Consider the following 288,358-nt stretch of genomic DNA (forward strand, 5'->3'; position numbering starts at 1 on the left):
GCACTACGTCATTTAGTGCATTAAGGATTGTACAGGTTCCTGTATCCGAAAGGGGCACAGGGTTTTATTCAAACCTGTTTACGGTTCAAAAACCAAGTGGGGACACAAGGCCCATTTTGTATCTAAGATCCCTGAACCAGTATCTAATCCAGTCCCTTCGGATGGAATCTGTCCGCTCATTTGTAGCCTCGCTCCAGAGGGGAGACTTTCTAGCCTCCATCGATATAAAGGACGCTTATTTACACGTACCTATTTTTCAGCCTCATCAGAGATTCCTGCGATTTGCAGTAGAGGAACATCATTTTTAGTTTGCGGCTCTACCCTTCGGGCTTGCCACATCTCCCCAAGTGTTCACAAAGGTCCTAGCACCAGTACTCGGTCTTTTAAGGGCCCAAGGGATCTTGGTGCTCGGGTATCTGGACGATCTCCTGCTCAGAGATCACTCACTACAGGCTCTAGAACAGAGCATAACCTGCACAGTGCGGTATTTGGAAAGCTTAGGCTGGGTCATAAATACCGAAAAGTCAGCCTTGAGACCAGCTCAAAATCTGAAGTATTTAGGTCTGATCCTAGATACTGTCCAAGCAAGGGTATTTTTGCCACCTGTAAGGATCTGTGCTCTGAAGGATCAGGCATGTCAGATAAGGGGCACCAGTCAACCCTCCATTCGGCTATGTATGAGTCTTCTAGGAAGGACGGTGTCCTTCTTTGAGGCAGTGCCCTATGCCCAGTTTCATTCCAGGCCTATAGAACAAGACATCTTGTTGACTTGGAACAGGAGAGGACAAGCCCTGGATTATCCAATGTTCTTATTTCCTCGGCACGCTTAAGCCTAAACTGGTGGTTGCCGGATCAGAACCTGCGAAAGGGAAGATCATTCCTCCCAGTAACTTGGAGAATACTGACCACAGATGCTAGTCTCTCAGCCTGTTGGAGCGACCCTAGAGGGGCTCACAGCTCAGGGGAAATGGTCAAGGACAGAACAGATCCTGCCCATCAATGTCCTGGAGTTACGGGCAGTACGTCTGGCCTACAGTCCTGGACGGTGGAGCTTCAGGACTGCCCTATCAGGGTTCAGTCTGACAATGCCACTGCAGTGGCCTATATAAACCACCAAGGTGCTACCAGGAGTCGTTTAGCTCTGAAGGAGATGAACCACATACTAGCCTGGGCAGAGGGACATGTGCCGATTCTTTCAAGAGTCTATATCCCGGGAGTAGAGAACTGGAAGGCAGATTATCTCAGCCGCCAGCAGATCTGCCCGGGGGAATGGTCCCTATACCCAGGGCTGTTGCAAGAAATTTGGCAGCGTTGGGGATGGTCAGAGGTCGACCTATTGGCATCCAGGTTCAACAACAAGCTACAGCAGTTTGTGTCCCGAACAAGGGATCCTATGGCAATCGGAGCAGATGCTCTGGTAGTTCCATGGAGCCAGTACTCCCTGGTTTATGCTTTCCCCCCGATCCCTCTCCTTCCACATTTGTTGCGCAGGATTCGGAGAGAGGGGGTTCCAGTCATTCTGGTGGCACCAGCCTGACCCAGAAGGCCCTGGTTCCCGGAGATTGTGAGACTGACAATAGACGGGCCATGGATGCTTCCACGTTGCCCCAATCTACTGTTTCAAGGTCCTATATTGCACCCCAATTTACAGTCTCTAAATTTGATGGCATGGCTATTGAAGCCAGGGTGTTGATGGACTGTGGCATAATGGGACCAGTGGTATCTACCCTAGTGAATGCTAGAAAAGCTGTCACTAGGAAGATCTATCATAAGGTCTGGAAGACTTATATTGCTTGGTGTGAAGCCAGAAAATGGCATCCTCGGAAATACATGATTGGGAGAATTCTCTTTTCTACAGTCAGCTGTGGAAATCAGATTGGCTTTGAGTACAATCAGAGGTCAGATTTTGGCCCTGTCAGTATTCTTCCAAAGGCCTTTAGCCTCCCATTCGCTGGCCTGAACCTTTATGCAGAGGGCAACTCCTTTGCTTCCCCCCATTAGGTCACCTATGTGTCCTTGGAACTTGAACTTGGTGCTGTCTGTGTTACAGAAACAACCATTTGAGCCTATCAAGGAAATTCCATTAGACATGCTGTCACGCAAACTAGCCTTCCTGATGATCATCACCTCGGCTAGAAGGGTGACAGAGTTGGTGGCCCTTTCACAAAGGGAACCATACTTGATCCTTCACCACGACAGGGTCGCGTTACGACCTGTTCCATCCTTTTTGCCAAAAGTGGTGTCAGCCTTTCATTTAAATCAGGACATTATTTTGCCTTCTGTTTTCTCTCAGCCTTGTTCGGTGTAAGAGAGATGACTGCATTCCTTGGACGTTATCCGGGCAGTCAAGGTTTATTTGTCTAGATCTGCAGAGGTCCGAGGATCAGACTTCTTTTTTGTTTTACCAAAAGGACCCAAGAAGGGGCAGGCAGCTTCCAAGGCTTCCATTGCCAATTGGGTCTGTCAATTGGTCATTCAGGCCTATGGTCTGAAATGTAAAGCTCCTCCCTTTAGGGTGAGAGCTCATTCTACCAGGGGTGTAGGAACCTCCTGGGCTTTTCGCCATCAGGTATCTGTGATTCAGATTTGTAAGGCTGCTACCTGGTGTCACAGATCAGCTTTCGGAGTTGATCTGTGTCTCACCTTTACTGCTGTAGGCTGGTTGGCACCTGTTGTTCCACTAGCTTGTGTTCAGCTCTGCTGCACTCTGCAGCTATGGGTATCGCCACCCTCACCTGTTGCTTAATATATGATTCCTTCCTGCTACTTCCTGTCCAGCCCCTCATGTGCTTCTCTATTTAAATCCCTCTCTGACCAGTTCTGGTTGCTTGAGCAACATTTGTTTCTGAGCCCCCTTCGTGTAACCTGTCTTAAGCTGACCTCTCGTGAACTGATCTCTTGTGTACCGACTCGGCTTGTTCTGATTACGTTGTCTGCAGCTCGCCCTGACCTTGGCTCGCCATCCGGCTCTCCTTTGCTTCATCCATCCATGCTTGTCTGACAGTGTCTTCTGGTATTTCCCTAGCAGGTGAACCTGGGGTCAGCACGCAGCTAAGCCCAAACCCTCGTGAGAGGGTCCCTGGCAGAATACTGGCTGGCCCCTAGACTCCACGCCCTGCGGGACCCCGTGTCACCTGCTCACCTGTGGGCTCACTGTAAGTAGTATTATGACACCTGGTCTTCAGTGCATACGTTCACAAAATGTTATCAAGTGGATGTTCGAGCAGCCGACAATTCGGCTGATGTATAAGGTCTGATGGCTATTCTTTGGCAGGGTGTCTCCCTCCCCTCAAGGCTATTGCTCTGGAACATCCCAGTAGGTAATGAATATTGGCCTAACTGTGTCCCATGATAAATGAAAAAGAAAATAGGATTTTTTTGTCACTTACCTGTAAAATCCTTTTCTTTGAGTACATTCATGGGACACAGAGATCCCTCCCCTCTTTTTTGAGGATTCAGTGCTTGCTACAAAACTGATATACTTCCTGTATGGGAGGGTTATATAGAGGATCACTTCCTGTCTAAGACTGTCTACCAGTGTCCATTCACCTAGAGATGGCGTATAACCCAGTAGGTAATGAATATTAGCCTAACCCTGTGTCCCATGATGTACTCAAAGAAAAGGATTTTACAGGTAAGTATGATGAAAAAATCCTATTTTTTGTCCTAAAAAAAAAAAAATTACTACTTAGTTATTGCCAAATACCACATACAGACCCGTAGCAGAAGTGAAAAAAATACTCTGGTCCATAAGGGGTATACAGGTGGCAGAGCCAAAGTAGTTTAAATAAGTACAATACCATACAACACCTACGCTTATATGACAAGTGACAAATTAACTAAATTAAAAATCGTTAAATAGAAGTGATTAAGAGCTGCTACCTTGAAAACATAACGTGTCCTGTAGATGTGAATAAGTCCTTATATTCTAAAATAGTGAATATACTTATCCTTAAAATAATACATCAATGCACAATGAATCTTATATGTCAATCAAAAAAAGTCCACATGAAAATAGTGCTCAGTGATAATACAAAAAAATGCACACCTGCTGAAGAAAAAATCATGTGCCTTACAGTCTGCTGTGCTCTTGGACCACACACTGCACTTACTCAAAAAGTGCAGTTTATTAAATGTACCACGTACGGGATCCCTACCACTGTAGGCAGTACACTAATGAGCCTTTAAGGACCTCTCTCAGCAACTAGAGTTGTACAAGGACTTTCACTATGGATAATGTTATACTGTCCCTTTAATTATGTGTAGTAGAACCATTAAAAGAAAAGGGAAGCACCTCTCATAGTGTAATAAGTTTTATTAAGAATAAATCCCTAAAAAGTAATGCACTTACATGTAAAAACAAGTATCGAGATCTCTGTATATGAAAACCCTGAACCGCCGCTGTGCCCTCCAGCATGCGTTCCAATGTAGAAGTGACGTCACTGGAAGCCCCTGCCTACGCGTTTCATCTGTATGCAATGTCCCTAGGAGCAGGGGTTGAAAGCTTCACCTCTTCCTTATATGCAACAACCCGCCCATTACACCCCAGTCATTCCGGTTCCTATAAAATCATTCCCAGCCACAATTACAATGATAGTATGTGTCTTTGTAATATTGATTATCAAAAAAACAGTCCAATAACTAGAGTAAGAATACATTTGGTGCATATGTCCCAAAAGAACATTTCTTAAGTGGTTAGACTATTTTAATGTAAATCATTACCAATATATAGAAAAAGCACAGCGCCATCTTGTGGGCTGTAAAAAATATTACTTAATTCACCATATAAAATACCAATGTATCCACAAATGTATATTATGTCCAACATACTATTCTTGTTTAAGTGCATATTATATTAAAAACTTTATTAGGTTGTACTAAAACTGAAAAAACCTATAAGAAATAAAAAATATATAAATAATGCAAAAAACAATATAAAATGTGCCTAAATAATACACCAACCATTTACTCATTGTGGAACAATCAAAGATTGTAAATGAAACTATTTGGATCTATGTCATCAATTATACTATTTGGACTCAATATACATGAATCCATCCTGTTTTGTTCTTAGAGACCACTTTCCTTATATCAGTGCCCCTCCAATGCCTTTCTATTCTATTTATTCCACAATAAGACACTACACTGGGGTCTTTATTATGGTGCAATCTAAAATGATTAGAGACACTATGTTTTTGAAACCCCTTTTTAAAATTATTTATGTGTTCGCCTATTCTAGTATTTAACTTTCCGGTTGTACAGCCCACATGGGCATTCTAGAAGGTAGGGAAAATGTGTACTTTGGCAGGTAATGAACACGTCCATGGGATACTCTTTGGTGACATTTGACTTAAAAAGCCCCTTTTTTCTGACTTGTTGTTTGACCGTTTTGCATGGAATGCATCTACGACATGTGAAGTAACCAATCTGGTCCAAAAATGTGACCATTTTTTTTATATGGACTAATCTGTAGTTAGGAGTCTTTCTTTATATGAACTGTGGTCTACTTGGATTGATGTTGGTGGAACTGATCGCACACATATAGAGATTGTGATACTTGTTTTATATGTTAGTGCATTACTTTTTTGTGATTTATTCCCAATAAAACTTTTTATCCTATGAGAGGCTCTTCCCTTTCTTTTTATTGGTTCTACTGCACATCTCTTAAAGGGACAGTATAGCATTATGCATAGTGGTGGTCATTGTACAACTCCTGATTTAAAGGTTCATTGGAATATTGCCTATAGCGGTGGGGGATCCCGTATGTTGTACATCTAATAAACGGGCACTTTTTGACTACCTTGTTAAAGTCAACACCATCCAGTGAGTGCAGTGTTTGGTCTAAGGGCACAGCAGACTGGAAGACACACATTTTTACTCATCAGCACGTGTGCATTGTATTTTTGTAATATCATTGAGCACTCTTTTCATGTGAACTTATTTTGATTGATATATAGGATTAATTGTGCATGTATGTATTATATTGAGGATTAGTATATTAAAAGTAAGTGCTATCTTTCCTTAGAATTTAAGGACATTCTTAGTTGAAATATTACTTGGTGATCTTCCCATGAAGTCCTTATTGAGGCAATAACACTCTGTCCCTGTCTCCTAGTTGCTCTCCTGTGTTGTCACAATGTCAAACAGCCTTCCGGTGTAGAATATAAGAGGCTATATGGATGTTCAATGTGCAGGCAGGTTCCGCCAAATGGTTGCTTTCCATCAAGCAGGGGCAGCCACGCGCTGATCTAGATTTGGCCAATTGCTGCTGAACCAATCAAATTTCAATTAGTGTATGGGCAGCTTTAGCAAAATAGGGTATTCGGGACCAAAGTAGCAGAAAATGTAGCTCTTTTCATGTGAAAGTTTACAAAATTGAGGATGTAATCATAAAGGAGTCAACAGTACAATATTCAGAAAAATCTATTTTATTATATCTTTTTATACAAATAAAACAAAATTTAACAAACAAATTTTGAAAAAGCAGGTAATAACTAGAAAATAAAAGAAAACAAAGTCTGTGCACGCACAAGTATATAAACATTTGCTTTTTGGTATGTTCAATATATAAACATTTGCTGTAATGAATGTTATGTGTAATATTAATATATACACTGTGTATATATTTCTAAAAAGTCAAGTGCTAATGGTTTGTTCTTGTAAAGCTTACATTGTAAACAATGGCAGATTTGAAATTTCAAGTATTACATCTGAGCATGTATTTATTGGATTTTTGTTGAATTAGATTTTTTTTTGTTGTTAAACTTTGATGTAGAAACTAAATTTTATTGTTATTCCATAGAGATGAATTTTACAAAATACACGGTAGATTAAGAATAATTTAAATATTATATTCTACAAGAAAATAATTAACTTGATATAAAGACAACATATCATGCTTCATTATAAACTGTCTTTTTTTTTATAGTTAAACTTGCTTTAACCCTAAAGTGGGGCTTCACATCATACAGTGATATGCTTGGAAAAAAAAAAAGTACAATGTATTAGAAGGGTTAAATGGCAGTTTGTGGGACAGCCATTGAGAAGTGCAGGGCCCGTTACTGAGCTCTAATCAATAAGGGTTAGGCTGAACTTACTGCATCGCTAGGAATGCAACTCAAAAATTCAGCCTACTATGCTATATACAGTGCAAAGGAAGGCAAGGTGTAAAGCAATGCTTTTCATTTTATCTGAATATAAAAGCTTGCGATATACAAAATAATTCCTTTTTGCTGCTATGTGCTCCATGCATAGTGATTTTGAGCCTATAACGTGCATGATGAATTCCAAAGGATTTTCTTTTTCTTTTTTTTTTTTTTTTTAAATGGATACATTAAAATTGATTTACTTTCCTCTTAAGATTTTATGCCCCTAAATAAGCTGGAAATGCTTTGGATATAAGCGTATCCAATAAGGCAAGATATAAGGGCAGTCATCTTTTGCTGCTAATCGGAATTTCTCCTTCACTAGTCTGACTACAGTAAAATATAATCTTGTTGCTATGAGTTACTGCAGTCCTGCAGTATACTTCTTTTAAAGTTTCTCTTGAATAAGCCCCCATTAATTTAATGGATCCCATAAAAAAAGTTAATGAATAAACTTACTACCATTTTTTTCTTACCTACATTTTTGGCTTTTTTAATAAGAAGGTTTGATTGGGTCACTTTGTCAATGAATGCATTAAAAGAGTTGATTATAGCTTGCTAAATTGTAATATTTAATTGGCCAATCCTGATCTGTAGTTTTAGACAAACTGCATGTTTAACAAAGGATAGACGGCACGCTTTATTAAAATCAGTGATTTCACATATAGAACACAGTTTTCTTGCACCAACCCACTAGTTAGGTTGAAAAAAGACACAAGTCCATGTAGTTCAACCAATAATAATACACATTTGTGAAATCAAAGCTTAATCCAGAAATGGACTCAACCATAATAGGGCAGTGTAGGCTGAACTGAACTGACATTAACCTCCTAAAATTCAGTGCATAAAAGGCTCTGTATTGTAAATAAGAAAAACGGTAAAATGTATCTAAACCCAAAACATTATAAATTGCATGGAGATGTGGTTGGCTGCATTAGTTTTCACTTTTCAGGCTACCGGCATTTTCAGCTAGTGCAGAAAATATCTGCTGATCTTAGCAGAAATGCGGTGTCCTTGTCACTCCCTGTGAGAATAAAAGACGACAAAGTACCTTATCATTATGTGTAAACTACTAGTCTACCAAGTCTACCATGTAATGGAGATGAACAAAAGCAGACATGTTTAAAGTCCAGCCTGAGTGACATCCATGGCTCTTTCCATTGATACAACAGAGAAAAAAAAAACATAGCCACAAAATGATGGGGAGTGTGTTATTCACATGAATACCAGGTATAAATACAGAGAAAAAAGTTGGAAAAAAGAAAATTAAGGACTGGTGATATATACATTTTTGTTTTTGGGGTTGAGAGCTTTAAGGCAGAATAGGGCCCTAGGCAAGGTAGCAGCATTGGTCCCATGTATTCCTGTAACTGACACAAATACAAATTGCAATAGGTACAGTATATGGATGCCCTCCCATTCACATGGTCTGTGATGGTCCACCCTAATAGACACCAACTGCATACAAATACATCATCCCTTGTAATGTGACAGGCAGGTACACAGCTCTGACCAATCATATCATCCCCCTGGTTTCCTGCAGGAGTATGAAGGTTGTAAGCTGGACCCCTGGACATCCACCAGGTTCTAGGTTCCAGCAGAGTTTTCCTTGGGGGATCATCTGGCTTTGATTGTGAATGCCAATTGGACCTGTTTGTTTACCAATGACTAACCAATAGAGTTACCCTTAAGCCTCATTCACACAGACACTTTCAGGCATGCAATAAAGAATGGCTGTATGCTGTGTGCAGGTACTGTATACACTACTGTTCATAAACTCACATGCCTTTTGGCATTCCAGGATGAATGCCCGTGTACAAGTTTATGGAAGCACAGCGTGTTTCTTCGTACAGCTACTCATTACTGTGGGCAACTGTACACTGCAGCTGGTTCTCCTGGCTGCAGAAATATGCCTACAATATACATTGGATGCCTGAAAGTGTCCGTGTGATATATTTTACACAAAACAGTTGCAGGATTTTTCAGTTTAAGGTTTTAATTACCAAGCTTTTAATCCAGCTCTAATATTTTAATTCTAGCACGTAAAATGTAATGTATTAAAGACAGGCTATGTACCAATAGAAGTTGCCATTACTGGCCTCTATCCATCAATACTGGCTGTCTGTGGCTTCAATATAAATTTTTGGGTCACTAACCCAAAATAAGCATGTAGAAGGTTGGGGTGAACAAAGATCTTGATCTGCATGAGAACCAGACATTTCAGAAGGTAATGACATTAAGGGCAGACTACATATCATCTCAGTATAGGATATCTTTAACTTCTGTTTAAGTTTGTATCTTTGTTACATGTTTCTTTAAAGGACAATCTTAAGAGCCCATTCACACAGGGGCAACACGACTTGCAGGTCGCCTCAGCGAGGCGACCTGAAAACGACTTCCGCGGCGACTTGCAAAACGACTTCTGTATAGAAGTCTATGCAAGTCGCCCCAAGTCGCCCCCAAAGTCGTACAGGAACCTTTTTCTAAGTCGGAGCGACTTGCGTCGCTCCAATTAGAACGGTTCCATTGTACAGAACGGGAGGCGACTTGTCAGGCGACTAGGTCGCCTGACAAGTCATCCCTGTGTGAATGGGCTCTAAGGCTCCATTCACACTTGTGCAACTTGTCATGCGACTTTGGACATCAGCCTATTTCTTTCAATGGCAGCTGTTTAAGTCGCAGCAACGTTGAAACGGTGCCTGCACTACTTTGATGTGACTTTGATCCAGAGAGTGTAAAGTCAGATCAAAGTCGCAATGTATATCATGCGATTTTGGCGTTGCGCTAGTGTGAATGGAGCCTTATTTTCACAGCGCGTCTAGCCACACGCAATCTTTGCAACTAAAATGTCCTCCACTTAATGTACATGTGTTCCACAGCCCACATTTATTTCTATGGATGAGCTGTACTCTTCTGGACAGCTGGAGGCTCACGCATGTATGGTTTATCCTTAGGAACCAATTGGGGCCTGGCCAACACGGTTTCTTTGTAAAGTGCCGCTGCAGGAATGCACAGTGAAGATCGATGGAACAGGTAAGAAGTTAAGTATATTAGCAGGTTACCTGCACTGAGAGGGTGAGGCGTTTACTTAAAGTCTCCCAAAAGTAAAGCTGTCATTTAATATAGAGCTAAATCCAATCAGAAAAACTCAACTAATACATGTTAATCTAATGTAAAAAGTTGTTCTCAGTATTTTTAAATCTGCAACTTACTAAAAGCATAGCTGGTGATATTGCCATGTAGGTCCTTGATTAGGCACTTTCTGTTATGGGAGGACGATTGTCTAACAAATGTGCTCCTTCATTTTCACCAGGTCATAGCTCCCTGGTGGATATTACAAGCAGCCGTGCATTGGGCAAGCATGACCCACTTTTGTCTGTGCCAGTCCATAGCAAATATATGAAGCCAACAGAGAGTGACTGAAAGAGGCTGCAGAAGATCAGCAGTACTGACATGAAACATAGGATGACATTTAAATGAGAACATTCAAAGTAAAAATACCATTACTATTGTTGATAATACACAGTGTTTTAGCAAACTAAATGTCCTTCAGTTAGTGTTTAGATCTACTTTAACCAGTTCCAGACCGCCCTATAGCAGATTTACTGCTATAGGGCGGCCCTCCTGTTCAGGAGATATATATATATATATATATATATATATATATATATACCCACATATACATGATTCTGTACTTTCGCCTACAGGCGGCATGCGCGTGTGATCAAAGCAGAAGCTGATCATCTGTAATACACACAGAATGGAGATCTGCCTATGTAAACAAGGCAGATCTCCATTCTGACGATGGGGGGGAATTTTGTGTCACTGCAAAACAGGGGATAAAATCCATCTCTTCCCTTAGAAAAAGCAGCACACATAGTACAGTAAAAGTAAGTACAGTAAAACACTGGCTAGGCACACAGTGAACGCCTTTGATCGCTATAGATGTTTAACCCCTTCCCAGGCCAGTGTCCTTAGTACAGTGACAGTGTATAGTTTTTAGCACTGATCACTGTATTAGTGTCACTAGTTCCCTGCAAAGTGTCAGTTAGTGTCTGATTGTCTGCCACATATATCACAGTCCAGCTATAAGTCGTTGATCGCCACCATTACTAGTATAAAAAAAATTCCATAAACATTTACCAAAAACATGTAGCAGGATACATATTGGCCTAAATTTATAAAAAGAATTAGATTTTTTTTTCTTTTTTTATTGGATATATTTTATAGCAGAATTGAAAAAATATTGTTGTTGTGGTAAAAAAAAAAAAAAAATCGCAGTGGTGATCAAATACCATCAAAAGAAAGCTCTATTTGTGGGGAAAAAATACAAATTTTATTTGTGTACAGCTTTGCATGACTGCGCACTTGTCAGTTAAAATAACATTGCTTGTATTGCAAAAAATGGTCTAGTCATGAAGGGGGGTAAATCTTCTGGAGGTCAAGTGGTCAAGCTATACCAATTTTTGATTTTTATATGTTAAAGCGTAACTCCACTTTTGTTGAGAAATACAAACATTCCCTTCTGGGTAAGCTATGTACATTGCAAGGATTTTATCAAACTGTTGCAGATTCCTACCTTTTGTTATTCTGAAAAAATTCCCGTTTGTTCCTGTGCTCAATGAGTCTAAAGGGAGTGGTTTCAGAATAATTAACCAGCTGCTACAGCTGTAGAGCTATAATGAGGAAAGTGGCGGGGTCTGCATCCCTTTAAACTTGATTTTTCTATTGGGAGTATCTTACCAAAAATGACATTTTTGTTGCAGGGGATGCCAGAAATCTGACTTGTATTTTGTGCAGACATCTGGGAAAATCAGTGAGCCAATCAAACAAGCAGGAAATTAGTTTTCTGTGTATAGAACACCTCCAGGTACCATATTACATAAAATTACAGCGGCTGCAGATTGACAAGGAAAAGTCATTTTTAATAAAATTCAATTACAATATGATATGCGTCGCAATTGCATACGCTATATTATTCTTTTTTAAATGCTATTTTTTCCCCCCACGAAAGTGGAGTTACCCTTTAAATATTATGATCATGCTGTTTTTGGAACCGCAAGATTGGATTGCCATCACAGATTATTTATTGACACTACATATTTCATTACAGGAAGATAAAAATAAATAACACAGATATTGTTTTTTTTTCTATTATTTTGCATAGATCAAATGGTGTTTATAATGTCAATTAAAAATATAAGCAAAAGAACTATTTTTCTTTAAGAAATACAAATTATATACATATTTTTGTCATTATCTATGGAAATATTCAACTAAAATAAATGCTATCAATTATGAAGTACCATTTTTGTCATACCAATTTATTATTACTTTAAATATTATCCAGGCCAATGGAAGTCTAAATTGGCTTGCTTGGTCTATTTTGCCTCCAAGCCTAACGAAACAAAAAAACTAAAAATTCTATATTTTGTTTTCTGTAAAAAAAAAAAATTCATATTCAAACATATTTCAACTTCCATGTTGTCATGGCGAAAAAGCCAGGCTATGTTTTTCAAAAGTTTTTAACATACTTTTTGTATTTTCAAACTTTAAAATAGTAACCCACAAAATCTATGAATTTTCTTATAATGTTTTGCGAAAATAAAACACACACATACACATACACACAAGAATGCATTCTTAGCTGTAATAAACATTCACAATGCTTCTATTTTATAACTTTGTGATTTCAGTGGGTGCTAAAAAAAAAAATTGGATATAGAGGTCTCTGTTATGCAAGTGACAGGTCCAGTTTAACAGCACTTTCTGTACATGCCTTAGTGAGTATCTTAGTGTAATATATTTTCTAAATATTCTTCAACTGATTCAATCGTAGATCTAGAGGCTAAAGTAGTGAATACATTTCAATCACCACCATGCAGGTAACTGTTGCTTTGCAAAAAATAGAATGATGTAGTATGTTTAAATCATAGACCCCTTTCACACTGGGGCGCTTTGCAGGCACTACAGCGCTAAAAATAGTGTCTGCAAAGTGCTCTGAAAGAGCTGCCGCTGTCTCTCCAATGTAAAAGCCCAGAGGGCTTTCACACTGGAGCGGTGTGCTGGCAGGGCGCTAAAAAAAAGTCCTGCTAGCAGCATCTATACACCGCTCCTCCACCGCTCCTACCCATTGAAATCAATGGGCAGCGCGGCTATGCCTTTCTCGGCCGCTAGCGGGGGGTAAAAGCGCCCCGCTAGTGGCCGAATAACACAGCGAAATTGACGGCTTTACCGCCGAAGCACCCGCCGCCCCAGTGTGAAAGGGGCCTCATAGTCTGAAGGATATGTATGCAGGTTGATGCTTACAAATATACTGTATTTCAGTCACCATATATTTAGCTATGTATAGGATCAGGCTATGTGTGCTGGTTGCTGCTTTCCTTTAATCCATTTGCTAGCTTCAGCAGTACCCTCCATGAAGGGTATAATCTACAAATCCGCCTACATCTTCTGATTTGGAAAGAGTTTACTGCTTTAAGGACCTGCATTTTATGAGATGGCTAGCTTAATGCCCGGATGTTTTCTGTTTTCTATCACCTCCAGCAACAGACCCAAAATATATGGAACATAATGGCTTATTCCAAATCGTGCATACAAAAACAGAAAATGATTAAATAGCTTTTCATTCTGTCTAGTTCTGAGTTTTATCTTTTGTCTAGAAATGACACTAATATTTAAAGGATAAGTTCACTTTTTGGAACATGTTACATGTTCCACCCATTTTTGTAACATGTTCCTAATGCTGTAGCCGCTGCCCGATCCGCACCCCTTCCTGTGACAGCAGGACAGGGAGAAGTTCTCCGTAGCAGCTGTCAATTTTTTAAATCAGTGTGGCCGTGTGGGGCTTCTCTTCTCTTCTCTGCGCGTCATTCACACAGCTGTGTGTAACTGAACTACAAGCCCCGACATCCTTTGAGGCTTTTGGCTTGTAGTTCTCAATGAACTACCATGGCGCTGTGGAGCACTGTGGTAGTTCATTGATTCTTCCTGTCAGTGTATCCGCTTGCCCATATCGGATGTACGACACACAGATATACTGACAGATCTGCAGAAGACCTGCATGTCCCCATTGATCTGCTGTTTGCTGGTGCAATGCTTTACAGGCTCAAAAAAAAAAAAAAAAAAATATATATATTTTTTCAAAGCACATTTTTTTTACCTGCAAAAGCATTTATTATGAGCATTTATTATTTTTAAAGTGAACTTATCCTTTAAGTCAGGGATATGCAATTAGCGGACCTTCAGCTGTTGCAGAACTACAAGTCCCATGAGGCATAGCAAGACTCTGACAGCCACAAGCATGACACCCAGAGGCAGAGACATGATGGGACTTGTAGTTTTGCAACAGCTGGAGGTCCGCTAATTGCATATCCCTGCTTTAAGTGGAATTCAAACCCTTAGATCATTGGGTCTCTAACTAAAGACCTGTTTTTTAAAAGTTTTAAATAAGGGGAAGTCAAATAAAACAATGTCTGATTTCTTAAAGTGAGCCCCATCTCGATCCAGCGATGTGCACAAAGAACCTCGGCTGTCCGGGACTCTCTCTCCTCATTGGCTGAGAAAGCAGCAAGTGCCATTGGCTCCCTCTGCTATCAACGTCAATCAAAGTTAGCGAGCCTATGAGGAGAGAGAGGGGGCGGGGCAGAGCCACGGCTCTGTGTCTGAATGGACACACAGAGCAGCATCTTGGCTCAGATGCCCCCATAGCAAGCTGCTTGCTGTGGGGGCATTCGGCAGGAGGGAGGGGCCAGGAGTGCCAGAGAGGGACCTGAGAAGAGGAGGAACGGGGCTGTTCTATGCAAAACCACTGCACGGAGCAGGTAAGTTTAACATGTTTGTTACTTAAAAAAAAAAAAAAAAAAACAAGACTTTAGTATCACTTTAACTTTCATTTTTTTAATGCCCCTAAATGCATACTAGTACATTATGAGATTTACCTTTTAAATGGAGCCCTCCAGCACTGAGCTGTCACCAACCTATGGTAGTTCCTTCTTCGCCCAGTCTTCCTTTCCGGGTTCACACTCTCCGGCCACTCAATGTGGCCTCAATGGAGAGCGTACTGTTTTTTCGAAAGTGGCGTCATCAGTGGTAGCTGATGTAAATATCTACTAAATAGAGCATATTTAGTAGATATTCACAGTATCTACATGTAAGACTTATTATAAGTTTACCTATAGGTACAAGTTGAAAGCAGTTTACAATTTCACTTTCTTGCCTAATTTCCCTTATGTTTCTGCTTAGTTCTCTTCCTCTTCTGGACTTGTAAAGGCTGTATATTGCACCACTGAAAAAAATGTGAAGTTGACCTGGTTGATTTCAATCTAATCATGTGAACACTAATTGGTATTCACTCCACTTTGCCAGTTCTAGTTTCACTCCAGTAGCCATTCAGATTAATGTTTTAAGAAAAGCATGGTAACAATTCATTTTGATTGACAGTGTAATGTACCGTTACAGGGGAAAGCAATGCACCTGCACTGAAACACACCACAACTCACTTGCTGTGCACTGCGCTAAGGGTCAGGTACGATTTTTGTTGCATTGTGGTGTGTTGGCAGCACATTCAAATCTAATTAGCTGCCTTACTGCAATGCACATTAACATATATCAGAATCCATGTTAACACACGTTTGGTAACACCCAGCAACAAATTGCTGAGGTTTGAAGGTGGCCTCACACTCTAGCAAATTACTCTATGTATACAGTGCAATTTTCGGATAAATAAAATAATATATTTTACACAAATATATATCAGTGACTCAGAGAATAAAAAAAAAAAAGAAGAAAAGTACTGTTTGGTATGATGCAGGAAGCCTTTTACCAAAAGGTCCAACCTCCCTGTACTTACTGTAAAGTCATAAGAATAGATTTCCAATTAACATTTTTGAACCACAGAAGGCAAATGAAGAGTTTTTGTCAATACCTAGCAGTTTTCAGCCTCAGCGAGCTATCACTAAATGATTACTCTGTTTTCTCTACTGGATTGTCAAAGGCAGGCTTGGCATTCACCTGTGCACTGACATTTTATTTCCCACTTATTTTTTTTTTTAATGGGCTAAGCAGTCCACTAGAATTGACAAGGATTGAAATTAACAATATTAATTATAATAAAAATACTGGTAACAAATAATGATAAATATTCTGTGCACATGTAGCATTACTAAGTTTGTTAGTGATTTTTCTTTCCTTTGCACATAAAAATAAAAAGTAATGGTTTTCTGGAGGCATTTTTGAAAGTTACATTCTATTGCCTGTGAGTGGAGTAGAGTCAGTAGGGGGCTGCGCTGTTGCGGACGTTTTTGATTTCCAATTCGAGCTGTCGAATCTGAATATCTCTTTGGCTCACTTGTTCACGTAATCTACGGATTTCGTCCTGCTGTTTGTAGAACATTTGCAATAACTGCACAGTAAAAGAAAATAACACAGTTAAGAAGATGGGGCACAATATTGGTACTGAATAAAACATTAGATACAATGAGGCTGCCATCTTAAACTTTTTATACACAGACAAAGAGCACAAGGCTAGACTACTAATAGGCAAATCTGTATCAAGGAACAATGGGCATGGGTCAGGGGCTCTGCAGCATGCAGGCTTCAGGACAAAGGGGCAAATTAAAAGAAAGTCTGGCCTGAGTGCAGTAAGGTCAGCCATAGATGGTGCAAAAATCGTTTGATTCCCCCATCAACACAGACAGATAGTGTTGACAGGGGAATCCCTCCCATTGATCCAATGTGTTCTCCCTCCCGCCGGGAGGGAGAACACAGTGATTACTGCTAGCGGCGATAACAGCCCCTAGCAATAATCACATGTAAAGTCCGGCAGGCTGGTTGTACAAAAGTTGATCAATTAACTTGGGTACATTCAACCTGCCCATACATGGTTTTGAATCTCAGCCGGTTCCTGCTGAACTGGCTGACATTTGTCTATGGCCAGCTTAACTGAAGATTCCGGAGTATTTCCTGCTGCTAAAATGTAACTGCACCAAACAAAAGCAATATTACAATATGGTGAAAAGCCGCAGATATCCTCCTCAGAGTTACTGTGAAAATGCCAGCGTTGGAAGAACAGGAGAGTCATATCTTCCAGCCAGTGACAGATGAAAAAAAGCAATGCCAAGGAGGACCCTAAATTGACCATGATGCTGAAAGAAAATTGCCCAGTGTGAGGCTTGGCAATCATGCTGGTGGGGGTCCAATAGGGGTAGGTGCACTAAACACATCATTTATTATACTCACTTCAGATAAAATACATATTACGCTGAAACAATGCAGGCTGGATATTTGCTACCATCTTATATTTGTGTTAAGAGGTATCTCAGCATTTAAATAGAAATTACACAGACAAATAAACCATATATCACATTCTCTAAGCACTTCCCATAGTACCTACAGCCATACTGGTGAAATAAGCCATACCTCATTTTCTGTCCTAGGTGGAGGACATTCAAACATGTCCAACCCATTAGAGATAAAGGAGTTCCTAGCTTCTAGTTTTCTTTCTGTGCCCCTCTTCTTTGCTCTGTCTTCCCTGATAATCTCTGTCTTGTATTCTATTTCCCAGAGTGTCTTTGTGGGAGCCTTTTCTTCGTATGTTTTCTTTGGCTCTTTAGCAGGCAATCTGGGCTCCTCACTGGGTACAGCTGTCTGAGACATTTTCACGCCAGGCTTTAACGACATCAGAATAGGACCTAAACGAAAAATGACAGCATTGAACTGAATTCAATTTACGAAAAAGGATTCTCTGTTTTAGATGTAACTAGCAGTCAGCACAATAAGTCAAGTAAAAGCTCTGTGTGCCTAATAAGTTATTGAGTGGCTTATAAAATAGTGTGCTTAAAGTTGAACTTTACCCATAATAGTTCATTAAAAATTAATGTTCTTTAACAAAAAACATAACATTTCACCTGAATAATTATGCTACCAAAATTAGTGTGTGCTGTAAATTGCCTCCAGAATTGCTCTGGTTTCTTCTTGCTGGAGGCTGCCATCTTGCTGAAGCCCATAGCAGTCACTTCCTTACTGGTAATTCTCCCCCTTGGTCTCAAACTACCGTATTTATTGGCGTATAACACGCACTTTTTTCCCCTTAAAATCAGGGGAAAATCGTGGGTGCGTGTTATACGCCGATCCCCGCTAATTGTGACCTATCGGCAGCCATCGCCGCCAACATTCACATAGCGTGTAGTTTTAAATATGGCGCCGCGGAGTTCAGAGGGACTCGGCAGAACAAGCTCCGCCGAAATCACAGTGACTGGGCGGAGCCGAGATACACATAGTCGAGTGTTCTCGGCTCTTTCCGGCGCCACGCCCAGTCCCGCCATTGGACCTGTGTTATGTCCATCATAGGGCGGGACTGGGCGGGACTGTGAGCAGCGCCGGAAAGAGCCGAGTACACTCGACTATGTGTATCTTGGCGGCGTTCGTTCAGCTCCGCCGAGTCCCTCCGAACTCCGCGGCGCCATATTTAAAACTACATGCTATGTGTATGTCGGCGGCGATCTGTCCAAGCATGGACACTGGGGGCAAGGCTGCACTGACCACTGGGGCAAAGCTGCACTGACAAAGCTGCACTGACATGGCTGCACTGGGGCAAAGCTGCACTGACAAGACTGCACTGGGGCAAAGCTGCACTGACAAGGCTGCAATGGACACTGGGGCAAGGCTGCACTGACACTGAAAAGGCTGCAATGACACTAACAAGGCTGCAGATGGACACGATAAGGCTGCATTGATGGGTATTTTAATGTAAGTTTTTTTTCCCTAAACTTCCCTCCTAAAAGTTTTTTTTCCTTAAAATTCTCTCCTAAACTTGGGGTGCGTGTTATATGCCGGCGCGTGTTATACGCAATAAATACGGTATATATCACTTTCTGTCATTAAAATATACATACGACAATGTACAATTCCAGCCTTGATTGTATGTCTTGGCTTAGCTAGAGAGGAAGGCTGACAAGAGCTTCACAGTGCTGAAAGCGGTATTAAACCCAACAATGTAATACATTACAGCTTACCAATCGTTCGATGTGGTGGCTGCATCAAGTTTTATTTTTTTGAGACTTTTTTTCTCCCCTCTGTTTTCACCTGGTGATCTGGCCAGTAACACACCTTCTGTATGAAGAGTGCCCCCACTCTGGATGAAGGAGAACACAGGCACCTTTGGACAGCAGCACTGTCAGTTTCAAGGGTGGGGAGTGTTTAAGTTGGCTATACATTAGTCTTTTTTTTCCTTCAGCCAGTGGGTTGAAGAAAAAAAAAAAAAAACCTAATTCCCCCATCCACACATTTGCGATGGATGGGAAAACTCCCGCTGTGCTCTGGCGACAGAGTCTTTCCCATCATCAGGATACACTGAACAGTGCTGCCCGCTATAGCTGGGTGCACTGATCGTCCAGGGAAAATCCCAACAGGCTGGTAGTACAGAAGTTGATTGGCGGGTCAACTTCTGTACAACCACCTTGTTCATAAATGTATTGAAATTCAGATGGTGCCTGTAGAACGGGCCAAATATCAATCCATGTATGGTCACCCTTAGATGGCTTAGCAGATTTAGATACACTAACAAATGGAAGCCAAACTCCAGCTCACACTACACCTACCCAACAGTTTTTTTTGGATAAAGGTTTTACATGAATAAATAAAAACTGATCATTGTAAGCACTGCTGTCAGTTTGCCTCAACACTCTAAACTGCTAGATTTGCAGGAGAGCTTATTCTGTTAAAAACAACAGACTTACTGGCTAAATCAGGTTAAACTGTAGGAATGAAAGCCTAAAAAAGAAAGCTATTGTAACTATCACATCTAAGAATTGGTAAGCTGCAACATAATAAAGGTTTGCTTTTGGGTTTAAGACGTTATCTCTGTAAGGTTAATGCCTAGTACATACAGTCATGGCCAAAAATATGGGCACCACTGCATTTCTGTCAGATCATGCACCACTTTGCCCAAAAAATTGTTCTGTTACAAATGTTTAGGCATTGTCATGTTTATTTCCTATGTATTGGTATGACACAAAAAAGTGGAGAAACAAAAAGCTAAATCTGACCCATTCCACACAGAACTGCAAAAATGAACTGGACAAAATTATTGGCACTCTCAATTTAATATTTGGTAGCATACCCCTTGGAAAAATAACTCAAATTGATCGCTTCCTGTAATCATCAATACATTTCTTACACCTCTCTACTGGAATTTTGGACAGCTCTGTGTTCCCTCTGCAAAGTCTGTCATTCCTGTTGCTTCCATCCCCCTTCAGCAACAGTAGATCTTAAAGCTTTCAGCCGATCAGCCTCTAATGGCTCTGATGTTAGGCACAGTGCCAAGAATAGAGAGCAACTGAACATGTGCAGAGCAGGGTGAGGCAGTGCATTACTGGATTTTAAACAGTATAGGCACCCATTTTTTTATGTTTACATAGCTATACCTGGAAAAGGGGCCAACCTGAAGTGATCTATTAGGACTTCATTTTCTGACTAAAATTCCACTTTAAAGCCTCGTACACACGATCGGACTTCAAACAAACTTTTCCGTGGATTTCTGTCCAAAGGGCGTTGGCCATGAACTTGGTATGCATACACACGGCAGGACTTTTTCAGCCAACTTTCACCAAATCACATGGTTTTTCAGATCATTACCGCCACCCTTTGGACAAATTCTGTATTGTTGCCTGATCTTTTGCATTGGTTCTGAGCATGCGTGTTTGTACTTTGGACTAAAGTCTGATGTATTTGTGTACACACGATCGGACTAGCTGACGTAGGACTTTTGTTGCAGGAAAATTTGTCCGATGAAAACTGAAAAAGTTTGTCCGATGGAGCGTACACACGGTCGGATGTTGCCTTAAAACAGGTAATTTGCATGTTTGTTTTTAAAAAGTCTGATCGTGTGTATGGGCCTTTACAAGTACAAAAACCGTAACTCATGGCAATCAATAAGATTTCAGTGAACTGGTTGCTAAGCCTAGCAAACTTATATTGCTCTTTTCCTTTTTATAAGCATGGATTACATGAAAAGATAGTTAATTTTAGAAAATTTAAAAAAACGATAACACTGGTTCTAAAATGGTCACAAGAGGCCAGTGTTGAGTGGTAATAAAATGTCCTATGTCCAAATTAAAAATAGAAGTTTAATAGCAGGAGAAGAAACACATTACTGATCGCCTCCCTATCTGCACTTCAGCCCCGGAAGGATTTGGTCCCTTCCTAACCAGAGCACTTTTTGCGATTTGGCACGGCGTCGCTTTAACTGACAACTGCGCGGTCGTGCGACGTGGCTCCCAAACAAAACTGACGTCCTTTTTTCCCCACAAAAAGAGCTTTCTTTTGGTGGTATTTTATCACCTCTGCGGTTTTTATTTTTTGCGCTATAAACAAAAAAAAGCAACAATTTTGAAAAAAAAGCAATATTTTTTACTTTTTGCTATAATAAATATCCCCCAAAAATGTATAAAAAAACCTTTTTCCTCACTTTAGGCCAATACGTATTCTTCTACATATTTTTGGTAAAAAAAAAAATCTCAATAAGTGTTTATTGATTGGTTTGCGCAAAAGTTATAGCGTCTACAAAATAGGGGATAGTTTTATGGCATTTTTATTAATATTTTTTTTTTTTTACTAAGGCGATCAGTGATTTTTATCGTGACTGTGACATTATGGCGGACACTTCGGACACTTTTGGCGCTATTTTGGGACCATTCACATTTATACAGTGATCAGTGCGATTAAAAATGCACTGATTACTGTGTAAATGTGACTGGCAGTGAAGGGGTTAACACTAGGGGCTCTGCAGGGGTTAAGTGTGTCCTAGGGAGTGATTCTAACTGTGGGGGGGATATGTGTGACACGACACTGATTACACTGAGGGCACTGAGGACACTGATCCCGATTACAAGGAGCTGTGATCAGTGTGCTGTCACTAGGCAGAATGGGGAAATGCTTGTTTACATCAGCATTTCCCTGTTCTTCCTCTCCGTGAGATGATCGCGGGTGTCCCCGCAGACATCGAATCCGCGGGACCCGCGGTCAGACTCACGGAGCTCACGGTGCACACGCCTGCAATCTGGACTTTGCGAGATCACGTACAGCTACGTGATTTTGCGCAGCGGAGCCAACCTGCCACAGTATGACTGCGGCAGCTGGTCCGCAAGCGGTTAAATTATAAAACCACAAGTAATTTCATTGTACAAAGGTCATGATGTGAGAAACAAAGGTTTGTTACTACACTGTTGGGACTTTACTCAGACATCCAGGCTTGCAGACTCTTTAGGTTGCATTTTTTATGGTCTCTTATACAGGTGTTGCCTAGACCAAGCAGATTCATAGTTTGCTTTTATAAATTGAAAGAATAAGGATAAAACCCTGGCTGGTTGCTATAGGCAAAAATACTATTATTCCTCTATTACAGTTTTCCCTATCAGCACTGTTATTTAACCTTTAGAAACGCTCACAATGGTGTCTTTATTCTCTCTCTAGAGCAATTTTCTCCTTTTACTTTTGCTTGATATATGAGCAAAGCAAACAGATTATGTATATACAACTCAAGGAGAATTATAAAAGGTGATGTATAATGAGTCTGTGATTGAACTCTGTCATTGACCTTTGTGCTTACAGCACTTTCTCCATTCACAATACAATGGCTAGAACGGTTTTAGAATAGACTGTGCTTGTTAAACATACACCTATCTTGTAATACTATACGGAGAATAAAATCAGGAAAGAGCAGCAAATAGCAGGGCATTTTTTACTAATAATTTTAATGTAACATTGTATAGAAGCAATATATTTCCTTCCCTGCTGTCAGTGGAAACAAATGCTGCAATATAGAATATATGTAAGCATTTGCATCCATTTAGCCAAGCTTAAAAAGAAAAAACTCCACTTTTGTTAAAAAAAAAAAAAAATATAGCATATACCACTGCCATACTTCTATAATTACCATGTTATTCTGCAGCTGATAATTTTCTAAAATTGGCAAAAAATTAAATGCAATGCAATATGGCAACCTGGAGGAGTTCTGTACACCCCTACAGACACTGCAGCTCTCCTCATTAGAACACTGAGATTTGCACAGGTGATTATGAACGCAGACTCTCCCATTCAGGTATCAATCTGGAATAGACATGGTGAAACAAACAGCGATTTTGTTTTTAGAAGGCAAGAATCTGCAACACATTATATAAAAATTCTTGCAATGTACACAGATTACTCAGAGGGCATTGTTTTTTTTTTCCAACAAAAGTGAAGTTAGATTTTAACAGTGTGAGTTTCCTAAACAATAAAAAAAAAGCCGATCTCCAGGCACAAACATTTTCATGTAAAAATAGCCACAAACAATGTAAGTCAATTTTGTGTGCACCAAGCCCAGATAGCAATTGCATCATTGTGCTGTACATAGCCTGTGCAGGAAGCAGAGCAGTGGGAGGGACCCAGCAGACTCCATCCACTACAGTCTGCCTGCAGACAACTAGAGGAGGGGGCAGATACAAGACCAATCACCCTGTACAAACAGAGAGAGCAGAACTGATTGGTATTTATTACAGGAAGCTTAGTAGTTGTTTCCACAGATGTGGAATACAAAATTCAAGTAGGAGTACACGTGGCTCATGCATTTACAATATTTGTTGCATGGAATTCAGCTTTAACATGCAACCCTTTATTTGCTGGTCCTATATGCAGCCAGTGCAGGAGAAAGGAGCCTACACCTTTAGTATTCCTCAAAATTAAAGCTGAAGATTTGATATGCTTTTTTTTTATAGCATAGGTACATTGGTCCAGCTTAGGCCACTGTAAATAAGCATATCTCATACCTGACCGAGACCTTTGTGAGCTGCAAGTCACTGTACTACACTGATAGCCATAGTGTTCCGTGTCTAGTGCCAAGCATCTGCCCTTCTGAATTATAACAGGCAGTCACTCACTCAGCACTGCCACCAGAGAAAACCTTGATTTTTTTCAATGAGGCATTCTCCAATTGGACAAGAAGAGGGCAGGGTTTCTCCACCTTGTCCAATCAAAGATTGCCTTGTATTCACTGAAAAAATACAAGTTTTTCTCTATATGGTGGCAGTGCTGGAGTGAGCAAGCCCTGTGGTCAAAATGCAGAAGGGCAGCTGCTTGGCACAGTACACGGGAGACTCCCACTATCACTGTAGTAGCAGCGACTACTACAGTGAATTAAAGCTTTGCGGGGATATTTTCATTGGTCCAAGCTGGACCAATGTAATTTAGCTATAAAAAAAATCATACCCATCCAAATTTAGTGCAACAAAATCGATTCCAATCACAAATCCAGTTTATAAAATGGACTATCATGGATTTTCATAGAAATGCTACAGGTTGTAATAATGTTGATTCTTTCAAAAATCCTGTAAAGCCCGCATGTTCCTGTACAGCGTTATCTCATGCAGTCCTAACAGGCCACCTCTGAGATCTACAGGACACCTTCTGGAGGAGTGGGAGGTGTTCTGTAGTGCTTAAAGGCTTCCTGCCCTAAGGTGACAACTGTGCTCCCCCATAGATACAGTACACTTAGTAAGCATGGTCATCCAATGAAAAAAAAAGTGTTACTGGCAGGATTACCAAGGGAAAATTCCTGGGGGAAAAAAAAATTAACGTGTCACCACATCTAAGACCTGGTGAGGTGCAATATAGTTCTTTTTTTTTTGCTGTGCTTAGATACACTAACTTTTACAAAACAATTGAAAGAGCCAATTTAGGACTTGTGAATAATTACTAAAGTAGGCCATACATGGTGCGATTTTCTTTCTCGCAAGCACGGGTTGCAGGAAGGAAAATCGTTTGACTCAACAGAGTCAGTGTTGATGGGGGAATCCCTCCTGCTGAGCTGTTATGTTCTACTTATGAGGAGGGCACGGGGAGCCATCCCTGCTGGGAGAACACAGCGATTATTAATAATGGCTATAGCTGCTGTCAATAATTTCATGCCAAAAATCCGACATCCTGGTACAATCAGCCAGCCCATCGATGGTTCAAATCTCAGCTGGTCCTTACTGAACTGGCCAAGATTCCAACCATCTATGGCCAGCTTAAAGTGTTTGTTACTTTAAAGATTAAATCGCTGCCAGCCCCCCTGTTTTATCTAGGCATACCACACTGTATAAGTGTGTTTTTTTTTTTAAAACAAGGCCTGTAAATACTTTTTTTCAGCTATATTCAGGCTGGTCAGGTGACTACCGGCCACTCTGCTACTCCAATCCAGGGCTACAGTGAAAGGGACCAAGATCGCCCTCTGATGTCAGCCAGGAGGGTCATGTGACCGCCTTGCTGGCTGCTCAGCCTCTCCTTCTGTAGTCCTGGATCGGAGTAGCAGGGCGGCCTATTTAGAGACTTTGTTTTTAAAAACCCTTAAACAGTGTGGTATGCCAGGATAAAACAGAGAGGCTGGCAGTACAAAATAGGGGATATTTTTATGGCATTTTTATTAATAATTTTTCTTTTACTAGTAATGGCAGCGATCAGTTATTTTTATCATGACTGCGACATTATGGCGGACACATTGGACACTTTTGGTGCTATTTTGGGACCATTCACATTTATAAAGCAATCAGTGCGATTAAAAATGCATTGATTACTGTGTAAATGTGACTGGCAGTGAAGGGGTTAACCAGGAGGGGGCGCTGCAGGGGTTAAGTGTGTCCAAGGGATGTGCTCTAACTATGGGGGGGGGGGTGGGCTATGTGTGACAATACTGATCACCGCACACCTAGTGATCAGTGTCACTAGGCAGAACGGGGAAATGCTTGTTTACAAGCATTTCCCCGTTTTTCCTCTCCATGAGACGATCGCGGGTATCCCTGCAGACATCGAATACGCAGGACCCGCGGTCAGGCGTACGTGCGCCTGCTATCCGAACCTCGCGAGATGACGTACAATAACGTGATTTCGCGCAGCGCAGCCAACCTGCCACAGTAAAACTGCGGCGGCTGGTCCGCAAGCGGTTAACCTGCTATAGGGGAACAGGATCTTTTTTTTTTTTTTTTTTTAGGGTTACAAACACTTTATGGGTGCAGAGTTACGGTTGTGCAAGAACCTTCAAGTACTGTGAAGAAAAGATGAAGTCCTAAAACCGTTTGTATAATTTTTCACACATCTCTATAAACCCCACTCTCAATCCTCCTCAGAAGAACCTTAGTACATACTTAACCCAAGTATCAGTTCCCACAATATGCCCTCAACAAAGGGAACTATAAGGGAAACCACACACAGAGGACATTGAAAGGTCCATTATGTAATCCGGGCTATAATCACAAGGACTTGACAAACACCCTAATAAGTGGTATCAAACTTATGCAGTACTGTTAAGAGGAAAAAGGAAGTACACTTCTACAAAGGCGAAATAGGATTTGGAACTTTGAGAAGGAGATCAGATGAAAAGTGCATGTCCAATAAAGGGCATAAAGATGAAAAGGGTACAAGACCCCTTCAATTCTGATATAAGGAAACAGAATGTACTCCTCTCATTTTATTACAAACAAAAAAAATGTAGACCTATAGATCTTTTCCTCCCTACAAACAGCCATTCCAGTTTGTTGCCAACTTGATAATGCACTGAAAATTAAAAATGTAATAGATTAAATTATGAAGGCAAAATGCAAATCTCTCTTCACTGGATCATCACAGTTCACAACAAGTCTTATGCCGTGTACACACGGTCGGACTTTTCAGCTACAAAAGTGCGACAGCCCGTCCGACAGACTTTCGACGGACTTTTGGCGGACTTTCAACAGACTTTCTAACGACCGGACTTACCTACATACGATCACACCAAAGTCCGACGGATTTGTACGTGATGAGGTACACCGGACTAAAATAAGGAAGTTGATAGCCAGTAGCCAATAGCTGCCCTAGCGTGGGTTTTTGTCTGTCGGACTAGCATACAGACGAGCGGATTTCTGGGTCCGGCGGAGTTACAACGTAAAGATTGGAAGCATGTTCCAAATCTAAAGTCTGTCAGATTTGCGACTGAAAAAGTTCGCTGAAGGTCCGGTGAAGCCCACACACATGATCGGATTGTCCGCCGGATTTGGTCCGTCGGCGTCCATCGGACAAGTCCGGTCGAAAAGTCCGACCGTGTGTATGCGGCATTACCTGTGCAAAAAATAATTGAAGTCAAATAAACACTGGAGCCCACTAAATAATAATTTGTGCAGCTGAACACCATTTTAAATCAACAATAATAAATTTAGCAATGAGGTCTTTCACTGGAAATCTTTCAGACATGATTTATTTAATTATTAAAGATGATTGCTCTTTAAAGTAGATCCTGCCACCAAGTTTCCTTCCATCTCCTGATACTTTGTATAATTGGACTAACATCTGGGTTTTAAAGCTCAGACCAGTTTCACACGTTTGCTTAGTTTTTTATTCTCTCTGATAAATGCTCAGATGAGTAACCTTTTCTCACAGACACTTATAAAGGCTACAGCAAGAAAAAAAAATGAAATCAAGTAAGCGCTGAGATAACAGCATGGGCAAGTCCTTTAAAGATATCCCAGTCTGACCTCTATTAATTCCACTCAGCCATTCATGTGCAGTGAGGGCTGGCTGTGTTCCAGCTGTCATTGGGTAAATGTCCTCCTGGTACGATTCTGACTACAAGACACAAAGGAAAAGAGCTCTGAAATGAAAGCATTGGTAGGTTTTTATAAAGCAATTGATATGGTCATAGTACCTAATTGTGAACATATATGCACTTAAAGTACATTACAGCAGGGAAAATAATCAGTATTGTACAAATAAATTCAATCTAATATTATTTTAATTAAAAATAATCATAATACATATTAAACTGTATATAAAAAATGTTCATACACATGTTCAGTATGATACAAGATGAAAATCTTACTTACATCAGTAGCATTGTATGAACTGCAGAGAAGTTCCCACCACGCCCTTCATTACCCAGCCATACGTCACGTCATCAACAGTTCCCAAACGGGTCCCTCTGTAGAACAGTTGGGTAACTGTGTGCAGGTTTTGTTTACCACTTCAATCCTATAGATTTTTCCCCACTTAAGTGCCACAGTATTTTTTTTTTCCATTTTAGAGACAAGCAATTTCTGTATAACTTTAAACTATTCTAATCTATTATACTTTTGTTTTGTTGTGGAAGACAAGTGATCCAAGAGTCTGATAAAGGCAAGCAAAGGGCTGCATCTGGCCACCGGGCCAAAGTTTGGAGAACCCCCGATTTAGATCATGAGTGTAGGGCTGGAGTGCAGCTATTCAATAGACTAGTAAAATTGCAGAAGCATTTTAATACAGCACCTGGAACTCAAGCAGTTACATTTTTACACTGTTCCTCATAGCGCAATGCCAATGTATTGTTCACAGTATGTTTTGTCATTGTTTGTCAGATGTGTATTTTTCATACATGTGGCAACTTTTTTTCCCCTTGTGTTTCAAAAGATGGGGGGGGGGGGTTAGAAGCCATACAGTTTTCAATGAAAACAGCATTTAAAGTGATATTAAAGTCTCTGGGTTTTTTTGTTTAAAAATAACAGACATGTTATACTTACCTGCTCTGTGCAGTGGCGTTGCACAGAGAAGCCCCGTTTCTCCCTGGCCCCTCCCCTCCTGCCGAGTGCCCCCACAGCAAGCAGTTTGCTATGGGGGCAACCGAGCCAAGCCACTGCTCTGCGTGTTCATTCAGACACGGAACCCACGGAGCTCACAGACTTGCTGTCTTAGCCAATGGGGGGGGGGGGGGAGTCTTGGACAGCCGAGACTCTCGTGCAACATCGTTGGATCAACATAGCTGGACCCAGGTAAGTATTAGGGGGGCTGCTGCACACTGTAGGTTTTTTTTATATGAATGCAAAGAATACATTAACATTTACCCTCTTAATGACCAGGCTATTTTTTGCCATACGGGACTGCGTTATTTCAACTGACAATTGCGCGGACGTGCGACGTTGTACCCAAAACAAAATTGATGTCCTTTTTCCCCCACAAATAGAGCTTTCTTTTGGTGGTTTTTGATCGCCTCTGTGTTTTTTATTTTTTGTGCTATAAACAAAAAAGAGTAACAATTTTGAAAAAAAAAAAAAACTATATTTTTCCCATTCTGCTAGAAAACATATCCAATAAAAATTATGTAAAAAAATCTAAATTTCTTCAATCGATTTAGGCCAATTTGTATTCTGCTACATATTTTTGGTAAAAAAAATCCCAATTAGCATATATTGATTGTTTTGCGCAAAGGTTATTGCGTCTACAAACTATTGGATAGATTTAGGGACTTTTTAATTTTTCAAAATTTTTTTCTAGTAATAATGGCGATCAGTGATTTTTAGCAGGACTGCAACATTGTGGCAGACAAATTGGACACTAAGTGACACTTTTGGGGACAAGTGACACCAATACAGTGATCAGTGCTAAAAAAAAAAAAAAAATGCACTGACACTGTATGTATGACACTAGCAGGGAAGGGGTTAACATCAGGGGCAATCAAAGGGTTAAATGTGTTTCCTATGTGTGCTTCCTAAGGCTCGGTTCACACAGGGACGACTTGTCAGGCGACCTAGTCGCCTGACAAGTCGCCTCCCGTTCTGTGCTATGGAACCGTTCTAAGGGGAGCGACGCAAGGTTCCTGTACGACTTTGGGGGCGACTTGGGGCGACTTGCATAGACTTCTATACAGAAGTCGTTTTGCAAGTCGCCCGGGCAGTCGTGTGCAGGTCGCCTCGGTGAGGCGACCTGCAAGTTGTGCCGCCTCTGGTGTGAACCGAGGCTTACTGTGTGGGGGATGCTGACACTAAATGAAGAGAGAGATTGGTGTTCCTGATTGGTAGGAATCACAGATCTCTCTCTCTTCCTCTGTGATAGAACGACAGTCTGCCTTGTTTACATTCCCCCTAAAGATCGCAGGTGGCCGGCGGACCAGGAGGTGTGAACAATGTACAGGTACGTTCTTTTTTTTTTGTGGTGGGTGGTCTGGAAGTAGTTAAGCAACAATTTGTGACAAATTATAGAAAAAAATATATATATACCTGAACTCCATCCAACTAGACAAATGCACTTGCAGATGAAGAGAACTAAAGTACTTCTAATGCAGAAACTTTGAGCCAGTTTAGGTCTATCTTTTCAGATTCTCAATCACCGCTCCTGTCAACTGCCTATTGCACACACTGGGGGAATTTTACGAAAACTGGAGCACACAGAATCTGGTGCAGTTGTGCATAGTAATCAATCAGCTTCTAGGTTTTATTGTCAAAGCTTAAAGAAAAAGTTCACTAATGTGCAATTTAATTTTTTTTTTTTGTAGGGCCTGGAAAGCATTGCACCAGTGATTAGCAGATCGCCTTCAGGAGGGGAGAAGGAGTGAGGCGGCCCCGCCCGCTGCAGCTGTCATGCAAGAGAGGAGAAAGACGGCGGGTCATGTGATCATTGATCTGCACTCTATTAACAAGGTTTATAGCTGCGTTTTCTATAAAGCACAGTCACAGGGGGACATTAGATTCATTAACCAAGAGGATAATGTAAATTGTACCCTAATTTGAGCAGAAGAAGGGGAGGGGGCGGACACGGAGCTCACAGACAGGGAAGAGAGGACAGAGAGCAGGGCCGTGGATAACAGAAGCATGTAAACTGACCAGTGTCAGGGCTCAGCAGCCATGATACACCGTGGTCAGTTTACAGGGGGAGGGCAAAAACTGGCATGATCAGCCAGGTTTTTTAGGTGTTACAGGGGGCCAAATGACACAGCACAAGTACTGTGCTGTATAACATGCTTTAAAGGAACAGGGTCTTTTTTTTAATTTTTTTAGGTTAACAAACGCTTTAATCTGTTATTGGTCATAATGTTCTGGATAAGGATGAGCTCCGGCGTGTTCGAATGCTGCACGTGCCGAGCCCACCAGGAACGCGGCACTGCACAGCACTAATCACAAGCAGTGAGACATTTCCTGATGTGCCGCTGCAGAGATCGGGAAATGTCTCACTGCCTATGATTAGCGCATCGCATTGTCGACTTCCTGGCAGGCTCGGCACGTACAGCATGCGAACACACCGGAGCTTATCCTTAGTTCTGGCTGAATAGTGTATATATTGCTGAAACAAATGAAAGGTATACACTTGACAGATTGAAAGTATACAGTTTGATATATTCTTTATATTTAAACAGCACAGATATCATTTTGTTAGCACTTTACAGAATACATGTAACCATTCACCTCAGTCCCTGTCCCCCAAAGGAGATTACAATTCAACATACTTAACACACTAATACAAACTTAAGAGAAGGCAAGTTAACCTACCAGTAAGTTTTCAGATTGTAGGAGCAAACCCACATGGAGAACATTAAAAAAACCCTGTAGACAGTGTCCCAGGTAGCACTGAACCTGGGGGAAAAAGCTGCAAGGTAGGTCTTAACCAATTGTACCTATAGACATTACCGATGCATTATTAGTTCTTGCCAAAATCATCACTTCCTGTCTGATAAAATCTTCAATGGAGTCACACACATAGCAGTAGAATTCAGACAGGAGTTTAATCCTTTCCCACACTTTCCAGTTCCTGACTTGACACTTTAAACTTTGTTGGTATTTGCTGTATACTGCGTTTTTACTTCCATTTATATAGCTGTAAGGCCTCTTGCACACTGCAGCTTGAAAAAGTTCAGTACAGTGTTTTATTTTTACTGATCAAGAATGCAGCCCATTCTTTACAATATGCCTGTACACACAGGTGTTTCAACAAGCGCTGTGTATTCTTGAGTAAAAAAAAATAAATAGAAAAATCTGTGTATTTTGTGCCGATATGCGCAAATGCAAGCAAATACGCACATATGAGCATAAATATTTAATTTTCCCTAGAAATGTACTGTGCGCGTGAATGCACATATATGCGCAAATTTGCACACAAATACGCTCAAAACAAATGTCTGCAATTATGTTCTAGAAAGCAGATGCACAAACATCAGTACTGTGTGCAAGAGGCCTAAAACTGAAGAAAAAAAAAAAAAAAGGAAATTTCTCCTAAAAAAAAAAAAATTAGAAAAACATCAAGAAACTGACCCAGCAAAATGCATTATCCCTAATGGATTGAAATTACATGATACTGAGCACTGTTTGTTCTAGTGTTCCAGGAGAAATGCATTCTTTTTTTCCTTTTTATTATAAACTTTATTAAATACTGCAACTAAGCAATTCAAACATAAAAATAAATAGTGTAGTGCTCTAAAACACAACTCCTGTGTATATAGGTGTTTGCAAAAAACAAAATCCTATCCCCAAAAAACAAAATCAAGGATAAAAATTCTAATAATAATAATAATAGAAAACAATACGCAGTCAGTCTGTGCTTAAATATACAGCTAACACATCAACAAGCCATGAGAGGCAATGTATTGTTATAATCAGTATCTAAAAGACACTAACAGAAAAAAAAGGAAAAGTCCCCCCAAAAAACCTAAAATTACAGCAAAAATGTCCAAAGTGCGTGTGCAAAGACAGGAAGAATACAGCAGAGAAATGTATCTTCTGACAATCATACCATGCTGTAGACCTAGTGCTCTAATGAACTACAATACCGCCCACTTTAGAAAGTGAGAATTTTTTTTTTTTTTAAATACTGCAGCCAGCCCTCTGTAGCCAGCCTTTGGGCATGAAACTTTTTCCCAAAAAAAGCGGCTTGCATAATTTGTTACTTTTAATTTAAACTCAGGAATTTTTATAGGGTAGTGTGGAAAAGGATTAGAATTTCTGTCAGATTTTTTTTTCAATCTGTTTGGCTGGACCAAAATTTAGGAGGAATTCCTCCACTGACAGCTATGATCAAAAAAATAAGTTGAGAGATCTCCCAGTGGGGACATGTCTATATGACAACTGCATGAACATGAGCTTTCCCTTCATTTTGGACTCAACAAATGACCAGAATCTTCCCTACCCTACCATCTACAAAGAAAAAAAATATTGCTACAGTTTCAAATTAGGGTCCTCTGCTCAGTAGCAATACAACTTTACATCTTATTAAGTGTATCTATAAGTAATAGGTTTTGAAACCAATAGCATGTATAGCCCCCTGCCCCAAAGTACCCACCCCCCATGTTGAGGGCGGGCATATGGCCTGGTATGGTTCAAGAGGGGGGGGAGAGGCGATTGCTGCCCCCCCCCCCCCCCCCCATTACTAACCTGCCAGGCTGCATGCTCGGATAAGGGTCTGGTATGGATATTGAGGGGAACCCACACGCCGATTTTTTTTTTACTATTTTCACCAGCAAATTATTATTTTTTTATTTATACAGCTGTCAGCAGGGAAGCCCATTGACAGCTGATAACTCATTGGTTGTTAAGGACCCCGTTCCTGGTTTCGCAGCTGCGCTCCTTAACAACCAGCTTTTACGGCACCTTGATTGGGCAAAGCTTTGGGCGAACATCCGCCAAACACCATGCAAGTTGGGGTGTTGCCCAATCGGGGCAAACAGTCAAACTTGTACTCGGGCCAAACCGTTCGCCCAACACTGGTTGCAATATGCTTACAATTATACCCAACCCTGTTCTTTGATATGGGAGCTGCCAAGTCATCACAGTGATTTTTTTTTCTCTGCTGCACATCCCCCATATATTTTGTTCTGCTGCAGTAAATTTTGGTGAATACAAAGTATATCTTACCCGTCTAGGCACAATCATTGAAACCGGCTCGATCAGTCCTTTTACAGTAATCAGTCTGTAGAATCTAAACACTTCACAGGTGGATACGTCAAGACCCCTCTTTGGCAAAGTACCTGGGAGAAAAAAACATTTTACATGTTCAAATTTTTACATTCATACTTGCCATCCTGCTGCATAATGAATTATACTTTCTTCCTGTTTGGCAAGTCTTGTTTCTTGAATAATCTACATTTAAATTACCTTTACAGCTATTCTGAAATGAATTATGCATTTAAATCATTACAGATTATTAACCACTTCAGCCCCAGAAGAATTTACCCCCTTCCTGACCAGAGCACTTTTTGCGATTTGGCATTGCGTCACTTTAACTGACAATTGCGCGGCCGTGTGACTCCCAAACAACATTGACGTCCTTTTTTTCCCACAAATAGAGCTTTCTTTTGGTGGTATTTGATCACCCCTGCGGTTTTTATTTTTTGCACTATAAACAAAAAAAGAGCGACAATTTTGAAAAAAACGCATTATTTTTTACTTTGTGCTATAATAAATATCCCCCAAAAATATATATAAAAAACTATTTCTTTCCTCAGTTTAGGCTGATACGTATTCTACATATTTTTGGTAAAAAAAAAAAAAAAAAAAATCGCGATAAGCGATTATTGATCGGTTTGCGCAAAAGTTATAGCGTTAACAAAATAGGGGATAGTTTTATGGCATTTTTATTAATATTTATTTTTTTTAAATGGCAGCTACCAGCGATTTTTATCATGACTGCGACATTATGACATTATGGCGGCCTCATCGGACATTTTTGACACATTTTTGGGACCACTGTTATCAAAAGGATACCTTTGATAAAGTCACGTGTGGTGTGACACAACGCGTCAGGGAGGGAGGAGCTAGGTGCCGCTGCTTCCAGGGTACGGCCGAACCCGGAAGCCTGTACTTTCATCGCTGATTGCTCTTTATTTTATGCAAGTCACTACAGCGTGTTTTATTAAAATTATTTTTAACTTACTGCACTATGGAGCCCATTTTTTTCCTTTCACTATTTATCTGAGAACACCGGCTGAGTGTGGGAGAGCGACATTTCTTCCTTTACCAACCTATAGTCCCCCGGGAGCTGGGACCACGATTGGAAGCCGATTCTGGAAGCCTATCCTGTGTATACATTGCTGCCTACCTGTGGGTTTAAGCTTGATTCGGCCCACTGGGGGCCACCACTACAGGTGAGAGGCTGGGGGAAATGGTCACCGCACATTGCAACAAGATTGGATGAATTGTTTATGGACATTTGCTGCCACTGCACTTGCACTTTTCCCAATTTTAGAAGATTTCCTCCCGCTGACATTGGGAGTCGCATTGCATGGTTTTGGACTGCACTTTATATTTTCACCTTTATTTTGTTTGATGCTATTTTATGCTACCAGTTCACAGTTGATTGGACACAAAGTATACTACATGGCAATACTGACATTATTTGTTTTCATTTGCTTGCCTGCATAATATCGTTTCATTGTATGCACACTGCACTTTGTAAGAATTTCTTCTTTGGGAGTCGCATTGGAAATCGCATTGCATGTTTTTGAATTGCACTTTATTTCTTTCACATGTATTATTATTTCATTTGATGTCAGTGCACGCTAGATGTTCATATTTGATTGGACACTTACTATATCATGTGACATTGTTCACACTGATTGTTTCCATTTATTTGCTGCATAACATTGTGTATATTTTTTTTCTCATTGTGTGCACACTGCACTTTGTTGTTATATTTACATATCATTTTTGCACATATCTTCATTGAATATTTTGACATTTTATTTAGGTTTTATACCATCCTTTTTATTTTTTCACACCGAGACTGAGGTAGCGCTACATATCTTATTACACAAACAAAGAAAAACTTTTTTTTTTTCAAAATTTTCTTTATTTGTTGCGCAAAAAATAAAAACTTGAGCAGTGATCAAATACCACCAAAAGAAAGCTCTATTTGTGGTAACATAATGATAAAAAAAATTGTTTGGGTACAGTGTAGCATGACCGCGCAATTGTCATTCAAAATGCGACAGTGCTGAAAGCTGAAAATTGGCCTGGGCAGGTAGGGGGTGTAAGTGCCTGGTATTGAAGTGGTTAAAGTTACCATAACCACCTGATGAAATGTTCCTCTGATCAATTAAGTTTCAATGTTTAAACTCAAAACTCACCAATTCCTTTTTGAGGTAAGTTGGAACGGTATTCATTCAAGTATTGAAAGTAAGGCTTCTGGGGAAGGATTTCATAATATCGAATATTCCCTTCTCCCTAGGTCATAAATAAGGTAGTTAGACACTGCCAGTACATTGTTGTCATATTGTAAACTGTTTCAAAACTTTGTATGAAATAGTAAAAATACTCACCTTTCCCACCAAATACACCATATTTGTGTCACTGTCAAAAAAGGGGAAGAGCAGTCCCGAGGAACCATCCATATCTTCCTGATGTAAAGGCACTGAAAGGTCATCCTGAAATGTCAAAATGGAGAGTGGATAGTTTTGGTAAATGTTTCTCTGGAAAAAAAATTATACATATCGCAACATTTAAAAAAAAAAAAAATAAAAAAAAAAAAAATATATATATATATTTTTTTTTTTTTTTTTAAACTACCCCCTCTATGCAAAAGCACTATTTATTTATTTTTTTTTTTGTTTACAAACGTTTTTATTTAGGTATAAAACAAAAAACCGGTACAGGAAAAAGCACTATTTTTAAAGGTCCTATCTAAATATCTAAAAGTTATACAAATGTGGAAACAATTAAACTAATTCCAATCAACTTGTGGCCAATCTCATCCTCAGCTCGGTATGGCTGTCAATAGTGGCATAGACACACAATGGTTCCCACCAATCTTTAAAAAGAACTGGTTAGGGTAGAAATACAAGATTTGCCCACCAACAGCCCAACCTCAAAAAACGGTCACATTCTGAGTATTGTGTGCAGTTAGGCAAATAAAGTTAAACTGATTGTAAAGGGTTTTTTAAAAAATAACTAACATGTCATGCTTACTTGCTCTGTGCAATGGTTTTGCAGAGAGCAGCCCCGACCCTCTCCTTCTCGAGTCCCCCACTGATGCTTCTGACTCCTCTCCCCTGCTGAGTACCCACCTATCAACCCGCTTCTATTGGAGCATAGGTTTGGGTGCTCTTCCGAGCTAGGCTTTAATAGACACATTAAGCATGGCTTAGCCACACCTGTGCTCCCTCCTTACAAGATTTGACTGTCAGCCTATGACTCCCACTGCTCTCTGGGTGTCCTGTGAGCCTAGGAAGAGGGAGCAGCAGTACTGCAGACAAGAAAGTACTGGATCAGTGAAGGTGTCAGTAAGTGTTTAGAGAAGGGGGGGGCACAACAAGTAAATGGATGATTTTTACCTTAATACAGAGAATAAGTAAAGGTAAAAAAATGTTTAGACTTTATTATCCAGCATATTTAACATAAGCTTTAGGATTTTTGTATAATGAGGAGACCCAGCTAAAAAATGAGGACCAAATCCCCAACGCTGCAGGACGAAATGTAGGTAATGCCACAAAACTATCAAATGTTTTTTAATATCTAAAGATCAGAGAAAGATGGGTATTTGCCATGATTTAGCTGCCTGAATTAGTAAAGTAGTCCTGCGTACATTATCTGCTGCTGATCTTTATTTATTAAAGAACCTATTACACTATTTAAGCGGGTCGCTAAGACTTTCGCTAGTAACTTAATGTCAGGGTTGAGTAATGATATGGGTCTACAGTTAGAACAAGATGTATCGTCTGACTGAGGTTTGGGGATCATTGAAATTATAGCCTTTAATGTTTCGGGGCGAAAGGATTGATCGATAAAGAGAATTAAATGTGTGTGTTAACATTGGAGCAAGGATATGAGAGAATTTCTTATAGTATAGGGCAGAGAAGCCATCTGGGCCTGGATGTTTATTTGGTTTAAGAGAGTTAATTGCTAATTTAATTTAGATAGCTGTAATGGGGCTTCAAGACAATTGCGTTGGGCTAAAGGAATAGTAGGAAGTTTGATTTGTGAAAAAAATGATTCTGCTAAAATTTGATCAAAAGATCCTTCCTTTTTATATAGGGAGATAAGAAGTTTTTGAAAGGTGTGGAGGATCTTTAATGGATTACTAGTAAATGTATCATAAGATAATTTCAGTCGAATCGGTTTAAAGGGGCAATTTTGTTTTTTTAAGTACTCGGGCTAAAAGAGTGTCTGGTTTATTCGCTTTAAGATAAATTTTATGTTTAGACTTACGTACCATTTTTTCTACAGATTCTGATAAAAAAAGGTCAAGGTTTAAACGTGCTTTATCAAGCTGTAGTTTAGTCACAGTGGTAGGATTGGATTGAAAGATTGTGTGGCATGTATTAAATTCTGATTCTAATTTTTGTTTTAGTTGTCGTTTTTCTCTTTTAAGAAATGAGGCTTGGCGTATACAAATCCCACGGAGAACAGGTTTATGAGCTTCCCATAGGGTCAGTGGGGATATATCAGGGGTCTCATAATTGGCCAGGCAATCTTTTATGGCCATTTCTAGATCAGAGGAGTGTGATGGATGAGATAGGATTGAGTTCTTAATATGCCATGTAGAATCTTGTGTTTTGGGTATTAGAGAAGTGAAAGTTGAAAGTACAGCACAGTGGTCAGTCCATGTAAAAGGGATAATAGATGAAGAAAGGAATTCAGGGGTCATGCCTATTGAGATCAAAATGTGATCAATACAGGAAAATGATTTATGGGGATGAGAATAAAAAGTAAATTGGCACCTAGCAGGAATGATTTCACTCCAAGAATCTAATAAAGAGTGTTGTTGAAGAAGTTGTTGGAACGTACGAGATTGAGAACTAGATGCAATAGGAGTTGGGGATTTAGGATAAAGGACTTGATTCCAATCATCACAGATTAAAAGCGTGCCCGTTTTATGAGTATCAATTACCTGTAATAAATGGGAGAGGAACGAGGATGGAGTTTTGTTAGGAGCATAGTAGGATACCACTGTGATTAGAGAATCGAATAGATATCCCGTGAGTATAAGATAGCGACCTTATGGGTTTTTGATCTCTGTCAGAAGGGAAAAGGGTGTAGTACGATGAAAGGCTATTAGCACCCCTCGTTGTTTAGTTTTGGCAGAGGCTGTAAAAAATTGGAGATAAGCAGAACCAAAATATTTAGGGGTGGCCTTATCTGCGAAGTGGGTTTCTTGGAGGCATACATGTGCTTTTGAGGAAGCTAAGGAGCGAAAAACTTTAGTTCGCTTTTGTGGGATATTTAGACCTTGAACATCTAGCATAAGGGCATTTAAGGGGGCCATTGGTAAATCTTAAAGGAAATATTGTAGTATACTGCATTCATAAATTGTGAGTCTACAATTACCCTGGGGGGGGGGCTCAGGACTCCTTTTTCTTCTTTATGCTGAAGAGAGTTCTTAATGACACTGGCTGTATGGGATGATGGATTGATGAAGTATTTCTCAGCACTGAGGACACCATTGATCTTGACCAAATCTCAAATTCCATTTGCAGAAATGCATCCCCAAACTAGCAAGGAACCTCCACCATGCTTCCCTGTTGCCTGCAGACACTAATTTTTTGTACCGCTCTTTACCCCTTCACGAAGAAACTACCTCCTGCTACAGTCCAATATTTGGAATTTTGACTCATCAGTCCAGAGCACCTGCTGCTATTTTTCTGCACCCCAGTTCCTATGTTTTCATGCATAGCTGAGTCACTTAACCTTGTTTCCATGTCAGAGGTATGGATTTTTGGTGGCAATTCTTCCATGAAAACCACTTCTGGCCGGACAGTAGAAGGGTGTACCTGGGTCCCACTGGTTTCCTCCAGTTCTGTGCAGATGGCACTGCTAGAGCTCTTCCAATGTCAAAGGGAAGTAAGCATGATGTGGCTTTCATCTGCTGCATTGTTTCCTTAGCCGACCACTGCGTCTACGGTCCTCAATGTTGCCCATTTCTTTGTGCTTCTTCAAAAGGGCTTAAACAGCACATTTTGAAGAGTCAGTCTGCATTGAAATATTTGCCTGGGAGACACCTTGCTGATGCAATATAACTACCTAGTGTGCTCAGTCTTGCCATGGTGTATGACCTGTGACATTAAACTGTCTTCCACAACCTCACCTTAGTAGCAGAGTTTGGCTGTTCCTCACTCAGTTTTATACCTCCTACACAGCTGTCTCTGTTTCAGTTAATGACTATGTTTCAACTTACATATGAAATTGATAATAATTAGCACCTGCTTGGTACAACTGGTTAACCATACACTTGACTTTATGCATGTGTACAAAGTGTGCAAGTGTAAGAATTGATGTTGGTATGAAGCCAAAGGGTAGCCACACCAAAATATAGATTTTTCTTCTGTTCGCTCACTATGCATTTTGTAAATTGATAAAACAATTAAAATACATATTTTTAAAATCATTCTTACTTTACTGAATTTCTTCACACCTGCCTAAAACTTTTGCACAGTACTGTATATATTTCACAAATACGGTATATCTGTTATAGACCATATAATCAGATTCATTCATAAGCCTAGTCATAATTGGTTCTCATTAGGAAGTGTGAGGGCATTTTGGGTGTCTGGTTTAGGAAATCAGTCGAAAATGAAGACAAAATTGTAATTTGTAGTTACAAAAGTTTTTGCTTAGGGGTTATGTTTTTTTACTGGTTATGTCAACCTTTCTGACAAAACTAACCGTATAAGGCAGGGCAGTAAAATCATAAACTTTCTAAATATGATGGAGGTCCTCATATGCATATAAAACTAACTGTTTCCAAGAAGTGAGGTTCAAATTCTATAAATCTTTTAAAAGCGCTATAGACAGAGCGTTCCACCAATTTACAGTTTCAATTTGGCAACAAACAAAAATCTGGAAATTTCTCATGAGGTGCAACAGCAAATTTTAGAGCTTTTATAAATGATCACAACAGGTAAAAGCAGTATTCTAAACGTGAAATGATTTACTGCCACACTTTGTTTTTTTTTTTTTTGTCTTTACATAGGAAAGTTTTGCTTGTTGTGAGGCACTAGACCAGCCTTTTTCTCAACAATTGTATACAAGCCAATGGTTAAATCAAGCCTGCTTTTTAGTTACACAAAACCACGGGTTTTCATTGTGCACCATTACAACCATATAGCCACGGCCATCCTAACAACCAATGATGTCATCGGTTGATAAAAATGATGTTGGGTTCCGGCACAGAATCCTCTCCCCTGCCCCTCTCTATAAGCACTGGAGCCACTAAAGCTGAGTGAGGAAGAAAGATGTACTGGGATACTAGTCAGTAGCAGTTTGCGAAAGTATAATGCTTTGTAAGAATAAAATCACCTCCAGTGTTGGTTGTCCTACATGTGTGGATGTTCCTGTGTTATGTAAAACTATTAAGCTCAGTTTCTTACATTTTAGAATGGGATGCCTCGAGAATGCAGGATTTTAAAGGGTGCCCTGACTGAAAAAAGGTTCAGAAACACTACACTAGACACTTCTGCTTAGCTCAGTCTCTGAAGTCACTTTGCCTATATGATAACTTATACAATAAAATGTTCAGTTTGCCATATATAAATTTGGCCACTAGAGGGCCCTTTTGAGTAGTAGAGGTGGAGTAGATTAGGGATGGAGAGCTGCTGTTTGAGCAGAAAACAAATGACAAAATGATTGTAAAACGCTGTCCTCCCTTTTTAGGCATTCCCATTGAAGTCTATGGGCCCAATCTGCCAACAAGAAGCTCATGTACTTTTTTGAGCAACAGGCATTTTGCTTCAGGCAACAGAACGCTCAGGTGTGAACGGGGCCTTAATTATTTTACTGAAGGCCTACAAAAGAAATATGAGCAGCCTGCCTAAACCTCATTTTCCTAGGGCGGCCAAAGGCAAAATCCACGTATCCAGTCCTGTATGCACTAGTCATTATGCAGTAAAATTTTCTCTATGTACTGTACACTTTATGTCATTGGTCCCATAAAAGATGCAGGTGCACCCAGAGGAAATGATCTTGGTCTAAGCATGAGTGAAGCACATTTTCAATACACAAGGTTGATTTATTTCTGTTTCTTGTGCATGAACAGTATGCAAATAATACAAAGAACCAAATAAGCCTGAATAATAAAAAAGGAATATTTGCATGTCAGCATGAGAATTCATTTTTCTCTTTGTTCTCTCTTCATTCACTGTCATAAGCAAGGACATTTCAAACAAGGGGGACTGTGGAAACATTGCCCAAGTTTAAACTTTTAAGGGTTATCATCTGGGAGCGGCTTCATGTACACTGCAGCTGCTAAACTCACATTTAGTGCCGGTTCACACTGCTGTGATGCGGGAACCCTGCGAATCCACTGCGGGTTCCCGCATCGCATGTCCCCCGGCATCAGTTCAATCTGCCCTATGCGAACCGCTGAGTGTGTCAATTAAAAGTTAATGACACCCCCAAATCAGTTCGTATATCGCAGTGTGATCTGCAAATTCGGACAGGAATCAGATGGCATGCCATCCAATTTTGCTGCGGACCAAAAAAAGGGTCCTGTGCAAGTTTGGTCCGAATGCGATGCAAATTCAGCCATACTATCTGTATGGCTGAAATCGCATTGCACATAGATCGCATGTGATTTGCAGTGTGGTGCGAATCACATCCGATCTCGGACAACGCTGCAGTGTAAACCAGCACTAGGAGCAGTTGGGCATTTTTTTCAGCAGCCCCTGAACTCTCCTCAATGTGATCTTATCTGTACATGTACACTCAGTTGTTTATAATAGTTTAGAGGCAGTTGAGTTTACTGACTTTTTTGAAAGCAGATAAATCGCATTCAGAGCTGTAGTTTACCGGCATTTCAAAGGTCAAATGCTTGTAACTACTTGTAAATGCGTGTAAACGTTAAGATACAGCGTTAGGTGGGGCTTTTTTGACATGTCAAAAGCAATGGTTCCCTATGAGAGCCGTCTTAACCGATCCAACTTTCAGCCCATTGATTTGATGATGATCCGACTTGTGCTCTGAGGAACTTGAGGCTGAAATTTAAAAGAAAAAATGGCTTGGGGTCATCACCCCCCCCCCCACGCCAAAAATGGAGTGGGGACTCCCCCAAATCCCTACCAGATTCTATGAGCACCCCCCTCCCTCCTGGACCATACCAGGCCACACGCCCCCAACATGGGGGTGTGGGTGTTTTGGGGCGGGGGGGCTCTGTGCCCCCCCATCCCAAAGCACCTTGTCCCCATGTTCATGGGGACAAGGGCCTCTTCCCGGCAACCCTGGGTGGTGGTTATGGGGGTCTGCGGGCAGGGGGCTTATCGGAATATGGAGCTCCCTTTAACAAGGTGGCCCCAGATCCCGGGCCCCCCCTTAAGTGAAGGAGAATGAGGTACATAGTTCTTTATTAAAAATCTTTCTCTGGTCTCCTCCCTGCCGCTGCTGTCTTCCCTACCGCCGACCCGGTCCTCCTCTGACGCTGTCTCACATCATTGTGCCAGCTCTGCTCTCTCTTGGTTTTTATATAGCCATAGGGCGTGGCCACCTTTACAGCCCCTTGTGACATTACATGGCTTTGCAGCTCCTTTTTTTCTAATACCATGTGTACATGAGGCCTAAATCATCATTTCTACGCTATAAAGGCAGTCCCTGGGTTACCAACGTGATTCTGTAGATTTGTTCTTAAAGTGTTACTAAACCCACAACAGTAAAATCGGTCTGTATATGCAATAAAGCATGCTTGTTATACTCACCTAAGGGGTTAATCCTCTGCATTGTGTAAAAAGGCTGTTTGATCCAGTCTTCTCTGATCCTCCCCTTCTTCCACTGTCCCCTTACCATCAGATAAGACAGAGCCTTTGGAGTCACTCCGCACATGCTCAGTTTAATGTGCATCACTAGAAAGTTTTTTTTTTCCTGGGAGGGTGCATGTGATCAGCACAGGGCCAATCAGCACTGTCCAGACAGATAGTCAGGAGTCTGACTTATTTTTTGTGAATGAATGTAAGGGGGTTCTCTCCATATGGAGAGACAATACGGACACTAGATGTTGTCAGGTGATCTTTTTTTTTTTCGATTGTGTGGAGCAGTAGCAATAATTGTTAGTTTTTATTGGTCATAAGATATTAGGATTGTATTTAAAGATTTAATGTGAATGAGTGTGAACATTTCTGTAAAATTCAATAAAAAATGAATTAAAAAAGTAAACAAACATATAAAAGGTTTTTTACCTGAATGCATTCAGGTAAAAAGAACCTACCTTTACAACCACTTTAAAGCAGCTCAATATGACTCAAGTAAGCTGCTTACTGCAACTGACAAAGCTCAGTGCAAATCTTTCAGCATCTGAAAATCAAAGCAACTAACCCAGGTAACACAGAAGTACTTGAAAGCATATAGCATTGGACTCTCTTCAGAGTCTGAAGATTGTCTGCACAAGCCCTATGTGTGACTAATGCGGTTTGTCTGCACCTGCCTTTACTACACAAGGCACAGCTGAAGATTAGTGTTACAAGAAAGACAGGAAAAGAAAAAAAGTCTGTCTCTTAGTTCACAAATGGTCTGAGGCAGGAGTTTGACCAGTCAGAGTATAGGGCAGGGATATGCAATTAGCAGACCTCCAGCTGTTGTAGAACTACAAATCCTATGAGGCATAGCAAGGCTCTGACAGCCACAAGCATGACACCCAGAGGCAGAGGCATGATGGGACTTCTAGTTTTGCAACAGCTGGAGGTCCGCTAATTGCATATCCCTGGTATAGGGAATGATGTGGTAAAGTACAGAAAGCACCTGGGGCTGGGGATCTTTAAAAAGTATGTAAAGGCAAAATAGCAAACACATATGCAGTATCTCTCTGCATTACCTGCACACTTCATCATGTTTTATCCATCCATTTAAAAGGTCCTGCAAGAACAGAAAGATAAAATCTGATCTGCCAAAAATGCATCCACCTTACTTTCCTATTGTGGGCTGACAAAGCACAGCTTTTTGTGGACTGAGTGGTCTGAGTCAGCCCTGTCCATTGTCTTTTCCTAAACTACCGAACCACTCCCACTGTGTTCTTATCCACAGCATAGAGACCAACTGACTTCTAGAACAAAATAAGAACAGGGAGGGCTAAAAGTTTTCTGAGATAACACAGCCAGAGAACACAGGCCAGCACCAAATTTCTGAAAAGATCAAGGTATTTCTTGAACTTATGAAACAGATACCAAAATGCTTTCAATAGCATATTTAACAGACGAAAAGAGGGCAAACAAGTGAAGGGTTTACATTTTTAGAGCTTACATACACTAAGTGCTAGTTCACACCAGATGCAGTTCTGTGCGTTTTTTTCTGCACTAAAAATGCATGCACAGTGTTTTCCATGTATTCCAATGGCTCTAGTTCACACCAGTGCAGTCAGTTCCAGTCAGTTTCTGGTCAGTTTCCGGTGCAGAAAATAAAGTAGAGCGTGCTGCATTTTATCTGCACAGAACTGTACTGGAACATAGCAAATTGTATAAAAAATGCACTGCGTGTAGCATGTCAGGAGAGTGTGCCTAGTTCTCAATGGAGCCGATTTACACATCTCCGGAGTGGCTCCGGTGTGAATTACACAGGAGTCTTGTGTGTCTTCTGGTCCGTTTCATGTCAGAATTCCGTTTCAGGTCTGAATTCAGACAAAAATTTGGACCAAAATCGGACCTGAAATGGTGAACAGGGCACACCAGACCCCTGCTGTGAGCTGCTCCATACAGCAGTGTGAACCCAGCCTTAGGATCAGTTGACAGGCTTACATTTGCTTCAGAACTGCTTCTCTTCCCATACAAGTCTATAGAAAGCAAAAGCAGCTGAAGCAGAACAAAATGCAGGTCAACTGCACCTACAATGAATTCTTAATGACCTTAGAAGCATCTCAAACGGACATCAAATATACTCTGCATTTGCCCACCAAAGCCCATTTACAAAAGGTCCTTAGTCTTCCATCAGGGGGCACACTGCAGCTGAGTGAGGGCCTGTGTCAACAGGCTTTAAAGTGTTTGTTAACCCCCACCCCCTAAAAAAAAATGGATCCTCTTCCCTTAAAAGGAGAAGTCCAGCCTGAGCTCGTTTGGCTGGACTTCTCCTATGGGTCACAGGAGTGCAATACATTTTGCACTCCTGTGACCCGTTTTCAGCAGAGAGCGGACTGAAGTCCACTCTCTGCTGACGTCACCAATATCAGTCCAGGCACCGCATTATCACGACAATAAAGTCTGGGAGTCTGAATCCGCCAGGTGCCTGGACTGATAGCCGTCTCAGCCTCTAGGCGAGCTGCTGAGATGGCCACTCCCAGCCCCTCCACAGCTTAGCGCTCCAGTGAGCATGGAGGAGCAGAGCAGGAGAGCTGCTGACTTGACAGGCAGCAGCTCTCTGCTCGGGGAGCCAAGAGAACCGAGCCATCAGCGGTGTTCGGTGGCTCGGTTCACAGTGCAGAGATGCCGGGGGACAGATGCAGCATCGGACTCCTTCCACCTAGGTAAGTACAAAACTGCAATAACCCCCAAACCCATACTTCTCCTGTATCACCTAAAATACCTGGCTGATCCTGCCAGGTTCTACCCTCCCCCTGTAAACTGACCACGACATATCAGGGCTGCTGAGCCGTAACATCGCATTCAGTGTACGTGCCTCCGTCATCTGCAGCTATCTGAAGCTCTCCCTTTGTCTCCTCTGTCCCCCCCCCCCCCCCCGCCTGTCAGCTCTCACTAGTGCGGATCTGCTCCTCTCCCCACTGCTTCAAAACTAACTGATCATTATATCATCCCCTCTGTCACATAAAAAGCTGTGTCCTAGTGCTTGTGCTTTATATAAAAAAAAAAAAAAAAAAAAAAGCAGATTTCCACCTGTTTTAACAGTGTCTTCCAGCGATCACATGACTCCAGGCTCTCTGCTCCTCTCCTCCCTGCCTCCCTGGCTGATGTCAGCAGGGGAATCTCGGCCCCGTCCACTGGAGATATCACACACGGAGAGCTGAGAGCCTGGAGTCATGTGATCGCTGGAAGACACTGGTAAAATAGGTAGAAATCAGTTTTGTTTTTTTTTAAATAAAGCACAGGCACTAGGATACAGCTTTTTATGTGACAGAGGGGATGATATAAAGATCAGTTAGTGGCTTAACAAACACTTTAAGCTTGTGTCTATGACATCAGTTTGGGATGCTTCTGTGATCTTTTGAAATTCATTACCATGTACATCTGACCTGCAGCTGGCCACCTTTATATCTGTATTTGACCTGTTTCAAGTGGCTTTTGCATTCTTATAGACTTTTAGGGGTATGCAAAACTTAAGCCCCGCACACACACAGGCCGAATGTCGGGAGACATCAGCCGGTTCAATAAAATCTGGCCGAAATTTGGCCCGTGTGTATGCAACAGCTCAGTGGGGCAGATCGCTGTACTAAACTCATAGTGTGTACTAGGCTTAAGAGTGGACCAAGGTTTGCTCTATAGCGCTTTTTACATTTTATTGCACTCAAGTGAAAACATAAATGAATAGTACTATAATCTATCTTAGTACAGGCCTCAAAGCCAAACTACAGGCACAAAAACTTAATTTGTATTCCTTGAGAGTCACGAATGATATAAATCTTCTTTATATGCATCAAATGCCTGTACAAAATCAGTTAATCAACTTGTAAACGCGGTGGTGACATCATCACTGCATTGTATTTAGCTAGTGCAGAAAGCAGAGCTGTGGTAAGGACGCATTAGGCTCCACCTACTACAGGCTGCCTGCAGAAAACTACAGAGGGGAGGAGTAAAAATACAAGACCAGTCATGCTGTTTAAAGAGAGAGGAAGCTCCTGCACAAAAACAAAAAGTTTTATGCTGGATTACTGCACAGACATGGAAGAAATACTGTACATGAAGCGCCCTGAGATTCAAGTAATATACATGGCCCTTTCAAACAGACAGGGACAATATTTGCTTATTCTGGAGTTCAAGTATGAAAATAAGCTTAAAATTCAACAAAGCATTATTTTAACAGTGATGATCCAGAATAAGCCAAACGAAAACTTGATTAAAACGCATGCTAAATTACTGTCAGGGAGGTCAATATAAAATTCCAAGTAATGAAAACAGTGGGGGTCCTTGATTTCACTAGAACCATTGGCCCTGGATAGTTTTTAGGTCAACACTGCTTCTTATAAACGGATCAACAGGATCATTTGAGGAAGCAATGTACGCTTGTACGTGAGTTTAGAGGCACACATATATACACCAATAAGAATATATGCTATGTAGTCTATCCCGATAACTTTGTAAAGAGCTGCTTCATTAACCAAACTACTTCCTGTTGGCCGTATTATCTCTATGCAGTAGTATATTTTACATACTTGATCCCAAAGGGCAACTTGTCTATTGTTCCATCGAGATGCTCCAGTAGATATAACTTTTTTCATGTTTCCTAGAAACAAAACTTTACTGGCTCTATGAGTTTTGCCATCAGATTCCTGTAACAAAAAAAATGGATATTTTAAAATGAAAAATACTAAAGCAACTGTAAATTAAAGCTGTTTAAGCACCTAAACACAGATACAAATATCATAATCAGCTATTGGGTTTTAAAAAGTATGGCATCACTTTTTATTAGCTTAAAGGGTAAGTTCACCTTTTTTTCTAAAATCCAGCTCCCCTATGTACCAATTTATCATTAATGTACCATGATTGCAGAAAAATAACAAGGCCTTACCTTAGCCCTTGCTATGTTCCATAGAAACCTTCAAGGCTTCCTAGTATGCCAATTTAGAACACAGAAGCCAGTAAAACAAAGGAAGCAGCTGAACAGCTGACATCATTAGCAGTTGTTAATGGCACCCCAAACTCGGAAGCAAACACGTTATGCCACATGAAAGAACGAGCTAAAAACGCAGTAAATTCTCCCCATCTATCTTAGATACATGCTGGAGATGTGGAAAAGCAAAGGGAACCATGCTTCACATCTGGTGGGACTGTGATTCCCTTCAACCATTCTTGAGGGAAGTACATGAACTCTTTATACAGGGCACTACGTATGCCCTTGATTACTCTCCGGCACAGTACCTCTTACACCAAACGTTTCTAACTAAAAAAGAATATAATAAATCGATGGCCATGGTAAATGCAGCGAGACTATGCATTCCAATACATTGGCGATCCACACACACTCCAACCATTAGAGAACGGTTTCAAGATTTCCAGAAAAGAGGAAATGGAAGAGCTAGTTCACATATCTCGAGAGCGAATCCAAAAATTCACAAAACACAAAAACATGGGCATGCTGGACTCGCGTCAAAACAACTCAGCGCTTCCAAACCCATGGCTTCTGAACTCAAACTGTCACTTCATTGGCAGTTAGAGGTAAAAGAAAATTAATTTGAGATGTAAGGTAATACTGGAGACTAGACACTGGTTTTGTCATGTCCCTATGCCCTGCATCCTTCTCCCCCCCCCCCCCCCCCCCCAGTGCACCCCCTCTCCTAAGAACCTGCTCCTTAGGCCACCTTATACGGTTCTACTGATGCATCCCATTAGTTACATATTGCGGGATTAGAATTTTTACAGGGCTTGATAATCATTTGTAAACAATGAATCTATACGCCTTGGAATTTTGCAAAAATTGTTGTCATGCCTGCACTGTTCTTTGTAATCTAAATAAAAACTGTTTATGGAAAAAAATGCAGCAAAACACACAGTAAAAAACGTGCAACCCACAACACGCTAAAATGTTCCATGAGCTACTTTGTGACAAGTAGCACGGTCCATTGAAATCAACAGGCTGCCCTATGCCTGTCACGGGAAAAACACGCCAAAAATATGCACTCCCACTACGCTAGTGTGAATGGGGACTGAAAGTGAATATAGTGTGTTTACACAACAATGAGGCTGCATTCACATCTATGCATTTCCGAACGCATAACAAACCACTCAGAAAATGCACACTTTGCCTTGCATTTCAGAAACGCACTGTGTGCTAATGAGGTCAGCTTGTAAACTCTTTCCTGTGTCACATCTCAAGGTCTGCCCATGAAGCAATGGAGACGTTTTTTATACAGCCAGCTGGACACTGAGGTAAGGAGTGTGCAAGATAAATAGAAAGGTTTTTTATTTCTGCAAATTAAGTACAATAATGGTATGTTGGTACATAGAGGAGCTGGAATTTAGAAAAAAAAAAAAATGAAGATCAACTTATCCATTTAAGGACAAGCATATTTGGGGTTGACCAAATGCTATACTGTATTATTTCCTCCTGTTCCTTGGTAAACATTGGCTTCTGTGACATTACACTGAATTGCATAAAACTATGGCAGGCATATGAGCTAGTCCTGTACCACAGAGGCCATGAGCCCCTGTAAGATAAAATAGCTACATACACCACAGCCCCGCATTAAATGTAACGTTGCCAAGGGGTCAGCCAGAGGCCAGAGCTTTGGGGAGAAGAGGACAGCCCCGGAGCTCCTGGAATAGGGAATCAGAGTAAAGCCGCGTACACACGAGCGCAATGTCCGACAGAAAAAGTCAGATGGAAGCTTTTCATTGTATATTCCGATCGTGTGTGTGCCTCATCGGACTTTTTTTTTTCGAAAATTCTGACGGACCTAGAAATAGAACATGTTTTAAATATTTCCGATGGAACCTATTCCTATTGGGAAAACCGCTCGTCTGTATGCTGTTCCAACGGACCAAAAACGACGCATGCTCTGAAGCAAGTACAAGACGGAAGCTATTGGCTACTGGCTACTGAACTTCTTTTCTAGTCCCGGCGTACGTTCTGTACGGTCAGACTTTGGTCGGACTTCGGTTTGACCATGTATAGGCAAGATCGCTTGAATGGAATTCCATCGGAGAAACCTTTGGAGTTTATTCAGACGGCAAAACCGGTCGTGTGTACGTGGCATTAGTAATAAAGCCTCTTCCTCTACTACCTAGAAATAACAAGCATTTAACCGTTGCAGCTTGGGAGAACCTCACTGCATAGGAACTTTTTTGTTCCAGCCCAGGGTTCATCTTTAATGTTAACCTACATTAGAATTTCTCAACACCACCAAGCTGGCCAGAGTTATGAAAACCTAGCCCACTCACAAATAAAAGATGACTGCTTTGACACTAGATTGCATGCTAGTTCTTACGAGTCAAAACTAAAAGTAAGAGCGAAGCAGGTACCTGCAAAGGAAAACCATCAGGCTTGTGAGCAGGATTTTTTTTAATAGGCTTTATGTGAGTGGCAGCAAGTAAGGTGCTCCAACATAACAAACAGATGTGTTCCAGGATCATCAGATTACTGATTGAAAGCTGAGTGGACTGGTGCTTTATAGTAATGTCTGAAAAGCCTAATGTTGGCCTTGTTCTAGCTCAAAGTTCCTCTTTGTAGCTTTGCTCCTTCCTACAAGACCTGGCAGAGACCCTCGACCTGTTTGTGCAAGTACGAAATCCTGCAAATCCCCATGCAAGCAGCAAGTTTCTTCCAGTCTATGGGAACGGAAGAGAGTGTCTGCAGATGCCTGGGGAAACCATGGATTTTGCATATCTATTCTACACACCCTCTGTGTATCTGCACATACATGGGATATGTGAAGACATCAAGTTGGATACTTCATCCTTGCATATAAAGGGATGCAGAAATTGAAAACTAAAAAAATATATATATTAATTGTTTGAAAAAAAAAAATCAAATTGTTTATGAGGGAGGGGATATGAGTCAAAAGGGGAGAAAGTGTTATTCATGGGTGAAGGCCTGCTGTTATATAATGACAAAGTTATTGCCAAGTAAATAGGCCCATAGCAGAAATGTAAAAAAATGCTCTGGTCTACAAAAGGGCAAACATTTGAGCCTAAAACTGAACACCGGCAACAGCATACTTAAAATACCAGTGCCTCTTAGTTGTCATCGGAAAGGATTGCTCCTGGTCTTAAACTTGCTTTGTGTTGTGTCCCCCTGTACCTGGTCTTGAGGTTCATCAGCACCTACCCAGTATTGTCCAGAGGAAGCTATTAAAATTGTGAAACGCATTGATAAGCGGGCATGGAGAAGTCTATATAGTAATATCTATCTAATATCTAATACCAATATATTTCAGATCCATACTTCCATGTCTATCCTATTGGGAAACTGTTGACTCTGTCAGTTAGTAGGGTGTCTGTCTGTTGAATGTTATTTTAATCATTTTGTAATAAAGACTTAATATTTTATAAATTATTGCCTCATGTTATGCCCACAAAGTCCACCTTGTTTTGATAGAGTTGTCAAAACTCATTCAATCATTGTCTACTTTCTAAACAAAGAGCCAGTTTACTGTCCTTCAGATTTCAGGGGGCCGCACTGTGGCCAGCGGGAGTTGAAAATTTCTTGGTGTCAGTGGGAGTACAAAAATTATATAATGCCTGTGGTCAGTAGGAGGAGGAATAGTGCCCCATCATTGGGGTGGAGAGTAGTGCCCCATCATTAGTACCAGTAGGAAGAATTATGCGCTATTGTTGCTGTCAGTGGGAAGAACAGTGCTTCAATGTTGGTATGAGGAATAGTGCTATAAATAAGTGCTCCAATATTGATTTGAATGGAAGGAATTATGCCCCACTGTTGTGTTGGCATCAGTGGGAGGAATAGTGCCATGTATAAGTGGGATGAATAGTGTCTCAAGGCCAGATAAAGACAAGCAGCGGGCCACACAGTTTGGAAACCACTGACATAGCTGAACATTAAAAAAGAAAAAAAAGTGGCTCTACTACCACTGTGCAGCAGGAGCATCCCATCACCTCATATAGTTACATAGTTACATAGTAGGTGAGGTTGAAAAAAGACACAAGTCCATCAAGTCCAACCTATGTGTGTGATTATGTGTCAGTATTACATTACATATCCCTGTATATTGCGGTCATTCAGGTGATTATCTAATAGTTTCTTGAAGCTATCTTCTAGCTTGTCTAGTGCTGCCAATCAGCATCATGTAACACAGGATATGCATACAGAAACCAAGCCTTCTATTGCAGTGGCGGCTGGTGTTTTTTTGGGGGGGGGCCAGTGGAGCGGCACTGGCACAACTGCCAGCTACCCCCCCCACGGCACAACACTAACACCCCCCCTCCACCACGCGCTGTCCTTACCATGGATGCGGGTGGTGAGAGCAGCGGTCGGAGCTGCTGTGGACATCTTCCACGGTGGTAGGCTCCGGTGACCTCCCCTGGAGTCATCTCCGCAGTGAGTGACGTCTCCTCTCTGCTCCTCCCGGCGCTAGGTATCCCATGGGATCGCCTGAAGTTTTGGCCAATCGGGAAACGGGTTTTATACCTGCTTCCCAATTGGCCAGGAGGAGGATCAGTGTTGCAACAGCGAATATTCATTTGCTGTTGCAACACACCTGGGTGGGCTCCAGGACGCTTGCTCTGCAAACCAAGCCCACTCTATTTTAAAGCCTCTTAGAGCATGTGGCTCTAATCAGGTGTTTAAAAAAAACACCCCCTCCGCTGCAATTCATGTGTCCGGTGACCCGAAAGGGGCCAGACACATGAATAGGGGGCGGCCGTGGAAAGATTCATGCTATGCATGAATCTATCCACTGCATATAGGGGGTGGAGAGGAGAGAGGGGGTGGCGCCCAGGCACCCCTAATGGACAGGCCACCACTGTTCTATTGTATATAACATTGTTGAAGGTGCAAAGCCCTACACTACAATGCATACTAGCTGCTCTTCAATTGCAATGAAAGTAGTTAAAATGTTGTTTGGTTGTATTCAATTATTTCAGCCTATCCCCAACAGTATCCTGGCTTCTAAATTACACAGGAATGGTATCAAAGAAAACAATGTAAAAAAAAAAACCTTGGATTGCGAGTATAATTAGTTCCAGAAACATGCTTGTAATCCAAAGATCTTCTATATAAAAGCAAATTTCTTCATAAGAAATAATGGAAACTCAGATGATTCGTTCCACAACCATTTATTTATAAGTCCTTCAGTCTATAGTCCATATAAAAAGATTATAGCAAGGCAACTCCGAGGCAACTTCAGGGAAAGCCTGGGTAATCTTCCTGTAATGCCGGATCCAAATCACATCAGTGAAGATGAGTATCCGACTTGGAGGCAAATTCCATTAAAGTTTATGGGCACAAGTCAGATAGAAGTCGCCTTAAAGTAGTACAGGAACCTTTTCTAAAGTCGGAGCGACTTCAGTAGTGCTAATTAATACAGCTCTCATTGACTAAAATGGGATTTCACATGTCATGCCATTTGGGGTCTCACAAGTCAGATCCCAAGTTGTGGCAGTGTGTACCAAGCCTAAATGTTGTACCTTCGTTAAATGTAACCATATTGCTACACTTAGAGGCGCCTCTCTTCTCTTTTATACTCAGTTGTGACGTGACGCTACTCTTATTGCAAGACCTCACTCGTTTATCAAGTTAAAATTTATTTTAAAAAATTGCTCGTCTTGTAAAACACCCTCAGACCAAGTTGCTTGCAATCCAAGGTTTTACTGTATTACTAATCACAACAAGATGTTTCCAAATTTTAGTTTTTTTTTTTATATGCACCACTATAAAATCTCTGGTAGCTCCACATCTTTGTGAGTTCCTTTAGTGTTAAAGTTTTAATGGACTGCCAAGCAAATATTAAATTTGCATGACATGCTAATGCTAATGGAGTATATTATAGCACTGCTGGTGGAAGACATTAAGAGGTTAGTGGTGAAAGATACTATGCCCCTTAAAATAATTGCAACAGAGAACTTGGCATTTTTAAAAGGCCCACTGGTTTGTAATTATTTGATTACACATTGCTACTGATAGTGAACGTCACATATAACTGACAATAAACTTCCTTGCAATACACAGAAAGGTGTTTCACTAGGGAGTCTTTTTATAAATGTTTTCACACATGATTTGCACAGCTTTCTGTATATTTTTCTGGTGTCAATCAGTGGAGAAAGCTGTGCGAATCTTAAGTGAAAAAATTTAGACCCCTTTCACACTAGCTGTCCGGGTCCACCTGTCTGTTTTTCAAATGGAGCAGATGAGACTCTCAAATCTTCTCTATGAAGCAGCGGGTATAAACGGAAATGTGTTTGTTTACAAATGCTTACATCCGATCCAATCTGCTAAAAACAGATGTTCCCCTCCATCTGGGCCGATCAGATGGCAGTCGGGTGTAAAAGGACAGCCAGTCCGCTTACATGTGACCACCCTTAGAGGAGAGCGGACTGTGTCTGTGTCCACTCTGCATAGGTGGAGCAGACACAGACCAGTCATCCACCTGCTAAGCAGGGATCAGTGGACAGATCCCACTCTGATCAAGGAGGCTATTGGCGGAATTCGCCCCGTGTGAAAGGGGTCTTATAAATAGACCCCTCAGTTTTTGTGATGCACAGTTAAAAGGTGACTAGTGCAATGAACCAAACACAGTGTCACCAATACATCTAAAGAAAATGACAGTGAATATACAAACCTGTAATACACGCCCATTATGGGGATCAATTATTCTAATTTTTCTATCTTTGCAAGTCGTCGCCATAAGACCTCCATTTGTGTTAAATGACATGGAAAGAATTACATCTTTATGACACTCTATTGTCCTGACCGGACTATGAATTACTGGATCATCATTGTCAAGGTTCCATATCATGATCTGCAAGAAGAAATATATTTTATATAAACAAGGCATAATGTATAATAATACAAATAACTTACTTTATCTTTCAACACTACCTGGAAGTCTCAGATCTTTTCTGTTCAGAATGGGCAAGAGGTCTCGGAATAGCAATAACCGCTGCAGGTATGTTCAGGGACCTAAAGGTGCCTACACTGTGTACCTCCTGTCAAATTTATTTAAAGTGGTAATAAGCCACAAACCAAAAATTTAATATACAGTATTGCAGCTTACCAAACCTCAAATATTGTGGCTGCATTAGTTTTTTCTTTTAGGCTTTTCCCCCTTTTTTTCTTCACACGGTGATCTGGTCAGTAACACGCCTCTTGTCTTAGGGTGTCTCCACTCTGGATGGAAGAGCAATTGAGCAACCCTTGTACAGCATTTTCAATTTGGGGAGAGGGTAGTGTTCGGTATGCCATGCGTTATGCAAGTTTCTTTCCTTCGACCACAGGTTGAAGGAAAGAAAATTGCTCAATTCCCCCATCAACACTGAATTCCTCCCACAGCACGATTGTGGTCTGCCGGCAGGGGGCCTTCCTAACTGGCAGAATACAATGATCACTGTTAGTGGCTATAGCCGCTGGCAGTGATCAGGCGAAAAAAACTGAACAGGCTGGTCGTACTGAAGATGGATCGACTTCAGTACAAAACAGCCTGCCCACTGATTCCTGCTGAATCAGCTGAATTTCGATCAGTCTATGGCCGGCTTTAGAGGTGGACTAGCAGATTTAGATGGACTTGACCAACAAATTAAAGCTGGAACAGTTAACACTTTTTAAGCAGTTACAGCAACATTTTGTTTTTCTTTTCGGATAAAGGTTTTACATAAATGAATAAAAGCTGATCATTGTCTGTTAAAAGAAGTTGAAAAAATACCATATTTACTGGCTGGATCACCAGGTGAAAATAAATGGCAAAAAAGCCTAAAAAATAAAAACAAATTCAGCCACCACATTTAAGAATTCGTAAGCTGCAATATAATACTTTTTTTTTTTTTTATTTAATACTGCGTTAAAGTGACTGTAAGAGATTTTTTTTTTATTTTAAAATAAAAAAATATATGTTATACTTACCTGCTCTATGCAATTGTATAAATGCTCCTAGCTCCTCCTCTTCACAGTGTACCACCATAGAAAGCTGCTTTTTTTTGGTGGCACACCTGTGGTCTTCACTCCTAAGCCAGGCTGTGTGCATCTATAAACACACACAGAATGGCTCAGCCACACCCTCCGCCGCCTCCTCCCATGATTTGATTGACCACAGCAGGAGCCAATAGCTCCCACTGCGATCACTGCTGCCTGTGCAGAGAGGAGCGCAGACAAGCACCACTACAGACTGGTACAGCGCTGAATGAAGATAGGACCTGGGTAAATATATACAGTGGCAAGGGGGCGATACGGCTAGTAGGACATTTTTTTCCTTAATGCAGGCAAAGCAATAAGGTAAAAAATTACTAGCCTATAGAACCAATTTATTTTTCATATTTTTATATGCCAACATTCTTTATTTAGGTTAGAGCATTTTGTAGCTTCAAAAATACAGTTAGAAAAGTAATAATTAAGCACATGAATAACAAAGCAAATTTTAATAAAGTGTGAATTCAGACAATTTATGGTGACAGATCAAACTGCCAGTAAATGACAGCGTGCAAAGTATCAAAATAAGTACTAGTTATGTTAAGCTACTTGGAAAAAAACGACCACAAAACTGATGCATGTGACAGCACTGACCAATCAGAACCGCTCCAATCCATACCAGCGTCCCTAGAGAAAGAAGAGAAATGGAAAACCCCAGGACTGCTGCAACATAAAGATCCTTACCTTATAATCATATGCAGTACTGAAAATAATATTGCTTGCTGTGGGATGCCATTCAATAAGACCAACTCTCCTGGAATGACCCAGAAGCTCCTTCCTGGCATTAGTTATATTCTTGGCTGAGTAAGGCTTTGGAATGTCCCAAATTTTTACCTATTGAAAGAACAGGACAGAAAAATAAGGTTTTACATTTTTTACATATTTACATATTTTTTTAAATAGTAAAATGAAACAGTTCCACTAAGTAACAAAGTTAGGGGAAATATTCTCCAACCAGCATTTAAATGTCACTTTTGTCCAACAATTAGAAGATTTAAGTCTCCATCTTGCAAATTTACAGCTTCTCCAGTCAATATACATAGCCCAGAAAATACAATTTACTGAAGTACAGTGGGGACGGAAAGTATTCAGACCCCCTTAAAATTTTCACTCTTTGTTATATTGCAGCCATTTTCTAAAATCATTTAAGTTCATTTTTTCCTCATTAATGTACACACAGCACCACATATTGACAGAAAAACACAGAATTGTTGACATTTTTACAGATTTATTAAAAAAGAAAAACTGAAATATCACATGGTCCTAAGTATTCAGACCCTTTGCTGTGACACTCATATATTTAACTCAGGTGCTGTCTATTTCTTCTGATCATCCTTGAGATGGTTCTACACCTTCATTTGAGTCCAGCTGTGTTTGATTATACTGATTGGACTTGATTGGGAAAGCCACACATCTGTCTATATAAGACCTTACAGCTCACAGTGCATGTCAGAGCAAATGAGAATCATGAGGTCAAATGAACTGCCTGAAGAACTCAGAGACAGAATCGTGGCGAAGCACAGATCTGGCCAAGGTTACAAAAAAAATTCTGCTGCACTTAAGGTTCCTAAGAGCACAGTGGCCTCCATAATCCTTAAATGGAAGACGTTTGGGACGACCAAAACCCTTCCAAGAGCTGGCGGTCTGGCCAAACAGCTATCGGGGGAGAAGAGCCTTGTTGAGAAAGGTAAAGAAGAACCCAAAGATCACTGTGGCTGAGCTCCAGAGATGCAGTCGGGAGATGGGAGAAAGTTGTAGAAAGTCAACAATCACTGCAGCCCTCCACCGGTCAGGGCTTTATGGCAGAGTGGCCCAACAGAAGCCACTAAATAACGAAGGAGTGGCTTCACAACAACTCTGTGACTGTTCTTGAATGGCCCAGCCAGAGCCCTGACTTAAACCCAATTGAGAATCTCTGGAGAGACCTAAAAATGGCTGTCCACCAACGTTTACCATCCAACCTGACAGAACTGGAGAGGATCTGCAAGGAGGAATGGCAGAGGATCACCAAATCCAGGTGTGAAAAACTTGTTGCATCTTTCCCAAAAAGACTCATGGCTGTATTAGATCAAAAGGGTGCTTCTACTAAATACTGAGTAAAGGGTCTGAATACTTAGGACCATGTGATATTTCAGTTTTTCTTTTTTAATAAATCTGCAAAAATGTCAACAATTCTGTGTTTTTCTGTCAATATGGGGTGCTGTGTGTACATTAATGAGGAGAAAAATGAACTTAAAGGATTTTAGCAAATGGCTGCAATATAATAAAGAGTGAAAAATTTAAGGGGGTCTGAATACTTTCCGTCCCCACTGTATATAACCACCTGCACCTTTACCTAACCACCCTGACTGGTAATCTGTAGTGCTCTATCAATGATGCTGCGCAGCTTCAAGAGCTCCTTCTCTACGTTTACATTGGAGATTAGATAGCTGGTAGTCTGCCAAGTCATTACTGGGAGTGGAAAATAGAGTGGGCTGAGTGTCCTTATTCAAGGACTTTAGTGCTTCTGCTATGAACTTTGAGATGAACTACTCCACAGTGCCTGCTGCTATTGTGCTTATATGTAAATTATTGAATGCCTACAGCTTGGCTGCAAGTTCCCTTTACAGTCCACTTATTGCCATTTTTGGTTGGACTGGCATGTTAAGGAGATGTTGCCATAATGATGCATTAATATCCCTCTTAGATTGTAAGCTCTAAGGAGCAGGGCCCTCTGATTCCTACTGTATCAAAGTGTATTGTATTTGTACTGTCTACCCTCAAGTTGTAAAGCGCTACGTAAACTGTTGGCGCTATATAAATCCTGTATAATAATAATAATAACAATATTTTATTTTTGTTATTGGCACTGCACACTGGGTGGCGGATTAAATAGCTTAGTACATGAAAAGTTGAGAAAGTGATTTTAGCATAACAGCACCCATAAATTCTGCCTCCTTTTCCTAGTTTAGTCTTACATTCTGTGATAATTTAAACTACTGAACAGTTACTAAGGATAAAAATCAGGTAACACTACATTTTTTTTAACCTCTTTATGACCGCATAACACATACAGTCAGGTCCATAAATATTGGGACATTGTCCATAGGATGTTGTTCCAGAACTGTGAAGGCTTTTTTAGATGTTGTTTGGCAAACTCTAATCTGGCCTTCCTGTTTTTGAGGCTCACCAATGGTTTACATCTTGTGGTGAACCGTCTGTATTCACTCTGGTGAAGTCTTCTCTTAATTATTGACTTTGACACACATACACCTACCTCCTGGAGAGTGTTCTTGATCTGACCAACTGTTGTGAAGGGTGTTTTCTTCACCAGGGAAATAATTTTTCGGTCATCCACCACAGTTGTTTTCTGTGGTCTTCCAGGTCTTTTGGTGTTGCTGAGCTCACCGATGGGTTCTTTCTTTTTAAGGATGTCCCAAACAGTTGATTTGGCCACACCTAATGTTTTTGCTATCTCTCGGATGGGTTTGTTTTATTTTTTCAGCCTAATGATTGCTTGCTTCACTGATAGTGACAGCTCTTTGGATCTCATATTGAGAGTTGACAGCAACAGATTCCAAATGCAAATAGCACACTTGAAATGAACTCTGGATCTTTTATCTGCTCCTTGTAAATGGGATAATAGGGAATAACACACACCTGGTCATGGAACAGCTGAGCAGCCAATTGTCCCATTACTTTTGGTCCCTTAAAAAGTGGAAGGCACATATACAAACTATTGTAATTCCTACAACGTTCACCTGATTTGGATGTAAATGCCCTCCAATTAAAGCTGAAAGTCTGCAGTTAAGGAACATCTTGTTTGTTTCATTTCAAATCCACTGTGGTGGTGTATAGAGCCAAAAAGATTAGAATTGCGTCGATGTCCCAATATTCATGGACCTGACTGTATATACGGCGCCCGGGAAATGGGCTTTAATCCCGGGCAGCACATGCATGTGTTTATCTGTTTGTGCAGGAGGCATGCTCCATCGTGTGCTCCCAGCATTGAGACTGGGGATAGTGCTTCAGATTCTTGCTACAGTTCTGAGCAGCTAGGTGCGGCTCTCTGCACAGCCAACGATTACATGTGGTGATCGCTGCTAAATGCACTTTGCACAAAGAACAAATAGCACGCACATATGTGGTATTGCCATGATCATCAGGAGTAGGGGAAATTAATTTAGCTGTTTTTTGGTGGTATATGGTAATAGCATAAAAATACAAAGCTAAAGTTTACAAATGATTTTGTCTACTATTTTGGGCCAGTTTTCCTTTCATAAGAAAAAAAAAGCAGATAATATCCATTACCATTTACCACCCAATGAAAGCCCAATCTCTCTTGACAAAAACAAGGTATAATCCACCTGGATATGCTAACTATAACTATAAGTAGTTGTAACGATACAGTATGTACGGTTTAATTAACAAATGTCAAATTTGCAAAACTGGACATTAAGGTTTGTTTTGACCTTTGTCATAAAGTGTTTAAACTTGTCACATGCCAACAGAAATCTGACCGGTCAAGCAGAGACTGCCTAAATTTCAAATCAGTGTGAGGCCTCCCCTGATTAACCTACTCAACTTCTGTCTAAGGGATTTTTTCAGACGAACTGCAGCTGCAGCCACTGATCGGTGTATTCTGATCAGAATACAATGCCCTGGTGGAAAGCCGTTCCTCCATCAACCCTGTTTTTGTGGACTGATGAATCTGTTGACTAGCTGGACAAAAAAAAACAACAAACTGAATAGCTTTAAAAAAAAAACTCCGGTCATGAAAACCTGTAATTGGTTATCATGAGGCTTCAGTCTGTTAGAAGACTTTTCAGATTCAGCAGTACTGAGATAGTGAAAAAAAGGTCTGTGTGGCCGTCTTGCTAAGCCTTTTTTTTGCAAATTTTCCCATAACGGAATACATCAACATTTAAACAGCCATGACTATTCTTTGAGAATAGTGAGAGGCACATCGCTCAAAAAAGGTTACATTTGGGGGGTTTTTGCACTGCCTCTGTACTATTTATATACTCAAAACAAAGGAAAAAAGTGTTAAGTGTTGAATACAGCAAGCGATATGTACACAACATTATTATTATTATAATTTTTAAACGCCCAAGACAATAATATTAAAATCACTCAAATAAAAATTTAAGTTTTAACATGTTAATGTAATTTTTTTAAGTCTTACAGTATATACCTGAAGCTTTCGTTAGAATACCTGGTGATCTAGAAGGTCCTTGTTCAGGCACTTTCCGTTCTAGAGTGACAACTGTCTACTAATTGTGCTCCTGAGTTGTTACCCTGTCACAGAGGCTTTCAATGGAGACGAGTGGCCATTTTAACACATTAGTACATTAAACAGAAATGCTCCAATGGTATCATAAGGAAACCCGCCTTTAGAAAACGCATGAAGCCATTTCTGAAATGTACTCATGTAGTCAGGGATTGGTTAAAAAGAGATATAGTGCAATGTGTAATTGTACTGGTTTCTATGGGAGTGCAGGTATATTTATCTGTTGTCAGGTTTATAAATATGAATAAATGTTACTGTCATAAAGATAAGGTATCACCAGGACAGAAAAGGAAAATACTTCACCAAAAGGAACACAGACAACTGTAAAAACATTAATTTCACTAGCGTTTAAGCAATTTAAACCTTCCATAGCTTCTACTGTTTGCTTCCCTGTTGTCTGACACACTTCCTGCCAAGTTGACATGTCTACGAAAGCAATAAACCTGTAAGAGACTCTTACCTTTCCCTATTTTATCCAAAACAAAAATTTTAGAAAAGTTTTGGCTGGAGTTACGCTTTATTGTTAGTACCGTGAAGGGATAGAGCCTCTAACATTTTTACAGCAGCCTGTGTCCCTGCTGGGGTGATTCACCGAATTTCTTCCTAGTCACTTTTGTCATTGGGACAGAAAGAGATGGAAACAGGAGGTGGGGGAAATCTTTTAATGTTGGCACCTGTTACAGCGACAACTATTTAGGGACATGTGTCAACTGGCTTCGACTGGCAAATGCAGGGTGCTTTTGATATCACTTTGAGATGTGTAGCACCCTCCTCTAGTTAGTCTATTAGGTTCAATTTAGTTTTTGGCTTTACTGTAATCAGTGGAGCAGTAATCTATTGTTTTTGTCTGGCCAGATTTTCCCAGCTAGGTGTTCGATTTCTCTAACCTGCTTCAGAGAAAAGCTTCCATAATATAGGACAGGAAGGGAGTCAAATGTCCAGTAGGAATATTTATCATGCCTCAGCCAATCCCTCGGAGGCTCTTGGAAGGTGGCTGGGGAGGGCGATAAATGTTTGGGAGGCCTTTCCAGAGTGTGCTTTCCTCTCCAAGGTGGGTTCCAGTTCTCTTGGGGCTGCTGCCCCTTGGAGATAGCTAGTGAGACAAGAACACAGTCTGGACCTCAGCAGGTGCTGAGCTACGGGCCTGGAGAAGATTAGTAATGGATTTTTTCTGGAGGGCACTGTCCTGAAGTCCTGGTCTGCAGAAGTATCTTTTGTCTCCCTCACTGAGGATCTACCCGAGGAAGATGGGTGGCAGACATCTTCTATGACATTGTAAATAAGACCTGTGTTTGGGACTATAGTGTATATGCCTGCAGCTATAAGGATTTGTGCTGGAAAAATTGCCCTTTTATTGATCATTTTGGAGAATCCTGAACCCCTGCATTTCCTCTACTGTTTCAAGTTACTCAGCAATAATTTCTAAAAAGACACCCCCACTGGGGTGAGTACTACAGATGCTTCTGAGATTATTCAGAGTCAACTGACTGGTGCAGTTGATCTCCTTCTGACCTGCTACCATCCAATTCTTGCATTCTTAGAGACTTGCATGGAAAGAGAAGCAGTTCTGAAGCAAAACACAAGCCCATCACCACTAGTCTTAAGGGGATTTCCTCTCATTTTGGAAAGATTCCCTTTGACTTTAAGTTGTGTCTCCAAGACAGGAAGTGAAAGCAAAGCTCTCTAAAAAAAAATAAAAATCTGAAAAGGGTTTTAATCATTCTCTACTCTATATAAACAGGAACTATAGATACATTAAGTAATGTTACCCATTTAATATATTATAATAATATCTTTGCCACTTTTTTAGGTATACCTGCTCAATTGCTTTATAACACAAATTGCTAATCAGCCAATCACATGGCAGCAACTCAATGCATTTAGGCATCTAGTTGTGGTGAAAACAACTTGCTGAATTTCAAACAGAGCATCAGAATGGGGAAGAAAGGGGATTTAAGTGACTTTGAACGTGGCATGGTTGTTGGTGCCAGACAGACTGGTTTGAATATTTAAAAAACTGCTGGTCTACTGGGATTTTCATGCACAGCCATCTCTAGAGTTTACAGAGAATGGTCCGAAAAAGAGAAAATATCCACTGAGTAGCAGTTGTTCATGTCAGAGAATGGGCAGACTGATTTAAGAGGATAGAAAGGTAACAGTCAAATAACCACTCGTTACAACCAATGTATGCAGAATACCATCTCTGAACACACAACGCATCCAACCTTGAAGCAGAGGGGCTACAGCAGCAGAAGACCACACTGGGTGACACTCCAGTCAGCTGAGAACAGGGGCATGATGAAGTCACATGAGGTGTGACGTCACGCGTAGGGACGGGACAGGCATCTATGCTGATTGAGGCTTACAAGCTCGCCGCTCATCGGAGATAAGTTACTGTGTTACTGTTTTTTGTGAGTACCCTTACTTTTATCAATAAAAGCCGTTTTTAGCCATACTGTATTACACTATTTGAGACCTTCCTTCTTGTCATTTCCGTGTCCCCCTAACATCTGAGGGAACTATGCCCTGGGACTAGGACAGTGAGGATAGCTGAGGAATCCTAAGGATGGTACTCCCAATACTGGTCATATGCGTTTACCCTATTACCTTAAGGTAAGGGGCCATTACCTACCAGTGTGTGTGTGAACACGAAGAGGCGCACTATGTTTTCATCTGAGCACTGCACTGCAACTGATGCATGTTAGGAAGTCGGTGATACTTTATGAAGGAAGATTTTATACGCTGAAGCACTTTGATTGATTGGACATTTTTCTTTGCTGCATTATGTTTTTTCACCGCTGCACATAGTCACTTTGTGTGTTGCATGTATGCCACACGTTGCAACTCACCCATATATTGTATTTTTTGCACTTTATTAGGATTTGGCACTCCCACATTTGCTGCTATCACTTTGTTTATTTTATAGTGATTTGTTGGTATGTAGAGTCACTAATATTCATTAATTATTTCACACTCTATGAGTGCACTTGTAACATGTTCTTTCCATTGTTTGAGTGATTAGTTTTTCACGGTTTAGCGAGCAATCATTTTATTTTAGAGACTTTCTGTTACACTTCAGTGTACTCTATTAAATGTAATAGAATACATCTTTATTTTTATTTGCACTTTTGCTAAGGATTAGCGCAGCACCACTTATTCTAACTACTCACTTACCCATAGGGTCTGGTTGTACCCTATTCGGTACAGGCAGCTTTTCCCATCAGCTCTGTTCTTTACACACATGATAGCGCGGGAATAATTATATATACACCCCTGAGTATTGTTGCTGACCATGTCCTTCACTTTATGACTACAGTATACCCATCTTCTGATGGCTACTTCCAGCAAGATAATGCACCATGTCACAAAGTTCAAATCATCTCAAACTGGGTTCTTAAACATGACAATGAGTTCATTGTACTCCAATGGCCTCCACAGTAACCAGATCTCAATCCAATAGAGCACCTTTGGGATGTGGTGGAAGATTCACATCATAGATGTGCAGCCAACAAATCTACAGCAACTGCATGATGCTATCATGTCAGTATGGACCAAAATCTCTGAGGAATGTTTCCAACACCTTGTTGAATCCATGCACCAAAGAATTAAGGCAGTTGAAGGCAAAAGGGGTCCAACCCGGTACTAGCAAAGTGTACCTAATACCTAAAGTGACCGGTAAGTGTATGTCATCTTCAGAGCTTAGTGGCTATGAATACTGTCTGTAATGTCACTTTACTCCTTCATATACACTGAAGTGTTTTTCTTTAGCAATGAAATTTATTATGCAATCACAATAGGAATATTTCATGTAAAAATCAAACTGCTTTTGAGGGTTTCTATATCGATGATTGTGGTTTAAAATGAAAACTGTATGCATGAATTTTAGCCTACTATAATAATTTTAACAACAATTTTAAACAACCAGGCATATTGTCTTATTTACTTACAGATGAATCCTCAGAGCAGGAAGCAATTACGTAGTCATCAAAAGGGTTCCACTTGATGTCCAGCACATTCCCTCTGTGACCACAAACTTTGGGATAATGAGAATCAAGTTTTCCCGACTGCAATCAAAATATTATTCAGAGTTAGCTCATGTCACATTTTTATATTAGTTGTTTATAGACTATACAGTACCCTTTATAAGTCTTGGTGTAAAGTGTAACTCCAAATTTATTTATTTATTTTTTTAATAGCGTGGGGAGAGGCTAGACCAGTCTCTCAACCTTCTTAATATATGAATCCCTTAAAATATATATAATATAATAATAATAAATAAATAATATTATATATATATATATATATATATATATATATATATATATATATATATATATATATATTTATTAACATTTTATATAATTACTACATCACAGATAATGGTACATTAGTGTGATGGTTACTGGGAAGAATGCTCCTTACACTTGTGGTCACTGGGAAGAATCTCCTCTCAGGGATAGCTAAAAAGATCTGGTGATATATTATCTGAGAGGTAAAAATTGCTAATTGCTAAAAGAACCCTAGAGTTCCACTGAACATGGGTCAAGTAAGGCTGCGTTAGGCCATTAGCAAGTTTTTACTGCTGTGTTCCCATTTGAGAGAGTGAACCTTCTATTTTTATTGGTTACCGCTGTCACAGAGAAAGGGAGACATCTAAAATGTTCAAGTTTTCCCCAGAACAAATGATCAAAGTAAATCTTTCAATGGGGACACCTGTTCTGGGGACAACTGTCTAAGCTGGGAATTTCTTTCACACTGGAAAATTTACTTTCTGCTGGATCTCTGGGACAGGCAGTGAAAGGTAAATTTTGCCTTGGTACAATGGTACAAAAACAGAAAAAAAAATTAAAAAATCCACAAGAAAATAACATACATACACTTTACCCGCTTGTCAAACGCCTAACTTAGATTCAGGGCGGTAGTGCATACATGATCCGTGTGACCGCCAGCCCTGCTGTGCTTCGTTACAGCACAAGCCGATCAGCAGGTCCCAGCCAATGATTGACCGCCGAGGCCCACTGATTAGCTCCGGGTTTCACGGAATAGAGCTCTGCGATCGTCAACAATACAGAGCTCTGTTCACTGACAGGAGATCTAGCCTTTTTGTTTTTATTCCCTGCTAAGCAGAAAAAAAGAAAGACAAGATACTTAGTAAAAGCAGCACATATTACACACTGCAAGGCACACAATTAAACTCTTGATTGCTCCTACCCAGCCAGTGTCATTGTATTTGTGTCACTATTGATGTCAGTTAGTGTACCCTTCAGCCAGCATCAGCTAGTGTCAGCTTGCCAGCTACAAGTGGCTGATTGCTCCCATTACTAGTATAACAAAAAATAAAAAAAATTCCAGTATATATACACACCATAGTTTGTAGATGCTATAACTTTCTAAAAACCAAACAATATACACTTATCGTTTTATTTTTTTTATTTTTACCAAAGACATGTAGCAGATTACATTTTGGCCTACATTTATGAAGAAATGTGTTTATTTTTTATAGATTGCTTTAGAGCAGAAAGTAAAAAATATTGTTTATTTCTTTTCAAAATGTTGACTTTTTTTGTTTAAATAAAAAAAAAAAATCGGTGATTAAATACCACCAAAAGAAAGCTCTATTTGTGTGAAAAAAGAGCTATATATTTAATTTCAGTACAATATTGCATGAACCCGCAATTGCCAGTTAAAGTAGCGCAGTGGCGAATAGCAAAAAATGGCCTGGTCATGAAGGGGGCAAAGAGGAGGGCAAGTGGTAATGATTTTCACAATGAGTGATAATTGAGTACTAGAGCCTTCCTGTTTACAAGGAAATGTATGAAGCTTGCAGATTTGTGAAACAAAGGCATCAAGGGTGCAGCATGTCGACACTATCGTTATGCCTGCAGTGATTTTGATGTGCATTCAAGGCCAATAAATCAGAGGTATGCTCTTGCATAACAGAGCATGCGTAGATCTAACATGCTTTGAAAGAAAAAAGGAGGATACATCAGCTAGTTGATTTTAAATTCCTGTGAATATTGGCTAGTTTCTAAAATGGTACTACATTTTAAACCAAAATTGCCATTCAACTGCCAAAACCACACTTCTTTTTCTACTTATACTGCAGATTTAGACAATTATTATTAAAGAGACACTAGTTTAAAAAGGTATTACAGACTGTAATTGAGCCTGTCCTTGCTTGGCAAAAGTAACTTGGTATGCAAGGAGGAAAGTTGCAAAAGCAGAACATATAAAATCCTGATTTAATTTAATTCAGACTTTTGTATCATAAAAACCCAATACATTTTAGGGATCCAAATGGCCCCCTTTACTGGGGCTTTATCAACACAGACAACAAAGATTATAGAACAGGATCCTATTCTATGATCTCAGCTGCTGCTTTTTTCCTACACAAGCAAAGAGCCAACCTGCAATCACAACTCCTGAGAGATCTATTTAGGGATAACCAAGCAAACCCTCCTCACTTCTTAAAGTTTCATATACACTTCTAGTTTTTTTTTAGTTTAACCCAGAGTCTAATGAAAAAAAAAAAAAAAAAAACTGACAGCTCAGGTCGGATCTGCTGTACTAATAATCCAACGTTAGTACAGCAATCTCCCCTGCTGTGCTATTGTGTTCTGACAGGAGGATGGCCCCCACCGTCGAAACATTCGGCCCATGTATACTAGGCTTAAGGATGCATTCACATTTGAGCTGAGTGCCTTTGGTCAATTCAAGCTTTCTTTTGTGTGTTTGTATGGGCATTTTTGCAGGCATCAGTTTTTTAGCAAATGAAAAGCTAGCTAGCTACTAGGGGGGCGTGGCCAGCACGGTATGTGAGCAGACGTCTTGTCACAGAGCTCCCGCAGTTATCATGTATTGATGCAGTTCCCGGCATGGTATATCGTCCGAATATCGCCAGACAGCCCGGAGAGAATCTCCTCTACACTCTGCTCCCTTTCTGGTTCGTACAGAGGGCATGATGACCCGAGGACAGAGAGGAGAAGGCTCACGGATGGATCCTCAAAATGGCGCCACTCCGCCATCCACACAGAAGTGCGGTGCAGAGAAGGCAAAGGAGGGACTGAATAAGCAGCAGATATGCTCCAAGGATGGCTCCGCTGATCACCCTAAGGATATGAGGTATTTTGCTCATAAACTGACTGAGAAATCGGGTCTGACTGCAGCCCAGCCTCTGAGTGATTGCCCTGTACACAATGATACTGAGGAGGAGGAGGGAGAAAGAGAACAGGGAGCAGGCGCCATGATGGCTCAGGAGGATGACAGCGGTGTTCTAGCTGAGGAGCCTGAGGAACCTGAGGAGGAGGAGGGGGGTGAACAGCCCACACTGGCTGCCATTTTAAAAGCAGTTAATAAATGTACAGCCTCTGTTAATAATCTACAAGCACTCTTTGGTGGCTTGAAGGAAGAAGTCAGTCTGCTCAGGCAAGATATTCAGAAAATCCGAGAGCAGACTACTGCAGCAGAAAGCAGAATAAGTGAAATTGAGGATAAACTCACTCTGATGATCATAGAGTCCCAAGCCACCTCACGTTTAGCGAGAGCCACTGATACACGCGCTGAGGATTTTGAAAACCGTCTCAGGCGTAACAACGTACGCATAGTGGGATTCCCTGAGAAGGTAGAGGGTCGTGACCCCACACAGTTCATAGAACAATGGATGACTGATGTTTTTGGCAAGGAGGCTTTTACCCATTTATATGCTGTAGAACGGGCCCACAGAATACCCACAAGGCCTCTTCCACCTGAACACCCCCCTCGCCGGATACTGGCCCGCCTCCTAAATTATCGGGACAGAGAGATTATTTTGAGATTAGCCAGAGAAAAAAGGAACATCCAGTACAATGGCACGCGGATCTCAATTTACCCTGATTTCTCGGCTGCTGTCCAGAGGATTCGCTCGCGGTTTTCTGAGATTAAAAAATGCCTATACAAGTTGCAAGCCTCATACGCGATGCTATATCCTGCGAAACTCAGAGTCACCCTGCGGGGTCAAGTGCACTTTTTTGAACACCCTGCTGAGGCCTCAGACTGGCTGGATGCCAAAGAAAACGAGTTTCGCCAAGATCGGAGGCCTGAAGCGGAGATAGACTGACACCTTTAACACCAGTCCAGAGCTCTTCCTTATTCCTCCCTCAGCTGAGGGCAGTGCCGGAAACTTACATCGATCTTCTTTTCTTTCATTTAATGCGAGTTTGGAAATGTGATGGATCCTGGTGATGTACTTATTAATATTTACCAGGAACTATATTATTGCTGTACAGGACCCCATCGGGGGTCGGAGGGACCGGTTGTCCCACAAAGTTTTGTTATTCCTTTTGACACATTGGTGTCCTGGATTACAAAGAATGTTTGCCCTTCTGTGTGCTGAGTTCATATAGGCAGATAGCCTACATCAGAAGAGGCATCTACGTTTGGTTCACGCACCGTTGTGCGTTTCAAGGTACTTCTTCATACAAGTCTGTTCCGGAGCGCTCAGGATATGCCACCATACGGGTAGAGCTGCAGCTTACTTTCTCTCTTTCTGGTTGATTCACCAATTGACATTACTTTTCAGATATGACACGGAGGTCCCTTTCTCCCCCTTTTGTGGGAGTAAAAGGGGTAAGAAATGGTTTCCCCCTGCAAGTCACTTACTGGCCACTCAAAGATGATGACGGTGACTGTGCTGTCATGGAATATTAGAGGGTTGCAAGATCCTCTAAAACGGACTATGGTATCGTCTCTGCTAAGGAAACGCCTCCCAGCTATCTGTGCCCTGCAAGAGACTCACCTCACAACAGACTCTCTGTCATGTCTTAATTTTAGGTGGGTGAACAAGGCGTATCACTCCACTCATATCTCGTATTCTAGAGGCGTGAGTGTGTTGATACATAGCTCCATAGATTACAAGGAACTAGGTTCTGAAATTGATGAGGATGGGAGATATGTCTTTCTTCTATGCAAATTGTTTACTTTTAAATGTATACTGGCCTTTGTCTATGTGCCTCCCCCGTATAACAATCAGGTGTTGAGAGCCTTGTTGGCATACCAAATGAAGCATCCGGAGATACCGCTGTATGCCTTTGGGGACTTCAATAACTATACGGATCAGCTATTTGACAAACATCCACCTGTAGTAGGTGGGAGGGGGGTGAACTGTACAGCCCTTCTGAAATTTTTTGAGGAAGTGGGGTGGAAAGACCCGTGGAGATCAAAAAAATCGGGGAGTGAGACAGTTCTCTTGTTTCTCTAAGAGCCACTCGTCACTGTCAAGGATTGACCTGTGTTTATGTTCCTGTGAGGCTGAGCGATACATATTGGAGGTGCCCTATGCTCTCAGAAGTGTATTGGATCATTCCCCACTGATTGCAACCCTTGAGGTGCGCCCTCCCTCCATGGTAGCAAAGGCTCCATGGAAAATGAATGCATTTTGGTTAAATATCTTCCCTTCCCATGAGCACATAGAATCTTATATTACAGACTATTGGCGTATTCATGCCACCGATGAATTGACGGCCATAACCTGGGAGGCCTTTAAGGCAGTCCTGCGGAGCCTCTTCATTACTGAAATTCAAGCTATTAAAAGAAAGACACATGCTCAGAGGGAGGGAATAGAACACATGGCAGAAGACCTAGAGAATAAATTTATTGCAGATCCAACTCAAACTAACAAGGAGGCGTGGCTCTCGGCGCAAGATGCGCTGTATCGGAAAACGGCATCCACATCGGAGAGAAAGAGATTCTTTCATAAAACAGCATTCTATGAGGGGGAGCACACTGGACACCTGTTAGCAACTATTGCCCACTCCTATCAAACTTCCCCCTCTATTGGGGAGCTACGTACTCTCTTTGGTGGGCTAACCAACTCCCCAGACCAAATTTTGTCAGCACTGGTGAGATTTTACTCTTCCCTATACGAATCCAAACAAACGTACTCGTTGGATTCATTAGCTGAGCACATGGATAATGTCCAGTTGCCCAGCTTAACGGCGGAATCTAAGGTAGAGCTTGATGTCCCTTTAACCATTGAAGAATTGCAGGTGGCGACCAGTTTGTTCCCCAATTCTAAAGCTCCGGGAGACAACGGACTCCCCATTGAGGTATATAAACAATATGGTGAACATATACTTCCACACCTACTGAAGGTGTTTAACGCAGCGAGACAGAATGGTAACCTCCCTCAGTCAATGACCAGAGCAAACATAGTTCTGATATTAAAACCCAATAAAGATCCACTTGACCCGGGATCGTACCGACCTATCTCTCTTTTACAAAATTATGTAAAGATCCTAGCCAAGGTACTGGCGATTCGAATGAATAAAGTCATCTCTACCATAATACACTCGGATCAGTCGGGTTTATGCCCAAAAAATCGACTGCGATAAACCTACGCAGACTTTTTCTCAACATTCAATCCCCAGCAGACAATAAGAGAGATAGAGCATTGCTGGATGCCCACAAGGCGTTTGATAGCGTTGAGAGGGACTATCTATGGGCAGTAATGAGGAAATTTGGGATTGGTGATAGATTTATCACATGGGTACAACTGCTTTATTCATCCCCAGTAGTAGCTATTAGGGAAGGGGGGAGGATCTCGCCACCCTTTAAATTACATAGAGGTACGAGACTGCAGGGCTGCCCCCTGTCTCCCCTACTATTCGCTATGGCTATTAAGCCCCTAGCGGCCATTATACGTATTAATCCCTCAATACAGGGGTTTCTATAAGGGGATGTTCAGGAGAAGGTTATCATGTACGCTGATGACACCATGTTGCTCCTTGGTGATACGTCCACTTCACTGTCGGAGGCAATGAGGGTCATTAGTCAATTCGGGAAGTACGCTGGTCTAGTTATTAATTGGACCAAGTCCTCCCTTCTACTGTTAGACCGCGAACCATACCCATCCCAAAGGAATATGCAGGATATCCCGATCTCGACATACCTTAAATACCTAGGCATACAGGTTACTGCCCGTATGTTGGATTACGTCAATCTAAATCTAACCCCTTTAATCAATCGCTGTCGCGATCGAGTCAAAGTGTGGAGTAAGCTGAAACTATCCCAAGTGGGAGGATAAATCTAATAAAGATGATCCTTATGCCACAGCTGCTTTACATGCTTCACAACTCCCCAATAGTCATCACTTTGAAAAAATTCAGAATCATTAACTCCCTTTTCCGGTCATTCGAAACCTCCTAGAATTAAACTTGAGCAGTTACAGCGCCCCAAGGGCGGCGGTGGCTTGGCGCTACCTAATCCCTGGGTGTACTACTTAGCCTCCCAATTGCAACACATTGCAAGGGTCATACGGCCTAGGCAGGAATTGGAACTGAATCTACGGGACTCTTCGGCCCAACTACTCCAGTTCACATCAAAGAGAGAGATTTCAGATGGTTTAGAGGCCCTACAGTATAATAAATCCAACAAACTCTTCCCAACTTATGCTCTTATGCAGAAGATTTGGAATAAGGTCAGGATGCTCCAGGAGGTGAATGGGTTTACTAAATATAGCCCTATTTGGGAGAACAATCATTATTTGGAGGTAGCGAAATACCATATGGACTGAAATGGAAGCAGTACGGGGTGTCACACATGATACATATATTTAGAGATGGCAAACTGAGATCCTTTGCGGAGCTCAGAGAGGCCTTTCAGTTGCCGGTTTCTATGATTTTTTATTATAGGCAACTCAAACATGCGATAGATGCCCAGAAGGGTGCAGACATTTGGACCCTGGAGCCTACATCCATTTTTAATTTCCTGTTTGAAATAACTACTTATAAAGGGTTTATATCGGATTGCTATGCCATGCTATTAAATCTTTTTCTGAGGGACACACTCTTGAAAGTTATGTCCAAATGGGAACAAGATGTTGGCACATTTGAAGAAGAGCAATGGGAGGAAGCCTTGCAGGCAGTCCCCTTGTGCTCGTTAAACGCCGCTCAAAAACTCTCCCAGCTCTATATACTTTTTAGAGTACATTACACTCCCGCTAGATTAGTCCGTATTGGAATAGGCACAGACTCCACCTGCACCAGATGTTGCAGAGATCATGGAGATCTCATTCATCTCTTATGGAGATGTCCCAAATTGCACTTATATTGGAACAATATCATTGACACTATTAATAGGGTTTTCCAGGTACTGTTACCTTTGGATCCTAAACCATGCTTGCTGGGGATAATAGATGACCTCTTGATGGGGGATATCCTTAAGCAAGCTATTGGAAGAGTTTTGTTCCAGGCTCGTATGCTAATCCTCAGGCATTGGAAATTCAAGGACCCCCCCACAGTGCAGGAATGGATCACACAAATGGGGATCACTCTTCATATAGAAAAAAGTATATATCAGCATAGGGCACTGGTTCTCAACTCCTGTCCTCAGGACCCACTAACAGGCCAGGTTTGCAAGATAACTGAAATACATCACAGGTGATATCATTTGCTGCTCAGTGATTGCAGTATTCTAGTCTGCATCTCCCCAAGGTAATACATAAAACCTGGCCTGTTGGTGGGTCCTGAGGACAGGAGTTGAGAACCACTGGCATAGGGAGACATCTAAAAAATATGAGAAACTCTGGGCCCAATGGCTGGATGTGCCTGGTCTAGCGCCAGTAGATTTGGTGCTTGACCGCTTATTATAAAGCTCATGACCGTCAAATTGCTTAAAAAAAATATAAAGAGAAAACTACCTAAATGTTTGTACATGTATAGTGGAACAGGAGGAAGGTCATTGTGGCTATCTAAGTATTGCAATGTACTCTGCATTTGATGAGAGAGAGCTGTAATGTAATAACTGTGTCTTACTTGTATGATATGATCTGTACTTTGTGCGGTTTTGTTTATGCTCTGGAACTGTATGTAATAATTTCTTTATAATAAAACCCTTTCTGTTTGAGAAAAAAAAAAAGCTAGCTACTATGGAATACAAACGCATGATAAGGGCATTTTCACACAAATTTCAGGAGCTCTCATTGATGTCTAATGGGGCCAAATGCTTGATGTACAGGCACAGCTGAAAACCATGGGATTTTGTATGTTGAGAATTTGGAGCTTGGAGACAGAATACAATGAATGGGGCTGAAGACCTAACTTTAAGAAATCCAGTGCGCCACAACTTTCTTCTACTTGCTTGGCAAAGTGTCTTTTATACAGTTTTGGATACAGTGGGGTACAATTCCTATCTGGTAAAAAGGTTGCCCTCAGGACAGGAAGGGACGAGGAAATCTTTCTGAAAGCAACACAGACAAAAGTAAAAATTATTTAGGTTGAGTAGAGGAATGCTAGATTCTGTCAGATTTTTATGAGCGAAAAAAACAACATGATTCCCTCATCCACACATTCGAGTTGGATAGGGAAATCCTCCTTGCTGTGTCCTTGTATTCTGACTGCGGGGAGAATTCAGAATATGCAGATCAGTCCTGCAGTGCTGATTGAGCGGCAAAAATCCAACAGAGCGGTAGATCGACTTCTGTTTAACCACAGTGCCCACACACAGATCGAAATTAGTTCGGTCCCTGCTGGACTGACCAAATGTATGGGCAGCTTTGTCTGTCTCCCTGTAGCAGAATTTTCCCCAAGTGCTGTCTGGTAAAACATTGTTCTTAGAACAAGAAGTGAGGGGAAGTCTCTGTAATGCCGTGTACACACGAGCGGACTTTTCGACCAGACTGGTCCAACGGTCTATTCGGCGGACTTCCGACGGAATTTCCTAACGAACGGACTTGCCTACACACGATCACACCAAAGTTTGACGAATTCGTACTTGATGACGTAAAAATAAGGAAGTTCATAGTCAGTAGCCAGTAGCTGCCCTAGCGTCGGTTTTAGTCCGTCGGACTAGCATACAGACGAGTGGATTTTTCTACCGGACTCTGAAAGATTTGAATCATGTTTTATTTCTAGGTCCGTCGGACTTTTAGGGAAATAAAAAGTCCACTGGAGCCCACACATGATCGAATTGTCCGACGGAGTCCGGACCAAGTCTGCCTGAAGGTCCGCTCGTGTGTACGCGGCATAACGCAGCTCTGGATAGCAGAAAAACCTGACAAGGGTTCTATCTTTTCCCCACTCTATCCAACACTAACAGAAAAAAGGTTTTGGGTATAGATACATTTTAAAGTTACTAAACGATTCCTATTTTCACCTCACAGTCTTCGAAAATCAAAAAACAAAAGCTTGCAATAAACGCTAAACCTCCTGGGAAAATTTGTCCCCGAAATTGAAGCCTAGTAGTTCCATATGGCAAGGTCAGAGAAGCCTGTGGCGGCCAATAGAGCATTTGGGAAGGTTTTCTAACCTGCACAATCATCTTGTTTTCTGAGAAAGACAATTCTGGGCTGTTCAGTGTTACTACAAATAGGCTAGAGAGGAAAATTATAATCAGAACTACCTAAACAAATACTGTATATGGTGCAGGAGAACACAACCTTTTACATTTATTTGGCTTTTAACTTAACTCTAAAATAAGATTACAATTCATATCTGTTGCCTAGGGACAGTCCCTGTTTTGAACGGTCTGTCCCCAGGAAATGATCTTCCCTGACAGTGATCCAGTGCAGAGCGAACATTACATTAGGCAGGGCCTAGGCCACCCAAAACTGGTGCTTATGGACTCTGTAGCCAGTTGCACACGCATGTCAATACTCTTTCGGTGGACCAGTTTTCCTTTTCCAGTTTTTGGCTACAGAGCCCATCGTGTCATTTTGGGGTGGTCAAGGCACCTTTGCACTGTAATGTTTACACTACACTGCTTCAGGGTCATGCCTCGAACTCCACTTCTCAAAGAATCAAGGACGACACATGGAACATTGGTAAATTTTTCCTAAAAAATATACTTTTAAGCAGATATTTTTTTGAGTTCTATGGTTCAAAAGAGAAGAGAAAAGTCCCTCCCCTATATAGAGGGGTTCATTCAACAGGAGTCACCATTCAAGATAATACAATTTAATACAGGAGAATATGAGCAACAAAGCTATGTAGTACATTGTGATTATTGTTATGTATACAAACCATGTGTAAAATAAACTAAAGAACAGGAACTAGAATCTAAGGGTCAGTTCACACTGAGGCAGCACGACTTACAGCGTGACTGCCTCAGGCGACCCAGGACACGACTCAGCGGCGACTTGCAAAACGACTTCTGTATAGAAGTCAATGCAAGTCGCCCCCAAAGTCGTACAGGAACCTTTTTCTAAGTTGGAGCGACTTGTGTCACTCCGATTAGAACGTTTCCATTGCACAGAACGGGACGCTACTTGTCAGGCGACTAGGTCACCTGACAAGTCGCCCCTGTGTGAACTGGGGCTAAATGTTGATGACTGATTGAATACATCATGGCTACTGCAACAATAGAAAAAGGGAGGGGGGGGGTTAAAAAGTTTAATACAAGTAGGTAGATGGGGAAGGGGAGGGAGACTCATATCTCAAGACTGGCTAAAAATATTTTTAAAAAATTGTTAAAAAATGGCAGATTGGTGGGTTAATGTCAGAGTCAGTCCCAAACTCTTCTGAGCTCATGAAGATGATCCAGGTAGTCCACTTGTTCATGAATGAGACATATGTGTTGTGGTCTTGAGCTACCAATTTCATCCACACTGTGTGGCACAGTACTGTTACTGTTACACAGTACTGTGAGCCCCGTACACACGATCAGATTTTCCGAACAAATGTCGGATGTGAGCTTGTTAGCTGGAAGTCTGACCGTGTGTATGCTCCGTCGAACATTTGCTGTCGGACTTTCCGCCAACAAATGTTGGCTAGCAGGTTCTTAAATTTTCCACCAACAAAACTTTGTTGTCGGAATTTCCGATCACGTGTACACAAGTCCGACACACAAAAGTTCACGCATGCTTGGAATCAAGCAGAAGGAGCCACACTGGCTATTGAACTTCCTTTTTCTCGGCTCGTCGTATGTCTTGCGTCAATGCGTTCGCACATTTGTAATCTTTGGCCAACATTTGTGTGACCGTGTGTATTCAAGACAAGTTTGAGCAAACATCTTTCGAACAAAAATCCACGGTTTTGTTGGTGGAAAGTCCGATCATGTGTACGGGGCATTACTCAGTCATGGGTGATGGACTTTTGGTAGTATTCCAATATCTAGAAATAATAGCACTGCCTGCGCATAGGAAGAGTCATAAAAGAGTTTTTAGTTTTTTGGCTGCAGTGATGAAACTGGGGAAGGCAAAGAGCAATGCAAATTTGAGAGATAGTTTAACTGTAGGGGAGGAAGCTTTAAATAATTTTATTAGTAGAGGAAAATAAACTTCAAATACAAGTATACATATGGCACTGGTTTTGCAAAGCATTATGTTTTTCTGAAGAGGAAGTCCAGAAGTAGTTGCTTCCCATTATTTCTGTATGGCCCTATATGAACATAACAGCGAAGGAGCTATGATCATTGCTTTGACATATTCTACTGTGTGTTTAACCACTTAAGCCCCGGACCATTTGGCTGGCCAAAGACCAGAGCACTTTTTGCGATTCGGCACTGCGTCGCTTTAACTGACAATTGCGCGGTCGTGCGACGTGGCTCCCAAACAAAATTGACGTCTTTTTTTCCCCACAAATAGAGCTTTCTTTTGGTGGTATTTGATCATCTCTGTGGTTTTTATTTTTTGTGCTATAAATAAAAAAATAGCGACAATTTTGAAAAAAAAAAGCATTATTTTTTACTTTTTGCTATAATAAATATCCCCAAAAAATATATAAAAAACATTTTTTTCCTCAGTTTAGGCCGATACATATTCTTCTACATATTTTTGGTAAAAAAAAAAAAAAATCACAATAAGCGTTTATTGATTGGTTTGCGCAAAAGTTACAACGTTTACCAAATAGGGGATAGTTTTATGGCATTTTTATTAATAATTTCTTTTTATAAGTAATGGCGGCGATCAACGATTTTTATTGTGACTGTGACATTATGGTGGACAGATTGGACACTTTTGGCGCGATTTTGGGACCATTCACATTTATACAGCAATCAGTGCAATTAAAAATGCACTGATTACTGTGTAAATGTGACTGGCAGTGAAGGGGTTAACCACTAGGTGGCGCTGCAGGGGTTAAGTGTGTCCTAGGGAGTGATTCTAACTGTGGGGGGGCTGTGTGTGACACAACACTGATCACCACTCCCGATTACAGGGAGCTGTGATCAGTGACAGTGTCACTAGGCAGAACGGGGAAATGCCTGTTTACATCAGCATTTCCCCGTTCTTCCTCTCTGTGAGACGATCGTGGGTATCCCCACGGACATAGAGTCCGCGGGACCCACGAACAAAGAGTCCGCGGGACCAAGGAACATAGAGTCCGCGGGACCAAGGAACATAGAGTCCGCGGGACCCACGATCACGCTCACAAAGCTCCCAGCGGGCACGCGTCCGCAAGCCGCCTATTAAAGGGCAATGTACAGGTACGCGATTCTGCCTGTACATGCACTTCTGCCGCAGTATATCTGCGTGAGGAGGTCGGGAAGTGGTTAAAAGAGAAGTATAGGTTAAAAAAAACACACACACACACACACACACACACACACAAGCAATCATACTTACCTTAATGGCTGCAGCACAGATCTCATCTGCAGCTTTCCCTCACCGCCTCTAAGACCAGGAACTGAGCAATTAAACACAGCTGATCACTCAGTTCTTAGTCTTCAGCCTGCAGGGAGCTGGTGACTGTCAGTCATTGGCTCTCTGGTCTGCCCCTCCAGCGAGCACTGGGCTGTGGAGGGGGTGGGGGCGGAAGAGCCAGATCCCCGGTCTAGGCACACACACACGTCCCTGTTCTGCCTCTCAACATCGCGACCGCCGGCCACGAGCATGCCCCTCCTATCATGCTTGAAGGAGCCCACGTACAGCTACAACAGCTCGCGGGATCGTGCCGACCTGCCGCAGTATAATGACAGCGGCTGGTCAGCAAGTGGTTAACCCCCTTATGCAGCTGAGAACAGGGGTCATGTGATCACTTAAAAAAAAAAAAAAAAAAAAAAAAGGTACACACAAATGTTTTTGCCTTGCATTTCTATTTTATACTGAATCGGTTTTTCTACAAGGTTCACATTAGAGTTGTTATGATCAATCATTAAAAGATTGCAATTTCAATTCGACCCCCCCACACGATCTTAATCCAACATCTCCATGATTCATGTAAAAAGTGCTGAGCAGTTCCCCTGTATATAAAAAAAAAAACAAAACAAAAAAAAAAAAACAAACAGTCAGCTATGTTTATCAACAATATTGCTCAGCGCTGAAAGAGAGAGAAAAAAAACTTGTATCTTGTTTATTTACTTGTATATCTGTGTTTATTTATTTACAGATCAAAAAGATGAACTTCGGTCTGCAAATTAAGTCAGTTTAAAGCAACCTTGTCAAGTTTGATACATTGCTTCTGCGGGAGGTCACGTGATCTCCCCAGCTGACGTCAAAGGGAGATCACTGCCCCTCTCACAGAAGCAATGTCTCGGAGGTGTAAAGCGGCCGCGAGTCATGAGACCGGCCTGAAGACAGCTCTAAAGAGGTATTTGGCATGCTCATTTTTACAAAGGACTTGCATAGTGTGGTATGCCAGCCTCTAATAGAGGGGCTGGCAGTGAATAAAATAATAGACCTAACAAACACTTTAATGTTAGTATTGCTTGGTACAGGGTCCAGCCGTTGCATATGTCAGCTTGTGCTATTTCAGCATACTGCAAAGATGAATGATAATGACCAAAGAATCCATTGTAGAAAATAAGATTTCAGTTCCTTATTATCGAACTTTGATTTATTGTCACTGAGAGGCAAAAACACATTGAACAGTATGCATCCTAGATAATTGCAGTAGCAATAGTATAAGTCATAGTTAACATTTATGACAGAGTTTTAGGCTATGCAAACAATGTATTGGGCATAAAAAAATGTTTTCTAAAAACATGCAGCTGTGTTTTAACACGTGTATCAGATTGGTGGGCACCTTTCAAATGAAAGTCATACAACTACGAAAGTGTTAGAATTTTTTGTTTTAGCTTCCTCTGTCTTTTACAGTTAATGAAATCAGTACAACAAACTAGCATAGGCTGCAGCTTCTGGATACGTTCTATCACTGATCTAAGGCAAATAAAAAGTGGGTATAGTTAAATTGGGTGGGAAAGAGAATCCATTGTTCGAGAACTGAGGGAAGAAATGTTTTATTCATTATTCTGCTGGGTTACAAATAGTTAAAGTGATAATAAACCCTTACATAAGCCCACTAAAGTGACTAGCCTCAAGTGATGCACAGTGATGAAATAAATAGCAGTCCTCTCTCCTCTAAGGCCTGTCAAAGTACACAGAGCAAATCATATTTCTGAGCTTCCAGGAGGTAGGGTGTGGGGAACTGACATCACACACTGCACAGCACATAGCTGAGTGTAATCTGATGTCTGAGAGGAGGGGATTCACACACCCCCTTTACCCTGTCTCACTGGTAAATACATTTAAGGCTATCATCCACCTGCTGTATGCTATAGAGGAGGGTGGAGACATCACCATAGATTGCCTGGTGTTAAAGACAATTGTCAGAAGTGATAGATGCAGATTGAAGGAAGACTAGAACAGCCAGGATACACATTAGGTGCTATGTACTGTGGCAAGTAAACTTTAGATGGGGGTATGGTTTGTTCCATTTTTCAGAGGTTTACATCCACTTTAAAGCCCTTTGTCATGTCCACCCCTCCTCTTCCATGTCCAGTATATAGCTATACTTTGTATAGCTATAGGCGCTAGCAGTAGCCTGTCAGGGCTGGGCTCAGCCCTTCCTTCTCAAAGCTGGCCGCTCAGCTGTCGGCCAATTGCCAGCTCCTTTGTCGCCACAGTGACTCAACTGGTTGAAGATATCCTGCTCGTCAGTCCTGCCTACTTAAGTCGTCCAGTCCAGATGATCTCTGCCTTCGCCTTGGTCACATCTCTAGAGACGCTCGCCTGTGTTCTTGTTAAAGACTTGCTTGGCTGACATTCCTTCTGGTTCCAGATTCTGCTTGCTGTTCTACTATGCTCATCTCTGGCTCCCTGACGTTTTGGCTTGTCTGACTATCCGTTCCGGTTCCTGAAATCTGGCTATGTTTTGACTACGTTTACTCTGTTTACCTTTAAATTATTATTATTAAACAAGTGTGATTTAACTGTATTTCTGTCTCAGTCTGATTCATGGTTTCTGACATGGGAATGCTCTCCGCTGGCAGAATACCATAGCGAAGCGGGGGGGAATCTAGGGATTTTCTTTCCTTCCACACATGGTAGAAGGAAAGAAAATCGTATGGTCTATGGCCAGCCTTATCAGGTATGGTGGCACCTAAGCTGCGTAAAACAACAATCAGGTGAACACTGCAGGCAAAACAATCAGGTACTGACTGTGAATTTAAGAATTAACACTTCATTTTAACCACTTCACGCAAAACGACGTACCCGTACATCAGTACTTTGACAGTACTTTGACAGCTAGCGGCCATAACCCCGGTATTTTCAGGAACGCCGTGCGTTTCTCTTTAGGATAAAAGTGGTCTCCGCCGCGGATTTGCCGTAAGATCACTTTTATCGGTGCCGGGAGAGGTGCCCACCCCCTCCTGCCGCGCTCCGATCGTCTCTGATGCTTACCGGACCCACCGGTATCGGCGGAGTCGATCGCGTCCTCCCCAGAGGATGCCTGGCTGCCGACTGAGGGGAAGATGGCCCCTGCTCGGCTCCATGGCATGGGAGGGTGGAAGCGACGTCAAACATCACTTCCGCCCATAGCTCTTAAAAGGGGTTGTAAAACCACGTATTTTTTCACCTTAATGCATTGTATGTATTAAGGTGAAAAAACTTCTGACAGTGACTTGCCCTCTAGCCCCCCCTCGGCGGAGACGCGCTGGACCTCTCTGTCCAGGGTTCTCAGCTCTTGATTGAATAGATTGATAGCAGCGCAGCCATTGGCTCCCGCTGCTGTCAATCAAATTCAATGACGCGGGCGCCGGGGGCCGAGTCCTACACTCTGCGTCTATGGACGCAAATGCTGGACTCGGAAGCACGCCCGCAAGGTAACCCCCCAGGAGAGCGCTTCTCCTAGGGGGTTATACGATACGGGGAGGAGCGCCGCCGGGGGACCCCAGAAGAGGATGATCGGGGCCTCTCTGTGCAAAACAAACTGCACAGTGGATGTAAGTATGACATGTTTGTTATTTAAAAAAAACAAAAAAAAAACAAAACAAAGCTTTACAATCACTTAAAAAAAAAATTCTCATTTTAAAGCAACTTTTAAAAAAAAAATGTATGCCATTTTATTGTAAATATGGGATCTGAGGTCTTTTTGACCCCAGATCTCATATTTAAGAGGTCCTGTCATGCTTTTTTTCTATTATAAGGGATGTTTACATTCCTTGTAATAGGAATAAAAGTGACCCAAATGTTTTCTTTTTTTAAAGTGGCAAAATAAAAAATTTTAAGTAAAATAAATAAAAAAAAAGAATGTTTTTTAAAGCACCCCGCCCAGACGAGCTTTCGCGCAGAAGCGATCACATATGTGAGTAGCGCCCGCATATAAAAACTGTGTTCAAATCGCACATGTGAGGTATCGCCGCGATCGTTAGAGCGAGAGCAATAATTCTAGCCCTAGACCTCCTCTGCAACTCAAAGCTGGTAACCTGTAAAATTTTTTAAACGCCTATGGAGATTTTTAAGGGTAAAAGTTTGTCGCCATTCCACGAGCGGGCGCAATTTTGAAGCATGGCATGTTGGGTATCAATTTATTCAGTGTAACATTATCTTTCACAATATAAAAAAAAAAAATTGGGATAACTTTACTGTTGTCTTATTTTTTCATTCAAAAAAGTGTATTTTTTCCCCAAAAAATGCGCTTGTAAGACTGCACAAATACGGTGTGACAGAAACTATTGCAACGACCGCCATTTTATTCTCTAGGATGTTAGAAAAAAAAATGTTTGGGGTTCTAAGTAATTTTCTAGCCAAAAAAAAAAAATTTTAACTTGTAAACAACAAGTGTAAAAAAGAGGCTCGGTCCTCAAGGAGTACACAGCAAAAAGACAAATCTAATGTGTCAAAACACTTTTTTAATTAAAAAAAAAAAAAAAAAAGAATGCTTTTGGCTAAGGTATGAGAGGAAAAGCCAACAGATGGCCTCAGCGGAGAGTGTAAATGGTCCCCCTTTTCAGGAATCTTGTGTAAACGAGACCCAACTCCAGAGTAGAAGCATTGTCAGTAGTTCCATCACTTATAAAAGTTTTTTTCTTACCTGGTGTATAGGAATTACAATAAAGGCTCCTCCACCCGCACATTCAGTCACTACAGCAATGAAAATTGGATTTACAGCACAAAAATGGTTGTCATGTACACTTCTTGTGATATTCACATTGTCATAACAGTTCTCTTTGTTTGCAGGCTTTCCAAATACATGGCGATACTTTGAGCTTCGATACTGAGGCTGCCATGACATCTGTGGAAAGAAAACAACAAATGATTGGAGCAGTCTTAATAGCACTGACTGAACAAAGGAAAGAAAATAAGAGCATAAATCTTCAAAAAATGTAGATCTATCCCCTTTCGGGTTTTGAGATATGGGCTTTACTTGACAACTTTAATCTCATGTACACTGGATGTTTTTACAGCTGCTTCTAGGGGCGTCAGGCGTTTTTTACAGCTCAACATAGCTAAACGTGTTAACGCTGTTTACGGCGTTAAGCCACGTCAAACGTTTTTAACCTGTAATAATTGGATTTCGGAGTGCAAAATAGAAGAGGGCAGAAAAATAATGCTAAACGCTAACGCAGCTAAACACGCAATAACGCCAATGCAAAACGCTTCTAAAAGTGTGTTTTTACAGCCGCTTTTTCTTGGCGTCGGTACTGGCTTTACAGATCTTTTTTTTTTTTTTTTTTTTAACGCCCTGTGTACATGAGGCCTAACAGTTATTTTTCCCAGCAAGACCTGGCAGGATTGAGTGATGGAACCACTAGCTATCAGACCTGACTGGATGCCTTTCAACAGGATGTGTATGGGAAAATTACTCCCGCTCTGGTATTGTATTCTGATAGTGGGGAGCCTTCTCCGCTGACAAAATACAATGATCATTGCTGCAAGTTATAGTCGGCAGCTCTGATCACCAAGTCACCAAGTCAACCGGCCTGCCCATACAAGGATGGAAAATCAGCCGGTTCAGCAGGGACTGGATACATTTCTATCCAAGTTTGGTCAGCTTAAGGCTGGCCATAATTTGATCAAGATCCGCAATCTAGGTGGATAGAGGAATCCTCCCCACTGAGCGACCATTAGATTGATCTCTGTTGAGCGAAAGCAGCAACACATGGATCGAAAATTCAATCCATCTATGGCCAACTAAGATACACTAGAAGGCATTTTGAGATTTCCATTAGTAAACAGTAGGTAAATACATTTGTAAATATACAGTATAAACTCAATCTCTTAAAGGGCCAGTTCACACCACATGCAGTCCAGTGCATTTTATTTCTGCATCAAAAACACATAGAAAGTAGGTTATATGGTTTTCAATGGCATAGTTCACACCAGTGCTTGCAGTTCCAGTGCGTTCCAGAAAAAAAGTAGAACATGCTGCATTTTTCCTGCACTGGAACGCTGTAAAAAGCATAACAAATTCATGGGAACGCACCGGAACGCACATAAACGCACCAAAAATGCACTGGAACACCCATGTTCTTATTTAAGGTTAAGGGAAAAAAAGGGGGGGGATGCACTGAACTGCATCAAAAAGGCACCAAAAACGCACTGGAATGCATCAAAAACGCACGTGCAAAAAAGCATCTGGAGCGCATTTGGACTGCGTTTCAATGGTGTGAACTGGCCCAAAGGAAAATATGTATGTATGTATGTATGTATGTATGTATGATCACCTATTAATAGAAAACATAGATAAGGCAGAAGTTCGAACACACGCAAAAAATATTATTCAATTAACCTTTGTCAATCTCCCTGAGGGCAAGTAGCATAGCTTAATAATTCTTCCCGTCCTTCCTCATTACTTCAGTGGAACTAGAAGATGTATTCCTATGGTAACTGCCATATAAATGTTATGGTGCAATCAAACCTTTACTCCCAAAGGAATTCATGCTATTTTTACTACTAATTATGTGCTTACTGGATCAAGAGGAGGTATTACCATCATTGTACTTATTAACCATACAAGTCTGCTACAATCACATACTGGTCTCATAAAAGTGAGTATATACTGTATGTGTATTCTGTTATTAATCATCCAGAAGGCTAGGGAGCTTTGGTTTCCAGGAAAGGGTCTCTCTGTATTTAAGGTGCTGTGTGACCATAAATCATATGCAGTATATTCAGGACACAGATTGCAATAAAAACTTTAAAAGTGTGCTAAAAATACACTTTATACCTACCATACAGCAGCTGGGACTGGTTTTTAGGGGACCCTACACGGTTTTTCCAGACTTTGCCAGTCTACTCTTAATGCTCCCCTTAGCCTATGCAAGCAATACTTTTGGTGGCTTTTCATAGATAAGTGCGTGGTCATTTGTTGTATGCTTCACAGCTGCCAGTGCAAAACATTTGGTCTTCAGATATTAGTTGCTCTGCCCAACAACAGCTTTTACAATTTGTCCTTACAGCCGTTGTATGGCTTCCCATCTTACAAGAGACACCTTCTACATAGACTTTCTAAGGCGGTGTCTCTGAAATCTTGCACCTGCCCCTGGCCTGCTCATTGAGATTAGTGGCTGTAGATTAGGACATGTGCTGGGGAACCACATTACATTATATGACAAGACTTTTTGCAGGATTTCAACTTTTTATTGAAATATTCTATAAGTATGAAAAAATGTCTGCTTGTAAAAGCAATAATTGTAGACTCCACAACAGGCAGGGAAAAAGTAGAAAATAAAGGCAAACTTCTAAATGTGTTTCTGATTGGTGCTGCAGGAAATATTCAGCATGTCGCCAAAAATGTTGGTAATGGCAGGTGTTTGAGAGACAGGGACATATTTTTTTCATTCTATTACTTCTCACACGTCAATGATCTCTTGTAGCTATGAGGTGTGGCAGAGTAATAATGCCATCAAGCTGCATGCCTGAATCAATTTCAGATAAAAATAATCTAAAGGCGGGGATTGTTGATCTGTTCAAGTAAGCAGGTTTTCTCTACCTGTATACACAGAGCATTCACAATCAGTGTTTGAAGTAACTTGCACATACTTTATTTTCAAAAATGTTTTTTCTTGTATCATAAATGACCATGTAGATGGTGGTCAAGGAGTTGCAGATATCCATTTGTATCTGGTTACATGCATTTCATATGGGGGAGCTATGCTAATGTACCTTGTAAGGCTACATGAAAAAAAAAATCAGCTTTTAGAAGCATTTTTTCTTTTTTTATGCCTATCAACTAGGGCTGCAACTAACGATTATTTTCATAATCGATTAGTTGGTCAATTATTGTTTTGATTAATCGGTTAATAACCTTAAAAAAAAGTGTGGTGTATAATTTAGTTAATATGTAGTTTAAAAAAAAAGCAATTTATTCTTAAATATCTCTATGCAGTGGTAAATATAAACAACCAACTATATGGTTAGGGAGCAAAATATTGAATCCACTCCGAGAATAACAGACAGAAGAGATATACTGTATATACACTATTAGAAGAGAAATACAGTTTGTTGGGCAGATTAAAAAATACAAATTGCTGCAAAATGCATTTCTGCAGCTTCTCCATTGAAGTATATTGAACCAAAAAAGCACCGTTTTGCGTTAAAAAAAAAAAAAAAGTCCTTGACCCTTTCCAAATGCGCAGCAGCTGAAAAAAAAGCATAGATGTGAACGTGTCCCATAGAAAACCATGTTAAATGAACTGTAGTGTGTTTCTGCAAAAAGCACCAAAAAACACAAAGATGTGAACCAGGTCTGAGACGTTTAGTAACATAATGGGGTTAAAAAAACTAAAATTAGCCCTTTATAGTACAAAAAAAAGCAAATAATCGCTACTGTAAGGGGTTCATTTTTTTACTGTAGAACTGTGAAAGTAATATTTACGGTAGCGATTATTTGCTCTTTTTGTACTATAAAGGGCTAATTTTATTATTTTTAACCCCATTATGTTACTGGCCGATTAATGGATTATGAAAATAGTAATCGATTAATTTCATAATCAATTAGTTGTCGATTAATCGATTAGTTGTTTCAGCCCTACTATCAACACAGCTCAGTATTAGTCAATGTGTTCATAAACATTGTAGTATTTATATTTGTATTTTAGGGTAGCTTTGGTTGCATAAAAAAAAAAAATACACCACAACTGTGTTCAGAGAGAAGCATACTGGCATAATTTACGCATGTGCATGCATAAAAGGGCATATGAGCATAGTTTCAGCCTAATGGCTAGAATAATTTAATGTTCTAACTAACAGAATCAAATTATGTGCATATGCCTTGCACACATCAACATGCATAAATACGCACCAGATTAAGTATTTTTTATGGTGGATTTTTCGGCCAGCTCCTGGCAGAAAGATAATGTGTAAATGGGCAAATTTAATATGCCCATGTGCACGAGGCCTAAGGTTTACTTTGTTTCAGAGAGCTTGTCTACCTACTGTAAATGGGTGTTAAGTGGCAATTCTTCTTAGCCAGGTTGATGCAAGCCAATATAAGTCTACTAAAAACAAGCTCTACCCAAAACCAATACTTTACCTTTACATGCTCGAATGTACATTGAATCTACATCAGGCATGCTCAACCTGTGGTCTGTGAGCCAAAAGCGACCCAAGGAGCCATTTGTTGTAGCCAGCGACCTCTAACCTATGGCAACCCACACAGCCTCCTTTGGGTGTACGCTCCTCTACTGAATGATTGCTGGTCCTCCATAATCCTGACGGCTGTAATACACAAGCTGCTGCAGAGCCCGCCAGGAAGTCGGCACGGGGCTGCGTTAATCACAGGCAGTGAGACATTTTCCCGATGTGGGGCTGCAGAGATTGGGAAATGTCTCACTGCCTGTGATTAGCACAGCGCCGTGCCGACTTCCTGGTGGGCTCTGCACGTGGGGTGTGCGAACACGCTGGAGCATATCCTTACTGATACAGTGAAGGCTACAACACTGGTTCAGAGCTTTTTGTCTGGCCACACCTGAGAGCGAGGGATTAATGGTGATCTACCACTGTAACTGTGATTAAAGCGGTAGTAAACCGCAGGCTTTTTTTTTTTTTTTAAACATGCAGGGCAATGTCATAATGTGCTAGCATGCAACTTACCTTAGAATGAAGCCCTCCAACGGCAAGCTGTTACCGCTGAAGGTGCTTCCATCTTCACCTGGTCTTCTTTCCGGGTTCGCAGACTCCAGCTGCATAAGTGGCCGGAGCCGTGATTACGGCACTCCCGGGCGTGCGCGCAGGAGCTGCCGTTTATGGCACAGGACTCTGAAGGAGGGGCACGGGTATGCTGTTCCCTCAGAGCGCATGCGCCAGTAAATATCTCCTAAGTGGTGCATGTTTAGGAGCTATTTACCGTACCTGTAGGTAAGCCTTATTATAGGCCTACCTATAAGTAAAATTAATGCATGGGAGTTTACTCCCACTTTAAACAGTGGGTAAACATCCAATGGGGATTGGTCCCACAGAAAATGATGATCCTGATTGTTGTTAAAAAACTTCATTATGCTATTCAAAATAAAAAAAATTCAAAGTTCTGAACCATTTAATTTATGGTGACCTGCGACTGGTTACCAGATCATTTAAGTGGCCTGCTCTCTTCAAAAGGTTGAGTAACCCTGATTTAATGTTGACTCATCCGTGGATGAATCTAGTGGTCAATTATTCAGATTATGCAGCGCTTGAAATGAATGATCCCTGTGAAGATTCAAACTAGCCTTAAAGAGTAACTACAAATTTTGCTGAGAAAAAAAGCATTCCCCTTTCAGTGATCTATGCAATGATTTTAACAAACTTTGTGGCAAATTCCTAACATTTGTTAGTCCAAAGAAATAGCCATTTGTTTGTTTGTGTCCATGTGCAAAGTGAATGTGAATGGGGGTGACTTTTTCACTATTGATCAACTGTTGCACTTGCAGAGGTCCAATGAAGAGAGTAGCAGAGACTGTATCCGTTTAGACACGATTACCCCTTTTGGATTATCTCACCAAAAATGAAATTTTTGTTAAAGAGGATGCTAGGATGCCAAATAATCTGATTTGTATCTTAGTGCAGACTTCTGGGAAAATCAGTGAGCCAATCATAAAAGCAGGGAATTACATTTCTGAGGTCTGTCCTGTGCACCATCTGTGCACAGAATGCCTCTAGGTTGTCATTATGAACTGAATTTTACAGAAAATTATAGTGCTGCAGATAGAAAAGTAAAAGTAAAGTATATTTAATAAGAGAGTTACCCTTTAATATCATTGATTTACCAAGGAAAAATAAACTGTTCACTATGAAAGAGAATTTTCTCTTAGTTTAGTGAATGTGGTGAAAAAAAAAAAAAATCTTGTGCAAGGAAAAGAAAAAAACATTTTTTTGGTTACACATGATTGGATGATGGAAATCATCACAAACTTTACTTCATTTACCAAGCTACAGTATCTCACAAAAGTGAGTACACCCCTCACATTTTTGTAAATATTTTATTTTCATGTGACAACACTGAGGAAATGACACTTTGCTACAATGTAAAGTAGTGAGTGTACAGCTTGTATAACAGTGTCAATTTGCTGTCCCCTCAAAATAACTCAACACACAGCCATTAATGTCTAAACCGCTGGCAACAAAAGTGAGTACACCCCTAAGTGAAAATGTCCGAATTGGGCCCAATTAGCCATTTTTCCTCCCCTGTGTCATGTGACTAGTTAGTGTTACAAGGTCTCAGGTGTGAATGGGGAGCAGGTGTGTTAAATTTGCTGTTATCGCTCTCACTCTCTTAGGCTGGCCATACACTATACAATTTTCTTGTTCAACTTTCCTTTAGATTCACCAAAACCATATAAAATTAGGTCAAACCTAATCCCTTTCAATTTGTATGTCATCAGGCAGGCACTTGCACTACATAATTGAAGGTAAATCTAAAGGAAATTGAATAAGAAAATTGTATAGTGTATGGCCAGCCTTATACTGGTCACTGGAAGTTGAACATGGCACTTCATGGCAAAGAACTCTGAGGATCTGAAAAAAAAAAAAAAAGAACTGTTGCTCTACATAAAGATGGCCTAGGCTATAAGAAGACTGCCAAGACCCTGAAACTGAGCTGCAGCATGGTGGCCAAGACCATACAGCGGTTTAACAGGACAGTTTCCACTCAGAACAGGCCTCGCCATGATTGAACAAAGAAGTTGAGTGCACATGTTCAGCTCAGCGTCATATCCAGAGGTTGTCTTTGGGAAATAGACGTATGAGTGCTGCCAGCATTGCTGCAGAGGTTGAAGGGGTGGGGGGTCAGCCTGTCAGTGCTCAGACCATACGCTACACACTGCATTAAATTGGTCTGCATGGCTGTCGTCCCAGAAGGAAGCCTCTTCTAAAGATGATGCACAAGAAAGCCTGCAAACAGTTTGCTAAAGACAAGCAGACTAAGAAAATTGATTACTGGAACCATGTCCTGTGGTCTGATGAGACTAAGATAAACCTATTTGGTTCAGATGGTGTCAAGCGTTTGTGGTGGCAATCAGGTAAGGAGTACAAAGACAAGTGTGTCTTGCTTACAGTCAAGCATGGTGGTGGGAGTGTCGTGGTCTGGGGCTGCATGAGTGCTGCCAGTACTGGGGAGCTACAGTTCATTGAGGGAACCACGAATGCCAACATGTACTGTGACATACTGAAGCAGACCATGATCCCCTCCCTTCGGAGACTGGGCCGCAGGGTAGTATTCCAACATGATAAGGACCCCAAACACACCTCCAGGATGACCACTGCCTTGCTAAAGAAGCTGAGGGTAAAGGTGATGGACTGGCCAAGCATGTCTCCAGACCTAAACCCTATTGAGCATCTGTGGGGCATCCTCAAATGGAAGGTGGAGGAGTGCAAGGTCTCTAATATCCACCAGATCCGTGATGTCATCATGGAGGAGTGGAAGAGGACTCCAGTGGCAACCTGTGAAGCTCTGATGAACTCCATGCCCAAGTGGGTTAAGACAGTGCTGGAAAAGAATGATGGCCACACAAAATATTGACACTTTGGGCCCAATTTGGACATTTTCACTTAGGAATGTACTCACTTTTGTTGCCAGTGGTTGAGACAGGAAAGGCTGTGTGTTGAGTTATGCTGGCCATACACTATACAGGAAATCGTCCGAACCCATTTTCGAAAAACGAACGTTCGACCGTGACCGCAAACGATCGTGCCATCATATAATGACCGATAAATTGTTCAGTGGACATGAATAAATAATTTTTTGTTCGTTTTTTTACATATACCTAGTGCAGACAGTTCGGACGGGAAACACATTAACCTTGCAATTTATCGTACGTTCGGCAGAAATTTTCCAAACTTCCCGTTCGTTTTTTTCCCACAAAAACGTCACAAACGATTATCGATTTGTGCCTATTAACTTGCCGAAAAACGAACGAAGTGTCTATACGAACGATTTTTCGTATAGTGTATGGCCAGCATTATTTTGAGGGGACAGCAAATTTACACTGTTATACAAGTTGTACACTCACTACTTTACATTTTAGCAAAGTGTCATTACTTCAGTGTTGTCACATGGAAAGATATTATAAATATTTACAAAAATGTGAGGGGTGTACTCACTTGTGAGATACTGTAAGTGAACACTTGTAAAGTGAACAATTTATTTGCCTTTAGTAAATCAACCCCTCCACAGAATACAAGGTCAGTATGCGCTTAAAATGTATTGTGGTGCTCACAGATATGACTTACCAAATCTTTCTAATGCTACAGAATACAAAGTCGGTATGCTCCTACAATGTACAGCTCTGAAGTGGATGAACCACGACATCCCACTCCCTCAGCAAAGGGAGGTTTCCAGCTTTGAGGGCTGACAGGTCGGTCAATACACATGAGATTGTGATGCTATCACACTCCATATAAGCAAAATACTGCAGAGATAATCCATTATCTTTACACCAATACAAGATATAAAAACGTACAGATTTATCTTTCTTTTCAAACTCATCTATAGCAGCCACATACACACACAAAAAGAGGAGTGAAAAATACTGTTCTCAACTAAACGAAATAAACAGGACATGAACTCCTTATGTAAGCATAGCTAAATTCCTATACAGAATATTCATCTGTTATCTTTAAAACGATATCCCAGTCTACATTGAGACCATATGGGATACACGTTTTTTTATTTGTATATCAATTATGTTTTCCGTTTAGAAATTTGCCTTTTCCTGTTACATCTTCCCCAACTCCCCATTAGCTATAAACTTTATTGCAGGAATATATTTTCTGTAGTGTGTAACAAAACAATGTGAACGCAAAAGGTTTGTATAATACAGACATGTTTCCCTTCATCTCACCTACTGTACTCATATGGTCCACCAACAAATTGAGGACCACACAGACACTGCAAGAGGTATACCACATACGCCAATTTGCATGTATGAAATGTTTCAATTTATGTTTTTTACTTGTATCATGTGAAACAAACTACATTTTCTTGCTACAATCTATCCCTCTAAGGCCCCTTTCACACAGGATTTCTGATCAGGTCCGCCTGTCAGTTTTTCTGGCTGACCTGATTAGACCCTCCATTCAGTGGATGTCAGTGGTTACATATCCGCTGACACCCGCTGCTATCCGATCCTATCCTATCCTATCCGATCCGATCCTGTCCACCTAATCCAGACGGATGGTGACCCTATTTTTCATCTGTCTGGCGGATCAGATGGGATCAGATGAAAAATGGACAGGCAGTCCGTTTTCACCCGATCCCCTCCATAGAGGAGAGCAGGACTCTGACAGGTCCGTCTCCGCACAGTGAGCAGAGATGGACCCATCATCCGCCTGCTCAGCGAGGATAAACAGAGTGACCCCCCCACTGAGCAAGCGGAGTCCATCAAACAGACAAGCCTGTGTGAAAGGACCCTGTCTGTACAAAAATAAAAGCCCCTTAATATAAAAAAAGTCACAGGAGTGCAGTTCGTATTGCACTCCTGTGACCCGTTTTCAGACCACAGTGGTCCCGCCCTCTGCCCAGCCCGATACTCTAGTGAGCTCTGTAGGTTCAGAGCAAAGAGTCGATGACTGACACTTATAAGCTCTCTGCTCACTGGGTACTGAGCAATCAGTGGTCTTTGATCACTCAGTTCTCAGTCTTAAAAACAGCGGGGGGGGGGGGGGGGGAGGCAATTTGCATTCACCAAGGAGAGTATAACTTTTTTTTTTAAACCTGTACCTTCTTTTTTTTAAAAGATCCTTTATACAGGTATGCTCATAAGTTTACATACCCTGGCAGAATTTATGATTTCCTGGCCATTTTTCAGAGAATAGGAATGATAAACACAAAAATATTTCTTTCACTCATGGTTAGTGTTTGGCTGAAACCATTTATTATCAATCAACTGTGTTTACTCTTTTTAAATCATAATGACAACAGAATCTACCCAAATGACCTGATCAAAAGTTTACATACCCTGGTGATTTTGGCCTGATAACATGCGCATAAGTTAAAACAAAGGGGTTTGAATGGCTATTAAAGGTAACCATCCTCACCTGTGATCTGTTTGCTTGTAATTAGTGTGTGTGTGTGTGTATAAAAGGTCAATGAGTTTCTGGACTCCTGACAGACCCTTGCATCTTTCATCCAGTGCTCCACTGACATTTCTGTATTCTGAGTCATGGGGAAAGCAAAATAATTGTCAAAGAATCTGCGGGAAATGCCAATCAGCAGTGCTCAAACTCTAATCAAGAAGTGGAAAATGAGGTGTTCTGTTGAAACCAAACCACGGTCAGGTAGACCAACTAAAATTTCAGCCACAACTGCCAGGGAAATTGTTCAGGATGCAAAGAAAAACACACAAATAACTTCAGGTGAAATACAGGACTCTCTGAAAACGTGGTGTGGCTGTTTACAAATTCACAATAGGGAGGCACTTGAAGAAAGATGGGCTGCATGGTCGAATTGCCAGAAGAAAGCCATTACTACACAAATGCCACAAAGTATCCCACTTACAATACGCCAAACAGCACGGAGACAAGCTTCAAACCTTTTGGCACAAAGTCATTTGGAGTGATGAGACCAAAATTTAGCTTTTTGGCCACAACCATAAACTCTACATTTGGAGAGGAGTAAACAAGGCCAATGATGAAAGGTACACCATTCCTACTGTGAAACACGGAGGTGGATTGCTGATGTTTTGGGGAATGTGTGATCTACAAAGGCACAGGAAATTTGGTCAGAATTGATGGCAAGATGAATGAAGTATGTTATCAAATACTGGAGGAACATTTGCATTCATCAGCCAGGAAGCTGCACATGGGACGTACTTGGACATTCCAAAATGACAATGATCCAAAACACAAGGCCAAGTCGACCTGTCATTGGCTACAGCAGAATAAAGTGAAGGTTCTGGAGTGGCCATCTCAGTCTCCTGACCTCAATATCATTGAGCCAATCTGGGATGATCTCAAAACGTGCAGTTCATGCAAGACAGCCCAAGAATTTACAGGAACTGGAGGCTTTTTGCCAAGAGGAATGGGCAGCTTTAACATCTGAGAAGATAAAGAGCCTCATCCACAAATACCACAAAAGACTTCAAGCTGTCATTGATGTTAAAGGGGGCAATACACGGTATTAAGAACTGGGGTATGTAAACTTTTGATCAGGGTCACTTGGGTAGTTTTGGTAGTGATTATGATTTAAAAAGAGTAAACATTTGACTGATAATAAATGGCCAAGAAATCAAATTCTGCCAGGGTATGTAAACTTATGAGCAAAACTGATTATATATATATATATATATATATATATATATTATAACTTTTTTCTTTTTTTTTTCCTTTTCATAATTATCTGACTCAACCTTCTTTAGAGTTATTTTCTGCAGCGTTAGAGCAAAGAATATAAATCCTTCTATAAGGAAGCAATTTTTCTTTTGAACTACAAATCTCATCTAAAAGTTGTAATTTCCGTTTCTTTCTCTGCACTAAAAATTGTAGCAAATTAAGGTCCGACTGATTAAAAGATTGAAACCACAACTCCTCAAAGGCTTTATCCTCCTCTAAAGCAACCCTTAACAAAAGGGCTTCCAAATACAATACCAGCAATATATATTTTTCTAAAAAGGCAATAATCAAACCACAAATATTTAATTCTGAAGTCATTACATTTTTAAATAAATAAAAATACCATCTGTATTATTATCCACATTAGAAGAAATGAATACCTTACTCTTAGACCCCTTTCACACTGGGTCGTTTTGCAGGCACTATTGCGTGAAAAATAGCACCTGCAAACCGACCTGAAACAGCCGCTGGCTTTCACACTGGAGCGGTGCGCTGGCAGGACGCTGAAAAAAGTCCTGCTAGCAGCATCTTTGGAGTGGTTAAGGATCGGTGCAAACACCGTTCCTGCCCATTTGAGGCTTTTTAAAACCGCCCCGCTAGCGGCCGAATACTGCCGCTAAAGCAGCGTTAAATATAGCGCCGCTTTACCGCCGACGCCGCCCCCGCCCAGTGTGAAAGGGGCCGAAGGATCGCTTTGCAGGCGCTATTGCGCTAAAAATAGCGCCTGCAAACCGACCTGAAACAGCTACTGCTGTGTCTCCAATGTGAAAGCCCGAGAGCTTTCACACTGGAGCGGTGCGCTGGCAGGACGCTGAGAAAAGTCCTGCTAGCAGCATCTTTGGAGCGGTGAGGGAGTGGTGTATACACTGCTCCTTCACCGCTCCTGCCCATTGAAATCAGCGGCACTTTGCGGGCGGTTTTAACCCCTTTTCGGTCACTAGTGGGGGTTAAAACCGCCCCGCTAGCGGCCGAATACCGCCGCTAAAACGACGGTAAAGCGCTGCTAAGAATAGCAGCGTTTTACCGCCGACGCACCCACCGCCCCAGTGTGAAACCGGCCTTAGTAACATTTCTGTGCTCAAAAATCTAAAATTCCACTATTTAATAGCTGCGACCAAACATTATATCAAAACAAGACTTATAACAGACAGTAAAGTAATTTAGCCATCCGCCATCTGAGGGATGATATACAGTCCTATGTGATACATTTTCAAATTATTTATAATTTATAATAATATTTATAATACATTTTCAAATTATGTAGCGCTTAAAGTGAATGTGTTTATTCCAAGCTTTACCAAAAAAACATTGGGCGATTCTAAAAAAAATGGTCAAATACTTTCAAAACTTTTGGAAGTCTATCCTCCCATGGTATATATTCTGTAAAAAAAAAAGCCCATAATCTGTGAGGCTTTTTAGTATACGATATTGTACAACAATCACAGAGGACAATCATTTCTTTTTTTTTATTTAAGTAAGTAAGTATTTCAAAAACTGCTGATCTACTGGGATTTTCATGCACAACCATCTCTAGGGTTTACAGAGAATGGTCCGAAAAAGAGAAAATAGCCAGTGGGTGGCAGTTGTGTGGACAAAAATGCCTTGTTGATGTTGAGGAGAATGGGCAGACTGGTTTGAGATCATAGAAAAGCAACAATTACTCAAATAACCACTCGTTACAACCAAGGTATGCAGAATACCATCTCTGAATGCACAACACATTGAACCTCAAAGCAAATGGGCTACAGCAGCAGCAGACCACACTGAGTGCCATTCCTGTCAGCTAAGAACAAGAAAATGAGGCTACAATTCGCACAGGCTCACCAAAATTGGACAATAGAAGATTAGAAAAACATTGCTTGGTCTGATGAGTCTCAATTTCAGCTGCGAAGTTCAGATGGTAGGGTCAGAATTTGGCATAAACAACATGAAAGCATGGATCCATCCTGCCTTGTATCAACAGTTCAGGCTAGTGGTGGTGGTGTAATGGGGTGAGGGATATTTTCTTAGCTCACTTTGGGCCCCTTAGTACCAACTGAGCATTGTTTAAACGCCATGGCCTACCTGAGTATTGTTGCTCACCATGTCCATCCCAGTGGGTGGATCACACCAGGAGACCGGCCACTGGTCTTATGAACAGGATATGAAGGGAACAAATGGCTCCTCACAGAATTATAGTCTTAGTATGTGGTGACAATAATTAACAGGAAGTGATGTTGCCTCCTCCTGGAGCCCAGGGATAGAGAATAAAAGATGGAGATAAAATTCTGTGTAAAGAGATGACATTACTGATTTATAAAACTAAGTTTTATACACAGCGTGCAATTTTAGTCTAAATCACATTAGCAGTTTTGCTTAAAGCGGGAGTCCGGCGACCAATTTTTTTTTTTTTTTTTTTAGGTCATTGTGACACTTTGCTAATCCCAAAATAATACTCACAGTTTGGGTGTAATATTTCCACCTCTGTCTGTTTTCGTACTGAAGAATAACTTAAAAAATGTGATGCTGGCCGTTTCCATCTTGCTTGTGTGAAGCCCACAAGCATTGATTTCCCGGATGTGGTGAATGCTGTTCATTCACAGCTTGTTCACATGCATGATCATTGTTCCCGCACTGAATCTTGGGAAGCCTGACACTAAGCTCCCAGGAGACAGTGCGGCGCCGGGGAAAGGCAATAAACACGCCTACTCCCATGGGAGGAGAGACAGGAAGTGCCACAATAAAGTACAATATAAATGTAATTACAGCAATAAAAAAATTTTCGTGCGGTATTTGAACAACTATGCAATTAACTGAAGGGGATAAGATTAAGTTAAAAATTTGAGCGGAACCCCGCTTTAACCACTTGCCGCCATATAACTTACTTATACAGCGGCAAGGTGTCACTGCTGTGCTGGATCACATACCTAGTATGGGATCTGACGCTTCCAGGTCTGGGCACACATGTGGGCTGCCGGCGGCTTGCTCCCACTGTGATTATACACAGCGGTAACTGATCTGCAGGTACCGTGGACTCCATGTCCGCCGACACCCGCCGATCATCCAGCACAGAGGCAAAACGGCAGTCTGTCTATGTAAGCAGGGCAGGTTGCCGTTCTGTCAGTAGGGAAGGCATGGCTCCTGTGTTCCTACAAAGCAGGGACATGGATTAATGCCTTTCCCTAGTAAAAGCACCTCCCACAGTACACCAAAACACTGGTCAGGCACACAGTTAACCCTTTGATCGCCCGTTTAACTCCTTCCCAGCCAATGTCAGTGCATATTTTTAGCACTGATCACTGTATTAGTGGCACTGGGCCCCAAAGTGTCAAAAGTGTCAGTTAGTGTCTGACTGTCTGCCACAATATATAAATAAACATATCCCATAGTTTATAGATGCTATAACTTTGTGCAAACCAATCAATATACGCTTATTGGGATTTTATTAAAACCAAAAATACGTAGCAGAATACATATTGGCTTAAATCCAGGGTCGGCAACCTGTCGATCGTGGCCAGGTGACGGGTAGATCGTGTCACATTGCCGACCCCGGGCTAAACTGCTCCTCCCCAGTGGCATACTGGGCAGACAAGGGTGAGAAATGCAGGGTAGAAAAGGAGAGAGCCAGGTGGGTGGGCAGCAAAGGAGAGAGCTTGGTGGGCAAAGCAGCAAAGGAGGGAGCCAGGCAGGCTGAGCACTGGAGGAGACTTGCTAAGGTATTGAGCTACTGAAGCAGCAGGGGTGGGCTCACTGGGGCTGCTGTGGCTGTCGGACCAGGGAAGGAGAGAGCTGGGCAGGCAGATCAGGAAGGAGAGAACGCAGAATGTTGAGCCGGCCGGGCAGAGCAGTTGGGGAAACTTGCTCCGGCACTGAGCTACCTCTGTCACTGAAGCAGCACAGCAGATGTGGGATCACTGGGACTGCTGCGGCTGCCGAAGTTTCTTTAGCAGTGTGCAACACAAAGAAAAAACTGAGGTGGTTGCAGCAGCCCCACCGAGCCTGCACCTGCTGTGCTGCTTCAGTGAGAGAGGTAGCTTAGTGCCAGAGCAAGTCCTCCGGACTTCTCACTCTGAGCTGGGTGTCTTTTGTTCTTGCAGTTTTCTAGGGGGGGGAGGATGATGGGTTTTTCTGTATTGAGGCACCGGGACTGGGAAGGGGGATCTGTACTGGGCAGGTGGGGGGTTCTGTGTTGGAAAGCTGGTTGGAAGGGAAGTTAGAGGAGAGGTCTATTGTGAGGAATATGGGTAAGGAGTGAATTGCTTTGAGCAGAGGGGGTCATTTTGGTGATACTTTGTAAAGTGGTCTGTGCATTAGGGCTAACACTAGTAGTTGGGAGGCAGTAAAACCCCTTAGCTGAACCGCAGTTTTACCACCTCCCAACCACTCCCCCTTAAGCTGCAAAGGCAGCGCCCAGGGGTGTATACACACACTATGGTCACAATGCTTTGGTTTGTGGCCCTAGAAGGAATTCTAGGTCTTTACATATTATATTATTGGGGACTCGCTAGTAAAATTATTTCTCTAACTAAATAAAAAGGCACACCCTGGAGATCTTTGATCTCCTCCAAGTTGTTAAGGTAGATCTCCACCTCTTAAAGGTTGCCTGCCCCTTAAATTGATGAATACATTTATTTTTTTCAATGATTTTATCGGATATGTTTTATAGCACAAAGTAAAAAATATTGGGTTTTTTTTTTTTCAAAATTGTCAGTCTTTTTTGTTTATAGTGCAAAAAATAAAAACCACAGAGGTGATCAAATACAACCAAAAGAAAGCTCTATTTGTGGGAAAAAAGGACATACATTTTATTTGGGTACAGCGTCACGCATCAGTTAACCACTTAAAGACCGAGCCTCTTTCTGAGATTTGGTGTTTACAAGTTAAAAACATTTTTTTTGCTAGAAAATGACTTAGAAAAAAATATATATAATGTTTGGGGATTCTAACACCCTAGAGAATAAAATGGCGGTCGTTGCAATACTTTATGTCAAACCGTATTTGCGCAGAGGTCTTGCAAGCGCACTTTTTTTGGAAAAAATAAACTTTTTTAAATTAAAAATAAGACAACAATAAAGTTAGTCCATTTTTTTTTTTTTTTTGTGAAAATAATGTTACGCCAAGTAAATTGATACCCAACGTCAGGATTCAAAATTGCGTCCGCTCGTGGAAGGGCGACAAACTTTTCTCCTTAAAAATCTCCATAGGCGACATTTAAAAAATTCTACAGGTTGCATGTTTTGAGTTACAGAGGAGGTCTAGGGCTAGAATTATTTCTCTCGCTCCAACGATACCTCACATGTGTGGTTTGAACACCATTTCCATATGTGGGCGCTACTCACGTATGCATTCGCTTCTGCGCGCAAACTCGGCGGGACGGGGCGCGTTTCAAATTTTTTTTTTCTTTTTTATTTTACCTTTTATTTTTGATTTTTACACCATTCTTTAAATAAAAAAAAAAAAGTGTCACTTTTATTCCTATAACAATGTAAACATCCCTTATAGAAAAAAAGCATGACAGGACCTCTATGGGTGGGAAGTGACAAAATGACGTCGCTTCCGCCCTGCAGTAGTATGGAGAAGGGTGGGGGCCATCTTCCCCTCACTCGTCTCCATGCCTAACAGAAAGGAGGATCCGATCGCCTCTGCCACTACCAACGGCTCTGGTAAGCGGAGGAGGGCACCGGAGCGCGTGGGGGGCCCCCGCCACTGATAAAAGTGATCTTGCGGCGAATCCACTGCAGAGACCACTTTTATCTAAAAGCAGACCATCCGCTGAAGAAGAGGATACCAGTGTTATGACAGCTAGCTGCTGCCATAACAATGATATTTCTCTTCAAGGTAGCGACATAAAACGACGGCAGGTGGTCCCGTAAGTGGTTAAAGTAATGCAGTGCCGTATCGCAAAAAATGGCCTGGTCAGGAAAGGGGGTCAAGTGGTTAAAGTGTTTTGCAAGACGTTCATCAATTGTAAATTGAGAGGGACAGATTGTAGCGGAAAAAAAAAATCAGTTTGTTTCACATAATACAGCTAAAGAATATAGAATGGAAACATTTGTATGTGGTGTACGAGATTAAAATTACGCAAACACGTCTGTAACATAAGAAAGCGTTTGCGGGCTGTTGGGGTTGATCAACTTCAGATTCATATAGTGTAAAGCCTTGTACACACGATCGGATTTTCCAACGGGAATTGTGTGATGACAGGCTGTTGGCGGAAAATCCGACCGTTTGTACGCTCCATCGGACAATTGTTGTCGGATTTTCCGCGAACATATGTTGATGGCAGGCTTTAAAATTTTCCGCGGACAAATGTCTGTTACCACAACACTATTATCCCGTAGTTTTTAAGATTAAAGATACAACTATGTTGGTGTCCCTTGTTAATTTTACATTGAATTTTGTAAAAATGTAACTGCCTACTCCCAAACTGTCATTTGAAGTAAAACACATGGCCAAGTATTATTCTACACATTTTTTTACTGCGCATTAAAAAAGAAAACAAATAAAATTAGAAATGCTATCTGCCAATAGAACTTAACCAAAAAGTGCATTCTATGCATTCAAAAATATAGAAAATATACAAAATCAAAATTCAACCAAAAAAATAAAATAAAAGCCTCATGCATGTGTCCTGCTTCTTAATATAGGGGGGTCAACAATGCCAAGAGTTGGTGAAAGCAGGGGTCCGTCATCCGGAGATAATTCCGAAAATCATCTGGATTATTCTCCTGGAGCTCCCGCAGCAAAGTCATATGACATAATTGGTCATGATTATTAAAGCAACCAATTTTTGGTCCAAGAAATCCTCCTCCTCCTGTTCCTGGACTGGACTTGGGACAAAGCAATAACTCTAAGGCCAATAATAAATAACACGTTGTCTCCTCCGATTCAGCAACATGGCTGGTTGACGAACGGTCGTTCAGAAACGAACTGAAAAGCACAAAATGAAAAGCGCGAACGTCTACTAACACGAAATTAGCAGAAGGAGCCCAAAGGGTGGTGCTAAAGAGCTGAAAAACCACGTAGTACGTCACTACATTTGTGTTTGTTGGTCGACAATTCCTTCACATTTGTATGCATGACAAGTTTGGGACCAACGCCCTTTGGACAAAAGTCCGCAGTTTTGTCGGTGGAAAGCCGATCGTGTGTACGAGGCTTTAGTGCATACCGACTTCATCTTCTGTTGGGGGTCAAAAGATCTGATGGGTTTTATCTGTAAACACTGTTGTAGAGGTTACGCATAGTTTGCATCTTCACTGGGATTATTATTTTAAACACTACATAATGGAGGACTGTATACTGTCCTCTTTGCTAGCAGCTATTGACAGTGTAGATCAGGGGTCTCCAAACTTTCTAAACAAAGGGCCTTTTTACTTTCCTTCAGACTATAGGGGGGCCGGAGTGGCCAATGGAAGTAGAAAATGCCCCAGTGCCAGTGGGATTTGAAAAATTACATAGTGCCTGTAGTCAGTAGAACAAGGAATAGTGCTCCATCATTAGTATTAGAGAGACGAAATGGTGTACCATCTTTGGTGTCAGTGGAAGGAAAAATGCTCTGTTGATGTCAGTGATAGGAATGTTTCCCCACTGTTGGTGTCAGTGGAAGGATTAGTATCCTGAGAGCCAAAAAAAAGGCCCACAGGCCACAGTTTGAAGACCACTGGTGTAGACCAAGCACGGACTTTACTACGGTTATAGAAGTTTATTGAATCTCGTAGTCTGTTTGCTTCTCCATTGGAAAGTTTCCTCTTACTTCCTGTTTTGGTGACAGGCAGTCAGATGGAATAAAAGGATGACCACATTTCCTATTGTGCCATGCCATTGTAAACTTCCTCCTTGGACGTGTCCATGCTGACCTTGGCAAAAAAAAAAAAAAAAAGGTGGCAACCCTACCTGTAAAACAATGTGTGAATTTCTTTTTATCAGCTCACTGTTTCTGTGAAACCAAGTCCTTTATCTGTCATCATCTGACAAAAAGGCTTCTCACGGTACAGGTGTATTGAATAGCTGGAGTTGGCTTTGCACTCTGTGGTTTAATTGCACTGACCTTTCATAGCCAAGTACCGCAATGTTTTATTTGTTTCCCCTTTTGATTGTGTTACTGTAACCAAGGCGTACAAGCATTGCTCTGTAAACAATCCAACACAAAACATTTTGGACTTCAGATTTTATTTTGAATGACTGCTAGAAAACCATGTCATTTTATAATTTTTTGTAGATCTCTTTAATTGAATCTGTACTTTGCCCATTTAGGACAAAGCAACAAAACTTAAAAAGCCCAACTTGGAGCTCATATACTGTACATCACAAGCATTAAAACAGACATGTAATGTGGTAGAAGAAAAGATTTCAAGTAAAAGTGAGTTTGGGGTGGAGAAATCTTTTAAAAGCTAACTGTATCCCTATAGGCCCCATCACAAGCCAGGACATTGATTACATTACATTAATTGCTTATTAACCGCTTCAGCCCCGGAAGATTTTACCCCCTTCCTGACCAGAGCATTTTTTGCGATTCGGCACTGCGTCGCTTTAACTAACAATTGCACGGTCGTGTGACGTTGCACCCACACAAAATTGACCTCCTTTTTTTTCCACAAATATAGCTTTCTTTTGATGGTATTTGAACGCCTCTGCAATTTTTATTTTTGCGCTATAACCAAAAAAAAAAACGCAATATTTTTTAATTTTTCTATAATAAATATCCCCCAAAAATATATAAAAAAAACTATTTTTTTCCTCAGTTTAGGCCGATATGTATTCTTCTACATATTTTTGGTAAATAAAAAAATAAAATCGCAATAAGCATATATTTCTTGGTTTGCGCAAAAGTTATAGCGTCTACAAAATAGGGGATAGTTTTATGGCATTTTTATTATAATTTTTTTTCTTAATTAGTAAAGGCGACGATCAGCGATTTGTATCGTGACTTCGACATTATGGAGGACACATTGGACACTTGACACATTTTTGGTACCATTGTCATTTATACAGCGATCAGTGCTATAAAAATGCACTGATTACTGTATAAATGACACTGGTAGTGAAGGGGTTAACCACTAGGGGGGCGATGAAGGGGTTAAGTGTGTCCTAGGGAGTGATTCTAACTGTGGGGGGGTGGGCTACAACTCACATGACAGCGATCACTGCTCCCGATGACAGGGAGCAGTGACTTCTGTCATGTCACAAGGCAGAACGGGGAAATGCCTTGTTTACCTAGGTACTTCGCCGTTCTGCGGCTCCATGACACAATCGCCGGGAGATCGCCGGATATCAAGTCTGCTGGTCCCGCAGGCACAGTCACGATGTATGCGGCGGGCGCACGCCTCCGGCAAATTAAAGGGGACGTACAGGTATGTCCATTTGCCCACCACTGCCATTGTGCCAACGTATATCGGAGTGCAGCGGTCGGTAAGTGGTTAACTCTGGACAAACAAGTGAGCCTGTTACTTTGCATAGGCAAAATGTGTTGACTAAGTATACAGTTTGTGGTGAATAAACAGAAACACTGGCTCCCAGAATAAATAGGCCCACCTCTGACATTTGCCTATTTAGAAATTAAAGTAATGCAGTGGCAAAAAGCAAAAAATGGTCTGGTCATGAAGAGGGGGTAAAGCAGATTTTTCTCGTATGAAAACAGTACACATTAAATGAAAATCGTTAGCTCTGTTCACGTACGAGAAAAATTTTGGAGTTTGTCCCTTTGTAAATTTTCGTTTGGAAAGTCTGAATCGGACGTCGAAAGTTGTGTACAAGCTATACGAAAATCGAACGATCGTGCCTCATATGGAATTTTTTCTTCTTATTTTCTTTTAGTGTGTACCCTACTTTAGAAGCATCAGTACTGGACAGGTGGAGACTGGAAGAATCTTGTTTCCACCTATCTTGTCCTGTTTCCAACTGCAACATCTCAGTGATAGACATGGGCTATGCCAAAATGACAGTAAGATAAAGTTGAATGAATGCAGTGCCCACATAAGGGAATATCCACTCCTCAAGCCTAAGACAGTCATAAAACAAAAGCACTGTGGAGTCACTACCATGATATTGGTAAAGGTCATAATGTTCTAATCATAGGTGTGCGCAGCCTCTTGCATTAGGGTGTGCACCCCAAAGCTCAAATACATATGCATGTGTATATGTACTGATGGTGTCAGTAGGGCAGTGGACAGTGTCAGTAGTTTTATTTATATTCTTTTTAAATTATTTTTTTTTGTAACATTATTTTTTTGGATGAAATATCAGTGGTCTAAACAGGGGGGAATATGCACCACACAAGGCGATTAGGGTGTGCCCAGGCACACCTGGCACACCCTGTGCGCACGCCTATGGTTCTAATGTAGCTACTACCATTGTTGAACATGGATTACTATTCTTCCGACCACTAAAATTATCTGAAAATCATAGCTGATCCCACATACTTTAAAATCCTGCTTCGTTATGCCCGTGTATGTACATCAGTGAAGCTGTAAAAAACATACATTTGCAAAAGAAAATTGGTCTCTGGGCTCCTCTGGAGTCCAGTTAAACATAAACAAAGCCATGGTACTAGATATAGCCTCTGCCCAGGGGATTCAGGGACCATATTGATTACAGTCAACTCCACAAGAACCCCCTTCAATAAAAACTGAATTTTAGATACAGTATATGCTTTTATTCTACCATTTTACTGTGTATCCTCAGCCCAGTAGACACACTATAAAACTCTCCCAATGCTGGATTTATGAGGATACTATGAAATCTAGGTCAGCCCACAGCAAACAAAAGCTGTCCATTCTTCCCAAAATGTAATGGACACTTTAAAGCAAAACTAAACCCTCCTCTACTTTACTGCCAAGGAAGCAGCCATCTTGGCCATTGTTGATCTGCAGTTGCCATGGTGCTGCACATGTGATCAGTTTTGACACCAGCTATTGGAGGGTATGATAGTTTACAATGGAGACTGTTATTATTCATAACATGCCTTGAATGAAACGGTTTTGAGAAACCATTTCATTGAAGGGTTTGGTTCCATTTACAGTGGGTATAGAAAAGAAACACCCCCCCTTTAAAATAATCACATTTTGTTGCTTTGCAGCCTGAAATGAAGACAGACACAGTTTGTTTTATCCAGCTGTATTTACTCAGTGCAACTTATAATATCCAAATGAAAAATAGAACACCATCATGTCTGAAAAAAATAAAACTAAAATTCAAAAACTGAATCACTGAGTTGAAAAATATGATTTTTTTCATCATACTTACCTGTAAAATCCTTTTCTTTGAGTACATCATGGGACACAGAGTCAGGCTAATATTTATTACCTGCTGGGACGTCCCAGAGCAATAGCCGTGAGGGGAGGGAGACACCCTGCCAAACGATAGCCATCAGAACTTATACGGCAGCCCGCAGTACACTGTGGCCGAAAGCCGAATCCTCGGCTGCTCAAACATCCAGTTGATAAAATTTTGAGAACATATGCACTGAAGACCAGGTAGCAGCCTTACAAATCTGAGCCACAGATACCTAATGGCGAAAAGCCTAGGAGGTTCCTACACTCCTGGTAGAATGAGCTCTCATCATAAAGGGAGGAGCTTTATATTGTCAGACCGTATGCCTGAATGATCAATTGATGGACCCAATTGGCAATGGAAACCTTGGAAGCTGCCGGCCCCTTCTGGGTCCTTTTGGTAAAACAAAGAAGGAGTCTGATCCTCGGATCTCCGCAGATCTAGACAAATAAACCTTGACTGCCCAGACAACGTCCAATGAATGCAGTCGTCTCTCTTTCGCCGAGCGAGGCTGAGAGAAAAAACAAGGCAAAATAATGTCCTGATTTAAATGAAAGGCCAACACCACCTTTGGCAAAAAGGATGGGACAGGTCGTAACACGACTCTCGTGGTGAAGGATCAAGTATGGTTCCCTGCACGAAAGGGCAGCCAACTCTGACACCCTTCTAGCCAAGGTGATGGCCATCAGGAAGGCTAGCTTGCGTGACAGCAAGTCTAATGGAATTTTCTTGATGGGTTCAAATGGTTGTTTCTGTAACGAGTTGCCTGCTGCATAAAAGGTTCGGATCAGTGAATGGGAGGCTAAAGGCCTTTGGAAGAATACTGATAGGGCTGAAACTTGACCTCTGATTGTACTCAAAGCCAATTTGATTTCCACAGCTGACTGTAGAAAAGAGAATTCCGAGGATGCCATTTTCTGGCTTCACACCAAGCAATAGAAGTCTTCCAGACCTTATGATAAATTTTCCTAGTGACAGTTTTTCTAGCATTCACTAGGGTAGACACTACTGATCTAGGTCCTTTAACACCATGGTTTCAATAGCCATGCCGTCAAATTTAGAGACTGTAAATTGGGGTGGAATATAGGACCTTGAAACAGTAGATCGGGGTGACGTGGAAGCGTCCATGGCCCGTCTATTGTCAGTCTCACAATCTCCGGGAACCAGGGCTTTCTGGGCCAGGCTGGTGCCACTAGAATGACTGGAACCCCTCTTTCCGAATCCTGTGCAACAAATGTGGAAGGAGAGGGATCGGAGGGAAAGCATAAACCAGGGAGTACTGTCTCCATGGAACTATCAGTGCATCTGCTCTGATTGCCAGAGGATCCCTTGTTCGGGAAACAAATTGCTTAAGCTTGTTGTTGAACCTGGATGTCAATAGATCAACCACTGGCCATCCCCAACGCTGGCCAATTTCCTGGAACATCCCTGCCGCAAAGTGCAGCAGCCTTACCCCTACTCGATGGAGTGGGGGCGTCCCCTCAAAAGGAGGGTTTGGTGCTAGGTTTAGAAGAATCTTGGACCAAGGGATTTTTCTGGCCCTGGCCCTGACCTTGCGGCTTGCCCCTGGCCCTAGCTCCCTGTTGGCGGCGGAACCGCCTTGACGCTGAGACATTGCAGGAAGCAGTCCCTGAGGTTTTAAACGAGGGACGTCTGGTGCTTTTCTTCACAGGAAGTAGAGAATTGTTCCCTCAGGAAATCTTTTGGATATATTTGTCCAAATGATCACCAAATAAACATTCCCCATGAAAAGTCTCTGCAACTGAGAGGCAGACATCAACTGGATATCATCTTGTCCAGATTGCTCAAAAGCAGACTCATCGGGCCCTCCACAGAGTCCTGAGCTTTAAGCTCTTCCCCATCCTCAACACATTCCTGCTCCAGACTAGGAGGCTCCGGGGAGGGGGATCTGTCACGCTTCCTGCTACCCTGCGGGATGGAGGCAATCATGCCAGCAATCCTGTGCTCTAACCCAGCTAGGGCCAGGGACAGTTCATCCTTAGTGAAAAAGGGTGAGGCAGCAGCGTTGACTGTAGGCACAATATCAGAGAAGTGCAGCGGCTCAGATTGCCCAGAAGCCTATGGTCTTTCAGGGGATACAACACTAGAGATACGACTAGGTTCGTCAGGAACTACTGACGACATCGGTGTGCCCTTCTCTATAGGGTTAGTCCTGCTCCTCTTTTTTGAATACATTTACCAGCCACAAAAAGAGAGTACTTGGGTGTCATATTAAAACACCTCAGAAGGGAGACCCTTTAATAGGGCTCGCCAAGCCCCTTTGTAATGATCCTGCTAAGCACCTTTAGCCTGCCAAGCAACACTTGACTTAACCGGGTGACTCACGTCACCCGGGTAAGAAATAATGAACCGTTGCAAGTGTCTGTGCAGAGCCTGCTCTGTGTTCTGCAGCTGATTTCTGGAAGCACCGCATGCTTGGCCTACACAGCTTAAATAAGCTGTGTGTGCGTCGGAACGTTCTGTGCGTGCGCACGCACGTGCATGGTCCTGGCGAACAGCGTGGTGTGACACGAATCCTCGTATGGCCAGATAAAAGGCTACTGCGCATGTGAGGCGAAGCCACGTGCGCCATGGCCACCAAGCTAACTGCTAACTTAGCATAGCGGCACTCTTGCGAACGCACGCATGCTCCCTGGTGAACCAAGGTGAAATGGTGCACCGTCGTGCGCCATCATACAGATTAAAAAACAGCCAGGACACAAGCAAAAAAAAAGGTACACCTTGCAAACACCCAGAGCTAGCCCAAAACTCCCCCCGTCTGGTCACCGCACACAGGTGTCCAGCTTCTAGCTAGCTTGACTGATTGTTACAATCACTGGGACACCCCACAATAATAAATAAAAGGGGTTTCACTTACCCGTCCAGGTGCAGGGCAGCTTAGAAATGAAGAGCCCAATCTTCACCCTTTATGGCGGGTTCCTGTCACTTGAGGACATTCAAGGACTGGGTACCCTTTTCAAGTTTAGGGTCCACTCCCTTGGACCTACACAGCACCCTGCAGGAATGCCTTAGCACTGTATTGTCCAGGATTCCACTTCGCAGGGTCCAGCACCCAGAGGCTGCATTACAGGCAAAACCTCGCAGGATCTTGAGTCTTCTTTGTGAGGCTGGGATACCATTTATCTAAGCATAGAAAGCCTATGTCAAATGGATCCGATCGGTCAATCCCTTAATTAAGTAGAGTATAACCCAGCAGGTAATGAATATTAGCCTGACTCTGTGTCCCATGATGTATGAAAAAGAAAAAGGATCACCCCCTTGTCTCAGTATTTTGTTGAACCACCTTTTGTTTTAATTACAGCCTTTAGTCTGTTGGGATATGTCTCTACTAACTTTGCACATCTAGACTTTTTGATTTTGATGGTGATCGTTTCTGGACTGCAGTCTTCAAATCATTCCACAGATTTTCAATGGGGTTTGAGTCTGAGCTCGAACTAGGCCATGCAAGGACATTCACCTTTTTCTTCTTCAACCACTGTGTGGTAATTTTTCCTGTGTGCTTTTGGTCATTGTCTTGTTGGAAGGTAAACTCCCATTGACAACTTTCTGACAGAGGGCAGCAGATTTTCCTCAAGAATGTTACGGTATTTTGCCCCATCCATTTTTCCTTCTATCCCGACAGTCCCTGCTGCAGAGAAACCCCCATAACAGGATATTACCACCTCCATGCTTTACTGTAGGAATGGTGTTATTTAGATGGTGAGCTGTATTGGATTTCCGCCAGACATATCATTTGATGTTGAGGCCAAATAATTAAATTTTAGCCTCATCTGACCAGAACACCTTTTTCCATGTGGCCTCAGAATCTTCAAGGTGCATTTAGGTAAGGCTCAGTCATGACCGCATGTGGAATCCCTTAAAAGGAGTGAATTTTTTCTTGCAACTCTCCCATACAAGGCACATTTGTGGAGAATTTGTGATATTATTTCATGCACACAATGACCACTCATTGTCATATTTTCCTGCAACTGCTTCAGAGTTGCTGGAGGCCTCTGACCAGTTTCTTCCTGGTGCTTTCATCCAGTTTGGAACAACGTCCTGATCCAGGGAGGGTCTGTGTTGTACCAAATACCTTACACTTCTTAATAATAGATTTCACTGTGCTTCTAGGCATTGATTAAGCATTTGATTTTTTTTGTATACAGCTTCTGACTTGTGCCTGTTCACAACTATCCTGGAGATCTTTTGACAGTGTCTTGACACCCATAGTTGATTGTTTGCTTCAATTGCACCACCAGGGACTGAAATGCTCCAGGAAAGCTATTTTCATGCTGAGCTAATCAAAATTACCACAGCTGATCACAGTTGAAAGTGTGTGCCATTGAGAAGGTGATTAGCTACACCTGATTTTTTTTACCTGATAAGTTTACAAGACATTTTTAGGGTGATCCTTTTGACAACTCAGTGATTCTGACATGCTGGCATTATATCTTTTACGTGGATCTTATACTAAATACAGCTGGTTAAAAACAAAACCTGTGTCTGCCTTATTTGATTATTTTAAAAAGATGGATTATTTTAAAAAGATTCTTTTCTATACCCACTGTAAGACCCCTTTCACACTGGGGCGGTTTGCAGGCGCTATTGCGCTAAAAATAGCGCCTGCAAACCAACCCGAAACAGCCGCTGCTGTGTCTCCACTGGAGCGGTGCACTAGCAGGACGGGAAAAAAAGTCCTGCTAGCAGCATCTTTGGAGTGGTGTATACACCGCAATTCCCATTGAAATCAATGGGGCAGCGCGGCTGTACCGCCGGCAAAGCGCCTCTGCAGAGGCGCTTTGCGGTGGTTCTTAACCCTTTCTTGGCCGCTAGCGGCCAAATACCGCAACTAAAATGACGGTAAAGCGCCGCTAATAGCGGCGCTTTACAGCCAACGCACCTCCCGCCCCAGTGTGAAAGGGGCCTAAGTGATGGATTTAAACTGAAAGAAAAATTAGAAAATAAAAACAATTTTAGAGACATATCTTAAAAAAAAACTCAAATCTGAAAGTCAAGAAATGTTTGCAATTATACACTGACACCATTAATGCTCGAAAAATACAAGATTGCCTTAAAGTGTGTGTAAACCCTTACCTATACCCAGTGAAGGGCTAACCGTAGGTCATAATAGGGATGAAACACTTTCTCCTACATAAGTTGAACCTGAGAGCTGATTGGAGGGAAGGGACACACCCTGTTCACACAGCACACAGGAACAGAACCGAGGCAGTCAATAACAGGCTGTGTGCTGGAGGTACATCCCGTGTCACCTTTTTAGCTCTCGGTGTCAGGAAAACTTATCAGAAAGAATTCATGCTGATAACAGAGGAACTAGACAGCAGAGAGGAATGACACTTAAAGCTTTGGAGCGAGGCAAGTAAACACTATAGAAATATATAATATATATAATATTATTCAAATTTCATGTCTGAGGTTTACAACCACTTTATTAAACTACAATAAAGCATATCCAGGAATCTGGCATTTACTATAAGGACTGGAGAATAGAAAGAGATGTTACTGGAGATTTTTGTCCCTAAAAACACGCCATAATAGAATATATAGCTGCAGGAATAGTTTAGTTGCAGGTTACATGGAAATTATTTCAAACTGTTATGTCACTTATGGTCAGTAAGCTTAAGGGTCCTTTCACACTGGGGCGGTTTGCAGGCGCTATTGCGCTAATAATAGCGCCTGCAAACAGACCTGAAAGTGCCGCTGCTTTCATTCCAGTGTGAAAGCCCCGAGGGCTTTCACACTGGAGCGATGCGCTGGCAGGACGATAAAAAAAAGTCCTGCCAGCAGCATCTTCGGAGCGGTGAAGGAGCGGAGTGTATACAGCTCCTTCACCGCTCCTCCCCATTGAAATCAATGGTACGGCGCGACTATACCGCCGGCAAAGCGCCTCTGCAGAGGTGCTTTGCGGTGGTTTTTAACAATTAAAACCGCCCCGCCAGCGTCCGCATACCAACGGTAAAGCGCCGCTTACAATAGCGGCGCTTTACCGCTGCCGCCGCTGCCCGCCCCAGTGTGACAGGGCTCTTATTGTACATAATTGCTAAAAAGTTAACTAACAAGTAGTGAAAGCAGTATTAAACCACAAAACAAACATTATATTGCAGCTTACCAATTCTTAGATGTGGGGACTGCATTCATTTTTAGGCATTTTTTGGGTGATCTGGCCAATAAGAGCTTGTTTACACATGCTTTGACCACAATGCTTTGAATCATGGAGCAACAGAAGGCAGTACCGGTTGCTGAATGAGACCTATTTACACAGGTATGGCATAATGATGCAGGCTTTTATAGGTTTAAACAGGTGGTGGGGAGGCAACATTATGCTGTAACTGCTAAAAAAGTGTTGGCTGGAGTTCAGCTTTAATTTGTTATCCAAGTCCATCTAAATCTGCTAGTCTAATGCCGCGTACACACGATCAGATATTCCGACAACAAAACAATGGATTTATTTCCGACGGATGTTGGCTCAAACTTGTCTTGCATACACACGGTCACACAAATGTTGTCGGAAATTCCGAACGTCAAGAACGCGGTGACGTACAAGACGTACGACGAGCCGAGAAAAATGAAGTTCAATAGCCAGTGCGGCTCTTCTGCTTGATTCCGAGCATGCGTGGAATTTTGCGCGTCGGAATTGTGTACACAGGATCGGAATTTCCGAGAACGGATTTTGTGGTCGGAAAATTTGAGATCCAGGTCTCAAATTTTTGTTGTTGGAGATTCCGACAGCAAATGTCCGATGGAGCCTACACACGGTCGGAATTTCCGACAGCAAGCTCACATCGAACATTTGTTGTCGGAAATTCCGACCGTGTGTACGCCCAACTGACAATATTGCTGTCTGAACGGTCTTTTCATTGCGCCGCCATCCAGAGTTGAGATACCCTAAGACAGGAAGTATGTTACCGTCCAGGTCACTAAATGAAAATAAAGGGAAAAAAAAGCCTAAAAAAAAAGAAAATGAATGCAGCCACCACATTTAAAGATTGGCAAGCTACATTTTTGTTAATATCGCGTTCACGCCTTCTTTGTACTCCCAGAATCAGAGAGGTGTCAAAACAGCACAGTGGTGCAGTGGTTAGCACTCTCGCCTAGCAGTAAAAAAGGGTCGCTGGTTCGAATCCCAACCACGACACTACCTGCCTGGAGTTTGCATGTTCTCCCTGTGCCTGCGTGGGTTTCCTCCGGGTACTCCGGTTTCCTCCCACACTCCAAAGACATGCTGGTAGGTTAATTGGCTTCTGTCCAAAATTGGCCCTAGTATATGAATGGGGACCTTGGATTGAGGGTAGGGACTGATGTGAGTGTGCGATGTACAGGGTTAGGGACAAGGGTCAGGGTTGTAGACACACACTCACTCAGGTTGAACTGGATGGACTGGTGTCTTTATTCAACCTTACTAACTATGTAACTATGTAACTGGAAATTTTTTACTCTCCAAGGTTAGGCAAACTGTGGTACATAGAGGTCACTTATACCATTGCTATGATCTGAAAAAATTGCTAAGACAACTACTATCCAAACCTGCTCTAGACCTGCAGTTTTGCATCTGCAATGACAGATGTCTAAATACTGAATGTTTCTCACAGATAATATGGCAGCAGATTGGTCTAATTGCCTAGACATCTGACCTTGGCACAGATCATTCAACAGTGCATACCATAGTTGTCAACTGTCCCTGACTTTCAGAAGAGCCACACGGTCTCCAGTTTTGCTTTCAAATATTTCTCCTTGCAAATCCCCACCTTCTGTACAGATTCCTTTTCCTTTGGTATTTTAAGGGAATAAAAGCTGAAACTTTACAACTGCTTTAAACCTACCCCCCAACTTAATTCTAAGCCCTATGCTAACTATCCTGTAAAGGAAAGATGTATATACTTAATCTAAGGGCACTAAGGTCCAGTCACAGGATCGGGTCCCAGTGCCAGCTTCAGGGTAGAAGGGGGAGAGCAGACAAGTGCCCCCAACTAGGTATATAGGTGATGTGAAAGCCCAGTCTCTGCCGCTGCTTGTCACTGCTCTCTCCTCTCCCCTGAAGCTGGCCTTAGATTAGGGAAGTATACATGGTACTTAGCATAAGGCTTAGAATGGGGGTCGAAGTAGGTTTAGGCTTTGTTAGGTTTTGACTGGATTTTTACTTTTTTTTTTGTTATATTTATTTCTGTATGCGTTAATGCTATTTATTGCGGAGCAGTAATGAAAAATAAAAAGTGCTTAAACTTATTTTAACAATATATATTGTCCACCTACAATCTGAGGCAGTATTTTGTGCAGATTGAAATGCTGTACATCTGCGCATCAGTTAAAATGGACCTGAACACAAAAAGTTCAAAGATTTGCTATGTTATAGAGAACATTTAGGCTCGGTTCACACTGGGACGACTTGGGATCCGACTTGTCGCCCCTCAAGTCGCCCCAAGTCGCCCCAGAAAGAGATTCACATGAGAGTGAATGGGAGCGTCTTAAATGACACTACTGAAGTCGCTCTGACTTCAGAGCGTACTCCCTGTACTACTTGGATCCGACTTGGTAGGCGACCTGTACCATAGAAATCAATGGAAGTCGCCTCCAAGTCGGATCTCTCTGTAAAGTCAAGCGACTTTGCAGGGAAAACCCCTCCCTCCCCCCCTCCCTCCCAGAGAGCTGATTGGCCACAGGCGAAGTCGCCTGTCATGCAGGCGACTTCAAGTCGCCTTGTAATTTGCTAAAGTCGCGTCGAAGTCGCGTCGAAGTCGCGTCGAAGTCGCGTCGAAGTCGCCGTGCAAAGTCGCGCTGAAGTCGTGTTGCCCCAGTGTGAACCGAGCCTTAGAGTTGTTGATTCTGCCTAAGCAGTACCCTGAAAAATGTATCTTTGTCTTGAATTCCTCCTGATACTTACCAGTATATTTCCTTGCCTTCAGAATAATAGCTATAAATCTGTAGAGTGAGATCATGTAAGGCTTGGGTGCCCAAGGAGCAACCTGCCGGTTCTTTGATTATGACCCGCCATGTCCAGGGTACAGCACCTGTTAGGGATCTGCTGACTTTGCAGAGCTGTATCATGGGCACTGAAAGCCTCTCAGTTTTAGAACCAAGCACTGAAAACAGACTATACTGTCAGGCGTAAAGATCTATGCCTAGCAATAAAAGTTGGGCCCCTTTCACACTAGTGGATCAATTGGGTCTGCCTGTCCGTTTTTCAGGCAGACCCAATTGGATCACCCATTACTCTTTATAGGGCGGCGGATGTCAGCAGACATGTGTTCGCTGTCACCCACCGACATCCATTCCGCTAAAAACAGATGGATTGGAATACATTCGCTATCTGTCCTGCAGATCAGATGACAATCAGATGGAAATAGACATGGAGTCCTTTTCTATCCGACCTCCCCATAGAGAAAAGCGGGCTACATAGCGGAAAGGACACAAACCTGTCATCCACTTGCTCGGACGACGGATTCCGCCCTGTGTGAAAGGGGCCTAAAGTCCCAGCCAGATAGGGGGAGAGAGAGAGAGAACAGTGTGGGAGTGTTCGATCAAGTAAGGTTAAACTTTGCTGGGGGGGGGGGTTAACCACTGGGGGGGGGGGGGGTTTAAAGGAAAACACTGCAAAGATCATCAATTTTATAATAATAACGGTACCGATCACCAATGCAGGGGCAGGTGGTGTTAAAAACACATGGATTGCTATGGGGTCACCCGCAGGAAGAAGACTTGGACAGCACCAGTGGGGAACCGCTAAAGAAGAGGTAAGGAACCATTCTATGCAAGAACGTTGCACAGAGCAGGTAAGTATCACTTTAAAACTATATAGGCATTGACAAGCTTTCACCAGCTTTTTTTTTCTTTTCTTTTTATAGGTCTATAAGATACGCCCTTAAGTAATATTTGGTGATGTGGTTACTGTGCAGCTCACAGTTTTTTTTGCCGAAATGAAAGCTGTACCTGAGAACTAGCCATGCAAGGATCTCCCTGCTTTTGCTTCACTTTTTATGTGAATTTGTGCTTCCTTTTCCTCTCCTGCTGTTTCTTGAATTTCCCCCCACCAGCGTTCAGAGGGGTAGGTAGCAGATAAAGAAGCAAAGCTTTGCTTTGACGAAGATGGCCACCTTCACGCTGAGACGCAGTGCAGAACAAGGCTCAGGAAGTTAGTAATGAGGAACATGCAGGGAGCCTAAAGACAAACCTATGTCCTATGACTTTTTTGGGGCACAGCCTTCACAGTTCTGATAGTCTTGGGGTGTCCATATCAATCATTTTTAAATGTTGACAGCTATTATTAGAAAGAGTAACCAAAAAAAAATCATGGGACTTCAAAAAGGTGTTGAAACTAGAGTAATACAGCCAACTACATTGTTAAACAGGATTCACATTTATTAGAAAATTCATTAAAAAGGAATTTGGGGTGACAATCCCCCTAAAAACATGAAATTAACAAAACCATATTGACAAACACCAGCCCCATGATATTAAAGCACCCCCTCCCTTTCACTAATATGGTATTAGATAGTTGCAAAGTTGGTAAGGTTGAAAAAAATAATAGCCCATCCAGTTCAACCTATGTTGGGGTGTGTGCTAGTGTAGATAGTCATTTCCCATATCCCTGTATATTGTGTTCAATAAGATGCACGTCCAAACTATCAATAATTAAAATATTATCTGAATATTATCTAAATACTGTCTTAAAATCAGATAGTATCTTATTAACTTAATACGATCCTAATAAGATATCAATTTTTAATATCTTATTAAGATAGTATTTAGGCCAATATGTATTCTTCTACATATTTTTGGTAATAAAAATCGCAATAAGTGTATATTTATTGGTGGGCGTTTCACATTGAATGCTTCCTCAGGGGTGCTATAAAGGTGTGGTCAACAATATGCAAAAAAGGAGCAACATCAAATCCCTCAAAGGGTGCAGGTAAGTCCCAGGTTGCTATATTAGGCGGAGTAAGAACGTGAATGGCATATCATGGTATGTGGATACAGGAGTGACAGCTGCCCAAACAGGAAAGCAGTCTCAGGGTTCCTGCTAATACCAGGGAAAGGTAGGTCCTAGGTCTGTCCCTCAACTAGGGCACAAGTGTCCGTATCTTTAAAAGTCATCCAAACAAACAATAGTTTTTGCATTGCTGCTATGTAATAAAACGCAAGTGAAGTGTGTAAGGTAAAACACTTGTCTCTACTCAGCTTCTGTTCTCTCTCTCCTTTGGTAAAGGATCTCACTTGACTGAATACACACTCTGTTTTAAACAGGTCTGCTCAAAATTGTGGCATCATTGCTAAGATATCTTCACTGTTTTAACAAGTAAAGCACAGCTGGAGCACAAGTCTTGGTAACTGTACAGTCTAGAACAAGATAAGGTATGAAATGTCAAGGATTACAACACAAATTTCTATCACTACAGTACTGAAAATGTATGTCAACTGACATGAGCTTTAACAAAAAAAAAAATTGTCATTAACGTGGTTCCACTTCAGGTTACTATGCTAAGTTTTGGAACAAGCCCTGAACTTTTGCTTTTAAACTAGCATTTATTAGTGCCAAGGCATGAAATTATAGGCCCTGTAAGGCATGCAATTATAGAATCTGCAATATTTACTAGTTAAACAGGTTCACTTTCTCCTAAGTTTAGAGGGACATGCTAAAAATAAACTCTGAACATCATTTGTTTCTGCAAGGTGTGCACTAGCATAGATAAGAAGAGGCATGTGACGAAATCTACAGCAGTGTTTGAAACAGGCAACAAGGTGGAGTTGGTGTATTGGCATTAAATTTTGTGAATTGCAGTCAAGGGAACAGGGCCTGTGCCAAGGAGCTTTTATTAACGCCAAACGGTTATTGCATTCCCATACAAATATAGCTGTGCAAGCCTGCTTAAAGCAGAAATAAACCTAACTAAAAACCTGCAAACACGCAGCTCTTTATTGTAGAAGACACGTGCTGTCTCTTCTGTAATAAAGGCTTACCCTGCCTGCGTATACTGAGCTGTCCGCAAGCATCTCATTCACGCTACAATCCGGCTGTGCTGGACAGACTTACTCACATGTGCATGCGTGGAATGATGTCATTCCTCATCAGCCAATCAAGAGGCCGAACACCCAGAACCCAGGAACCGTCCAGGGAGAAGATGACAGCGGCCAGTGAGGGATGTAACTGCGGCATCGCTGGAAGGTGGAGGTGAGTATTTTCAGGAGTTTAATTCCACTTTACAGCAGATAACTTTTAGGTAAGAAGGAAGTCAACTGCTGGTCTAATGCACCTGTCAATTAATTCTTACAATGTAACTAAAGGCACTTTTTTTTACTTTTGGACACAGCGGAGATGGATTAGAGCACCTGCCGGTTTTCTTTGTAGTCTGTAACCCCATTAAGAGATTAATTCTCTCGATTTGTTCTGTTTACCATTATCATTGAAAGTAAAAGAAAATCCTAAATTTTGGGTTGTCCCCAGAAAAGTAATAGTGGGAAAACCTTCCAATGGGGACAATGGTTCTGGTAGCCTGGGAATCCAGGGAGATCCCGTAATTTGCAGGGTTTTCCTATCACTTCCCGTTTGTCTATGGGACAGGAAGTGTAGGGAAATCTCCACAATGGGACACAGATGGTGAAAAAAAAAAAAAAAAATCTGACAGTGGTTTCCCTTGCTTTATCCAAAATGGAAAAAAAAAAAAAAAAAAAGGTTTTGCCTATAGTACTACTTTAACTTTCCACCCGGCCACTGAATATGAAACGGCTGGGTGGGTGTTTCCTCCTAAGTGAACGTTCCTGAATGTCCCTCAGAAAGAGCAGAATCAAGCAGCTGCGCGATCCCGATACGCTTGTGTCCCCCCAATCACAGCCATTATGTAAGTGTAAATAGAGAGCCATTGCCAGGTGATCGGCTCTCCTTCTCCTTACACAGAGCCTGTCAGTGAGGAGAAGCACAGCGGATCTGTGCTGTGAGCCAGTGATCACTTTTTACACACGGATCACCCAGCTAGTGTCCCCAAAACAGTGTCCCCACACAGTGAAAAACACCACACATCTGTCCCAGTAAAATTATCTGCCCCAGTGCACATCTGCACACATCTGGCCCAGTGCACATATCTGCCCCAGTGCACATCTGCACACATCTGGCCCAGTGCACATATCTGCCCCAGTAATCAACATCTGTCACATCTGTCCCAGTAATCTGTCAACATGGCTAATAAAATGATTCAGCAGCGAGGAGGCTTTCAATATACTCCATTCCATTGTCCTGGTGCTCCAGGGACTTCAAAAATGTGATTGGTCATCAGTAAATTAAATGTGCAGCTTATGCCTTTAGAATGCTTGACGGTGCTACTTGGATGTTGGGACTCTGTATGTGGCCAGGCTGTGGAAAAGACTCACACATGTGGTATTGCCATACTCAGGAGGAGTAGCAGAATATATTTTGGGGCACATTTTGCTATGTGTGCATGCTATGCGTTAGAAATATCTTATAGATTGACAACTTTGTGTACAAAAAAAATAAGTTTTAATTTTCTTTCCACATTTTCCAAAAACTTGTGGAAAAAAATGACATGTTCAAAAGACTCATTATGCCTCATATAATATACATTGGGGTGTTTGCTTTCCAAAATGAGGTCGTTTTATGGGTAATTCCACTGTCCTGGTGCTCCAGGGCCTTCAAAAATGTGATAGGTTGTCAGGAAACTTAATGTGAAATTTATGCTCCTAGAACACCTGACGTGCTCCCTGCATGTTGGTCCTCTGTATGTGGCCTGGCTGTGGAAAAGTCTCACACATGTGGTATTGCCATACTCGGGAGGAGTAGCCAAATATATTTTGGGATGTAATTGCAAGTTTAGCTATGCCATGTGTGAGAAAGAACTTGTTAATATGACAATTTTGTGGAGAAAAAAAATAAATAAAAAATTCTTAATTTTCCAAACAATTGTGGGCCAAAAACTGCAACTTAAAAAAACTCACTATGCCTTGTACTAAATACCTTGGACTGTCATCTTTACAAAAAGGGGCCATTTGGGGATATTTGTAAAAAGAAGAAATGGCTGCACATCCAAAGGTTCCAAAAACGTGCCTTTATTGAAAATCACCAGGATATACCAGATTTTTAGTCACGTACACGCGTTTCACACATCCAGCCTATGCTTAACCACTTCAGCCCTGGAAAAATTGGCTGCTCAATGACCAAGACATTTTTTGCGATACGGCACTGCGTCGCTTTAACTGACAATTGCGCGGTCGTGCAACGCTGTACCCAAACAAAATTGACATACTTTTTTTCCCACAAATAGAGATTTCTTTTGATGGTATTTGATCATCTCTGCGGATTTTATTTTTTGCGCTATAAACAAAAATTTTTACTTTTTGCTGTAATAAATAGCCCCAATTTTTTTTTAAAAAAAGCAAATTTTTTCCTCAGTTTAGGCAGAAATGTATTCTACATATTTTTGGTAATAAAAATCGCAATAAGTGTACAGGGGGTCCCCTAGTTACAAACATCCGACTTACAAACGACTCCTACTTACAAACGGAAGGAGACAACGGAAGGAGACAACAGGAGGTGAGAGGAAATCTACCCCTAGGAAGGGAAATTCACTCCTGTAAGAGCTATTATGGGGAAAAGGTACCTCCACTGATGCTTTATCACCAATCCTTGTTTCCACAACAACCCAAAATTTTCAAAATGCAAAATGACAGAAAGTGAGGTGAAATCTTCTGAACAGGGGCACACACAGCAAAACAAATGTTACAGGGGTGTTAACCCTTCCCTATGCTATCCAAAAAACTTAAAAATAGTTTTTTTGGCTGGAGCTCGCTTAAAAAAATGTACCTGTTCTGACTTACAGATTAAACTTAAGAACAAACCTACAGTCCCTGTCTTGTTTGTAACCCGGGGACCCCCTGTATATTGATTGGTTTGCGCAAAAGTTATAGCGTATACAAAATGGGGGATAGATTTATGCCATTTTTATTATTATTTTTTTTTTTTTTACAAGTAATGGCGGCGATCTGCGATTTTTATCGAGACTGCGACATTATGGCGGACACACCGGACACTTTTGACACATTTTTGGGTCGATTGACAATTATACAGCGATCAGTGCTATAAAAATGCACTGATTACTGTATAAATGTCACTGTCAGGGAAGGAGTTAACACTAGGGGGCGATCAAGGGGTTAACTGTGTTCCCTATGTGTGTGTTCTAACTGTGGGGAAGGGACTGACTATAGGAGATGAGAGATTGTGGTTTCCAGCTCTTAGGAAATCTGATCTCTCTCTCCTCACAGAACTGGGATGTGTGTGTTTACACACACAAGTCCATGTTCTGCCTCTCGTCATCATGACCGCCAGTCACGAGCACCAGCACCCCTGAGGTGCAGTGGGCGCGCGCACCTGCTATCCCGCTTAAAGGGACCGACGTATAGCTACGATGGTTCGCGGGATCATGCCGACCTGCCGCAGTATAATGACGGTGGCTGGTCGGCAAGTGGTTAATCGTATAATTTGTACTGTACTTACATTTTAGGGCCTCAAGAAATGAGGCAGTCGGTACATCAGGATTGATCAATTTTCAGTGATATGTAGCATAGCTTGTAGACACTATAACTTTCACACAAACCAATTATCATACACTTATCAGGATTTTTTTTTTCACCAAAGACGTAGCAGAATACATTCTGGCCTAAATTTATGATGAATTGGGATTTTATTGGATTTCTTTTAAAACAGAAAGTAGAAAATATTGTTTTAATTTTCAAACTTTTTGCTCTTTTTTCACTTATATTACAACAAATAAAAACCCCAGCGGTGAATAAATACCACCAAAAAAAAGGCTCTATTTGTGTGAACAAAATGATAAAACTTTCATTTGGGTACAGTGTTACATGACTGAGTAATTGTCATTCAAAGTGCGAGAGCACTGAAAATTGGTCTGGGAAGAAAGGGGGTGAAAGTTGTTGTTCATGATCCCAAAAGTATCTTAAACCAATGTGAGATTGACATTGACACAGGTTCAAAGCCCATCAACACAGGCCCTAGGAAACTTATCTTGAAGAAGAACTCCAGGATGACATAAAAGACACAAATAATGCAGGTCTGTGTTTATTAAGAGATTGTAAATATATAGTTTAAAATAAGTATGGATATTTTTTTTTCAGATTCGTACTTACCTAGGTGGATGCAGCATTGGTGCGATGCTGCATCTGTCCCCCACCGGCTCTAACACTGAGAACCGGGCGATCAGACACTGCCGATCGCTCGGTTCTTAGAGCTCCCCAACTAAAGAGCTGATGACTATCAGTCACCAGCTCTCTGCTCTGCCCCCCCCCCCCTGCCTGGGCCATCTTTGATATCGATTGGGCCCTGGGCAAACGTTTTCTTGGGCCCCCCCTCCATTCTGAGACAAAAAATAGCAGGTGGACTCAAAATTAGTTTACTGCAGCAGATCACACAGCGATTGCAATTGGTTGCCAGAGGTTACAGACTTTCCCTACCGCTCACTGGCTGGTTGCTAAAGGTTACAACACATAATTTCTGCTTGCTGATTGGTTGCTAGAGGTTACTGCACATTATTAGCGCTCACTTATTGGTTGCTAGGATTTACAGCACATCATTACCACTCACTGATTGGTTGCTAGCGATTACAGCAGATTACTTCTGTTCACCGATTGGTTGCTACAGGTTAATGCACATCATTACCACTCACTGAGCACTTGAGCAATTCCAAATAATTAAGCAAGTAAAGCTGCACATCAATACACATACTACAGGAAAGGGTCAGAGACTGCAAATATAGTTAGTGCAGGAGAGACTGCGGACATGCTACAGGAGAAAATCAGAGACTGCGGACATTATACAGGAGACAGAGGCTGCAGACATACTATAGGTGACAATCAGAGACTGCGGATACACTACAGGAGACAATCAGAGACTGCAGACATTATACAGTAGACAATCTGAGACTGCAGACATTATACAGGAGATGGTCAGAGAACTTTCAGCAATGCACAGCTTTACAGTTGAATAACACAGCTCAGGGTTTCAGCAGTCAGGCATTTTATGGGTGTAAGGACATACCTGTCCATCCGAGCAAACTGCATACAGCTAAGAGGTCCAGGGGTGGGGCTTCCACTCTCTGCTCTCACTACAATTGCTCCCCCTCCCGAGCATACAGGCATCGGGTGGGGTTAGAGCATCAGTGGAGCTCCCGGCCCCACCCCCCCTCTGCTGGCTAGGTCGCGAATACAGCCTCTCGTGTCCTCTGTGCGCTCTGCAAAGCCATCATCGGGCCCCAATTCGCAGGTAGCGCGGCCTCAATGCTTTAGGCCACCCAACAAAGATTGGGCCCTGGGCAGGTGCCCCATTTGCCCTGCGTTAAAGAGGGCCCTGCCCCCCGCACTCACTGGAGAGCTGGGCTGTGGAGGGGGCGGAAGCAGCCGGCTCAGCCTTTCAGCACCTCGCTGAGAGGCTGAGCCGAGTGCCAGTCCAGGCATGTGGGCGGATCCAGACTCTATTGTCACGATCTTGCTTGAGCCGCTGTCAGCTGAAAATGGGTCACAGGAGCGTAGAATGAACTGCACTCCTGTGATCCACAGGAGAAGTACAGCCAAACAAGATTTGGTTGTACTTCTCCTTTAAATGCAAACAGTGATAAGTACCCCAATATGATGCAGTACGATTGGGTCTCTTGCAATCCCTTTTATTGCAGAGCTGTGGCTGGGAGAGGGAGAAGCAGCAAACATTTCCTGAGCAAAATATACAGACTGCCATTGCAGACTTCTCACCCTAAGACCCCTTTCACACTGGGGCACTTTTCGGGCATTTTAGCGCTAAAAATAGCGCCTGAAAAGTGCCTGAAAAGTGCCTCTCAAGCCACCCCAGTGTGAAAGCCCGAGTGCTTTCACACTGGGGCGGTGCGCTGGCAGGACGGGAAAAAAAGTCCTGCAAGCAGCATCTTTGGGGTGGTGTATACTCTTTCTTTGGCCACTAGCGGGGGTTAAAAGCACCTGCTAGTGCCAGAATAGCGCGGCTATAACAGCGGTAAAGTGCCGCTAGTGGCGCTTTTCCGCTAACGCCAGCACCGCCCCAGTGTGAAAGTAGCCTAAAAAGCGTTAGTTGTCTGGCTTTTGTACTAACCTTCTTGTTTCTTGTCACTGAACCTAGAAGATATATACTTACAAGGACTTCAAACTTTACTCTGACTTCCCCAATTATTATACTTGTTCTAAGCCAGTGAAGAATGTACTGAATCCAGAAAAGCTCTATATAAAATGTCCTATTACTATTTCAAAAAGTGGCCAAGTGAAACTTGGCATAAGAACCTGAGAATCATTAATCTAAATGAGGTATTCAATAATGCCAGTTTTCATATTAGTTTATGGTGTTGCCAAATAGATCTCATTCTATCTAGCAACAAAAAACAAAACAAAAAACTAACAGCTGTTCCAAAGTTCAGTCTAGACTAATTATATCATATGGTCTCTATGATAACCACGAAGGTCCATTTTTTTTCCAATCATTAACCACTTCAGCCCCGGAAGATTTGGCTGCTCAATGACCAGGCCGTTGTTTGCGATATAGCACTGCGTTGATTTAACTGACAATTGCGCAGTCGTGCGAAGCTGTACCCAAACAAAATTGACGTCCTTTTTTTCCCACAAATAGAGCTTTCTTTTGGTGGTATTTGATCATCTCTGCGGTTTTAATTTTTTGCACTATAGAACAAAAAAAAGAGCGACAATTTTGAAAAAAAAACACAATATTTTGTACTTTTTGCTGTAATAAATAGCCCCAATTTTTTTTTGTGTATATTGATTGGTTTGCGCAAAAGTTATAGCGACTACAAAATAGGGGATAGATTTATGGCATTTTTTTTTTTTTACTAGTAATGGCGGCGATCTGCAATTTTTATCGAGATTTTTATGGGGGACACATCGGACACTTTTGAAACATTTTGGGGTCGATTGACAATTATACAGCGATCAGTGCTATAAAAATGCACCGATTACTATATAAATGTCACTGGCAGGGAAGGGGTTAACACTAGGGGGCGATCAAGGGGTTAACTGTGTTCCCTGTGTGTGCTCTAACTGTGGGGGATGGGACTGACTATAGAAGATGAGAGATTGTGGTTCCCAGCTTGTAGGAACTCACGATCTCTCTCTCTCTCTCTTCTCCTCACAGAACTGGGATGTGTGTGTTTATACACACACACACACACACACACACACAAACACACACACAAACACACACACACAAACGTCGCTGTTCTGCCTCTCGTCATCGCGACTGCCAGTCACGAGCGTCGGCACCTCTGCTGTGCAGCGGACGCTCGCGCCTGCTATCCCGCTTAAAGGGACCGACGTGTAGCTACGACAGTTCGCAGGATCGTGCTGACCTGCCGCAGTATAATGAGGGCGGCTGGTCGGCAAGTGGGTAAGATTGAAGTAGATTAAAAAGGCTTCCACTGATTTACACAGATAATTACAAACTAATCATATACACAAAAGAGTCTATTTATTAAAAAATAAATAAAAAATAGCTCCATCTAGTGGCCATAATGTAGTCTTTTCCTGATCGAGGTATTTCTGGAAAGCACCACACTATAGCCACTGGAGGGAACTGGCAATCATAGGAAATAAACATATTAGACAGATTACAGGGATTATTTGCAATGACTGCGTGAATGCTGAAACTGTTTCTTTTTTTTTCAAATAGACCTCAAAATGTTTAATATACTGTTAAAAACAAAAAATACAAGTTCCACCATTGCTGACCTTGTGCTAAAATTGCTAGAAAGAAGGTCAACATGACAGTCAGGCGACTAGAATTTTCAGAAGGGTAAGTCAGCAATAGCAACCATCATGTATTTCTTGAGTCACATTTCATTTAAGGCTATTTACATTACGTTTATCTCTTTTACATGTGTAGCTACAGAACATTAAAATATGTAGGTTTTACAGATCTCTGGGTTAGTTACATTCAAATTGCGCGTTTTATCTGCGGCAACCTGCCACAGAACCTGTTTATTTCAAATGTATCAGTAGTTATGGTATCATTAGATATAGGCTGGCTTTTTATGCACACAAGGTGTTTGATTGCATGTTTGCATCTTCGTTACCTTTTTAAAGATTTACAGGGCAGAACTCAAACAAAGTAGAGCTAGCGAAGGTATACAATGCTTGGAACATAAAGTCTTTTCAATAAAGGCCCCTTTCACATGTAGCAGATGTTGCCAACCTACCAGATTGAAATTTACTGACACAACACCCAAAATTTACTGGCACAGCCAAATTTTTACTGGCATTTCCAAAAGTTACAAAATTACAGTTTTAAGTGCAAATTTGAGTTTTTAGGCTACAAACAAATACAATATGCAATTAGCAATACGATTTAGTGAAGATAATAAGGCAAAAAACATATCTTATTTTATGTTCAATATAGTAAAGAAGTAGCTTAGGGACAAGACTCAGGAGGGAAAGAAATTAGAATGGACGACACACATGAAATTGACTCTCACAGTGACACTGACAGCAGTGTGCAGCAGAACAGATCATGATGAGACCTCACTGACACAACATGTCCCCTCCTGAGTCACAGTGACAGTCTCTCTCCAAGCCAAGTGGTCCCCCCAGTCCACTCCAGTCTAAACAGCACTGATGGTCCTGGTCCCAGCCTGCCTTGCTCCTGTACCCCAGATCCACACACAAGAGGCTCTGGCTGCTCTGTTTGCCTCCATTGCACCATGACATCATACGACATGCTCAGGCACTGCCTCCGCCAGAGCCGTCTATCACACTGTAGCAGGCCCTCGGATGGTCTCCGGACCAAACCAAGCGTCACAGCCATAATTTTTACTGGCAACCTTTTACTTTTACTGGCAGGGGGACATTACCTGTTTTTTACTGGCTGCCAGTAAATATACTGACGGTTGGCAACACTGATCCAAGCGGAATCCACCTGCTCAGGGGGGATCTCTGCGCTGATCCACACTAAGCAAGCGGATGACAGGTTTGTGTCTGCTCTATGCAGAGTGGTCATGGACACAGCCCACTCTCCATTATGGGGTGGTCGAATGGAACAAACTGCATGTCTGTTTCCATCCAATTGTCATCCAATCCAATCCGCTGGACGGATGGCGAATGTATCGCCATACGTCTGTTTTTAGTGGATTGTGGAGGATCGGATGCCTGGCGAGTGTCAGCGGACACATGTTTGCTGACATCCGCCACCCCATAGAGACCCCATAGAGAACAATGGGTGGTCCAAAAGGGTCCACCTGAAAAACTGACAGGCGGACCCGATCAGTCCACTGGTGTAAAAGGGGCCTAACATTCGATAATGCAGAAAGCATTGACTGTTATTCTATTCCAGGCATTTGTTATGGTACCTGTCTTTTCTGAAAAGACTGTTTCACTATTTTTTTTTCTAAAGGTTTAAATTAAATTTAAAAAAATTGTACAATGTGAATTTGTATAACCAGCATAACCCTGGAAAATGTTTATCTTGCTTTATACAAACAACTACGTAGCCACCTGTATTGTGATGGAAAAAGCCTGGCACACCCTACAGGTATAAAATAAACTCTGCGCTGGAGAGTATAATGAAGGATTGGCGTGGTATGGTTCAGATGAAGGTTAAGAGTTCTGGGCTGTGAGAAAACGGCACGAATCATAACGATGAATCAGCTTTCTCCTACTCACATACCAGCAAGCATAACACATATGTTCCAGAAAGACAGACTTACTTTCATTTTCCTCTGTATCCAAGTGATGTGCAACATAATAGGTCTTAGTTGCAGATACGTATTGCAATGACTTAGGCTACATGCGTTTTTAAAAAACGGGCTGTAAAGCCAGTACAGACGCCAAGAAAAAAGCCACGTTAAAAACGCGATTTTATCCGCGTTTTGCATTGAATTCAATGCACGTTAATCCGCGCTGGCTTTCAGCCCCGCTTCTCTGTCAGAACCCAGCGGAAATTTTTTAAAAAATTTGCTTGAGGTTCCCCCACCAAGACGATACCAGACCCTTCGGTCTGGTATGGATCTTAAGGGGAACCCCCACACCAAAAAAAATGGTGTGGGGGTCCCCCCAAGATCCACACCAGACCCTTATCCGAGCACACAGCCCAGCAGGTCAGGAAAGGGGGGTGAGTGAGCGCCCCCCCCCCCTCCTGGACCATACCAAGCCACATGCCCTCAACATGGGGGGTTGGTGCTTTGGGGCAGGGGGGGCCCTGCGCACCCCCCCAAAACACCTCAAAGACAAGGGCCTCTTCCTGAAAACCCTGGCCGTTGGTTGTCGGGGTCATACGATGGGACTGTGACGTCATAAGGGGCGGGGTCAACAGATTCCATCACTCTGTGACCCCGCCCCATGCCTATATAAGTTGTTGCGCACTGCGCACACGCCATTACATCAGGAGAGAGCGTCGAGTCAACATCGGAAGAAGAGAACAGGAAAGAAGACCATGGAAAAGACCGGGCAAGAGCTAGCAAAAGACCGGGCAAAAGAGCAGAAGATAGCGGAGGAGCCCAGGAGAAGACACTGGACAGCGGGAGAAGAGGCTGGAGAGCCTGGAGAAGAGGCTGGAGAGCCTGGAGAAGAGGCTGGAGAGCGTGGATAAGAAGCCGGAGAGCGCGGAGACAAGGCCGGACAGAGCGGAGAAGTCAGAAGAGACTCCCGAAGTCGGAAGAGATCCCCGGGGCTGCCTAATAAATTACTTTAAAAACCTGTGTAGTGTGTTTTTTTATTGACACTTTTTCCCCAGGTGAATGGGTAGGGTGGGAGGCCCGGGATCTGGGGGCCCCTTATTAAAGGGGGTGCCTAGATTCCGATAAGCCCCCCGCCCACAGACCCTGACAACCAACGGCCAGGGTTGTCGGGAAGAGGCCCTTGTCTTCATCAACATGGGAACAAAGTGCTTTGGGGTGGGTGGCGCAAGGCCCCCCTGCCCCAAAGCACCAACCCCCCATGTTGAGGGCATGTGGCTTGGTATGGTCCAGGGGGGGTGCTCGCTCGCCCCCCCTTTCCTGACCTGCCGGGCTGCGTGCTCGGATAAGGGTCTGGTATGGATCTTGGGGGGACCCCCACGCTATTTTTTTTTGGGTGTGGTGTGGGTTCCCCTTAAGATCCATACCAGACCCAAAGGGTCTGGTATCGTCTTGGTGGGGGAACCTCACGCAAATTTAAAAAAAAAAATTTCCTGGGTTCCCCCTCAAGATTCTCAGCACACAAGTCGCACCGCAAGTCGGATCCTCTTGATCCGACTTCTGGTGTGACCTCTATTCAAATCAGTGGGCTCCCATAGGGAACCATTGATTTTGAATAGAGACAGAAATGCCGGACGAGGCTTAACACAGCGTTAAGCCTTGTTAAATCGCATTTAACACCTTTTGCCGGCATCTGACGTTTTTACAGCTCTAGCGCTGGAGCCTCAGAATGCACTGGTCCTGGGTTTTTTTTTGCAGCTTAAAAACGGCCATGCCATTTACAGCTCAAAAACGCCATGGTGAGCATGAGGCCATAAGCTAACATGGAGAGGCATTTTTAAGCTGCAAAAAAGTCAGTGGGCATGAGGCCTAATCGTTAATATTACCAATGTTAGACTGATACAAAGTACAAAACACAGCCATAAAGTGCTTGACTTTTCCAAAAGAAAATGTGCCCATAAATTGCAGCCATTGTGCCCATCATATGCAGCCACGTGTGCCCAAATGCAGCCAGGCACGTCCCCCAGCTCGGCTCTCACTTCAGTACCCCCCCAGCGTGGCCCGAGTAACGGGCCTTCCTCCTCCTCTTCTTCTGTAGTGGCGGAAAGCGGCAGCTGTGGCTCCTGTGTCCACTCAGCTCCTCAGGCTTCCTCCGTCTCCTCTTCCACCAAAGCGTTAGGCATCCAATAGGATCGCCTAATGCTTTGGCCAATCGGAAGACAGGTCTCACTGACCTGCCTGCTGATTTGCAGGGAGCAATGTTAGTGTGAAAATAGCGAAAATGAATTCGCTATGCCACACAACAGGGTGGGATTGGGACGCAGTGCTCTGCGCCCCGAGCCCACCCTATTTTGAAGCCTATTAGAGCCTCTGGCTCTAATCATGTGCTTCAAAATACACCCCCCACCTATCTCCGCCATAGTATTTCATGTGTCCAGCGTCCTGAAAGGGGCTGGGCACATGAAAAGGGAGGGCGGCGGAGGTGTCAGGGGAGGGCAGCGCCCGTCCGCACACAATGCACGGGCCCGCCACTGATGGTGTTGCAACCCTAAATGGGACATTTAAAGCGGAGTTCCACTCAAAGGTTGAACTTCCACTTATCCATCTCCTCTCCCCTCTGGTGCCACATTTGGCACCTTTCAGGGGGGAGGGGTACCTGTTTTTGACACAGCCCGATCTCCCGGAAGTTTGGCCCCCTCCTTCCTCCTTCCTCCTTCACCACCAGACCAATTGGAAAGGCTTCACTGCCGGGTTCCCTTAAAAGGAATGGCGGCGACTGCACCCGACAACCAATCCAAAGATCGGCTGCAGTGCCGATATCGCAGGCTCCCTGGACAGGTAAGTGTCCACATATTAAAAGTCAGCTACACACTGTGGTCTAATTTTTAGGAATACCAGTCTCATTAACCACTTGCCGACCGCCTAACGCAGATATACTGCGGCAGAATGGCACGGGCAGGCAATATCACGTACCTGGTGCGTAATTGCCTTCCTGCGGGCGGGGGGTCCGATCGGACCCCCCCCCCCGGTGCCCAAGGCGGTCGGCTTTGGTCTGGCAGCGATCAGAGATGAGGGGGAGGCCATTAATTCGTGGCCCCCCCCTCGCGATCGCTCCCAGCCAATGAGAATCTTCCCCTGCCTCTGTGTAGTACACAGAGGCAGGGGATGTGATGTCATCTCTCCTGCACGCTTTACACCCCCCTTTACCCCCCGATCCGCCCCCCCCCCCCCGTCACACTGACACCAAGCAGTTTTTTTTTTTTTTTTTCTGATTACTGCATGGTGTCAGTTTGTGACAGTTAGTGTGGTAGGGCAGTAAGTGTTAGCCCCCTTTAGGCCGAAACTGTGATAGGCAGTGAAGAGTGAAATCAAAAATTTACACCCTTAGAAATCATGAAGGCGGTGATTGGTTTTTGGGGCCCCATACGCGGCTAGGCTCCCAAAAAGTCCCACACATGTGGTATCCCCGTACTCAGGAGAAGCAGCTGAATATATTTTGGGGTGCAATTCCACATATGCCCATGGCCCGTGTGAGCAATATATCATTTAGTGACAACTTTTTGTAATTTTTTTTTTTTGTCATTATTCAATCACTTGGGACAAAAAAAAAAAAAAAATTCAATGGGCTCAACATGCCTCTCAGCAATTTCCTTGGGGTGTCTACTTTCCAAAATGGGGTCATTTGTGGGGGTTTTATACTGCCCTGCCATTTTAGCACCTCAAGAAATGACATAGGCAGTCATAAATTAAAGGCTGTGTAAATTCCAGAAAATGTACCCTAGTTTGTAGGCGCTATAACTTTTGCGCAAACCAATAAATATACACTTATTGACATTTTGTTTACCAAAGACATGTGGCCGAATACATTTTGGCCTAAATGTATGACTAAAATTGAGTTTATTGGATTTTTTTTATAACAAAAAGTAGAAAATATTTTTTTTCAAAATTTTCAGTCTTTTTCCGTTTATAGCGCAAAAAATAAAAACGGCAGAGGTGATCAAATACCATCAAAAGAAAGCTCTATTTGTGGGAAGAAAAGGACGCAAATTTCGTTTGGGTTGCATGACCGCGCAATTAGCAGTTAAAGCGACGCAGTGCCAAATTGGAAAAAGTGCTCTGGTCAGGAACGGGGTAAATCCTTCCAGGGCTGAAGTGGTTAAATCAGCTCACCTGGCTAAGCAAAATCTTCAAACCCAAGTGCATGGCAGCACTGTAATACACATACATACAGTTCATTAATTCAAAAATCCAGCACTTATTGATCTTATAGAATCCACCGTAATCTTTATCACACATCATTTCAAGCCCATCTACATTGGCCAGTCATGCCCTTTTTGGATGAATGGAATATTTTAAAGGGGAGGAGAACGCGGGTTGTGGAGAAGCACAGTGTAATGGAGAGCAGATGGGGATGTCCACTCTCTGAGTAAAGTTAATGTAACAAGTACATTGATCAAGCAAACTAATCAGATTTCACCTTTCTTCAGTTTACTTTAGCAGATAAAAAAAAAAACAAACACACACAGCAAAAATGGACTACCTTATGCCTACCCAAATAGAAAGGAAGCCATACTCTGGGCAAACCACTGAATTCCTAGCTAAAATACACATATGGTGTTTTTGTTACTTTTCTGGTTTAAGATCAGGTTTTTGTTGATTTAGAGCAGTGGTGGCCAGATGCAACCCTTTGCTTGCCTTTATCAGACCCTTGGGGCACTATTACTCCCACTGATATAAGACACTATTCTGCCAACTGACACCAACAATCGGGGCACCATTCCTCCCACTGACACCAATGGGGGACACTATTCCTCCCACTGACAACAATGGGGGCACTATTCCTCCCACTGACAACAATGAGGGCACTATTCCTCCCACTGACACCATCAATGGGGCACTATTCCTCCCACTGACACCATCAATGGGGCACTATTCCTCCCACTGACAACAATGGGGGCACTATTCCTCCCACTTACAACAATGGGGGCACTATTCCTCCCACTGACACCATCGATGGGGCACTATTCCTCCCACTGACACCAGCGATGGGGCGCTATTCCTCCCACTGACACCAGGGATGGGGCGCTATTCCTCCCACTGACACCAGCGATGGGGCGCTATTCCTCCCACTGACACCAGCGATGGGGCGCTATTCCTCCCACTGACACCAGCGATGGGGCGCTATTCCTCCCACTGACACCAGCGATGGGGCGCTATTCCTCCCACTGACACCATCGATGGGGCACTATTCCTCCCACTGACACCAGAGATGGGGCACTATTCCTCCCACTGACACCAGAGATGGGGCACTATTCCTCCCACTGACACCAGAGATGGGGCACTATGCCTCCCCCTATTACCAAACAAGGCAGATTACCCCCAATGATGCCAGGAAAATTTCCACTCTTGATGGTAACAGTCAAGTCCCTCTAAAGTCTGAAGAACAATAAGTTGACCCTTTATTTAGAAAGTTTAGAGACCCCTGATTTAGAGTCTTCTTGGGATTGTGATCATGAAGATAAATTTCCCTGTCAGAATACAAACAGCTAAGCGGGGGATCTTTAGTACAGCAGCTCCGACCAGAGCTGACAGAGTTTTTTTTTTTTGTTCAACCCACAGAAAAAAAAACTCATAATGATTATTAGGCTTTCAGCTTGCCAGGCTTTAAGTGTTCATATGGGATACCGCATAGGATGACATGAGAAAGGGTTAAAACATCTGTCAGAGTTTTGCCCCCCTCTGGGTCCACACCGGTCACTAGACAGGTATGGGTGTAGAGATTTCTCTTAACATTCCCTCTAGCAGAATTGCAACATATAGTGACAGAACTTTAAATGATTAGACAACTGGATAAGCCATATAGGAAAAAAGAAAATGGATACGTACAGGATGGGGACAGTTATGATTAGTAAAGCAATGTAATAGAACAATTCATACTGATATTTTATTAGGAGTTATTAAAAAGTGAACCTATTTTAACTGTAAAGACTTGGTTGTACCTTAATAGTCCACTTTGGTTTGGCATTCCATTAAAGGTTATTATATTTTGGATGTGGTGCCCATAATATATCAACCCATCCCTTTTAATAAATATATAACTCCCATATAAACAAGTGTGCGGACATGAATGCCAGTACAATACTCATTAAAACATGAATAATCCAGAGGCTGGATCATGCTTGACCTGGCAGCTAGATTGTTAAAGGAAACTCATACTGATTATTAAAAGGAAGTATACAAGCTGTCATTGCTGACCCCTTCTAAAAATACTAGTCTAAATGGTAAGCTAATTCAATGGTGTCAGTATTTTCTAGGTCACTGACTTGGGAAAGTATTAAACTCTGGGGTTCTAACTTGACTCATACTTTTGATCATGTGTAAGCTTGTTCCAATTCAATAGTGTATTTACCAAAGGGAAATAGGCTGCTCACTTTGCAAAGTATACCCAAACACACCCAAGAAAAAAAAAGTATTTATGCTTAAACATTATTGGATGAAAGTCAGCAGAGCTTCACCTTATTCTTTCAACTAAGGGCAAGTTTCTTTTCAAAGTGAATAGTCTATTTATCTTTAGTAAATCAACCTTATATCTTATTGATACCAGAAAAAGCCAGGTAACTAGCATTTTCAAAATGAGATAAGCAAAGGCAGCCCTACATTTATCTCACTACATGTTCCCTCAATATCCATATTGACATTTACGATACATACCACTTAAAATGCTTCTTCCCTCAGTGCTGGTGAAAAGTCACTGCCACTTCCAATGCGGTTGTATTTTACATTCTTTTGCATCCTTACGCCATCTACCCAAACATTATACAATCTGGGCACAGCTTGTGAGAGGTCCTTTGATGACGCCCTGGAAGAGGGGCGAAACGAGTTGACGCACTTCCGGTTTATGTTAACCATTGGCGCAACTTCTGCCTTCTGTGGAACGCACGCCAACCAGCAGCAGGCTCAGATGCTTATACACTGATGCCTGTTTATCCAGCCATCTTGTAAATGGGGCCTAGTTTGCGCAATTTACCTAGGTTTAATGGTATTTCACTATGAGTTCCTTCTTTGTTTTCCCCATTTATCGAGCATGGTCGATCCACTTGGATAAGGATACCTTTTTGGAGAAGTCTTTAAGAATCGATTCCTCACATAACCAGATCATTAAATCACAGCTTTTTCTGACCCCAGACTGCAAAGCTGAGGGTCCAGTACTTTTGGTGAGTTGGGTCACCAAAGGGGAGTGTGGCACATGACACTAACAAGTTTGGAGCACCGCTGCACTTTATTATTATATATTTTTTGAGCACTCAATAGACTGTTCACTTATATTTTTATATAGTCATGTATTTTTGATTATGACAGTAAACGATATCAAGGCATTGATTTATATTTGCGATTTTCTGCAAGCACTGTTTTTCACATGTATTTTACAGCTTAAAATTTCATGCTATCACATCTCTGCCAGCGGCAAAATTCTTACATTGCCTCATGGTCATAGGAATGGACCTTCAAAACAGAGCAAGAGATCCCCACATTAAAACTGCCCTGTAGTTGGTCAGACCTCTCCCGTGCTATTAAACAAATATCTAAGACAAGTTTTCATCTGCATAGCCCTCTGAGCATCCCACATAGAACTAGAAATCGTGAAAATTCCTTAGTTAACCAATTCCTATCAAATTTTTTAAATTAATGCTATGTTAACCTTAAAGAACATATGCCATGAAAGAAAAAATAAATAAATAAATAATAATTCACAAGAGATAACATGTCTTAGCTTGGGGCATAAATAAATTTAGTTCTACCCAGGGCTTTTTTTCTCAAACAATAGGTGCTGGAATTTAACCACGGCCCCACAAAACCCCTCCCCCTACACACACCCTCCAAATCACATCAAATATTGGGTGTGTTTATTCAAATTTCACAAAAACAGAAGGAGGGTCTTAAAGGGGAATTAAGTATCAGGATTGCATTACATACAGAGTGCAGAGCTGTCACTTGTAAACACAGAAACCAGACTTCTGTGATTACAAGTGATTGTGGTGAGCAGGCACCAAAGGGTCTGAGCCAGAGGTGGTGGAACTGAGTTCCACCAAGTTCCCCCTGAAAAAAAGCCCTGGTTCTACCAAAGCTGAATTCTCTGGCAAAACTGCGCTTTTTGTAAATAGTCTTTTTCCAAACATCCATATAATAATAAGTATCAAAGAAAGAAACGTTTTATTGCTGACTGTGCATCCACTGGGGAGATTTTCCATTACTTCCTATTCCAATGACTGAGTATAACAAGGAGAGGGAGTCTTTTGCCGCATACACACAAGCGGACTTTACGGCAGACTTGGTCCGACGATCTTTCCGACGGACTTTGTAGCGTAGGTGCGCCGGACTTACAAACGACGGACTTGGACACACACAATCGCACCAAAGTCCGATGGATTCGTACGTGATGACGTACAACCGGACTAAAATAAGGAAGTTGATAGCCAGTAGCCAATAGCGGCCCTAGCGTCGGTTTTAGTCCGTCGGACTAGCATACAGACGAGCAGATTTTTCGACCGGACTCGAATCCGTCGGAAAGATTTGAAACATGTTTAATTTCTAGGTCCGTCAAACTTTTTGGAAAAAAAAAGTCTGATCAGCGTTTTTTAGCAGGACTGCGACATTCCGGTGGACAAATCTGAGCCCAAATGACACTTTTTGTTGACCAGTGACACCAATACAGTGATCCATGCTATAAAAATGCACTGATCACTGTATAAATGGCACTTCAGGGAAGAGGTTAACACTAAGGGTGATCAAAGGGTTAAGTGTTCCTTAGGGAGGTGTTTCTAACTGTAAGAAGGATGGACTGACTGGGAGTAGAGAGAGATCGCTGTTCTTGATCACTAGGAACAACTGCTCTCTCTCCTCCCGTCAGAATGGGGATCCGCCTTGTTTACATAGGCAGATCCCTGTTCTGCCTCTGTGAGGAGCGTTTTCGGGTGGCCATCGCAGCCACCAGGCACGTGCAGTGGCTCCCGCGCCGCAGGTGCACCCCCTGTATCTATTACATGAAACGACGTACAGCTGCGTCGTTTCGCGCAATAAAGCTGCCCTGCTGCAGTATTTATGCGGTGGGTGGTCTTTAAGTGGTTAATCACTTGAGCTCCAGAAGGTTTTACCCCTTCATGACCAGGGCATTTTTTTTCTATTCAGCACTGTGCTACTTTAAGGGTTCATGCACACTGCAGCTCAAAGGAGCTCAAAGAAACTGCTCCTACAGGCTTTTGAGCTTTTTTGAGCTCTTATTTTTTCTGCTTGGAAACTCCCCTCCATGTTAGCCAATGTGTCCATGCACACTTTGGCTTTTTCAGGCATATGCTCCTACAGGCAGAAAGTGCCCCAAAGAGCTCAAAAAGCTCAAAGAAGCTCGAAAACACGCAAAAACGTTTGTTCCAGCTTTTCTTTGTTTGTTTATACAGTAGTATAAAAAGCTCAAAGGAGCTCAAAAGGAGCTCAATAAAAACATGCACAATGCACAAAAAAGCGCAAGCTTCTTCAAACTGAAATAAAAGCTGCTTTTTTTTTGAGCTGCAGTGTGCATGAGCCCTAACTGGCAATTGCACAATCATGCAACACTGTACCCAAATAAAATGTATATCATTTTTTTTCTCACACACAGTTTTCTATGGTGGTACAGTGCCTTGCAAAAGTATTCACCCCCTTGGCATTTTTTTGTGTTTTGTGCCTCACAACCTGGAATTAACATGGATTGTTTGAGGATTTGCATCATTTAATTTACAGAACATGCCCACAACTTTGAAGATGTTTTTTTTTTTTTTTATTGTGAAGCAAACAACAAATAGGACAAAATAACAGAAAAAGTCAATGTGCATAACTATGTCTCTATGAGCTTGCCACATCTTACCACTGGGATTTTTGCCCATTCCTGCAAAACTGCTCCAGCTCCTTCAAGTTGGATGGTTTGCGCTTGTGAACACTAATCTTTAAGTCTGACCACAGTTTTTCTATTGTATTGAGGTCTGGGCTCTGACTAGGCCATTCCAACACATTTAAATGTTTCCCCTTAAACCACTCAAGTGTTGCTTTAGCAGTGTGTTTGGGGTCATTGTCCTGCTGGAAGGTGAACCTCCGTCCTAGCCTCAAATAACACATAGGGTGGTACAGGTTTTGCTCAAGAATATCCCTGTATTTAGCACCATCCATTTTTCCCTCACCTCTGACCAGTTTCCCAGTCCTGGCTGCTGAAAAACATCCCCACAGCATGATGTTGCCACCACCATGTTTCACTGTGGGGGTGGTGTGATGTGTTGGGTTTGCGCCAGACATAGCGTTTTCTTTGATGGCCAAAAAGTTAAATTTTACTCTCATCAGACCAGAGCACCTTCCTTCATACATTTTGGGAGTCTCCCACATGCCTTTTCGCAAACTCAAAAACGTGCCATTTTTTTTTTTTTTTTGCTGAAAGTAATGGCATTCTTCTGGCCACTCTGCCATAAAGCCCAACTCTATGGAGCGTACGGCTTATTGTTGTCCTATGTACAGATACTCCAGTCTCTGCTGTGGAAGTCTGCAGCTCCTCCAGGGTTACCTTAGGTCTCTGTGCTGCCTCTCTGATTAATGCCCTCCTTGCCCGGTCTGTGAGTTTTGGTGTGCGGCCGTCCCCTGGCAAGTTTGCTGTTGTGCCATGTTCTTTCCATTTGGTTATGATAGATTTGATGGTGCTCCTAGGGATCATCAAAGATTTGGATATTTTTTTATAACCTAACCCTGACTTGTACTTCTCAACATCATTGTCCCTTACTTGTTTGGAGAGTTCCTTGGTTTTCATGGCAGTGTTTGGTTAATGGTGTCTCTTGCTTAGGTTTTGCAGCCTCTGTGGCATTTCAAAAAGGTGTGTATATGTAATGACGGATCATGTGACACTTAGATTGCACACAGGTGGACATCATTTCACAAATTATGTGACTTCTGAAGGTAATTGGTTGCACCAGAGCTTTTTATGGGCTCCATAACAAAGGGAGTGAATACATACGCACATGCCAATTATCAGTTTTTTATTTCTGAAAAATAGTTTTATGTATATATTTTTCTAATTTTACTTCACCAACTTAGACTATTGTGTTCTGACCCATCACATATAAATCAGATTAAAAAAAACCCATTGAGCTAAAGGCTGTAATGTAACAAAATAGGTAAAACGCCAAGGGGGTGAATACTTTTGCAAGGCACTGTATTTAATTTTTTATTATGTAAATTTAAAAATAAAAACAAACACACAAGGATACTTTCTACTTTGTTATAAATGTATCCAATAGAAACAAAACAAAAAAAAAAAACCTCTAATTTCTTCGTAGAGTTTAGGTCAAAATGTATTCTGCTACATGTCTATAACATAATCCCAATAAGTGTATAAATTGGTCTGTGCAGGACGTAATTTAGTTTGTGCCCCCTGGTTGGCCTGCAGGTTTAGGAGTCTATGTATTCCTTGCCTCCTACATTTAAAATCCTGTAGGTGTGGGTTAGATTGAAATACCCTCTGGCTCCTGCTTGTTCTCCTTTGACCCCACTAGGGCAATTCCCATGGTTCAACCCAAATGAGGATCTTGAATTTCCTAAGGAGCTGGGGGGCTGATGGGGAGGTGTAATGTGGTGAATTTTCAGTAAATGGGAAATTTAAACCCATGGCCCAGCTCAGGGTAAAATGGGGTCGGTTCCTAGAGGATTCCTGGAGATATATCCAGCTACAATACTTTACGAATTTGGGTGAGACCTGTAGATCATCTCAGAGGGTGACAGAATTTGAGCAATTATGCTTATTGCGAGGCTCAGACACTAAACCCCTTACATCTTCTTAAAAACTTCTTGATCTAGAATTCTGTAAAGACCCATATTTCCTTAGGAAGTGGGGGGGGGGGGGACTTAGGGGGTCACCTTGACAAAGTACAGGAGACTTGATATAAACTATCCTAGATGGTACAGAGTGTTGGACTAGAGTGACAATCATGTATTCTCATGCCTTGGCAGCTGGTTTGGGTGGATGGAGGGGAGCAGGGGGTTGATGTGAGAGATGTGGCCTGTGTTGTGGAAAACTGCCAAAGCCCCTAAATTAGGGAATGGTTGACAAAGGTTAATAAGAGAATAGAAAATGAGTAGTGGAAATATAGGGTGAATGTGGCAGTGTGATACTTTCTATAGTACATTGGTTACCTGACTCCATTTCACATGTACCGATGACTAAAAGGAACGTAACATGTAGGGAGGGCTTGTATTAAGCTTCATATACATATTATAGGTTCATGCAGACAGGAGATTTGGATAATGGATTCTGTTTATTTGCTGGCTGATGTTTTTTGTTTTACAGGTGGAGTGGATGCAGTAAGGGGTTACCATTTATGAATGGAATGGGTACCTATACATATGATAAAAGCTCAGATACTTCACTGTCTGTACACCTAATAGCCTGTTATTCTGTAATGCAATGCTACGAGAAAAAACTTTTTTTTGTAATAAATTAATGCTTATTATTTGTAAACAGAACCTATATGTAGCACACAACTGATGGTACGTAGAATTTTTATAATAGAAATATATATAAAATATATTGTTACTTTTTGAAAAATGTATGTGTAAATTTGCTATTAAAAGAAATGACAGGGTTATTGCAGATATCAATAGGCTCAAATAGTAAAAATTGCTCTGGCCCATAGGAGTTTGTATGTAAGATCTCAGGCTGTTATAGTGACTCAAGGACATTGCTGGCCTCCTTTAAAAAAATACTGGATGATAGCCTTCTAGCATCAATACTTTGAGTCACAGACTGGAACATGCATGCTGTAAATGAGTATCAGGATATCTTATCTCTATACTTGTTCCAGGTCAGTGACTCAACAGCCCAGCAACTAGAATTTCCAGAAGGAATGGTGAGCAATGACAGGTTACCTTTAGGTGCACACTTGAAACCCAGGAGCTCCTGTAATAAAAGTTAAATCGTATCAATTGTGCTTGCAAATATAACTTCTTTTCCTTTCTCTCCCTGTTCTTTTAGCTTAATTTCCAGACTTCCACATAGAAATCAATATGATAAAAGGTATAAAATAAAAGCATTTTAATATTGATTTGCTGTGGATCCAGTCATAAAAGTTTCCACAATTCTTATGGAAAGTCATTATTTTTTTTTACACTATTTCTCTGCAGTTTTTTTTATGCGAGCCGGTAATTGAAACATTTACTTAGCTAGCTGAAAAAATGTTTGAGGTCAATTACAGCAAAGCTTAATGGAAGAGACTGTAAGCAGTATGCATTACGTCAGTGGACAGCAGTGCCCAAGACAGTGGCGATTTATCCAATGTCTGCATAATTCTACAATGAAATCACGTTATGAAGTCAGCTCTAGCAGTCCAGCTGTATTACTGTCGACAAGATTTCCCTTCCCCTGAGGGATAGCCTGATCCTCTGCAGGTTTGGATTATTTTTTGACCTCATCATCTAACACTTTGTTAGCTTGAGGTTGGATTCTACCTGCGTTACATCAAAGACATACGTGGGGGCTCCTTTCAACTTTGCTACAGGTAGACCTCTGCTCGCTCTTTTACCAAGCACCATCATAGGCTACAACCTCAAAAATAAAGACTAAAAAAACTAAATACAAATGTATACACATTCGGTTGTTCACACTGTATTGGTCTTAGGCAGGGTTCATAGTTGTGTGTGGATTCCCACAATGCACAAAAAAACATGCATTCCTTTTGCAGACGCGAGGCGGTGCCATTATTTATCAACACACAGGGCTTTCACGTGCCAGATGCCATGATAACAAACTTCCCTTGTGTTTTTCTGTGGCAGGATTAAAAAAAAAAAAAGTGATTGCACTTATTTGTTGCAATCTTCCCGCAGAGGGCAGCCCACTGAAATGAATGGGCAGCCCTAAACGTGATGCAAAAAAGCTAACGCACTGTCCCACCTGCATGAGTGTAGCCTTACTGACTTCTCCAAATTTCACTGAAAGCAAAAGAACAAAGCAATGTTCAAAATATTACTATAAGCTATAAATAAAAAAAAAAAAGAGTTTGGTAGGTCCAGGCATTGACTGCAATAATTCTAGATAAAGCTAGCTTTAATTGCATTATTAGTTAATCCTCCTGAATAAACATCCGAAGCATGGTATTATCTGTATACCTTTACCTAATCACGGCGTGCAGCTCATAGAACCTTTCTGCTGCATAATGAAGTTAAACCCATTACAAATCTATTTGCCCTTGGCCAGAGAAGTAAAAATAATAAATAAACCACTATGTATAAATGCAGTTTGACAAACAAATGGTTTATTTAGAGAGCAATGATAATGTATGCGCTTGCATGCCATGAAGGCATTAATAAAAGAGAAGTATGACCAAAACGTTTTAGTCATACTTATCTTGTGGGTCACAGTAGTGTGCTTACATGTCCTCTCCTGTGACCCACAACCAGCCGACAGTGGGCTATAGTACTGGAAAGGCATAGCAGAGAGCGGTGACAGACCGTCACCGCACTTTGCTAACCGCTGACCAAGGGCTGAGCAATCAGTGGTCTCAGTCTTAGAGCTGGCAGGAGGCAGCTGTAGTATAACACTGATGTGGCAGCATGTGACTATGTATGTTTGTTTATTTAACAATCCCAAACTTCTCCTTTAAGGGTTAACCTGTGTAAATTAATCTATGACCCTTGTGTGTGTAAATATATATATATATATATATATATATATATATATATATATATATATATATATATATATATATATATATATATATATATATATATATATATATATATATATTGTGACAGTATGCAAGGTGAGGTCATCAATAATCAATATATTTCACCTCACATTTGTTCTATTGTCAGAGACTGAACCAGAATCCGGCTCGGATTTTTCCAGCCTCTGTGGCAGGCTTGGTTCTGGTCCGGGTCTTCTGGTCCACTTGAGTCCATGCTCAGGTGGACTTTAAATGACCATGAAGAGAGCACAGCAGTGCTCTGGCCTGAGACTCAGAAGGGAATCTGAGAGAGAAGCCCTGTTTGTTTGGACTGAAAACAAAGGTTTGCGTTACCTCATATTTTGTGGGTGTCGGGGACCAGCCCCACACCGTATAGAGAGCAGTGTACTGTTTAGTGCCGGACGGCGAGGATTTGTTTTACTGTTTTGTTTATTTTTATGACTTTGCAAACCACCTGTAAATACAGCTGGCAACCCGCCAGATTTTAAAGAAACTGCCTGTACGCTGACCTTCATTCTGAGAAAAGGTGATCCCCACGAGCTAATCTCCCCACAATATAAATTATATATATATATATATATATATATATATATATATATATATATATATATATATATATATATATATACACATATGTGTGTATAGGATTGCGAATATATATATATATATATATATATATATATATATATATATATATATATGTATATATTCACAATCATATACACACACACAGTATCTCACAAAAGTGAGTACCTCCCTCATATTTTATTATATCTTTTCATGTGACAACACTGAATAAATGACACTTTGCTACAATGTAAAGTAGTGAGTGTACAGCTTGTATAACAGTGTAAATTTGCTGTCCCCTCAAAATAACTCAACACACAGCCATTAATGTCTAAACCGCTGGTAACAAAAGTGAGTACACCCCTAAGTGAAAATGTCCAAATTGGGCCCAATTAGCCATTTTCCCTCCCCAGTGTCATGTGACTCGTTAGAATTACAAGGTCTCAGGAGTGAATGGGGAGCAGGTGTATTAAATTTGGTGTTATAGCTCTCACACTCATATACTGGTCCCCTCATGGCAAAGAACTCTCTGAGGATCTGAAAAAAAGAATTGTTGTGCTACATAAAGATGGCATAGCCTATTAGAAGATTGCCAAGACCCTGAAAATGAGCTGCAGCACAGTGGCCAAGATCATACAGTGGTTTAAGAGGACAGGTTCCACTCAGAACAGGCCTCACCATTGTCGACCAAAGAAGTTGAGTGCACGTGCTCAGCATCACATACAGAGGTTGTCTTTGGGAATCAGACATATGAGTGCTGCCAGCATTGCTGCAGAGGTTGAAGGGGTGGGGGGTCAGCCTGTTAGTGCTCAGACCATACGCAGCACACTGCATCAAATTGGTCTGCATGGCTGTCGTCCCAGAAGGAAGCCTCTTCTAAAGATGATGCACAAGAAAGTCAGCAGTTTGCTGAAGACAGGCAGACTAAGGACATGGATTACTGGGACCATGTCCTGTGGTCTGATGAGACCAAGATAAACGTATTTAGTTCAGATGGTTTAAAGCGTGTGCGGCGGCAACCAGGTGGGGAGTACAAAGACAAGTGTGTCTTGCCTACAGTCAAGCATGGTGGTGGGAGTGTCATGGTCTGAAGCTGCATGAGTTCTGTCGTCACTGGGGAGCTACAGTTCACTGAGGGAACCATGAATGCCAACATGTACTGTAACATATTGAAGCAAAGCATGATCCCCTCCCTTTGGAGACTGGGCCGCAGGGCAGTATTCCAAAATGATAACGACCCCAAACACACCTCCAAGATGACCACTGCCTTGCTAAAAAAGCTGAGGGTAAAAGGTGATGGACTGGCCAAGCATGTCTTCAGACCTAAACCCTATTGAGCATCTGTGGGATATCCTCAAATGGAAAGTGGAGGAGAGCAAAGTAATGCTCTGGTGAACTCCATGCCCAAGACGGTTAAGGCAGTGCTGGAAAATAATGGTGGCCACACAAAATATTGATACTTTGGGCCCAATTTGGACATTTTCACTTAGGGTGTACTCACTTTTGTTTCCAGCGGTTTCCATATTAATGGCTATGTGTTGAGTTATTTTGAGGGGACAGCAAATTTACACTGTTATACAAGCTGTACACTCACCTCTTTACACTGTAGCAAAGTGTCATTTCCTCAGTGTTGTCACATGAAACTTTTGTGAGATACTGTATATACAGTGGGGGCGGAAAGTATTCAGACCCCCTTAAATTTTTCACCCTTTATTATATTGCAGCCATTTGCTAAAATCATTTAAGTTCATATTTTTCCTCATTAATGTACACACAGCACCCCATATTGACAGAAAAACACAGAATTGTTGACATTTTTTGCAGATTTATTAAAAAAGAAAAAACACTAAGTATTAGGACTAAAACGAAGTCCTAAGTATTCAGACCCTTTGCTCAGTATTTAGTAGAAGCACCCTTTTGATCTAATACAGCCATGAGTCTTTTTCGGAAAGATGCAACAAGTTTTTCACACCTGGATTTGGGGATCCTCTGCCATTCCTCCTTGCAGATCCTCTCCAGTTCTGTCAGGTTGGATGTTAAATGTTGGTGGACAGCCATTTTTAGGTCTCTCCAGAGATGCTAAATTGGGTTTAAGTCAGGGCTCTGGCTGGGCCATTCAAGAACAGTCACGGAGTTGTTGTGAAGCCACTCCTTCGTTATTTTAGCTGTGTGCTTAGGGTCATTGTCTTGTTGGAAGGTAAACCTTCGGCCCAGTCTGAGGTCCTGAGCACTCTGGAGAAGGTTTTCATCCAGGATATCCCTGTACTTGGCCGCATTCATCTTTCCCTCGATTGCAACCAGTCGTCCTGTCCCTGCAGCTGAAAAACACCCCCACAGCATGATGCTGCCTCCACCATGCTTCTTGCTGGTTTTCTCCACACATACTGATTAGAATTAAGGCCAAAACGTTCTATCTTGGTCTCATCAGACCAGAGAATCTTATTTCTCACCATCTTTGAGTCCTTTAGGTGTTTTTTTTTTTTAGCAAACTCCATGCGGGCTTTCATGTTGTGGCTTTGTATCATGTGACACTGTATATCCTGCTGATAGACTCTGTTCCTTCCACAGCAGCTAGTCTGTAACACTCCCCTCTGTAATCTTTTAGACTGTGCAAATTACGTAATTTTCTTCAGTTCTGAAGGTAGGTGGGATGGAATACATCCATACATCCAAACGTCCCAAGTCCCACCTCAGCATTATTCAAGAAGGAACACCTTCATACACAGCCTATTCTGAAAACTAGCTGTGCTGCTGCTGGGCAGGATAGAATGGACCACAGAATTCAATGCTGCCCAGTTAAATATGCCAACCAGCTGGAACAGGGGGAGTCCCACCCCTCAGATCCTGTCCTCCCAGAGCCCTGCTCTCTGTGAACCGATTCATATAGATATGAAGGAAACACCTTCATTATAACCTCCTATAGCCCTTCCACAAAAATGTGTATTTATATTGCCAGAATCCACTCTACATGTATATACACATTTCCAAAAGGACATGTTTTATTTAATTTGAATGCTAAAAAATACTTGAGCACATTACATGGGCCACAGTCAAAAAAAAAAGAAGAGCTATCTTATTGTCAGATACCTAATCCCTGACTCCCACACCTATGATTGGTTATATTTGCTCACCATCTAATTCCCCCAGCTCCCTTCCCAGGTCCCCTTTAGCTGCTCTTTTTCTCCACTATGAATCTTGCCCTTTGCTACACTCTGGTATACACAAGTTGCCTCCTATAGGCCTTTTGACCCGCAGACACACATCATCCCCTGCCCCAACAAGCAGGGAAAGTGAACTGGAGCATGCAGTGTAAAATATCATTGCCATCCAAGCACTGGGTCCACTTTTTATTCTTTTACAAGCCATGTACTTGCTTTGTATCTGATGTCTTGCATTATCTGAAAATCATGCATCCTCGAGCGGAGTTGGTAAATCGTTTTTGCACCAATTTCTCTGTATGTCACTTAAAGTTTCAAAAAAGCTCATTAACAAAAAACAAAAAAAGGAAGAAGGAAGGATTGATTTTGTTGTTTAAAACAGAGGTCTTCAAACTTTCTAAACAGAGGGCCAGTTTACGGTCCTTCAGACTTTAGGGGGCCGGCCTGTGGCCAGTGGGAGTAAAAAGTGCATCTTTGGTATTATGGGGAAGAGTGGCGCTCCATCGCTGGTTTCAGCTGGAGCAACAGTGCCCCATCATTGGTGTCAGCTGGGGCAACAGTGCCCCATCATTGGTGTCAGCTGGAGCAACAGTGCCCCATAATTGGTGTCAGCTGGAGCAACAGTGCCCCATCATTGGTGTCAGTTTGAGGAACAGTGTCCTAATCGCTGATGTCAGTAGCATGAATTATTCCCCATTGTTGGTGTCAGTGGGAGGAATAGTGTATTGTATCAGTGTAAGGAAAAGTACCCCAAGGGCTGCTTAAAGGCAAGCAAAGGGCCGCATCCAGCCCCTGGGCCACAGTTTGGAGACCACTGGTTTAGAACATAGAAATATGCTCATCAGTCTGAGCAGTACCAATAGGCATAAACAGCTGTATGTATTACATTGTTTGAATTGGTTGCATTAATTTCTTAAAATATTTAAAAAATGATGTACACAACATCAAAATATCTAGACAGTTAAATACCCAAGAATAAGTTTTATCATAAGAAAATGCACTATGCAGTATTAGATGATGTTGTTTCATCTTAAAATGTCTACTGCACATACACTGTATACTGCAGAAAAGCTTTTAAAGCATCTCTCTTCTGTTCTCCCGAGAAAGGAAAAATAGGGCACACGGAAGATCATGCAATTTCTACTTGCTGACTCCATCATCTATTATATATACACCATGATGTCATCAACACTTAACTCTTTAGGACTTACAAAAAACAGAGGTATTCACATATACATCCCACAAAAGGCACAACCATTACAATTTAAATATAGTCTGTGAAAGAAGAAAATCCATCTCTCCCTGTTACTATGTTGTACTACATAAACTGCAGTAAAATACAGGTATCTAAAGGTTTACTTACCTACAAATCCCCTCAAGCACACTAAGAGCCATGAAATTGGGGAATAAATTTGTGCATAATCCTACTTAAAGTGGTATTAAGTTCAATTTTCTTTCATTAATTAGAAAAAAAATAATATGACTTACATGCAATTGATTTGATTTGATTTTTTTTTAATTTCCCCATTGGGAGTTTATTTAATAGCCCCCTGGCTATGCCGCTATATTTACATTATCTTTGTGCCCCCATATACTATGGAGTCCTGTGCGAGTCTCCTCTGTGTGCACTCCAGCTCTGTACTACCAACGCTCAGAGTGCCATGCACACACGCAGCAAAAACCACACCACTCCTCCACAGCAGAGACTTAAAATTGATTCTAAACTAAACATTTGTGGGTTTTTTTTTTTATTTTGCTTTTTTTTTTTTTACATACTTAACCTGATCTGTTTTGCACAGAGCAGCCCGGATCCTCTTCTAGGGTCCCCCACCGGTGCTCCCGGCCCCATTGAGTCGCAGAGTGTGCCCATAGCAAGCCGCTTGCTACAGAGGCACTCATGCGGGTTCACTTAAGCCCCATTCTGTGTCCATAGAACACACAGAGCGCGGCTCTGCCCTGCCCCCCGCTTCCTCCTCACTGGCTGTGATTCACAACAGCAGAAGCCAATGGCTCCCACTGCTGTCTCTAAGCCAACGAGAAGTGAGAGAGCCTCTGCTCTTGTTTACATCACTGGATCGAGATCGGGCTCAGGGGGAATGCATGAAGGTCAAAAAAAAAAAACTCCTGTCTTTACAGTCACTTTAAGTAGGATTCCATAGGTCCAAACTGAAGCACAGATGGTCCCTCCCACAACTCTGTTGGTCCATGAATTTGATAAGAATATTTATGATCCAATAGAGGGGTATAGGAAGAATAAACAAGTAAGATTCTGTCAAATATGCATGTGATATATTTTGAATAATGCTGGAGAACGCTTCAGAATTGTTACCTACATTTGCTCAAGCTATCCATTAGACTTAAAGTGGAACTTCACTCTCCCAATCAACATTGACTGACTATTTTTAATCCTAACGCCGCTAGCATTAGTAAATAGATGGGGAAGTAGATCACATTTAATTGTTTTAAACTTTTAATTTTTTTTTACATTCCTTCAGTTACTTCCTGGTTTCTTGCCTAGGAAAATGATGCCATACATCCCAGGAGTCTTGAGGGGAGGCGAGGGGGAGGGGTTTTCTCAGCTGAGCACACTCTCCTGCATGCATACTTCAGCTAAGAGCCGATGTATTCCAGGAAGTAAATGCTACATCAATCAGTTGCCCTTACTCAAGACGGCCACAGCCAGAAATGCTAGGGGGTTGGTTTTTTTTTGCAAAATGACTTCTCAAAAAAATAAAGCATGGAGATATGGATGATGGGAGAGTTTGCTTTGAATATTAAACCACTTTAAGATCAGCCGCCGCAGTTGTACTGCAGCAGGTTGGCTCTCCTGGGCGAATCGTCGTCATTGTACATCGGCCGCTTTAAAAGCTCTAGGGGGCGCGCCCCAATTGCCCTAATTAACTTCCTAACCCCCTTTGCTCCTCAACTATAATGTTTCTGCTTTTTAATTTCTAGTTTCTAACCATTACATATTTACATTTTTTTATTTTAATTCATTTTCTTCATTTTTTTTAGTTTTGTATTTAAAAAGTGCAAAATTTTTTAAAAAATGACTATTTTGTCACTAAATTTGTAATGTTTTGAGCTAGAATCATAATTTTATCATTTTAAAGAGGACACGTTATAGAATAAAATGTATACCTTTTATCTACAGTAACAATTATTTTTATTTATTTTTATTTTCCTTCTAAAAAAAATACAGAGGAGCACACAATCAAGTAAAAAGAAACAAATCAGCATAGGTACAAAGAAAGACATTGGTCTCAAAACAGAGCCGCAGTAATAGTAACAATTATTTTTTAAACACGATTCAATGAAAAAAAATTTTTTTTTTTTTTTTTTTTTTTAGTTTTGTTACATTTATATATATATATATATATATATATATATATATATATATATATATATATATATATATATATATATATATATATATACACATATACACACAGTTGTGCTCATAAGTTTACATACCCTGGCAGAATTTATGATTTCTTGGCCATTTTTCAGAGAATATGAATGATGACACAAAAAAACTTTTTTCTCTCATGGTCAACTGTTTTTACTCTTTTTAAATCATAATGGCAACAGAAACTACCCAAATTACCCTGATAAAAAGTTTACATACCCCAGTTCTTAATACCGTGTATTGCCCCCTTTAACATCAATGACAGCTTGAAGTCTTTTGTGGTATTTGTGGATGAGGGTCTTTATCTTCTCAGATGGTAAAGCTGCCCATTCCTTTTGGCAAAAAGCCTCCAGTTCCTGTAAATGTGGGCTGTCTTGCATGAACTGCACGTTTGAGATCTCCCCAGAGTGGCTCAATAATATTGAGGTCAGGAGACCAAGATAGCCACTCCAGAACCTTCTCTTTATTCTGCTGTAGCCAATGACAGGTCGACTTGGCCTTGTGTTTTGGATTATTGTCATGTTGGAATGTCCAAGTACGTCCCATGTGCAGCTTCCTGGCTGATGAATGCAAATGTTCCTCCAGTATTTGATAACATACTGCATTCATCTTGCCATCAATTTTGACCAAATTTCCTGTGCCTTTGTAGCTCACACATCCCGAAAACATTAACGACCCACCTCAGTGTTTCACAGTAGGAATGGTGTACCCTTCATCATGGGCCTTGTTGACTCCTCTCCAAAATGTAGAGTTGATTGATTTGGCCAAAAAGCTCAATTTTGGTCTCATGACTCCAAATGACTGTGTGCCAAAAGGTTTGAGGCTTGTCTCTGTGCTGTTTGCATATTGCAAGCGGGATACTTTGTGGCATTTGCGTAGTAATTGCTTTCTTCTGACGACTCGACCATGCAGCCCATCTTTCTGCAAGTGCTTCCTTATTGTGCATCTTGAAACAGCCAAACCACATGTTTTCAGAGAGTCCTGTATTTCACCTGAAGTTATTTGTGCGTTTTTCTTTGCATCCCGAACAATTTTCCTGGCAGCTGTGGCAGAAATTTTAGTTGGTCTACCTGACCGTGGTTTGGTTTCAACAGAACCCCTCATTTTCCACTTCTTGATTAGAGTTTGAACACTGCTGATTGGCATTCTCAATTCCTTAGATATCTTTTTATATACCTTTCCTGTTTTATACAGTTCAACTACCTTTTCCTGCAGATCCTTTGACAATTCTTTTGCTTTCCCCATTACGCAAAATCCAGAAACCTCAGTACAGCACTGGATGAAAGATGCAAGTGTCTGTCAGGAGTCTAGAAACTCATTGACCTTTTATACACAAACACACACTAATTACAAGCAAACAGATCACAGGTGAGGATGGTTACCTTTAATAGCAATTCAAAACCCTTTGTGTCAACTTGTGTGCATGTTATCAAGCCAAAATCACCAGGGTATGTAAACTTTTAATCAGGGTCATTTGGGTAGTTTCTGTTGCCATTATGATTTAAAAAGAGTAAACACAGTTGAATGATAATAAATGGATAAATGGCTTCAACCAAACACTAACCATGAGTGAAAGAAATGTTTTTGTGTCATCATTGATATAATTTCAAAAATGGCCAAGAAATCAAATTCTGAGAATATATATATATATATATATATATATATATATATATATATATATATATATATATATATATATATATATATATATATATATATATACACATACATACATACACACAGTGGGGCAAAAAAGTATCTAGTCAGCCAATTGTGCAAGTTCTCCCACTTAAAAAGATGAGAGAGGCCTGTAATTGTCATCATAGGTATACCTCAACTATGACAGACAAAATGTGGAAACAAATCCAAACAATCACATTGTCTGATTTGGAAAGAATTTATTTGCAAATTATGGTGGAAAATAAGTATTTGGTCAATATGAAAAGTTCATCTCAATACTTTGTTATATATCCTTTGTTGGCAATGACAGAGGTCAAACATTTTCTGTAAGTATTCACAAGGTTGTCACACACTGTTGCTGGTATGTTGGCCCATTCCTCCATGCAGATCTTTTCTAGAGCAGTGATGTTTTGGGGCTGTCGCTGGGAAACACGGACTTTCAACTCCTTCCAAAGGTTTTCTATGGGGTTGAGATCTGGAGACTGGCTAGGCCACTCCAGGACCTTGAAATGCTTCTTACGAAGCCACTCCTTCGTTGCCCAGGCGGTGTGTTTGGGATCATTGTCATGCTGAAAGACCCAGCCACGTTTCATCTTCAATGCCCTTGCTGATGGGAAGAGGTTTGCACTCAAAATCTCACGATACATGGCCCCATTCATTCTTTCATGTACACGGATCAGTCGTCCTATTCCCTTTGCAGAGAAACAGCCCCAAAGCATGATGTTGCCACCCCCATGCTTCACAGTAGGTATGGTGTTCTTTGGTTGCAACTCAGCATTCTTTCTCCTCCAAACACGACAAGTTGTGTTTCTACCAAGTAGTTCTACTTTGGTTTCATCTGACCATATGACATTCTCCCAATCCTCTTCTGGATCATCCAAATGCTCTCCAGCAAACCTCAGACGGGCCCGGACATGTACTGGCTTAAGCAGGGGGACACGTCTGGCACTGCAGGATCTGAGTCCCTGGCGGCGTAGTGTGTTACTGATGATAGCCTTTGTTACGTTGGTCCCAGCTCTCTGCAGGTCATTCACTAGGCCCTCCCCCCTGTGGTTCTGGGATTTTTGCTCACCATTGTTATGATCATTTTGACCCCACGGGGTGAGATCTTGCGTGGAGCCCCAGATCGAGGGAGATTATCAGTGGTCTTGTATATCTTCCATTTTCTAATTATTGCTCCCACAGTTGATTTCTTCACACCAATCTGCTTGCCTATTGGAGATTCAGTCTTCCCAGCCTGGTGCAGGTCTACAATTTTGTTTCTGGTGTCCTTCAACAGCTCTTTGGTCTTCACCATAGTGGAGTTTGGAGTGTGACTGTTTGAGGTTGTGGACAGGTGTCTTTTATACTGATAACAAGTTCAAACAGGTGCCATTAATACAGGTAATGAGTGGAGGACAGAGGTGCCTCTTAAGGAAGAAGATACAGGTCTGTGAGAGCCAGAAATCTTGCTTGTTTGTAGGTGACCAAATACTTATTTTCCACCATAATTTGCAAATAAATTCTTTCAAAAATCAGACAATGTGATTGTCTGGATATGTTTCCACATTTTGTCTCTCATAGTTGAAGTATACCTATGATTACAATTACAGGCCTCTCTCATCTTTTTAAGTGGGAGAACTTGCACAATTGGTGGCTGACTAAATACTTTTTTGCCCCACTGTGTGTGTGTGTGTGTGTGTATATATATATATATATATATATATATTTATTATTGCCACATAAACAAGCCCTTAGTATAAATGTAAAAATTGTCCTGGTCCATAGGTACAAGTGTGAGAGCTGTTACAGGTAATATTTTCTTAAATGTATTTTTTTGCAATTAGTGTAAGTACCTGAATTTGACCCAGTATCAGTCTTATGCAGCTCCTGTACAGCAAAGCTCAGACTGGAAACTCAGTGTACTGCAGAAAATATGTTCGACATTCACTTCATATTATATAGATCATAAGTTAGTCGACAAAACTCAGCACTGGATATTGAACTTGAACAGGGGAGATGTATAACCCAACTAAATATTGGCAGATTCCTTTGTGTCAAATAGCAATTTGTAAGACTATACAAATTTGACACAAAATTTGCAGCTTCATTTACTGTTCTTATGCTGTAGATTTAAAAAGTGACTAAGCTATTGAGGGTGCGTGGCTGGTTAATACATGTAGTGTCAGAATAGCTGGAGATTTTAGTTTTCCCACTGTGAAGTCCAATGAACTATATTTCTCTGCATATGCCATCGGCAGAACTTTGGCAGGAGCAATTTGTGACACTAGCTGGAAGGTGCCCAAGATTGGTAATGTGTAACCACGGGGAATCTGAAAACCTATAAAATGTTCTCCCTGTGCTTTTAGAGACTTCTGATGGCACCCATTATGACATCACTAGACCCAACGGAGCACTGGCAATTTACTTCCATTAATGATCATAGCAGGCAAATCTTGAGTCACACAATCTAGATTACATACAAAAGATGCATAACACCTCTGTATTTGTAGAAGAATATAATAAAAACTTAATGGGGTTAAAAAAAAAAAACCTAAATTGAGCCCTTTATAGTACAAAAAATTACAAAGTAAGCAGACATAACTGATACAGAGCTATTAATGGTCATATACACTAGTCATACTTCAGTGGTAGGACATACTATATACTGACATTCTTCAGTGGTAGGACACCCTCTGTGTTCAGTCTTGGTGTTGGTCCTGTGCGTCCCCTTATGTGAAGCTCTGGCCCACGGATCCGATTCCTGGCGGCAAACTATTTATCCCAAATTTTTCTTTGAAGCTGGATGCTACCCTGATGTTGGCTCAAAAGTTATACCGTTAGAATACTTTAAATGTACTAAATTGGATGATTTGTATGTCTAGTGTATATGACCATTAATTGCTCTGTATCAGTTATGTCTGCTTACTTTGTAATTTTTGTAAAATATTTCCAGACAAACATGTACTTCACCATCAGCCCCTGAAGAAGAGGTCTACCTACTTACAACCTTGAAACGCGTCGGGCTTCCTGTCCCAGCTCATTTCTTGGACAGCCGTGTATGGTGTTTCTTTATCAATGTTGTATCAGATTCACATATATTTTGTATGCTAACATCCAACTTCATTTGCATCCATCTTTTTTAATACTGTCATGTTTTAACTTTTTCATAATAAATTTATATTTTTGAATTAAACATTGCTTAAAGACTCCTGCCTTTCAAAGTCCCACAAGAGGAAAAATCTTTGCTTTTTTTTGTACTTTCAAGGGCTAATTTTAGTTTTTTTTTTTTTAACCTCATTATGTTACTAAACGTCTTAGGCCTGGATCACATCTATGTGTTTTTTAGTGCTTTTTGCAGAAACGCTCTACAGTTCATTTACATGGTTTCCTATGGGACGCGTTCACATCTATGCTTTTTTTCAGCTGCTGCGTATTTGGAAAGGGTCAGGGACTTTTTTAACGCAAAACGGTGCTTTTTTGGTTCAATATACTTCAATGAAGAAGCTGCAGAAAAGCATGTAATGCGTTTTTGCAGCAATTTGTGTTTTTTCTGGCCAACAACAAATTGGCCAAGAAAAAAAGCAAAAACCGCTTATCGCTGCGAAATCACATGCTCAAAAATCAAAACGCACAGCAAAAAGCACTGCAGAAACATATCAAAAGCAAATTGCATAGGTGTGTACCGAGCCTTATGCTGGCCACACGGATCAATTTTCAAACGAGAATATTCAGATGAAAAATCCTTGTACATTCGCAGAATGAAAGAATGTTGTTGAAAATTTCTGTTTTTAAAATTAATGTAATTTCTGAACGAAAACCACATACACTGTCTGAAAATTCATTTGACCAAGAAGTTATGCTATTTCCAAATTTTCCCATAACTGTGGTTGAAAATGAACGTCCATTTGACCTCACTAACGATTAGAAAATTGAACGAACGTTCTTAAAATTAATTTTTTTTTGAAGTTAGACTTTGTTTTTTAAACAAAATTTAATCTGAGTCTGATATTTACCAGATTCACTATTTAATAGTGTATGTACAGTATCTCTCTCCTCTAATAGTTTATACAGTATATCTCCTCTAATAGTATATACAATATATTTCTCCTCTAATAGTATATACAGTATATTTCTCCTCTAATAGTATATACAGTATATCTCTTCTGTCTGTTATTCTCAGAGTGGATTAGATATTTTGCTCCCTAACCATATAGTTGGTTATTTATATTTACCTCTGCATAGAGATATTTAAGAATAAATTGTCTTTTTTTTAAACTTTACATATCAACTAAATTATACACCACACTTTTAAGGTTATTAACCGATTAATCAAAACAATAATTGACCAACTAATCGATTATAAAGATAACCGTTAGTTGCAGCCCTAATATATATATATATATATATAGATATATATATATATATATCTATATATATATATATATATATATATATATACACATATATGCATATACACACACACACACATATATACACATAGCCAAAAAATTGGGATGCCTGCCTGCCACAAAGCAAGGTTCATAAAGACATGGATTAGCGAGTTTGGGGTGGAGGAACTTGACTAGCCTGCACAGAGTCCTGACCTCAACCCGATAGAACACCTTTGGGATGAATTAGAGCAGAGACTGCGAGCCAGGCCTTCTCACCCAAATCAGTGCCTGACCTCACAAATGTGCTTCTGGAAGAATGGTCAAACATTCCTATAGACACACTCCTAAACCTTGTGGACAGCCTTCCCAGAAGAGTTGAAGCTGTTATAGCTAGAAAGGGTGGGCAAACTCAATATTGAACCCTATGGACTAAGACTGGGATGCCATTAAAGTTCATGTGCGTTTAAAGGCAGGCATCCCAATACTTTTAACAATATAGTGTATACAGTATCTCACAAAAATGAATACACCCCTCAGTTTTGTAAATATTTTATTATATCTTTTCACGTGACAACACTGAAGAAATGACACTTTGCTACAATGTAAAGTAGTGAGTGTACAGCTTGTATAACAGTGTAAATTTGCTGTCCCCTCAAAATAACACAGCCATTAATGTCTAAACCACTGGCAACAAAAGTGAGTACACTAAAGTGAAAATGTCCAAATTTGGCCCAATTAGCCATTTTGCCTCCCCGGTGTCATGTGACTTGTTAGTGTTACAAGGTCTCAGGTGTGAATGGGGAGCAGGTGTGTTAAATTTGGTGTTATCGCTTTCACTCTCTCATACTGGTCACTGGAAGTTCAACATGGCACCTCATGGCAAAGAACTCTAAAGGATCTGAAAAAAAAAAAAAAAGTTGCTCTACATAAAGATGGCCTAGGCTATAAGAAGATTGCCAAGACCCTGAAACTGAGCTGCAGCACAGTGGCCAAGACCATACAGCGGTTTAACAGGACAGTTTCCACTCAGAACAGGCCTCACCATGGTCAAACAAAGAAGGTGAGTGCACGTGCTCAAGGTCATATCCAGAGGTTGTCTTTGGGAAACAACTGCATCAAATTGGTCTACATGGCTGTTGTCCCAGAAGGAAGCCTATTTTAAAAGATGATGCACAAGAAAGTCCACAAACAGTTTGCTGAAGACAAGCAGACTAAGGATTACTGGAACCATGTCCTGTGGTCTGATGAGACCAAGATAAACTTATTTGGTTCAGATGGTGTCAAGCGTGTGTCGCAGCAACCAGGTGAGGAGTACAAAGACAAGTGTGTCTTGCCTACAGTCAAGCATGGTTTGTGGGAGTGTCATAATCTGGGGCTGCATGAGTGCTGCTAGCACTGGGGAGCTACGGTTAATTGAGGGAACCATGAATGCCAATGTGTACTGTGACATACTGAAGCAGAGCATGATCCCCTCCCTTTGGAGACTGAGCCGCAGGGCAGTATGCCAACGTGATAACGACCCCAAACACACCTCCAAGACGACCACTGTCTTGCTAAAGAAGCTGAGGGTAAAGGTGATGGACTCCAGACCTAAACCCTATTGAGCATCTGTGGGGCATCCTCAAACGGAAGGTGAAGGAGTGCAAGGTCTCCAACATCCACCAGCTCCGTGATGTCATCATGGAGGAGTGGAAGAGGACTCCAGTGGCAATCTGTGAAGCTCTGGTGAACTCAATGCCCAAGAGGGTTAAAAAAGTACTGAAAAATAATGGCGGCCACACAAAATAGACACTTTGGGCCCAATTTGGACATTTTCACTTAGGGGTGTACTCACTTTTGTTGCCAGCGGTTTAGACACTAATGGCTGTGTGTTGAATTACTTTGAGGGGACAGCAAATTTACACTGTTATACAAGCTGTACACTCACTACTTTAGATTGTAGCAAAGTGTCATTTCTTCAGTGTGATATCTTCACATGAAAAGATATAATAAAATATTTACAAAAATGTGAGGGGTGTACTCACTTTTGTGTAAGTGTGTGTTTTTTTCAAAAGAAACACATATGTAGGTCACCAAAAAAAAAAAAAAACCTTAAGCAGAAATTCGATCTTTAAGAAAGCCAACTCTTTATGAACAATCAAACCCCCATCCACTTTCGGATATATTCCATTTAGAGTATATAAAATACTATTTGAATTATGTCCTGATGTAATGTTCCTATCAGTGTCTCCTCAACTGCATTATGGAATGTCTAGGATATATTATCATGCTGTTCACTCTTCAGATACAACAGTCAGCAAGTCATGTAAAAAAGATATCATAAGCAAGATGCACCTAAAATAAGTATTTGGTTAAGGTTCAGCATCCATCCTAAGCAAAAATAAAGGAAATGTAGGCAGATCACACCCCTCGAGCTGACAGTCTGTGTATTAAAGACTTAATGGGGGAGATTCAGACTTATATGGAGGTGTTACAGGTTTTGCTTGATTTCCATAGGACCTGGCTGCACTCAATCACAAATTATTATGCCTGCCCATACCTACCCTGATGATTCAAGATAAGGCTTTCCTGGATGCTTCTGTTACGGTGGACGAGATCCAGTTTGCAATATTTCTGTATGTCATATGGAATGCTCCCATTTGGATTTCATTAACCCCATTTCCGCAAAGGAAAAAAAAAAAACAAACACACACACACACACACACACACACACACACACACACACACACCTTCATCTTGGGAGAAAAAATGCTTACAGTGCCAAAGTGGTAGGCACATTTAGCATTTGAGCTTTCAACGTTGCTTTTCTCCTGCCAGAAGAGAAGCGTTGAGTGTCAGAAACACAGAGAGCAAGTCCAAAAGCCTAAACTTTTTTTTTACAAGCAAAACAAGCTTTTCAAATGTTTACCTTTGGCAAAAAAACAAGAAAATAGAAAAAGAGCATTTTCAGAGGAACTGAATGCAACCACAGGCTTAAAAAAGAAAAGCAGACTGGCAAACGTGTTAAGTGCTGAGATTTGCAGCACTATGTGCTTTTTTTAATTAGGGTTTAATAGCACTTTATTGGTGGAAAGTGTGAGCAGGGGAGTGGCTTGCCACCCAGGGCTATCTTTCTGTGGACATAGGAAGAATACTTTGTAGCAGGGATCACACAAAAAGGTAGCCTCAGAGCCCTATAAGCCAAAAACAGCTACCAGGAACAGATTTTACACTTGCTTCTAGCAGAAGAGGGAATTTTGAGCATGCAAGGCATGAAACGGTTTACTCGTCATGGCTGCATTCTGTCAGAAGTTCAAACAGTGGGTGGCCCTGCCTTATCAAGAAAAGTTGATTTTTTTTTACTTGACTTCTGTTGAAGAAGCTAGGTCAAAAACTGACAGCCAAACAGCGCCTGCAGCTAATCATTCTGAATATAGACACACATACACAGATACACACACACACGCATGCAAAAACCTAAGCAACAATCTCAGTCTTTATCTAAAACCTACATGACAGCTTGCTACTCAAACTATTTCAATGACCATGGCCTACTTTTCAAACACAGTTCTATTCTTTTCACAGCCATGTTTTTTAAGTTGAGGAACATTACGATTAAGAAATGAATCAAGTAGTTAAGAAGCCTGGGGAAGTTGTACATGTCCCATTAGGGAGATTACCTCTAATTTTCTGCCAAAAAAAACAGAAGCAGAAGTGACAAGACACTTCTGTAATGGAAGGTGTCCGCATTGGAAGATTTACAATCACTTACTGCCCGATAACAGTAAAATGTTTGGCATCACATCATCTTCTGTCTAGATTTGAATTCATGTTATGTTATGTTATGTTATATAAGTTCATTTATCCAAGCAGATCAACTAAATCACAGGGCAACATTAAACCTAACTGGTTAGCAACAGAACAGTCAATATTCAAGTTAAAGAAGCCATGGCCTTGTCAATGGAAGTAATTGTATGACCCACTCTATTTTGCTGCTTTAATGCATGTGTTTCTTTGTACACTGATGAACCGTACATGGGACAGAACAAAGGAGCAATGTTATATAAACATTAAGAGCCCTTTCACACTGGGGTGGGGGCGGTGTCAGCGGTAAAACGCCGCTATTATTAGCGGCGTTTTACCGTCGGTATTCGGCCGCTAGCTGGGCAGTTTTACCCCCGCTAGCGGCCAAGAAAGGGTTAAATACCACCGCAAAGCGCCTCTGCAGAGGCGCTTTGCCGGCGGTATAGCCACGCCATCCCATTGATTTCAATGGGCAGGAGCGGTGAAGGAGCGGTATACACTCCGCTCCTTCACCGCTCCGAAGATGCTGCTGGCAGGACTTTTTTTACCGTCCTGCCAGCGCATCACTCCAGTGTGAAAGCCCTCGGGGCTTTCACACTGGAATGAAAGCAGCAGCACTTTCGGGTCGGCTTGCAGGCGCTATTATTAGCGCAATAGCGCCTGCAAACCGCCCCAGTGTGAAAGGCCTCTAAGAGATCGACACAGAAATATGTTTAATGGGCTAGAATTGGCCACAGAGTTTATTTAAGGGGTAACCCAAATTATAAACTTACAACAGAATAGATCTTGCATTAAATACATAGACCAATCATAAAAAAATTCAGATAATAATATGACCATGTCCATCCAGAACTAGACTGGATGACAAACCCCACTAAACAACACTGTGACAGAGAAAAAAAATTAACATAATAAAAATGGGGGGTGGGAGCTGCAGACTGGCACTACCCACTGCTAGAAGTTCTCCTCAGGCGGCTGCAGGAGGAGGAAAGGAAAGCGGTGTTTTTTTATACCCTCCAGCAGCCTCTGATGTAGCCCACCACAATTAGCCACCAAAAGTCCCCAATAGGAGTGCTGTTGCCAATAGAAACCTGCCAATAGAGAAAAGGGGGAGGACAAAGGCAGCAGAGCGCCCTTTGTACTGTCCCATGGTGCCCCCCGCTGAATGCTAGGGGTCCCATCATTAGTGCAGCAGGGAAGGTACATTTTGAATGGGCTGTCAATGAACCTGCACGGAATTTGGCAATGGAGTGCAACATATAACCACATGTTGTAAGAAAACAGACCTCAGATTAGTGTGCAATCAACATTAGTCATGGCCTACAGATGAACACTGTCGCCAAGATTGCCTGTGCAACTGACATTAGTCATGGCTTACACAAGGTGAGCGCCATTGCTGGGATCGTCCATGAAATTTGTACTGGTCTATAACACCATGTAAAAGGCATCACCTAAGCATGTTATTTAAAGGATTTCTGCATTTTCGATGTTGCCCTTGAAGCTGCCTGCTTTACACTATTTTTTAAAAGTAGTTTTTGCATTGGTACATTCCCAATGGCAGTGTTTTACCTTTACCTTACCTTTTAACTAGTTTTGCCTTTTTACAGTAGTTTGCCTATTCATCCTAAAATGGCCAGGAATTCACCCCCACAGACTTCAATAGAATTTACCTCTAAGTTCAAGCTCCCCAAATTTCAATCAAGATTCACTTAAACGAATTATATTAAATTGAACCTGGTCTGATTCACCCATAACTATACCCCACCAAGGCAAGAGGCCCTGTGGGATTGCCCCAGCACTAGCGTAATGAATAACGCGTCTTCTTGCAAGCTTGCCCCCAGCGGGGGTTCCAGAAGAGGTTGATAGGGGCTGCTTTGTGCAAAACCATTGCACAGAGCAGGCAAGTATGACATGTTTATTATTTTAATAAAGAACTATTCATGGCTTTACACTTACTTTAGCTCAAATCAGACTGTTGAAGGTCGTTTGACTGAGTTTGGCGTAGGAAATGGGACTGTTGATGAACAATTTTTACCAAAAAGTCAGATTGATAGAATCGTGAAAGATACCAGATATACGTTTTTGGCATATTTTATGACTAAATTGGAAAAATACAGGTAAAACATTTTTTATATTTCTGTATAAAACACAAAATGATGAATAAAATGTTACAAACAATGAAAAAAGCAGGAAGGCCCTCACTTCCTCGTTCAAAATTTTTTATTTGAAAGATCATCAAAAAATAACAGTTATACTATAATAGACAAGATTTTCAAAATTACATGTATCATAGAACATACAGTTTAGTACATTACTATGAATATATGACATGTCAAAAAAAAAAAGGGGGGCAAAAAAAAAAAAAAAGAGGATTTTTCATGTCGATCCTGTTTGATTCAATATGTCAGAACAATCTTTTGTTATATTAACAGTTAATAAAATTGCCGAGTATAAGCTTATCGTAGAATCAATGGTAAAAATGAGTAATCCTTTTATGTCTAAATGGTCATAGTTACAAACAATAGAATTTAATGTAACTATCTGCAATAGTAAAGCAATTAAGAACATCCAGGTTTATTCAAAATCATTTGGGATAATATAATAAAAACTTGCACATTGGTGGAATATGTTTAGAGAACCGCCATCCCGACATGTCTTCTGGCCGTTGATGCGGAAAAAGCATTTGACAGAGTGGGATGGCAGTTCTTGGAGGAAACACTAATCCAGATAGGAATGGGTCCCAAAATGCTTAGTAGGATCCTTGCATTGTACTCCAACTCAAGAGCTAAAGTAAGAGTAAATGGAATATTATCAGAACATCTAAAAATATCAAATGGAACCCGACAGGAATGTCCCCTTTCCCCTTTATTATATATATTGGTAATAGAACATCTTATCACAGCAATAAGAAAAAATAAGGATATTAATGGGATAAAGATCAAAGATATAGACTATAAGACAGCCGTACATGCAGACGATTTGTTAATATATGTAACTAATCCTATCACAACAATTCCAAACTTAATAAAAGAATTTAAAAGATTTGGGGAATTGAGTAACTTTAAAGTTAATTATGATAAATCAGAGGTACTAAATATATCATTATTAAAAAAAACATACACACTTGGAAAATGGATATATTACCAAAGATAATTATACATTTTTCAAACAGTTCCCCTAGTCCCTCCTAAGAAACTGATGATGGAACTGGGAAAAGCAATGGTGAGGTTTATTTGGGCTCATAAAACCCTTTGAATAAAAAGAGAAATTTTAATTAGAAATAAAAAAAAATGGAGGTTTAGCATTACCAGATTTTACAAAATACTTACAAGCAGCATCATTAACTAGCATTATTGATTGGCATCATAATAAGGAAACTAAACAATGGGTAAATCTAGTAGAGGAATTAATAGGACCACAACTTAGGTTCCTGCCTTGGATTAAACCCCATTTAAGACCAAAGAAGAAAGAATGAACAATTTTTGTAAATGCTACATTAAAAATATGGGATACTATAATAAAAAGGGGGCAACTTTCCACTATGACTGGTCCTATGACACCTTTGTTCTCCAACCCTGAATTTACGCCAGCTTTAGAAACCACAAATTACTTAAAATGGAATATTTTGGAGAACGCAAGGGTGGAACAGATCCTAGTGGATGGTAAACTACCAAAATTGCAGGACTTGGGGCCTGAATATAAAAGCAAATGGTTACAATATTATCAATTAAAGACATTCATGGAGTTAAAAAATACCTTTGATAAATAGACCAAAAACAAAATTTGAAAAAATATTAGTAGAGAAACAAGAACCAACTAAAAAATTATCAAAGATATATAACTTATTACTCCCCTCCGGTTCACTTAGAGAATTAATAGGAATGAAGAAATGGGAAAAGGAAATAGAAAATCCTATATCAGAGGAAGAATGGGAGAAAATCTTTGAAATAATACATAAAACATCTATAGCAAATAAATATCAAGAAAGAAATTATAAGATCGCAATGAGATGGTATTGGAGCCCAGTAGCTTTAAATATAGTTAACAAAGTTAATACAGAAACGTGTTGGAGATGTAAGGTAGAAAGAGGGACTATGGATCATGTATGGTACAGTTGTCAAGGAGTGAGGAGCTTCTGGGACAAAATATTTGAGATATCTCAGAAAGTGTCAGGAGTAGAAAGGAGTCCAAACATAAGCACCTCGTTGTTCTCCCTTACATCAGATACAATAAGGGTAACCAAAATAGATATTCTTCACCACATGACAACTGCAGCTAGAACAATTATAGCGCGAAATTGGAAAAAAACAAAAAAGCCAACTCTGTTGGAATGGATATGTGAAATGAACGAAATTGAATATATGGAAAAACAGATAAGAGAAGAGGGGTATGTAGGGGATCAGATGCCAGAAATATGGCAAAAATGAATTTCGGTCCTCAAATAGACTGATGGAGTATTTATAATTGGAGGGGAATGAGAAGGATATGGGATGAAAGGGAAGGAAGAAGAGGGAGGAAAGGAAAAATAAAAAAAAAAAAGGGGGAGGGAATTTTTTTTTTTTTTTGGATGTATGTATGAGCAATAGAAAATGAATGTTTTGAGGTATGTATGAGTAATAGGAATTTAGTTAGATGATTCTATAGAAACAGGAGGAAGTGGGTATCATTAAGATTATTTATTATGTAAAAGGAACTTTTAGCCCTGTTTCACACTTGTGCGGTGCGAATTGAAGCTCAGGTTTCACTGGGGAGATAACAATCTCCTGTTCAACGGATTCATTGCGTTTTTTGCTCAGGAATAGAGAGCAGGGAGAGGGGGGGGTGTAGTGAGGAGAAAGAGAAAATCCTTGTTCAGAACGCAATGCATCTGCGAATCAGATGCGTTCCCATAGGAGATAATAGGCTTGTAGTTCGCACCGCAATGCCCAAAAAACGCACACGTTTTTTGTGCAATGCGCAGTGCGAATGCAACGCACATATGTGAACCAGATGCATTCATATGAATGTATTTTAAAATGTCCTGCGAATTAGATACGGTGTAAGCCGCATCTAATTCGCATAGGTGTGAACCCGGGCTTAATGTATGTATTTTTGAAGATGGTATGATGTGTATTACTTGTCTTTTTTAAAAAATGTAATAAAAAGAAGATTGATAACAAAATCATTTGGTAATATGCAAAATTATGAATAAGGAGATTTAGGAAAAAACCTTAAAAGAAGAAGGAAAAGAGGGAGAAGGGTAAAGAGGTAAGGGGAGTAGTAGGGATCCGGAGGCAAAATTACTTCTAGAAGACAACAGTATAATCACATGAGAAAAAGTCTATTACCAGGATGAGAGTACTCAATTGTCAAAGGTACTAGTGAGACAATTTGCAATCCATGGTCTCCATAAAGTATCGAACTCTTTCAATTTATTTTTATCCAAAAGCATCCATCTTTGCATGCCTTAATGATTGATTGATTCATTCTGTTCTTCTTCTCTGCGATGTTCAATATAGGCATTTTCCATGCCTTAGTAATTGTCTGTTTCGCAGCTGTCAAGAGTTGAAGGAATAATTTGAATTGTTTATGTGTATGTGTGTCTGGCTTGAAAATTTAAAAGAGCCATTGTCGCATCTGTGGTAATAGAACATTCAAACATTTCCGAGGTTAGGGAAAATACATGTTTACAAAATTTATGTACAATTGGGCAATGCCACCAAATATGTATGTATGTGCCCTGATCGGGGCAGCCACCAAAGCAGAGGCCTGAGTAATCAGGTGCAAATTTGGTGAGTCTGGCAGGGACCAAGTACCAACGTGCAAGTACCTTGTATGATGTATCAATTGTGACTATGTTTGGTGAAGTCGATTTGATAGTGGACCATATTGTAGGCCATTCTGTAATATCAATAGTACGATCGAGATCTTTTTCCCCATTTTGCAACATAGGATGGCAAATTTGTATCAGAATGAGCTAGTAGTTGAGAGTAAGTGGTGGAAATGCGACCTTTGGTAAGTGGGTTTTTCATACAGTTTTGTTCAAATTTAGAGAGAGTGTTAATATTACAATTAGTGCTTAAAGGATGGGAATAAAAATGTTTGATTTGGAGATAGCGAAATAATTTGGATTAGGGAAGTGCATAGGTTTCACACAATTCCGGGAAGGGACGAATCGATGTTGAAGTCATATCATGTAGACATGAAATACCAGCTTTAGACCAGGCCTGAAAAGTTCTGGGAGATATCCATGCTGGATAAAAGGCCGGATTTTTGTGAAAAGAAAAAAGAGTGGGTTATAAGTATAATGTAGACCATGTGAAATTTTATGCCTATCCCAAATAGATAGAGCATGTTTAGTTATCTGGTTTTTTAAAGTTTTACGATCTATCGGTCGTAGCCATAGGATATTATTTATGGAAAGAGGGTCCATTGGTTCAATTGCTACCCATAAAGGAGTCTCTATAGTAGAGAGATATTTGGATACTTGTGCCAATTAAGCTGCTCTATAGTATAGTGAAAAGTTTGGAAAACCCAAACCTCCCATTATCTTAGGCAGGTACAAAGTGTTTCTAGGTAATCTTGGTTTGATTTTCCTCCCAAGTAAATTGTATTACTTTTTGTTGTATAATTTTAAAAAGTAGGCAGGTATATGTATTGGGAGGACTCTAAATAGATATAAGAATTTAGGTAGTATAGTCATTTTTATTATATTCATTTTCCCCAACCAGGAGGATGGTATGGGTGACCATGTTGATAACAAACTTGTGGCTAGTTTCAACAAAGCTGGATAATTAGCGGCAAATAGGTCTGAAGGGTTGGCAGTGAGCTGGATACCTAGATATGGAAGACTGTGCAGCCCATTTAAAGGGTAACAAAGCTAATCTCTCATTCTCAGATAATGAGGCGTTCATTGCGGTTGATTTTTGAACATTGACTTCAAGGTCTGAAATTATTGAATATTTATTTAATATAACCATAAGATTGGGGGCAGATACTTGTGGTGAAGCCAAGAATAGGAGAATGTCATCCGCAAATAAGCATAATTTGTGATAACAACCATCTAATTCAATACCAATAATGGTGGGTTCCATTCTTATTCTTTGTGCCAGGGGTTCAATAAGCAATGCAAACAAAAGTGGGTAGAGCGGGCATCCTTGTCGTGTGCACTTCTGTATATTAAACTTTTACGATTTATAGCCTGCATATTTAATGTTTGCTCTAGGTTCATGGTATAATGTAGAGATTCATTTTAAAACATGTGGACCAAATCCCCATTTATGGATGGTAAAGTGCATATAGGACCATGATATAGTATCAAATGCCTTTTTAAATGTCAAGAGAAAGAAAGCAAGTAGGAATACAACGTATTTTAGCAGCATGAGATAAAAGAGTTGCATGTCTAATGTTATCACTGTCTTGTCGAATAGGCACGAAACCCACTTGATCCTGATGTATAAGATTAACGATAATTGTATTTAGTCTTTTGGCAAGAATTTTGGCTAAAATTTTAATATCTAAATTCAATAAGGAAATAGGACGATAATTCGACCACAAAGTATCATCTGTTTGAGGTTTGGGAAGCATGCAAATAATTGCTGTTAAGGTTTCCTTCCTAAAGGAGTGTCCCTTTAGAAGAGAATTGAAGGCACTAGTTAAAATGGGCGAAAATGTCCACAAATGTTCAGTAATAAAGAGCAGAAAATCCATCGGGACCAGGTCTTTTATTCGATTTTAGATCTATGATTGCATTGGACACCTCAACCAATACAGATCCCCCAACATTTGCCATTGCGTTTTAGATGATGGAAGAGAAATGTGGGAAAAGTAATTGTTCGCCTTGGAGGTATCCAGCTCACTATCAGTAGAATGTAAAGTGGATAAATGTGATTTATATTTTTGAAGTATTTTCATAGGATTATTGGAATATACATCTTTGGATATTTTAAGGTGTATAGGTTTGGAGGGAATGTGACTAGTAATAAGTGCACGGGCCAAAAACGTATCTCGTTTTCGCTTTCTTGTAGAAATTATGTCGTGATCTCTTAATAGTTTTGTCTGCGGACTCTATGAGAAACAAATCAAACTCTAGTTTGGCTTTATCTAAATTCAATTGCAATGTCGGAGAGGGATTATTTTGAAATGCCATATAGCATGTAATCCATTTTTTTTTTCTAATTCACAGCGTTTTAAATTCAAGAGTTTTTCGTTCACGATTAAACAGTACAGCTTGTCTTAAACACATACCCCGAAGAACTGGCTTATGTTCTCCCCATAGAGTGATCGGGGAGATGTCAGTAGAAGAATTATATTCTAAAAATTCCTTTAAGCGCCAATTCAATATTTATTTTATTAGATAAATATTTAAGTAAATAATCTCTAACAATCCACGTGGGATCACGTGCTTTAGGAATAGGCAATAACAGTATAGATTGCGCTATGATCTGACCATGGGATTGGTAAGATTTTGCATGTCAGAATTTCAGGTGCCATTCCTATAGTCAAAAATATATGGTCAATCCGCGTGTAATTGTACAGGCAGTCCCCGAGTTACGAACAACTCCTACTTATGAACGGCCTCAAATGCTAGCCACTTGTGCTCCACTCTGGTCCTGGATATCTCGGGACACATCCCATACTGCAGTACTACATGTACTGCATGGCCAGAAGAGCCCCAGATAACATAACAAGCGCCTGGAACATCCCACATCTATGCACAGGTGGACGTTACACTTACGAATGCAGTGATGCGACTACCGAACAACTTCGACTTGCGAACAAACCTACAGTCCCTATTGTGTTCGTAACTCGGGGACTTCCTGTATATTGTCTTTTAGTAGGATTCAACTCACACCAGGAGTCCACTAAATTGTATTTCGTAATAAGCTGTGAAAAGGAATGTTTATTAGGCATGTTCAGTTGAGGTATAGGTGGATGGTCTACAAAGGGAAAAAAGAGTCTGATTAGAATCTCCACAAATGATTACAGTACCTATCTTATGTAAAGCTACCATTTTGTAGTAGATGGGAGAGGAAAGAAGTAGGACGTTTATTAGGGGAATAGTAAGACACAACAGTGACAGCAGTATCTAATAAATGACCTGTAAGAATCAAATATCGGCCTTTTACTAGTGTAAATGGGGTACTACGATGGAATGTAATAAGTACGCCACGCTGTTTAGTCGAGGCAGAGGCTGTAAAGATTTGGGAATATAGCTTGATAAAAAATTTAGGGGTGGATTGTGTTATAAAGTGGGTTTCTTGAAGGCATAAGATGTACGCTTTTCTAGAAGCAAAGGATCATAAGGCCTTAGTTTGTGGGATATTAAGTCCCTGTACATTCAGGGATAGAATGTTCAAAGGAGCCATAGTGTTAAGTAGTTATAAGTACCTTATCATGTATTCAACAACTATATATGAAAGAATTTGCCACCGGAGGGGGGGGGGGGGGTAAAGAGAGATGAAAATGTTAAAGTTAAATGTCGTAAGTATTAGATAAAATATGTATAGACTTATAACATAACTGTTGAGGGGAGAAAAAAAATCCCTCCAAGGGTACATTAGCTACTGTCAGTTACTCACCAATTCAATGAGCAACCAAGGGTAGCGAAAGAGGAGCGCAGGGAACATCCCTGAAAGGTACGGAAAGCCAACCATTAAAATGGTATCATAATAATATATAGAAAATGCCCAAGTATAAAGTAAGGGCTCGAAAACTATGAAGAATAAGTAATGGAAAAGTATCCATTTTTCATAAGAAGCTAACCATTTGTGTTATAATTATGTGCTTCAGTCGCAATGTGTAAAATACATTAAGAGAAACAGAAAAAAACTCATTAAGGCTAAAAATGAGTAAAAAATTGAAATGAAAAAACGAAAAAAAACAAGTATGCATACAACTTTAGTTTTCCCGGAATAAGAAAAGTAAAGCATGCAAGTAGAAGCCCATGAAAATGAGGGGAAAAAATCCTATTAACTTAACCAGATATAATGTTTAAAAAAAAGAGCCATATTAAGGCTTGTTTGAAAAATAAACAATACCAACTAGTGAACACTACTTGTCACTTGGTAAAGAAACCTTAAGAATAAGCATAAGCAACATTCAGTCCATAGAATCATTAGGTACTGGGTCCGCGACCTCTCTTTTTTTTATGAACATATGTTCATTCCTGCTTGCTGAGTTAGATGACTTGCCTGAGGAACACGATGCTGATCTTGAGTGAGAGCCATCTAGGTTTTGGGTGTAATTTAATAGATGCAAATCTTGAAGAGTAGATTTTAGATCATTTGCAGTACGACAGGTATATTTTGTGGCTTGATAAGTAAAATGCACAGAAAAGGGAAAACCCCATTGATACGTAATTAAATGACGTTGCAATATTTTAAGTAGGGGTTTCAGTGCCCCTCTTTTGTTGATAGTTGCGATAAATCTGCAAACAGTTGATAATTGTGCCCCTAGAAGACTAGAGATTCTTTATTTCTTGCAGCAGCCAATAGTTGTTCTTTTGTACGGTAGAAATGAAACTTGCCAATGATATCGCGACGAGGACCTTCAGGTTTTTTGGATGTTAGGGCTCTATGAACCCTGTCCATCTCAAGTCGTTCCACTGGTATTGCCGGTTGTGTTCCTGAAAAAGTGCTATCATTGTGGCTTGTAAGTCAAATACAAATTCAGGGATTTCTCTGATGAGTAAATTGGAGCTCCTTGCACGATTTTCACAATCTTCCTATTGGGTTTGTAAAATGGTATTTTCTTCTTTAATGTTTTCAATCTGTGGAGTAATTCAGGGTATAGGTTTTCCATGTCATCTACTCCAATTTCAAGTTCAGACATGCGTTGGCCTAGTTCCCTAATCCCTTTAGTGAGACTAGTTGTAATATGGTCGGAGGTACGTTTTAATGATTTTTGGAGCATTTTTTCGATCTGTTTTAACGTGGCTGGGGGAGAAATTTCAGCTTGAGAAGTATCTTCAAGATTCTCCAAGTCAAAATCATTATTTCTTGAGAGGACCAAAGATTGTGTGTTTGGCTTTTGCAGCCCCGCGTGACGTTCCTGAGGGGGACGGCATCTTTGCCATTTTGACTGTCTGATTTGCCGTTTTTCAGCTTCATGGAGGGCCGTTCGTCTATGGGAATAGAGCCCCAATATGGCAATTTTATGGGAATAGAGCCCCAATATGGCAATTTATTATGGACACAGACTGTGGAGGAATAGTTGCGGGAAAACCCTGTGTACCCGTCATTATCCGGCTGTTCCGTCCTTCAGGTAACGGAGCTTTAGGTAGGCACGTCCATACCGCTCAGCTCCGCGCATGCGCCCGGAAGGCCCTAACTTTCAAGAGTATCTATTTCATGACCACTTATTTAAATCTTTCCTATTGCATGTGTTATTTTGAAAATCACTAGGTAGATATTGGTTTGTGGAATTAAATTTAACTGGCATTCATCTAGTTGAACAATGCGTCTTTTATTGTAGACTAACAACAGTCATTTTGTCTGTACCTTCATGCAATAATAGAGACACATAGACATCAGCTAGATAAATAAAAAGGAAGGGTACAAAAAAAAAAAAAAAAAAAAAGAAAGTGCTGTACATTGTCATTGCCACAATGGAAATGCAAGTTAATCAAAGATGAAAGGAAATCAACGTGCACAAAGGCTAGAATTTGTACTAGTTAAATTATGTTCAGGAAATCTGATCAGTTACTGTGCAGAGAGACATTGCATCATGCAGAGCAGCATCTGTTTAATTCTATTGTTGCTGTAATTACTTCAGTACATCACCGAGTACTAACCCTTTGCTTTCACTCCACATGCATTAGGAGCATTTTCTGAATGCAGTGGGCCTGTGTGCAAGATCATAAGGTAGGATGAGAATAGGAAAAGAATGAGCATGATGTAGCAAGGCAACAGAAAATTATGAGTGAGGCAACATGATACCAAACGCACACGGTTTAATTTACATTGTCCCTTCTATTTCTGTTTATAGATGGTGGTACTGTAATTTTAATTTAAAAAAAAAAAAACACTTTAAGACCAGGCTTATTCTGGCACTCTTTGTTTATAAGTTTAAATCAGTTTTTTTTCATTTGAAAAAATATACATTTTTTAATTTATCTTTTAGCAGAGACTCTAGGGAATAAAATGGCCATCGTTGCAATATTTATATGTCACACGGTATTTGCGCAGCAGTTTTGCAAACACAATTTTTGGGGAAAAATACACTTTACTCTATTTTTTCTGTAAAATGTAAATATATACCTAACATGTCACGCTTTAAAATTGTGAACACTTGTGGAATGGCGACAAACTACGGTACTTAAAAATCTCCATAGGCAATGCTTTAACCGCCTTTACAGGTTACCTGTTTAGCGTTACAGAGCAGGTCTACCACTAGAAATACTGCTCTCACTCTAATGTTCGCAGCGATACCCCACATGTGTGGTACCATTAACATGTGCGACTTGCGTGTGCATTTCGCATTAAAAAAAAAAAAGTATTACTTATTTATTTTACTTTTTTTTTTTTTACACTGTTCCCTTAATTTTTTTGATAACTTTTATTCCTAATACAAGGAATGTAAGGAATATAAACATCCCTTGTAACAGAAATAAGGATGACAGGTCTTCTTTATGGAGAGATCTGGTGTCAAAAAAGACCCCAAATCTTTTCTTTACCTTTAAAAACAAAAAGATTAAAAAAAAAAAAAGTGATCTTTTGCTTTAACCACTTCCCTACTAGCCCATTGTCATATGACGTCCGCAGATGGGATCTCCCATCCTGGGCGGGTATCATGACGTCCTTGGCTTCCCGGGCGGCACGTGCACGCCCACTGCGTCACAGAGGAGCCGATGCACGTGTCCGGCGGCCGCGATGTCCGCCGGGCACTTGCGATCGCTCGTTACAGAGCAGGACTGTGGATCTGTGTGTGTGAACACACAGATCCACATCCTGTCAGGGGAGAGGAGACAGATTGTGTGTTCCTAGTATTCCTAGTATATAGGAACACCGATCGGTCTCCTCCCCTAGTCAGTCCCCTCCCCCTACAGTTAGAATCACTCCCTAGGTAATGCATTTAACCCCTTGATCACCCCCTAGTGTTAACTCCTTCCCTGCCAGTGACATTTATACAGTAATCAGTGCATATTTATAGCACTGATCGCAAAACCCAAAATAGTGTCAAAAGTGTCCTATATGTCCGCCGAAATGCCACAGTTACCATAAAATAAATAAATCGCAGCTCGTCATTACTAGTAAAAAATTTTGTAGGCGCTATAACTTTTGCGCAAAACAATCAATATACGCTTAATGCGATTTTCTTTTACCAAAAATATGTAGAATACATATCGGCCTAAACTGAGGACATTTTTTGGGGGGGATATTTATTATAGCAAAAAGTAAAAAAATACTTGGGTTTTTTTCAAACTTGTGTCGCTCTTCTTCTTTTGTTTATAGCGCAAAAAATGAAAATTGGTGATCAAATACCACCAAAAGAAAGCTCTATTTGTGGAGGAAAAAAATGATAAAAATTTCATTTGGGTACAGTGTTGCATGACCACGCAATTGTCATACAAAATGTTACAGCGCTGAAAATTGGCCTTGGCAGGAAGGGGGTGAATATGCCCTGTATTGAAGTGGTTAAAAAAAAATAAAAAATAGTTTACTTCCAGTCTGGACCAGAAGTGATGTCATGACTTCCCTCTGGTCCACGAGGACCATAGAGGCGGTCAAAGCAGATGAACTCTTCGATCGCCGGTGTGACCAGCCGGTGGCACCGAATCGGCAGAAACAGTAAGCAGCACCAGCGAGAAGGCCAGCTGCCGGCTGTAAAAAACGATACCGGCGTTATGACTGATATGTTCAGCCATAATCCCGGTTAACCACTTGCAAACCGCAAATTTTGCAGTCAGCAAGTGGTTAATCAATATACAGCTGTCACGTGACCTAGCTCTTTCCCAGCCTGTCTGCAGGGAAACAAACAGGAGGGGGGTGGATGAGCTTCTAGTCATCTGCTGTTGGCCACATGTTCAAATTAACAAACAAAGAAAAAAAAAATAACAAAAACGCAGTCTTTAGAATACAGAGTAAAAATTATGAATATTATCAATAAATGGTTTTAAATTGTCATAAAATTTCAAATCAAATCTTATTATTTTTTGGCAATAACATGGTATGGGCAGATTTCTGCCAGTCACAGGCTTTGCCACACCCCTCCACTCTGTGTCTTAGATTATGAGGGAGGTGAAGCTTCCACCAATCCCGTCCCCATTGTGTTTAGCTGGTTAGTGTACATGGAGGAGGAAGGTGGGAGTGGGCTGTCATCTACCACTGTGTATAAACCCACATGTGTTACTCTATAATCACATGAGCTGCTCAGATGTGATAGGGAGGAAATTCTCAGCATAGAAACTCACTGAAAACTGAGCATGTGCAGAGTTGCCACCACAGCTGCAAAATCTCCAGCTGCATTGGGGACTTGGACAGAAGAGGGAGATAGACAACAGCAGGATCAGCAATGTTCTTTTGCAGAATACAGAAAACAAATCTCAGTGTTTAAGTGAGTATGAACAGAGTGTAATACAGCTATTGATATATTTTTATGATGTGGATTTAGTGACACTTTAAAACCTAAAACCTACACAGTGCAGCCTTCAGGAATATGCATTGTACACAGTGCAGAGGTCAGAGGTATATCCAGCCTAGCATATACCTTGCTAACGACAGTAGCAATACTTACTGCATGCTTGCTGGAGAGATAGCTGCATGAATAATAGCAGCACTGCCTTTAAAGCAATAAAATAGCACCAATATTTACATTATACTGTATATTACCACATATTACAGATAATCGATTACTCCTCGGCCTATACCTTATGAAGGTAATTTTTTGGCATCTGGAGTCTACAGTATGTCCTTCTCTCTTTCCATGGGCCTAAATGCGCATGCCACTCTAAACCCATAATCACTGGATGCAGAGGTCTATGGTACAACAGTGCCATGCAAAAAGGCAAACCACACTGACTTAGCAGTCCGCTCTACACGTTTCTACCAATTCCCAGGCAGACAGGTGCACGGCGTGCAGTGGGTGCAGGCCAGCTCATGCATTCACACAGGCAGTATTGCAGTTGCTTCTTGCTTGACTAGATGTGCATGTCTCTCCCAGTATCATGGGCACCTGCCCCCCCCCTCAAAGGGTGGATACAGTGGCAGCATATATGGCATATTGCGGGTAGACAGGTAAGTGATGCAAATTGATTTGAAGTGATCACCAAGTAGAACAGTCGGCCCCATTTCCCTTACGGTCCATGTGCACTTCACACATGGATAAGTTCTGCTTATACTGTATATGTATATTTTTCTGAATAAATGATCAATTATGACCGGTTTACTTTTAGCAGCAGTACTTGGTCCAGGACCCAGAAGTATGTTCTGACATCACAATGGAAAGGTAGGTATATGCTTTGGGGTAAATGCAGCATCAACATAAACCTGGCACAAATTTGCTTAACTCAAACCAAAATGGATTCTATGAGTTAGCCAAGGGTTACTTCACCTTTACCAAATAACTGCTTATACAGATAAAAGGTGTCTGTAGATAAGAAAAAAAAAACTGTTCATTAAATAATGCCCTTTCTATAGGTGTACGCCATTTACGCATTTCATGAAGCATGACTGGAATACTCCCGGGATGCTGCCAAGGACATTGCTAAGAGAGGCCCAGCTATTACTGTTAACATCTACCATCACAGGAGCGAGCTTTCAAACTCGGAGCTCAGAACTACTGCATCAGGGGAGAGACCGTGCATGTAAAGAGGTTGGAATCAGAAAGAGCTCACTCCTACGATGGTGACGGTGAACACTAACAGCTAGGCCTCTCTGAGCAACATCCTCATCATTTTTCAGTCAGGCTTCAGGAGGTACATACATGGCCTACACCTATAGTAAGGGCCTTATTCAACTTTGGTCAAAGCTGCACAGCTTGTTTTTATCGACATAAACCGTTTTCTGGTAAAGATGAACAATGCCTTTAACTGACTAGGCAGGAAAGCTTGTGAAAGTGTTAGGGCCACAGTCTACCATGGGAAGCCGCTTCCCATGGGGGCAATCGTGCGCTCGCTCCCAGACCCCACTGCTGTGTCCATTGACACAGACAGAGGGACTTGGCCCCATCCCTGCTCCATCGTCACTGGCTTTGTTTGACAGAACTGGGAGCCAATGGCTCCCGGTGCCCCAGCAAAACCAACGAGACCCGGAAGTGAGGGGGGAGAAGCAGCGTTGGGTAGAATGAGGGCTCAGGTAAGTAAAAAGGGGGGGGGTGTGAAGGGAGATGCTAATGCCTAAATATTTTTTATATATTAAATAAATGTAGCGCTAAATCAACTTGTATAAGTAATAAATGTGCACGTGCATATAATGTCCCAAATAATGCCGTGTGGCTGTCAACACAAAAGTCCACAATCAGGGTAAATGAACCATGGGGCAATACATGCAACTTCTCAACGATGTACTCAGAAGTCTTCAAGGTAAGTAGAAGGATGGAATACGCTTACCAGCTGTGTTGGATTCTATTGCCATAAGCATAGAATCAGTAAGACTTTGTGCCACCAAGGGCAGAAACATGAGGTGATGGAGGCAAGGGTAGAGCCTCTCTCGGCTATGGATGTCCCTTCTGGTCCACTAGAACTGGGTCAAAGATGATTTCCACAGATCAATAGTTCCCAGCAAATGAGCAGCACCTCCTCTTTTAGCAAAGAGGAGGTGCTGCTCATTTGCTGGGAACTATTGATCTGTGGAAATCATCTTTGACCCAGTTCTAGTGGACCAGAAGGGACAGCTGCTCATTTGCTGGGAACTATTGATCTGTGGAAATCATCTTTGACCCAGTTCTAGTGGACCAGAAGGGACATCCATAGCCGAGAGAGGCTCTACCCTTGCCTCCACCATAGAGGCTCTACCCTTGCCTCCATCACCTCATGTTTCTGCCCTTGGTGGCACAAAGTCTTACTGATTCTATGCTTATGGCAATAGAATCCAACACAGCTGGTAAGCGTATTCCATCCTTCTACTTACCTTGAAGACTTCTGAGTACATCGTTGAGAAGTTGCATGTATTGCCCCATGGTTCATTTACCCTGATTGTGGACTTTTGTGTTGACAGCCACACGGCATTATTTGGGACATTATATGCACGTGCACATTTATTACTTATACAAGTTGATTTAGCGCTACATTTATTTAATATATGGTATTCATTCTTGTCACATGGTTTGTAGCAGCTTACTCACTCACTGTCCATCCTCATTTTTTAGGGTAGCGCAATAATTATTCCCTTCCCTAAATATTTTTTAACTTAATGCAAGGAATGCATCAAGGTAAAAAATGTTTAGGCTTTAGAACCACTTTAACTCAACCAAGGGGCATAAACATGAGAAAATAGACTGCCCGTGATAAGTATTTTCAGGCTTTACCCACGGTTAAATAACTATTAAAAAGCAAAATTCCACAAAAGTACCAAATGAATGCAGCTACCCTGCAAACCAACAGAAAAAAAATACACTCCAAATTATTATTATATGGATTTATATACCACCAACAGTTTGCGCAGCTTTACAATATAAAGGGAAACAATACAGCAACAATACAATTCAATACAAGAGGTTTAGGAGTGCCCTGCTCCTGCAAGTTTACAGTCTAATAGGGAGGGGCTGGTGAAATAAAAAGGTAGTAACTGTGGGGGATGAACTGATGAGGGAAGTAGAAGATTTGTTTGTTAGCTGAAGGCAGTATAGGCCTCCCTGAAGAGATGAGTTTTCAGGGATCACCTAAAAGTGGACAGAGTAGGAGATAACCGGACAGATTGGGGTATAGCCGGACAGATTGGGGTAGTGAGTTCCAGAGGATGGGAGAGGCTCTGGAGAAGTCCTGGAGTCAAGCATGGGAGGAGGAGACAAGAGTAGGAGGGCTTGGGGGAGGAGCGGAGAGGACAGTTTGGGCGATATATGAAGATTGGTGATGTAGCTTGGGGCAGAGTTGTAAATGGCTTTGTATGATATTATTAGTGTTTTGAAATTTATTAGTTGGGCAATGGGAAGCCAGTGGAGGGATTGGCAGAGAGGGGTGGCGGACACTGAACGGTTGGTAAGGTGGATGAGTCTGGCAGCGGCATTCACGATAGCCTGAAGAAGGGATAAAAGCGATGTAAAGTTATAGTCAGTTTCATGATAAAAATGTTAAAATAGTAATGAGTTTTCCATGTCTGGTGAAAATAGTATTATATTTTTGAATTTGCATATGCAGTCTGTAAACTAAAATGTGCACTTTGTATACAAGATAAAACCATATTAAAAGTTCATTGACTTACATTTTTATTTTTGATTTGACTGCACTAAAAACTTCCAAAAGCCAAAACACAATTAGCTTATATGGGTAACTACAGAGCACTCCTCTGTGCATTCATATTAAATAAGCTCCTATATGGCTGGATAAGACACTAGAATAGGAATTCATCATGTAAAAACTAGGCATTTTCATTTTATATGGTTTAAGAGATTTATGGCATGTGCATAACTGCGACAGAATTGCAATATGACCACATGCCTCGGTAACTTCAAGCTGGTTAATTGTAATAACGGCTTTCAGTCAATGTTTTAAATGTCTGTTTGGGCATAAATAATGGATCAGTAATGGGAAATGGATCTTAGGATGAACTACTTTCTACATTTTGAAATCTCCCAGGATCTCTCCACATAATTTCTCAGCTCTGACTCCCTAACATGGAGTTGGATGTAACAGGGGAATCTATTCTTCATAATCAATCTAATTTAAGGTAAAATAAGACTTCCATGGATGGGCTGAGTGAAACCCTCTCCTCTTAAGGCTTGTTCACACTTCACTAAACTTCTAACACTTAACAAATGCTCCTATAGCATTAGTATGGGCGTTAGGTGTTTTACAAGCAATGATGAGGAGTTAAAAATGCTCCCGAAACGCTCTATAGGCAGTTTTTAAGTGCTTGATGAGTGTTAAGGCACGTTAAAACTGCTCCACAAATTATTCCATTACAGTATTCAAACTAATCTTAATGCCCCGCAAGCGCACCGCAACTGCCTGCCAGAGCGTTTGCAAAGCGTTACCATAGACTTGATTTGGAGGCATTGAAAGGCTTCAAAAACGCCTCCTGACTCAGCAGAAGGCTGCAATTTTGAAGCGACGTGACGATAACGCTTCAGGTGTGTCAGGTTTGTGTGCTGTTCACTGCATCATTTGCACAGGCATTTGAAGGGCTTTTTTAACGCCTACTTTTAATGTCAGCCTTAGAGGCTAAAGAAGACTGGGAAGATACACACTTGCATTTAATCAGCAGTTGGTGTGAACCTAGGCCTATTTTTACCCAGCTAAAAGTAAAAATGTGTAAAAGAACAGCAAATGTTTTTATACGACATCACAAGAGTTTTCCGAAGGCTCAAACAGAAATTACAAAAAAGGAAAACCTGTGGTCGGACTTTAAAGGCACAACAAACAGTAGAGATATACAAAAATATTAGCATTTATTGAAATATATATATTTATTACAAACAACCGGGACATGAAAGAAACATCGATAAAAATCATATATACAAAAAACAATCTCATATATATATGAGCCCTAATGCGTCTACGCATTTCGTTGTACACTTCTTCAGGACACATTTGGGGTTCAGTAGTTGCAAACAAGAGAGAGGGGTCTCACTTGCAAAAGGAATCACATATTATTAATCAGTGATCGACAAAGTAATTTCCAGCAGAGGGAAAAAGCAAGGTGGCGCAATGAGGTCAGAGCGAATCACCAGGCAAACACCCAGGAACCACCTGTGAATCAATGATCACGAGTGTCTAGGTATGATACTTTCAAGCAGGGGATGCCGTATCAAAGTGAATATTCATAGAAGACCAGATATAATCATAGATTGTTCATATCAGAAAATATAGGAATCCCTCAGTCAGTGGTAGCCACAGACTAAGAAATTTGGTCATATATCAAAAGTAATGAATCCAGATCTGGGCTGTTATCATCCAAGATAGATAAAGATACGGAAATGTAACGAAAATCCCCTGGGAGAGTGCAGGACACTCTTCCTTAGGAAGATCTGTTACGTAGTCTTCTAACAAATGCCCACTTCTCACCTCATTACATAGTGGAACAGGCTCACAGAGTTCCACCTAGGTCCATACCTTCTGGTCTCTCCCCCCCCCTTCCCGAGGACCCTAATCCTCCGACTGCTTAACTTCCATGACAGAGATGAGGTACTGCGTGCCTCCCGAGTCCTCGGGGACCTGCGCTTTCAAAGCAAGCTGCTAATTTTCCCAGACTACTCAGTGGAGACGCAGAAGCTCCGAAAATCTTTCGACCAGGTCAAGGCGGCGATGAGGGCCCGTAATACTTGCTACAGTATCTTGTATCTATGCGACTTTGAAAAGGTGCCTGCACTATTTTAATGCAACTTTTGATGTGACTTTGATCCAGAGTGTAAAGATGGATCAAAGCTGCACTCTAAATCGCACAGCTTTGGAGTCGCACTAGTGGAAACATAGCCTAAGGCTATAGTCTGACTTTGGAGTGTGACTTTGATGCAACTTCAAATGCAGCTTTGATCCAACATTACACTCTCTGGATCAAAGTCGCATAAAAGCGTTGCAGGTACCTTTTTAAAAGTCGCTGATTCTCAAAGTCACATAGATGGGAACGGGTGCCATTGAAATCAATGGGCTGTGTCCAAAGTTGCATGACAAGTCGCACTAGTAGAAACTGAGCCTTAGTGTAGTTGCCTGTACTATGATCATTGTAGACTGTGAGCCGAGACCCTAGAGCAATTCCAGCTACGCTGGCAATCCCCCCCCCGTGTCCAGCTCCTTTCGCCTGTGCACAGCTATACTGTATATGTGCACTGCACCCCCCCCCCCCCCTACTGTGTGGATGGGGCTTTTTATTTCTTCATTTTCTCATGAAATAGGATGTACAATGAGAGAACACAGGGCAGGAACCTATGATTAGCTCCTCCCATCCTGTATATGACCACTGGCTACACAGGGACAGTGTCCCTCTCAGGAAGTGATGTCACTAGCTTTCAGTAACCACACCCACTGGCTGATTTTAGTCTCAGAAGGAAGTACATTCAAAGTCATGTTACGGCACTGGATTCTGCAAAATAAAAAAAGTAGAAAAACTGTGATTTTTTTTTCATTTTGAGACATAAGGCTGATTGCAGGGGAGAATTTAAGTGTTAGGGTGGACTCTCACTTTAAATTTCAAAGTCTGTGCTGTAAACTTTGAATACGACTTTTTTCCTAAAATGCTTATAGATCTAGAGATTAAAAAAATGCTTGTATTAAAGTACTTTTATTGCTTGTTTAAAATTACCTAATACTTCAGTGTGCATGATCTGGCAACATGTTCACTTTAAAAAGGCCATAGCCTGGCCACAGTTGCACTAAAAATCCCACACATAAGCTTGCGATTATCTGTACAGAAAGATTTTTAAGACCAGTTGATAACTGGTATGTGAAAGGGTCGCCATTGACCATCATAATTCTGTTAGACATAACTTCCACAATTATTCTCTAGAATTATGTATAAGTTGAGTGAACTTACTTTCATTGTATTAATACAGCTTTATTTATTTAAGCAAGATACGAACACATTTACATTCCTTCGCAAATAACATGTCTTTCGTTCACCCTCCGTGTGAGCCAGTGACAGCTATCAAGTAGGCTAAATTGAGCAATGTAAATTATATATGGTATGAAAGGAATGTGAAGGTGACAAAAGTTACTTCTTTTGTAAAGGGTTCATTGAATTATATGGCTTTGTTCTCGAACAATGAGTTAATAATGTTTGTCACTGAATAAAGTCATTCAAAACATAATTTGGTGCTACCTTTAAAGTGTATGTACAGTCTAACTTTTTTTTTTTTTTTTTAGTTATGGATACAATAGGGAAGGTTTAGATTATTAGTTTTTTTGCTGTCTGTGGAACTGTCAGGTCACCTGAGGCCAGGTGACAGGTGTACACCGCTAGGGTTAGGAGCGCACCGCTAAGGTTGTGGACCCTTCAGCTGACTGCTGCGGATGGAGCTCTAGGTGGTTCAGGAAAGCAGCTTCACCTGAGCACCAAAACAGATTGAACAGGGAGCTAAAGCACAAGATTGCCCAGGGAGCGGAGTCTAAGAGCCAGCAGGTTTTCACCAGAGCCTCCGATTGTGAGGATGGACTTCGCTGCAGCTGACTCCAGGTCGCGGCCCCCAGGGTCTCCCAGTTCACGCTCACGGCTGGCTCTGGTGGATGGAGAGGAAGCAGCAATCCCGGGCAACAAGGAATAGTCAGGAGGACAAGCCAAGGGTCAGGGCTACAAGCAGACAGGGATAGTCAGGTTAACAAGCCAAAGTCGGTACACAGAGTCAAATGTAGAGCACCCAGGGAAGACTTAGCACACTATTGTGGGTCTTAGTTCTGTGGGTCTTACAGAGGTGGCTCTGGTGTGAGCACGCACATGTACCCCCAGAGCAAGTGGCTTGCTATGTGGGCACTCAGCGGAGAAAGAAGGGGGGCAGCCAGGAGCACTGGCAGGGTACCTAAGGCAGATTGGGACTGCTCTGTGCAAAACTACTGCAGAGAGAAAGCAAGCATGACATCTGTTATTTTAATTTTTTAAAAATTAAGCATTTACAATCTTTGCTTTAAATATATATATATTCATTAAGAAAACAATTGAATCACCATTGCAAAATACTAAACTCCCCAACACGTCTAAACTTCTAACCTCAAAATGTACTATTCCTTGCAAATAACACCTCTGAAATGTAATCATATCAAATATCTTAAACAGATCATTAAACACTGGAATTCCAATTATTCCAGCCATAAATATTAAATTATCTCAACCAACAAACACAAATTCCAAATGGACTTTAAAACATCTCATACTGTGAGGCTGGTGGTTGCAGCCTCGCGTTATAACATTCAAAAAGAAAGAAAAAGAAAAAAAAAACTACCCATGGAGTTATCTTAAACCCTCTTCATAACTGAAGAGTCTACAATACATCCAACATGAAGGGGGGAATACAGCCTTGACAGGGCCATGTAGACTAGCTAGGAGCAGAATTCCAGTACACCATTACATCAAGATTCAGTCCAGTTTGAAAGCCGCAGGACCAATGAAAGGAATCAAGGAGCATATGCTTAGATGATCAACAAAATGTACAGCAAAGCAAGGAGGGACTTTTATTTTTAGGCAAACTGCCTACCAGGCTTTTGAATTTTGTCCAGACTTGTTATAACACAATTTAGAATGTAACTATATACACAGATACCATAAATCTAAAAACATACACCATACAGACTCCAGCAACAACCGGACATATCACTAATATGACATACAAAAACGAATAAACCTTGCAGAACTCTGTAACTATGTGGATCAACCAAGTTGATGCAGTATGAGAAACTGATCAGATGTCAGAACAAAACGTGCATTTAGACAGTTCGACAAAAGTGACTTACCTGCAGGGCATTCATTTGTGGTGGATGTCCAAAGGCCATTTGGGTGTTTTTAAGTTAAATTAGCATAATATTTTTCCTTTTTTTTTTTCGGTCAGCTAGGGGGGCCACTTCCAGGTCATATGAAGGAGAGATTGCTCTTCTCTTCTTCAAATGCTGTAACAGTCACTGAATGTCAGCCTATTAACCATGCCAGCAAACATTCCACTGTTCACAAAACAAGGAAGTGCAAGCAGTAATATGCACAATCAATGTAAAACCTATGTCTTTATTGCGTGGAACATATCTATTCACATCAATAAAAACCATTTCCTGAAAACAGACATAACCATATTTGGTAGGTTATTTTTTACACTATAGTCTAAAATAACATAAAGAAATTGCTTACATGTGATCTTAAAGGGTAACTCCGCTTTCATGAAAAAAAAAAAACGCAAAAATAAATAAATAAATATATATTTAGCATATATGATTGCTACACAAGCCATTTTTGAATAATTGAATGGAAATAAAAATTACTTTTCCTTTTCAATCTGCAGCGCTGTCATTTCTGTAAAATTCAATGCAATATGACAGCCTAGAGTCATTCTGTACACTGTGGGTTCAGAACCACACCCAAAAAATGTCATTTCTTCTTGTGCAATTGGCTCACCAATTTTTCCATCAATCTGCACTAAGATGCAAGACAAATTTTAGGCATTCCTACAAAAGTAATTTAAGTTTTGCCAAGATACTCTAAGAGCCGGTTCACACTGGGACGACTTGTCAGGCGACTTAGCCGCCTGACAAGTCGCGTTCCGTTCTGTACAATGGAACCGTCCTAATACTGTAGGAGCGACTCAAGTCGCTCCGACTTAGAAAAAGGTTCCTGTACTACTTTGGAGGCGACTTGCATTGACTTCTATATAGAAGTCATTTTGCAAGTCGCCGCTGCTGTCGTGTGCAGGTCGCCTGAGGCAGTCGCGCTGCCTTAGTGTGAAACGGCTCTAAGGGTTAAATAAATAAATACTTCTAAAAAGGGAAGAAGACACTCCACTTTTTTTTTTTTTTTTTAACATTGAGCGTGCACCAGGTGATAATAATGAATCCAGACCCTCCCATTTAGAATCAGCATCCAAAGAAAATATTGGAACAAACAGCTTTTTCTCCAGAGTAGAAAAAGTAGGAAACTGCAACACAGTTTGTTAAAATCCCTGCGTTGTACGCCAATTAAAAGCACGATACTTCACAGAACTAGCTCAAATGGACACATTTTTATTGTTGGGGCGAAGATTAAAAGGTAATTTATTTGTCTTATTCTTCAAACAGTCTGCTTTGTATGAGCCTAAAAGTCACTCACTGAATTATTGTAAATGACTGAGTTTGAATATTATCCAATCACTGAGATCTCCACTTAAAGCGGTAGCAGACCGTCAAAAAATTAAAAAAGCAATGGCCCCCCTGCAGGTATAAGTCATAATGTACTAGTATGCACCACATACTAGCACATTATGACAGACTAATCTGTACACGGAGCAGCGGGTGACAGATCGCACTGGAGTGGCCACGCAAGGTGCATTCTTGGGAGGATGTCATATGAAAGAAAAAATGAATAAAATATGGGTTTATGAGATTTGCAAATCATTGCATTCTGTTTTTTGTAGATTTTACAGAGCGTTTCAACTTTTTTGGAATTTGGGTTGTAAATATACATTATATTAATTCCATACCTGTGGGACCACTGTAGACAATTCTGCATTTAAAAGGGGGCAACAGGGGCCACTGGAACACAACACCCCCCCCCCCCCCGCCAGAAGGGGCCCCAGACTTCCTTTATAATAAAAAAATGAAACTTATTTTCCCTCAAGACTTCAGTAGTGTGTTTGTTCATGAAATTGTCCAGTTTGTAGCCTTTCCCAGGCTTTGGTCATGTCTTACGCCATCTCAGGCAGTTTTGTTTACACGATGAAGGGCTTGCTGATACCTTTCCAGGTGTTAATGTAGCTCTTAGAATATATTTGAGCATGATGGTTGCTAGTTGTTAGGGAGAAAGATCATTCCGAAAATTGGCACAGATAAAAAATTATCCGCGATGACTCATGAAAGAATAAGTGCCCTGTGCCTACTGGCCGTTGAGGGCAGTGCCCTCAAGATGATACAGTTTGATGAGTTAAAGATTTTGCAGATGCTATATGCAGGAAGAAAGGCTTTTTGTAAATATTCTAGGGTGATGGATAACTGTGATGTAGGACTTGCCAATTTCAATTTCTTGTGTATTGTGTATTCTTGGAGTCAATAAAATTGAGAAATTAAAAAAGTCTTCTTCTGAACCTAACATATTTTTTTTTTTTTTTTTTAACAAATGTGGTTTATTAATTTCAGTTTACTTTTTTATCTGGCAAAAATTAGATTTCCATTTTGAGGGCATCCCCCTGAACGTGAAGTGCCCTGGGTCCCCCCCCCCCCCAGGTCTAAATCTGACACAGACTGTAGAAGCAAAGAATCACTGTAATAGTCGACATCACTACATTGACCGCCATGGTCTTTCAGGTCCTGCGCCGAAGGCTTTCTTTCTGCACAGTGAACACAAGAGGTCAATTTCAGCTTGTAGTTTCTTTTAACGCATGCAAAATGTTCTCTGATTGGATGAGGCAGAGATTGTGATGTCACTCACCATCCTTCCTCTTCACCTCATCAATCAGAGAACACCTTTTACTTACTGAAACAAAAAAAATAATAAAATACAAGCTGTTCTGGGAATGATGGCCATGCTGAGCGAGGGGGAAACAAAAATAGGAATGAGGTAATAAAAGCTTTGATGGTATTAATATTACAACTTTAGATTGTTATCGTTTGCTTACAATGCATTTGTATTTCATATTAGTAATAATTTATAGTCCTAAAGGTACATAAACTACCCTAATACCTTACCAGCACAGAATATGAATGTTTACCTATACATGATATGATTGTTCTACACACAAACACACACAAGAACTGCTTGAGGCAAGGCAAACTGCTGTGCTGTTTGTTCTGGGCAGGTGCATTCATAACAATGCAAACCAAAAGAATGAATATGGCTTACTGGAAACAAGCCAATCTGTGGTTTAGTAAGCAATGACTGCAAAACTTTAAGCTCATCATCAAATCACACCTATCATTATGAAGCTTATATACACATAACTGGAATGCATTTCCAAAAGGCTGACTGCACATCTGTCAAAGTAACCCTTGCAGAAATAACAGAGTTATCGAGTATGTTACACAATACTCTTCATTTTACAATGCTTCATCCAGGGCAAGTATCTTTAGCACTGTGTAATACATTTAGCAGTTCCCCTTGCAAACTAAATCTAGGTAGAAATTCTGATTTTGTCGAAAATTTTGCTACACAGCAAGACAGTGCAAAACAAAATACAGATTTCCTATACAATCACGGCCTTAGTCATAAATTCCCTATGCTCAAAAAGATACCAATGCACAAAAAATAAAAACAAGATCCTGACCAGTTCTGCACACCAGAAAAGTTGTAAGAGCCCTTTCACACTGGGGCGGTTTGCAGGCGCTATTGCGCTAATAATAGCGCCTGCAAACCGACCCGAAAGTGCCGCTACTTTCATTCCAGTGTAAAAGCCCCGACGGCTTTCACACTGGAGCGATGCGCTGGCAGGACGGTAAAAAAAGTCCTGCCAGCAGCATCTTCGGAGCGGTGAAGGAGCAGTGTGTATACCGCTCCTGCCCATTGAAATCAATGGGACGGCGCGGCTATACCGCCGGCAAAGCGCCTCTGCAGAGGCGCTTTGCGGTGGTGTTTAACCCTTTCTCGGCCGCTAGCGGGGGGGTAACACCGCCCCCCGCTAGCGGCCGCATACCGACGGTAAAACGCCGCTAATAATAGCGGCGTTTTACCGCCGACGCCACCCCCGCCCCAGTGTGAAAGGGCTCTAATTGTAAACTTAGATTAGAGAACAGGTGGTAGTCCAAGGGAACAAGATTGGGTGAGCAGAAGGTGTTAAAGCAGTCAAACTCCATATTGATGAGTGACAGCCTTAGCAACTTCCGATTTGTTCCTGGTTCACAGCTGGTTCCCTACTGCGCATGCGCGAAACGCCCGCTGCGCATTCTAATTGGCCCGGCAGAAGGAGGAGGGGGAGCTAAACTTCAGAGGGATGGCACCGCAGTGCCGTCTCTCGAAGTGGGGAAGGGGGACCTATCAAAAACAGGTTCCCCCCAAAAGGTGCCAAATGTGGCACCGGAGGAGGGGGGGAGGAGACAGATAAGCGGAAGTTACACTTTTGAGTGAAACTCCGCTTTAAGGTGTGGTTATGGCATGCTACCATTGAAATGAATGGAGGTGAGCTGATCCTGAAAGCAGCATGTTGCTTCATTTTTAATACAACACTACCACACTGTGTGGTGCCCATTGTAATATTCATGGCCAGCATTGAAGGATGGATGAGGCTTTAAAAACATTGCTTAAATACACGTGTGAACGAGCCCTTAGGAGGAATAAACTCCACTTATTTGTAAAGGGTATACCAGCATGCTTACATTATTTTGACTCTAGGATATACTGACATCAATAGGTCATCCACTGTAATAATAATAACATTTATATAGCGCCAGCAGTTTGCACAGCTCTTTACAACATGTGGGCAGACAATACAGTTACAATACAATTCAATACAGTAGGAGAACAGAATAGTGTCAATTGGTTTTGGCCGTTAGATCAGTTGTTAGTTTTAGGAGGGCGGTTTCTGTGGAGTGTTGAGGGTGAAATCCAAACTGAAGGGGATCAAGGTGGCTATTCACAGCAAGGTGGTCGCTCAGTTGGTTGTAAACCAGACGTTCAAGAAGTTTGGATAAAAAGGGGAGCAAGGAGATGGGGCACAGGTTGTTAGGATTGGTGGGGTCCAGTGAGGGCTTTTTAAGTATGGGGGTGACTAGTGCATGTTTTAGAGAGTTAGGGAAGATGCCAGAAGAGAGGGATAGATTAAAAGTTAGAGAGTGCAGAATAGAGCCAGAGGGTGAGTGTAGCATTTGCGAAGGAACAAGGTCCAGAGGGCAGGTGGTTAGCTGGATGTTCGAAAGAGGTTTAGCAACCTCATCAATAGTGGTGCGAATGAATGAGGGAAGTAATGATTGTACCTGTGGACATGGAGGAGTGTTAAGCAGGGAGGGTATCTGTACAGGGAAGTTCTCTTCAAGAATTGTATCAATCTTATATTTGAAGTGACTGGCGCAGTGAGTGAGTTAGTGGGTAGAGGCAGTGGAGGACGAAGTAGAGAGTAGGTGGAGAAGAGTTGAAGGGGACAGGGTGATAAGTTGTTAATGAGAGTGATAAAATAGGTCTGCTTGGCAGTGAGGAGGCCGGAATTGTAAGTTTGGAGGGCAGATTTATATTGTGTTAACTCAGAGTTAAGCCTCTTACTCACGATCGGATTTTCCAACGGGAATTGTGTGATGACAGGCTGTTGGCGGAAAATCCGACCGTTTGTACGGTCCATCAGAAAATTGTTGTCGAATTTTCCACGGACAAATGTCTGTTGTCGGATTTTCCGATCGCGTGTACACAAGTCCATCGGACAAAAGTCCAAAGTACAAAGTACAAATAAGTATGCTCGGAAGCAAGGACTAGCCAGAAGCGGTCGGCCTTGTAAACTAACGTTCGTAATGGAGAATTAACATTCAAGACATGGCAAATTATGAAATCTCGAAATGCAGCGCACATTCTCTTCCTCTTTAACGGGATAATAATGAAGCTGCTTTGCTGGTGATACTGATGGAGTTATTGCCAACAAATTTTGGTGTCCCTTGTTAGTTTTACATTGTATTTTTTTTTTTTAAATGCAACTGCCTACTCCCAAACTGTCCATTTGAAGTAAAACACATAGCCAAGTATTATTCTACACAATTTTTTTTATTGTGCATTACAAAAAAAAAACAAATACAATTAGACATGCTATCTGCCAATCGAACTTAACCAAAAAGTGCATTCTATGCATCCAAATATATAGAAAATACACCACATTAAATCATTATTCAACCAAAAAATAAAATAAAAGCCTCATGCATTTGCCCTGTTCCTTAACCACTTAAGCCCTGGACCAGTTTCCTGGCAAAAGACCAGATCGTTTTTTTGCGATCTGCGTCGCTTTAACTGACAATTGCGCAGTTGTGCGACATGGCTCCCAAACCAAATTGACGTCCCTTTTTGCCCACAAATAGAGCTTTTTTTTGGTGGTATTTGATCACCTCTGCGGTTTTTATTTTTTGCGCTATAAACAAAAAAATAGCGACAATTTTGTAATAATAAATATCCCAAAAAAATATATAAAAAAACATTTTTTTTCCTCAGTTTAGGCCGATACGTATTCTTCTACATATTTTTGGGGAAAAAAAAAAAAAAATCGCAATAAGTGTTTGATTGTTTTGCGCAAAAATTATAGTGTCTACAAAAAAGGGGATAGTTTTATGGCATTTTTATTAATATATTTTTTTTTACTAGTAATGGCAGCGATCAGCGATTTTTATTGTGACTGCGACATTATGGCGGACAGATCAGACAATTCTGGCACGATTTTGGGACCATTCACATATATACAGCGATCAGTGCAATTAAAAATGCATTGATTACTGTGTAAATGTGATGGGCAGTGAAGGAGTTAACCACTAGGGGGCACTGTAGGGGTTAAGCGTGTCCTAGGGAGTGATTCTAACTGTGGGGGGAGGGGCTATGTGTGACACGACACTGATCACCACTCCCGATTACAGAGAGCGGTGATCGGTGTCCTGTCACTAGGCAGAATGGGGAAATGCTTGTTTACATCAGCATTTCCCCGTTCTCTTTCTCTCCGTGAGATGATCGTGGAGGTCGCGGTGTGCGCGCCCGCAAGCTGCTTCTTAAAGTGCAACGTACAGGTACCTTAATCTGCCTGTACGTGCCCTTCTGCCCACGTATATCGGCGTGAGCCGGTCGGCAAGCGGTTAATATAGAGGGTCAACAATGTCAAGAGTTGGTGAAAGCAGGGGTCCGTTATCCGGAGAGAATTCCGAAAATCATCTGGATTATTCTCCTGGAGCTCCCGCAGCAAAGGCATATGACATAATTGGTCACAATTAATAAAGCAACCAATTTTTGGTCCAAGAAATCCTCCTCCTCCTGTTCCTGGACTGGACTTGGGTCAAAGCAATAACTACAATGCCAATAATAAATAACACGTTATCTCCTCCGATTCCGCAACATGCCTGGTTGACGAACGGCCATTCAGAAACTAACTGAAAAGCACGAATCAAGCTATGTTTTTTCAGGCTTCTGGTGTCATCTGTTTGCCAAGGTTGCAGGGGTCGGGGCCTGATTCTGTGTGTAGTGAGGGGGGGCTAGTGTGTCCAGAGAGGATGACAGTGAAGCGTTGTAGACAGAAGTGGCTTGGTTGCATACCACTAAATGACATTTTTTTCTGGATTGGCTTCACACAGTTAAATCCCTGTGAAAGGTTTCCTTTTTAAACAAGATTTTGGACAGAGCTTTATGACTTAACACTTAGCAACCTTTATCATTGCTGGATGTCCTTCAGAGCACAAACTGTTGTTTTTGAGATGTCCAAAGTCTCATTTATCTGTCTGAACATCAAATTGCTACCTTGCAGAACTAAACAGGAATGCATAGTGATATTGAATATATTTTCTTTTGATCAGGAGTGATGTCAGTGTGTGAATACAGGGCAGAATCCTGAGCAGAATCACTGAGCAGAATCACAAGAGTCATATCGTCTTCTTCTGCTATAGGGAAAGCATGCTGACATTATAGCTGGGCAACCAGGAGCTCTCACAGCTGCAGACACGCCAATATGGGTTGCGCATGGGTGGAGGCATAGGAGCGAGCACAATATTTTTGTTATGGTATTAGCAAAGAATTTTACAAAAGTATTTATAGGATTAGCTATTTAAGTGGCCTAGGCTATAAGCAGGGGTCTCAAAATGTCCCGTCCTTGGGAGTCGGAGGGAGGCACAGTGCCCCGTCCTTGGGAGACGGTGGAAAGAATAAAGTGTTCCATCCTTTGTATTTGTGGGAGGAATAGTGGCCCATTGTTTGTGAAAGCTGAAGGAACAGTGCCCCATTGTTGGTGTCAGTGAAAGGAACCATGCCCCACTGCTAATGATGGTGAAAGGAATGGTGCCTCATTGTTGGTGTCAGTGGGAGAAATAGTGCCAAGGGCCAGGTAAAAGGCAAACAAGTGGAAGGATCTGGCCCGTAGGCTTCAGTTTGGAAACCGCTGCTGTAAAGAATAAACAATTGCAGGTGAAGCATTATGACAGTGTCTCTTTAAAAACCCCTTGGTTCTTAAGACCATTATCATTGTAACAGAAAAAACAAAATTTTACAGGCCTCATAAGAACAGTCAAGAGAGCTTTTTTTTTTTTTTTTTTTTAATGGGGACACCTGTTTCAGTGTTGGCTTCCTGAAAGGGGGAGGTTCTGCTCACTTTAACTAACTTCCCGTTTTATGTCCAAGACAGGAAGTCCTATAGGTTCCACTCCTTCCCTACTTAATCCAAAGATACATTTTTAAATAAACTCTTGACTTAATAATATGACCCATGGGGTCCATTGGATCTTTTTGATATACCTGGATTCTGGGGTAGGGGGGAGAGAAGAACTCCCACTTCTCATTCCAGAATGCAACCATTAGCTTCTATTCAAATGATTGCTAGGCCGGAGCACTATCATATTGGGTTTGCATGCTAATATTTTTACAAACTTGGTATTTGTCTGGGATATTCTGTTGTCCAATACAGCCAGGCCAGACATCACCAATAAAACTGACCTATAGAAAGCATACAATCAAATTATGTGAGAATAGAAAAAGTAATCTGAAAGCTGAATTATGCAGTTAGGTAAAACACACCCTGGCCGAGCACTGTGGAATGTAATGACTAATGCAGTATCTCAGAGACAACATGATTACAACATGAGTGGCTGTGATTCACGGCAAAGGCCAGAGAAAGCAAATATGATTTAAGGACTTCAAAAAGGCTTACAAGAATCTACAACATTTGCTGAACAGAGACATACTAAAAAGAAAACAAATTGTCTTTTGTTGACTGATAAAATCTTGGTGGTTTTGCAGTTTGTTTAAAAAAAAAAGTCCAACACAAAAATAAATAAAAACTACAACAGAATGTAACAAAATTATCTGTCATTTAGCTTTTGCACTTATTTGCAAACCCGCGATTGAATATGTTAAACAAATGGACTTCTAAAATACATTTGTTCAAAGATAGATTTGTTCACAGACTTGGGAGTCCACTGCTAGTAGTCTTCATAGTGAGGTTTCCAGTGGATAACAAAGAAAAAAACTGCAGCTCTACTGCACCCACTGTCTCTCTGAATAAATCCTTAAAGTGGGGGTCAGCAACAGTTCGCCTCCTGACCCTGCCTGCAGTTGATTAGATCAGAGAATCAATATGCATTGCAGAGCCACAGGAATTCTTAAGCTACTCCTTGGCTCTAATGTGTCATATGACACAACTATGGGGACATCTGGGAGGAATTCTTTCACTCTGCCGAATGCTGCTGTATTTAAGTTCTGGTAAGTGAATGTGAGAGAGGGGGGCAAATTTGTGCTTTGGGCAATTTTTACATGGGGGGGGTTAAGGTTTGCATTGGATTGTGGGTATTTTTGTGTTGAGAAAAGGGAGGGGTGTGCATTACTCCTGAACTCTGCGTTACCATACTACTGACCTCTGCACTGTGCGTTACATTACTATTGATCTCTGCACTGTGCCTTACCATACTACTGACCTCTGCACTGTGCGTTACATTACTACTGATCTCTGCACCGTGCGTTACATTACTACTGATCTCTGCACCGTGCGTTACATTACTACTGATCTCTGCACCGTGCGTTACATTACTACTGATCTCTGCACCGTGCGTTACATTACTACTGATCTCTGCACCGTGCGTTACATTACTACTGATCTCTGCACCGTGCGTTACATTACTACTGATCTCTGCACCGTGCGTTACATTACTACTGATCTCTGCACCGTGCGTTACATTACTACTGATCTCTGCACCGTGCGTTACATTACTACTGATCTCTGCACCGTGCGTTACATTACTACTGATCTCTGCACCGTGCGTTACATTACTACTGATCTCTGCACCGTGCGTTACATTACTACTGATCTCTGCACCGTGCGTTACATTACTACTGATCTCTGCACCGAGCGTTACATTACTACTGATCTCTGCACCGAGCGTTACATTACTACTGATCTCTGCACCGTGCGTTACATTACTACTGACCTCTGCACCGTGCGTTACATTACTACTGACCTCTGCACCGTGCGTTACATTACTACTGACCTCTGCACCGTGCGTTACATTACTACTGACCTCTGCACCGTGCGTTACATTACTACTGATCTCTGCACCGTGCGTTACATTACTACTGATCTCTGCACCGTGCGTTACATTACTACTGATCTCTGCACCGTGCGTTACATTACTACTGACCTCTGCACCGTGCGTTACATTACTACTGATCTCTGCACCGTGCGTTACATTACTACTGATCTCTGCACCGTGCGTTACATACTACTGACCTCTGCACCGTGCGTTACATTACTACTGACCTCTGCACCGTGCGTTACATTACTACTGACCTCTGCACCGTGCGTTACATTACTACTGATCTCTGCACCGTGCGTTACATTACTACTGACCTCTGCACTGTGCGTTACATACTACTGACCTCTGCACTGTGCGTTACATACTACTGACCTCTGCACTGTGCGTTACATACTACTGACCTCTGCACTGTTCGTTACATTACTACTGACCTCTAAACTTTGAAATACTTACTCCTTAGCAATAGTCTAAAGCTAGGTATATGCTAATTTAAAAAAGCCTGGCTCAGCAGGGACTGGTCGGATTTTAAACTGTGCGAAGCCCTTCCTGTTAAAACAGAATCCAAACATTAGACTGGTTTCTGTTAAACAGGATTGCTGGAAAAACTTGTTCGATCAGCGGCTCGCAGCGAGACTCCCCGCTGTTCATAAATAATGCATAAGGGGGGATTCCTGCATCCACATCGCTTGTGTGGATACAGAAACCTGTTTTTTTTTTAGTTCAGCCCGCCGGCTGAAAAAAACTAACAGCATGTACCCAGTTTTATAGACATGTACAAATCCCAGCCCAATTATTTGTAAAAAAAAAATTAAACTCTTCCCATTACATATGCTTTTCTGCACACAGCCAACTATAAAGAAATACTTCATTAACATGGTCAGTGACTACTCTGCAACCAGCAATTTAGATTGCAGCAGAGTAGGTCTTAAACAGCCCAATGTATACAGTGTAGTGGTCAGGGGTATGAACTGTACATTATAGTGTATACAGTATAGTGCAGTGCTCAATAACATCCAGCACAGGTTAGACAGCACATCCAAAAATGACCCCTTACCCCAAGTACAAATCCCCCAATATGCCCACACCCATCAGCCCCCCTAGTACGGAGATATACAGTGCCTTGCAAAAGTATTCACCCCCCTTGGCATTTTTCGTGTTTTGTTGCCTCATAACCTGGAATTAACATGGATTGTTTGAGGATTTGCATCATTTAATTTTACAGAACATGTTTAAGTCTGACCACAGATTTTCTATTGGATTGAGGTCTGGGCTTTTAGGCCATTCCAACACATTTACATGTTTCCCCTTAAACCACTCAAGTGTTGCTTTAGCAGTGTGTTTGGGGTCATTGTCCTGCTGGAAGGTGAACCTCTGTCCTAGCCTCAAATCACACACAGAGTGGTACAGGTTTTGCTCAAGAATATCCCTTCCATCTTTCCCTCAACCCTGACCAGTTTCCCAGTCCCGACTGCTGAAAAAGATCCCCACAGCATGATGCTGCCACCACCATGTTTCACTGTGGGGATGGTGCGCTTTGGGTGATGTGATGTGTTGGGTTTATGCCAGACATAGCATTTTCTTTGATGGCCAAAAAGATTTAGTCTCATTAGACCAGAGCACCTTCCTCCATACATTTTGGGAGTCTCCCACATGCCTTTTCGCAAACTCAAAACGTGCCATTTTGTTTTTTGCTGAAAGAAATGACTTTCTTCTGGCCACCCTTCCATAAACCCCAACTCTATTGCGTGTAAGGCTTATTGTTGTCCTATGTACAGATACTCCAGTCTCTGCTGTGGAACTCTGCAGCTCCTCCAGGGTTACCTTAGGTCTCTGTGCTGCCTCTCTGAATAATGCCCTCCTTGCCTGGTCCGTGAGTTTTGGTGTGTGGCCATCTCTTGGCAGGTTTGCTGTTGTGCCATGTTCTTTCCATTTGGTTATGATAGATTTGATGGTGCTCCTAGGGATCATCAAAGATTAGGATATTTTTTTTTATAACCTAACCCTGACTTGTACTTCTCAACAACATTGTGCCTTACTTGTTTGGAGAGTTCCTTGGTCTTCATGGCAGTGTTTGGTTAGTGGTGCCTCTTGCTTAGGTGTTGCAGCCTGTGGGGCCTTTTAAAAAGGTGTGTATATGTAATAACAGATCATGTGACACTCAGATTGCACACAGGTGGACATCATTTCACTAATTATGAGACTTCTGAAGGTAACTGGTTGCACCAGAGCTTTTTATGGGCTTCATAACAAAGAGGGTGAATACATAGGCACAAGCCAATTATCAGTTTTTTTTATTTCTGAAAAATAGTTTTATGTACAGTCAGGTCCATAAATATTGAGACATCGACACAAATCGAATCTTTTTGGCTTTAAACACCACCACAATGGATTTGAAATAAACAAGATGTACTTTAACTGCAGACTTTCAGCTTTGAGTTGAGGGTATTTACATCCAAATCAGGTGAACGATGTAGAAATTACAACAGTTTGTATATGTGCCTCCCACTTAAGGGACCAAAAGCAATGGGACAGATTAACAATCATCCATCAAACTTTCACTTTTTAATACTTGGTTGAAAATCCTTTGCAGTCAATTACAGCCTGAAGTCTGGAACACAGACATCACCAGACACTGGGTTTCATCCCTGGTGATGCTCTGCCAGGCCTCTACTGCAACTGTCTTCAGTTCCTGCTTGTTCTTGGGGAATTTTCCCTTCAGTTTTGTCTTCAGCAAGTGAAATGCATGCTCAAATCGGATTCAGGTCAGGTGATTGACTTGGCCATTGCATAACATTCCACTTCTTTCCCTTAAACTCTTTGGTTGCTTTTGCAGTATGCTTTGGGTCATTGTCCATCTGCACTGTGAAGTGCCGTCCAATGAGTTCTGAAGCATTTTGCTGAATATGAGCAGAGAATATTGCCCGAAACACTTCAGAATTCATCCTGCTGCTTTTGTCAGAAGTCACATCATCAATAAATACAAGAGAACCAGTTCCATTGGCAGCCATACATGTCTACGCCATGACACTACCACCACCATGCTTCACAGGTGAGGTGGTATGCTTTGGATCATGAGCAGTTCCTTTCCTTCTCCATACTCTTCTCATCACTCTGGTATAAGTTGATCTTGGTCTCATCTGTCCATAGGATGTTGTTCCAGAACTGTGAAGGCTTTTTTAGATGTTGTTTGGCAAACTCTAATCTGGCCTTCCTGTTTTTGAGGCTCACCAATGGTTTACATCTTGTGGTTAACCCTCTGTATTCACTCTGGTGAAGTCTTCTCTTGATTGTTGACTTTGAAACACATACACCCACCTCCTGGAGAGTGTTCTTGATCTGGCCAACTGTTGTGAAGGGTGTTTTTCCTCACCAGGGAAAGAATTCTTCAGTCATCCACCACAGTTGTTTTCCGTGGTCTTCCGGGTCTTTTGGTGTTGCTGAGCTCACCGGTGCATTCTTTCTTTTTAACCACTTCCCTACCCGCCTATAGTCAAATGACGTCCACAGATGGGATCTCCCATCCTGGGTGGACGTCATATGACGGCCTCGGGTTCCTGGCCGCCTAGGGGGCGCGCGCCCGCCCCGTTGCTTGGGACCCGGTGCGTGTGCCCGGCGGCCGCGATGCCCGCCGGGCACCCGCGATTTCCCGTTAACTGGGCCGGACCGTGGATCTGTGTGTGTAAACACACAGATCCACGTCCTGTCAGCTCAGAGGAGAGCGGCCTGTGTTCCCAGAACAGTGGAACACTGATCAGTCTCCTCCCCTTGTACGTCCCCGCCCCCTAGAGTTAGAAGAATTCCCTAGGAAACACATTTAACCCCTTGTGTCCCCCTAGTGGTTAACCCCTTCACTGCCTGTCACATTTACACAGTAATCAATGAAATTTTATAGCATTGATCGCTGTATAAATGTGAATGGTCCCAAAAATGTGTCAAAAGTATCCGATGTGTCCGCCATAATGTCGCAGTCACGAAAAAAAATTGCGATCGCCGCTATTATTAGTAAAAAAAAATAAATATTTTTTTTTTTTAAAATGCCATAAATCTATCCCGTATTTTATAGACGCTATAACTTTTGCGCAAACCAATCAATATACGCTTATTGCGATTTTTTTTTTTTTTTTTACCAAAAATATGTAGAAGAATACGTATCGGCCGAAACTGAGGAAAAAATGCGTTTTTTTTTTTTAAAATTGGGATATTTATTATAGCAAAAAGTAAAAAATATTGTGTTTTTTTTCAAAATTGTCGCTCTTCTTTTGTTTATAGCGCAAAAAATAAAAACCGCAGAGGTGATCAAATACCACCAAAAGAAAGCTCTATTTGTGGGGAAAAAAGTACGTCAATTTTGTTTGGGTACAACGTTGCACGACCGCGCAATTGTCGTTTAAAGTGCGACAGCGCTGAAAACTAAAAATTGGTCTGGGAAGGAAGGGGGTGAAAAGGCCCGGTATTGAACCGGTTAAGGATGTTCCAAACAGTTTATTTGGCCACACCTAATGTTTTTTCTATCTCTCTGGTGGGTTTGTTTTGTTTTTTCAGCCTAATGATGGCTTGCTTCACTGATAGTGACAGCTCTTTGGATTTCATATTGAGAGTTGACAGCAACAGATTCCAAATGCAAATAGCACACTTGAAATTAACTCTGGACCATTTATCTGCTCCTTGTAAATAGGATAATGAGGGAAGAACACACACCTGGCCATGGATCAGCTGAGCAGCCAATTGTCCCATTACTTTTGGTCCCTTAAAAAGTGGGAGGCACATATACAAACTGTTGTAATTCCTACACCGTTCACCTGATTTGGATGTAAATACCCTCAAATTAAAGCTGAAAGTCTGCAGTTAAAGCACATCTTTACATTTGAAATCCATTGTGGTGGTGTACAGAGCCAAAAAAGATTAGAATTGTGTCAATGTCCCAATATTCATGGACCTGACTGTATATATTTTTCTAATTTTACTTCACCAACTTAGACTATTGTGGTCTGATCCATCACATATAATTCAGATTAAAAAAAACATTGAACTAAAGGCTGTAATGTAACAAAATAGGTAAAAAGCTAAGGGGGGTGAATACTTTTGCAAGGCACTGTAGTGGGGCTTTCTCAAATTTGACTGCAAAAGTGAATAAAAGCTGCCAGCATTGCTTCACTTCTTTTAATGTGCCGCAAATAACATATCTACAATAATGATATACATTTATAACCTCCTGTATCCTAACAAATATATCTGTTCTAATGCTTTAGCTTATTATAATACCGGTGGAGTATATATCACTGCATGGAATAATTATTTCTATATAATAAGTTATAAAAGTTAACGGAGTTTATGGATTACTTCTGTTAAATCATTCCAAGTTGGAATCTACCTTCACTTTCAATTGTTTTGTCTGAGGAACAATCAGGGACATTCTGGCATATAGAGCCAGAGCAGACAAACAATCTCAAGTCTATGGATAACTAACAAGCCAATGTTGTTGAGGAGCAATTGGATAAAAAAAAATTTTTTTAAAAAAGGAAGAAAATATGCCAGAAGTATCCCTAATCCTGCTCCTCCCACCTACCTTCTGTGTGTGTATATGTATAATATATATATATATATATATATATATAATATTTTCTAACACTGACTTGAATTGTATCCATTAAGGGCATTCAACTGTCCTAATGGTAATTATCTAGCCATATGTATTTTTTTTTTTTTTTTAAAGCATCTATAAAAAAAAAAAAAAAAAAAAAAAAAAAAGTACTTGGCTGTGCTTACCTGACCAAAAACACAGTCATTAGGTGTTTATGGGCGGATTAGGTTTCAGTGGACTTTGCATGTAGATAACATGAGCAAAGATCACAGGGATTGTTTGTATTTGAATGATGATGACACAGAAAGCGTATTAATACCTCAAGCTGTTCTTTTACAAAAACTCATAAAAATAACGTATCTGTATGCTGCTTTTCGTGGTTCCACTTTTTATAAATTTCCATATGAATGAAAATCTTTATGTGGCACTATAAAGTACATAGATGTGAGATACTGGCCACTTTATTAGATACACCTGTACAATTGCTTGGTAACACAAATTGATAATCACATGGCAGCAACTCTTTGAACGTAGCATGGTTGTTGGTGCCAGACAGGCTGGTTTTAGTATTTCAAAAACTGCTGATATACTGGGATTTTCACACACAACCATCTCTAGGGTTTACAGAGAATGGTCCGAAAAAGAGAAAATATTTAATAGGCGGCAGTTGTGTGGATGAAAATGCCTTGTTGATGTCAGAGGAGAATGGGCAGATTGGTTTGAGAAGATAGAAAGGCAACTGTAACGCAAATAAGCACTAGTTACAACCAAGATATGGAGAATACCATGTCTGAATGCACAATGCATGGAACCTTGAAGCAGATGGGCTACAGCAACAGAAGATCACACCGGGTGCCACTCATGTCAGCTAAGAACAGGAAACTAAGGCTACAATTCCTACAAGCACACCAAAATTGGACAATAGAAGATTGGATAAACATTGCCTAGTCTGAAGAGTCTCGTTTTTAGCAGCGACATTCAGGTGGTAGGGTCAGAATTTGGTGACAATAAACAATATGAAAGCATGGATCCATGCTGCCTTGTATCAACGGTCCAGGCTGGTGGTGGTGTAATGGTGTGGAACTTATTTACTTGACAAACTTTGGGCATCACAATTGAGCATTGTTTAACCGCCACGGCCTACCTGAGTATTGTTGCTGACCATGTCCATCCCTTTATGACTACAGTATACCCATCTTCTGATGGATCCTCCAGCAGGATAATGCACCATGTCACAAAGCTCAAATCATCTCACCACTGGTTTCTTGAACATGACAATGAGGTCACTGTACTCCAATGGCCTCCACAGTCACCAGATCTCAATCCAACAGAGCACCTTTGGGATGTGTTGGAATGGGAGATTCGCATCATGGATGTGCAGCCGACAAATCTGCAGCAACTGTGTGATGTTATCATGTCAGTATGGACCAAAATCTGAGGAATATTTCCAACACCTTGTTGAATCTATGCCACAAATAATTTAAGTGATTGTAAATGATCATCTTATAAAAAAACAACCCATTCAGTTTAAACTAGAAATGAAAGGCAAAACGTTTTTGTATAGATATAAGAAAAAAAAAAAAAACACACACACACACACACACACACACACACACTATAAATACCTTTTTTTTCCCCCTTTTTATGCACAGTAAGTGATCACATTCCCTCAGCTCTCAGCTGCGTAAGAGCTGGGGGAGGAGAAGCAGCAGTACACAGAGCTTCCCAGTGACAGGCTGTACAGAAGGGGTGTGTCAGGACAGGTCTGATCATTGGAGAGCAGGCTGAGTTCCCAGCATAGCTAGAGAACTGACTACGTTGTGTTCTTCTGCTCAGTGTGTTCAGTTTTTAACAGGAAAGCAGAGGTACTGGCAGGCACACCAGAAATTTCACACAAAGAGAATAGGATACTTTCTCATACAAGTACATGGTAAAACAGGCACATACAGTATCAGGAATATGAAATGTTGGGGTAACAAATGCTTTAAGGCAGTTCTGAAGGCAAAAGGGGGTCCAACCCAGTACTAGCAAGGTGTACCTAATAAAGTGGCCGGTGAGTGTATATGGTAATGAAAAATACACCTCAATATAGTCAAAACTTTGATACCCAGGTCCAACTCACCTTTATTCAACCACTATATAAAACCAGTAGTTTGGCTGTAGGCCAATATCCTCACCATATCCAGTGCTGGGTGCTGGATTCTGTTGCAGCTTGTCCTGACCATGGGCTTACTATGCATTAAAAAACAAAAAAAAAAAAAAAAAAACGGAGGCCACACTCCAAAGCTCTTCTCACTGCAATCAATGGGAAGTCGCCTTGGTTTATTTCTGATGCATTTATTTGCAATGAGCTAAAACCCAGGTACACACTAACCATTTTTTTTTCATGCATCCCAGCGGATTGCACGAAATAAAACTGACAGCGCCGATCGGAGACACTGTACTAACTATGCGAGGTTAGTCCAGCGATCTTTCCTGCTGAGCTGTTGTGTTCTGACACGGGGACGCCGTCCCACCCCCCCCCCAGAACACACTGATCAGCACTCTCTGCGATTGGCTGAGAGCGGTGATCGGGAGTCAGTCAGCTGCTGGTTCTTCGGCATGCACATCCGACAGAAGCCAGCCAGACCGACATACACATGGGCAGAATGTTGGCAGTTTTTTTTGTTGTAAATGTCTCCCAACATTCTGCCTGTGTGTACAGGGCTTAATGCACCAGAGGGAGAAGACAAGTGGGTTGTCTATGATCTTGTAGCTTTATAAAATTTATCGTGGTGGGAAGAGCTTTGGAGTGCAGCCCCTATTTTGCTATGCATATTTAACACTAAAGTTATGCAGCACCTCAAAATATTGATATATTCTCTGAAAATACAATGTAAACTCTTTAACTATAGGATGAACCTAAAAGAGCATCGATTTCTTTTTTTACCCTGAGATTTCTATAAAGTTGTCTGGACATCATACACACAGGAGATGATCAACCTAGTTCAGTCTCAAACAGCTGGAACCACTTGACCTCCAGAAGGTTTTGCCCCCTTCATGACCAGAGCATTTTTTGCTATTCAGCACTGTGCTAATTTAACTGCCAATTGCGCCGTCATGCAACGCTGTACCCAAATTAAATTAAAATCTTTTTTTCACACAAATAGAGCTTTCTTTTGGTGGTATTTGATCATCACTGGGTTTGTGTTTTTTTTTTTTTTTTTATTACGCAAATGAAAAGAAAAAAAAAAAGACCAAAAATGTTGAAGAAACCCCCAAATATTTTCTACTTTCTGTTATAAGACGTATCAAATTAAAATTTCTTCATACATTTAGGCCAAAATGTATTCTGCTATATGTCTTTGGTAAGAACCGAACTATTTTGGGGACACTCTTATACTGGTAATGGTGGTGATAAGCGGCTTATAGTCTGACTGATAGTGTGGTGGGCAATCTAGTGCTAAATGACACTGGCTGGGAGGGACGCTGACTGACATCGCTAGTGACACTAATACAGTGATAATACTATACACTGTCACTGTACTAATGGCACTAGCTGGGAAGGGCTTAACATCAAGGGGCAATCAAGGGTTAACTGAGTGCCTAACAAGTATAATGTGTGCTTCTTTTACTAAAAAGGTTTGTCTGCATTTCCTCCTTGAAATCAGAGTTACCTTTTAGGGAGAAGAAACAGAAAGATCACTCTCTGCACACAGAACTCTGTGCTGTGATTGGCCACAGCTGATCAGCAGGTTTCAGCCAAAATCATTGGTTGAAATCTGCTGACAAACTCAAGCCGTGTCCAATCACAGCATGGGTCAGCAGAGGACACGAACATGTTCACCATCAAACCTGGGTACGTCTCGGTGCCTGGCTGTGCCACCCACTCACAGTACAAAGTTCACCATTTGTAGCACAATTCATCAAAACTAAACTTATTTTAATACTCGTTACACTAATGTGGCTACATGCTGCTAGTGTGAATAGTGACTGACTCCTATGTGCCACTCGTGTGAATGTGGCCTAACATGACTATGTGTGGCTATTGTAAAAAAAAAAGACCTAAATAGAGCTACATGCTACTAGTGTTACAAACTAAGATATGTGCAGTTAGTGAGAATGATACCTAACAGAGCTACATGCTGCTTGTGTGAAGAGGTCTAAAGTGAAAAGACAGTGGTCATATGAAAATCACAAACTGACAAAAGTGGTCAAAAAAGTTTTATTTTGCATCAGTGTAGGTGCAGGCATCTGTATAATCCAGCATTACACCAAAGAAGTAAAAATAATAGCCATTACACCAAGGAAGTAAAAAGTAGTAATTGCCATGTTTAGTGAAAATTTAAAAAAAAAAAAAACTCTAATCTAAGGATGGTTAGTAAATAAATAACCAAGTTGTAAATTCACTTACAAGCATTACTGTTGCTTGTGTCATAAAATACTAAACCAAACCTTAGGCCCTATCTCGCTCTCCTTCTTGGACAATAGTGGTAAAGTGAAGAGTAAACAGAATGAGTCCTAGTATCTATGATGCCTACATAAGATTGGATGATTAAAATCTCTTCAAGAGACAACTTAGGTAATAAATCAGTTCTGGACAGCAATGAGTTTTGACTGAGAAGAGTGGGGGAGCATAAGGACATGCATGTTTTTTGTTTTGTTTTTTTATCTCTAAGGCAAGAACAAATGCTTTCAACTGAAAAAAGTATTCAGGATTGCACAAAAGGCTTTCCAACTTGTTGAGTCTGCTAAAGCCAGCCATAGACCATTCAAATCTCAGCTGGTTCAGCAGGGACTGAAATTGTGCAGGAAAGAAAATCGCTCCAACCATGGCCAGCTTTAAGCCTGGTACACACTAGTAGTCTTTTTTCGTTCAACCCAACAGGCTGAATGGAAAAAATACTGAAGAGCTCAGGAGGAGCCACTGGATTAAGAATCCTATGTTAGTACAGTGACAGCGCCCCCTTCATTGCCACTCACTGTGACGAGTACTTGGCCACCTTATGCTAGGTTATGATTTCTTCTGTTTGGTACGGAGGATATTAACTACAGAAACAACTAACTGAATAGCCATTTTTAAGGAGTTAAAACTCTCCTTTTGTTTCAGGGCTTGCTCATACTTCATGTACTTTGGAAGTTGGCCGTGTGGGGGAGCACTCCTCTTTTTTCATGCTTAGGCTATACTAGGGCAATTGATATGTTTTTTTTTTCCCTTCCTCCTACTTCTCCCTGGCTATTGATGACACAGCTCTAAAACACTTGGCCATGTAGAAGAGTGCTTTAGAGGACAACCTCTGTCATGCCAGATCCACAGGATCTGATCTGGTTCTCTGAGCTTCAGAGTCGGTTCACACTGAGGCTGCACGACTTACAGCGCGACTGCCTCAGACGACTTGAACACGACTGCAGCAGCGACTTGCAAAATGACTTCTATATAGAAGTCAATGCAAGTCGCCTCAAGTCACCCCCAAAGTAGTACAGGAACCTTTTTCTAAGTCGGAGCGACTTGCATCGCTCCGATTAGAACGGTTCCATTGTACAGAACGGGACGCTACTTGTCAGGCGGCTAAGTCGCCTGACAAGTCGTCCTAGTGTGAACCAGCTCTTAGAAACAGTTGTTTAAAAACTTATGAAAGAAGTTCTTCAGTCTGTCAAAATGAGCCCCCTCCCCAAAAAACACACACACACACACACACACACCTCCAAAAGAGGGGGGACATAAAGCAGAACTTCCCTTTTTATGTGAAGCTCAGTTTTAAGTAAATTCCTCTTGCTAGTCTCATTTTAAAAAAAAAGAAAAAAGGGTGCTATTCCTTGTAGTCATTACCCCTGTTAGGCCAGTGTCTGGACCGTAGGCTTTATATGGCAAGAAACAGTTTGTGGTTTTGCATAGGGGACAGGGCAGTATTGAGGCCTAGACTTCCTTCTTGTCTAAGGTAGTTTCTGCCTTTCACCAGATAGGCAGATGTCTGTACTAGTCCATAATTTTGCACACTATACAAATGCGCTAACAGTGATAATGCTGACAAATCTTAAAGACCTGCGTCTCCTCTCATACTTTTAAGTTTCACCTTGCAAACGTCATTTTCTAAACTTGTCCAAAATCCAAATGTAGTTTCTGTTCAATATGACAACCTGAAGACGTTCTGTAATCTATCTGTGCACAGAATGCCCCCAGATATTTTTTTTTTGCTAGTCTAAACTGAGATACAAATCGAGTTTCTAGCACAACCTGCAAATAGGGTTTACATTTTTGGTGAGATACGCAGCCCATGCAGCTATTCTCATAACAAATATTGAGATTGCCACTAGTACTTATTATGGATGAGCGTGGATGTTGAATACCCTGGTTGCGAATAATTGGCCCAGCACAGATGACAGCTTCCTGGGGGGCTTGCTCACCTGGGCTCAGACTAAGATCCGAGCGTGGCGATGCTCATCCCCAGTGTCTATAATAAGGGCGGAATCTTCCATTCAGAAAGCAGTTTAGGAACAGACACGGCAAGGAGCAATTTCTTCAGATAAAATAAAATGTTATAAAATAAAATGAACTTATAAAATCCTTGCAATGTATATTCTGTAGATATGATTGATGGTCTTAGATGTCCACCCATAAAACATGTAACATAACAACATCATTGAAAGTGAAAAAAATAAAAATAAAAACAAAACAACAATATAAACTGACAGTATTTCTGCAAACAATTATAAAGAAATATAATCATAACATCATAAGGCTTGTGAGAACACCAACTTTCATGTACAGTAACCATTAATGACTAAGTGGTCTGTTTGATCTGCCTCAGTTTCCACCGATTATGCATTCTGACATCATGAGTATTGATCGTACATTTTACTTAAATCTTTTTTTCCATCTGTGTTTTAATGTCTAAATATTTCATCAAGGTCATAACAACCAAGACCAAAATGTATACTATCCAGCTTGCAAGCTATTCTGAGCAAAATTCTACTTCTTAAACAAACTGGGTTACATAATATAATAAAGTGAACCTTTTATTAAAGCGGCATTAAACCCTAAAACAAACATTTAGGATATTGCGCCTTACTAACCCCTAAATGTGGTAGCTTCATTAGTTTTCTTTTGTTAAAGTGGGTTGTAAAGGCTGAAGGTTTTTACCTTTACTAAATTCTATGCATGAAGGTAAAAAAACCTTCTGCATGCAGCTTCCCCAAATACATACCTGACCTTGATCTCGATCCAGCAATGCACATGAGAGCCAAGGCTCTCTGGCTCCTCACTGTCTCAGATACAGCAGTGGACCGATTATCACTTTTCAAAAAAGGTGTATTTTTTTTTCTTTAAAAAAGCAGTCCTTGAACTCCTGAAAAGTGACCTTGTCTAAGCTGAGATGATGTCAGTCTGCTTCAGGCAGGAGGATTTCTTTAGTTCTGACAACATAAGTGGCTGCAACAGAGAGCGGATCTGTGTCATACATTTGTGAACACAGCCAGGAACTGAACAGGCACCAAGATTTATACTATGTTCACATTTGTGCATTGGAGGAAAACTGTGCAAAATCCTTGCACGTTCCCACAATGCATGAAAAAAAAAAAAACGCACATCCCAATTGCAGGTACATGGCGGCGCCATCAATTCTTAATTGCACCCAAATGCACCTTGTTAACGCGTGCACTTTTGCAGCCAAAAACACATGGTAAAGTACGTTTGGTGCAGTGCAATTTTAAAAGGGTCATGCACGTTTTTTGTGTAATTTATGCAAATAGGGCAGCCCACTGAAATGAATGGGATGCCTATACGCGACTCATTGTGCCTGCATGGGAATGAAGCCTTATAGGATATGGATAGTACTGTAAATTCTGTGACATGACAGGTAATAAATACCCGCAAGTGTTACACATTAAACTAATTTAAAGAAGAGCTAAATTAATCTAAAAAGTGAAAACAACCTCACAGATAATAAATATAAAGGCAAACCATGTATAGAAATGAAGTGCAACCATAAATTCATAAAAATCCAAAGTGAATGAAATATGTAACAGCAATATTGCAAAGTCAACGAAATATGGAACAGCAACAAATCATGTGTTGACTCAATGTGCATTCACACTTTTATTCACAAAGTGCTTCTACCATTAAAAGAATCCTCTTAACAGGCAATATGGACCATTAGATCATAAATGGGTCAAAAGTGCTTAAGCCTCCAATGGCCTCATGGTACTGTATGCTAGTTGTATATACCACCTCCACCTCCACGTATCACCAGAAAAAGGAAGAACGGTACAAATCTATAGTGAAGTATGTAAAAACTATATCTTTATTTCTAACACGCATGATGACGTCACGTTACACATTACTTGACATGTATGTACTTAGCATTAAAAATACATTTGATGATAACAATGCTAACAATGAACATCTATTATCTGCTTTCTTTTTGTTTGTTAAACACTTCAATACTGGGCACTTTCACCCCTTTCTTGCGCTGTCGCACTTTCAATGACAATTGCGCGGTCAGGCAACACTGTACCCAAACTACATTTTTATCATTTTTTCCCCACAAATAGAGCTTTCTTTTGGTGGTATTTGATCACCTCTGGGTTTTTTATATTTTTTGCTAAACAAATAAAAAAAGACCGAAAAATTTTAAAAAATAAGAAAGGTTTGTCTTCATTTCTGTTAAAATGTTGTAAATAAGTAAGTGTTCTCCTTCACTGATGAGCACTGATGAGGCACTAATATGCAGCACTGATGGGCACCACTGATGAGGAGGCACTGACAGTCATTACTGATAGGCACGGGTTGGCACCCTTGATGGGTCGTCTGTACTGATAATCAATGCGCTGATTGTCAGCGCAGACCCCCACTGTCAGGAGTGCCACTGATCAGCTTTCCTCTACTCGCGTCTTGTCAGCGCGAATAGTCGTATATCAAACCTGAAGAGTTTACTAAAGTTATGAAAATTCTTGTACAACAGAATAAAACAAAAAAAAAATGGAAGTGATGTCATGTGTTGTAATGTATTTGTATTTGTATTGCATTTTCAAACGACAACTGTACTGATTAAACGAAAATCCTACGATCTGGTATCGTACGAGAATACATTTTTGTGCTTGTATGATCGGATAATAATTGGATGAACTGTCATGAACGGCTATCAAAAGCTCTGTACTAACGATATGATTAACGTACAATTGCTTCAAAAATTGTATTTTTCATACGATAACTTTGCACTACAAGTGCAAAGTGCACTTGGAATTGCACTGAAAGTGCAGTCACTGTAAATCTGAGGGGTAGATCTGAAATGAGTGGAAGCTCTGCTGATCTTATGATCCAATCACGTGCAAGCTAAAATGCTGTTTTTTATTCTCCTTGCATGTCCCCCTCGGATCTACAGCGACTGCACTTTCAATCGCACTTTCAAGTGCACTTTGCATTTGTAGTTTGTGGATTTGCCTTTCGTAAATAACCCCCATAGTATCAGAAAAGAACTAAGAATTGAATTCATTTTGATCTAGCAATTCAGATTTATATAAAAAAAAAAAATAAATAGATTGTAGAAATAAGTAATGTACCCTTTATAAATCTATACTATTCTTTTAGACTGGGGTCGGTAACCTGTTGATCACGATCTACCAGTCGATCCCAGGCAGGTGACTGGTAGATCGTGGTCTGGGCATGCTGACCCAACATGCCAGATCATCAGAGTGCAGTGCAGACGCACTACTTGTAAAGTTGTATCTACATGGACAGCGGAGGGAGCAGGCGGTCGCAGGACCTGCATAAGCCAATGCCTCCTCTGTAGCGATACCAATTGCAGTCCGCCTTTTATCCTTGCTAGCAGTCTCCAGAGCGGTGTCAGCGGCAGAAAAGATGAGTGCCACGCATGCTCAGAATAAATTAAGAGACGAAAGCTATTGGCTACTGCCCCGTTTATAGACCCGATGTACGTGTTTTACGTCCCCGCATTTAGAACGATCGGATTTTCCGACAACTTTGTGTGACCGTGTGTATGCAAGACAAGTTTGAGCCAACATCCGTCGGAAAAAATCCATGGATTTTGTTGTCGGAATGTCCGATCAATGTCTGACTGTGTGTACTGGGCATAACGCTCTCATACTGGTCACTGGAAGTTCAACATGGCACCTCATGGCAAAGAACTCTCTGAGGATCTGAAAAAAATAATTGTTGCTCTGTCTACATAAAGATGGCCTAGGCCAGTGATGGCGAAGCTTGGCACCCCAGATGTTTTGGAACTACATTTCCCATGATGCTCAACTACACTGTAGCGTGGGAAATGTATTATGGGAAATGTGGTTCCAAAACATCTGGGGTGCCAAGGTTCGCCATCACTGGCCTGGGCTATAAGAAGATTGCCAAGACCCTGAAACTGAGCTGCAGCACGGTGGCCAAGACCATACAGCGGTTTAACAGGACAGGTTTCAGGTGGTTAAAGAACAAACATATTATACTTACCTGTTCTATTGTAATGGATTTGCACAGAGCAGTCCATCTCATCCTCTTCTCGGGTCCCTCTTCGCTGCTTTAGGCTCCGCCCTCCCGTTGCAAGCAGCTATGGGGGCACCCGAGCTGAGTCACAGCTCCCTGTGTCCATTCAGACACAGAGCTGTGGCCAGGACCTGCCCCCTCTCTCTCCTGATTGGCTGACTGACAGCAGCAGGAGCCAATGGCACTGCTGCTTGTGTCTCAGCCAATCAGGAAGAGAGTCCTGGACAGCCGAGGAACTCGTGGACATCGCTGGACAGAGATGGGACTCTGGTAAGTATTAGAGGGTGCTGGGGCGGCTGCTACACACAGAAGGTTTGTAGCTACTTTAACACTGATCCGCTGCAAAAAACGATTTCACGGTTTGCAGTGCAGTTTTTAAAAGGACGTGACTCAAACTGCACCCAAAAACACATTGTGAGTGCGTTTTTGACGCTTTTATTAATGCATTTTTTCAGCATTTTCCATTGCCTTCAATGGGAAGGTGCCTTTTTGGTGCAGTTTTGAAACTCCCCAAACATGCTCCAAAAATGCTGCAAACAGGACTTTTTTTGGAAGCGCACCACCCCAGTGAGAACACTTTGAGTTTTAAATGCAAAAGCACTTGAAAAAACTCCTCAGTGTGAAAGCTGCCTTATTTCACTTAGACCCCTTCCACACTGAGGCGCTTTTCAGGCGCTTTCACGCTAAAAAAAGCATCTGAAGAGCTCATGAAAACCTATTTCCATTAAAATCAATGAATGTTTTCGCACTGAGGCAGTGTGCCAGCAGGGCGGTGAAAAAAACGCCCCTCTCCATTGAAATGAATGGAAAGTTTTTCAAATGCGCCTGAAAAGCTCTTCAAAAGTGCTCAGTGTTTTACTGGCCGTTTAGAAGCACCTCAGTGTGAAAGGGGCCTTAAAAGTTAACATTTGAGTAGTGCAGTTTAACACACTGTTGTCATAAGCTTGCAGAAAGTTACCTAGAATTATATTTTTTGTAGGTTTAGCATTATTCAAAGTAGTTTTTACATATTATTTGTGCAATTATTTAGCTGTAGAGCGTGCAATACCAACTAGCCAGGCTTTTGTGCAGCAATCAATTAGTTAAACTACACAAGAAAGGGAAGCATTAAACAAGCTGAAGGCTGTGTCCTATCCTATTACATCGCGGCCTTCCAGCTGTAGCACATCATTTAGGAAATACAAACAAAAGGCCGAGTTTTAACTTTCACCTGTCTGGTAACATCATATACTTGGTTACACCTTAGGACCCATGCGGGCACATGAACCTCCTATACTGTATGTCACAAACTAGACTTCACTACAAAGTGCTAGGATCACACAAAATTCTACTTCCAGGAGTAACAATATCTGACTGCATCGTTAGGCCTGTCCAGAGAAACTAGGGCTGAATTACTAAAAAAGCAAGCCATGCCTGGGTTCTGTAGCTATAGGCACTGCAGATAAAATTCACAGGGATACAGAGGCTATGTTCACACGATTGCGGTGCGTTACTATGTACATTGCATTAGGGTGGCTCATTCATTTAAATGAGCTCCCTAGGGGACTCAAACACACCAAAAATTAGCTTTTACTAACTGTTTTTTTTAAAGGCAGCACACCACAATATATTGTAGCGCATTATGTAGTGTGTTGCGGTGTGCTTATACGGATGGCAAGGCCTGTTGGGGTACCATTAAGAATGGAACTACAGCACCAAAACAAGCATGATTTCACACACATGCACGTTCCTGCAAGGTAATAGCAAGAACTTGGCCAAGGCCTTTAGCACACAGGCTGCTGCGCACGTGCAATGTAAATACCAGCACACACCCCCCCCCCATCTAGGATGCCTGGGTGGCGTGTACAGCCTCTCATAGACATGCATGGCTTTAAGCTAGTGCATACAGTGTATAGGTGTATGCACATGATTTCTTTACACACAAGGCCACATTATCTATCACTACAGGTCCTTTTTAAAGACCAGGAAACCTGAAACACATATGCCATTACTTAAAAAATGCCACTGATACAATTGACAAAGCCACTGATAAAGGTCACAAATGCACATAACTTTAGCTACTTTACACTACTTGCATTTCATAAAACATTTTAAAAAAGTCATAGTCCACCATATGCAAAAATGTAACAAAGGCACCCACACTAAAAAAAAAAAATTGAAAAAAAAAAAGTGCAATGCACAGGCTCCCCCATTGTTTACATCCCAGCCGTGGGTCTGCACAGAAGTAAACAATGGACTACAAGTGCTGGGAGTAAACAATGACTCATCATTGGTATCAGTGGGAGGACTTGTGCCCCATTGTTGGTATCAGGGTAAGGAATAGTGCTACATAATTGGCATCCTGGGGGGGGGGGGGGGGGGGAGCAGTGCCCCATCGCTGGAGTCAGAGGGAGGAATGGTGCCCCATTTTCATTTGTTCCAAAATCGAATGTTAAAATCTAAACATTCAAATGTACTGAGTACAATCATCGAATCTACTTTTCCTATGAATGGTTGTTTAAAAATTCTACTAGTGTATGGCCAGCTTAAAAGGGGCTTACCCCTAGAGCAAGAGTAGGCAACCTCGGCCCTCCAGCTGTTTTGAAACTACAAGTCCCATGAGACAGTGCAATTACAGGCATGACTCCTAGAGGCAGAGGAATGATGGGATTTGTAGTTTCACCACAGCTGGAGGGCCAAGGTTGCCTACCCTTGCCCCTGCCCTAGACCCATCACAGTACCCTTCAATCACTGATTCTTTTTTTTTTTTATATAAAAGCGGATTTTTTAGATTTAAATCGGATTTATTTTAATGAAATGCTTTTGGAGTAAACATCTTTCTATAGATAGTTTTCTATTTAAGATACATTAATAATTTAGTTTATTCAGCATGAAATGGAGCTTAGTTATGTAGGCTGTATATTCTGCAATATTTACATTTTTGGTAAACTCATTCAATGAATCCAAGCTCTGCAAGCAGAGATAACATACACTGCATTGTGGCGTTTGCAGTAACCATGAGATAAAACAAAGTTCAGGAATATACCTTTATCCCATTGTTTTGCAAATCTATGTACACTACAAACTGTATGATTGAATCGGTTCTGATATCGCTGTTTTACTAACCACTGACTGACAGCTTATTATCCTCGAAAGGAAACCTTAATCGTGATTTAAATTTACTTGATTTAAATCAAATCCTCCCTGGTACCCCTTCAATGTACTACTGAAGATACTGTCAGATGCATGTAGGTCAATTTTTGCCGCCAGAACCTTTAAAAATTATAACATTTCTATGTCCCTAATTTTGCTTTCAAAATCAAGCCAGGGGAAGGTTGGGTTCACTGGCCCTTTATTAGCATTATTTCAGAGAGATCTGGCCTACATGATGAACACTGTGAGCAGCACTGCAATAAACGTAAGCAGACCGTACTGATCAGTACAGACATCCATGGTCAAACATTGTACACGTATTAAGCACTGAGATCAGGGTGTTGCCAAACCAGGGTTTGTTTGATGAGTGCAGACCTTGTCTTGGGAAATACAATGTAATCTGTGTTAAACCATGTCAAGAATAAACTTGAAGTGAACCATTATAGTTTATTGAAAAAGAACAGCCACCCTCAACTAAAAATATACACACTAAGAATCTTATGTCACATGATCACTATAGCAGATGTAAACCCAATCAATGAAAAGCTCATATGGCAATCAAATGTAATCTACAATATATGAAAAACTGCATCTTTCATTAAATGAATGCCTGGTGATCCTGCCATAAAGGTGTTATGCACTCATGCACTTCCTGTTATAGGGTGGAGACCGTGGGGTTGATTTACTAAAAGGCAAATCCACTGTGCACTAAAATTGGAAGTGCAGTCTCTGTAGATCTGAAATGTGGGGAAGCTCTGCTGATTTTATCATCCAATTATGTACAAGTAAAAATGCTGTTTTTTATTTTCCTTGCATGTCCCCCTCAGATCTACAGCGACTGCACTTCCAAGAGCACATCCAAGTGCAACTGTAGTGCACAGTGGATTTGCCTTTAGTAAATAAACCACATTGTCCCTAAATTGTATACCTGCATTGACACCCTGTCAAACTTCTTATGCTGCGTACACACGACCGGACTTTATGGCAGACTTGGTTCGGTGGACTGGAGTCCGTCGGACAATTCGATCATGTGTGGGCTCCAGCGGACTTTTTTTTCCCCAAAAGTTCGACGGACCTAGAAATGAAACATGTTTCAAATCTTTTCGACTGACTTGAGTCCGGTCGAAAAGTCCGCTTGTCTGTATGCTAGTCCGACGGACAAAAAACGACACTGGGGCAGCTATTGGCTACTGGCTATCAACTTCCTTGTTTTAGTCCAGTCGTACGTCATCAAGTACGAATCCGTCGGACTTTGGTTGATCATGTGTCGGCAAGTCCGTTGGAAAGTCTGCAGGACAAAGTCTGCCGTAAAGTCCACTCGTGTGTACGCGGCATTAGGCTCTATGCAAACTGGTTTAAAAAAAAAAAAAAGTGTTGCTTCTACATGAATTTTGTGTTCTACCTGTAGAAGCAAATCAATGTTATCCTGTGGGGGTTATTTACGAAAGGCAAATCCACTTTGCACTACACATGAACTTGGAGGTGCAGTCGCTGTAGATCCGAGGGGGATATGCAAGGAAAATAAAAAACAGCATTTTAGCTTGCACATGATTGGATAATAAAATCAGCAGAGCTTCCCCTCATTTCAGATCTACCCCTTAGATTTACAGCGACTGCACTTCCAAGTGCACTTGTAGTGCACAGTGGATTTGCCTTTCATAAATAACCCCCTATGTGTCCATGCACATTAGGATGAATTACAGGCATATTTTAAGCTCAATGTTTAAAGGCAGGAAAAATTAAAACCCCTTCTGGTTTGAGTTTCTGATTGGAGCTTTCTGGCAGAAAAAAAATGCCAAACTCTCCTAAACTTGTCTAAACTTTGTACAGAAACGCTCAATATTAGCATTTTTTTCTGCCAAGGGAACTGTCATTTTTTTAAGCCCAATGTGCATGGAGCCTAAAAAAGGGACTCAAACACATATTGTAGGCATGATCCACTGCTGTCACCATCTGAACATCCGCCCTGAGAAATGCCATGCAGCCATTGCTGGAAGGCATGAATGTATACAGGAAGTGGTTGCAAAGAGGCTGCAGGAAATTATGCTGGGATTCAACAATGGTTAGAAATAGGTGAAAAACTATTTTTTTTTTATATAAAATTAAAACACACACACACACACACACACACACACACAACTGAAATACACATTGGAGGTTATTTACTAAAGACAAATCCACTTTGCACTACAAGTGCACTGAAAGTGCACTTGGAAGTAAAGTCGCTGTAGATCCAAAGGGGACATGCTAGAAAATAAACACCAGCATTTTAGCTTGCACATGATTGGATGATAAAATCAGCAGAGCTTCCCCTCATTTCAGATCTACCCCTTAGATTTAGAGCGACTGCACTTCCAAGTGCACTTGTAGTGCAAAGTGAATTTGCCTTTCGTAAATAACCCCCAATGTTTCATCAAACTAAATGTCATTCAGTTGGCACCGTTTGGTGGGAAGACCTGAGATGTAGGGCCCTTTTCCCACGGGCATCCTCCATTCCATGTCACCAGGTAATCCTTGACAGATCAGACCAGAAAGCGATGTCCCATATCCAGGTCTGATCTGTCTCTCTCCAAGTTGTGATGCAGGAAAAAAAATGGACCCATGTAAGCCCTATGGGCGGCCAGATGTGAGCGAGTGAATTTGTCTAGATCTCCAAAAGTAGAAACTTCTTTGCGTTCAGTATGACGTACCTTAACAGAGCTGGATGTAAACAAACACTCATCCCCTTAAATATGGCCAACCATGGGGATACACTGCGGTTGTTTTCATCCATGGAATCACAGGTCAAAATAGACTGATAGAATGTCTGCGTGAAAGGGGGCCCAAGGCTGCTTTCACACTGCTCTGCTGCATTGCAAAAAAGCATATGCGTTTTTGCTGTTTGCAGTGCGTTTTGCTCCTTTGAAAAAAAAGGACACGCGACCAATTATAGGTGCGCTTTTGCAGAAATTTTGCAGCATTTTCTATTTCAATGGGTAGATGCATTTTTGGTGCGTTTTTTTTTTTTTTTACCACACCAAAAATGCAGCATGCAAGTACAACTGACTGGTGTGACAAGTTCTATAGGAATGGTCACACATTTTCTTTCTGCTTTTGTTAAGGCAAAAACAGAAGAAAAACTGATGTGTAAGGGCCCTAAGGCAGCTGTCAAAGATTCTTTCCAAAGTTATATGTAACATTATATAACAGGTTAACATGTCATATCTACTTAGCTATACCAGCCAGATAAACAAAATACACAAATCTCAAGATTGACTATATCAGGCTCCGATCTGGCAGTGTGTTCCTAGAGCTCAACACACGTTACAATCAGATAGTACAATCTCCTTTAAATCTACCAACAACTTTGTAGTGTAAGGACCTGTCTGACTAGATACTCACATGGATTGAATAGATAAGGCAGATCCTCCTTTTTAATAGTTTTGGCCAAACACACTTCAGCCCTGGTTCACACCAGTGTGGCTTTGAAATCGCACTACTTCAGCACGATTTTAAAGCGGCAGATCAGTGCGATTTGGATCTCCGATTTCACTGCGGCTTGGGACTTCATTTAACATAAGTCAATGAAATCTCAGAAAAGTAGTGCAGGAACCTTTGTTCAGTGTTTGAACGTTTTGAACAGTTCCATTGCACAAAAAAAAGAGGGTGACTTGTGATGTGATTTTGAACTGTCCAATCGCATGACAAATCACAATGGTGTGAATAAGGGCTCAATTTATTATCTGAGTCAGCAATCACATAGGCATACTTTCCCTTCCAACTGTTTTAGACCAGATTCAAAGTGAGTTGATTGGCCAGGGCAGAAAAATATTGATTTGTGATCAGCAGCACGAGAAACGCTGATCAATTCAACTGTATTTTGATCAATTAATTTATGAGATTGCATAGGGGAAAACAAGGATGCACATTTTTAATCGTAGCTTCCAACATATAAAGTATTACCAAACCCAGGACCCTACATTCACTATATCTGGTCTCCTACAGAAGATGGAAATGGAATTATTTTACTAAATATAAACTGCTAAATACCTTTTCTCATCAGCAGTACATAGCAGTCCTTATGACTTTTATCAGTGTCCAGCCGAGCACTGGTTAAAACTCCATTCTCCTCTGACTGTCCTATGAGGCTCCATGACCCCTGACCCTCTATCCGGACAGTGCCAATTGGCCCTGTGATGAACACATGCACCCTCCTAAGGGGAAAAAAAAACTTTCTAGCCATACACACCAAACTGAGCATGTGCAGCCTGACTCCACTAACTGTCTTATCAGATGTTTTAGGGACAGTGGAAGGGGAGGACCTGTGCATACAGGATCAAACAGCCTTTTTACACAATGCAGAGGATTAAGGCCCCTTTCACACGGGTAGATAGAATTCAGCTTTTAGCTGGGGATAGATGATGTTATGTACCACACCTAAACTCACACAATGCTTTCCTATGGCCCCATTCACACACTGCATTTAGCGACAGTTTCGCTACATGAGGTTTTGGGCAGTTAGATAAAATTAATTTGACTGCGTCCAGGAACAGTTTAGTGCAGCTATATGCACATAACCGCAGGTAATCGCAGCGTACTATTTCTGATAGCGGCAACGAGGAAAGAAAAAAAACAGGAAGCACGTCACAAATGACAAGAATGTTCCACCGCAGCTAAACGCAGCTGCATGTAAACGCTGCTAATCGCAATGTACAACTGCAAGTGATCGCTGTGCCTGGAGTCTTGGAATTTCAAAATAACAAAACAAGCTTTTAACAGGGGCAGGACAGCCACCCATGTGAAAGGGGCCTAACCCTAATGCCACCTACACACGGCCGGACTTGCCAACGGGCTAATCTCCGTAGGCATTTCCAACGGAAAGATTTAGAATATGTTCTCTATCTGAGTCCGTCGGAAATGCCAACAGAAAAAGTCCGATGGGGCATACACACAGTCAGAATGTCCGACCGAAAGCACTCATCGACTTTTTCTGTCGGGAAGTCCGGCCGTGTGTACGGGGCATTAGGTTCCTCAGTGAGTATAACGAGCATGGTTTACTGCATATACATTATTTCTATTGATTGATCTCTCTCATTTATTGAACCACACATGGCCACCACAAGAATGAACATACACTATAGAATCTAAATGTACAAACTCTTTAGATCTACTAGTGAAGGGACCTGCTTTGATACTGATTTAGGCTGGGTTAACACATTGCCAGACATCGCATGTGATTCGCACTGCATTGCTGTGCACATCACATGCGATATCTGTGCGATGCAAATTCAGCCATACAGTTTGTATGGCTGAAATGGCATTGCATACGCACCAAGATGGTGTGGGACCCTTTTTTTGGTCCGCACTGGAATCGGATTGCATAGGTATTCACACCCATGCGATCCGATTCCACAGTTTGCACTGAATTCTGCAAACCGATTTGGGGGTGTCATTCACTTTCTATTGACAGCCGCAGCGGTTTGCAGAGAGCAGTGTGAACTGCCTGCGAGTTAGATGCGATGAGGGAACCCGCACAGGAATTGTGCTTGTTCCCGCATAGCATATGTGTGAACCCAGCTTAAATGAACTGCTTAGGTCTGCTTAGTTCTGATAAATCTAATGGTGACCATACACTGAATGATTTTATATACAATTGCATTATCGATACTGTTATTCTCCAATCAGACTAAAAGCTCATTCGATGCATCATACACTTAGCCCTGGTTCACACCAGTGTGACTTGCCATGCAATTTGGCAGTTCAAAGTCGCACCCCATTTGTGGCAATGGAACTGTTCAAAGTCGCAGCGAGTTTGAAAAAGGTTCCTGCACTATTACTGTGTGACTTGCATTGATATCCATTAAATGAAGTCACACAGAATGTCAGCAAGCCACATTGAAATCGCACTGAATAGTCGGCTTTGAAGTTGCGCTCAAAGTTTCACTGGTGTGAACCAGGGCTTAATGATATTGAACTTCCTGCTTTCTTCTGTCCAACTGATCAGAATTCCGATCATATTATCCATTCAATCAGAACGTTATGTGTATGGCCCCCATAGGGGCTTGTTTACACGAGGCTGTAAAAACATGCGGTCGAGGCGCGTTTCTACTTCAACTTCCCGGACAGGGTATTAAATCCGCTGAATAGAGTTGATCAGCCAGGGCAGAAAACGTATCGATAGCATTGAAACAATCTGCATCATGGATATACTTTTAGCATGAATGTGACTGTATTTCAAATCGATTGGTTTTGTATGCAATCTCATAAACCAATCAATAACTTACAATCATATCTTCCAACTATCGATCAGAATCCACTTCCTCAAGTGTGTGATATCGATTGAATGGGTTGTCAGTCATAGATCAAGTCTTCTAAATCGCAAGAGATCGATCAGAAAAGAGATCCATCATATTGAATGACCTGCTTTCTTGTGATCGGATCTTTCGTTCAGACTGATCAGAAGCATTTTTATTAAATCCACTGACACTAATGGCCCGTACACACGATCCGAATATCGTACGAAAACTGTCGTCCGAGGAAGAATCGTACGATTTTCAGATCGTGTGCACACTACTTTCGAGAGCCAGTCAAGGCAGTTCATCCAATATTATTAGATGAGACAAGCATGAAAATTTTCCTCATACAATACCAGATCGTGCGATTTTTGATTAGTCAGTATAGTTGTTGTCCGAGAATACACTACAAATATATTACATCACTTCCGATTTTTTTTTCTGTCATACGAGAATTTGCGACTTTATTTACTTATTCAATTTCTACTTGAGACTATTAAGTGAAAAAGGTCGTACAATATTTGAATTGTGTGTACGGGCCTTTAGGGGATTGATTTACTAAAGACAAATAGACTGTGCACTTTAGTTACATAGGGGGGTTATTTACGAAAGATAAATCTACTTTGCACTACAAGTGCACTTGGAAGTGCAGTCGCTCTAAGGCCCCTTTCACACTGAGGCGCTTGTAAACTGCCAGTAAAACACTGCGCTTTTGAAGCGCTTTCCATTCATGTCAATGGAGAGGGGCGTTTTTTTCACCACCCTGCCAGCGCACTGCCCCAGTGTGAAAGCATTCATTGATTTTAATGAAAATAGGTTTTCGGGTGCTTTTCAGGCGTTTTTTTTTTAGCGTGAAAAGCGCCTCAGTGTGAAAGGGGTCTTAATCTGAGGGGTAGATCTGAAATGAGGGGAAGCTCTGCTGATTTTATCATCCAATCATGTGCAAGCTAAAATGCTGTTTTTTATTTTCCTTGCATGTCCCCCTCGGATCTACAGCGACTCCACTTCCAAGTGCACTTGCAGTGCAAAGTGGATCTTCCTTTAGTAAATAACCCCCATTGTTACATAGTAGGTGAGGTTGAAAAAAGTTACACGTCCATCCTATGTGTGTGATTATATGTCAGTATTACATTGTATGTTGTGGTCTTTCAGGTGCTTATCTAATAGTTTCTTGAAACTATCAATGCCCCCCGCTGAGACCACCGCCTGTGGAAGGGAAATCCACATCCTCGCCACACTTACAGTAAAGAACCCTCTAAAGTAGTTTCTCCAGAGCTTAGTAAATGAGCAGAAGCTCTGCTGACTTCCATCACCCAATCATGTGCAAGCAAAAAATGCTGTATTTTTATTTTCCTTGCACGTGATTGAATATTCTTTGGAAAGTGAAGCCTTACCTTGTTTACTAATCTCTGGAGCAATTACACTTGCAGAGTGCACAGTCTATTTGCCTTTAGTAAATCAACCCCGGTATGTCAGAGTGCTGGCAAGGAAGCAACATATGCCAAATGTCCTTTTTTAAAAAAAAAAAAAACAATCCAAACTTGATCACTCTTCAGAGGGCTGACGCTAGTGTAAACTAGCCCTAGTACAAGGGGATTGCACAGTGTATGGGCTGCTTTAGCTTACTATGAAGAGTGGGTGTGTAAGAAGCATGTGTAGACCAAGTCCTCTACTTCACATACTGCAGTATGTTGCTGATCACAGTGCTGTCAGATCACTGCCTGTATATAGAGCAGCTCCTTGCAGGGATCAGACCTCCACATCTCCCTATACACAGCACTCGCCACCCAGAGACATGACACTCCCTGGCCTGCACCCCATCCATCCATCCATCCAGCACAGCACTCCTCCTGTAAGGGGGGTATTGCTTACCTTTGCTATAGTCATGTAGCTGTCCTCAGGTGCTGCTTTCCCTGTACACAGCCCGCTGCAGCACTGCTCTGGGATCACACACAAGCCCCGCCCACTAGCCCAATGCTGCTCCACACTGGCAGCCCTCCTCTCCTCTCCTCACGCTGCTCCTCTCCTCTGTACTATCCCCTTGCAGACTCTGCCCAGTCAGCCAGTCCCGTTTATTCATAAATCATCACAGGGGATTGTATTTTTCTTTTTATTAATGCGTGCTCTGCTGAAGAAGGGGGACTTTAGACTGTGGAAAATGACAGTGAGAGGATAGATGAAGGGCTAGAGTCCCTTCCTTTGTTTGTATGCCGTAATAGGAACCTCCCCAGGGCAAGCAAATTCATATTTATTAGGAGGGTGTGGCCGGGGAAGACAACAGGTTGCCATCCCTGTGTGCCTGAGGTGACTAGAGACACCGGCTCTATGGCTCCCCCCCCCCCCCCCCCCTCTTTGTGGAAACTTCAGTCAACATGTTTATTGTCACAAGAGGTCCTACAGTGCACACTCAATGAGACCTTATGTGCTTCGAGTTTATGACTAAAAGCTAAGTAACTAGTCTTAAAAAATGTCCCCTCACCACTCCTAACACCAATGCTGACTAAACTGTGTAAGGCCTGATTCACACTTATGCATTTTTAGGGCCGGTTCACACTGCTGCGGTGCGAATTTTGCGCAAATTTGATCCGATTGCATTGCCAATTTTCTTTGAGAATTCTTTATGTGTTCTGGCGAATCTACTGCGATTCTATGGAAAATATTGCATTGAATTCGCATTGCACACGGATCAAACTCGCACAGGACCCTCTTTGAACGCAGTTTAGATTCACAACGCATTGAACGGCACTAATGGAAAACTATGTTATTTAAATGACTTGCGAATTTGAGCGATCGTAACGGCTCAAATTCGCAATAGAATTCGCAGCAGTGTGAACCGGCCCTTAGTTGCTTGTTGCATTTTGCAGATTTGCACTACAGTCCATTCAACATGGTTTCTTATGGAACACGTTCTGCAGTGAAAAATGCATAGGTGCGAATCAGGCCTAATGGCTCGTACACACGATCCGAAAATTGGACGAAAAATACCGCTTTCGACGCAATTGTTAGTACAGAGCTTTCGAGAGCCGATCATGACAATTAATCCGATGTTATTCAACCGGAGAAGCACGAACATTTTCCTCATACAATACCAGATCGTACGGTTTTCGTTTAGTCAGTACAGTTGTCGTCTGAAAATACAATAGAAATACATTACAACACATGACATCACTTCCAATTTCTTTTCTGTCGTACAAGTATTTTTCGTGACTTTAGTAACCTATTCAATTTCTACTTGCGATTATTAACCAGTTGCTGAGCCGACTGCCTCACGCAAATATACTGCGGCAGAATGGCACGGGCAGGCAGAATCACGTACCTGTACGTCATCTGCCTCCCGCAGGTGGGGGGTCCAATCGGACCCCCCCCCCTCCGGTGCCCGAGGCGGTTGGCTTCTCTCCGGGAGCGATGAGAGGTGAGGGGGAGACCATCCATTCGTGCCCCCCTCGCGATCGCTCCCAGCCAATAAAATCCTTCCTCTGCTGCTGTATAGTAAACAGCAGCAGAGGAAGTGATGTCATCTCTCCTCGGCTCGGTATTTTCCGTTCCGGCGCCGGGGAGAGAAGACGTCCAAGTGAGTGCACAACACACACACAGTAGAACACGCCAGGCACACATTACACCCCCATCACCCCCTGATTCCCCCCCCCGATCACCCCCCAATCACTCCCCTGTCACAGTGACACCAAGCAGTTTTTTTGTTTCTGATTACTGCATTGGTGTCAGTTTTTGACAGTTAGTGTGGTAGGGCAATTAGTGTTAGCCCCCTTTAGGTCTAGGGTACCCCCCTAACAGTGGCGTTGCTATGGGGTGCGGGGGGTGCGAACCGCACCCGGGTGACACCCGCCAGAGGGTGACACCTGGCTCAGACTGGCATTGGCACCGCGTTGAGAGGGGCGCCGCCGCCTCCGCTCCCTCCTTCCCTTCCGGGATCTCCTCTCCTCTGCTCTATGCGATCTGCGGGGAGAGTGGGGGAGGAGGGAGTGAGGCAGAAATAGACTGGCTGCCCGGGATCCGACCGTCCCCACACACAACTTCACACGGCGCGGCTGCACTCACTGCAGCTTCCTCCTTGGCTGAGTTGGCTCTGACGTGTACACAGGCAGGGAGGAAGACCCGAGGATGTGGAGGGACACCATCCATGCTACAGCACCTGCCCTGAGGTATGCAACAGGAGTGTTGCAGAGGAGGGGGACATAGTGGTTGGGGGCATTGGCAGGTAACAATTATGCTGCCAGGAGTGCTTTTAGGGGGGTTAGAGAATAGGTGCTAGGGGGTGCTCTTTGTTTTGGGTTGGAGAGGACTTGTACTAAAAGTAGGAGAGGGTAGATTTGAAGTTTGACCCCCCTCCCCCCAGCGCAATTCCTCTCCCCTCCCAAAGCACCCCCTAGCACATATCCTTTCACCCCCCAAATCAAAGATCCTATCTCGGATCCATCCACCCCCCAATCCCATCCAGCTCCACCCACCCACCCACCGATCCCATACCCGCTCATCCATCCCCCTGATCCCATACCCGCGCATCCATTCCCCTTGATCCTGATCCCATCCCAGCTCCATCCATCCCCCCCGATCCCATACCCGCACATCCATCCCCCTGATCCCATCCCGGCTCCATCCATCCCCCGATGCCATTCCGGCTCCATCCATCCCCCCTGATCCCAACCCGGCTTCATCCATCCTCCCTGATCCCATCCCGTCTCCATCCATCCCCCCGATCCCATACCTGCTCCATCCATCTCCCCTGATCCCATCCCCAATCCCATCCCGGCTCCATCTATTCCCCCGATCCCATCCCCGCTCTATCCATTCCCCCGATCACATCCTGGCTCCATTCATTCCCCCCATCCCTTCCCAGCTCCACCCAGCCCCCGATCCCATACCCGCTCCAGCCATCCCCCCTGAACCTGATCCCATCCCGGCTCCATCCATCTCCTCAATCCCATCCTGGCTCCATACATCCCCCCCTGATCCCATACCCACTCCATCCATCCCCCCTGATCCTATCCCCACGTCATCCACCCCCCTGATCCCATCCCCGTGCCATCCATCCCCCCCGATCCAATTCTGTCTCCATCCATCCTCCCAATCACATCCCAGCTCCATCTATTGTGGTAGGTTAAGGGGGGGGGGGAGAACCACACCGACCCACTAGCCTGCTTAGTGCCGGGTGGTTGGGGGGTGACACCATGTATTACCGCACCAGGTGACACCAACCCTAGTGACGCCACTGCCCCCTAACCCCCCCTAATAAAGTTTTAACCCCTTCATCACCCCCCGTCGCCAGTGTCACTAAGCGATCATTTTTCTGATCGCTGTATTAGTGTCACTGGTGACGCTAGTTAGGGAGGTAAATATATAGGTTCGCCGTCAGTGTTTTATAGCGTCAGGGACCCCCATATACTACCTAATAAAGGTTTTAACCCCTTGATTGCCCCCTAGTTAACCCTTTCAACAGTGATCACCGTATAACTGTTACGGGTGACGCTGGTTAGTTAGTTTATTTTTTATAGTGTCAGGGCACCCGCCGTTTATTACCTAATAAAGGTTTAGCCCCGGCGGTGATATAACTTAGGTTTTAGGGTCAGATAGGGTCTGCGTCGCCCCAGGCAGCGTCAGGTTAGCGCCAGTACCGCTAACACCCACGCACGCAGCATACACCTCCCTTAGTGGTATAGTATCTGAACGGATCAATATCTGATCCGATCAGATCTATACTAGCGTACCCAGCAGTTTAGGGTTTTCAAAAATGCAGTGTAATGGGGCGTACACACGGTCGGACTTTTCGGCTACAATAGTCCGACGGATGCTGACGGACCAAATCTGGCGGACAAGCCGATTGTGTGTGGGCTTCCCCGGACTTTCAGCGGACTTTTCCAGTCGCAAATCTGACGGACTTTAGATTTGGAACATGCTTCAAATCTTTATGTCGTAACTCCGCTGGACCCAGAAATCCGCTCGTCTGTATGCTCGTCCGACGGACAACAACCCACGCTATGGCAGCTATTGGCTACTGGCTATCAACTTCCTTATTTTAGTCCGGTGTATGTCATCACGTACGAATCCATCGGACTTTGGTGTGATCGTGTGTAGGCAAGTCCATTCGTTAGAAAGTCCGCCGCAAGTCCGCCAAAAGTCCGTCGAAAGTTTGTCGGACGGGCTGTCGGACTTTTGTCGCCGAAAAGTCCGACCGTGTGTACACCCCATTAGCGGTATCAGCCCAGATACCTGCTAGCACCTGCGTTTTGCCCCTCCGCCCAGCCCAGCCCACCCAAGTGCAGTATTGATCGATCACTGTCACTTACAAAACACTAAACACATAACTGCAGCATTCGCAGAGTCATGCCTGATCCCTGTGATCGCTAACAGTTTTTTTGGTAGCGTGTTTTGGTGAACTGGTAAGCATCAGCCCCAGGCAGCGTCAGGTTAGTGCCAGTAGCGCCAACACCCACGCAGGCACCGTACACCTCCCTTAGTGGTATAGTATCTTAACGGATCAATATCTGATCCGATCAGATCTATACTAGCGTCCCCAGCAGTTTATGGTTCCCAAAAACGCAGTGTTAGTGGGATCAGCCCAGATACATGCTTGCACCTGCGTTTTGCTCCTCCGCCCGGCCCAGCCCAGCCCAGCCCACCCAAGTGCAGTGTCGATCGATCACTGTCACTTACAAAACACTAAACGCATAACTGCAGAGTCAGGCCTGATCCCTGCGATCACTAACAGTTTTTTTGGTAGCGTTTTGGTGAACTGGCAAGCACCAGTGGCCTAGTACACCCCGGTTGTAGTCAAACCAGCACTGCAGTAACACTTGGTAACGTGGCGAGTCCCATAAGTGCAGTTCAAGCTGGTGAGGTGGCAAGCACAAGCAGTGTCTAGCTTCCACCAAGAAGAAGACAAACACAGGCCCGTCGTGCCCATAGTGCCCTTCCTGCTGCATTCGCCAATCCTAATTGGGAACCCACCACTTCTGCAGCACCCGTACTTCCCCCATTCACATCCCCAACCAAATGCAGTCGGCTGCATGAGAGGCATTTTCTTGATGTCCTCCCGAGTACCCCTACCCAACGTACCCCCCCAAAAAAGATGTCGTGTCTGCAGCAAGCGCGGATTTAGGCGTGACACCCGCTATTATTGTCCCTCCTGTCCTGACAATCCTGGTCTTTGCATTGGTGAATGTTTTGAACGCTACCATACACTAGTTGAGTATTAGCGTAGGGTACAGCATTGCACAGACTAGGACACACTTTCACAGGGTCTCCCAAGATGCCATCCCATTTTGAAAGACCCGAACCTGGAACCGGTTACAGTTACAAAAGTTAGTTACAAAAAAAAGTGTAAAAAAAAAAAAAAAAAAACACAAAAAAAATATATAAAATTAAAACAAAAATAGTTGTTGCTTTATTGTTCTCTCTCTCTCTATTGTTCTGCTCTTTTTTACTGTATTCTATTCTGCAATGTTTTATTGTTATTATGTTTTATCAAGTTTGCTTTTCAGGTATGCAATTTTTTATACTTTACCGTTTACTGTGTTTTATTGTTAACCATTTTTTTGTCTTCAGGTACGCCATTCAGCTGCAGCGCGGATTTATTTATCTTGACAGCAACAGCGTTTGCTCCCACGATATATAAAGCCGTGACTCCAGCGGAGGTGATATATGCCGAAGCATGGGGGCAGCAGGGGTGGAGGAGCGATTTGCTCCTACCTTTTGCGGGAGGATGCCCCCATGCTTCGGCATATATAAATGGTGCATGTATGCCCATCATTAGAAGTGGGTGGATGAAGGGAGGTATTCTAATGGTGGGCATACCCACCGATCAATCTCTTTTTTTCATTCATCCCACAGGCTGCATGAAAAAAAAAGATTACAATATATGCCCAACAAGTACCAGCAACGTACTGGTATGTTGCTGGACTTTGAGTGGTTATACCAGAATGATGCCTGCAGGTTTAGGTATCATTCTTTTCAGCCAGCGGTCGGCTTTCATGTAAAAGCAATCCTAGCGGCTAATTAGCCTCTAGACTGCTTTTACAAGCAGTGGGAGGGAATGCCCCCCACCGTCTTCCATGTTTTTCTCTGGCTCTCCTGTCCCAACAGGGAACCTGAGAATGCAGCCGGTGATTCAGCCAGCTGACCATAGAGCTGATCAGAGACCAGAGTGGCTCCAAACATCTCTATGGCCTAAGAAACCAGAAGCTACAAGCATTTCATGACTTAGATTTCGCCGGATGTAAACAGCGCCATTGGGAAATTGGGAAGGCATTTTATCACACCAATCTTGGTGTGGTCAGATGGTTTGAGGGCAGAGGAGAGATCTAGAGTAAGATAAAAAAGCAAAAAAATAATAAAGAAAAAAAAAAAAAAAAAAAAAAGCACCCCTGTCCCCTCCCCCCTGCTCTTGCGCAAAGGTGAATGCAAGCGTCTGTCTGGCATCAAATGTAAACAGCAATTGCACCATGCATGTGAGATATCACCACGAAGGTCAGATCAAGGGCAGTAATTTTAGCAGTAGACCTCCTCTGTAAATCTAAAGTGGTAACCTGTAAAGGCTTTTAAAAATGTATTTATTTTGTCGCCACTGCACGTTTGTGCGCAATTTTAAAGCATGTCATGTTTGGTATCCATGTACTCGGCCTAAGATCATCTTTTTTATTTCATCAAACATTTGGCCAATATAGTGTGTTTTAATGCATTAAAATTTTAAAAAGTGTGTTTTTTCCCCAAAAAATGCGTTTGAAAAATCGCTGCGCAAATACTGTGTAAAAAAAAAAAAATGAAACACCCACCATTTTAATCTGTAGGGCATTTGCTTTAAAAAAAATATATAATGTTTGGGGGTTCAAAGTAATTTTCTTGCAAAAAAAAAAATAATTTTTTCATGTAAACAAAGTGTCAGAAAGGGCTTTGTCTTCAAGTGGTTAGAAGAGTGAGTGATGTGTGACATAAGCTTCTAAATGTTGTTGTGCATAAAATGCCAGGACAGTTCAAACCCCACCCCGAATTACCCCATTTTGGAAAGTAGACACCCCAAGCTATTTGCTGAGAGGCATGTCGAGTCCATGGAATATTTTATATTGTGACACAAGTTGTGGGGAAAAAGACAATTTTTTTTTTTTTTTTTTTGCACAAAGTTGTCACTAAATGATATATTGCTCAAACATGCCATGGGAATATGTGAAATTACATTCTGTTGCTTCTCCTGAGTACGGGGATACCACATGTGTGAGACTTTTTGGGAGCCTAGCCGCGTATGGGACCCCGAAAACCAAGCACCGCCTTCAGGCTTTCTAAGGGCGTAAATTTTTTATTTCACTCTTCACTGCCTATCACAGTTTCGGAGGCCATGGAATGCCCAGGTGGCACAAACCCCCCCAAACGACCCTATTTTGGAAAGTAGACACCCCAAGCTATTTGCTGAGAGGTATAGTGAGTATTTTGCAGACCTCACTTTTTGTCACAAAGTTTTCAAAATTAATAAAAGAAAAAAAACATTTTTTTTCTTGTCTTTCTTCATTTTTAAAAACAAATGAGAGCTGCAAAATACTCACCATGCCTCTCAGCAAATAGATTGGGGTGTCTACTTTCCAAAATGGGGTCATTTGGGGGGGGGGGGGTTGTGCCACCTGGGCATTCCATGGCCTCTGAAACTGTGATAGGCAGTGAAGAGTGAAATCAAAAATTTACGCCCTTAGAAAGCCTGAAGGCGGTGATTGGTTTTCAGAGCCCCATACGCGGCTAGGCTCCCAAAAGGTCCCACACATGTGGTATCCCCATACTCAGGAGAAGCAGCTAAATGTATTTTGGGGTGCAATTCCACATCTGCCCATGGCCTGTGTGAGCAATATATCATTTAGTGACAACTTTTTGTAAATTTTTTTTTTTTTTTTTTTTATTCAATCACTTGGGACAAAAAAAAATAATATTCAATGGGCTCAACATGCCTCTCAGCAATTTCCTTGGGGTGTCTACTTTCCAAAATGGGGTCATTTGTGGGGGTTTTGTACTGCCCTGCCATTTTAGCACCTCAAGAAATGACATAGGCAGTCATAAACTAAAGGCTGTGTAAATTCCAGAAAATGTACCCTAGTTTGTAGGCGCTATAACTTTTGCGCAAACCAATAAATATACGCTTATTGACATTTTTTTTGCCAAAGTCATGTGGCGGAATACATTTTGGCCTAAATGTATGACTAAAATTGAGTTTATTGGATTTTTTTTATAACAAAAAGTAGCAAAACTCATTTTTTTTTCAAAATTTTCGGTCTTTTTACATTTATAGCGCAAAAAAAAAACCCGGCAGAGGTGATCAAATACCATCAAAAGAAAGCTCTATTTGTGGGAAGAAAAGGACGCAAATTTAGTTTGGGTACAGCATTGCATGACCGCGCAATTAGCAGTTAAAGCGACGCAGTGCCAAATTGTAAAAAGTGCTCTGGTCAGAAAGGGGGTAAATCCTTCCGGGGCTGAAGTGGTTAAACAAAAAAAGTCATATGATCTGTCGTACGATATTCGGATAGTGTGTACGGGCCATTAAGCTCCATTCACAACAATGCGTTTTTTCATGCTTTTTTGCAGAAATGCAGGACATTTTTACGAACATGGGTTCCTATGGAACACGTTCACATCAATGCATTCTTGTGCCTCTGCTCTTTTGGAAAGGGTCTGGGACTTTTTTTAAATGCAAAACAGTGTTTTGGCTTTTTTTGCATAGAGACTTCATATAGACTTCAATCGAGAAGCTGCAGAAAAGCATGCAGTGAGTTTTTACAGCGTTTTTTAATCTGCCCAAAAACAACAAAAAAAGCACAAAGAACACTCAGGCTGGGTTCACACTTATGCAAATTGGATGTGGGTTTCTCCGCATCCAATGTGCTTGACAGGAGATTGTGACCGGCTCTCAATGGACCCGGTTCACACATTTCCGGGGAGGCTGCAGAGCTGATTGCACAGGGGTCCTGTGCCTCTTTGACTCAGTTTCAGGTCCAAATTCCGGCAAAAATTTGAGCATGATTTGTCCCTGAGGCAGGGTTCACATGTGTGGCCGCGGGGCACAGCATGGGGTCTAGTGTGTCCCTGTTCACCCTTTCAGGTCCAAATTAGGTCAGAATTTGTGGCTGAATTCGGACCTGAAACGGAGCCAAAGATGCAAAGGACCCTTCTGCTGTGCGCTCCGCAGCTGCCCCGGAGATGGATGAACCTGCTCCATTGAGAACCGGGCACACTCTCCTGTCATGCGAATTGGATGCGGGGAAATCCACATCCAATTGGCAATAGTGTGAACCCAGCCTTAAACAGGGAACAGGGACACATGGGACCCCTGCTTTGAGCCGCATCCGAGTGTGAACCCAGCCTCAAACAGGGACACATGGGACCCCCGCTTTGAACCGCATCCAAGTGTGAACCCAGCCTCAAAAGCAACGATGTGCATAGATGTGAATCGAGCCTCAGAAAGATGGATATACTTACCTATATTTATTAAAGAAAATAGTAATGGCGGGACACTGCCCTCCAGAAAACAGGGATTAAAGCTAAAGTGGTTCTAAGGCCTGGTTCACACCTCAGTGTTTTTTAATGTTTTTTGCAGCCGCTGTGTTTTTTTAAAGGGTCAGGGACTTTTTAAGTCCTGGTTCACACTGGTGCGATGCAGGAACCAGAAAAATTCCTGTGCGGGTTCCCGCATTACATCTCACTCGCAGGCAGTTCACACTGCTCTCTGTAAACCGCTGTGGGTGTCAATGTAAAGGTAATGACACCCCAAATCAGTCCGCAGATTGTAGTGCAAACTGTGAAATGGGAAAAGAATCGGATCACATGGGTCTGAACACCCATGCGATTAATTCCAGTGCGGCCCAAAAGAAGGGTTCCTGCACCATTTTGGTGCGAATGGCATTTCAGACATACAAACTGGATGGCTGAATTTGCATTGCACAGACATTGCATGTGATCTGCACAGCAATGCGGTGCAAATCACATACAATTTCTGGCATCGCACCAGTGTGAACCCAGACTTAAAAGCGAAATGGTGTGTATTTTATTTCAATAAACTGCAATGGAGAAGTTGCAAAAAAGCATGTAGTGCGTTTTTGCTGAGATTTGCGTTTTTTAATCCATCCAATAACAAGTTGGGCAAAAAAAAGCTTAAAAAATGCAAAACACATAAAAAAATGTGCGAGAAATGTGGCAAAAACACGTGAGCAAAATGCACCGCAAAAAAGCACTGCAGAAACAGATCAAAAGCAAACGGCATAGGTGTGAACCAAACCTAAAACCCCTTTTCAGGCGTTTCGGAAGAGCTGCCCATTCATTCCAATGAGCAGGGCGTTTTGGGAGCGCTAAATACAGCACTCCCAACCCGCCCCAAAGATGCTGCTTGCAGGACTTTTACGAACGTCCCGCAAGCGCACCGTCCAAGTGTAAAAAGTCACACTTGAATGAATAGGAGGCGGTATTCAGGCGCTTAGCAGAGACTATTTTCAGCACTAAAGCGCCTGAAAACTGCCCCAGTGTAAAAGGGAATAAAACCTTAAGGTTTTTCACTTTAATGCATTCTATTTGTAGCACCCTCAACCAATAGTTAGGTGCTAACAAGGTAATTTTACTAGGTTTATCCAGCATAGGCAAATTTAGGCAGGCCTATGCTGCAAGCTAGGCCTGTCTGTTTTGATCTGGGGGCTGGGAGTGGTCAGAGTAGCTGTGGGCGTTACCACCTGTGCTCTAGCTCTGAGGCGCCTCCCCTGTTTTCAGAGAGAAGGTTCTGGAAAAGGGGCTGGGCCTATAACTGGAGCGGCAGGCAGCTTGTGTGAGAGCCCTGACCAATCCCCCTGACCAGGCCTCATATATAAGATGAGGTAATTCTCCACAGGGGAGAGAGTCAGCTGGGTGAAGTGAGGAATGGCATGTTAATCAGTCGCAGGAGGCCATCTCCATCTAGGGGGGTGCGCCGATCGCAGGAGAGGCCCGGGGAGAGCTGTGAGGGAACATTGCCTATACACGGTCATTGGCAATGTCTCTGCCACCACACGGTCAGATGGCAGGGAACTCCTGGAGCAGAAGGGCAGGTGAAACTGGCGGTACGCATAGTCCAGTCAAAGTTCCTCATCAAGGACTCAGGGCTGTTGGAAGTTCGGTGAGTGTTACCACAGTGGGGCTGGAGGTGCCAAGGGCTGGAGTGCCAAGGAGTCTGTGAAGGGAACTCTGCTAGTTCATGGTCACTAGTGGAGTGTTCATCAATAGACACAGTGGATGATGGGGAATCCTGGGTCAGAAAAGAGACTATGGGGATCTGTGTCAAGTCGATGCTGCCTGCGGGCACATGATTTGCAAGTTGGGCTGGCTGGGAACAGTAGTCCATATTTCCTAGAAGATATGCTTCTAACCCACTGGGCCTCCGGGCAGGGCCGTTTTTAAGGCAGGGCAAAAGGGGCAGCTGCCCTGGACCCTGTCATTGTTGTGGGGCCCAAAGCAGCTGCCTCATACTTGCCAACTATCCTGGTTTAAAGTCCCTTGTCCCTTGAGGTTTTAGTCCTGTGCTGTGTCCCAATATCTCAGTGTCAAGTGCTGCTACTAATGCTGCCCAGCTCTGCCCTATTGTTGTGTACAGATGACTCACCTGCAGACCCTGTGTTTACATGTAAATTACCCGTATTCATATGTAAATAGTGGTGGCCGGCAGCATTGATATGTATATCATACCCCCCTGAGGTCATATCCACAGTAATCTCTAGCAACCAATCAAAAAACAGAAATCATGTGCTGTAACTTCTAGCAACTAATCAGTGAGCCCTAATGTGTGCTGTAACCTCTAGCAACCAGTCAGTGAGTAATAATGATACACTGTAACCTCTAGCAACCAGTCAGTGAGTGGTAATGATACACTGTAACCTCTGAAAACCAAACGCAATAGCTGCCTGATCTGATTTGGTAAACTGATTTTGAGTCTAGCTGCTATTTACTGTATGTCTCAAAGCAGGTGGAGAGCAAAACTGCATGGGGGGGGGCCAAGAAAAGTTTTGCCCAGGGTCCAATCAATATTAAAGACGGCCCTGCCTCCGGGGGGAGGTTCTGCAGGTCTCAGGCCTAGTGGCAGCGAGCAACAAGAGCCATAGGAGGCTTATTCAGAGTTGGCCCCTACTAGGTTGGCCCCTACGCAGATCAACGTTCTGTCAGTAGGGAAGGCATTGATCCTGTGTTCCTGCTAAGACACCTCCCACACATTACACAATCACTGGCTAGGAACACATTTAGGCCCCTTTTACACTTATACGACTTCAAAGTCGCGTGATTTTACCGTGATTTCGCGTCCGCAATTTTGCAGCGATTTTTACCGTGATTTGCCGCGATTTTACCGCGATTTGGGAGCAGTACTACTTTGTACGACTTTGCCACATTTTTGGCATTAACAAATTAAAACATACAGTAGTTGGTATGAATCATAAGGGGGAACTCCACGCCAAGTTTTAAATAAAAAAACTGGCGTGGGTTCCCCCCCAGGGGCATACCAGGCCCTTAGGTCTGGTATGGATTGTAAGGGGAACCCCCTACGCCGAAAAATCGGCGTGGGGGTCGCCCCAAAATCCATACCAGACCCTTATCCGAGCATGCAGCCCGGCCGGTCAGGAATGGGGGTGGGGACGATCGAGCGCCCCCCCCCCGGACCGTACCAGGCCGCATGCCCTCAACATGGGGGGTGTGTGCTTTGGGGCATGGGGGGGCGCCCTGCGGGCCCCCCCACCCCAAAGCACCTTGTCCCCATGTTGATGAGGACAAGGGCCTCTTCCCGACAACCCTGGCCGTTGGTTGTCGGGGTCTGCGGGCGGGGGGGCTTATCGGAATCCAGGAGCCCCCTTTAATAAGGGGGCCCTCAGATCCTGTTCCCCCACCCTATGTGAATGAGTATGGGGTACATAGTACACAGGTTTTTAAAGTAATTTATTAGGCAGCTCTGGGGTCTTCTTCCGACTTCGGGGATCCTCTTCCGACTTCAGCGGTCTCTCCGGCGTCTTCTCCCGGTGTCCGCATCTTCCGACGCTCTTTTGCCAGCGGTGGCCCGGACTTCTGGATCATCTTCTTCCCTCTTCTCTTCCAGAGATGTTGACACAATGCTCTCTCCAGCTGCAATGGTCTCTGAGCTCTCCGCAACGGACTTATATAGGCGGTGACCCCACCCCCTTATGCCGTCACAATCCCTGGGCATGCTGGGACTGTGACGTTTTAGGGGGCGTGGTCACCAGGTGATGACCACGCCCCCTTATGATGGCGTAGTCCCAGCATGCCCCGGGACAGTGACCCCATAAGGGGGCGGGGTCACCACCTATATAAGTCCATTGTGGAGCGCTCAGAGACCATTCCAGGTGAAGAGAGCGTCGTGTCAACATTGGAAGATAAGAAGAACACAGAAGGCAGAAGTCCGGGCCACCGCTAGCAATTGAGCTGCAGAAGATAGCGGAGGAGCCGGCAGAAGATCAGGACACCGGGAGGAGAGACCCCCGAAGTCGGAAGAGGACCCCCGAAGTCGGAAGAAGACCCCCGAAGTCGGAAGAGGACCCCCGAAGTCGGAAGAAGACCCCAGAGCTGCATAATAAATTACTTTAAAAACCTGTGTACAGGGGGCGCATGCGCGGCTTCAGGGAAGATGGACGCTTGAATCTGTAGCTCCGCTCCGCTTGGGACTCTAACAGCTTCCTGAGGGCCTTACACAGCGATAACTACCCCCAATTTTGCACCCCTCGAGCCAACAACACTCGGTGCATGCCTTCAAAGAAAGAGAAAACCAGAGGAGCTTCGCAAAACACCCTAACCCACTACCTCCTCCGTACGAGGGAACGGCTCAGCATGTCTCAAGATGGCGCCGCCGGGAAGGGAAAACCTCCTACTCCAACCTCTCCGACTCGATCGAGTCCCACTCCCTCTGCAGATTCGATGGGTGAGTCCCCTACTACTCTCTCTAAGGCAGATTTGGATGTCAGCCTAGAAGCCATGTATAATAGACTGGCCATGAAATTCCAAACGGAGCTTCATAAGACTTCCCACACACTATCCCAAGAAATCGCGGCCTTAGGCTCACGGACGGAGCTCCTGGAAACAAAACATGACGAGCTAGCTTTAGCATACAATGACCTAAGTCGAGAGCATGAATCCCTAACCCTGACCCTGTCAGCTATTCAAACGCAAGTCGAGGATCTCGACAACAGAAATAGGCGCAATAATCTGCGTCTGAGAGGCATCCCTGAGACAGAGACCGACCTGATACCAACTGTTATCAGACTCTTTAAGTCACTCCTGCCAGACCGGGACTCTGTCGCTTTTAAATGCGACCGTATTCACAGGGCCCTTCGCCCGAAACCCCCAGATGATAAACCCCCCAGGGATATCGTCCTCTGCATGAAGGACTTTCTCATCAAGGAGGAAATCTTAAGAGCTGCTCGGAACAAATCACGGATAACGCTGGATGACCATCTTATCCAGATCTACCCGGACATTTCCCCGACAACTCTGGACAGAAGAAGAGGCCTGAAGGAAATCACCACTGCACTACAATCTGCACACATTCGATATAGGTGGGGCTTCCCATTTAAATTACAAGTTCCTCATAACGGCACCACTCTTTCTGCTACCACCCTACATGAAGGACATGAGATCCTGGTAAAACTGGGTCTCATGGATGCTGCTGCAATCAGACGCCCGCCTGCTACACCTCGCCAAGCACCAATCTGGCAAACACCACCACCCAGAAGAGATAGAAGAAGGATTCGTTACGACATCGGAGAAAATCCCATCGCTCCACCACGCTGTTGAACTACTACCTCACATAAGCTCCGATCACCCTGCACCTAATCCACTCCGCACTTTTTAGTGCGACTGTCCCTTGGAGCTGTTCGATGTGTTCCCCTCCCAGCAAGAGAGATCTTTTTTTTCTCACTGTTTTGCTGGGATCGAGACCCAGTTGTCTCGCTAGTTGCTGATTTATGTGTCAGGAAGAGTACTTTTTTTTTGTTTTTTCACTCTACCTGACCCGGGTTGGATGTGGTATTCCATATCCCTTTTTCTTTATCATTTCTGTTATTTTTTTTTCCTTTTTTTTGTCGTTTTGGTTTTCATATGATAATAGTTCTTATTTTTTAGCTGGTCTGACAAATAACAGCCTGAAACATCTTCCCAATCTATGGCGCTTCTATGAAAATACCAATAATGCTTTAGATGTTCTTCAACCTGTAATGCATGTCTTTGGGGCTGGTGGTTGGCTGGGTGGATATGTGGAGGTACCCCTGCTGGATGAGCTGCTTTCTAGTTTAAATTTACACTACTGCTTCCTAGGAGGGTTTTTTTTTCGCAGCCCTCATACACCAAATAGGACCCAAATTATAAAAAATGACTATCACATGCATTTCACATAATGTGAAGGGATTTAATTCCCCTGTGAAGAGGCGCAAAGCCTTTGATATGTATGGGAAGATCGGTGCTAAGATTCTCCTCTTACAGGAGACACATTTCGCCCATCTCTCACACCCTAAATTCTTCCATAGAAACTACCCACAATCATTCTATACCCTCTATTCATCCAAAAGCAGGGGTGCCGCCATCTTCTTACATACTTCCCTTCCCATGGAAGTCACACATTGTTGCAAAGACAAGGATAGTAGATTTGTGATCATAAAGGGTTTACTACATAATAAGGAAATCACTATTGCCAGTGTTTACGCTCCTAATGATGCTCCCGCCTCCTTTTTTAAAACCTTCTTTGATAAACTGACCTGCTTGAACTCTCCTCATATTATAATAGGAGGAGACTTCAACTTAGTGGCCAACCCCACTCTAGATAGATCCTCTTCCACTAAGATCTCAAAAGCGTTTCCCAGGTCTCTCACCCAAGGCCTCTTGGACCACCAGCTGGTTGATTCTTGGAGAGCCCACAATATCGGTCACAAGGAGTTCACCTTTTACTCTTATCCTCACAATAGTTACGCTAGGTTAGATTACATATACACCACCCCGATAATATTAGCGAACTCCAACAAAGCAAAGATTTACCCTTGTGTTTGGTCTGACCACCATGTGACCTCTTTCACCACTGAATTTATAGGTATGGCTCCGGCACCATACATTTGGAGATTGAATGAAGCATTATTGTCAGACATCCTAGCCGAATCTGAAACCGCTAAATCGATAGAGGAATACTTCTCCCTTAATGCTCTCCCAGACACCCCCCCCTCTATTCTATGGACAGCTCACAAAGCCGTTATAAGGGGTAAATTAATCAGCATCGCCTCATCCCACAACAAGAATCATAGACAAAGGATTTTGACCCTTACCACTGAACTGGACCAAATATACAAAGACACTAATTTGCTAGACTTAGAATCTACTAGAAAAACAATAGACCAAAAACGCCTTGAACTAGATTCCCTTCTATCCTCTAAAATTGAAAAAGACCTCCGTTGGTCCAAAGCTAAAATCTTATTACATAATAACACCTCCTCCACCTTATTTGCCAGAAAGCTAAATCAGTCAACTCGACCCACTCATGTATATAAACTTTCTTCCAGTACAGGCCTTCCCACCTCCCACCCCAAGGAAGTACTCCGAATATTCGAACAATTTTATTCCTCCCTATTAGCTCCAAATCCGAATCGCCCTTCTCTAGCTGATGACGCATGGTTTCAGGACCTGCACATCCCCTCTCTCTCTGCCCCACAAGTTGAGAAACTCAATGCCCCTGTCACCACCTCCGAGGTTCTCAATGTTATTAAATCCCTAAGATCAGGATCTGCCCCAGGCCCTGATGGCTTTTCAGCCATTTATTACAAAAAATTTGCCTCTTTACTTTCCCCTAGTCTAGTCCAATTATTTAACTGGATCCTACAAGGAGGTGATTTCCCAGAGGAGATGTTACTGGCAAATATGTCCCTGATCCCCAAACCCAACAAAAATCATTTACTCCCACAAAATTATAGGCCGATCTCAGTCATGAACATTGATGTAAAAATCTTTAGCAGAATCCTCGCAGACAGATTAACTTCTATAATTCCCACTCTAATCTCACCCTTCCAGTCAGGTTTCATCCCACACAGATTCATAACGGATAACATTAGACTAGCCACTAACATTATCCAAGATTCCAATTTAAATTCCCGTAAATTATTTTTACTCAGCCTAGACATACACAAGGCGTTCGATAGTGTTTCCTGGAACTATCTTAACTCGCTCCTTCAACGTATGGGATTCCGAGAAGAGTTTTTACAGGGGTTCCGTGCCCTTTATGTAAACCCAAAAACCCGCATTAAAATCCCAGGTTGTAACTCTGAGTTCTTCCCAATAGGTAGAGGCACGCGCCAAGGTTGCCCACTTTCCCCCCTAATCTTTGCCCTTGCCCTAGAACCCCTGGCCATAGCGATTTTGAATAATCAAAACATTTCTGGTTACACCAAGGGCCCCTCGTCCTATAAGTTCTGTATGTACGCAGACGACGTCCTTTTGTTCTTAACAAACCCTCACATTTCCCTACCAAACTTACTCCAAACGCTATCTTATTTTGCTGGGATTTCTGGCCTCAAGATCAATGTCTCGAAATCGATCGCTCTCCCACTGGGCTTTTCTCCAACAGAAGTACAACAATTTAAACAGACTTTCCATTTCGCATGGAAGGGATCCAGTCTATCATATCTAGGCATTGATCTGGCTGGTGACTTCAGCAAACTCTTTGACTACAATTACCCCCCCATGATATCTAAAATGAAGAAAACACTCCATTCCTGGTCTCAGCTTCGTATTTCCTTCTTGGGTAGAATCACAGCTCTTAGAATGGTGATACTGCCCAGATTGTTGTATCTCTTTCGGTCCCTCCCAATCAGAGTATCTAAATCTTACCTCCTCACCATTCAAGCATTTGTGAATAAATTCATCTGGCAAAATAAATCACCTAGATTTGCTAAAGAGGTCCTCTACCGTTCCTCTAAAAGGGGGGGCTTAGGGGTCCCCCGCATCTGGCTTTACTATATTGCTTGTAGACTTGCACAACAAGCCCAGTGGAACATCAGAGACTCCAAGGTCCCTTGGGTAAAGTTCGAACAAGACTCTATCTCCCCATTATATCTACCGGGCCTGATGTGGTCTTCCGGCCCCCTACTTACAGAAGTCTCTAACAAAAATCTAATAGTCACGGCTGGCTTAGCACTCTGGAACACGTATAAAGACAAATATAACCTCATCTCTCAACCATCCCTAGGGGCTTCCTATATAGGTGACCCAAGATTCCCCACAGCCTTCTCCCACCCGGAAGTATTTGAGTTGTGGACCCAACAAAACCTGATCACCTTAAACGACTTCTTGACAAACTCTAATGCCGCGTACACACGGTCGGACTTTCCGGCATACTTGGTCCGGCGGACCAGAGTGTGCCGGACAATCCGCCCGTGTGTGGGCGGCGGCGGACTTTTCCGGCGGACTTCTTCCCAAAAGCCCGCCGGACCTAGATTTTAAACATGTTTGAAATCTTTCCGTCGGACTCAGTTTCGGGCGGAAAGTCCGCTCGTGTGTGTGCTGGTCCGACGGAAAGCCCGCTCGTGTGTAGGCTGGTCCGACGGACCAAATACGACACGAGGGGATGGTATTGCATCTCGCGCTCGCTGCAATAGGAAAAACAAATCTTCCTATTGCGGCGAGCGCGGGGCATACCAGGCCCTTAGGTCTGGTATGGATTATAAAGGGGAACCCCGCTACGCCGAAAAAACGGCGTGGGGTCCCCCTAAAATCCATACCAGACCCCGATCCGAGCACGCAGCCTGGCCGGTCAGGAAAGGGGGTGGGGACGAGCGAGCGGCCCCCCCCCTCCTGAACCGTACCAGGCCGCATGCCCTCAACATGGGGGGTGGGTGCTTTGGGGGAGGGGGCGCCCTGCGCCCCCCCCCCCAAAGCACCTTGTCCCCATGTTGATGAGGACAAGGGCCTCTTCCCGACAACCCTGGCCGTTGGTTGTCGGGGTCTGCGGGCGGGGGCTTATCGGAATCTGGGAGCCCCCTTTAATAAGGGGGCCCCCAGATCCCGGCCCCCCACCCTATGTAAATGAGTATGGGGTACATGGTACCCCTACCCATTTACCTAGGAAAAAAGTGTAATTAATAAAACACACTACACAGGTTTTTAAAATATTTTATTAAACAGCTCCGGGGGGGATCTTCCTCCGGCTTCGGGGGTCTTCTTCCGGCTTCGGGGGTCCCTCCGCTTCATCTTCTCCCGGCGTCCGGTTGGTTCTTCTCCGCTCTCCGGCCTCTTCTCCCGGTGTCGCAGGTCTTCGGCCGGCCCCTCCGCTCTCTTCATGTAGCTCTATTGCGAGCGGAGGTCCGGACTTCTTGGCTTCTTGGCTTCTTGGCTTCTCTTCTCTTCTCTTCCCCCAGATGTTGACACGACGCTCTCTCCGGCTGGACTGGTCTCTGAGGGCTGCGTTGTGACTTATATAGGCGGAGACCCCGCCCCCATATGATGTCACAGTCCCTGGGCATGCTGGGACTGTGACGTTTTAGGGGGCGTGGTCGACCACGCCCCCTAAAACGTCACAGTCCCAGCATGCCCAGGGACTGTGACATCATATGGGGGCGGGGTCTCCGCCTATATAAGTCACAACGCAGCCCTCAGAGACCAGTCCAGCCGGAGAGAGCGTCGTGTCAACATCTGGGGGAAGAGAAGAGAAGAGAAGCCAAGAAGCCAAGAAGCCAAGAAGTCCGGACCTCCGCTCGCAATAGAGCTACATGAAGAGAGCGGAGGGGCCGGCCGAAGACCTGCGACACCGGGAGAAGAGGCCGGAGAGCGGAGAAGAACCAACCGGACGCCGGGAGAAGATGAAGCGGAGGGACCCCCGAAGCCGGAAGAAGACCCCCGAAGCCGGAGGAAGATCCCCCCCGGAGCTGTTTAATAAAATATTTTAAAAACCTGTGTAGTGTGTTTTATTAATTACACTTTTTTCCTAGGTAAATGGGTAGGGGTACCATGTACCCCATACTCATTTACATAGGGTGGGGGGCCGGGATCTGGGGGCCCCCTTATTAAAGGGGGCTCCCAGATTCCGATAAGCCGCCGCCCGCAGACCCCGACAACCAACGGCCAGGGTTGTCGGGAAGAGGCCCTTGTCCTCATCAACATGGGGACAAGGTGCTTTGGGGGGGGGGGCGCAGGGCGCCCCCTCCCCCAAAGCACCCACCCCCCATGTTGAGGGCATGCGGCCTGGTACGGTTCAGGAGGGGGGGGGCCGCTCGCTCGTCCCCACCCCCTTTCCTGACCGGCCAGGCTGCGTGCTCGGATCGGGGTCTGGTATGGATTTTAGGGGGACCCCACGCCGTTTTTTCGGCGTAGCGGGGTTCCCCTTTATAATCCATACCAGACCTAAGGGCCTGGTATGCCCCGCGACGGGGCTAGCAAGGTGTCAATCTCGCCGATAAAAGCGGCAAGATTGACATCCTTCTCTAGTCCCGTCGCACCTGAGTCACGTTCAAAATGAACGGACTTGTCCGTGTGTGGGCAAGTCCGTTCATTCTGAAAGTCCGCCGGAACTCCGGCGAAAGTCCGTCGGAAAGACGGGCGGACTTAGCCCGCCGGAAAATCCCGGCGTGTGTGGGCAAGTCCGTTCGTTTTAAAGTCCGGCGCACCTGGCGGACAAAGTCCGTCGGAAAGTGTGCCGGACCAAGTAGGATAGAAAGTCCGCTCGTGTGTACGCGGCATTAATTTACCTCATTTGCATCCCTCAAATCTCGTCATTTTATCCCTGACAGGGAATTCTATCACTTCCTCCAGATAAGACATTTCTTTCAAAACCACTATCCCACCCCCCCCTCCGATCACTCGACACTATATGAAGATTTGTGTCATACTGGTCCTCGCCAAAGGGGCCTTATCTCACAGATCCATAGTTCCCTGGTCGCTACGGAAGATTCTCCTCCCCTGAGGTACAGATCACAATGGGAACAAGATCTGGCACTTGATCAAGACACCATAGACTGGGACAGAGGTTGGGTGAACATTTGTAAAAGCTCGAAATCCCTTTCCATAAAAGAAACAGCCATTAAACTAACGACGAGATGGTATTATACCCCTACCCGCATTCAAAAGATCTACCCACAATCATCTCCCCAATGCTTCAGGGGCTGCACCCAATTAGGCACCTACCTACACACTTTCTGGGAGTGCGAAAAGTTACAACCCACCTGGAAAGAGGTACTTACATTGATAGACAAATTAGTGGGAAACCCTGTCAATCTCACCATCCACCATTGCCTCCTCTTTCAAGATGTACCTGAGATCACCAAACCCCAGCTGAGGCTAATCCACTCAATATGTATTGCCACGCTCTGGTGTATTGCTCTTCACTGGAAATCTCCCTCAATACCTTTTGCGCAAATTATTGCTCGTATTGATTCTATGAAGAAAACTGAAAAAATTTTTCACACCCTTCATGATTCCATGCCTATCTTTGATGCTAAATGGAACCCTTGGTTCCTGTTCAGGCTACCTGATTGACCATGTAACATTGTATACGACTATGCTACACCTTATACCTGATATCTTTGTTACGTTTTTTCTGTATATTATTTGTCTTCACTTCCCCCCCCCCCCTTTTTTTTTTTTTTTTTTCTTTTTCTTTCTTTATAATTTGTTATTGGTCCCCCCCCTCCCTGGTTTTATTTATGTTTATTTAGCTGAATATGTTTACCTACCAATACAGAATGTAATTCAACTAATTTCAGTTACGATTTATTCTCTACATTGTTAAAAATTCACTGTGAATGTACATTCTAGATTTGTCTTCTTATGTTTATCTTATGTCAATGTAGGATATTGTTCCTAATGATACCTGATATGTACAGGTTTTTGCTTCAATACTCTCAATAAAACCTTTTGAAAACAAAAAAAAAACCTGTGTACTGTGTTTTTTATAGACACTTTTTTCCCTAGGTGAATGGGTAGGGGTACGATGTACCCCATACTCATTCACATAGGGTGGGGGGCCGGGATCTGGGGGCCCCCTTATTAAAGGGGGCTCCCGGATTCCGATAAGCCCCCTGCTCGTAGACCCCAACAACCAACGGCCAGGGTTGTCAGGAAGAGGCCCTTGTCCTCATCAACATGGGGACAAGGTGCTTTGGGGTGGGGGGGCCCCGCAGGGTGCCCCACATGCCCCAAAGCACCCACCCCCCATGTTGAGGGCATGCGGCCTGGAACGGTCCAGGAGGGGGGGGGGGCGCTCGCTCGTCCCCACCCCCATTCCTGACCGGCCGGGCTGCGTGCTCGGATAAGGGTCTGGTATGGATTTTGGGGGGGACCCCACACTGATTTTTCGGCGTAGGGGGTTCCCCTTAGATCCATACCAGACCTAAGGGCCTGGTATGCCCCTGGGGGGGGAACCCACGCCGTTTTTTTCATTTAAAACTTGGCGCGGCGTTCCCCCTCCGGATTCATACCAGACAGCTGTCAGCACTGCCTGTCGCTCATTGCCAAAGGAAGAAAAAGTTTTCCTTTCCCGATCAGCGAGCCAGGCTTGTGCTTACAAAGTCGTACTGAAATCATGTCTATATTATTCAGGCACGATTTGCATGCTACTTGAGGGTTTAACATTGAGGTCTATGGAGTACAACTAGCATAGAAGTTGGACCAAAGTAGTGCAGGGACTACTTTCAAGTCGGCATGACTTAAAGTCGTGCCAATATGAATGGAAGTCATTGAAAATCATGGAGAATGACGTCATACGATTTTGCAGTACAAAATCGTGGGACAAGTCATATAAGTGTGAAAGGGGCCTTAACCGTTTGATTGCCCCTGATGTTAATCCCTTCCCAGCCAGTGTCATTTGTACAGTGACAGTGCATTTTTTTTTTTTTTTACTAGTAATGGAGTCGATCTGCGATTTTTTTCGGGACTGCGACATTATGGCGGACACATCAGACACTTTTGACACATTTTTGAAACCACTGACAATTATACAGCTAAAAAAATGCACTGATTACTGTGTAAATGTCACTGGGAGGAAGGGGGTTAACACTAGCGGGCGATCAAGGGGTTAACTGTGTTCCCTAAATGTGTGTTCTAACTGTGGAGGGGAGGGGACTGACTATAGGAGATGACAGATTGTGGTTCCTAGCTATTAGGAATCTTCCTCTCCTCACAGAACAGGGATTTGTGTGTTTACACACACGTCCCTGTTCTGCCTCTCGTGCCCACGATCGCGCGTGGCTTGCGGTCATCGCGACTGTGGCGTGTGCGTGCCTGCTATCCCACTTAGAGTTGCCACCTCATCCCTTTAAACCCGAACACATATTAATTACGCAGGTTCTGTGGCTGATTAAGGTGGTAATTAAACTCACTTGGTGCCTTATCTGCATTAATTTAGCCTCAGAACTTGTGTAATTCATATGTGTTCAGGTTTAAAGGGATGAGGTGGCAACCCTAATCCCGCTTAAAGGAGCCGACGTACAGCTACGACGGTTCGCGGGATCGTGCCGACCTGCTGCAGTATAATGACGGCGGCTGGTCGGTAAGTGGTTAAAGCGGAGTTCCACCCAAAAGTGGAACCTCCGCTTTAAGTACTCCTCGCCCTCTCACATGCCACAATTGGCATGTCATTTTTTTGGGGGGGGCGGAGTGGGTACCTGGTTTTGAGAGGGACTTCCTGTCCCATTTCCTCTTGCCATCTTCTGGCCGCCTAGGCGACTCCTCCTCTCCCCCTAGGCAACCCCTCCCTCCCTGCAATCTTCTGGGACACGTCACAGGTCCCAGAAGATTGCCTGGCCGCTGACAGATTGCAGCGCAACTCGTGCATGTGCAGTGCTAGCCCAGCTGTGAAGCCACAAGCTGTCACAGCCGGGCGCCCACACTTACAATGCCGGCGCCGCAGAGAGGCGGGGGAGCGGAGCGAGGCATCAGGCAGCTGCATCACTGGACCGTGGGACAGGTGAGTGTCTGTTTGTTGAAAGTCAGCAGCTATACTTTTTGTAGCTGCTGACTTTTAATAAACTTGACAACCAGTGGAACTTCTCTTTAAGGAGATTCACCATCTCTGTTCTGTTTACCATTACCATTGAAAGTGAAAGTAAAAGAAAATCATATATTTTGGGTTGTCTCCATAAAATTAATAGAGGAGAGATCTTCCAATGGGGACAGTGCCCAGGAAATTTCCTTAATTTGCAGGGATTTGCTCTAACTTTCTGTTTTTGCTATGGGACAGGAAGTGAAGGTAAATCTCCCCATTGGGACAAAGAGGGCGCAAATAAACCTGCCAGGGTTTATAACCCTCAATTACGCTATCCAAAATGAAAAAAAAAAGTTTTGTCTATAGTTCTATTTTAAAAATGTCCCCTCACCACTCCCAGCACCAATGCTGACTAAAGAAATATGTGTAAGAAATATTATATATTATATATTTCTTATAGTATATGTGTAAGAAATATGTATATACCCACCTAATTTCAGACTGCTCCAGTCCATTCACACGATCCCCTGGGTCAGCCAGCAGCAGCTGCAGGGGAATGTTAGGGCCACAAGTATAAAGCCTGGTACACACTAGTAGTTTTTTTTTCATTCAACCCAGCAGGGCTGAATGAAAAAACCTGACAGCTCAGGAGGAGCTGTTGTGCTAACTATCCGACTTTAGTACAGCGATGTCCCCTGCTGTGCTATTGTGTTCTGACAAGGGGATTGTCCCCCCGCCAGAACACTTTAGTCAGCCTGTGTACTAGGCTTTAGAGTGGCTTCATACTGCCCCGGTGCAGTCCCACTGCGCTTTGGGCAAAGCATACCTAACCTGTGGGTTTAGTGAGAGTTAGTTGCACTTTCCCATAAGACTTCTATGATGTCCCGTGGTTTTGGTGCGGTTTCAGAAAGCGCACCAAAGATGCAGCATGCAGGAGTTTTGGTGCGCTTTCTGAAACCACACCAAAACCATAGGTCCTCAAAGAAGTCTATGAGAAAGCACAGCTAAACCATATGCATGAAAACCGTGTGATTCCTGTGTTTTAGCAAAAGAGAAGCAGGAGACCGCCCTTATAAAGTGGCCCCATGTGATAATTAAAGCCAATTAAAAGTTGTTTCTAGGGTGTTTTGTATTTCTTGGCTTTTATTTTGTCCATTTCAGGTGCCCGCTCCCTTGATGTATCTAGGCAGGCTTTCAGTTATCAGCTATCGCCAGGCAGACCAACTTGTTTCCTGTCAACTTTGATTGGCCCTGGACATTTGGAGGGAAAACCTGTCATCCAACCAGTATTCTGTCTCACTTTTAAATATCTTCTCTCCGAGGTATCTATTAGCAGATTGACCTTCAATCAAGATGAGCTGTCCTGCCTTCGCTTCCCTTCACTGCAGCTATCCTCTGTTGGGTAGATTGTCACCCACTATTGTGGATGGACAGTGTGATTACCACTTCAGCCCCAGAAGATTTTACCCCCTTCCTGACCAGAGCACTTTTTGCGATTCGGCACTGCGTCGCTTTAACTGACAATTGCGCGGTCATGCGACATTGCACCCAAACAAAATTGACGTCCTTGTTTTCTCACAAATAGAGCTTTCTTTTGGTGGTATTTGATCATTTCTGCGGTTTTTATTTTTTGCGCTATAAACAAAAAAAGGGCGTCAATTTTGAAAAAAAAAACAATATTTTGTACTTTTTGCTATAATAAATATCCCCATTTTTTTTTAAGCAATTTTATTCTCAGTTTAGGCTGATATGTATTCTTCTACATATTTTTGGTAAAAAAAATCACAATACGCGTATATTGATTGGTTTTCTCAAAAGTTATAGCTTCTACAAAATAGGGGATATTCTTATAGCATTTTTATAATTTTTTTTTACTAGTAATGGCGGTGATCTGCGATTTTTATCATGACTGCAACATTATGGCGGACACATCGGACAATTTTGACAAATTTTTGGGACCATTGGCATTAATACAGCGATCAGTGCTATAAAAATGCATTGATTACTTTAAAAATGTCACTGGCAGTGAAGGGGTTAACACTAGGGGGCGATCAAGGGGTTAATTGTGTTCCCTAATGTGTGTTCTAACTGAAGGGCGGAGGGGACTGACTAGGGGAGATGACAGATCGCTGTTCATACTCTGTATGAACAGACAATCTGTCACTTCTCCCCTCAGAGAACCAGAATCTCTGTGTTTACACACAGATATCCCTGTTATCGCAGTGTTACGAGCGATGGCTGGGGCCCGCCGGGGGTGAGCAGCGGGCTCGGTGTGAAAGGGGTCTAAATGTGTAACAGTTAGGCCCCAAGCACACTAGGTCTCACTGTATGAGACTCCAGCATTTAGGTGAGGGTGGGTGGCATAGATGAACCATTCGGCCCCACTGCAGGCAGCCTGTAAACTTTATGAGTCCTTTAAAAAAAAAAAATAGAAAAAAAGGTCTATAAGTGCACTGTGTTTGGATGCCGGACACAGTGCACTTATGGGAAGTGCCACGTCTATGCAATCACAAGATTGCAGACATGGCGCTTCATTTGCGGGCTTTTGTCCCACCTTGCGGCGCATTCCGAAGTGCCGAGTAGCTATCTATTACTACGACTGCGTAGTTTGATTGACGCCCGAGTTAGATGTCACTTCCTGTTTTCTCTCTCCCATTGCGCCCGAGAGAAAACCGGAAGTATGAGGAGCGGACTCTCCATCACCGCTGCCAGTGCCCATCTGAAGGAGACCAAAGCAAGGTAAGTGCCGCTGTGCCGGTCCAGGCCTCCCGCAGAGAAGGGGGGAGGGGGGTTTGATGGGACACAGGCTGCATTTGATGGGGCACAGGCTGCATTTGATGGGACACAGGCTGCATTTGATGGGACACAGGCTGCATTTGATGGGACACAGGCTGCATTTGATGGGACACAGGCTGCATTTGATGGGACAGTGAGGCTGCATTTGAGGGGACAGTGAGGCTGCATTTGATGGGGCACAGTGGCTGCATAAGATGGGCACAGTAGCTGTGTTTGATATGGTACAGTTGCTGCGTTTGATGGGCACAGTGGCTGCGTTTGATGGGCACAGTGGCTGCGACTGATGTGTTTTTTTTTCAGAACTTGTTTGCGCCCCCCAAAAAATTTTGAGCCCCAGCCACCACTGACTTTCAGCGAGACGCTCTGCACACCGCCCAAAAGTCAGCTGGTTCCTGCTAAGCCAACCGCTTTTGGACAATTTTTGGCAAGTATTGTACCCAGCCTAAGATGTACTGGTAGATGTAGATGACCAAGTTGAAGCTGAACTGCAAATAACACTTTTTAAGCAGTAATAGAAACAGTTTTTTTTACATATAAATAAATAAAAGCTGACCAATGTAAACACCCTTGTCAGTTTTAAATGGTTTGTTTCAACCCTCTGACTGACACTTTGCCGAGACAGCTTGGTCTGTTAAATGAAGTTGAAAAATAACATACTTACTGGCTGCATCATCAGGTAAAAATAAAGAAAAAAATACTATAAAAAGAAAATTTAATGCAGCCACCACATTGAAAAGTTGGTAAGCCGCAATATAATACATTTTTGTTTTGGGTTTAATATTACTTTAAAGGCAAGCTCCACCTTTTGAAAAAAAAAAATAAATAAAATGCTACCCATATTAAATCATTTAAAAAGTTTTTTAACATTTTTCTGCATAGGATCCTGGAAAGCATTGCAACCACTATAAGTAGATCACAGGTGCAATGCTCTCGCTCCCACAAACTATTCCTGCAGCTGTTGGTTCATACTGAGGTATGGACATTCAATTACTGGGCTAGAGGAAATATCAATAGATACCGAGTGCACTGATGTCACTGCACTGCAGTGGCAGATGGGACTCATAGTTTATTCATATACAGTACCAATGCAGCTGTGTGGGCAAAGCTACACAAAGCCACAGTGTTTTGAAACACTCCGACAGAAGTCCGTAGAATAACCCCCAATTCTGTAAGGGGGAATGGTTTTAGGGTGGGGACTGTGCAAGCTGACCATATTTCTTCTTAAACATAAATATGAGTGTATCGGGAAACATTTAAAAAGAAAAGCCTTTAGGCTGGCCATACATACAGAAAATTTGGGCTGGTTCCTGATGAACTGGCTGAAATTCAAGTTATGGATGGCTCTGTTGTAGGGTTGCCACCTCATCCCTTTAAACCCGAACACATATTAATTACACAGGTTCTGTGGCTGATTAAGGTGGTAATTAAACTCATTTGGTGCCTTATCTGTATTTAATTAGCCTCAGAACCTGTGTAATTCATATGTGTTTGGGTTTAAAGGGATGAGGTGGCAACTCTACTCTGTTGGCACCTTCCCCCCTGATATCTTTTGATATAAGATTTGAAGGAGTTAGGCATAAAATTGGTGGCCAAATAGTGGCTATAGTTAATCACATTCAGACAGTGTTGAGGTATTCTGATAGCCGCAGGTGTCGGCTGTCAAAATACAATAGCTGGCAGGAGATGTATGGCCAAATTTAGCTTGTTTTCTCAAGGTCTGTTTGTGTTTTGATTAAAGTCTACCTAAACCCGAAGGTCCAACAAATCCTAATGATTGAAACCAGTTTTGCAACTTTGGTATGTGTTAGTAAAAGTGTACATATGTTTTCAATGACTTGAGTTATACCTTGTTTATTTCAACACGAATTGGGCCTTCATTTGATGGTAAGTAATATTGGATCTTCTGATTTTTTTTTTTTTTTTTATTATCAAAGGAAAACTGACCCAAAGTAGTAAAAAAAAAACTTTAACTGTATATTACTTGTCATTGCCATAACCCTCCACCAAAGAACAATCAAAAATAAATTCTCCTACCCTTGACTTGCAGTGATACCACATATGTGTATTATTTGTTGTTTGTACCCATTGGTGGGCCTGAAAACAATAGCGCACATTTATTTTTCAAATTAATTGTCATGTCATCACTTAGTTCTTGATCTTAGAGCCAACGTGAAACAGCTGCAGCTGCATAAAGGTGAGTATGAAGGTTTGTTTATTTTATCACCCCAAATTTCTCCTTTAAGGGACAGTAAAGGTAAACCCTGCATTAAAATGCTCGGGAATGCTTGCATTGTGCTTTTTTGAGGGTTTTTTATTATCTAGTGTAGCCAGGTGCTTGGCTAGAGACAGAAAGAGATTTAGGACGCTGTGCTGCTGTGCTGGCTGTGTCTCCATTGGGCTTCAGGCTGAATGGGTTAACACTACCTCACCTCCACCCACCAGGGGGAGCTGACAAGCAGAATGAGTTCAAGAGACATTTAATGTTGGCAGAAGTGAACCATGGGAGATGTAGTTTTGAGAAGGGAACTCTGCTATGACTATTAATTGACTGGTGAACTACAATTCCAAGAGAGAGACTGTTGTGAGCAGGAGAAAGGGATGTATTTTCCTGGGCTGAAGACAGGAGATTATCTCTCTTTGCCATGAGGCTGAAAAGTGTGCCATGTGCACATCACCCTGTCACAAGCCTGAGACTGTGCTCATGTGCACAACTGTAAAAACAGAGCCCCAACACTAGCTGGCTGAAGAACTAGGGCTAGGGACTGTCACCACAGATAGCTACTCTATAAGAACTTTTCTTGCTGTCCATCGAAAGACGTAGCTCTGCAGGGAGTCTAGAATCCTAGCATGCAGAGTGCATTCATACAGAGTGCAGTTATAGTCTACTGGTTGCAAAAAAGTTATTGCAGCATTGATCACCATTGCCGTTACTGTTTATCTATGTCATTTCTTAATGCTGATTTGTAGATTACCAGGTGCAGATCAATCCAAACATAGAGATCTCTATTCTAAACTGCTATAATATAGTGACTTAATTGTGTAGAAAATTGTGTTAGACCCACTCTCTACTTGTTCATTTATGTATATACTGCCATCTACTTTAACTCGTAACAATATATTGCATCCCTTCATCACTAACCAGTTGGGTGTTTGCTCCCTGGTTCTGAACCATAGCACATGCAGGATATTTATATTTGTGCTGTTAAAAGTAGTGCAATATACTCTTTGTGTAACCTGGTGTGTGAAAGGGGCTGAGGTCATTCACTGAGTCGAGGCAGAACAGAGGTCCCAATCTACCAAGTGGCTCCTGCAAGAGTAGCACTACACCAGGATAGATGTTCATGTTACCATAGTGCAATGAATTTCATAGACTGTTATAGAAGGTAAAAATCCAAATGAGCACATTCCAAAGAATGATGCCCTATGTGACTCCACAGGTCGTTAATAGCCACATGCAGTATACGATAAAGTTGCAACACTGGGTGTCTTGCAATGGTTTCTGAGTTCACAGGACTAGAAAGTCCAGCAGGCACAAAAGCTGAACATAAAATCTGATTACAGCAATTTACTATGTTTACCCCATGTGAGACCATCTTTTTACTTTATTCTGCTCTGGTCAAGCCTTAACTAATTTTTCTTCAAGATTACCCAATGCCACATTCTAAAATGCCTCTATGAGCTCCAACCAACAGACTAGACCCATCCATTCACAAGTATTCCAACATATCCAAAAACTTGAACACTGTTTGAAAACACTGGCCATATAAGCAGGAATATTCACGCTACAAATGGGGAAAGAAAATCCTCTCCAAAGACCCCTTTCACACTGGGGCGCTTTGTAGGCGCTACAAAAAATAAAAATAGCTACTAAAAATAGCGCCTGCAAAGCGCCCTAAAAGAGCCACTGCTGCCTCGGGGCTTTCAGACTGGATCGGTGCGCTGGCAGGACGCTAAAAAAAGTCCTGCTAGCAGCATCTTTGGAGCGGTGAAGGAGCGGTGTATACACCGCTCCTGCCCATTGAAACCAATGGGACAGCGCGGCTATACCGCCGGCATAGCTCTGCTGCAACAGCGCTTTGCGGTGGTTTTTAACCCTTTCTCTGCCACTAGCGGGGGTGAAAGCACCCCGCTAGCGGCCGAATAGCGCAGCGAAATTGAACGTAAAGCGCCGCTAAAAATAGCAGGCGCTTTTCCTGCAGACGCACCCAGCGCCCCAGTGTGAAAGGGTCCTAAATGTTGAAAATGTTTAATTATAGAAATTTCTTATGTATTGTACACCCCTCAAAAATTTTTTTGGCTTACTGTTTTTTTTTTTTGTAAACGTTTTAACAGCCATCCCTTTACTCTTTTAAGATTGTTTTTATTGCAGTTCCGAGACTAAAACCTTGGTAATTATGTTTGCAAACTCTACCACTTAGCACCTAATTAAAAAACGATGCTAGCAAAGCTGACATAAATGTATCTAAAAGAGTATACCAGGTAATTGCTATTGTTTTTTTATAGATTAGTAAACAAATGGTAATCAGAAACTTTGCCTACCCTCCTAATATACCACCTCATTCAAATGTTTATATGAAAGGTTTCCATTTAGACTTTAGACTAAACCCAAAAACAAACATTTTATATATTGCATTGTACCAGTCCTTAGACATGGTGGCTGCATTAGTTTTCTTTTTCAGGTTAAGAACATTTTCAGCAAGTACAGAAAACACCTGTTGATCTTGCCAGTAAACCCTTGTAAACCATCACGAAAGCAAAACAATCTTATTTTGCTAATGTAAACTAGTAACCCTGTCATACACTATGTCATGTAACTGAAATAAGTCAGAAATTATTAACGTGTATTTCCAGTTTTACAGCCAAATTGTTATAACACCTACTTTATATTTGTTAGGTGTTCTTATTCACATAGCATATCTTAAAAATTATATAAAAAAATTGCATCTTACATTTTTTTTTCCTAAAGTGATTGGTTCCTAAAGTGAAAGGCAGAGCGTTTTTAAAATAACAAACCTGTCATACATACCTGCTCTGTGCAATGGTTTTGCAAAGAGCAGCCCCGATCCTCCTCTTCTCAAGTCCCTGCTGGCGTTCCTGGCCCCTCCACCTAACCGGTGCCTGCATAGAGAGCTGCTTGCTATGAGGGCACTTGTGCGTGCTCACTCCTGAGCCGGCTCTGTCACAGAGCTTGGCTCGGTCCCACCCTCTCCTCACTGGCTGTGATGGACAACAGGAGCCAATGGCTCCCACTGCCATGTCTGAGCCAATGGGGACAGACAGAGCCGACAGAGCCTCTGCTCTTGGGCACATCGCTGGATCGAGATCGGACTTAGGTAAGTATTTATGGGGAGGGGGGCTGAGGGATGGGGGCTGTGTGCAGATGGTCTTTCACCTTAACGCATAGAATGCATTAAGGCAAAAAACCTTCTGTATTTAGAACTACTTTAGCTATCAGTTGTAAACTAGGTTGTTGAACAATGTTGGTTCAAACAAAAGGTCAAAGGATAAATTCATTTTTACAAAGAAAAAATAATAAATGTGCATTTTTTTACAGGTAGAAAAAATATGCCTTTTTTTTTTTTTTTTGGGGACCTATAAAGCATTGCACTTACGATCAGCGGGTCACGGGTGTAATGTCAAAGTCCTGCAGACTGTCTGCGTAACTGTCTTCCCATACCTCCGATACGGGAAGGCAGTTTCACTCTGACAGGAAGCTCAATTAACTACCTAGAGCAGGGGTGCCCAACCTTTTAAAGGAGCAAGGGCCACTTTAGCGACTTGGTAAAAGGTCGCGGGCCACAATGAGCGTAGCAGGCAGATGGCAGGGCTGTGTCCACTCTGCATATGTAGAGCAGACACAGATGCAGCCCGCTCTACCCTAAGGGTCCTCTGATCTGCCCAGACAGAAGGGGAGAGATCCCCTTCTGTTTTTTTAAGCAGATTGGATTGCAGATAGGCGGGTGTAAGCAGACACGAGTCTGTTTACATCTGCTGCTCTATAGAGGTGAATGGAGGGTCCGATTGGGTCCACCTGAAAAAGAGACAGGCAGACCCGATCGGACTGATCAAGTGAAAGGGGTCTAAGGCTGCTTTCACACTGATGCACAGCGGTTTACCTACATCTCAACTGACCTTGATTTTCACTTCTTCCTCAGGATTCCTGCAACTGGTTGCTGCTGTCCCCCAGGTGGTTATAACTGGTGGCTGCTGCTGGCTGTCCTCCAGGGCTGGTACTGCTGTTGGGTACTGCGGACAGGTGTTGGTACTGCTTTTGGGTACTTCTTTTGGGTACTGCTGGCAGATACCGCTGGCTGGTACTGCTGGTTGGCACTGCTGGTGGGTACTGGTACTGCTGGTGGGTACTGGTACTGCTGGCTGGTACTGGTACTGCTGGCTGGTATTGCTGGTGGGTACTGGTATTGCTGGCGGGTACTGGTACTGCTGGCTGGTACTGCTGGCTGGTACTGCTGGTGGGTATTGGTACTGCTGGCTGGTACTGCTGGTTGGTACTGCTGGCAGGTACTGGTACTGCTCTGGCGGGTACTGGTACTGCTCTGGCGGGTACTGGTACTGCTGGTGGGTACTGGTACTGCTGGCAGATACTAGTACTGCTGGCGGATACTGGTACTGCTGGCTGGTACTGGTACTGCTGGCTGGTACTGGTACTGCTGGCTGGTACTGCTGGTGGGTACTGGTACTGCTGGTGGGTACTGGTACTGCTGGTGGGTACTGGTACTGCTGGTGGGTACTGATACTGCTGGCGGGTACTGGTACTGCTGGCTGATACTGCTGGTTGGTACTGGTACTGCTGGCTGGTACTGGAACTGCTGGCTGGTACTGCTGGTGGGTACTGGTACTGCTGGCTGGTACTGCTGGTGGGTACTGATACTGTTGGTGGGTACTGCTGGCTGGTACTGATACTGCTGGTTGTTACTGGTACCTAGTACTGGTGACTGGTACTGGTGACTGGTACTGGTGGCTGGTGGCTGATACTGGTAGCTGGTACTGGTGGCTGGCACTGCTGGCTTTGGCATTGCTGTGTGCTGTCCAAGATCGCGGGTTCCCGTGCATTAGTGTGACAGAAGCATGCAGCTGCAGTAGAGAGCAGAGCCGATGCTTCCTGTCCTTCCTGTGAAGGACCCGGTGCTATACAGAAAGCATCGGCTCAGCTTCCTCTATCATGTTAGACCCTGAATATGGATGCTGTATGTAACATGTTACAAAAAGTGAACTTATCCTTTAAAGTTGGACATAGAAGGATTGAAATTCGGCCAGTTTAGCAGCCTATCAGGTATTTTTCTGTTGAAGGTAAAACAATTGGGTAATGTATGGCCTGAATAAGGGTTTAGAATCTGGGTTTCTTGTACTGTATGTCAATGAAAGGGAGCCCAACCTGTCCTTAGGAAAGATTTATCCTTACATTGTTGAAAAATACTTAAAATCAGCCATGAGGCCTTCTCCTAAAAAACATCTAAATAGGAAAGTTTTTTTCTTTTTTGTGTGTGTGGGTATGCTTTGTAATTGGTGATACACACCGGAAATACAGTGAGATTTTCTCAAATTTGACTGCAAAGATGTTAAAACACTTTAAGTTTGATGCTCGATGGCAACCAGGGCATCCACTATAGATACAGTGGAGGAAAAAGCCATTCAGGAACAAGAAGTGACGTATTTGGAAGATCATCTGGTAAAAATAAAGGTAAAAAAAGAAAACTAATACTGCCCCTACAGCTAAGAACTGGTAATCTGAAATATATTTAATTGCTGTTTTTGTGTTAAGCTACGCTTATACTATAAACACCTCTTGGATACTGTACAGTGGGGCAAAAAAGTATTTAGTCACCCACTTAAAAAGATGAGAGAGGTCTGTAATTGTCATCATAGGTATACCTCAACTATGAGAGACAAAATGTGCAAACAAATCCAGACAATCACATTGTCTGATTTTTGAAAGAATTTATTTGCAAATTATTGTGGAAAATAAGTATTTGGTCAATATCAAAAGTTCATCTCAATACCTTGTTATATATCCTTTGTTGGCGATGACAGAGGTCAAACGTTTTCTGTAAGTCTTCACAAGGTTCTCACACACTGTTGCTGGTATGTTGGCCCATTCCTCCATGCAGATCTCCTCTAGAGCAGTGATGTTTTGGGGCTGTCGCTGGGCAATACGGACTTTCAACTCCCTCCAAAGGTTTTCTATGGGGTTGAGATCTGGAGACTGGCTAGGCCACTGTAGGACCTTGAAATGCTTCTTACGAAGCCACTCCTTTGTTGCTCAGGAGGTGTGTTTGGGATCATTGTCATGCTGAAAGACCCAGCCACGTTTCATCTTCAATGCCCTTGCTGATGGGAGGAGGTTTGCACTCAAAATCTCACGATACATGGCCCCATTCATTCTTTCATTTACACGGATCAGTCGTCCTGTTCCCTCTGCAGAGAAACAGCCCCAAAGCATGATGTTGCCACCCCCATGCTTCACAGTAGGTATGGTGTTCTTTGGTTGCAACTCAGCATTCTCTCTCCTCCAAACACGACGAGTTGTGTTTCTACCAAACAGTTCTACTTTGGTTTCATCTGACCATATGACATTCTCCCAATCCTCTTCTGGATCATCCAAATGCTCTCTAGCAAACCTCAGACGAGCCCGAACATGTACTGGCTTAAGCAGGGGGACACGTCTGGCACTGCAGGATCTGAGTCCTTGGCGGCGTAGTGTGTTACTGATGGTAGCCTTTGTTACCTTGGTCCCAGCTCTCTGCAGGTCATTCACTAGGTCCCCCCGTGTGGTTCTGGGATTTTTGCTCACCGTTCTTGTGATCATTTTGACCCCACGGGGTGAGATCTTGCGTGGAGCCCCAGATCGAGGGAGATTATCAGTGATCTTGTATGTCTTCCATTTTCTAATTATTGCTCCCACAGTTGATTTCTTCACACCAAGCTGCTTGCCTATTGCAGATTCAGTCTTCCCAGCCTGGTGCAGGTCTACAATTTTGTTTCTGGTGTCCTTCGACAGCTCTTTGGTCTTCACCATAGTAGAGTTTGGAGTGTGACTGTTTGAGGTTGTGGACAGGTGTCTTTTATACTGATAACAAGTTCAAACAGGTGCCATTAATACAGGTAATGAGTGGAGGACAGAGGAGCCTCTTAAAGAAGAAGATACAGGTCTGTGAGAGCCAGAAATCTTGCTTGTTTGTAGGTGACCAAATACTTATTTTCCACCATAATTTGCAAATAAATTCTTTCAAAAATCAGACAATGTGATTGTCTGGATATGTTTCCACATTTTGTCTCTCATAGTTGAGGTATACCTATGGTGACAATTACGGGCCTCTCATCTTTTTAAGTGGGAGAACTTGCACAATTGGTGGCTGACTAAATACTTTTTTGCCCTACTGTATGTGACACAACTAGTAAAGGTAAATTGGTCACCCCAATTCCATCTATATTTTTACCAACCGACTAATTTAGTTTTTGGTTTTAAGATGCTGATAAGATATCCATTTACCCACAATAGATGGCTCAAACTTCTGCAGAAACTGGCACCTATAATTTGGCCCTTTCCTAGATGTAGCTTCATACTCTTTTCTCATGTTTCCTCCTTACTATTTGTTGTTAAAAGCCTTATCATTTACAGAGCCCAATAGCTAAAGCTGGTAATTTACACACATACATATGTGTATGTGTGACTTTGCCCTTATTAGGTGCCTCTTCTAAGGATTTAATCAGACAAAGCCAGCCTCAAGGCAGGTAGCTTATGCTGTGCTGTCACTTTAGATAATCCATAGAGCACTGGGATTTCTTGTCATGTATTTAAGCTCAACTCTGTAGTAAAGAAGCTTCTAATACCTGCTTTTATCACCGTTGTTAGGTGACAATCAATGGATCCATGACTGGAATGAAAATACAATAATCTCCTCTGTTGCATATTTCATTTCAAACAAAGATGAAATCCACTAAAGAATATCTTTGTAACTTCATTTATTTACCTCACTTGTTTTCTTTCCATTAAATCTCCTTTTTTCCTTACTCTAATTTTACCAATTTTCTTATTAGTTTCGCTCTTGTTACACAGTTATTTTGGAACAATTGACCACTTTATAAACTTTTTATCACTAAAAATACACACATATTATAAATTCCTATGTCTGTAATAATTTAATTAATTAATATAAAAAAAAAGACTATATTAAAATGAAATAATGTGAGGTGGAATAGTGGATGGATATGGTTATATACTCACAAACCACTGTGAGTATACAAGAAGAAGATCATAAGAAGATCTCTCTGAAAGTGTTGAAATACTGCTATTTGTAAGACTGGGTAATATTTCATTCCCCTACACCTTGAATTGCAAGGCATTTGGCTCAATTTTAACCTATATTTTTTTAGTGACTACATTTATTGATGTAGCACCCTGTTGTTTAGACAGGGTTGCTAATAAATTTAGTTTGTCAGGTAATAATCATCCTGGCTGATTGTTAGAAGATCCACTGATTCCTCTCGAACTCTGGATTGCTGTACCTTTTCTCTTTTGCACTTGCTGGTGGCATTAGATTGACAAGGGTGTAGCAAGGTCAGACTATGGATGGATGGGGTGTCTCAGTCAATTGGCAGTAGTTTCTTTGGTCCCTTGGCCTGCTGGGAGAGCCTATTTATTTGGGTGCAGTCAGGTGATCAGGGTTCTGTGCCACCTGGACGGCTGTCTGGCTGGACGTGTGTTATGTTGCCCCGGGCTGCTAGGCCCGGAAGCCTGAGGCCTATCCCGGTGACACCTGGCTGCTAGGCTGCCTGAGGCCTTTGCAGGAGCAAGAGAAGCAGCGTAGGGTTTGGACTGCAGGATTGGAGTCCAACCGAGTTGTGAAAGTTCAGCCTGACGTGGAACCAGTTGTGGCCAGAGGTAGAGGAGAAACTGTCACCACTAAGGGACCATCCACCTTGTTACCGGAGACTACAGTGAGTAAGCTGGAGCCAGTAGCTGAGCAGTCTTCTCACCAGCCAGGGACGGTGAAGAAGTGGGAAAGCTATAGAAGGTGCCAAGCCAGGGACCCAGCAGGACAGCAGGGGTGACGCTTAAGGAGCATTGAGTACCAAGCTAGGGACCCAGCAGGACAGCAGAGGTGACGCTTGAGGAGCATCGGGTACCAAGCTAAGGACCCAGCAGGATAGCGGGGGTGACGCTTGAGAAGTATACAGCGTGTTAGCTGTGGAAGAGCTCAGGAGATTCAGTGGCGATTGGATCTGGAGATCTAGTGAGACTGGGAGCTCAGTGAGTAAAAATTTACAATGAGCGACTGTAATGTAAGAGAAGAACTATTCTGTGTTGTCAATAGTTAAGTATAAGTATTAGTGACTGTTACAAGATTTGTTGCCATATGAGACAGTGGTCCTACCTATACAGAAGTGTTATCCTGCTGGAGGCCTTCCACTGTATAGCTGTCTACCTATAGAAGTCTCTGAGACTGAAAATGATCATTGCATCTGCTTAAGGGTGTCCTGGCCCTAACCCTCTCTCCCACAGTTCTGTTAAGAGACAATAAATCTATTTTGCATCCAAAAAGTGTCTGGCGCCCATCAATCCATCTTGCATCACACCCACCATGCCTTGTAACCCACTCTACAAAGACGGATGTCAGCTATCCCTGACTCTGGAGGTTGCTACATTTATTTTTTAATGAGTTAATATAGAGATACGTTTCAGCCGCCATTTTATGTTTAACTGATTTCCCCTATGTTATCTGAGAAACCAAAATATTTGCATGATATCTGCTTAGACTCCCTTAGGTGATAATCTGAGGCAATGGTGGTCATTCTGTAAACACAAAATTGAACTGTATGTACAGTAAATACAAAGGTTTCTCTATAGATGGGGTGAAGAATGGTTAAGCCCCGTACACACAGGCAAAATATCGTCCAAAATCACTGTAGAAACCGGCCAACATTCGGCCTGTGTGTACAGGTCCTTTTTGACAGAAGTTGATCTAACGACTGGCTTCTGTTGAACGAGCATGCTGGAAAATCAACAGCCAATCGGCATAATTTCAGCGATCACAGTCAATGGCTGCAAGCATTGACCGGTATGTTCTGGTGGGGGGGGGGGCGGGGGGCGAGGGCAGTCCACCTGTCAGAACACAATAGCTCAGTGGGCAGATCGCTTTACTAATATTGCATAGTTAGTACAGCAAACTCCTCACAAACTCTTCAGGTTTTTTTTTTTTGTTGTTCAGCCAGTTGGGTTGAACAAAAAAACGAATAGTATGTCCCAGGCTTTAGACTCTGTGTTTTTATTGCTGTGTCTGACCCTACTGCTGAGATGTACTCCTCAGTTTCTCTTGAGACAGGATGTAAGGGAAAATACCAAATTTTGGCGCTATCAGCAAGAGGTGAAACCTACCAATGAAATGAAAATTCTTTTAGATGGAAATTCACTTTTGGTTGCGTCTTCAAGACAGGAAGTAAAGGAAAAAAAAATATTTTTTCATTTTTTTAAAAATATATATACATATATTTTAAAATGCCTTTGTAGACAATCAAAGTTTAGGAGGTAGGGGGCTTTTAAAAAAGCAGATCTTCCATTTTAATTGAAGGTTTGCTTTAAGGGGATGAGGTCACTCGTGCATTGAAAGCTAAGCCAAGGTAAGATATTTTTTTCCCTGCAATAACTTTATTTTTAAAATACCTTTTGTAGGTGATCTGGCTTTCAGTCAAGTCGACCTTCCATTTTAAATGAAAGGTCTGCTTTTAACAATGTGTAATAGGTCTACAGTTATGGAAAGCAGAGGGTGTGATGTGTGAGAGTTATTCTGCAGAACGGGTTTTTTTCTGTTTTTATTTAAGAAAGATGGGCTGTTTGAGGGAAAAATATGACAGCTATAGGTTGGCCGATATAGCTATAGTAAACAGTAAGGAATTACCTAAAGGAACAATTTTGTGCGTGAGAAATGGCATTTGGGTTATGTCACTAATTTTGACCTTTGTCATGTTAGCAATTCTTGGTATTTGGTTATTTGCAATCCTGATATGTTGAAATCAATGACATTTCCTAAAGATGAGATATATGTATTTACAGAAAACATGCTTTACTCATTCATTGAAATGCCTAATAGTGTGGTTCCATTACACACCCTCCCCCCCACACCTTGTTCCTTGTACTAAAGCCTGGTACACAATATCAGGTTTTTTTTTTCATTCAACTCAGTGGGCCATTGGCTGGTGTCGATTGGCAAACCTATTTCGGTCATGCACCTTCCACAGAAGCCTCCCAAACTTTTGTCAGATTGACTGCTGTTTGTACGGCCCTTTACTTTCCATCGGATCCCCTGAGTACTCAGCAGAGTAATTTATAAAACCCCTTGTCAGCCAAAAGTCGATCTGGTCAAGACTTACATAGGGCTAAGACCCTAATCCTCTGCTCTATATACAGGCAGTCCCCGGGTTACAAACAAGTTAGGGTCACGAGGTTTGTTCTTAAGTTGAATTTGTTTGTAAGTCAGAACAGGTACATTTTTTAAGTGTAGCTCCAGCCAAAAAAGCTATTTTTAAGCTTTTTGGAAAGGGTTAACACCCCTGTAACGTTTGTTTTGCTGTCTGTGCCGCTGTTCAGAAGATTTTACCTCACTTTCTCTCCCTCTGACAATTAGATTTTGAAAATTTTGGGTTGTTGTGGAAACAAGCCTTGGTGATAAAGCATTAGTGGGGGTATGTTTTTCCCATAATAACTCTAATGCCGCGTACATGCGATCGGAATTTTGGCCCGCAAAAGACCGATGAGAGCTTTTCGTCGGAAAATGCGACTGTGCGTATGCTCCATTGGACTTTTGCTGGCCGAATTCCAGCCATCAAAAGAATGAGAGCATGCGCTCAATTTTTCGGTCGGCAAAAGTTCCTATCCGAAAATGCGATAGTTTGTGGCAATTCCGATGCGTAAAATTCCTACGCATGCTCGGAAACAATTTGACGCATGCTCGGAAGCACTGGACTTCATTTTCTCTGCTCGTCATAGTGTTGTACATCACCGCGTTCTTGACGGTCGTAAGTTCAGCGAACTTTTGCGTGACCGTGTGTATGCAAGGCAAACTTGAGCAGAATCCTGTCAGAAAAGCCTCATATCTTTTTCAGACGAGAAGTCCGATCGTGTGTACACGGAATTACAGTAGTAAATTTCCCTTCCTAGGGGTAGATTTCCTCTCACTTCCTGTTGTCTCCTTCCGTTTGTAAGTAGGAGTCATTTTTAAGTCGGATGTTTGTAACTAGGGGACCGCCTGTAACAGCATTTGAGGCTGGCTATTGGCCACCAATGTACCTGAGATTGCATCGTGGGAGGAAGAGGAGAGGGTCGCATACTGCCCCATACTTGTATGTACCAGGAATTTCACTTTGTGCTGGTGTAGAATAGGATAAAGGTAAGTGTGAACAGTAGGGAATAGGTAAGCAGGCTATAAAGGGCAATGTAAAGGGTATTTTGAATAATCCATTTTAACTGTATTCCCTCAAAAACAGACATGTAAGAAAATGGTAGCAAGAATTTAGAGTTGATACTTGCTTCCTTAGAAAACCTGTCAATTCAAAACTAGAAATTATGGCAACTTCAAAAACTAGGTCCACAAATGTAGCTATAATTATATTTCAATGTAAACATCATAACAAAATGTAAAAAAAAATAATTACTTGGCTGTACATGACTTACTTCAGCCCGATAAGTAAAATATCATATCTCTCCATTCCTATTGGACAATTTTATTTAAAACTGAATTCCAGGAAATAATAAATAATAAATACACAAGGGAAATACCTGTTGCTACATCTGTTTACCTTGTCAAATGATTTGTTTTTTTCTGTCCATCCACTTTTGCCATACAGCATAGCCCTGTTTCTCATAGCCCTAAGGCAGGAGACCTGATTTTTCTCTGCTGCAGTATAATAACACTTACAGGTCTGAACAAACCAACAATGCACCTCTCATACGAAAGGGTCAGCAGGACTTTTAAGGATGTGGGGTTGTCACTATGGTGAAAACATACACAATTGGAGTAAAAAACTATTTATTATTGTATAAAAAATTGTCTAAAAACATCATTAAAATATAAAACATCCAAAAGAGTATACAAACGTATGTTGGTCACAACATTAATGCCGCGTACACACGGTCGGACTTTACGGCAGACTTTGCCCGGCGGACTTTTCGACGGACTTTACGACGGACTTTCTGAATGAACGGACTTGCCTACACACAATCCACCAAAGTCCGTCGAATTCGTACGTAATGACGTACGACCGGACTAAAACAAGAAAGTTAATAGCCAGTAGCCAATAGCTGCCCTAGCGTGGCTTTTTGTCCGTCGAACTAGCATACAGACGAGCGGACTTTTCGACCGGAATCGAGTACGTCGGATAGATTTAAAACATGTTTCAAATCTAAGTCCGTCCAACTTTTGAGCAAAGTCCGCTGGAGCCCACACACGATCGAATTGTCCGACGAAATCCAGTACGCCGTACCAAGTCTGCCGTAAAGTCCGCTCGTGTGTACGCGGCATGAGATTTAAATCATACAGCTGATTTCCACTTCACATGGGGCGTATATTAGTAAACATTTCGGAGAGTATTTCTGCTTCTTCAGGGAATTTATTATGCATCAATTTTAACCTCAGAGTGTATATAAAAATCTCCCACTAGTAGAGACGAGGAGGGCCATGAGGTAACCACTTGATCCCTGGTGGGGACCAGGGCCAGGTCGGATGGACACTGGATTGCACATCTGGCGAGGTAATAAAAAGTAGTATAGGGCGCACAGGACTAGCGTAGTCCAGGTGATGTCTCTATTAGGGGTCCGCAGTCCAAAAATGAACGGGAGACATGTTGGTTGAAAGGGATGAAAGGATGGTAATCTTCAGCAGAAAGGGCTGCAACTTTAAAAGACTAGAAGCAGGGTCTAAAATGACATAAAAACAAACAAAGGCGCCTCTAAGTGCAGAAGATAAACAATTTTAATACCCCAACTGGGTTAAAAACACTTACAAAATAGGAGTAGAAAACAGGCACATAGTGGGTAAGGCTGCATTGGAAGGGGTCACGATCAGAGGAAGCCTTCAGGAGGATGGATGTAGTCACTGTCAGCAGCGGTGTAAAACACAGGGAACAGCTGTGAAGCCGGCGTCGTCAGCGTGTGAGGGCTGCGAACCCGGAAGTGATGTCATCCAATGAGCGGCTCTGTGACCAGCCTGAACCGCAAACGAAAGGCCAGAGAGGGGATGTGATGTCATCAATGAGGGACGCGTTTCGGAACCGTCATTCGTTCCTTTCTCAACCTCGGATTACACTGATGGCTGGGGAGGATATATACAAGCACACTGGCGGTGGATTGGCCTGGGGGCGGGGACAACAAGGTTAAATAACAATAGGTCTAGTAAATGCATATGAATGTAGACACACATCTGCAATAGCATGCTGAAAAACGAAAAAACAAACCAATTGAAGAAAATAAAATCAAGGATGGTGATAATAAAGGTTAAAAACGATCTGTATGACAATCAAAGTACCCAATGTGTGGGTCTGACAGATCATAAAAAATGCTGCACATAACAAATTGTCCGCAAATGGGTAACAAGAAAGGGGGGGGGGGAAGAAAAAAAGGGGACCATGCATGACATTAGTAACATTAAAATATCATCATATAAAAATATATAAAAAATATATATAAAGAATATGACATGAGAACGCCCATAGATTCGAATAAAAGAGGGTATGTGGAAATAAAAGTATTAGTGATAATAAAACATCTTTTTATTAAAAATTCTAAAAAAAGGGGGGGGGGGGAGATAAGATAAGTGTGGTAAAGAAATGTATTGTCAAAGTATGGCACTAACTTCGAAGTCCTCGTTTAACCCTCCAGGGGCTAAAACATTTAACAGAAATATCCAATACATTTCTCTATGGCATAGTCGTCGGTAACGTTCAGCTGGGGGGAGATCTTTTGACATTGCCTCAATGACCCATACTCTGAGGCCGCTAGTGGACTTATCATGGACGTGTAGATAATGTTTGGGGACACTGTGATTATCTAGTCCGCCTTCAATAAAGCGACGGTGTTCACCAAACCGTTTCCGTAGTGGCCGGATAGTGCGCCCTACATAAAATAGACCACAGGGACAAGTGAGGCAATATATGACATGGTCAGAGGAACATGTGTGGAAGCCCTTTATTGGATATGTTTTGCCTTTGACGTGAAAATCTTTCTGGCCATGTGTCACAAACCGACAGGTCTTGCAGAGGGGTTTGCGGCACTGATACATCCCAGAAATAGCTAGGAAGGTGGGCATATGATGACCAGGAGGTGGAGGTCTAGCCCTGAGTTTGCTGGTCGCTACCTTACTCTTAATATTGGGTGCCTTCCTATAGGCAAATTGGGGTCTATCAGACAGAGTGGGAAGTAGATGTTCGTCTTGTAATAGTAGAGGCCAATGTTTTTTAACGATATTTTCCATTTGTTTGTATTGGGTATGGAATTGGGTAATAAATCGTGGATTACTATTGTCAGTGTTTTGGCGTGGATGGGAATTATCAGTAGGCGGTTTACTCTTATATTTTTGATACGCTGTATCCACGAGATCAACGGGGAATCCCTTTTCAAGAAATTTTTCTTTTAGGATGAGACCTTCAGTATCATAATCACCCTGTAATGTACAGTTCTTATTAAGCCTACAGAACTGGCTCTTAGGTACGTTGTTTAGCCAAAGAGGGTGGTGGCAGCTCTTATAGTGGAGGAAGGAATTTCCAGCTGTTGGTTTGGTGAAGTTTTTGGCGTGTATCTCCTTACCTATCCAAAACAGTTCGAGGTCCAAAAAGGCTAATTTGTTTGGGTCAATAACAGAGGTAAAGGTAAGGCCCATATTATTGGTGTTGCAATATGTGACAAAGTCTGAGAATACTGATACACTGCCATCCCAAATGATGATCATGTCATCTATATAGCGGCCATAAAAAACAATATGGGAAAAAAATGGATTGTTGTTCCATATATATTGATGCTCCCAATGCCCCATGGTAAGGTTCGCATATGAGGGCGCAAAATGCGCCCCCATAGCTGTCCCCTGTAGCTGCAAAAAGAAGTTGTCCTCAAATTTAAAATAATTGTGTGTAAGACAAAAGGAAGTGGCCTCAACAATAAAGGAAGCTTGCCTTGGATTGAGCATGGGATCTTGACAGAGAAAGAACTGTAGGGCATTGAGGCCCACTTCATGAGGTATAGATGTATAAAGGGATTGAACATCTTGAGAGGCCCAGTGGTAGTTTGTGTCCCAGGAGTAGGTGGTTAAAGTTTCCAGCAGATGAACGCCATCTCTAATATGTGACTGGAGAGATTGGGCCAGTGGCTGGAGGAATTGATCTATGTACTGTGATAGTCCACTACTGATGCTATCCATAGAGGCCACAATCGGTCGCCCAGGTGGTGTTTTAAGGTCTTTATGCACCTTGGGCAGGTGGTAAAAGTAGGGAGTGAAATGTACTTCTTTAACTAAAAAAGAGGCCTCTTGTTGTGTGATGATGTTTTCCTTCAGTGCTTTTTTAACCAGAGAAGAAGCTTCGGTGGTGAATACGGGTAAGGGATCTTTATTGAGTCTGATATATGTATTGGTGTCAGATAATAGTCGCATGGCTTCAGAGACATAATCAGCTCTATTCTGTATCACTATACCTCCCCCTTTGTCAGCACTCTTTATAACCAGTTCTAGATTGTTGGTGAGTGTGTCAAGAGCTCTTTGTTAATGATGGGTAAGGTTGGAGATAGAGTTTTTATTCTTATTTTTATTGTTATTACACAGCTCCTGTATTTCTGCATGAACGATGCGATAAAACGCATCGATACATGAGCCTTTGGACTGGGTTGGATAGAAGACCGATGTGGGTTTGAAGGTGGTGTTTTGAATGGGTGGAGAAGTTATCAGATGTTGCGTGTACAGCACAAAATCATTATCGTGATCTGCTGAAGGAGAGGATAAGATGGAGGGATGATAGTACAATTCTTCTAAAATGGAAAGGGGATCACTGTCAGTATGAGCCTCAGTAGTATTATGGGACACTTCAAGTATGTTTGAATCAACATGTGAACGATGTTTATTGGATTGGATGTTGAAAAATCTTTTTAAAGTAAGGAGACGGACAAATTTATTCAAATCTTTGAAGAGAAGGAAGGGATTGGGAGCAGCAGATGGAGCAAAATTAAGACCTCGACTAAGTAAGGAGATTTCGTCATTAGTTAGGACATGGGAGGAGAGGTTGAAGATTTTAACAGTACTCTCTTTTTGCTGGGGTCTGGAGTGTTGCTTATTGCCTCTGCCTCGACATCCTCTTCTGTGTGTTTTCTTTTTTGTGGTTTTGTCCGAGGGAGATCGAACACTAAAAAAGGGACCGCAGTTAGTTCTGAAGATGAAGTGGTTGCAAGGGGTGTGATAAGTGAGGAGTTGGAGCCAAAAGATACCAAAGAAACAGGGGATGTTGTAGGTGGAACACATGTGTTATTAACAGTATTGCCAGTACTCTGTTGGCTATCTGAAGTAATAGTAGAACAAGGAAGGGCGTTGGGGATGTTAAGTGCAATGGAAGTGGGGGTTACTTGTGTCACCTGTATAGGCTGAACAAGAATTGAACTGTCAGTAGGGGATGGTGTCGTGGGTGCCAAGGCAGTGGTATTGATTACCTTATTCTGCAAACTCCCTCCACCAGCAGCTGCTGTGTTGGAAGTTGTTGTTTTATTGGAGGGGAATATTTTACGAGGGACAATGGGAGCAAACGGATTGATATCCATAAGGGATGGAAGACTGTGAACGGATTTGCGTTTCCAGGAAAAAACGTTGTTACTACTATAGTCTTTCAAGTCTCTGCTAAATTTCCCCAATTTTTGTTTTATCAGAGCGTCTTCTTTTTTGTGGGAAAGTTTGGTTAAGATGGACAGCCATGAGGAAGGTAAATGGGTGGTGAGATCTGCAATGTGGGAAAATACTGTTTTTATTTGGTGGAGACATTGTTCATATTTAATATGTCTCTGTGCAGAGATAATTCTGATCCATTTGTTGGTGCAGAATTCAGATATGGAGGACCATTCTCTCTGTGACTCTGGGTCTAGGAAAGAGCATGAAAACTAGAAAGACTAGTCATCTCTGCTAACCAGCAGTGGTGGGATGAATTTTTTCTTCTCAAATATCTGTCTGCCCACATTACCCCTAGAGGCCTGAGAATTTTAAAAACATGCTCTTTCCTAGACCCAGAGTCACAGAGAGAATGGTCCTCCATATCTGAATTCTGCACCAACAAATGGATCAGAATTATCTCTGCACAGAGACATATTAAATATGAACAATGTCTCCACCAAATAAAAACAGTATTTTCCCACATTGCAGATCTCACCACCCATTTACCTTCCTCATGGCTGTCCATCTTAACCAAACTTTCCCACAAAAAAGAAGACGCTCTGATAAAACAAAAATTGGGGAAATTTAGCAGAGACTTGAAAGACTATAGTAGTAACAACGTTTTTTCCTGGAAACGCAAATCCGTTCACAGTCTTCCATCCCTTATGGATATCAATCCGTTTGCTCCCATTGTCCCTCGTAAAATATTCCCCTCCAATAAAACAACAACTTCCAACACAGCAGCTGCTGGTGGAGGGAGTTTGCAGAATAAGGTAATCAATACCACTGCCTTGGCACCCACGACACCATCCCCTACTGACAGTTCAATTCTTGTTCAGCCTATACAGGTGACACAAGTAACCCCCACTTCCATTGCACTTAACATCCCCAACGCCCTTCCTTGTTCTACTATTACTTCAGATAGCCAACAGAGTACTGGCAATACTGTTAATAACACATGTGTTCCACCTACAACATCCCCTGTTTCTTTGGTATCTTTTGGCTCCAACTCCTCACTTATCACACCCCTTGCAACCACTTCATCTTCAGAACTAACTGCGGTCCCTTTTTTAGTGTTCGATCTCCCTCGGACAAAACCACAAAAAAGAAAACACACAGAAGAGGATGTCGAGGCAGAGGCAATAAGCAACACTCCAGACCCCAGCAAAAAGAGAGTACTGTTAAAATCTTCAACCTCTCCTCCCATGTCCTAACTAATGACGAAATCTCCTTACTTAGTCGAGGTCTTAATTTTGCTCCATCTGCTGCTCCCAATCCCTTCCTTCTCTTCAAAGATTTGAATAAATTTGTCCGTCTCCTTACTTTAAAAAGATTTTTCAACATCCAATCCAATAAACATCGTTCACATGTTGATTCAAACATACTTGAAGTGTCCCATAATACTACTGAGGCTCATACTGACAGTGATCCCCTTTCCATTTTAGAAGAATTGTACTATCATCCCTCCATCTTATCCTCTCCTTCAGCAGATCACGATAATGATTTTGTGCTGTACACGCAACATCTGATAACTTCTCCACCCATTCAAAACACCACCTTCAAACCCACATCGGTCTTCTATCCAACCCAGTCCAAAGGCTCATGTATCGATGCGTTTTATCGCATCGTTCATGCAGAAATACAGGAGCTGTGTAATAACAATAAAAATAAGAATAAAAACTCCATCTCCAACCTTACCCATCATGAACAAAGAGCTCTTGACACACTCACCAACAATCTAGAACTGGTTATAAAGAGTGCTGACAAAGGGGGAGGTATAGTGATACAGAATAGAGCTGATTATGTCTCTGAAGCCATGCGACTATTATCTGACACCAATACATATATCAGACTCAATAAAGATCCCTTACCCGTATTCACCACCGAAGCTTCTTCTCTGGTTAAAAAAGCACTGAAGGAAAACATCATCACACAACAAGAGGCCTCTTTTTTAGTTAAAGAAGTACATTTCACTCCCTACTTTTACCACCTGCCCAAGGTGCATAAAGACCTTAAAACACCACCTGGGCGACCGATTGTGGCCTCTATGGATAGCATCAGTAGTGGACTATCACAGTACATAGATCAATTCCTCCAGCCACTGGCCCAATCTCTCCAGTCACATATTAGAGATGGCGTTCATCTGCTGGAAACTTTAACCACCTACTCCTGGGACACAAACTACCACTGGGCCTCTCAAGATGTTCAATCCCTTTATACATCTATACCTCATGAAGTGGGCCTCAATGCCCTACAGTTCTTTCTCTGTCAAGATCCCATGCTCAATCCAAGGCAAGCTTCCTTTATTGTTGAGGCCACTTCCTTTTGTCTTACACACAATTATTTTAAATTTGAGGACAACTTCTTTTTGCAGCTACAGGGGACAGCTATGGGGGCGCATTTTGCGCCCTCATATGCGAACCTTACCATGGGGCATTGGGAGCATCAATATATATGGAACAACAATCCATTTTTTTCCCATATTGTTTTTTATGGCCGCTATATAGATGACGTGATCATCATTTGGGATGGCAGTGTATCAGTATTCTCAGACTTTGTCACATATTGCAACACCAATAATATGGGCCTTACCTTTACCTCTGTTATTGACCCAAACAAATTAGCCTTTTTGGACCTCGAACTGTTTTGGATAGGTAAGGAGATACACGCCAAAAACTTCACCAAACCAACAGCTGGAAATTCCTTCCTCCACTATAAGAGCTGCCACCACCCTCTTTGGCTAAACAACGTACCTAAGAGCCAGTTCTGTAGGCTTAATAAGAACTGTACATTACAGGGTGATTATGATACTGAAGGTCTCATCCTAAAAGAAAAATTTCTTGAAAAGGGATTCCCCGAGTAAACCGCCTACTGATAATTCCCATCCACGCCAAAACACTGACAATAGTAATCCACGATTTATTACCCAATTCCATACCCAATACAAACAAATGGAAAATATCGTTAAAAAACATTGGCCTCTACTATTACAAGACGAACATCTACTTCCCACTCTGTCTGATAGACCCCAATTTGCCTATAGGAAGGCACCCAATATTAAGAGTAAGGTAGCGACCAGCAAACTCAGGGCTAGACCTCCACCTCCTGGTCATCATATGCCCACCTTCCTAGCTATTTCTGGGATGTATCAGTGCCGCAAACCCCTCTGCAAGACCTGTCGGTTTGTGACACATGGCCAGAAAGATTTTCACGTCAAAGGCAAAACATATCCAATAAAGGGCTTCCACACATGTTCCTCTGACCATGTCATATATTGCCTCACTTGTCCCTGTGGTCTATTTTATGTAGGGCGCACTATCCGGCCACTACGGAAACGGTTTGGTGAACACCGTCGCTTTATTGAAGGCGGACTAGATAATCACAGTGTCCCCAAACATTATCTACACGTCCATGATAAGTCCACTAGCGGCCTCAGAGTATGGGTCATTGAGGCAATGTCAAAAGATCTCCCCCCAGCTGAACGTTACCGACGACTATGCCATAGAGAAATGTATTGGATATTTCTGTTAAATGTTTTAGCCCCTGGAGGGTTAAACGAGGACTTCGAAGTTAGTGCCATACTTTGACAATACATTTCTTTACCACACTTATCTTATCTCCCCCCCCCCCCTTTTTTAGAATTTTTAATAAAAAGATGTTTTATTATCACTAATACTTTTATTTCCACATACCCTCTTTTATTCGAATCTATGGGCGTTCTCATGTCATATTCTTTATATATATTTTTTATATATTTTTATATGATGATATTTTAATGTTACTAATGTCATGCATGGTCCCCTTTTTTTCTTTCCCCCCCCCTTTCTTGTTACCCATTTGCGGACAATTTGTTATGTGCAGCATTTTTTATGATCTGTCAGACCCACATGTTGGGTACTTTGATTGTCATACAGATCGTTTTTAACCTTTATTATCACCATCCTTGATTTTATTTTCTTCAATTGGTTTGTTTTTTCGTTTTTCAGCATGCTATTGCAGATGTGTGTCTACATTCATATGCATTTACTAGACCTATTGTTATTTAACCTTGTTGTCCCCGCCCCCAGGCCAATCCACTGCCAGTGTGCTTGTATATATCCTCCCCAGCCATCAGTGTAATCCGAGGTTGAGAAAGGAACGAATGACGGTTCCGAAACGCGTCCCTCATTGATGACATCACATCCCCTCTCTGGCCTTTCGTTTGCGGTTCAGGCTGGTCACAGAGCCGCTCATTGGATGACATCACTTCCGGGTTCGCAGCCCTCACACGCTGACGACGCCGGCTTCACAGCTGTTCCCTGTGTTTTACACCGCTGCTGACAGTGACTACATCCATCCTCCTGAAGGCTTCCTCTGATCGTGACCCCTTCCAATGCAGCCTTACCCACTATGTGCCTGTTTTCTACTCCTATTTTGTAAGTGTTTTTAACCCAGTTGGGGTATTAAAATTGTTTATCTTCTGCACTTAGAGGCGCCTTTGTTTGTTTTTACATCTGGCGAGGTAGACTGTGAAACTTCGTAGTGCCCAAGCCACTTTGCACATATGGGAAACCAATATAGTGGCGTTGCCGCTGGGAATAACCTCAGTTAGGGAGATTTTTAAGTATTCCATGAGTGTGCGCAATTTTAAAGCCATTCCACGAGTGTGCGCAATTTTAAAGCATGATGTTAGGTATCTAAAATTGGGCTAACTTTACTGTTTTTTATTTTTATTCAAGAATGTGTACTTCTTCCAAAAAAATTGCATTTGAAAGGCCGCTCCGCAATACAGTGTGACATAAAATATTGCAACGATCACCATTTTAATCTCTAGGGTCTCTGCTAAAAAAATATATATATAATGTCTGGAGGTTCTAAGTAATTTTCTAGCAAAAAATACAGATTTTAACTTGTAAGCAACAAGTGTCAGAAAAAGGCTTAGGCGTGAAGGGGTTAATGGATGGGCTTGGCGTGGACGGTGACAGCTCTCAAGTATGATCCTTATTCTTCCCTTCTTTTTTCTATCTTACTAATTCTGTCTTCTTTTGGATTTTTTATTGTATTGAGATTTGGTTTATATATTTCTTATATATGTTTTAACCTGACAAGAGGTGCCAATGTCTTGCCATTGTAGGGAAGACCATCCAATATGTGGATGGTACTGTTTCTCTTCCCTTTGGTGTTCCAAGAGTTCTTAGATGTGGTTCAGGCCTGGGCAGTGTGTTGGAGGAGGTTAGTTGGCCCCCTCCCCTGATATAGGGCCCGGGAGGAGCCATCTCACAGTCAATCAGAACCCTTAAACTGACCTGGGCTAGTCTAGGTCTGGTGGAGGGTTCCCTTGCTGAGAAGTTTTTTCACAATAGTCGGTAATTACTTAGCAGCAGTCACCCCGTTAAAGGGGTGAACGCCAGAACCATATACGTCATATAACTACTTAATATTCAATATTCTTTTCACGTTCTTCCTATTCCTGTTATATACTTTTTTTTTTTTTTTTTTTTTTATGTTGAATATACAAAATGTACATGTCACCTATGTACTGATGTTTTAGAAACTCAGAAAATGCTTGTTAAGACATGTCACTGTATTAAAATAAAGATTTATATAAACAAAACAAAAAAAATCTGACTAATGGGCATTGTACAAACAAGGCTGCTAGAGCTGTGAGCAAGGATCAGCTAAACAGTGCCTTATCACAAAATCCTCATAATCCAAGAGATTTGGCCAGTAGCAAAGGCTTAGATCAGTGTTTCTCAACCTTTTTTCATTCAAGGCACTTTCTGAAACCCTGCATATCCTCGAGGCACCCCCTTGTTTTTTACATTCTAAAATGTAAAAAAAACTAAACGAAAAAATTATGTCTATGATGTCATGGGTGGTTAGCTGCCCACACGGTGCCCAAGGTTTTTAATGCTGCACAATAAAAATCTTCGAATTTGTGTAACAAAAAGGCAGGATTGATCCATCCTCTGGCTTGTTGACAATTTATGAGCAATTTGGGGCACATAAAATAGAGCAGGGGTAGGGGTTCTGCTACCCAATAAGGTTTTTAATTTTTTTCCAGAGCTACCTGGACGCGCAAAGGCGTCGCAAAGCTGCACTTGCAATCATGAGAAAAGATGGTCCGTAACTCCTTGCTTGCTGTTTAAAATCTTCAAAATGTAATTATTCTCCATAAAAGACACAGTGACAGACAGCAGATATAAATGCGTTTCAGCCTTGTGGGCCTTGTTCACTATATTACACTACTATTTTGCCAGGGCACCCCTGAAAAACCCAGAAGGCACCCCAGGGTGCCCTGGCACCCTGCTTGAAAAAGGATGGCTTAGATTATATCACATAAGTATATGACTGTAAAATGGCTATTGTGTGAATGTCCCCAGCATTGAGTCAATAACTCATCTGTAAATAGTTATTTACTTAGTCATATGAGTTAAAGTAAATAGTAACGCTGACTTAACACTATAAATCAATAAACTCAGTGATAGGTGGTAGTGATTAAAAACTGATACATTAGTGAACAAATGAAAAAAATAATAATAATCAAGTCCGTGATTAAACAGTCCATAAATGAGACCAGAATGTCTGAAACGGAAGATAAAATTATCCTGATCTTCAAAGCTTTCACCACACCGCGTGCAATCAGTGCTTCCACTCCCCTTTGGTTATGCACTCGCCTTGCACTGTCATGCTCGGCAAAACAGCATCAACCCTTAAAGTGTTAAACATCCAATGATATCCAGACGTAACACCCGATATCATGGACTCTCCATATATAATAAAACAAAGTGCTCCAATAGTGCAGTATCGTTGTGAAAAATGTATTTCTATTAAAAAGCTTCAAACATTGCACTCACATAAGCTAAGATCAATAAAGAATAGAGACATCCACTTGCAGCAGCAAGTACTGGCGTAGTATGGTCACAGCAGGCACAGCATGTGTGAACTGAACCTCACCAATGAGAGATCGTGCTTATGGGTTCCCATGAATAAGTCGTGATGACGAAACATTGGGACGTTGGCTGTACGGCAACCAGTTGTTAACGCTTGAGCTATACTGGAAATGACGTTCCGAGGAGCACTATCTCTCGTTGGTGAGGTTAAGTTCACACATGCTGTGTCCGCTGTGACCATACTATGCCAGTACTTGCTGCATGATATCGGGTGTTACGCCTGGATATCGTTGGATGTTTAACCCTTTAAAGGTTGATACTGTTTTGCCGAGCACTGGGTTTATTGATTTATAGTGTTTTTATATTTTTTTATATATTATCTTATTTTAAAGTAGTAGCTTTTGCACATTTAGGGTACTCCTGGCACAGTGGTGGTACCTAAAGAGTGGGTGTACGGATCTTTTGGACCAATTGTTTTCTGTACTGTAAACCTGTACTTGGATATAAAAAAACATAAATACCTTTTTTTCTTTTTTTTAAAAGTGATCACATTCCCTCTGTTCTCAGCTGCATAAGAGCTGAGGGGAGGAGAAGCAGCAGCACACTGAGCTTTCCAGTGACAGGCTGTGCCGGGGGGGTGTGTCAGGACATGTATGATCATTGGAGGAGAGCAGCCTGAGTTCCCAGCATAGCTAGAAAACTGACCACGATGTGTTCTCCTGCTTACTGTGGTCGGTTTTTAATCTGAAAGCAGAGGGACTGGCAGGACTGCCAGGGATTTTACACAAAAGAAGAAATACAAAGAGAACAGGATACTTTCTCATACAAGTACATGGTACAGCAGGCACATATCAGGAATATGAAATGTTGGGGTAACAAACACTTTAAGGTAGAGATACTAACTATTTACCTGGATGCAACAGTTGGCACTTCCGGATAACTGCGTATTAGTTTAGCATTCTCTTAGAGGTGACTGAAACTTCACCAAATCTTAAATTCATATATAAAGTTAACACTTAACCCATCTGGTTCTCTAACCACCTGTATGTAACCCTTTTAAGGCATGTGTCGCTCTTTAATAACTGTAGATTTTAGAAAAAGCTGGCAGCAGAATGGGCTAGAGATTTGGTAGTCTTCTCGTCTTTCATTGACAGACAGTAAACTGTGAATTTTAAAATATATTGCTCCATATTATACAAATTTCATTATAACTATCTTTATTGTATGATAGTTTTCGAAATCTTTTACCTATTAATTACTATTTCTTATTTTCTCTGTGCCACTGCAGTTCTCCAAGAAATCTGGCCTCCCGCAAACTTTCAGCCCATGCCATTGCTCATAACCTCCTTCTTTTGTTTCCAGTCTGGCTTTGTCTATGTTCTGTTTCCTAAGAAATATTCGTTACTTTGGATCATTCATCAGGTATATGCAAACCTCTGTCTAGGACACCAGTCTTATTTTATTTTTGGGCATGCTCCCTAAGATGAGTTACTGGACAATTGTATAAGTTCCTTCAGTTTTAAAGCTCATTCAAGTATCTCCCTATGCCTCTGATAGCTCTGTCTCCTTCGTTCATCATGGCTTTGGTCTCTAGCCTCTGTCACTAGATGGTATATCTAGAGTCCTGAGCTCGACATATTCATCTATAAGTGTTATTAAAACCTCTTCTAGGACCAGTATACACAAGCTTTTGTTCATGTCAGAACTACGTTTCTACCCTACAAGTCAGTGGGAATGGAAAAACAGATTGAAGCACCATCATGCAGCTTAGAAGGAGGTCAAATACAGGTCAGAAGGAGGTCAGAATAAACTCTAAACAATTAGAACTACGTTTCTACCCTACAAGTCAGTGGGAATGGAAAAACAGATTGAAGCACCATGATTCAGCTTAGAAGGAGGCCAAATACAGGTCAGAAGGAGGTCAGAATAAACTCTAAATAATCAAGTGTTTCTAACTGATAGGAAATGCAAGCTGAGTGTACCTGAAAGAATACTGCATTTGACCAATGCCCAAGCCCATCGTATATAAGTTGGTAATTTAAGTTTAATGGCACTTTACCAATAGCACTGCATAGTCCTGTTTTGTGTAGACATCACAGGATAAGCAAGAATGATATACAAAAAAATGCTTGGACAGAAAACCGATTTATTTTTTTTCTTCAGCAAATCTCACCAGCTGCCTATGCAAAGTATAACTATTTATGAAGCATATGGCAAATAGGATGTCACCTGTTGTTCTAAGATAGACAGAGGCAATAAGACTATTTTGTAAATGTATGAAATTAAGGTATATACCGTATTTGTTTACAGCTGCAGTTGACCATACACAGAGGTATTGAATGGTTCATTTACTAACAGTAATATCCCATCACTAAACTGTACATTCACTCTTTGTCATATTGTAATTGGGTACCCCATATGCTGTGCATATGGAATGCAGGCTGAGCTCCGGCTATGCTATGCATGGTATTAAAGAAAGGGAATTTGCTTTTGTAGCAACTATGCATAGTAACCAATCAGCTTCTAGCTTCAGCTTGTTCAGTTACACTTTGAAAATGAAAACTAGGAGCCGATTGATTGCTGTTCACAGCTGCTCCAGTAGTAAATTCCCCTCTCTGTATTTTCCAGTACAGGTAGCCAGCTTGGTCCAGCATTGATCTGCATTGTATAGTACTCTTTTACATTTATGTCCAACATTACCCTTCCTTTTTGTGTTTATTGCTAAATGATTACTCCTAAGTAACGCTACCTGCTGTTTTACAAAATTTGTATTCAGATAATGATTTACACATGCCTGTAAATCCAATAGCAAAGCCTTCTATACACATACATTTTTCATAGATGGACAGTGGAGATCCTTCTATGTAGAGTGAGTTACGAGTCATGGTGGGTGTGATGCAAGGTAGATTCATGGGTGCTCTGCCAGACACTTCTTGAATGCAAAGAGATTTACTGTCTCTTAAACAGAACTGTGGGAGAGAGGGTTTAGGGCCAGGACACCCTTTTCGTAGTTGCAATGTTAATTGTCAGAGTCCGAGCTATCTATAGGTGGACAGCCATGCAGGGAAAGGCACCCAGCCGGACACCACATCTGCATGTGTAGACACGCTGTCTCCTATGGCAACAATCTTGAACAGTTTCTAACAAAGGTTGCAATGAACTCTTTCACTTTCTTCACAATCTCCTACTGTAGATCTTCACTCAACTGAGCTCCCAGTCTCTCTCTCTAGACTTGGTGATCCACTGCCACTGGATCTCCTGAGCTCTTCCAACTTTCTCACGGAGTATCTCCCTCAAGTGTCACCCTTGCGTCCCTGCTGGGCACACAAGGCTGGCATTCAAGATACTACTCAAGCATCACCCCACTGGCCTGCTCGGTACCTGGCTTGGCACACAAGGCTGCTATGCAAGCATCACATCCACTGGCTGGGTCCCTGGATTGACACCTGCTGAAGTTTCCCAATTCTTCACCATCCCCAGTTGGTGAGAATACTGCTCTGGGACTTGCTTCAGCTACTCACAGTGGTCCCTGGTAACAAGGTGGATGGTCCTTTAGTGGCGACAGCTTCCCCTCTACCTTCGACCACGAGAGGTTCTGCGGCCGGCAGAACCGTCACTTCTGGTTGGACTGCAAGCCGCAATCCCATACCCTACACTGCTTTCTTGCTTCTGGATAGGCCCTCAGACAGCTGTTAAATTCTTGCTATATAATTAGCTGTGAAAGGCATTAAATTTTAGATATAAACAATATAACAACAGCCTAGCAGCCAGATGTCCCTGGGACAGGCCTCAGGCTCTGGCCTAGCAGTCTGGGGCAGCACCAGGGCTTTTTTTCTCAGACAATAGGTGCAGGAACCCCCCCTTTCTGAGTCACCCTTTTTCTCCGCCCCTTCCCACCTCCCAGTACCGTCCCTTTTAGACAATATAGAACCAATTATCATTTTGAGGTGCTAAGTAATTTGTATGGAATTTGGTAATGATATCAAGAAAAGCAGTAAAATAGATCCCCTGTAGCCAGCAACAATAGATCCCCTTAACAACAATGAACAAACCACAACAAAATTTCCCCGCCAGCAACAATAGACTCCTGGCAGCATCAACAGATCTCCGCACTGCCAGCATTAATAGTCTGTCTGGCTGCCATCAACAATAGACCCCTCCCCCAACAGTAGATCTTTCAGCAACAACTGACCCCCCCAGCAACATAAGACCCCCACCAGCAACAATAGACATCCCCAGCAACAACAGACCCCCCCCCCCTTGCAAAAATAGATCTCCAGCAGCGAGCATTAATACCCTGCAGCACACCCCAGCACCCCTTGCCATTACATACAGTCAGTCCAAGAGGTGCCGGAACTGCGTTCCCCTGCGTTCCCCCTGAAAAAAAGCCCTGGGCAGCACAACAAACGTCCACCCAGACAGCCGTCCAGGTGGCACCTGACCTCACCCAAATAAATAGGCTCTCCCAGCAGGCCAAGGGACCTAAGAAAATCCATGCCCATTGGCTGAGACACCCCAACTATTCCTAATCTGTCCTTGCAATGCCCTTTTCTTATCTAATGCCACCAGATACCCCGGCCATCTAGTGAAAGAAGAGAGAAGTGCAGCAATTCCAGAATTAGGGTGAAATCAATTGACCTCCTATCAATTGGCCAAGGCAACTATCACTTGGCAGGTAAATTTAAGAGCAACCCTGCCTAAACATCAGGGTGCTACATAGAAATTCTTCAGTGAGTATTTTATTTTACTTTCTGCATCCTCAATTTGGTCATACTGAAATATAATGTCTTTTGCTCAAAAATGTATCTTGGCCTGCAACACCTTTGTTATGTTATGTCTTCTGCCTAAATATTTTTGTCCTGAAAGTGCCCCTCTTATCCATTAGAAAGTTAAGAGTGGTGATTTAGTATTTTATAGTTATATTGGCAAAGGCTGTGTCTGTTAATCACATGAAAGAGAGAGGCTTTTTTGTGTGTTTTTGCATGCAATGTGCCATACGGGAGCTGTTTGGGAGCAGGATTATGTGTTTTTAGTCCAAAGACTTTTGTTATGGGAGTGCCTAAATAAAAACAAACAACATGTTTTTTTTTTTTTTTTTTGTCAAATTCTTTTTTATTATTTTTTTTTTTAAATTGACAGTGTACATGCAATATAAGACAAAAGACAATGTAAACAATTAGAGGACTAACAGTCGAAAGACAAGTAACAACAACCAGCACCTGCAACTAGTACACATCTAATATGTTTTTGCATGTTTTTGCGGGCTCCTATTGAAGTCAATTGGGCCAAAATTGCCCCATTCTGCTTCAAAAGTAGATCATGTATATTTTCGGGCTTCAGGCATTGTGCTACGGGTGCCTGAACACTCAAATGTGAACAGGGACAATTAAAAAGCATGAGATTTGGCTTGTTGAGTGTTTTTGGAGCTGCAAGCTACAGAATACTTAGGTGTCAAAGAGAGCTAATGCACTGCCAGCATGCTCCGTGTACTTCTCTTCTCATTTGATTCCAGCGCCCATCACTTACCCTGTACCATGTCTCTATTCTAATTTCATTGCTCCTTTTGTACTTCTCCACTCTTCCACCTTTTATGCCCTCCATGTAAAGTGCCTCTCCCTCCTTACATCTTTTTTCCCATTGGGGAGATTGTACTTCCTGTCCAAGAGGTAAAACAGGATACGAGAGGAAAGCTTATCAAAGTAAGGGGAATGGTCCTCCTAGTTGTTACCAGAGCACGTGTCCACATTGGAAGATTTACACTCTATTCCAGCTCTAGCGAAGACTGTAAAATTATAGATTTTCCATTACGTTGTGCATCAAAGACAATGCTCATCAGAACACATAGAGAGGATGAATCAGTCCCATGCAAGGACACAGACAGCAATAAAATTCTAACAAGAGATCCAACCTTTCCCTGCTCCATTTAAAAATAACAATACAAGTTTTGGTTTAGGTATACTTTAATGTTACATATTAGCTTTCTTTATATATTATACTGCCGTAGATTATATTTTGTCAGTAGTTTTATTAATTTTTTTTATTGTGGTTGTAAGGCTATATTGCTATATGCTGGTTGCCTAGTTGTAAACATAGTATTGATTTTTGACAAACCATGCTTTCCTAGTATAACCTTGATATATATTAAATCTGTGTAATTTTCGTGGTATTATAGCTTTGCTATGGTTAACATAGCCTAACAAGTGTACTTGTACTCATCCATTTTTTGCTAAAATGTAAAGCTCTGTTACCACGCACCTTTACAAGTAGCTCTCTGTTCTATATAGGCATTATGGTTGCCACCATTATGTTTTTTTGGCAAACAATTTGATTTTAGAAAGAGCTGTCTGGTACAAAATTTTCCTTCCCTGCAGACCCCCCCCCCCCCCTTTTTTTTGAGGGCCAACCTCCCACACAGTGCCGTCACAAGGTTCCAAGAGAAGTATGCAATAGTGCGCTACCAAGAGCTCTTTTATTAACATTACAAAAACTAACACAAATTTAAACCATTTATATACAAACATAAAAAAAAGCTAAGGGAAGGGAATGAGGGAGTTAATAAAAATATTTGAGTTAACCACAAATTTTATTCTGTGATTTGTTCCTTTTATAAAATCTAAAGAATTATGTGTTTTCATACAAAGCATTTTTTAATGTGACAGTACAAACACAAATGAATGCAAATGTAAAAAGTTTTTATAGATGATAAAAAAATACTAATGTAAGAAGAGAATAAAGTAGTTATTTGCAACTAATTACAGTTTATTAAGAGTTATTAGGGGGCTAAAATGTTATTTAACCACTTGAGGATTTTAAACATCCTATTTTTTGGTACATCCTAAAAAAAAGATAAAAAATTAAAGAATTCAATTCAACAAAGTTCAAGGAGCGTGGCTTCCGATGACTTTGATTGGTCGTACTTACTGAGGGTTCCGGGATCTGACCCGAAATCCAACATCAGGGAACCGAAACAGCAGTGCTACAAAGCTTTCACCTTGAAACTGTTTGCAAGTCGCTACAGGGCATCAGAGAAGAAACCTCTGAACAACTAAAACACTTGTGAAGCAGTGAAAGAAAGCTATCCTCCTGTGAGTACTACCTTGTTTTCTTAACTGACTTGCTTCAATGTTCTGAACTCTTTTTTTCTCTACTCATACAAGTTCCTTGGATACTGGTCATATCTCCAATGCTGTCTATTGCAACCCGCATCCTTTGCAATGTTACTTGTCCATTGCTGTTACCTAATACTCAAGGGCGGCCATATGTGACACTGCAAAACCTTGCCATTTTGCTAATGCACTACACCCCAACCGACCCATTCAGGGAACCAAATTTATGTCTGGATTGCCTTGTTGTTATGTCTGCCCTTTATAACTCTTTATAATTCTGGTCCTGGTGTGGACCTTGGAGGAACATGACATTTTTACCTTGTAATATTTATAGTTACTCCCGGGCAGAGGATCTGTTTGGTTTCATCTTCTCTTGCCACACAATAACAAGCCCCGCACCCTTTGATTTAGTGCTCTATTGTGAACTAAACTCTAAACAGATTTCAGAGACCATGGATCTTTGCTACAAGCCATACCCTATGCTCCCAAGAATTCCCAGTAATGGTGAACTTAGTGGAGACTCCTCAAGATTTATGGTGGATATAGGTTCTTGATATTGTCTCCTACTCCAAAATATAATATCATTACTTAGAATTTATATTCAGGTCTCTTCATACCTAAAGTTTTCAACTATGAGTGATTTTATGTCACTGGGTCTGCCCTTAAGTCTGACACTGCTGTATTATTCTTAGTTAAAGGCATATTTTCAGGAGTGGTACTACTTCCTCACCACAAGCCTCAACTGTGTACCAACTCACCCTCTGATGCTTTCTAGCCTAAGTGTGTGAGAGGCATGGAATGGGAGAGGAGATTAGGGATGAGCCATTTTCTCAATGCCTTGCTCTCCACAGTGCAGTGGGGCAGCCTGTGATTGTAATAGGAAATGGATCCCTGGTGGAGTACAGCCAAGCAAAGAAATGCCTGATGATAACCTTTCTACCAGCTGTTCCACTGAATGGAATTGGATTCAATATACAGTATTAATTCCTTCCATTGTCTACATTGTCTTGTGGCATACATCAACAATCTTTACTTGCTCAGCTATATGTCACAGATATGCTGATGAGCATGTGCGCTTACAATCACCTGTACCTTGAATTGGTTGCAGGTGTGCAACAGGACAATAAATGCGTGCTTTTCTAAGGATAAAGCTACTTAATATTTTCTGTTTTATTGTTATTATGATTTTTAAAGTTTTAACCTAAAATTGCCTTGTTTAGTACTTATGGGACCTTCACTCTTTAACCACTTTAAGACCGGGCCTCTTTTTCAGACTCGGTGTTTACATTTATATATTTTTATCCTAACACCCTAAAGAATAAAATGGCGGTCATTGCAATACTTTTTGTCACACTGTATTTGCGCAACGGTCTTACAAGCGCACTTTTTTACATTGCTTTTTAAAAAAAAAAAATTGGGTCACTTTTATTCCTATTACAAGGATCAAAAAGACCTCAGATCTCATATTTGGCCTTAAATGCAATAAAAAAAAAAAAAAAAATGTTGTCATTTGAAAAAATGACAACAGAAAAATGGCCCTTTAATATATGGGCGGAAGTGACGTTTTGACATCGCTTCTGCCCTGCTATGGTATGGAGACGGGTGGGGGCCATCTTAGCCTCACTTGTCTCCATACCCAGCAAGTGATAGGACCCGATCACCTCCGCCGCTGCCGACGGCTCCGGTAAGCAGCGGGGGGGCGCGGGGGGGTGCGGGAGAGCATGGGAGGGGGGCCCTCTCCCGCCGCCGTTAACGGTGATCTTATGGCGAATCCACCGCAGAGACCACCATTATTGTTAACCGAACCGCCGCCTGAAGAGATGGATATCTCGGTTGTGGCAGCAGTAGCTGCCGTTACCGAGATATCCCTCTTCAAAGTCAGGATGTATATAGTCGTGCGGCAGTCGGTGCTTTTCTTACAAGTAATCCATTTAAAAGCAACATTGGCATCTTCCCTTTCAACAAGATACTTTAAGACATGGTACACAATAAACACAGCATCAAGATAAAAGGGGTTCGCTGAGCTGTTGTATTAGGCTTCCTTTCCCCCCTTCCAATTACTATGACTCAAACTGAATGGGAAAGAGGGAAGCTACCTTTTTAAGTTGTTTATTATATAGCAAACCCTTAACCCTATCAAATGTGTACTTACCCAACTCAGGCCAGAAACAAGCCTTTAGAACAGGGATATGCAATTAATGGACCTCCAGCTGTTGCAGAACTACAAGTCCCACGAGGCATAGCAAGACTCTGACAGCCACAAGCATGACACCCAGAGGCAGAGGCATGATGGGACCTGTAGTTTTGCAACAGCTGGAAGTCCGCTAATTGCATATCCCTGCTTTAGAACAAACAAGCTCGAACAATTTATTGGAAGGCTGTGCCATAGTTGGGGAAGATTTTAACCCTTTGCTTGTCCCAACCTAGCCACTTTCCCTTTTTCTTTATGTCTTTGCTAAGAACATTTGGCTGTTATAGCTCTCTATAAACTATCTATAAAAATCCTTATTACAGAGAAACGGGAGTATAAACTGAGCTTATATGTAAATGGTTTACTATATTATTTTATATATCAATCTCCAAGAATGCATTTCCAGCCCTCTTGCAAGAATTTGACATTTCTGGCTGGCATAGCAATTTCAAAACAGAGGCATAAAATGGAAGCATTAGATATATCCCTCTCAGCGGGTGAAACTCAATTAATAAAAACAGAATTTCCCCTCCTCTAGTAAAATACAGCTATGAAATATTTAAATACATGGATCTGTGAGGTGTGATCAGGCTGTCTGAATTCAACTATAAACCACTTTTATCTTACATGCCTTTAGGCTCCATGCACACTGGGCTTAAAAAAACATCTGTTCTCTTTGGAGTAAAAAACGCTCATATAGAGCATTTTTTGTACAAGGTTTAGACGAGTTTAGGAGAGTTTTACGTTTTTTCTGCCAGTGAGCTCTAATCAAGGGGTTTTTTTCCTGCCTCAAAATGTTGATCTCAAAATATGCCTGTAAACGTCTTAATGTGCATGGACACATAGGATAACATTGAGTTGCTTCTACAGGCAGAACACAAAACTCCCATAGAAGCAACTTTTTTTTACACCAGTGTGCATGGAGCCTTATAGCTGAACTCCTGGGAAAACAAAATCCTCCCTTCTGGTGGGGTTGCTCCCACAATGCAAGGGTTAAATGCTCTGGACCAGAAAAAGCAGTTTTATCTCCCAATCCTCCACTGCTGTAGGCTCACTCAGCAGATCACATGGCAATTGTACACAATAGATGGCTTCCATTATTGCCATTCATTCATTACAGACAGGGCCAATCACAGCCCATCTGTACCATGTGATTAGCTGTGGCCAATCACAGCTAATCACAATAGTAAACACTGAATAGATTTAATTCAGAAAAAATGGTTGCTTATAACAGTGAAATTCACTGTTTCATAGTGTGTAAAAAACAAAAACCTGATCACCTCCCCAGAGTGTTACAGTGTTACTTTGGTAACACTGTATTGCTCTGGTCATTGTATGTAAAAAAAATTGTGAAAAAAGGAAAAAGTCAGTGTCCCTGATCACTGTCACACCAGTTTTACTGATGACACTGTACTTCACTGGTGACAGTATGCAAAAAAAAAAAAAAATGTTGGAAATAAAATATTTTTTTCAATTTCTTAATTTTCCAAAATATTGTGACAAGAAATTACAACTTTAAAAAAATTTGCCATGCCTCTTACTAATTACCTTGGACTGTCTATTTTCCAAAAGGGGTAATTTGGGGGATATTTGTACTGTTTTGGCATTTCTGGGCCTCAAGAAATGAGATAGGACGTCAGTACATCAGGACTGATCGATTTTCAGATATACATACTATAGTAGGTTGACTCTATAACTTACCTACAGACTAAATAATAAACACTGATCTGGGTTATTTTCATCAAAGAAATGTAGCAGTATACATTTTGGTCTAAATTTATGAAGAAAGATAATTAATCATTTAATAAGATTATATAACAGAGAAGAATAATGCATATTTAAAAAAAAAAAAAAAGTTTCCGTTTATGTAGGAAAAAATAAAAAACCCAGTGGTGATTAAATGCCACCAAAAGAAAGCTCTACTTATGTGAATATAATGAAAAAAAATTCATATGGGTACAGTGAAAGCTGAAACTTGGCCTGGGCAGGAAGGGGGTGAAAGTGCCAAGTATTGAAGTGGTTAAATAATTCACATCTACTTCTGTATGTACACAAGTAATAAAGACTAACGTTCCTCTTTCTGTTCAACTCAATACTTTGATTTGGGTGTAGAGATACCCCCCGAAGGAGCTCTTTTTGTATGTTCAGTCTGTTACTCTGCCTCTCAACCCTAATTAAAGCCTCAGCCCCCTCTGGCAATAGTGTAAGTGCAATGACCAATGAGAAACACACACGTTATGATAAAACACAGAAATCGTCTTTACTGCAATATTTCTGTGGAAGAAATAACAGACAGTAACAGTATATATTCAAGCAATTGACTATAATATTCAACTAGAGAGCAATAACTGAGACTTAAGAGCAATATACCGTAACTCTCAAGCCTATATTCAAATGGCTCTCAGGATATTCCAAACCTGAGAATGTCCCCAAGAGCAGAGGCACACTTAAATGGCAAATAAAGCACAATATGGCAATTTACATTGGATTGGTTACATTTACTCAGGTTGGCTCTATGAGTCCAAGCAGGAGGAGAGCAGAAGAATGACCCTCTGTGTTAGGCCTCTCTCTCCTGGCCCCTGACACCACAGGCCCAACTTTAAACACTTTATTCAAATCAACATGCAATGGCATACCTTCCTAGATAAACTGTCCCACACACCCAATGCATATACAGAGCCCTGAATATGTGTGTGTGAGGATCCGTATGGCACTAGTAGCTTCAGTCCTTTTGAAGAAAAGATAAAATTTGGTGTCTTCAGCTAGCCACTTTCGTTGGTGTACTTAAACTCCTGGATAGCAGGGCCAAACAACACAACTGGCCAGGATTATCAAGTGAAGCAGGCAGGATCTTTCTCAGCAAGGTGAGAGGACAATGATGTCTGTATACAGTGTCCCAGAAATGGATGGCCTTATCCTTTATCCCTGTGGCACTACAAGTGTCAGCAAGATGACCACCAGCAACGATGTCTGTATACAGTGTTCATATATAGTCAGGTCCATAAATATTGGGACATCGACACAATTCTAATCTTTTTGGATCTATAAACCACCACAATGGATTTGAAATGAAATGAACAAGATGTGCTTTAACTGCAGACTTTCAGCTTTAATATAAGGGTATTTGAATCCAAATCAGGTGAACGGTGTAGGAATTACAACAGTTTGTATATGTGCCTCCCACTTTTTAAGGGACCAAAAGTAATGGGACAATTGGCTGCTCAGCTTTTCCATGGCTAGGTGTGTGTTATTCCCTCATTATCCCATTTACAAGGAGTAGATAAAAGGTCCAGAGTTAATTTCAAGTGTGCTATTTGCATTTGGAATCTGTTGCTGTCAACTCTCAATATGAGATCCAAAGAGCTGTCACTATCAGTGAAGCAAGCCATCATTAGGCTGAAAAAACAAAACAAACCCATCAGAGATAGCAAAAGCATTAGGTGTGGCCAAATCAACTGTTTAGAACATCCTTAAAAAGAAAGAACGCATCGGGAAGCTCAGCAACACCAAAAGACCCGGAAGACCACGGAAAACAACTGTGGTGGATGACTGAAGAATTCTTTCCCTGGTGAAGAAAACACCCTTCACAACAGTTGGCCAGATCAAGAACACTCTCCAGGAGATAGGTGTATGTGTGTCAAAGTCAACAACCAAGAAAAGACTTCACCAGAGTGAATACAGAGGGTTCACCACAAGATGTAAACCATTGGTGAGCCTCAAAAAACAGGAAGGCCAGATTAGAAT

The 288,358-nt window shown here is 42.0% G+C and overlaps 1 protein-coding gene across 2 annotated transcripts; it reads right to left on the minus strand.

The window, feature by feature from the left end:
• Positions 1-6,412: 6,412 nt before the first annotated feature.
• Positions 6,413-221,780, minus strand: CORO2A (coronin 2A). Of its 2 annotated transcripts, none has more exons than XM_073591256.1 (12): positions 221,670-221,780; positions 84,053-84,253; positions 65,777-65,893; positions 57,245-57,394; positions 55,221-55,400; positions 48,144-48,260; positions 36,178-36,282; positions 35,986-36,082; positions 33,776-33,888; positions 27,665-27,755; positions 17,565-17,836; positions 6,413-16,548 (listed from the first exon to the last, which is right to left on the minus strand). In XM_073591256.1, exons 1-12 carry the CDS (start codon positions 221,682-221,684, stop codon positions 16,417-16,419), a joined length of 1,590 nt encoding a protein of 529 aa, XP_073447357.1. In that variant the 5' UTR covers positions 221,685-221,780; the 3' UTR covers positions 6,413-16,416. The 2 variants fall into 2 exon arrangements, with proteins under 2 accessions (XP_073447357.1, XP_073447355.1); XM_073591254.1 differs by lacking the exon at positions 221,670-221,780 and adding an exon at positions 183,947-184,181.
• Positions 221,781-288,358: the final 66,578 nt, after the last annotated feature.

The sequence above is a fragment of the Aquarana catesbeiana genome, linkage group LG01 (assembly GCF_042186555.1).
Source record: "Aquarana catesbeiana isolate 2022-GZ linkage group LG01, ASM4218655v1, whole genome shotgun sequence".
NCBI classification, from domain to species: domain Eukaryota; kingdom Metazoa; phylum Chordata; class Amphibia; order Anura; family Ranidae; genus Aquarana; species Aquarana catesbeiana.

What these genes read in the sequence shown, in the direction of transcription:
- CORO2A (XM_073591254.1), bottom strand. Translation starts at nt 183,985, where the DNA reads ATGGCCTTTGGACATCCACCACAAATGAATGCCCTGCAG. An exon ending in CCTGCTCTGAGGATTCATCT is followed by an intron (nt 57,395 to 65,776) that starts GTAAGTAAATAA and finishes TTCTTTCAATAG; the next exon opens with GTAAAAATTTGGGACATTCC. An exon ending in TGGTGTATTTGGTGGGAAAG is followed by an intron (nt 36,083 to 36,177) that starts GTGAGTATTTTT and finishes TTTATGACCTAG; the next exon opens with GGAGAAGGGAATATTCGATA.